Source organism: Nomascus leucogenys, chromosome 14 (genome assembly GCF_006542625.1).
Source record: "Nomascus leucogenys isolate Asia chromosome 14, Asia_NLE_v1, whole genome shotgun sequence".
Taxonomy (NCBI): domain Eukaryota; kingdom Metazoa; phylum Chordata; class Mammalia; order Primates; family Hylobatidae; genus Nomascus; species Nomascus leucogenys.
In genome coordinates, this window is record NC_044394.1 from 34,675,680 (window position 1) to 34,921,850 (window position 246,171).

General features: G+C 45.8%; 3 protein-coding genes, 3 long non-coding RNA genes and 2 other non-coding genes across 9 annotated transcripts; 4 read left to right on the top strand and 4 right to left on the bottom strand.

Annotated features, from left to right (window-relative positions):
• Positions 1-2,932: 2,932 nt before the first annotated feature.
• On the top strand, positions 2,933-3,037 carry LOC115838486. The gene has a single exon (XR_004033511.1). It is a non-coding gene; the product is annotated as a small nucleolar RNA U13 (small nucleolar RNA).
• A 2,237-nt stretch (positions 3,038-5,274) lies between these two features.
• Positions 5,275-33,414, top strand: MXD1 (MAX dimerization protein 1). The gene is made up of 6 exons (XM_003262510.3): positions 5,275-5,613; positions 6,338-6,437; positions 11,925-11,954; positions 25,817-25,931; positions 27,701-27,860; positions 28,570-33,414. Exons 1-6 carry the CDS (start codon positions 5,541-5,543, stop codon positions 28,755-28,757), a joined length of 666 nt encoding a protein of 221 aa, XP_003262558.1. The 5' UTR covers positions 5,275-5,540; the 3' UTR covers positions 28,758-33,414.
• A 12,868-nt stretch (positions 33,415-46,282) lies between these two features.
• Positions 46,283-46,386, top strand: LOC115838482. The gene has a single exon (XR_004033507.1). It is a non-coding gene; the product is annotated as a small nucleolar RNA U13 (small nucleolar RNA).
• Positions 46,387-50,698: 4,312 nt separating this feature from the next.
• ASPRV1 (aspartic peptidase retroviral like 1) lies at positions 50,699-52,298 on the bottom strand. Its single transcript, XM_004090368.3, is given in 2 exon segments — positions 50,699-52,184; positions 52,187-52,298. Coding segments are annotated over 2 exon segments (1,029 nt in total). The 3' UTR covers positions 50,699-51,267.
• Positions 52,299-56,101: 3,803 nt separating this feature from the next.
• Positions 56,102-161,274, bottom strand: LOC100604873. 2 transcript variants are annotated; one of them, XR_004033230.1, is made up of 6 exons: positions 161,056-161,274; positions 160,498-160,535; positions 151,486-151,588; positions 89,461-89,664; positions 78,293-78,354; positions 56,102-57,398 (listed from the first exon to the last, which is right to left on the bottom strand). It is a non-coding gene; the product is annotated as an uncharacterized LOC100604873 (long non-coding RNA). The 2 variants fall into 2 exon arrangements; XR_004033229.1 differs by lacking the exon at positions 56,102-57,398 and having other exon boundaries at positions 78,005-78,354.
• A 16,965-nt stretch (positions 161,275-178,239) lies between these two features.
• On the bottom strand, positions 178,240-189,704 carry LOC115830476. Its single transcript, XR_004033231.1, has 3 exons — positions 189,602-189,704; positions 187,864-187,944; positions 178,240-178,722 (listed from the first exon to the last, which is right to left on the bottom strand). It is a non-coding gene; the product is annotated as an uncharacterized LOC115830476 (long non-coding RNA).
• A 74-nt stretch (positions 189,705-189,778) lies between these two features.
• On the top strand, positions 189,779-191,524 carry PCBP1 (poly(rC) binding protein 1). The gene has a single exon (XM_003262513.3). It carries the CDS (start codon positions 190,065-190,067, stop codon positions 191,133-191,135), a length of 1,071 nt encoding a protein of 356 aa, XP_003262561.1. The 5' UTR covers positions 189,779-190,064; the 3' UTR covers positions 191,136-191,524.
• Positions 191,525-227,602: 36,078 nt separating this feature from the next.
• Positions 227,603-228,867, bottom strand: LOC100605419. The gene is made up of 2 exons (XR_179347.3): positions 228,369-228,867; positions 227,603-228,036 (listed from the first exon to the last, which is right to left on the bottom strand). It is a non-coding gene; the product is annotated as an uncharacterized LOC100605419 (long non-coding RNA).
• Between the last annotated feature and the right edge of the window lie 17,304 nt (positions 228,868-246,171).

The following is a 246,171-nucleotide window of genomic DNA, read 5'->3' on the forward strand; positions in this document are numbered from 1 at the left end:
AACATGGTGAAACCTTGTCTCTACTAAAAATACAAAAATTAGCCAGACATGATGGCGTGTGCCTGTAATCCCAGCTACTTGGGAGGCTGAAGCAGGAGAATCACTTGAACCCAGGAGGCGGAGGTTGCAGTAAGCAGAGATTGCACCATTGCACTCCAGCCTGGGCAACAGAGTGAGACTCCATCTCAGAAAAAAGAAAGAAAGCAAGAATGGTGCCAGAACATTTGTATACAAGTTTTTGTATGAACATGTTTTCAGTTCTTTTGGGAGTATGCTTAGGAGTGGAATTACCAAGTCATATGGAAACTACGTTTAACTTAAACATAAAGCACTGTCAAACTGTCTTTCAAAGCTGCTGCACTATTTTACAGTCCCATCCACAATATACGAGGGTTCCAGTTTCTCCGTGTGGCTCTCCAAACCCTCCTTTACTTGTCTTCACCACATTTATCACTGCCTGACATACTCTATATTCTTTTATTATTGTCTGGTTCTTCCATTAGACAGCGAGCTCGGAGAAGTGGGGGATCTCTTTGGTTAGCTCTGCAGCCCCAGCACCACACAGTGGCTGGTACAGAGTGCAACGCTCAATGCATGTCTTGAATTTGTGAATATAGTTCTGTAACCTTTTTTCACTAACCTAGTCCCTTGATCTTCATTTTACATCTGATTACCTTTAGTTAACCAAGTACTTTATTTTGTATTTAACTTGCATTCAAAAAACAGGATCTCAGTTCTTCTTGTAAAGTAAGAAAATCTTATTTACGATATATGCAGTTGACTTATCTTGCCTCAACAGAGGAAAAGTTAAATATTATATTTTTTTCTTTTAGGAAATATCATTTGTGGCAAGCGTCTTTCTTGTAACAGTCTTAAAACATTGTGACAAAGCTAAACTCCTTTCGAACAGTACTCAGAATGATATTGCCCATTCTTACTGCTGATCCTTTGCTTTGTGTCTTTTGTCCATGCCTGTATGTATATAACAGAGTAGGAAATTGGGAAAATACATAGTTTGGGCCTTTAAAAAGAAAATGCTATAAGGGTTATTTTACAATGTATTTACTCAGTGCTGTGCCTTAGGGATCTTTTCTTGCCAGTATATGTAAATCTACCTTTTAAAAAGCTGCTGCATAGTGTTTTGTGTGATGTGCATATGACAGTTTAGCCATTGCCTTTTTTTGTTTGTTTGTTTACCCACTCTGGCTGGAGTGCTATGTGGTGCGATCACGGCTCACTGGAGCATCAACACCCTGGGCTCAAACAGTCCTCCTGCCTCAGCCTCCCAAGTAGCTGGGACTATAGGCCGCACCACCACACCCAGCTAATTTATTTTTTGAGTAGAGGTGAGGTCTCACTATGTTGCCCAGTCTGGTCTCAAACTCCTGAGCTCAAGTGATCCTCCCATTTCAGCCTCCCAAAGTGTTGGGATTACAGGCATGAGCCACGGCCCCTGGCCATTGCCTCATTTTCTAAATCACGGATTTGTAGAGTGACTAATTTTTGCAAAGCAGTGTTTTTAAAGGTTTTTACAATTTAATATTATGATGTTAGGTATCATATTAGTGTGTCCAAAATAGCCACAAAGAAAGAGATGATACTGTTGAACCAGAAACTTGAAATCCTGGTTTATATACTTCGAGGAACAAAATCAATTCCTCAAAACCTTATAAGACAAAATTTATTTTAATATCATAGTAGTTAGGAGGTATCAAACTCAGTTATAAATAGGGGGCTTTAATTCCTATAGTGATAGAACTTTTTAGGCACTTCAGGATTATAATACGGTAACAGTTGTCTTCCCTGCCACTCTGGGGTGCTCTCTGAAGCGGCATCTCCGGCAGAGAACTCCATAGTGTGTGATGAGCCTGTTGCTTGCTCAGTATTGGCATTTACCTCTTAATATACTGTCCTATGCCCATCTGGAGTATAAGCCCCCCAGAGGAGACTGGGCAGAGATTTACTTGGCAGTAAAGATTATCTGACAAGTCTAATATTTTATGTCTTTGTAATTCCCCATTTTCAAGTATATATCTCAATTAGTTTATCTTGATATATGCTCAAAGATATAAACTATTGTCATCCCATGTTTATGCTATTACACATAGCTTTTTATTTAAAGTTTTGGTCATAAAATTCAGGTTCAAACATTCTAGAATTCCCAACTTCTATTTTTGGAGCTGTGACTCTCAGTCAGTCAATGCTTAGGTCATGCCTTTGAGGCACTAGGTATTGAAAGTCACCACTTCTTCATTATCTTAGGATTCTCAGTTCTTTCTTCAAAACTTATACTTTCAGGTTTTCTTAACCAGTCATTCCATACATTTGTGTAAAATAATTTCTAGGAAAACTCCGAATCTCAAAACCTTTGTTTTATACTTACTACTTCATTTCCAGTAGATGGCACCAAATACCCTTTGAAGTTCTTCATTATACTAATTCCTAGTTGGTGTTGCTGGCTAATTGATAATTTCATCCACCACCAAGGAATGAACATGGTCTATTCTTTAGTCTGATTCTCTAATTTTTATATAATGTAGTATTTTTGTTTGGAGTCTAAGCTAGACTTGTTGGCGTTTAAATTATTTGCTGTTTCTGGCTCAGATTTCAACCTTTTTTCCCCCTTTTTAAGACAAAAATGAGTGTGACTTTCCAGTCAGGGTGATTGTAGAGGAAGGGTCATGATACTGAAATAGGACTTGGTTAAAATAAAGAGTTGAGAGTAAGAGAATAAGGACATATGCCAAATGTTTGTAATAAAATCAAAGAGAAAATATAAATATATACAAAATCCAAAATGTTAGGATAATGAAATCAAAGCATTTTTAGTATTATCACTTTGGGTACTTTAGTAGAATTGCACTCATTTATGATTTTCAAGTTTGTTTTACAAATAATATCCAATTTAAAAATACTCCTTAAAAACTGTTAGATCCTTTTGTAGTTCATAAACATAGTAATTAGGTGTTCCCATTGCATGTGTGAGATGTGCCTCCCAAAGAGCTTGTTACAGCGTTGGTACATTACCTATCTGATGTGGAGAAAAAAACACTGTTATATTTCTACCTTCATTTCCAGCTTTGTATTGTGCTTTGAAAACCGTTACCTTCAGTATGTGTGTTTCGTTAGTATTTTCATAAAGAATCAGTTTTTAGATCCAGTTAACCACTGAAACCAGAATATGCCTATATGTCACGCATGATTTACTACATGTTTATTCTATTTATTGAGTTGATTTAATTTTAGTGGGTTTGTGGACATTAAAAAATACATGTTTAATATTTCCCACCATAATTACATTTACACCTTTGTCTTTCTTTTTCTTCAGTACTTGAGTTGTCAGTGTTTTGTGACTCAGTCTGGAAATCTGTTTAAACTACCTTGTCTTTATACAACTACCAACAGGAGGATTAGTAATTTGGGCTCTGGGTGAGACATACATAGGTTCAGTTTCCATGTCTGCAGCTGAATGCGTGACAGGGAAAATCATTTAGCCTCCCTGGGCCTCAGTTTCTTCACGTGCAAAATGTAATTAACACAACCTACCTCATGGGGTTATATTGAAGATTGGAGATAATGTAGGTACGATACCTACACATAGTAAGCTATTATATATTGGCAACAATAATAAACTTTTAAAAAAAGAAATATGTTCATGCTTTACTCATTTGTATTTTGGGGACTCAACCTACCAAGAACTTTATTTCTACTTTTAAAATTGGAGATGTCTGTCAGTACATTGGCAGTGTAGCTTGGTTTGCCAGATAGCTTTCATTTCAAAAATTTTGATAGGTTTAGGGACCGATCTTTAAACTTTTTAGTTCTGTATACATAACATTCTATTAAGCATTTATATTGGTATCACCCCATGCGGAAACACACCATTTGCAGACGTCTTAAAGAGTATTCTTGGCCGGGTGCAGTGGCTCACGCCTGTGATCCCAGCACTTTGGGAGGCCGAGGTGGGTGGATCACCTGAGGTCAGGAGTTCGAGACCAGCCTGGCCAACATGGGGAAACCCTGTCTCTACTAAAAATACAAAAATTAGCCGGGCGTGGTGGTGGGCACCTGTAATCCCAGCTACTCAGAAGGTTGAGGCAGGAGAATCGCTTGAACCCGGGAGAAGGAGGCTGCAGTGAGCCGAGATCGCGCCATTGCACTCCAGCCTGGGCGACAAGAGCAAAACTCCCTTTCAAAACAAAAAACAATAATCTTGTGAGTGTTTTCATCTAGAATTAAAAGGGAGGAGAAAACCCCAAAAGAGATTTAAGTCAAAGAATCTTAGGGTTTAATGCCATTCTGTAGGTTCAGGAAGTTTCTGAGCTTTAAAAAGCCGCTCGCGTGGAAGTAATTAATTATTCCATCACTTCCCGGGGGTGGAGGGGGGTGCGGAAAAGGCGCATGAGCTCAATGCTGTATACTGCAGCCCGATTCCAGCTCTTTCTTGAGGGCTGAAAAAACGCCGGGCGGCGAGCATTTAACAACGGCCAGGCTTTTCTTCTCAAGCCTCGCAGCAGCCACGTGGCGCCTGCCCGAGCTCCCGGCTCACCGGCCACTAGCCTGCACAGCTCTTCGGGAGGATTCGCGGCTGGGCCCTCGCCAGCCCGAGTTCCGCGAAGCCCGGAACCTCCAGGGCCGCGGCCACCAGACCCAGGGCTCCGGCCCCGAACCCAAGCGGGGCAGAGCGCCCAGGCGACGCGAGGTGCCAGCCTTCCATTCGAGGGACGCCTGGCAGGTCCCCGGAAGTTTTCCCCAGGGACAGGTCTTGGCAACAGGTCCGAGGCGAGGCCGAGTGGAGCAGAGCTCCGTAGCGGCTGGTGAATCAGCGCCGCCCAGCGCCAGACCGGCCCTCCCAGCCAATGCCAGACCTGGTGAGGAGTAGCCAAGCCGCTGACCATCAGCCACTTAGGGCTCGCCTGGCCTGGAGAAAGGTGACATCATCGTAGCTGGGAGGTTTCCGAAGGCTTCACCAATGGGAGACCGGCGAGGTGCTTGCCTTCTACAGCTCTTGGCCAATACTAACAAAGCAAAAGGGGGCCCGGGTTGTTGGTATAGAACCAATGGGAAACAAGGAAGGAGCACGAGGCGGAGTTGCGAATCCTGTCACCAATTGGAAAGAGGGGGTGGAGCCCGGGCCTTGTCAAGTGTGACCAACCAGCGAGAGGAGCGGACTTTGCGGGGTGGAGCCGTGAAGCCCTCTCCCAATCGCACAAGTGTAGGGGCGGGGCATTCTTTGGGGGGCCCAATGAGGAACGCGGCCGAAGCTGGCCTGTCAAGAGAAGGGGCTGGGGGCGGGGAGATGGTGAGTCGGGGATAAACACTCCGCGGCGGTGGCGGCTGCTGCTCTGCTCCGGGTTCTGTCACTGTGTCGGCGGTGCCCAGCTCACTGGCCCCCTCCCTCTCTTGTCGAGCGTGGTTGCCAGAGAGGCTCCCTCAGCCCTGCTCCGCGGGGTCCACAGCGGGCTCCACAGCGGTCCGGCGGCGGCAGCGAGCCCGTGGGCAGTGGGGGTTGGTCCCGTGGCTCCGGCCCCCGGTGCAGAATGGCGGCGGCGGTTCGGATGAACATCCAGATGCTGCTGGAGGCGGCCGACTATCTGGAGCGGCGGGAGAGAGGTGCACGGGGACGGGGAGGGGTCCACTCGAACCTAGGCCGGGGGTCATGTGGGGCCGGCCTCAGGTCCGGGCGCCCAGCCGCTCCGGGGGTGGTTGGAGGCGGGGAGACCGCGAGCGCTCCCAACGCCTCCGGCTCTCCCCACGCGCGGTCCGAAGGGAGGCCGCCGCTGCCCCAAAGCAATGAATGGGGTGGAGAAGGGGCTGCCGCCCCCCGGGGTCCCGAACGCCGCCCCTTACCCAGCCCTTCACGAGTGGGTGGCCGGGGCCCCCTCTGATAGCCTCCCTGGTTTATCTCACCCGGGCTGGTCCCGGCCGGCCCCCAGGTGGGCCTGGCGCCCCCGTCTCCTGGGCAGAGGAGCAGCGCCTCCCCGTCCCCGGCTCACGGTGCTTGCCCCGCACCTTCGCCTGAGCTGGTCCCACTTAACCCGCACCAACCTGCTGGATGTAGCCAGTGGGGAACCCAGACTGCGTGAGCTTAGCCACTACTGTGTCTTTCTCAACAATGAGCAGCTGGAATCCTCCTTACACCTGCTCCGAACTGACGATATTCACACAATGTTGTTTTTTTTTTAAAATCATTGTTCTCAGAATTCCACCTTACTCCATTTAATTATTTCCACAATATTCTTTTAAAGATAAATAAAGGAAAAAGGAAATACTGTAGAGAGGAGAGAGTATTAAATATTCTGGGTCCATTCATTAACTGGATCCTCCTGTTTTCTAGAAGCTGAACATGGTTATGCCTCCATGTTACCATACAATAACAAGGACAGAGATGCCTTAAAACGGAGGAACAAATCCAAAAAGAATAACAGCAGTAGCAGGTAATTTGGTAAATACTTCTTTCTGTCTTTTAGATTATATTGTAGGTGGCACAAACTGCTGAATGTAAGTTGCCTGTTGTGATTATAACCCTATAAATTTACATTGTGGCCGTCATGATTCAGTAATGTACACATGGACTTAAGCCATTGCAGGAAGCTGTTTCTGTTTGGGTTGAGGGAACTGAAAAGAAAAATAGAAATGTTTTACATTTCTTTGTGAACTTTATTCAAAATTTAATTTTGCTTTTCTTCCCTTTTGGAACAAAAAAATCTGTGGAAGCTTCAAGTGAGATTAGCAACAGTGACAATATTTTCCCTTCAGAAGTTGCAGATTCAGGGCAAGTTTTCTATGAGTCAAAATGCTGGACATTATCCATTTCTTTTACTTTTCATAGTAATGATTTTATAAACACATTAAAGTACCTGACTTGGCGTAAGTGATAGGATCTCATACTAGACATGTAAATTAAATACAGTAGTTTGTTTGATACTCTAATTTGTCACCTCTATTTGTAATGGCAAAGAGGAATGATTGAGGTTAAAACCTACCTCTTTAGTGATAGAGGAATATATAATACCGAAATATTAATATGCTACAACCTTTCCATGTTAGCCTTATAGATTATCTTATACTGTAGTTCTTAAAAGCTGTGAATCTCACCGGAGATTTGGTTCATGGTCAGTTAAATCACATATTAAAGTCCTATGCATAGTTTCTGGTACATATAAATAGTCCATCAATGTTACTGCCCATTTCCCCCCTTCTTTGCCCTTAAAATATAGTTGGCTAGGAAATTTGTTCTATTAGATCCCTTCAACTATACCTTTCCTGCCAGTAAATTAAAAGCATTGACATTTTCGTCACTGGTTTAGAATCCTTATCCCTCACCCTCATGAATAACTCCTTGCAAGTATCTACTTGGATATCCTCTGTGGCTTAATACAGACCAGGGATTTCCCACTTAAACCTAAAAATCACTTGTTCTTGCTGCGTCTTCTGTACTTGGTTCACCTCTTTAGTATCGTTAGTGGAACCACAGGATGTGAGCAGCATTACTTGTGCCATGCCCTTGAATAAAAATGGCACTTGAAGGATCAACCTGGTAATTACCTGGTGGGTTTTGCTTGTCCTCCCACCTTAGCATTACCTGAAGGTGGTAGCCAGTAGTTTTGTGCATGGGTCTGAAGGCACTTTAAGAAAGATGTTAATACTCACTTGTAATATGCAATGGTATAAAAACAAGCTGTGTTGCATTTTGTTACGGTATTTTTTAAAATTTTGTTTAGAAGAATTTTGAGGCCTTTCAGTTAATTTTTCTGGAAAAGCATCATCCATTTTTGCTTTTATTATTGTCCACTAATGATTTGAGAGGAATTGTCCAAGTTACTTATTGAGGCTTAATACCTTAACACTTTATTTTTTTCCTTAGTTTCACAGGAAGGTTGTAGGGGATGTTTACTAGTGGGGATAAGAAAATGAGATGTTGAAGTGGCTTGGTCCCAAAAGATGATTAGGAAAGAAAAATAATAGTAGTTAAGAATCTTAAGCCAAGAAATGGATTCTTTCTAGTATCTTCTCTTTAATAATCAGTACTATGCCAAAAAAAAAAAAAGGCTACAAATCCTTCTGTTAATGGGTTGGTTTGTTTTCCATGGTTAGAGACAGGGGATTATCACAGTTGTCCATATACCTGACTGATAGTGAGTTAGTGTAATATATTCAATGGTGTAAGGATTTCTGAGAGACCATGATTAAACCTAGAGGTAGCACCAGCCAAACGTGTGAGGCAAGAGCAGGTAGTTTTCTTTCAGTGTGATCATTTCCTTCATGACTCATTTGGAATAGCTCCTTTTCTGAGGAACAAGCAATCATAACCGAGAAAGCAGCTTGACCCCATGATTTGAATCGGCTTTATATCCTCAGCCATGTATGGTCAGAATTTTGAACTGAGGTAAAGGATAGGGAGAGATTACTGCTGGTTTACATAACCCTTGGATAACAGTTTATTCTTGTTCATACAGGTTGAAATGCTATGCTTTTTGCTTGTAGAGTCTGGGGAAGTACTTTTCCTTGGACAATAAAAGATAAGATTTTGCCACATAGGAAACTTCTTGGGAACTGAAACTGCAGATCTTATTCACGTTTCTCTAGTTGCTTATTAAAACAACAAAAATGAAAATGAAATTGTGAATATCAATTGTTTTTTGAAATTATCCATAGAACTGCTGGAATATGGGAAGATGGAAGTTTCTTTCCTACTGATTTTTGAAGTCAATTACTAACTATTTAGAATTGAAATCTAGAACTTTTTAAAAGTGTGTTTTGTTCAATGAGTAAAGCAAGCTTTGGCATTCATGTGAAAGAGGAAGTTCAGGACTTGCCACCCAGTTGTTTTATAAGACAGTGGCTAGAGTGACCTGACATGAGGAGTGTTTTTGAAGCCAAGGATTTTTCCTGGTTATCTCAGATATGCCATAATTTGGCTTAGTTTTTTTTATTAGAGTGTATTTTTAAATGGTGAAATTTGACCTTTATCAGTGATTCCAGAGTTATCCATTGTTTTCCGTAATCACATGGAAAATAGTTTTGACACAAGGTATCAGTGTGTTCTTACAATGCTTTAATTAAAAACGTAAATGTTTACCCATCAATGGAGGTGGCTGGCAGTCTCAGAACTGATCATTTTTGAAAGGGCTGCTTTTTATTAATAACTCAGTAAACTAGATACACTTCAGTAATGCTCTAGCCGTTAGGTATAAGTTCCCCTTTAAAAAGCACCATGTGTTTAACACTCAAGTAATCAAATAAAATCTGTAGTTTTAAAAATTTTGTTCAAATTTTGGAAGAAGTTGTGCCTCCTATGGAGTTTTTTAAAAGTTTATTTTGGGGATTCAGAATTTTGTGTAAGTATATAACTCTATTTATTAGTTTATCTATATATTTTCAAAGAATCCAGAAATATTTGGTAAGAATTTCCTGTGTGCTGTTATTTTCTACTCTCTTCTCAACCTATTCACTTTCCTCTCCTCCACCTACAAGGGATGGTCCTTGTCTACAGTTAAAGAGGGTAATCTCAACCAACTCTTGGCATATACTTTCATCCATTTTATTTAATTTATTTATTTATTTTTAGACAGTCTCACTCTGTTGCCTAAGCTAGAATGCAGTGGTACCATCTCGGCCTACTACAACCTCTACCTCCTGTGTTCAAGTGATTCTCCGGCCTCAGCCTCCCGAGTAGCTGAGATTACAGGCGTGCGTGACCATGCCTGGCTAATTTTTGTATTTTTAGTAAAGACAGGTTTTCGCCAGGTTAGCCAGGCTGGTCTTGAACTCCTGACCTCAAATGATCCACCCACCTCAGCCTCCCAAAGTGCTGGGATCCCACTGTGCCCATCTACTTTCATCCATTTAAAAAAATCTGTCAGGGTTTGAACTTACTAGTCCCGGTTAAAGTTAAAATGCCACGTGCTTTAGAGCCAAAGGTTTGCAGTGTATGCCAGATTCTTGTTAACTATAGTATCCTGTTGGCCACTGAAGGCAATAAACCTTCAGAACAATGTGACTGGAGAATGCTCAGGGATAACCAAGTGAATCGATGTAAAGCTTTTATTTCTTTTTAACTGAGATGGGCTCTTGCTGTGTTGCCCACACTGGTCTCCAACTCCTGAGCTCAAGCAATTCTCCTGCCTTAGCCTCCCAAAGTGCTGAGATTGCAGGTCTGAGCCACCATACCTGACAATTTTAAAGTTTTGTTTTGTCTTTTTTGTTTTGTTTTGTTTTTGAGATGGAGTCTCCCTCTGTTGCTAGGCTGGAGTGCAGTGGCACGATCTCAGCTCACTACAACCTCCGACTCCCTCATTCAAGCGAGTAGCTGGGATTACAGGCACGCGCCACCACGCCCAGCTAATTTTTGTATTTTGGTAGAGACAGGGTTTCACCATGTTGGCCAGGATGGTCTCAATTTTCTGACCCATGATCTGCCTGCCTTGGCCTCCCAAAGTGTTGGGATTACAGGTGTGAGCCACTGCACCTGGCCTAAAACTTTTAAATTAACCAATTTTGGCTTGGTTTGAATACATGAGGTCCATGTATTGTTTACCTAGAAAACAAATATTCTAAACTTAAAATACTGTCATTTTCTCATTTATTTTTTCTTCGTGAATAAAAATTGCTTCCCAAGATCCCTGTGAAAGAGAAGTTTAATGCTAGGTTGGAAATTTCTCATTTCAAGACAACGTCCTCACTTCCACTGCCATCCCCCCACATTCACTGTCCTTACCGCCATTCTCTGATGAGTGAACTTGGTGGTGGTGCCCCTGATGTAAATGAGTGGCTGAGCACTCTTGAGGTGGTATTCCTCCATGATTGCTGTGAGAATTTATCTCCTAAGCCCAGTAAGGTGCTGATTATGGCCCCACAGAATTCATGAGCTGAACCAGGGAGTAAACTCCTGAGCTGCTTAAATTCTAGAGAATTTTCATAAGAAAGGTCACGATTCAGCTCCTTTATAATGCTGGTAACTTCTTCCAAATTTATAACTGGTTAGGAAGGGGTTGTGTGAGGAGGACACTAAAGGGGCCGCATTGACTTCTTATGACTTTATGGTAACTTGTCCATAAAGTCTTAGGCCAGAGCTTGTCTTTAAGGTCAGCCATAAATACACTAATCATATGGTTTCATATCCATCACACCTTTCATCCAAGGCTGTCTAATCAGTTTTACAGCTGTTACCTCATTGGTCCATACTTGTTCAGTAAATAATTGGTAATTATTTTTATTCTCATTTTATAGACAGGTTAACCAGTAACAGGATAGTAAAGAATTTTATTCATTCCACAGTATATCAGTGGCAAAGCTGGACTTCACATTTCTCTAACTTCTGCTTTAACCAACTTATCATCTTTATATTGAGCTGAACTTTGGAAACCCCTTCCTAAAATCATTTGGTTGCTATTTAACAGTAGCATCTTGTACATGATAGTTACTTCAAGGAGTCAGAAGATTGGGGAAGGGGGTTATTTTACTATTTAAAACAATATAGTCAAGCAACTTTACACAAAATTTTGGTGTATGCTACCCCTAGGGAAAACTGCAGGGGTGGGGTAGGGGTGGTACCTCCGCTTTTCTACCCTTAGCCTACAGAAAGCTTTGTCATATTATATAACGCAAATTCACATTGCATCGTGCAGCTGTTTTTGTATAAATAGACCCCTTTTATTTCTTGTCTTAAAATGGATTATTTTTCCACTAGAGAAGGCATGCGTCTTGGTTTGTCGCTTTACCTTGAACTCTATTTTAGGATTTACATTTATCTAACTCTTCAAATGGACTAATTTTTTTAGTAGAGCCCAGTTAATTTTTCTCCCTTTCTACATCTCTCCTATCAACTTCAGAGAGAAAGAAGTTAAAAGAATTGAGTTGGTGTTGAAGTAGTTCTTTAGGACAAAAATATCTTATTCTTCTCTTATTGTTCCCTCTTTCAGATCAACTCACAATGAAATGGAGAAGAATAGGTGAGTTGGGGATTTGGGAGGTGGAATGCGGGGAGCTTTGTTGCATTCTCTGTTCATTAAGTTCAAACTTGGTTGCTCTTTTTGACTATTCCCACTAGTAGCACCTGATTTCAGAATTCACCCAGCGCCCTCTAAGCAGCATTGCTCATAAATTACTTAGGTAGATGTAGAGCTTGCCAGTTAAAAGACCACACCCCTAACCCTCACCCCCACCAGCCCATTCCTGAAGGCCTTTGAATGACTATTCCACAGACCAAAGCATTTTAGTCAGAGGCAACATTTCCACAAATAGTGTTTTTAAAAAATTACATGCTACTGAATATAATTGGCAGTGTTATCTAAAATACGTATAGACAGATATATATACACAAACATAATATACATGTATGTATATATTAACACGTGTATTAACATGTGTATGTATGTGTATTTGCAGTTTACTTGTGAGTGAAGGGTCTCAAAATTCAGGCAAATGTGTGCATGACAGAAATTGGAGATGGTGCCTAACTAGAGGAGGCCTGCCACCCTCACTGGGCTCCATCTTGCCGCAGCCTGAGTGGAATCTCTCTCACCTGGATTGCCTCTTGCTGCTTACTTAAATCTTTATTTTCCAAATCAAGTTACCCCTCCTTCAGTGAGGCAGCCAAGTGGTTCTCAACTCTGGTTGCACATTAGAATCACTTGCAAAGCTTTCTGTGTATTTTTGAACATATTTTTATATTAAGCACATTATACACATACACTTGTATATTTTTCTGGTGAGGGTAAAGAACAAAGGTTTATTTCTGCTGATTCTATAAAATAACTTTTTATTATAGAAAATTTCAAATCTGGCCAGGTACAGTGGCTCACACCTGTGATCCCAGCACTTTGGGAGGCCAGCCTAGCCAACATGGCAAAACCCTGTTTCAATGAATAATACAAAAATTAGCCACGTGTGGTGGCACATGCCTGTAATCCCAGCTACTTGGGAGGCTGAGGCAGGAGAATCGCTTGAACCCTAGAGGCAGAGGTTGCAGTGAACCGAGATCCCGCCACTGCACTCCGGCCTGGGCAACAGAGTGAGACTCCGTCTCAAAAAAATAAATAAATAAAAAGTAGAGTGACTAATGTAATCAACTCCTATGTATCCATTACCTGGCTTCAGTAATTATCAACATTTTGTCAGTCTTCTGTAAGCAAAACCACCTCTTCCCATGAAGTATTTTAAAGCAAATTTTCTTGTATCTCTAGTAAACACCAAAAAAAAAAAAAAAACCACATAACTCCCGAAACAACAACAACAAAAAAAACTGCTTGCTTTTACCATACTGAAAAAAAATTAATGATAACTTTTTGTGGAGCTTTTAAAAGCCAACAGACAAACAAAATTAATGCCCAAACGTTACCCTTAGCAATTCTGATTTAATTGGTTTGGGTTGAGGCTGTGCACTCATGTGTTTCAAAGGCTCCCCAGGTGATTCTCATGTGCAGCCATGATGGAGAACCATTGAACTAGCCTCATTCTGGTCTCTGAGCTCCCATCAATTTGAAATGCGGGCTACCCATCCAAATTGAGTGCTTTCTCAGTGCCCTGCATGAACAAGAAAAGGATGTGCAATGATGGCTCTGTAAAGACATGTGGTTATTTCCTGCCGACCCTCTTTGAAAAAGGAGCCTGACTCTGAAAGTCAGGATCTGAATGATATTTATGTTTAATCAGTGAAAGGGCAGAGCAAATTCCCAAGCAGGTAGAATCCGGGAAGAGGGCGGTTAGCTTTACTCCACTATGGAATTTCGTGTGTGTGTGTGTGTGTGTGATGGTGAGTGTGCCTCACTGCACATATGCTTCTGCTCATCCCTTCATCTTCCCTTTTAATTGTTCTATGATTGTGACTGACCATGTTTTAAGCTGGAGCTTCCTTTATGCTTTAGCTATTTACATATCATGAACTAGAAACTCAAAAGTATCTCTTCTTAAAGGGGAAAGGTAGTCAGTTATGGCTTCTCTTTCTCATCTTTAGATTTTCTCTTCAGATTCTCTCCCTTCTTCCTGCCTTTGCAGTGATTTGGGTAAACCAGGACTATTTCTTCTGAAAAGTCTTCTAGTTCTTCACCCCTCTAATACTTTAGTTTGGTATTTATTTGTATTATTAAAATTTGATCCCTTCACATAAAGACTTACTAAAACTTTGTGACTTTTGCCTCTGCAGGAATGCCACAGAATGTCAATTGTATTATTAATTTTAGCATCTCAGGGATGTTTATTTTCTGTCTATGGTGGCCCCAGAACTTGTGCGTGTTACTGGGTATTAAATGCATTCATAGTAGGGTATTAGATCAGCAAGGTCCCCATCCCAGATAAATGTGCAGTTGTCCAATGGGAAAGATGCAGAGACAGTTTCAGTTAATATACTAAGTGCGAAGATTGAGATGTGCAGAAGAAGCTAGAGGTAAAAATTCTGGAAAACTGGACATGAAGTCACCACTAGGCAAGCTGCCTATAATTGAGCTTGCTTCCATATGACCAGTCAACTTTTGCTTGTTGAAGGGTTAGTTACCTAGTTTCCTTCTTTTCTTTTTTGGAATTTGGTCTTTTAAGGTCTTGATAAACTTTCTAGTCTAGAACATGTGAACAGAAGAGAAGGAAAATCAGGACTTAGTTTACTTAATTTAAGCAAGCATTGGTTGCTGCAGTTCAGGGGAGGTTAAAGTTGCTGGGCTCCTCTCTCTTATTAGTGTGGATGCTTAAGAACTTCAGGGTTTGGAGGTCAGTTGAACAGCTGTTTTTGTACTCTCCCTGGTTTTAGTAGCTGAGTTCTATAAAAGAATACCACTCTGGTAAATGCTAATACACTTTAGCCATTTTTTACCTGATAACATTGCATAAAAAGATTATCATGGCTTTCATTGCTTCTCGGCCTTTTGGCTAAAATCAAGTGTGAAAAGATTGCCATGGCTCTCAAAAAAAAAAAAAAAAAAAAGAAAAAAGAAGACGAAGAAGAAAAGGCAACTTAGCAAAAGAACTTCTAACAATGGGATTTTCCCTTTTCTTGATATTGCAGAGTTGATTATACTTGGGTTAGTTTTCTTGAACGGAAACCTTTTCTATGGCACTTTAGAGATTCTAAATAGTTAGTGTTACTCTATGTTATCAGGACTCCACTGTAAGGATATTATACCCAACACCAACACTTTGAAATATCTTTGCATTGGTGGGACAATAAAAGAAAAGACTTCTAGAATGGTGGTGGTAGTATTTTCTACTCAACAGAATAGGTGTTGAGCATCTAAGATGCCGTGTAGTAGGTGCTGGGACTACAGAGTCCAGTAAAGGCTACACACTGCTGTGGAGGAGCTCAGATTAATATCACTCTGCAGGGGGTTTGTCAGTCAGCACATGGCCTGTGTTTCTCTGCATTTTAACTAATTTTCTGGGTCTGATCTCCTAAGAAAACACCCTTGGGAGGGTGCGGGGTGTGTGTATGTGGTTTTTCTTTTCTTTTTTTAAACTAATCTTGCAGAAAATTTTGAGAAATATAGAAAATAATACTAAAAATTTAAATTGTCCATAGTTCTAGCACTCAGAGAAAACCAATGGAACTTGGAAATATATCTTTCCAATTGTTTTGGAAAAGAACTGAAAATATAGTTTTGTGTAGAAAGTTAGAAAATTCAGAAAAGCACAAAGAATATAAAAACCACCTGTAATAGGCCTCTCAGAGGTGACACCTGCTAACATTTGTTCTATATCCATCTAGACTTTTGTGTGTACTTTTTTTTAACCAACATGGGATCGTATAGTAATAATTTGTAGCATCTTTTCCAGTCATAAACATTTTCCAGTCATTAAATCTCCTTTTCCAACATTAATGTTCAATATTATATTATATGAATACGTTAAACCTCATATAATCAGTCCCCTAGTTTAGATTCTTCCCAGAACCTAAACAATGCTTTCTTAAACCACCTGTAGAAAAATCTCTGTCCAACGTCATAATTATTTCCTTAGGATAAATGTATAGCTATGGAATTGGTGGTGAACACATTTTTAGGATTGCTGGATTGTCCACCAGGCAGGTTACAGGTAGTATTTTCCCTACACTTCACAAGTTGATGTTATAACTTAAAACCTTTATGAGTTTGATAAGTAAAAAATAAAAAAAAATACAGGCAACTTGTTTTAATTTGCATTTCTCATACTACTAGCATAGTTGAACAATTTTTATGTCTTTGACTCTGTGTGTCTCTTCGTGTGAATTGTCTATTAAATAGCCTTTGCCCAATTTTCTACTAAAGAATTTATCTTTTTATTTTAAAAAGTTTCCATAATATAAAGGACATATATGAAAGATATTGACACTTTTTCTATCACATAACTGTCCAGTTTATCATTTAGCTTTACAGAATCAGTCCTCCCTCACTGATTCGAGTTGCTGCCTTTGGTGTACACTTAATTTTGGTTTATGGCTAAGTCTCTTTCTAGACTTATTCTTCCAGTCCATTGATCCATCTCTTCTTCCTATGCCAATATATACCCTTTCATTCTCCTTTTTTTTTTCCATGCTCTTATCTATTTTCACCAGTTATTTTTCCTGAAAAAAATTTTAATCTGTGAATTTCCCAACCCCTGAATTCTTTTGGGAGTTTAAAAATTGACATTGCATAATTCCAATATAAATTAACCTTTAAAAGTTCATGCTTGGCCGGGCGCGGTGGCTCACGCTTGTAATCCCAGCACTTTGGGAGGCCGAGGCTGGTGGATCACGAGGTCAGGAGATCGAGACCACGGTGAAACCCCATCTCTACTAAAAATACAAAAAATTGGCCGGGCGTGGTGGTGGGCGCCTGTAGTCCCAGCTACTTGGAGAGGCTGAGGCAGGAGAATGGCGTGAACCCGGGAGGTGGAGCTTGCAGTGAGCCAAGATCGTGCCACCGCACTCCAGCCTGGGTGAGAGAGCGAGACTCCGTCTCAAAAAAAAAAAAAAAAAAAAAAGTTCATGCTTATATATTAGATCTTTTCATCCAGGATTTGGTGTGTGCCTTAATTTATTCAGATCTCTCTTCTGTCTCTAGCAAAGTTTTGTAGTGAAGTTTTCCACACAGGTCTTATACATGTCCTGTAAAAGGTATTCCTGGATTTATATATTTTTAGATTGCTATTGGTTTCCCATTTTAGTTAACTAATTGATTATTGTTGGAATATAAACATATTTGAATCTTTTGTTGTTACATACCCTTTATTGATGATAATTCTGCTATTTCTCTTAACTGAGAATTCCTCCAATTTAAAATAAAGCCTTTCAATGAACCCCTCAGCAAATGGAGACTGAGCAAACACATGTAAGCTACAGCCAATAGGTCAGGAGCCAGGTGGTAGAATAGACTCTTTTTTCAAAAGATGGCTCTGGCATCTCCTTTAATAGTAGACATCCATTTTTCTGGAATGGTACATATGCAGCTCTTGCTAGAATTAGGTGCCTGGTCTAGAGCTACTACCTCTGCCAGAGTCTTCTGACCCTGTGACAAAAGATTTCCATGTGTGCTCCATGGGGAAGACTCCGCAGCCCAATCTAAGCTGTTATTTCCATTTGGTCAAACAGTATTTCAGTGGCATCTGGCCTGGCATGAGAAATCAATTCAGTCAGGTCTCTTCTGAAAGAATATTCTAATTGATTACAGGTCCCTATAGTTGTTCCTTTTGGGTTTTGATTTTTCAAATGACCAAGTCCCTTATATGGAAAGGGCTGGGGCCTGACTTCTGCGCTGGTCCTGAGTTGTGGTATGCATTGCATCACTCTTATTGTTTCTGAACTTTCTTGACCACATTCAGATTTCACTCTGGGATGTTGTAACAAGTCCATGTTTGTTGCAACACTGGGTAAGGTTATTACGAAGGAGAGACACAGCGATCAGTGTATAAATCCAATCTATATTGATGGTCTGGAGAAGAACTCACATTTGTACCACAAGAATCATCTTCCTTGTACTATAACCCTTGAGTAGATGACACCTGCCTTTGGCAAGACTTGGAGGAGAGACACATGCTGGTCATTTGACCAATTTCCAGTCTCCTACCTGAAACCCTGGGGCTATTCCCTTACTTTTTGTCATAGGCATTAATAGTCAAATAGTGGGATAGAGCCAACAGGTATGATTATAATATATATGTTGTATTTGAAAATTAGGCTCTGAAAAGGAAATATTAATGCAGTGTACTTATATATTTCATACTTTAATAATGAAGTGATCTTATCTCTCCAAAATGTAGCCACTGTGAACTGCTATTTATGTATTATTCACTGAGTATATTACTATCTTTGTATTTTCTACAAAGATTTATCAGCACAATTGTGAGAAATATTCAAAACCTTTTAGGATTCCAATTAAGTTGGTAATAATGATGCGCTTGGCAATTGTTTAGAAAGGGATCATTTTAGAAAAAGGAGGAAAGTATTTTTTCCCTCTTCAAAGCATGACTTGTAGTCTTCACCTGGATTTTTTTTTCTGTTTAACCCAGTAGGGCTTTGTTCTCAATGCAGAATCTCTTGTGACCCTTGACATTTTAAGGGATTAATTTTACAAGTCCCATTATTTAAACTTGTTCCTTCTTACTCTATACTAAATACCTGCTTTTCCTTATTACACAGCTCATACATACCCATATCTAAAATTATTTTTGTTCAACCTCCAATTATCTTATAGGATTTAAGATGCTATTTAATTGGGCAAGTCTGTGCCCACACCAAGATAGGTGATAAAATGGTGAAACCTCAGAGTTAAACAGGCTACCCTGTTGAGGGTGATCTATTTGGAAAGGAAAAGAAGGTTATGATAGGCTGTGAAAACTTGGAAAGAAGTTAAGTCAGATGGGATGTTTGAGGGTGAGGGAAAAGAAAGAACGTGTTTGGTAAGAGCAAAGGGGAGCCCATTCTATAACTTTAGGTGAGAGCTGGTATCTATCAGTGTTTGAATATAGCTCCTACAAATCATTCTGCAATAATTCATCTACATGTTTGAGCACTCCAACTAAATTTTAATTACCTCAAAGGTAGGGACTTGATCTTACTCAATATTGTATCTCAAGACTTGCTGGGGGCGCTGGCTCACACCTGTAATCGCAGCACTTTAGGAGGCCGAGGTGGGAGGATCAGTTGAGCCCAGGAATTCAAGACCAGCCTGGGCAACATAGTGAGACCCATCTGTACCAAAAAAAAAAAAAAAAAAAAAAAAAACCTGTAGTCCCAGCTACTCAGGAGACTGAGGTGAGAGGATTGATTGAGTCTGTGAAGTTGATGCTACAGTAAACTGTGATGGCACCACTACACTCCAGCCTGGTTGACAATGCAGAAAAAAAAGAAAGAAAATATAGCCTGGGACCTAAGAAAGCAGCAGAACATAACACAATAGTTCTCTCTTTTTTTTTTTTTTGAGATGGAGTCCTGCTCTGTCACCCAGGCTGGAGTACAGTGGCACAATCTCAGCTCACTGCAGCCTCTGCCTCCCAGGTTCAAGCGATTCTTGTGCCTCAACCTCCTGAGTAGCTGGGATTACAGATGTGCGCCACCACACCTGGCTAATTTTTGTATTGTTAGTAGAGATGGGTTTCGCAATGTTGCCTAGGCTGGTCTCGAACTCCTGGCCTCAAGTGATCCACCCTCCTCGGCCTCCCAAAGTGCTGGGATTACAGGCGTGAGCCACTGAGCCCGGCCCAGCCTGTTACACTTTCAATAAAGAGAAGTAATCACAGATAACAGTGCTTCCTTCACACACACACATACCCACACACCCCTCATTTGGTACCACTTCTGGTCTTGATTACATCCAAGTCAGGAAGAACTTTAAGGATAGTATATTAAATGCAGGAGGCACTATCTACAGATAGCACCATCTACCTAATAATCCTACTCTGTTGAATCTATTCCCCAATTTGCAGATCTACTAGCCTGAGAGAGATCCATAGATAGAATCAAGGAAGCATTGTCTGGAGGCAGAAATAAGAAGAGCTACAGTCAGAATTGTCTGAGACACGCAGGTTAGCCCAGGTGCCTTCTATCAGTGCCAAAGCTCTGGTAGGAGCTGGTGCCTCAAACAGCTCAGCACCTTCTTCATTAATAACTTCCTTCACTTGGATATTTACTTTCCATAATTCATGGCTGGCAAGAGTTAAGGAAAACTAACAGCAGAAATACGTGGTATCTGAATATATTTTATATTTAAATCTTTAATCTGTTTGGAATTTATTTTGATGTTAACCTCCTCACTCTCTTGCCATTTTCTGAATAATCCATTCTTTCTCCAAGGATTTACGGTGTTATCTCCTTTATGTGCTAAAGTCCTATCTATTCTTAGGTCTGTTTCTGGGGATTTCTGTCCTATTCACTTGATTTGTCTGCCTATTCCTGTATTAGTACTACACTGTTTTTAATTATTGAAGCTTTATAATACAATTTAATATCTGGTACAGCACATTCCTCCTCATTATTCTTCTTTTTCAAAAATTTTGGCAGTGTCACACACATCTATTCTTCTAGATGAAGTGTAGTCCCAGCGTTAAAAAGAACACTGTTGGGAGTTTTTTTCTTGGAATTGTGTTAAATTTGTAAACAAACTGAGGAACATTGACATTTTTTGTTTGGAGGATTCATATCCAGGAATCTGCTATTTTTTTCATTTACTCAAATTTTCTTGTGTCTTTCAACAAAGTTTTATAGTTTTCTTCCCATAGATCCTTCCCAACCTGTTTTAAATTTGCTCCTCAATATGTTATACTTTCTTCTTGCTATTGCACATGAGATATGTGAAGATCTCTGTGCTTGGACTTCCCAAGTCAATACATATTTGCCTCTATTTTTATTCTCCTTTGGCCATTGCAGTCGAGATCAAGGAGGGAGGCCCAGACTCTTCAGGACACTTGCACCTGCAGCAAGCAGAAGTGAGGCAGCTGCTTCCCTCCCAACCTTGGAATCCTTTCTACCCCTACCTCTCCATGATTTGAATAGGAAATAAAGGAATCTTTTATTTTGCATTCATTGGCTTTATAAAACCCTTGCTAATTTTGTAAATGTAAAGAAATAGTACTTTTAGCATAAGCACTTTCTGTGTTTCCATAGAAAATGGATTAGATTTTCCATTAATTATTTTAATGACAAAAGATGTCCATTTTCTTCAAGAAAGTGTTCAGAAAAATGGATTTTGCCAGATAGCCTCTGTCTGCCTAGTGAGACATTTTTGAGTACCCTATTGATTGTAAAAGGAATATGATAGTGCTATTATTATCTGTGTTTGCTTACAGCAATTCTCCTTCTACAGAGGAAGCTAGGATTGAAAGAATAACTGCTACCATATACAGAGTACTCCCTGTCAGACCCTGACCCAAGGGCTTCCATACCTTGTCTCAGTCAATACCCATGACGGCCCTCCCAGGGAAGCACTTGTCACACTCATTCTACTGATGAGGAAACTGAGGCTACACAGAGTTAAGTAATTTGCTCAAGGTCACACAGGGAGTAAGTGACAGAGCGAGGATCTCAAACATTTACTCTTTTTTTAATATTAACTTCGTTTTTAATTTTCATGGGTATGTAGTAGGTGTGTATATTTATGGGGTACATGAGGTGTTTGATACAGGCATGCAGTGCATAATAATCACATCAAGTAAAATGTGGTGTTCATCCCCTCAAGCATTTATCCTTTGTGTTACAAACCATCCAGTTCTACTCTTCCAGTTATTTAAAAATATACAATTATTTTGACTATAGTTACCCTGTTGTGCTATCAAACACTAGGTGTTATCCATTCTTTCAAGCTCTTTTTTTTTTTTTTTTTTTTTTTTTTTTTTTTTTTTTTTTACCCATTAACCATCCCCACCTCCTGCCCACCCCCACTACCTTTCCCAGCCTCTGGTAACCCTCCTACTCTCTATGTCTGTGAGTTCAATTGTTTTGATTTTTACATCCAACAAATAAGTGAGAATATGCAATGTTTGTCTTTCTGTGCCTGGCTTATTTCACTTAACCCTAATGACTTCCAGTTCCATCCATGTTGTTGCAAATGACAGGATCCCATTCTTTTTCTGGCTGAATAGTACTCCATTATGTATATGTACCACATTTCTCCAGACATTTACTCTTAATGGCTACATTAGTATTTGGTTGCATAGTGACTGAAAGGGAATTTTTTTAAAAAATTAAAAATAAAAATCAACAAAATTTGGGATACTTAAAACTTACTGAAGAGAATCTATAGTCGTATCTAAATTTGTTATTACTAGTTATGGGCCATACTTGATTCAGAGCATGACTTATTATAGTTCAAAGATTGGTTTCTTTATGCCACTGTAGACCAAAGGTATATCAGCCTATTCAGAATAATTAAAGTTATATTTCTGAAGAGTCAGAAGGTGAAGTTTGTTAAAGTCCATGGCCTAGGTACAAAGCAGTGTGGATCAGTGCTAAAGGAAGAGGCAGCTGGGTGCCAGGAAGCTGGGAGGTAGCTCTTGGCAACAGAGGGAAGACCGAAGAAGATGTGATGGGAGGAGAATCAACTTCCCGGGTCAGATTGAGGTGTCGGGTGGCTTCCTGTTAAGGATACATGGCAAAACCCCTGCTAGTTCCCCAAATGGGAGTTTGACCTGGTTTAAAATGGGACAGCAGGGCAGAGGAGCAGTCAGAACTGAGAAAAGAGAACTGAGACGGGTGTTTGTTCTGCTTGTTTTGGATCTGGGAGCTCCGTGGGTACTCAGAGCTGGCAGAGGGATTCTGGATCCCAGGAGTTTGTGTGTCTGTATGTGTGTCTGTGTGTGTGTCAGGGTTGGAGAGCCTTGGTAGGAGCTGTACGTAACAGAGGGGTCTGTTTGCTTTTTTATCTGGTTCGGGGATTGGATTTCACTACTATATGATGGAACTGAGTCTACTTAATATATTTCATTGCTCTCCTGTGGTTGGCCCGGGCACCAGTGTGGGGATTTCTGCAGGCAGTGGCATGTGGGCAGGGGGCAGCCATCAGGCTGCAGCAGTGAGGCGCCGGAGAAGGCCAAGGCAGACACTGCCAAAGACAGAGTTGGCTTTGGGTCTCTGCAAAAATTCAGAAAGAATTCTGGCCCTATTTTTGTAGAACTAGGCCAGAAAACACTGAATGAACAAGTATTAGCCTCAGCTGGAATTAGTCAAATGGCTTATTTCTAGTTTCACAACTAAGAGTGTTCTTTGGAAACCCACATTTGGTTAGTGAAAATTGCACTTTCTGGGCAAGACTCCTATAAGGCTAGAAATGACAATGCATCAAAAGATGACTTTATTATATTTTTATCAGTGGACAAACTTCCTAAAAAAATTCACACACTCATATCTGCGTATAAACCAACATCATAAAAGTACTAATATGACACTGTTCTGAATCATGCAGTCTTTGCAAGTAACAAGCTGGCTGAAAAATATCTAAATATAATTTTAATTTTTGAACTTTTTCTTCTAATTTGAAAATTAGCTCACACCTGTAATCCCAGCACTTTAGGAGGCTGAGGCAGGCAGATCGCTTGAAGTCAGGAGTTCGAGACCAGCCTGGCCAACATGGTGAAACCCCATCTCTACTAAAAATACAAAAATTAGCCAGACGTGGTGGCGGGCACCTGTAATCCCAGATACTCGGGAGGCTGAGGAAGGAGTATCTGTTGAGCCTGGAGGTGGAGGTTGCCGTGAGCTGAGATCACAGCACTGTACTGCAGCCAGGGCAACAAGAGCAAGAGCTCCGTCTCAAAAAAAAAAAGAAAAGAAAATTAGTCTATAAGTTTTATGGCGAGAAATAAATTAGACAAATTTATAAATGTATAAATTATACTTTCTCATGGTGTTTCTAATAACATGATCTATTTTCGTGGCTCTTTTTGAAGAATATTATCCAAGATGAACAAGTATATTTTACACACAAGTTTTCTTCCCTTCCCTTGTCCCACCACATGAAGTAGTGGGAGGAGCAAACCTGTAATGTGAGTCTTTGCTGTGACTCTGCCACATGGACAGGTTTTCAGAACAAGTGAAAGACTTACAAAATAGTAAAGCCCTTGTCCCATTACCTCTTCCTAGCTCAGAAATGAATGCTGTGCTCCCCAAGCTTGCCAAGCCTTAGAGCACCCTTGGAGAGTTTAGGACAACTTCTTCATGACCTAGAAGAAGCAGGAGGCTCAGAAGGAAGGAAGTCTAATGCCTCGCTTACTAGCCCTGCCTTGGGGGAACATCCTGAAGTCTCCCTGGAGAGTGTGAATTGACTTCTTACATTAATATCATGCATATTCACCTGTCCTATAGCTTTCTGAAGCCATTTCCTTTTTTTGGTCTACATTTTCAACTTTTGCTATTACAGTACAATTCTTAAGAGGAAAAAGGGCAAACCTATAAGCCATTGCATTGTTTCCCAATTCTGCTGGAGGGAAGCCTCCTAGATTCCAGGGAGCTCTGCTCCAAGTAGGTTGTGTGTGGGCAATGAATGTTATCTAAAACCTGAAGACTCTGAGCACTGCTGAAGAGATGGACTCTGTCCTCTAGAAGCTTAAAGTCTAGTTGAATAGATGACATAATCCATTCAGCAAACACTTATTAAGCATGTGTGTGTTTGAGGCACAGTGGCAGCACAGCAATGATTAAGCTGCAATCCTGACTTTCTAAGGAGACTGCAATGAATGGTTAAGTAACAAATACAAAACAATTCAGGCAGTACATTGAACTTCCCAGTGAATAGTATAAACAATTAAGTGGTGCTCAGAAAATAGAGGAATCACTGTGAGCTAGGATGGCTTGGGAAGGCTTTAAGGACATGGTAAGCTTAAGCAAAAACCCCAAATCTCGGCTGCTTCTTACATTCACAGAAGATTCTGTGAATAAAGAATCCAGGTTCTAGAATAAAGCACAAACCATTTCAAGGAAATGTAAATTTCTAAATTGGAGCAACTCTCGTGCTCTCTCTTCAGTCAGTTGCCGTGACTGCTGCTTCATCCAGCCCTTCTCCTTCTCCCACTCTGTGCCATTGCATCAGTCTGACATACTCCAAGAACAAAAAGTATAAAAAATGACTCAGTAAAACCCCCCTCGCTTCCTTCCTTATCTCTGTCTGACTGTTCCTTGCCTTCTCCCTGCCCAGCCAGTTTCTTATGTGTCATTCCAGAGTTTGTCTACATACAAGAAAACGTGAATATAGATTGTTGTTTTCCTCCATCTTTAAGATAGCATGGTATACTCACAGTTTGGAATCTTGCTTTTCTCCACTTAACAATATATCTGGAAAATCTTTCCTAATAGGACATAAAGCACATTCTCATTCTTTTTGATAGCTACATAGTACTCCACGGTGTGGATGTAGCATAATTTATTTAACCACTTCCCTCCTGGCTGGTCATTTGAGTTGTTTCAATCTTTGCTATTACAAATAAATCTTCAACAAATAACTCCACAGATATATATGCTCCTTGACTTATGATGGGGTTATGTCTCAGGAAGCCCATAAAAAAACATCCCAAGTCTAATATGCATTTAATACTTCAATAAATTCATTATAAATTTAAAAAATTGTAAGTTAAACCATCATGAGTCAGGGACCATTACTGTATATAGTATTTACACATGTGAATGACCATATAATAGCAGATATCATTCCCTACCCCGGCACTTGTATTATCAATAGACTTAGCTTCGAAAACCTTGGATTTTGCTTCTCATTGGTTTTCACCAGAGTTGTCTGGTTCAAAATATGTTTATTCAGCCAGAGGTCATTGGTAGCATTTGCCATCGCAAAGCCTGGGCAACTTCACACTCTTTTAGAACTCATTCTGCCTAGGGTGCTTCTGGCCCACTGTGAAACTCTCAAATGCTACTGTGGTCTTGTTTTCATAGACGGGCTCATCTTCGCTTGTGCCTGGAGAAGTTGAAGGGGCTGGTGCCACTTGGACCCGAATCAAGTCGACACACTACGTTGAGTTTATTAACAAAAGCCAAATTGCACATAAAGGTAAGTGTATTGTTGGGATGCTGCTTTATCTTTACCTGTTCAGTGAGGGTTTGTCTGTTGTTACATCTCCAGGACAGTCCTCTCCCCTGAACTCCTCCAGTCTGGCTATTGGATGAATCACAGGTACCTCAAATGCAACATATTCAAAACCCAACTGAGTGTTTCTCACACCCATGCACCACAGGTTAAATGGTCCATCCAACTCTCCATCCAGTTGTACAAGCCAGAAACTCAGGAGTCCTTGATAGCTCCTGCTCCTTAACCATATATGTAGGCCATCTCCAAGGCGTAAATATTTTACAACCCAGTCTACTTCCACCTTCACCCCCACTGTCTACTGCAATAAAATCCTCAGAGGTCTCCTTATATCCCTCTGGGTCCCTCCCATCTGCTTTCCATGCTTCCTGAGAACAGTCCTTCCAAGGCACAAATCAACATGTGACCTTGTTTAAAATTCTTCTGTGGCTCAGGACAAGCTCTGTCACCTGGCCTGCCCCAGGCTGTGCCTTGCCTGGTCCTCACTTGCCTCTGCAGCACCATCTTGTTCCCCAATTCCCCTTTCTCCAGCCCTTCGTCCAGTCCCTGGCACTGTCATATTGTCTTACTTTAGGGCCTTTGTCCATGCTGTTCCCTCTGCTTGGTACACTTTCCCCTCTCTTCTTCACCTAGAGGACTTCTACTTATTCTTCAGATCACAGTGCAAGTCTCTGTAGCTCTGAGAATCCTTCGCTGACTTTGCAAATCAGTGACCTCCTTCCTGTGACAGGTGGTCCCGTCACTGGCTATCTCTTACCCCTGTCATAACTGACATTTGACAGTGGTTTGTGTGACCATTGGGTTGTCTCAATCCTTAGACTGTACACTCCACGACAGAGGGGACTGGGTCTTTGTGCTCACCTCGCAGCCCCAGCACCTCCTAGGGTGTCAGGCACAGAGATGACACTCTCTATGCTACCTGAATAGCAAAGGGTAAGGGGAGTTAGATTCAAAGTCTTGAGAGCCGCAGCCAAAATCCCTGTTTGGCATGTTTGTATAATCATATTATAGTTGGACAAATGTTACTTTAATTATGGTTAGAAGCCTGCATTCATGACAATTCTGGGAGAAAACCTCTATTTAAAGCAAAACAGCTACAATTAAACAATCTTCTTAATTATCTGAAGAATATGAGAAGCTAGGGGGCAGATTTGTAAAAATGAGTATTCTATGGAAATGTGTTTTCTAAACTCTTCTGTTGGACAAATTAGAATCAGGACATCAAAAGGGACTATTATTTCCTGCTAACAAACAGAAGTTAATTGAGATTTGGCATGACACAAAAAGTGCTTGCGTAATTGGGACATGTACTTGAATAAACATAGTTTTAAATGGAAGCGTGTTTCTTAAGCTCCCATCACGTGCAGTTTTCTAGTTCGGAGATCAGGTGTTCAGGAGATCGCTGCAAACAAGGGAGATCAGGTTGGGGGCTGCTGCCTGCAGTCTTTTTGATACTAAAACTGAGGGCTACCAGGGTGCCAGCGTGTGAGAGCTCACCCCCAGAATCCCTGTGACAGGACAAGTACCCCCAGCACTGGCGATGCTGAAGAGTCAGACGAAGCCAGGAGTCACTGGCCAGTTGACTTCCTGTCTCAGGCAGAAGCTTGACGAGTGGCACCGAAAGGCATCTGAGGAAGTGTGGCGCATTCCACTGCTAGAAGGGAAGATGCAGGGGCCATTGCCCATTTAGAAATCTCCTTGTGGGGCCCAACTACTACCCCTTTAACTTGCAGAAACTTGAAGATTGTGACAGAAAAGCCGTTCACCAAATAGACCAGCTTCAGCGAGAGCAGCGACACCTGAAGAGGCAGCTGGAGAAGCTGGGCATTGAGAGGATCCGGATGGACAGCATCGGCTCCACCGTCTCCTCGGAGCGCTCCGACTCCGACAGGGGTGAGCCCTTCTCGCTCTCCTCCCTGTCTCCCTTGTCCTCTCCCATCTTCAGAGCAGGGGTTCAGTGCTGCGGACAGGAGGCAGAGTGTAAGAAGAACTAAGACACTGGGTATGATGTAGAGAAGTCGAACAGTGTGACCTCCAGTGACAGATTCCTCCTCCCTGCTAACACTTAGGTGACAACCCACAGAAGAGTTTGATTGGGGTTGGTTTTCAGCCTAATTTGTTTTGTTTTGTTTTGTTTTGAGACGGAATCTTGCTCTGTCACCCAGGCTGGAGTGCAGTGGTGTGATTTTGGCTCACTGCAACCTCCGCCTCCCGGGTTCAAGCGATTCCCCTGCCTCAGCCTCCCAAGCAGCTGGGATTATAGGCACGCACCACAATGCCTGGCTAATTTTTGTATTTTTGTAGAGATGAGGTTTCGCCATATTGGCCAGGCTGGTCTCGAAATCCTGACCTCAAGTAATCCACCCACCTTGGCCTCCCAAAGTGCTGGGATTACAGGCGTGAGCCACCACGCCTGGCCAAATTTTTGTATTAGTATAAACAGGGTTTCACTGTGTTGGCCCAGCTGGTCTCAAACTCCTAACCTCAAGTGATCCACTCGCCTCTGCCTCCCAAAGTGCTGGGATTACAAGCATGAGCCACCGCGCCTGAGTTTTCTGCAGAGCACTTTCATCAATGTTCTTCTCTCTTGTCCTCCCTGCAGAAGAAATTGACGTTGACGTGGAGAGCACGGACTATCTCACGGGTGATCTGGACTGGAGCAGCAGCAGTGTGAGCGATTCTGACGAGCGGGGCAGCATGCAGAGCCTCGGCAGTGATGAGGGCTATTCCAGCGCCAGCATCAAGAGAATAAAGCTGCAGGACAGTCACAAGGCGTGTCTTGGTCTCTAAGAGAGTGGGCACTGCGGCTGTCTCCTTGAAGGTTCTCCCTGTTGGTTCTGATTAGGTAACGTATTGGACCTGCCCACAACTCCCTTGCACGTACACTTCAGTGTCCCACCTTGACCAAAATCAGCTTTGTAACTGTTTTCAAGGAAGTGCTTAGGACTGTGGGTTTCTGATTGCATCCACTAGCTTCTCTTTTTCTCGCCATAAAAATTTGTCTCTGAGAGACTATACATTCCAATCAATTTGAAGCATCCAAGAATTCTTAGACCGAATAAGCAATGTCCGCATCTCAGCAGTCCCCCTCTTTGCTCTCCTCGTGTCCTCTCCCAGACCTTTCTTCCAGTTTTCTGGCTTACTATGTTACTTGCCTAGGAGGAATGTCCAAGTGTGTCTTGTACTTAGGAAACTGAAGGAAACAAACTTTTGAAATTGAGATCCTGATCTCAGAACTCCAAAGTAAGCTTTGAAAGCGGCATTTAAGAGCACTTAACCATGGACCTCACCACCAGTGAGGAAGTCAGGAATACCTCTAGAAAACACGCCCTTCACAGCGCGCATGCTCATTCCCCCGACGCACCGCGTGTGGATGGGAGCAGTATTTCTCACTTTAAAATGGACACCTTGATAGTGTGTCTTTGGGGTTGCACAGCTCATCAAAGTTCCAAATTGTTTGTTCTCACAAACAAAACGGTACAATCTATTTTTGTGCGATGTTCTTGGGACCTCGCTGTGTTCTGCTATCTCGAGGCACATTCTCCCCTCCAACTTTGTTAATGCTACTTGTCTCTGGAACATTTTTTTTTCCTACCTCAGAGATAAATGAGATCTCCATTTCCCACTTTACACAGTGATTATCCTTTTTCCCCCCAAAATAGTGACATTTGGTCCAATTATAATCTATTTTCCTATTGAACTTTCAGCAATAACTGAGCTGTGGCACTAGCAGAGCTAGTAGCCATTATCAGTGAAAGGAAAAGTCCACATTTCTACTCTCTGTTGCGGGTGAACTGGAGAGGATGGTACACCGTTACTAGAACTCCTCTCCTTATTGATTATTTTTGGACACACCCAGAAACTTCTTTATGGAGGCTTTTGGGTTGATAATTTAAAAGGCTGATTTTTCTTTTTGGTTATGATTTCTCCCTAAAGTGGTCTCCGACTTTGTAGCATTTTTATTTAAGCTAAAACAGAGCACATGTATATGTACATAAGACACATTAAATCTATAAATACTATTTATTCATTTTATATAAACTAATGTAATGGAAAATAAATTCTTATGACTTTGTGCTTTTATAGATGTTCTAGAAACTTTGTATGTAGGTATCTACAAAATTAGTTCATTCCCCTGAATATTTTTGCATTCATATTTTTGAGGTCTTGATGTTTTCAGCCTCTGGCGAATCTTTTTCATTGAATTTGAACCATTTGTAAAATCTGTGATGCTGAAGCAGAGTGTGTCACAAAGTGATGAGAACATTCCTAAAATCCATGGACGCACTGCGACCTAAGGGCTCAACGGCTGACTCGGCAGCGGGCAGCCACCCCACGCTCCCCTGTGGTCACTTGCACACCACAGCCTGAAGCTCCCCCAGCGCCTGCACCTCGCACACAGCTAAGGTCAAAGTTCAAACGCACTCCACACGGAAGCTCATTCTATACCCGAAGAGCAATCTCAAAAAGCAAGATTACTTTTGTGTTTTTTTAAAAATGATTCTTTAATGTATTTTTCTAAATGTTCTAATTGGAAGTAGCGGACTCCTAAATGATTCCAAAGTCATCTGTAATTCTTCTGTTTTTGTTTTGTTCTGTTTTTTCTTCATTTCAGCTTTGGGTGGGGGGAGGGGCAGGTGACACAAAGGATTTTTTTTTTAATTTTTGGAATCTTTTCCAATAACCAGCTAAAGATTTGCACTGAAATACAACTTGTATGCCTTTTGCATTTTTAAAGCCTGCTTCCTGGATTTAAGCAGAGTGATAGTGTTCAAAGAGCCAGTTCAGCCTGTAACATATTTGAAAAAGATATGTCTGCACTTTGAGGTCCCTTTTGAATGCCATTCACTAGACCTCTCAAGCATTTTGTTTCATTGCTACATCCAAGCGCCTCACAAGTCCACGATGCGGGACAGCATCAAAAGCTCAAGACTTTGGAAAAAGCTTGTGGGCTTGCACTGGGGGAGGGAAGGGAACAAAATTTGTGTACTTCTTTGTTTAATTTAGAAATAAGGCATCCAAGAGATGCCATTATTTTCTGTTTCAATTGTTGTGCCTTTGAGTTAAACTGCATTTTTGTCTTTTGGTTGAAATCTGAAATGTACTGTCCCAATATAAAACAGTAATTATTTGACCTTTGCACTGTTTGTCTGGTCCTTTTCAATTTGATTGCATATAAATGTGGAACTTGATAGATCTCTATATTTTTAATGCACTTGTGATAAACTGGCAGCAGGGTTAGACATTACTTTCAAAGCTCGAGGTAGACCGAGTCAGCATGCTAGACAGGCTTCTCTCTCTAACCAAAACTGTAATCTTCAGGACCAGCAAACTCAGCCCAAGGCAGCTAATTCCCCCAACCCCATCCTCCGCGCCCCCCGTGGCTGATCGGCAGCCCTGATTCGCCAATTTGTCCTCTCTCATTCACTGATCCACCAGCCTGACTGCTAAGAGCTATAGTCTTTTTAGTTGTTTTGTCTTTTTAAGCAAGATGAAAACCTTTCTATTAGGGATTTGGGGTTGGGAGGGGATGGGCAGAGATATAAACCCCAGCCTTTAAGACTTTGACAATTGTACGTAAATATAGATGTGTATAAATATAGGCACATGCATATTTTTATGTGAAAGTTGATTTTAAAAAGCTAAAAAAAATCTAAACTGCACTCTTATTGATACCATCATAACGCCAAGTGGGAAAAATAAGAGTACGCAGTCTAATTTAATTTCATGAAGTGAGAAAATATATATGTGTGCTTCTGTAACATCCTGAAAACATAGCTTTCCATCCCCTGTTGGCTTTGAATGGTGGGCCGAGCACCCAGGTCGTCTTTATTTTGGTTTTCTTTTGCTAAGCAGAGATCTTGAATTCTTCAAGGTGCTGATAGCAACTGCTGGCTCCTTTCTGTAGTCACACACCTAATGCTAGTTTAGTGATTGAAAATGCATCACATTTTTAGGCAGGACCTAGATTCTCCCTGTCAACCCAAGATGAAAATAATGTCAGTGTTGATTCTGAACTGAACATTAAGTAGGCCCTCATCCTGCAATTGGCCACTTGAGTGTTTTTTGTTTTGTTTTTATTTTTTAAGGTGGGCATTTTCCTTTAACCTCTACTTTCTCAAAAGCAACAAAGGGGCCTCAACCTGAGTTTCCTATGGGCCTCTCTTCTGCATCCCCAAAGTGGCCAAGAGCAAATCCTGGGGGGTAAGAAAAAAGAAAAAAGTGTAAACTAGGTAGGATTGTGATGCTCAAAATAACCGTCTAGCAATATCTGGGAGCTTGAGAATAGATTTTGTGGGCCTATTTCTTCTTGACTCTTCCCCATCCTTTCAAGAGAGAACTTATTTTTGAAAAGTATCTATACATACACACACACACATACACACACATTATTATTTAGGTTTTTATACCATACTGTATTGGCAGGAATACCACTATCATTGTCCTTTACAGTCTATTTCTTCCCCCAAGTCTTGGTCTTTTTTTATTTTTTATTTTTTCATGAACCACACAGGAGACTTTAAAATCCTGGTCTTTTCTGTTTCTTCTTTGTTTCCCCAAGTTTGTCTGTCCGCCTTTGCTTTCCCTGAGTGTTGAACATCAGGTAGTAAAAGGCTAAACGCAATTTCCTGCATGTCAATCTATTCTTTTTCTATGTTTGACTCCGATGCAGCGTGTTTAGAGTGTCCAGTAGCTGGCTACTCCTATTTAAAAACTCTTCCTGGTAGAAGACAACCCAAAGACCCTTTTCAATGAGGTGGTTTTCTCATTCTGCATCCTCTGATCTCTATAGACTGTAGGATGCTTTGCTTTCAGAGATAACTGGGTTAGAGAGTGGGGTGTGCAATAGGTGATTTATCATGATTTTTTTCATTATCAATATCATATGGATGATTTTCTCAGATTCTTCTGAAAGAAGAAATTGACAGGCACTGCTAGATTCAGCTATTGAATGGCTGAAGAGATTGAGTATTTGACCTTCTCTCAAAATCATAAAGTAAGAATTCATAAGGCAGCCAATGTTAAGATTTATCCAGATTTTTACATTTTGATTTCTTCTCTCTGGGGGGTGGCAAGTTGAGGGAGCATTCTTCATTTTAGCTTTTACCTGACAACCAAACTTGCCTTTACCCCATCCTTAGAATTGGTGCTCTTGGAATATTGCTGTTACCATCATTTTTTGGGGGCCATCTTCCTAATGCTACACACAGCCTGACAGGGGAGCAGCAGATGAAAGGGTATGCTATTCTGTTTCCAGATGTTTCTTTATGTAAATATGATGCCAATGTAAATCCTGTGTCAAGACCATAGAGAATGGTGCTTTTTACCACAGTTAGCACATGCATTTTTAGAAACTACTACATGTTTTAGAGAATCTTTGCTGTGTATATGTAAACTGTATTGTTCAACTGTTAACAAATAATAAATTATTTCATTATTAAAGAAATTTTGGTCTTTCTGATGTTTTGTATCCCAATTTACCCTTTCATGGTTGTCCTTGCAGAACTGCATTCATCAGATTTCTTTTTTTCTTTTAATTTAAGGGAAACTTGACTAGCTAAAAGTTTTCAGCCCTTGGAGCCTGTGACAAGGATTGAGATTGTGTGGCTCCAGTTGAGCCCATTTGTTGATCAGAATTAGCCACAGTCCCAACCCTCTCCACTGCCCCATCATCCCACCTACCGGTTTCACCTGCTGGTTCACTCATTCTTGGCTGACTTGCCCTTTGTTTTGGGTGCCTCTAATGATGCAGGCTATAAGCACTGCCAAGACTTCTGCGTCTTTCGAGCAGCCTGTAGCCTGCTGGGAAAGATACGCACACAATTTAATGCAGTGTAATTAGTTGTGGAATAAAGTTGTACGGGAAAGCTCCATGAGAATTTAGAGGTGGTGCATTCGAGCTGGGCCCTGGAGGAAGAGTGTTTGCTGGGAAAGGAGCATTACTGGGAAGGAGAACATCCAGGGCAGTGAGGCAGGTGCTCAGGCAGGGTCCAGCTTCGTGGGGCTGTGGTGTGGCCTGGAGGCTGGGGCATGTCAAAGGAAAGACCTCATGTATTGTACAACTCACTGAGAGGAGAGAGGCATTGGCTGAGGATGTCCATTCCTTTACATACTAACCCATCTGGTTAGTATACATTTATTCATTCACTGAACAAATACGGCTTGAGCACCTGCTCCATATCAGGCTCTGTCCTAGAGGTGAGGACACATCTAAGAACAGCACACAAACCCCTGCCTCATGCTGCCACCTTTCCAGCATGAGTCTCACTGGTGCTCAAGTCCTCATCTTGGCAAGTTCGCCAAGTGCAGTCTGCCTTCCTGTTTTTGTTACACCAGAAGAGCACTTTTTCAGAGTCAAGAGGAGGAAAAAGTTGTCTTTCTCCTTGTTGACCAATGACTTCTTATTCTAAAAACCACCTACAATTTTTGAAAGGTTTTTATGGTGCCCTATAAGTTAACTGCATTGGCATTCTGCCTGCAGGTCTGATGAAAAAGGAACTTTCTGGTACTTCTACTTTGGAAAGTGGCCTGCCTTGTCTGCTTTCTCCAAAGAGTAGGGGTGGCAGCTGGGCCCTTTTAGGATGTGTGATTCTAGGATCCATCACTGTGGACAAGCTCCACATGGAACCCACCTAATAGTGCATTGGTCACAACCTCAACAAAAGCTATGTTCTCTAAAGCATCAGGATCCCTTGTTTACTGTGGTTGCAGAGAGGAAGCTTTGGACTGTAGATAATTAGAAAGACAGCTTTCACATAAAATAGCCTCCCCCACAAGATGACAAATCTTATTTCCAAAGTTTCCTGACTTGTTCACAGTAGCTGGATGAAAAAATATCACTTGTTATGCTGTATGGGCCCATGTCATAACGAGGGTCAGCCCACATTTACTGAGTGCTGACTAAGGGCTGGGTGCGCCACTGCAGGGCCTCCGTGAACCTTCACATTGGCCCTAGGAGAGGAGCGCTAGCATTATCCAAACTTTACAGGTGAGGAAGCTGAGGGAGAGAGAAGTGAGGCATTTTGCCCCAAACCCACAGAGCTAGTGAGGGTGGGACTGGAAGCGTCAGCAGCCGGGCTGCTGAGCCCCACACTCCCTTGCCCCAATTTTTGCAAGAGCTGTGCCGAATTGCCATCAGTCTTCCACATATGGCATCTTTTCCTTTTTAAGCCTTTGAACGAGGCTACCTATTTTCTTTGGAGAGGACCTTAGATTCCAGACAGTGGAGCAGAAAAATGGGAATTCACAATACAATTACTAGGTCATGGCTCTCCTCTCAATCTCAACTTCCCTCTGTGCCTATTGTGAAGAAGGACCCCCCACTGCTGATCCTCCTGGGGATCTGGTGGGAATAAGCCAGCATGCTCTCAGACGAAGACACTCTCTCTGTCCCATGTCTTCTTGGTGGCAAACCCTGTGACATCACTTATTTATTCAACCAGTATTTACCATACACGACTTCTACTTAGGCCTTGGAGTCCCCATTACCCAGTGCAGCTTTGACCCGCCTCTTCGATGTCACTATGACCTAGATGAGGAGGGCCACACCAAGGCTCTCTGCCAAGAGACTATGGAAGGCCCATTGCCCACTTAGGCCTTCCCATCAATAAAGGACACATAGGCCTGTCGTCCCAGCTGCTCTGGAGGCTGAGATGGGAGGATGGGAGCCCAGGAGGTCAAGGCTCCTTTGAGCTATGATTGTACCACTGCACTCCAGCCTGGGCGACAGAGAGAGACCCTGTCTCAAAAAACTAAAACTAAAAAAACAAACCCTTGTAATCTGCACATGCACCCCCTGAATCTAAAATAAAAATTGGAATTATTTTAAAATATATATAAAAGTAAAGGACGTTCAGCTTCCAGTGGCCAAGGGTCCCACAGGCAGGGTCTCTGCAGGAAATATTGTTCAGGGCTCAGCCCAAAATGGGTGGCAAGGTAGCTCCCTGCCCACTCTGTTCCATGCACAATTCTGGAGTCATTGCCTCTGTGAGTGTCCTTGTGGAGACTAGATGAGGTAGATGTGGCTGTTAGCTGCTGGCTGGGTTGAACATGTTGCCCAGAGGAAAGGGAAGCTTTATGTTGGGACAGAGTGACTTACCCCCTTTCAGGCAGAAGGCAGGGTAGGCTCTAACTGGCTGAACCTTCCGGGAGCCTCCCTGGCTGTGGGTGAAGGCAGCGTGTCTGGTGATGACAGGCTAGGGATGTAATGGGACAGGCGAACCATCTCATCCAAAGGGATGACCACAGGAAGAGCCAGGACGGAGGCCAAGGGCATGCACCTAAGGCCAGGTCCGAGCAGGTGGACTGGGGGTATTGGAGCTAGAGAGGCCCATTCAGGCCCTGGAGAAAAGGGCGGGGGCTTTTCTAGGATGCTCTTGGCCTTGCCTGGGGGCAGAGGTGAGGAAGACAGTCAACGCAGGGAGCTCTGTGTCAGAAATACGTCTGCCTTCAAAGAAAGCAGCCATCCTGGAGGAGAAGGCACCTGAGAGGGCCTTAGGGATAGGGGAAAGAGAGAAAGGCACTGGCCAACCAACACCATTGGCCAGCCAGATGGCCGGGCTGGGTGACACCTGGAGATAGCCCCCAGCCATGCACAGGGGCCAGTGGGCATGGGAGAACCAGCATCCGTTTAGTTACAAGCAGAACATCCAACACACTCGCCTTGCCACACTGATACTGTCATCCCCCAGAAGGTGGAAAACACCATTGCTGTGACGCATTCGAGCCAATAATGACCAACAGAGACGAATAGGCTGGCCAAGTGGAAAAGAAACTCGGGGGAGTGCCCATGTCCCCTAGGTACCCCAGACGACGGTCCTGGGTGATGGTCACGTGCACAGACTCTGGTCAAATGGAGCTAAGGGTCGATGCCAACTCCACCCTTACACCCTCGGTGACCCCAGGCAAGTATCTGGGACTCTACTGACCCAGTCTGTAGAGTGAGGATAATAACAGCATGTACTTCCCAGGGCTGCTGGGGGGATTAAGTAAGGTAAAGTATGCAAACAGCTTTTCCCCTTGCCTGACATGCAGAAAGCATTCAGTACATATGAGCAATTATGATCATTTTCCCAGCCAAGGAGAGAACGTTCGAACACTGTCTGGCATGTGACTTGGATTTTCAGAATACAAAATTCCAACACTCAGAGAAGAAATAAGCTTGGAAGGGAAAATTACATTAGAGGGTGGGGAAGTGTTAAATATGTCATTCTGACTGTGCTGTTTAGACAACAAACAGTGGGCAGGAAGTGGTCAAACCGAAAGGGGGAGCAGAGGGTGACTCAGGGACAGAATGTGGGCATTGACAGTGGAGGGGTGGGTATTTTCCAGGTAGTACCTCACCTATGTGCTGTTCGGAAGGTCAAAACGACCTTAAGTCCCCTCCAGCCCTACAGGGCAGCTCCTCTCATAGGGAGACCCGGTTGTAGAGAGGTAGCTCAGAGAGACAGACAGAGGGAAGCCCTTGCTAAAATGCCCGTATGTTGCAAGTATCTCATCAGAAGAGGGCAAGATGACTTCAGTTCCAGCATTCACATGTACCTTTGCACTGCAAATTCAGAACAACCGTAGCTAGAGTTCTACCCAGACAGGGACAACTCCACACTTCAAGTATGACCTCTGAGCAACTGCAGAGGTTGTGACAATTCTTGGCTACTTTGCAGTTAATAACTTTGGTCGAAGGAGCTACCAGTCAATGCAGACTAGCACAGGGCATGGAATAGCATGTGGCCCAGAAGAGGTATCAGTGGAAGTGTAAAGAGATAATCAGGACAGAACCTGGCCCTGCTTTCTCGTCACCACACTTTATAATGTCAGGGAAAAGTATTCTTCTGGAACTCATTGCAGCAATCCCATTGCTTTCCCCTGAAAAACAGGTGTGTTTACCTCAGGGAAACAGTGAATCATGCAACAGATCATCTTTCTCTTCTTCCTTTGGCTGCCAGGAAACTCAGAGCCAAATTCACACTTCATCTTTAGTAATTTTGTGAGAACCTGTAATTTGCATGTTTGTGACCCATTTTCCCCTTAGGTCTCTTCTCTGGCCTTGGCTTTTACTCAACATTTTTCCTATTTTAGTATTTGTAATTTTGGAAGTTACTTCCGATCCACCTTTGTAGAGAACAGGAGGATACTGCCATGCGGAATCACTGTGTAAAACAAAAAATGCGTTGCAAGCAGAGGGAAGTGAGGTTGAGTAAGCAGGAGTGAGGTTATTGGGGTCAAGGGTGTGGAGAGGGAAGGTGAGTGTGACGGAGGGGTTTTGGGGTTTTTTGTTTGTTTGGTTATGGAAACAAACTTGCCAAGGACTAGGAGGGAGCTGCCCCAGGGCTGGAAATAATCCCTCCTGTCTAGAAGAACTGGGGCTCCTCTGGGGATTTCTGCAGAGGCCAGAGGCAGTGGCAGTGCTGACCTGGGTCTGAGTCCCCTGCCAGAAACAGGAAGGAATGCCACCCTTTCTCCTCAACTGGAAAACGTTCATTGGATTGCAAGTAAATGAGAATAGTGGTTCTATGGAACTAGCTTTGAATCCGCTGTTACAGATTTTTTAGGAGTAAGCCTGGGAGACAGAGGGAGGCCACATCTCTCAAAAAAAAAAAAAAAAATTAGCCGAGGTGGTGGCCTGTGCCTGTGGTCCCAGCTACCTGGGAGGCTGAGGCGGGAGAATTGCTTGAGCCCAGGGAGGTGGAGGTTGCAGTGAGCCACGATTGCACCACCGCACTCCAGCCTGGGCCACAGAGTGAGACCCTGTCTCAAACAAACAATCAAAATTAATTGCTTGCAAATTTCAGTATTTTATTACACCATCCTCGGCCCCACCAAGGTTTGATTAGCAGAGACAGGTCACGGCAGGAAGCTGTGCAGCAGCATGGAGGGGACCCTGTCCTCAGCCTGTTCCACTCAACGCCAAAACAGCCATTTGCAGTCGGGTATGGATGGCACATTCTCTACATCTAGGGATGACCCCGTGGTTGCCAGATGGCACTGAGGGCCTGACAGAACCAGGATCCAAAAGTGCTTGACAGGCCGCAGTGAGGGCAGCTTGGACCAGATGCCTTTAGGAGGGATCAGTGGAGGCTCCGGGCTGGGCGGGAAGGCTTGCAACCACGGAGGGCGGTGCTGAATATGGCAGCTCGCCCTGGAGGAAAGGCGGCTGGCTGCTCCTACAGAGTGGAGCCCTTTGGTCTCAGGAAGAGGCCCCGAGGGAGGGGGCTGCCCTGCCTCCGGGGCCACCGGACCCCACGGAAGCCTCCGAGCTCCTCTCCCTGTCTCCCGCTCTGCCCACGCCCCCCGCCTCCCCTGTAAACCCTGCCCTCCCGCGAATGCCGTCCAGCTGACAGCACTCAGGCCTCCTCCGCGGCGGGTGCCCACCTGATCAGGCCCTGGCCACCCCCCACCCCTCTCTCACTCACTCTTCCCTGGACATCTGGGGGCCCCCACTTGGGGCGCCTTCCTGGCCGCTCCCCCGGCACCCTCGCGGCAGACTGCGCTTCACTCGGGTCTCAGTGCAAACGTCCCCGTGTCCTTGAGGACCCCCGACTCCACCTGTATAAAATCGCAGCTCCCTGGTCACTTTCTATCCGCTGTCCCCGCAGTGATGCATTTCACTTTCTCTTACCACCACATTACACCTTGTATTTTACCTGCTTGATGTTCACACGGAGCTCTGCCAGAGCAGACCCTGCAGGCCCCCTGCGGCTCTGACCCAGTGCCCAGGACCACGCCTGTGGGTGCTCAGCGATGGCCACTTGCGGATGGATGCGCGAATGAATGAACGAATGAATGAATGAATGAACGAACAAATGAGCGCTTTTTAAGAGAGACAGAGGAGAACTTTAGGCTCAGAGATAAGGCAGGACAAGAGTCTCCAGTATCATATGGCCCCAAGCAGAGGTGATGAAACACAGCCAGTGAGGTTTTTACTAAAAACTAAGGACTTGATCACCATCGGAGTTGTACAGTACAGTGAGGGCCACAGAAAATGCCTGCGTTTTGGAAGAATCCAGGTGACTGGTTCAAAAACAAAAGCAATTGGACAGAAAACAATTTGGTTGAGAACAAGTTGCAGAGGAAACAATTCAGCCCAAAGGACAATTTGGTCTAAAAGTATACTCCACATTATTTTTCAAAAATTAGAATTTTAATGCAGCATGAAGGTGAATTGCATCGTTTTGTGCCTTTTCAAGTATTTTGCTTACATTTTGGCATATTTACTTTTACCCTGTGCTTTAAATTTCTAGTTAATTTTTTAGTTAACTATTTTCATTCTGTTCATTTTTAACGTTTTTTATCATGATTTGGCACATGCATATATATTTGTTTGTTTGTTTGTTTTTTGAGACAGAGTCTCACTCTTTCATCCAGGCTGGAGTGCAATGGTACAATCTCAGCTCACTGCAACCTCTGCCTCCTGGGTTCAAGCGATTCTCCTGCCTCAGCCTCCCGAGTAGCTGGGATTACAGGCGTCTGCCACCATACCCAGCTAATTTTTGTATTTTTAGTAGGGATGGGGTTTCGCCATGTTGGCCAGGCTGGTCTCGAACTCCTGACCTCAGGTGATCCACCTGCCTCAGCCTCCCAAAGTGCTGGTATTACAGGCATGAGCCACCACGCCCGGCTAGCACATATAGATGTAAAAGTGCATAAAACATAAAGGTGCTGTTTAATAGTTATTATAAAGTAAGCACCCACAAAAACACAACTGGTGAAGAGCCAGGACATCACTAGCCCCCAGGTACACCTGAGTGTCCTTCCGAACACAGCACCCTTGTTAGCCCTGAAGGACACAGCCACCCTGCTGCTGGGGTAACCGTGTCCTTTTTGCCTTTGTCCTTTTGCCTCCTAAGAATGCATCTCTAAGCCTGGGCTTTAGGTTTGCCTATCTGTTTGAGAATACTACACAAATGAAATCATATTGTGTATGTTTTGGGTCTGGCTTCTTTCATTCAACACCGTGACATTCGTTTTTCTTGTGTGGTTGCAGTATATTCCTTTTCATTACCATACTGTGAGTTTTATAACAGCAAAATATTGGAAACGATCTAAATGTTAAAAAAAAAAAAAGGGGGGGGGAGGCTGGGGGCAGTGGCTCACCCCTGTGATCTCAGCACTTTGGGAGGCCAAGGTGGGTGGATCATTTGAGGTCAGGGGTTCCAGACCAGCCTGGACAATATGGTGAAAACCTCACCTCTACTAAACACACAAAAATTAGCCAGGCATTGTGGCTAGCGCCTGTAGTCCCAGCTATTCTGGAGGCTGAGGCTAGAGAATCACTTGAACCCAGGAGGTGGAGTTTGCAATGAGCCGAGATCACATCACTGCACACCGGCATGGGCAACAGAGTGGGACTCTGTCTCAAAAATAAATAAATAAATAATAATAAATGAAATAGGGGATTGGTTTAGTAAAGTATGAAAGTTTACAAAACAGAAATTACCATGTAATCCTATTTTTGTTAAAAGGAAAGAAAGAACAGGCAAGAACAAGAGAGTGAAAGAGAAAGAACGAAAGAAAATACATTCATATGAGTGTATATAGAGAAAGGTCTGGAAAAATACACCGTGTTTGACCTAAGCAGGGTCAGTGGGTTCAAGTTTCTGATATATGTATACAAAATATGTGAATGTGTGGCCCAGGCCAGTGGCTCACGCCTATAATCTCAGCACTTTGGGAGGCTGAGGCAGGCAGATCACGAGGTCAAGAGATCGAGACCATCCTGGCCAACTTGGTGAAACCCCCGTCTCTACTAAAAATAAAAAATTAGCCGGGCATGGTGGCAGGTGCCTGTAGTCCCAGCTACTTGGGAGGCTGAGACAGGAGAATCACTTGAACCCGGGAGGCGGAGCTTGCAGTGAGCCAAGATCACGCCACTGCACTCCAGCCTGGGCGACAGAGCAAGACTCTGTCTCAAAAAAAAAAAAAAAAAGTGAGTGTGTGTGTATATATATATATATATATAATATGTAGATCTAGATATAGACTGACCAACGTTTCTACTTTTCCCGCAAGGCTCACTCATTGCTTTTGTAATTAAAAATATATATATACTGAAGGAATTTGAACCACGAAAGAATAAACAAAGCAATAAAAATGAACAATCAAAAAAGGATTTGGAGTTTTAGGGGGGTTTTAGGGGTTTTTTCTCTCCTAGTTTATTTTCAGCCAATTATGTCTCCTCTACTTATTTGATGATTTTTTTGGTGAGTTTTTTATTTTCATAATTGATTTTTAGAATGAATATTTCCAACCACAGTTAACTGTTTTTGAGTTTTGTTAATAATTTAGGCACTGCTTAGTTAACCAAGACCTAGTTGTTGGTTACTTTAGCTTTTCAAATTCATTTTCATCCACTTTGTCTTGCCTTGCTCTGTTTATAATAGATGAAAACAACCTAAATTCATTTTAATAAAATCTTTGTTTGACCAAACTGTTCCAGCTAACTAAATTGAGTGCTCCAAAGTCAAGCCAGCTTAAATTCCAATCTCAGTTCAGCCACTTACCATTTGCACAAACACTGGGCAAATTAACCTCTCCCAATCTCGATTCCCTCACCTACTAAATGGGGATAAAACCTACTTTGTAGATGTTTTGTGAGAATTAGAAAGAAATTGCCTGGCCGGGTGCAGTGGCTCACGCCTGTAATCCCAACACTTTGGGCGGGAGGATTGCTTGAGCCCAGGAGTTTGAGCAACATGGCAAAACCCTGTCTCTACAAAAAATACAAAAATTAGACATGGTGGCCCACGTCTATAGTCCCAGCTACCAGGAGGCTGAGGTGAGAGGATTGCTTGAGCCTGGGAGGTCTAGGCCACAATAAGCTGTGATCGTGCCACTGAACTCCAGCCTGGGACGACGCAGCAAGATCCTGTAAGAAAAGAAAAAGAAAAAGAAAAGGAAAGGAAAAGAAAAGAAAAGGGAAGGAAAGAAAAGAAAAGAAAAAAGAAAAGGGAAGGGAAGAAAAGAAAAAAAGAAAAGAAAGAAAAGAAAAAGAAAAGGAGAAAAGGAAATGAAAAGAGAAGAGAGATTGCTCATAAGCAAGCTGTGAGTTACTTCATCTGGGGCTGGATAATTCTTTGTTGTATGGGTTGTTTGGTGCATTGCAGGATGTTTTGCAGCCTCTGACCTTTACTCACTAGATGCCAATAGTCCTCCCCCCATCCCCCGGCCCCTGGAAGATGTGACAACCAAAAATGTCCCCAGACATTGCCAACACTGCCTTAGACCTGTCCCTCACCCACCTCCATAACAAATGCCCCCAAGTCCTGTTGGTTCCTCCTTCATGTTACTTTGGGAATCAGTTCCCCTTTCTTACTAGCTGGCTTAGCCCTTCAGCCCATACCAGAGCAGCACAGAACCCCTGGGGCAACCTCCCTCCATCAGGCCTTCTGCCCTGCCTCCCTCCAGGGGCTGCACAGCGGGGTGAGACATGAAAACATGAAGGTCTGCTTTTGCTCTTTGATTTTCTCCTGTTTCTCCCCGCTCAGGCAAGTAGCCAGGACTTTCATTTTACTGGGCCAAAAGCCAGTGTTGCGTGTAAGACCCAAGACACTTTTCTTCCCCATCTTCTGTACCTGCCTAAACCATGGATCAGTGTATGTCTCAGTGCTCTGGACAGGGAGTTGTGGGTGGTCTCAGGATGAGTAAGGGAATACGCAGAGGGCAGATCTGGCTTGACAGGCGATGGACAGTGGTCAGTCCTGGGGACAACTGGCACCCACACACCTCTCAGCAGCCTTGCTCCAAGCAAGTGGCAGGACATCACAAGGGGTGGGTGCCTGGCGTCCCTAGAGAGGGAGGACCTAAGACAGGGCCTCCTTGTGCCTGTGCATGGCACAGAAAGCAGCACAACCTTGTGGCCAGAAGGGCTCACATGTGCAGGGATGCTGGGCATTTCCATGGACACAGTGTGACTGCGACTGGGCAGTTACGACCTGCAGGGTCCCCTTTCTCCAATGCTTCATTGCTGCATAAGTTTCTGGGACCTTTCCCCCAATCCAGGGTAAAAAGAGCTCATCAAAGTGACTGAGAATGAATTTCTCAAATGCCTGGCTGAATGGGGACTCAGAGTTGGACTTAATTTTCTTTCTTTTTTCTTTTTTTTTTTGAGACGGAGTTTCACTGTCGCCCAGGTTGGAGTGCAGTGGTGTGATCTCGGCTCACTGCAGGCTCCGTGCCCCGGGGTTCACACCATTCTCCTGCCTCAGCCTCCTGAGTAGCTGGGACTACAGGCACCTGCCACCTTGCCTGGCTAATTTTTTGTATTTTTAGTAGAGACAGGGTTTCACCATGTTAGCCAGGATGGTCTCGATCTCCTGACTTTGTGATCCACCCGCCTCGGCCTCCCAAAGTGCTAGGATTACAGGCGTGAGCCACTGCGCCCGGCCTTCTTTTTTTTCTTTTTTTTTTTGAGAGCAAGTTTCACTCTGTTGCCCAGCCTGGACTGCAGTGGAGCCATCTTGGCTCACTGCAACCTCCACCTCCCAGGTTCAAGAAATTCTCCTGCCTCAGCTTCCCAAGTAGCTGGGATTACAGGCACACGCCACCATGCCTGGCTAATTTTTTTTTTGTATTTTTAGTAGAGACAGGTTTCACCATGTTGGCCAGGCTGATCTCGAACTCCTGACCTCAGGTTATCTGCCTGCCTCTGCCTCCCAAAGTGTTGGGATTACAGGCATGAGCCACCATGCCTGGCCAATTCACTTTAATTATGGAAAACTTTCTTAAATGACATCTCTCACATCAGCATCTATGAGTTTGTAAACTGAGGTTCAGATGCATCTCATGATGCAGATGCCATCAAGTCACTTCCCTGCCTCCAACCCTGCCCTGGCTCCCCATTACCTGAGAATGAAGGCTCCTCGTGGCCCACCACAGAGGAAGCAGGGGCTCAGCTTCCACTCCTGCTTCCAGGCCAGACATCACTAATCAATCACGGCATCTTGCTGGCTGTGTCTGAAAACAGTCCCAGAATCCTTTGCAGCACTGCCCACTAGGCAGCCACATGGGTCTGAGCTGGTCCTTGAGAAGTCAGGAAGTTTCTCTATTTTACCCCCATTTCCCCATTTTACTGCTTCTTAGATCCAGAAATACCACTGGCAGATATGTTTACATTGCAGAGGTGGTGGTTGTTTCCTCCAAAAATATTAATAAACCTAAAACACGTTTTTGAATTGAGTGCATTTTAGAGCTGAAATAAAAGCAGCATCTCCTTCCCTGGTCTCCTGGAGTTTCCTCAAAGGCCGTATGAGAGGATCCATGCTGGCCCCTGTCTTCTCCTCCTGTCTCCGTTAGCCGACGCCAGCAGGCTGGTCCTTGCCTCCCTGTTTTCTTCCCTTTCCTCCCTCTACCCCAAATATTCCTGGGAAACATCCATTCATTTGTCTTTCAAGACTCAAAGATCTCTAGGGAGCTGTCCCTGACCGCACAATGTCCCACCCAGCACAGGAGTGGGGAGGAGGTCACAGCACGGGGTCACTCTAAGCCCTGCCTGCCTCCCTCTCCCAGACTGTCCTAGAGGACAGGGCTCCTTTCACACCCTTCCTAGTGCAGGGAGAGGCTCTGCTAGGAGCTCCTAGAGACAGGAAGAGCGCCACGTGTGCCTTGGAGAAGTCACCACAGTCCATCTCAGAGTTACACAGTTCTCCAGGCTTGGGGGCTACTGACCCACAATATCAAGCAGTCAAAACTTGAGAGCCAATTGATTAGCCCACAGTGAAAAGCATAATAGCTTTTCTTGCTACCCAGCCAAGAGGCTTCCTTACCCGAGATTACTTGGCAACAGTGGACTCAATACAGGAGCAGTGACTGATGGGCCTGGAACGTGGAGTGGCATCAGCTCTGACAGCTGCCCCAGTATCCCCTCAGTGGTAGAGGACCAGGTGGGCAGACCAGGTCACCTCCCTGGACCGTGGAGGCTGGCCCTTCCCTCGCATGGCCACAAGGGCAGGACTCATGGCCTTGACTCTGTGACTCCAGCTGCCCTCTTGATGGACATGTCGTGTCCTCAGATAAGGACACACCTTCACACTGGTCCTCGAGGCACTCCCTGCACACCTGGGAGGCCTCCACTCTCCCGCCAGCAGCTGTGCTTGGCTTCCTCATTTGTCTTTCTCATTTGCTGCCAAGGGCCACCCACGCCTGGCACTGGGTGGGAGATCTGAATGACTGGGTGCTCCTGGGCTTCTCTTCCATAGGTGCCTGGGTTAGCAATTCAGAAACAACTTTCTGGGTATTTTAGAACTGGGCAAATAAGTAACCTGGAGCCAGGTTTCTCATTATTAGAGAAAGAAGTTGCAAATCTCAAGGGGAAGGTTACGATCCTTTTGCAGCTTGTGAGTGTGATGATTGGGTGTTTGGGAGAGCGCGTGTGATGTGCCACCCTCGCACCTTGTTACAACATCGGCACATTAGCCGTGTGACTTGAAAAATAATAAATAAAGGGGAAGTTTAGACTAAGCCCTAGAGTGTGGGGTTGGAATTGGAAGTATCAGCATGAACTCATATTTTAATATATAGAGAGAGGGAGAGAGAGAAATATAGAGAAGTGTACTCTATGGCTTTCTTCTTAGCTCTGACCACTGAGAGGTCCTAGGAGTGATGGCATGCCAGTAGCAAGAAGCACACACACCTGACACCCAGATCCTTGTTTCTGAATATCAGACCCCACTCAAAGGAACCAGGACTCCTGGAGAAATGGCTGATCCCAGGGCTGGTACAGGGAAGGGACAAGATGAGCCTGGAACATCTTCTGCCAGAAAATAAGGAAGGGCTCTTATGATGATGGGGACATGTCCCAAGGAGACAGGAGCCAGTTTGAAGCTGCTCCCATGGCCAAACCTAAAACAATCTCAGCATCAAAATAATGATTGTAAATGAGTATAACTCATAGAAAAATAAGAATCTCTAAGTCCACATGGTATAAATCAACCAATAAATGAGTAGGGAAAGCTCTTCTGTAGAGTTAAGGGCCAGGTAATAGGTGTAGAAGGATAGAATTAGTCCTGTAAGCCCAGCTACTTTGGAGGCTGAGTCAGGAGGATCACTTGAGCCCAGGAGTTTGAGAACAGCTAGGGCAAAAAAGCAAGACCCTGTGAAGAAGAAAGAAAAAAGAAAGAAGAAGGAGAAGGAGAAGAAGAAGAAAAAAAAAGAGGAAGAAGAAGAAGAAGGTAGAGGAGGAGGAGGAGGAGGAGGAGAAGAAGAAAGAGATTAGAAAATCACCATCATTTGCTAATTTGGTAATATCACAGTGATAATTCAGGCAAAGATCATCAATGGATGCTGAGGCTAGTGGTGACAGTCTTATGAGAAACAGGATATTTATATGGCTTCAGAGTGTCTCCCCACAAGACACTTACTCATGACGGGAGTAAAATAGTTATTTATGGAGTAAAAACCTGGCAAACAGCACTTTGACCAAGTGATGAAACAAGTCAGCAACATGTGCCTCCTGATACGATGTACTGAGGACACACCATCACTTCTGGGTATTCCTGCCCAAAACACACAGCCCGAATCTCACCACAACTGAACATCAGATTCAGCCAAACGGAGGAACATTCTACAGAATAACTGGCCAGGTGTCCTCAAAACTGTCAGGGTCATGAAAACAAAGAGAGGAATTATTCAGATTAAAGGAGATGAAAGAGACATGGCAACTAAATGCAATATGTAGCTGAATTCGGTCCTGGACTAGAAAATAATTTGGGGGCCAACGATGTTCTTGTTGGGATAATTGGAAACATTGGAGTAAGGTCTGAAGATCAGATGATAGTGGTATTACATCCATGAACTTCCTGATTTTGATAACTGCATCATGGTTATATAAGAGAACGCCCTTGTTGTTGTTATTGTTTTCCCCTAGGAAATATACACTGAAGTATTTAGAGATAAAAGTGCATCATATTTTCAGTTTTCCAAGGTTCCTATACATATAGATAGAGAGAAAAAGAATGAGAATGAGAGAGATGATGAAGTTAATTGGTAAAATGTGAATATTTGGGGAAACTGGGTGAAACGTGGAAATTCTTTGTACTGCTCTTGCAACTTTCCTGTTAGTCTGAAATTAAGAGTTAAAGGTTTGCTGGATAAAAGCATGAAGAATTATCTAGTATGGTCTGGGGAACTGGCATGCATTCAGTTTGTGGTGGTCATTATTAGAGAAGAAGGCAGCTTGTAGGGGACCCTTAACTAGACGTATTACAATGTTCTAGGCCAGGGCTGTTCAAACTCATGTCCCCTAGAATCACCTGGGGATCTTGCTCACTGCAGATTCTGGCACTGGTCTGGGTGAGGATGGAGAATCTGTATTCCCAACAGGCTCCCAGGTGATGCTGATGCCACCTTCCTGCTGGTTCATGGATCACCCTTTGGGCAATACAGGGGTAGATGCCACTGGAATTTAGACCACGGGTTCCCAAGCCTGCTGCACTTTGGGACCACTGGAGGAACTGATATTCATGGGTCTTCTCTGGTGATTATCATGTGCTCCAAAGGCTAAACCTTCACATTGATCCTGCATCCTCCTTTCCATCATCGCAAAAGCAGACCTTAAGTCTAAGGACTGCCATGGTGTCCAAGCACAGCCTTTGCTGCTGCTTTACTCCCTCCTATACCCAGAAGCCAGATGAATCTTCCTGCTTTCCCATGGTTCCAACACCCACTGTAGGAGGCAGGTGTGAACTCCTCACCCAGGCAGCAAGCCCTCTGTGGTGTGGCCACAACCCACTTTTTCTGGCTTCTTTCCTGGGCTTCTCTGTTTTTGATACCTGACTTCCCAGAGAGCAGCTGCTCACAGTCCTGCATCCGGGTTCCACGCTGATGCATCTGCAGCTGCGATCACTCTCACCCTCATGCAGCAGCGGTCTCAGCCTCACTCGGGTCTCCTGGTAAGAAGCACCACATGGTCCCTTCCTCCATCGGGGCCATGCTTCGGATATCACAGACCCCACTCCTCACTGTGCCCTCTCGGGGGGCCCACATTTCTCTAGGAGAGAAAACTGGCTGAGAGCTGGAGACCTGGGGGCTCAGACAGGCTCTCCTCACTCAGAGCGGGGGAAGAAGGTGTCTGCTGCTGGGACACAGCATACCATTCGCAATCACCCAGGACAGGGTTCCGCTCCATGTGGTGTGTGGGAAAGGGCAGGGAGGCTGGGGTATTGCTCTGGAATTCTGGCCTGGCCACCGATTCCTTAGTCCCCTCCCCAGGTCCCCACCCACCCACTTACAGACTCTTTGTCCTCCCTCCTTCCACCCAGCACGTGGCTGGGATCCAAAGGACCTGGAGGAAAATAGGTCACAGGGAGGTGCCACCTGCATTGTTCCCTCGGGAGAAGACTCGGCCCATGAGAGAGCAGCATGTGTTAGGCCACAGAGAGTGGGGCTGAAAATCAAATTTGAGAAGGGGGATGCAGGACCTGGGAGGCATCCAGAGACCACCCCTTCTCCAGTTCGCCCATCACCTTCTCCAGTTCTCTCATCCCCTTCTCCAGTTCTCCCACCCACTTCTCTAGGCATCACTTTTCTGGAAACAGATTTCCTCCTGATCCCACACCTGTCCTTCCCTCCACGTGCCCTGGGGCTGATGGAGCTAATTTCAGTTAAGATGCTTGGCTGCCCAGGGAAGGGGCCTCAGTAAACCCCTGGGATTAGGGGCTGAGCCATGCCTCAGTTCCCAGGAGAATCACAGCTGGAATCGGAGGGAAGAAGGGGCCAGGGAGGGGCAGTTGATCCTGGCTCAGATCAGCTTCAAAAAGTCCAGGGGCTTCACTCCTGCCTTCTGTCTCTCCCTCAGGAGCTGTCCAGGTGGGAACTTCAAGAGGCTCATTCCACCCTGGAGGATGGAAAACGGTCCTTTACGCCTCCATCAAGAGGTCCGGGATCCCCGCATGTTCGAGTCTCTGACCTTGCGCCAATCTTCGTGGGCCCAAAGTTTGGAGGGTGCAGGCCACCCTCCCCTGAGAACAGGCTCGCCTGATGTGCTTGGTGGGGAGGCCTGAGATTTGGAACAAATTGGCTCCTCTGTGGAGACTTTTGTCCACTCAGCTTCTCCCTTTGAGTTTCAAATTCCCAGCCCTGCTGCATTCCAGAAAAAGAAACAGAAATTTGGAAGCAAATATGAGGTGGACCACTAAAAGAGATGCACACCCCACTCCCAGATCTGGGAATGTCCTCCCCTCCAGCAGGTCGCTCTAGTTTCAGGCTCTGTTCCAAGTCCCTCCAGGAAGAAGCTGACCTCCCACTGCTGGGACCCTCCCTTGCTGCAGCCTCCGCTGTCCTCCAGCACGCCCTTGAGCTGCCCCACACAGGTCAACACTTGTCTCCTGGCCCTGCTTTCTGCCTCCAAGTTCTCGCTCCCGGAGAGCTGTAAGAACCTATTTGCCCAGCAGATGCTTTCCTGTTTGTTTATCCTAACCATAATTTCCCAATCCCCAATCAAGACATCTCACATTAAACTTTAGGGTCACTTTTGGGTATAGGGGCAATTTGTATGCTAAAATACTACAGATTGAAATAAGTAGAGGAATTATGACGATTCAAAATTATAAGAGTAATTCTGGAGGGAATAAGTCAAAATATTTTATGCTGAGACTGTCTTAGAAAATCCAAGACCTGTCATCCCTGTGTATATGTTCTTATACCTCCAGCTAGGCACTCATCAGACACCTGAATCTCCCTTGTCTTTGACGTTGACTCCCTCTCACATTACTCTCATCCTCAATCAACACATTACACGGTTTTTCCATGAATCAATCTTTATTGGTGTTTGCAGCAATAGAATTATTGGCACAAGGCACAACGGGCTTCAAAGCAAATGACAGAAAGAAAATACCATTGTACAGGTGGAAAGGCTCTTCAGGGAGGTGTCCCAGAGCAACTGTGACCCTCACAAAGACCTTGCAGCTAGGACCCAGCCCAGCTGAGACAGGCTTTGAGAACCTGAGAGGGACCAAGCCATACCTCAGGGGATCTGAAGGGGTCCCACAATTCTTTCAAAGACAAGCATTTCTAGCTTCCTTGGGAACTCTTCCAGCCTTCAAGTCTTTGTCATCAATAGCAGCTTGATGACCATGGGGACCCTGTCCCTCTAAGCCAGCCTGCTCTCCCTCACCTGTGCCTATTCAGTGGAAGCCTCCCCAACCAGGGGCAGATTAAGGCCCCTGCAGAGGGAGGCAGAGTGGAGGGAAGAGCAAGAGTGGATAAGCAGACTGGCCAAGCCCAGTGACCCCCATAGGATATGCCCCCCCCCCCAAACAGCAGTGGGTCTTCCCACCAATATTTAGTAGGTTAAAGAAAAGGTGGCTTCTCAATGGGATAGCTCCTGCCGCCCTTCTTCTGAGGAGGGGTCCTCCTCTATGAGCTCCAGGTCAAACTCATCTTCCAGGGACCCTCCCACAGGCAGAAGGCGGAACTTCTTCCCTTTCAGGGTACATGTGCGGTGCTCAAAGTCCAGGACAGCATTGTGGTCCTGGAGCACATCAGTGCCAATGATGGCTTCCTCGGCACTCGCGTTGGCCACTAGGAACTGTGCTTTCAGCTTCAGCTTGCCTAGGGACACTGCTGTATCCCAGACACCCAGGATCTTCATTTCAGCACCATTGGCCACCTTTACCACGTTCTCAAAGGGCCGCAGGGTGTCCAGATCGCCATCGGTGACCTCCTCCCACAAGTTTGGGTGGACCACAGAGACCTGGGCCCCAGAGTCCACCAGGAACCTCACGGGCACTTTGCCAATCTTCCCCTTGAGATAGTAGCCCTTACCCATGCTGTTGGCAAAGACGATCTCTTTGGGCAGGTGGCTGGGGGCAGCCCCAGGGACCCCAAAGGCCTTCAGGAGGGTCTCTTTCACAGTCCCATAGTCTCCCTGGTCCTGGGGACTGAGCCCATGGTAGACATCCAGGGCCTCTCCTCTGAGGGACTCTTTCAGGAACCTTAGCTTGGTGATATGGTCCCAATGGTTGAGGTCGTTGATGACTTCAAAGCGGTGCAGCCAGAGGTTTGGGACAACATTGGCCCCATCAAAAGGTTCCGGGACAAAGGCATGCTGCCGGCGGCCTTCCTCACTCCTGGCTCTGCTCCCGGCCATCCTGCTGCTCTCCTCTGGAACCTCAGCAGCAACCCACACCAAGAAGAGAAACCCACAGAGCAGTGTCGGCGCAATCACGCTGGAAAACGGGTCCTCTGGAAGCAGAGCGGGGATGACTTGCCCGGCCTTGGGCAAGAGGAGGGAGCAGGCACCGTCGGCTGGCTGAGTGCTGGGGCAGAGGCAGGCAGTGCTGTGGCCTGTTCACTCTGCAGAGCCTTTTTGATGCCTAGGCTGGCCCCTGGGCTCCCCATTCTCCTTTGTTCTGGAAGCTCCGCCCCTCCCCACCCCGCCCTCCTGCCAGCATCTGGCCCGACTAGCAGGATGGGTGCCTCACCCTCTGCATCCATCCTTGGACCAACACCAGCCAGCCCACATCCCAAGAAAGGCCAGCCTCTGTTGAAGGGGGACTACCCTGTACCCTCCCCAGCCTGTGTTCCAGAATAACAGATGAGGACACGGAGGATGTGACGACATTCAGGTATTTGTCATCAGCCAGAGAAGGAAGGGGGAGGCAGGGACCAGATGCCCATCAGCTCTGAGACTGGGGAAGCCGCTGTTGGCCTCTCCAACAAGTGACTACTTTGAGTGGTCAAAGGAAAAGAGTTTACATGTACTGAGCTCCTACCACGTGCCAGGCACTGGGAAGTGTCTCACACACATTCTAAAGCAGGTATGGGATCCTATGGGATTTCCTGGAGAGGGAGGCAGAGGAGGGTCCCAGAATAAAGAATGCACAAAAATGGTCTTTTTTAAGTGAGTGAGGACACACACACACACGTGCACAATCATCTTACATGGACTCAGTTGCTGCAATAATTTTCCTTCATTGATCACCCCTGATTCAGAGGCAGAGGGGTGGCCGAGCAACTCTGGGTAGGCCCCATCCTGGACTCCATGAGCATTGTCTCCACCCTCTCCACCCCTCTCCGTTTCCAGGATCTGTTCCAAGGGTCCCTTCCCCAGGCACTGCAGCCCTTCTTCTCCCACTCCCCAAGCTGGTCATTTGTGGAAAGATCATGGAGAAATTTCACTCCCTTTTCATTCTGAGAGAGAAAATGTCCACTATGTTGGTGATGCCAGTGGTGAGGACCTGGGGGGCTCTGGCTGTGTGCCCCTCCACTGCAGGGGTAAAGGGTAGCACGGGAGGACCTCCAGTCGTCTACGGAGGAGATCTGTGAGTCCAAGGGCTGGAGGACTGACTTGGGGCTGTGCAGGGGCTGTTGAAGGAATCCACTTTTATGTCCCCATTCAAAGGTCACTCCATGAAGCCTTCTGCCTGTCCCTAGAAAGGGCACCCACTCCTGGTTGAGCGTGTTTTACAGTGTGATCTGGTGGTTTGTTCACAAGTCTGCCTCTTGCTATGAACCAGAGTCTGGGGCTCACAAACCTGGCATTTGTGATTGTCTCCAGCCCCCAGAACAACTTCCTCTGGGACCCAGGGGCTCTTTGCTGGGCTCCAGGCCTAGCTGTGTGCTGTCACCAAACAGGAGTGATTAAGGATGGGAGAGGAGGAAGACTCGATGGCACACCTGTGGCTCTGGGGCTGTTTTCCCTGGCCAAGAGCCTGTCCCTCTCCAGCTCCCCATGCCATGCATCACCCAGTGCCTGGCGGAATCCCAGCAGTACCCTGCCTTTGGACAGTCCTGCCTCTGGATGGCCCAGGTCCCCAACCACAATGCAAGACTGTGCTGTCTCCAGCCCCTTCCTCCTGATTCAGTGAGCCAGTGGAGAGGCAGTTGGGTCAACACCTCTCATCACAGCTGCCTGGCTAAGGTGGGGCCATTGTGGTATTCCAGGAGCCCAGAGGAGGGGGAAATGGAGTCACTGAGAAGGTGTTGAGAGCAGGTGGTTCTTTGAGAAGATTGTATAATGAAAAACCTGCATCCAGAGAAATGGCCCAGCCACACACAAGACCAGGAAGCCCTTTCTGCAGATGGACTTTTGCAGATAGCTTCCCAGCTGCTGGGATGAGTGTTGTTCTGTGGCTCGAAGAACTGATCCAGTGGTTTCCTGATTTCCCTGGTATTCATTACCTCTGCACATCTGGTCCTCCGGAAGTGGAAATGAGTGAGGAGGTTAGCATGCGACCAAGGGAGGAGCGAGGCAGGTGGCTTGTCAGCTGACAAGCTGAGACTGCCAAATGCCCTGAACCGGCTTTTCAAACCATAGTGGTGGACGTTGAATTCCGATCTCCCCACTGCCCTTAGACTAGAAATCGGTGGTCCCTTGGGACCTCATTTGAGTGGGTTTGGTGTTCACTTTGGCAAAGCATTTCACACACATCACCTCCGTGAGCAGTAGAACAACCTGGGAAGCAGACCAGCTCTGCTCCAGGACCCTGGAGCACAGGAGCTTCAATGGCCTCAGGTCCCAGGCTTTCCAGCGGCCAGAGAAGGGCATTCTGCAAGGACAGGGAGGTGAAGGGCTGGGCTGGGAGAGGTATAGCATAGGCGCTGGTGGCAGGGGTCTGGTGGGCAGTGGAGAAAGAGCTGCTTGTTAAATATTCAGGAATTTGGTCAGTCAATTGTTAAACCAATTGGTACTTGAAATCAGACTTGGTGGAAGTATTTACATCACCAAAATTGGCAAATGCTAAATCGAGACTTTTTCCCCCTCTGGAATGCCAGTTCCATCACACCCCTGCATGGAAGCCTTGGTCACACTGACTCTCTAGGGCAGGCAAAGCACTGTGGCTGGTGATGAACAAGTTTATAGTAACCTCCACCCCTGCTTAGCTGCTTGGGCCCAAATCACCTCTCTCACCAAGGAGCCCAAGCCCACCTTGGCCCCATCCTTCCCCAGAATATTTAGACTGCTGTGCTGCTGTGGCTTGAGGCAGATGGCCCTTCAGACTGTGTCTGTCCACACAGTTCCCTCTGGGACCTCCACAACAGAAGCAGGCAGGGGCCTAATGGTTACCATGAGAGCTGGAAGGGGTCGGCAATCAGCCTCTGGCCGAGTCTGGGAGTCTGTCTCTGGCTAGGATCAGGGACATGGGTAAAGGTCAGTTCTCAAGTTCCCCTATGCCTTGGGAGGTATCCATCCCTAGAACAGCCTGGAAGCACACAGAGACCTTGAAATGGCTATGCCGGAGGTGCCCCATGAGTTAAACCAGCCAGGGCAGGCCAGGTGCCACTACCTCCTCCCGGAACCTAGGAAATTGTGGTTAATTATTGACAAGTATAGGTATTGGGGCGGGACACCCTCATTATCACCCATTAGCGTCTCCTGGGTGTACCCTGAAGCAGGCACACCGCACTTAACCCTGGAGGAGCAAAGCAGGACAATAAACAGGAAGGAGTGGGGCTCCCTACCCTCCACACCTCCTCACTGAGATTTCTGGGCTGTGAGCTCAACCAGCCCAATTCTTTCTCAGCTCCTTGGTTCCCTTTTGCCGTTTCTTTTCTGTTGTTTATTTGAAATTGTTTCACTTCGGATATTCACCTGGATCCTTTGCCTGCTTTAGTCTCCCTCGGGCCAGTTGGGCAAATCAGGACAAGCCCAAGACTGGGCCCATCGGGTCTCCTGAGACCTGAAGCCCTTGGTGGGCAGTGAGTTCACTCCAAACACTTTGTTATTTATTTATTTATTGAGATGGAGTCTCACTCTGTCGCCCAGGCTGGAGTGCAATGGCGTGATCTCGGCTCACTGCAACCTCTGCCTCCTGGGCTCAAGCGATTCTCTTGCTTCAGCCTCCTGAGTAGCTGGGATTACACCACCACACCTGGCTAATTTTTCATATTTTTAGTAAAGACAGGTTTCACCGTGTTAGCCAGGATAGATCTCCTGACCTTGTGATCCGCCCACCTCGGCCTCCCAAAGTGCTGGGATTACAGGCATGAGCCACCACGCCTGGCCCACCCGAAACACTTTAGACCGGGGTCCAATCTTTCGGCTTCCCTGGGCCACACCAGAAAAATTGTCTTGGGCCACGCATAAAACACACTAACACTAATGATAGCTGGTGAGCTAAAAACAAAACAAAACAAAACAAAACACAAAAAAAACTCATAAACTCATAATGTTTTTAAGAAAGTTTACAAATTTGTGTTGGGCCGCATTCAAAGCGGGCTGGACACGTTTGCTTTAGATTGTTCCTGCGGCCTCACGACTTCCCAGAACACTGTGGCAGCTTGCAGAGGAGCCTTTTTGAACCAACAGCCCAGGGCAAGAGACACCTTACAGACTGGGGTTCCCCTAGTGAGGCCCAGGCTGGAAGAGGAGGGTCGGGAAAGGGTAAGACCAGCACAGCCCTCAGCCACTCTGCCAGCCCACCTTGGCCACTTCCCCACACTGCCAAGGTCAAGGCCACCCTGGGAAGCTGGTGGGGAGAGAGCAAAGGGGGACCCGGGGGCCTTCCAAAGTGGCATGGGAAGGTTGGAGGGAGACAAGGAGGTGCACTCCTCCGTGGGCGTGAGACCCACCCTGTGCTCAGAAAGGCCCCAGTTTGGGGTGATGCTCTGTTGTTTCTGTGTTGAAATTCCTGGTAATTTTGAATGAGGGCCCCATGTTTTTCTTTTACACTGGGACCCTGCAAATTAAGTAGCTGGCTCTGTCCCCACCCAATCTGGTGGTGGAGTCTTCTCTTCATACACATGCACGTACACGCAGACACACATGCTCTCTACTACACACCACATACATGTCCATCCACAAAAACACACTCTCCCACACTGTACACACATCCTGCACCTGTAAAACACACATGGTACCCACAGTCACACTACAGTTCTCAGTGCAAAACGTCTGAGCAATTGTGTAACTTGCACATATAATTCAGATCCCACCTTTCTTTTCATGTATTTGCATCCATATTTACATCGAGTATTAAAATCCTGTTTATTGGAGGCACCTGCTGTTTATTAGCCTCTGGACACACTTGCTGCTTCAGAAGACCAGGCAGGTCCCCATGGCCATGGCTTACAAGCTAATGAAAACAGGATCTAGATGTTTAACAGCCAAGTTTTGAAGAGTTTAAGACCAGTGTGTATATGCAGGCTGACCCACTTAAAGCAGCCCTCGTCACAACCACGCTGCTTTGAAAGGAGCCAGTCTCTAAGTGGGTCAGCCTGCCTCCTGCTCCGGCCACCTAGTGAGGGCAGGGACTGAGGCCTCCATCCCCCGACCCCCCCACCCCCCCCACCTCTGGCCATGGCAGCCAAGACCAAGGCCCCCGCCATTTGCCCGCCCCCTCCTGCACAACTGGGCCCCCCAGCCCATCCGAGGCCCCCGGCCCAGAGCTGGTGTGAGTGTGTGTGGGGTTGGTGGCACAGCTCCTCCGAGCACCGTCCATAGCTGCATTCTGCTTCCAGAGTTCCACATCAGTAGGCTTATGGCACCAGGTCTTCAAACTGAAAAGAGACATAAAGAGGTGAATTTGGCATAAAAATCTGGTCAGGAATTCAGATCAAAGCTGGGTGGGCTTTGACCAAAGCAAGATACATTCGGAAATCCAAGGCACCTGCAGTTTCCTTATCCCCAAACCTAAACCCCCAGACCACCCACGCCTGCTCCTACCACGTGGGTACCACCCAGCATTCACAGTCAGTCATGGCCAAGGGCACACGGGCAGGACAGCTTGACCTTGACTGGACCCCCATCTTGGTCCCTGCCAAACCTCCCCAACATGAGCGTTCCTGCCACACGCCTCACCCAGTAGGCCAGTGTCGCTGCTGAAGGACAGAGCTCTCCTGCCTGCAGGGCCCTTCCCCAGCTTGCCACTGTTCCAGAACCTCTTCTTCCCATTTGGGTCTCCCTCCTACCCTTCTTTGCCCCTAGCTCAGAACCCTTCTAATCGAAGTGGCCCAGTGCAGCCCACCAGCCAAATCCACTATGTCAGGAGGCAGCAAAATGCTTAATGCGAGTCCCAACCCTGGGGGGTCCTGGAGGTGTTTGGGGAGCAGTGGTCCTGGCCCCAGTGCCATTGCAAGCCTCCAGGCCTGGGGTCAAGGCCAGGACCAACCAAGAGTTGGTCAGACCAAGTTTCTGACTAACTCCTAGAAGTCCAATCTGCCAAAACCGGTTCTCTCCTGTTTTTATCTTTCAATCAAATATGAAGATTACTAAGATGTCCGGAAGACCTTCTCAGTCGCCTCCTCAGGACCCAGCCCTCCAAATTGGGTTTCTGCCTTTTTCCCAATTGCTGGTGCCCCCACCCTAGACCAAGGCTTCATCCCTTCCTGCCCCATCCTTGCCACGGAGGGCCAGGGCCCTGCCTGGCAAGAGGGGCTGGCTCTAAGGAAAGACCCTATGCAGATTCCCTTCCTCCCATCCCCTCTTCAGGGTCCCCTCCACTTAACTGAGGTTGGGAGTGGGACTTGCAACACAGGTGCAGACAGCTTTGGGGACATTAAATCACTTTTGACAAACACCCCTGCAATTAGTGAAATATTCAGGCAATCAAAACATACAGATTGGGTAATCTCCAACTACAAGTGGGCTTCTAATGACACCAGGAAATTTGGCTTAGAGCTGAACACATGGAGGGCTTCTGTCCAACTTACATACCTCAAAGGCAGCTTTGAACTAATCTGGAAATAGTTTGAACTGTCTCTAATGAAAACTAGTATTGTGAGCAATTAAAACCTATCAAATATCCTCAGGGCAGGAAGTTGCATCTTTTCAATCAACTGCCAACCTGGCTTTGCTCTTAACATACAGAAGGTGGGGGGCAGCGGCAGAGAGGGGGTACCTTCCCTCTAGCATGTCAAAGTGATCCAGAACACGTGGGAGAGACAGGAGAGAAGGGGAAAAACAGCAGAGCCCTTACATGTATAGAAATCTCCAGGTGGCTGGGCACACCATCCACACACATTTATTGAGCACCTGCTGTGTGTCAGACACCATGCTCGTGGCTGTAAATTAGTGTCAGGCACTCGGACAGTCTGTGGCATAGACAGGAATGGACAATGCCAAATAGGTGGGTTGATTCAATTCCCTACATACTTACTGAGGCCAACACCGCCTCACTTTGAGAGATGAATCAGACCTGCGCCCTACCCTCACAGAGTTCACAGACAAGTAAGAGAGACAGACTCGAACCTAGCTACTCAGGGATGAGCATAGGAGGTGTGGGGCACACCGGAGGCTTCCGGGCAAGATGGCAGCCCAAGGAGCCTCAGGCAACTCCCGCAACCAGATATCAGCCAGTATCACCAGAGAAAAACAAACATGAAAGGAATATTACAGGGGAAACCTGCAGTAGCCCTGAAACCAGGGAACGAGGGCATCCACAGACCAAAATCTTGGGTTAATTTTTGTTGCTAAAGGCAAACCATCTGAGGGGGGGATGTTGATAGTGAAGGCCCTGAGAATGAGTCAGTGCACGTGGACACACAGGATAGGATGCCTCAGGGGGATTGGGATAGTCTCTGGGTAAAATGGCAACTGTGTCTATGAACACAGAAAAAAGACTAGGAAGAAAGACACCAAAACAATGACAGTGGTTATTTTGGGGTAGTAGAATCATGAATGATCTTAACTTTCTTCTACAGATATTCTGTAAATATATCCTCTAATAAGAAAAAGTTATTTCAAATTAAGAAAACTTGTTCTTGCCATTTTCTGTAAGCTTAAAATTATTTCCAAATAGTCCAGGCATGGTGGCTCATGCCTGCAATCCCAGCACTTTGAGAGGCTGAGGCGGGTGGATCACCTGAGGTTGGGAGTTCGAGACTAGCCTGGCCAACACGGTGAAACCCTGTCTCTACTAAAAATTACAAAAATTAGTTGGGCATTGTGGCACATGCCTGTAGTCCCGAATACTTGATAGGTTGAGGCAGGAGAATTGCTTGAACCTGGATGGCGAAGGTTGCAGTGAGCCAAGATAGAGCCACTGCACTCCAGCCTGGGCGACAGAGCAAGACTCTGTCTCAAAAAAATAAAAAATAAAAATAATTTCCAAATAAAGTTTTTTAATGGGAATAAATAGGAAACTGTACCTTTCACTCAGTTTTGCTGTGAAATCTAAAACTGCTCTAAAAATAAAGTCTACTAAAATTTTAAGTTTTTTAAAAGGTGCTTTAAAAACTGGTACATTGACCAGGCATGGTGGCTCACACTTGTAATCCCATCACTTTGGAGGTCAAGGTGGGTAGATCGCTTGAGGCCAGGAGTTCAAGGCCAACATGACAAAACCCCGTCTCTACTAAAAATACAAAAATTTGCAGAGGATGGTGGCGCATGCCTGTAGTCCCAGCTACTTGAGAGGATGAAGTAGGAGAATCACTTGAACCCAGGAGGTGGAGGTTGTGGTGAGCCAAGATAGCACCACTGCACTCCAGCCTGGGTGACACAGTGAGACCCTGTCTTAGAAAACAAACACACAAAAAAACTGGTCCATAAATAAGATTGGCAATATTAATCATTGTTAAAGCTAGAAAATAGATCTAAGAGGGTTTAATTGAGTTTCTCACCACTTTGGGGTGTGTTTGAAAATCTCCCATAGTAGAAAGTAAATAATAAGTAAGCAAAGGCTCTGCGCCAAGACCCTCCCCAGCCTGGTCTGCTCAGCTCTTGGCCCACCCCTGGGCAGTCTGCATGGGCCTGAGTCTCGGGCACTGGAACCCCTGGTCGCTGGGGACAGGCAGTCCCGGCTGTGGCTCAGTGTCCCTGGTCTGTGTGGCAGCTGCTGAGCGGACTCTCCCCTGCAGCACAGGCCTCTCCCAGGGCAGCCGCTCCAGCCTTGCACCCTCCCGCCTTGTGTCCTGTACTCTCTTTTCCTGAATCTCCAAATTCTCACTCTCCATGGATTCCCTGCCTTTATCCAAATTAGCACACACGAGACTTTCACATCTTAAAAAAGAAAACCCTCACATGATCCTGTATCTCCTTGGTCAATGACCACTTGTCGCCTTCCTTCCCAGGCAGTTTCTAGAAGTGTCGGTCCACACTCACAGGGCCAAGGTGCACGGATGCCCCACTGTGGGGCAGGTGGAGGCTGAGGCCTAGCCTGCACTCCTCTTGCCAAGCCTATGTGCCAGAATGAGGGGCTGAATCTGCCTGGAGGAAGGGGTACCCCTTTCTAATTTGCACATGGTGCGACATGGTCCGGGGCAGCCCGCTTACACTCTGCCTCACGGTGATACCTCCGTTCACTCACAAAGCCCCACTGCCCTCTGCCATCAGCCTTGCCAGGGACATCGGCGGTTCCCTGAGGCTGCAGTCTGGCCCTCTCAGCCTCAAGGACTCTGGCCTTCTGAAGCCCTCGCACTGCTGCTTTCCTCCTAGGACTTCTCTGCGCCTTTGGTTTCTGTGGCCCAAGTTTCTGGGTCTTCCGCCACTACAACCACTCCCCTCTGTCCTTTGTGGGTTCCTCTCTGCCTGGATACTCACAGATGTGGCTCCCTGAGGCTCTGTCTACAGTCCATTCCCCCTCATTCCACACACTCTCCAGGCGAGGGACACCCCGCTCTGCAGCGCTTACCCATCCTCTCCCTGCTGCCCCAGCTGCCCACCTGACATGTCTGCCTACAAGTCCACTTCCAACAGTGAACGTGCTCTCTTCTCACCAGACACCCTCTGCCTCCTGTTTTTTTTTGTTTGTTTTGTCACCTAGGCTGAAATGCCATGGCTCCCTGAAGCCTTGACCTCCCGGGCTGAAGCAATCCTCCCACCTCAGCTCCAGTTCCACCTTAGAGGGGATCACAGGTGCGCACCACCACATCTGCCAAATTCTCTTAAATTTCTCTTAATTTTTTTTTTTTTTTTTGGTAAAGACAGGGTCTCCCCACATTGCCCAGGCTGGTCTCGAACTCCTGGGCTCAAGCAATCCTCCCGCCTTGGCCTCCCAAAGTGCTGGGATTACAGGCATGAGCCACCACACCTCGCCCACTGTGTTCTTTATCTGGCAATGGCACTGTTATCTAGCCAGCCCTCAGAGTCATAGACACAGGGGACTTCCTCACGTCCACCCCTTTCTCATGGCCCCACCTGGACTGGTGGGTCACCAGTGCCCTCAGCTCTTCCTCCTGAGTCTTTCTCCCGCCTCCATGCCTCTTCACACCTGGCCTCAGGGCACCCTGCTGAGGTCGGTAGTCATCCTACAGGTCTCCTTGCCTCCTGCCTCCTCTCCATTAATCCACCCTCCTCAGGCCACCAGTCATCTTCCAAAGATGTAAGTCTGCTCATGCCATTCTTCTGCTCAAAATTCCTCCATGGCTCTTCATCCCAAAATAAAATTTTGACACCCAACAAGACTCACAAAGTCCCCCTCCCTAGTTCATGCTCTACCCACACAAAATGGCGTGTAGCTCCCCAAACAGGAAGGGCTTTCTCGTACCTTTTCACAAACCACTCAGCCAGATGAGCCCTCTCCACACCCCTGTTCTCCTGGCAAACGCTGAGAAGTCAACTAAGACACTACCACCTCCAGGAAGTCTCCTTTGATTTCCCTAGCAAACTCAGGGTCTCCCTCCTCTAAGGTGCTATCACAAGGGACTGCCAGGCCCAGCTCCTCTCTGAGTTGCAGCACTGGTACAGTCTAAGCATGAAAGTCCTGGTGTTTCTTGGCCTTTGGTCTCATCCACAACCTGCACATCCTCCAGCCCAGCCTGTCCTCACCCCTTTCCCATGAAGTATTGCCTGATCTTCCTCAGCAATTGCTTCTGCCTGGATGGCTTTGAATGTCAGGCCTGGCAGTGCTGTCTTTATCTGCAGATAAGCAGCATTCAAAGTTGCCTTTTTTTGGCCGGGCGCAGTGGCTCACGCCTGTAATCCCAACACTTTGGAAGGCCGATGCAGGCAAATCACCTGAGGTCAGGAGTTTGAGACCAGCCTGGCCAACATGGTGAAACCCTGTCTCTACTAAAAATACAAAAATTAGCCAAGTGTGGTGGCAGGCACCTGCAGTCCCAGCTACTTGGGAGGCTGAGGCAGGAGAATTGCTTGAACCTGGGAGGTGGAGATTGCAGTGAGGTGAGATCATGTCACTGGACTCCAGCTTGGGTGACAGAGTAAGACTCTGCCTAAAAAAAAAAAAAGTTGCTTTTTTTACTGTACTCATAGTAAGAAAGACATTTTTCATCATAATCCAGTACACATATGCATGAAAATATATGTAGCTAAAACAAAATGTATTTACTATGTGTAATATATTCTGATATTTTCTATTTGGGGCCACTTCTTTTTAAACTCTTTTAATGACGCTGAAAACTAATCTCCCAACCCACTAATTGATCCCCACCCACCATTTGGAAAACTGCTGTAGCCAGTAGGGATCACTAAAGACTCCCAGCAGGCCGGGCGCGGTGGCTCACGCTTATAATCCCAGCACTTTGGGAGGCCGAGGCGGGCGGATCGAGACCACGGTGAAACCCCGTCTCTACTAAAAAAATACAAAAAATTAGCCGGGCGTGGTGGCTGGCGCCTGTAGTCCCAGCTCCTCGGAGAGGCTGAGGCAGGAGAATGGCGTGAACCCGGGAGGCGGAGCTTGCAGTGAGCCGAGATTGTGCCACTGCACCCCAGCCTGGGCGACAAAGCGAGACTCCGTCTCAAAAAAAAAAAAAAAGACTCCCAGCAATGGATCAGCGTGATTAGAATAGCACATTAGGACCCTGCCTCTCAAATGTTCTAAGGCGCGCCGGGCGCGGTGGCTCACGCCTATAATCCCAGCACTTTGGGAGGCTGAGGCGGGCGGATCACGAGGTCAGGAGATCGAGACCATCCTGGCTAACACGGTGAAACCCCATCTCTACTAAAAAAAAAAAAAAAATACAAAAAATTAGCCGGGCGAGGTGGCGGGCGCCTGTAGTCCCAGCTACTCGAGAGGCTGAGGCAGGAGAATGGCGTGAACCCTGGGGGGCGGAGCCTGCAGTGAGCCGAACTTGTGCCACTGCACTCCAGCCTGGGCGACAGCGACAGTGAGACTCCGTCTCAAAAAAAAAAAAAAATGTTCTAAGGTGTAGGATCGTTTTGTAAATTTCCAATCTGTCACGTACTTTACTATTTAAAAACACAATAAGAATGAATTATCTAAAGGTAAAATAACAAAGATATTTAAAAATGCAAGTCTAGATTCATTATAATTAGATTCAACAGACAGTGCAGCGTGCTAAGAGCATCAAGTGCAAGAACGTTTGGGGAGACCAGAGATGTGAGGCGGCTTTGCCAGCCTTAGGATGCCCACAAGCCCTTGACATGTAGCCACGCCTGCCCTGCCAATCTCCATCCTGGAGCATTTGAACGTGCATCATCTGGGGGAGCTTTGCTGAGGAGAAAGGTGCCTCTGTGCAGTCTTTTGCCTTGTCAAGAGGGCCAGGCTGCCTAAATTCAACTCCTGACTCAGCCACTAACTGGCTGCAAGCTGTGGATAAAAGACTTAATTATTCCAAGCCTTGGTTTCCTCCTAGGATTGTCCTGGGAGATTAATCAAGCAATCCGTACCATGGGGCTTAGCCAGTGCTGCACCTGGTTACACTCGACCCTCTTGCTCTCATGGCTGTGATTCGGTTGCTGTCTTCTGGGTTTTCTTTCTTTACCTTTTTTTTTTTTTTTTGAGACGGAGTCTCACACTGTCACCCAGGCTGGAGCGCAGTGGTGCGATCTCAGCTCACTGCAACCTCCGCCTCCCGGGTTCAAGAGATTCTCCTGCCTCAGCCTCCCCAGTCGCTGAGATTATAGGCGCCCACCACCACACCCGGCTGATTTTTTGTATTTTTAGTAGAGATGGAGTTTCACTATGTTGGTCAGGCTGGTCTCCAACTCCTGACCTCGTGATCCTCCTGCCTCAGCCCCCCAAAGTTATGGTATTACAGGTGTGAGCCACCATGCCCGGCCCTTTTTTTTTTTTTCAAGATGGAGTCTTGCTCCGTCGCCCAGGCTGGAGTGCAGTGGCACAATCTCAGCTCACTGCAACCTCTGTCTCCCAGGTTCAAGTGATTCTCCTGCCTCAGCCTCCCAAGTAGCTGGGATTACAGGCTCCCGCCACCATGCCCAGCTATTTTTTGTAATTTTAGTAGAGACTGGGTTTCACCATGTTGGCCAGGCTGATCTGGAACTCCTGATCTCAGGTGATCTGACTGCCTCAGCCTCCTAAAGTGCTGGGATTACAGGCATGAGCCATCCACCGGGCCTGCCGTCCTCTCGGTTTTCACGAGTGTTCTGCAGTCCTCCTTAGTCTTCCTCGCTCTCCCTGATCCCTTTTCTTGGCCCCACACTGACTACTCAGGCCAAACCTTCACCCTTCCTCACTTCTCCACCTCCTGCTTGCAGAAGATGGCTTGTGTCCTGCTTGGCAGAGAAATGGCGAGCTCTCACTCCACCCTACCCCAGGTTTTCTTCACTCCTACATCCCTTTTCAGGGACTCTGTGCCTGGTCAGGCTAATCCTTCCACCTGAGATCCCTCCAACCTCCTCAGTAGCCTCTTTCCATCAGCCATTCCCACCCTCTTCTGTGAATCTTTCCAAAGAGTCAAATCTCTGGCCACTCTTCAGATAAAGGCAACCTGCCCAGTAGTATGCTGGTAGATGTTTAATTAACAGTGAGCTCTCTGGGGAAAATGCATGCATATATACACATACATACATTTATGATAAATTTTATTGACATAAAGGATGGCTAATAATTTACAAATAATAAAAAATATATACTACTCTTTATTGTAAATTGCACATAGCCAGTTGGGTCTTACAGAATGCTTTCATTGATTTTTGCCAACCTGCTGAATCTATAGCCAGCCTACAGCTGTAACTGATAAATGAACGTAGTTCCAACATGAATGTTAACTGATATTTTTGTTTGTACCAACTAGCAAGAAAAAAGTGAAACCAGAAAGACAGATGTTGGAACTTCACTTGTTTTTTTTTTTTTTTTTTTTTTTTTTTTTTTTTTTTTTTTTTTTTACAGAATGAGTTGCCCAGACCTTGGAGTGCAGTGGAATGATCATAGCTCACTGTAACCACAAACTCCTGGGCTCAGGAGATCCTCCTGCCTCAGCTAGTGCACACCACGCCCAGCTAACTTTTTTATTTTTTGTAGAGAACTGGTTTAGTTATGTTGCCCAGGCTGGTCTTGGACTCCTGGCCTCGAGCAATCCTCCTGCCTGGACCTCTCAAAGTGCTGGGATTACAGGCAAGAGCCACTGCACCTGGCCAGAACTTCACTTGTTTGTCAATGGTGTTAGCAATTTCTTTACTGAAGCAGAGAATAGTTTTTGAATACTAGAAAAATATTTGCTTCATTTTTCTGTGCCATTCACAATGCAATGGCCATTGGCAAAACATACATTTAAGTTTAATGTGCATTATTAGCATTTTCTCCATAACTTTCTTAAGTCTAGATAGTCAACCAAATAATGAATAAAGCCCTGATTTGTGGTGGTTGCTGCCCATTTCTGTGGTGTAAGTATTCCCACTATGGCTGATTTCAATCCACCAATATGATGTCACTGAATGCGGACTTGGGGAAAAAGCACAGTAACACAACATTATATAGTATTTCCACAGACGTAATAGATGTACATAATCTTAAATGAATAAATAATAAATGAATAATCTTAATGAATAAATAATAAAAAAATATAAAATTATTGCCAGGCACGGTGGCTCACGTCTGTAATCCCAGCACTTTGGGAGACTGAGGCGGGCAGATCACCTGAGGTCAGGAGTTCGAGACCAGCCTGACCAACAAGGAGAAACCCTGTCTCTAATAACAATACAAAATTAGCCAGGCATGGTGGTGCATGCCTGTTTTCCCAGCTACTCAGGAGGCTGAGGCAGGAGAATCCCTTGGATCCGGGAGGCGGAGGTTGCAATGAGCTGAGATCGTGCCATTGCACTCCAGCCTGGGCAGCAAGAGTGAAACTCCATCTCAAAAAAAAAAAAAAATTATTAGGAAGTGATGGTTTTTGAAAATTTATGATTTTTGCCTTAATATAATTCATTTAATTGTAAGTTTATATAATTTATAATTTAATTTTTCATAATAGCTGGGTTTAACCATTGGTTCACGAAATTCCTGAAGATTTAACAATCAGCTCATAGGAACTGGTATAATCTGAGCACACCTGGATCTGAACCCCAAGCCCAGCTCTTCCTTGAGCAGGGCCCTCAAAAGGCTCTCCAAACACCTGATGGCCCTGCCCAGTGTATACTTTTCAGATCTGTCAGCGAAACTGAACTCATTTTCTTTCTCTCCAGTCTGCTCCTCTGTGGGCTGCCATGTTGGTGGAGGGCTTTGCCATTCACCCTGGGATGGCAGGAATTGTGGATGAGAACTCTGGACAGGAAGAAGGCTGGGATCAGAAGATGGGATTTTGGAATTGTTTGGAGCAGAGGTGAAATAGTTTCGGGTAATGACAATGTTAGGTGGGTGAAGAGTCCCTGGGCTGAGGAGGGCACGGAACCGTAAGCCTAGGCTGTTCCTGAAGGTCGGGGCATGGGCTGATGGCATGTTCACACTCCTGTTACATCTTCTGTCAACTAGCTTCCCTGCAACAAGCTGTGTCTGACAGTCCTCCAGAGCTCCTGGGGCAGGGGTCCCAGAGCGGATTGTGGGTCACACTCCTGACAACCTCCCACACCCATATTCCTCTGGGATCGCTCCACGCTAAGGTTGGATTCTCAGGCAGGAGGAAGGAGGATCAGCCTTGGCCAGAGGCACAGAAAGCTGCAAAGCCCCCAGCCCCTCCCTTGAAGAGCAGAGCTCCTTCTGAAGACAGAGAAGGATCTGGAGGGGATGTGGAGGCAGGTGTTTAACGGAGGACTTGACCGTATCTGGGCTTTCCATGGCAGTGATGCCTGGACGGAGGCCAGAGTGTCCTAGGTGAAGTGGGGGATTCTGAATGGAGCCCACAGACAGCAAGAGCCCAGCCTGCAACCCACCTTTCTTTTCACATCACCTGACTCCCTGTCCACACTGCTGCCCCTCGGCCTCCCTGCCTGTGCCGCTCCTCCCCCGAGAAGCCTCCCTGCCTCCTCCCATGTACTTCAGGGAATTGGTAAGTTTGGAAAGCACCCAGAATTACTTGAGGAAAAGACTGTAGCAAGTATAATTTGAATTTGCCAAGAGACTTTGCCACCAACTTCACTCGCCTAGAGAGAGAGGCCAAGTCCATGGGTTTCTCCCTGTGGTTCTGTGGCTTCACTGGGAAAATGTGGGCCTTGCTGAGCTATGGAGGGGAAAGGAGTGGAGCGTGAAGGAGACAGGAGGCAGAAGCCCCTCACAGTGCCCAGCGCACAGTACAGGCCGAGATGATGTGCTGAATGACGGGCCTCATGGCCATGTGAGTGGAAGGCCAGGCAGAGCTGCTTGTTTAATGTCCCCTACTCTTTCCCCCATGGTCAGTGAATTTGCTTTTGGTTTTGAATTTGCTTTGGCTGAACCAGGGACGATTTCTACATGGTCTTGAGGCCACAGGCATATGTAGTCAACTGCACACCTCAGGGTGCAAAGGGTTACACCTGTTCCTTGCTCAAAAGTCATGGGAAGTTGCTAAACAGACCAAAAGAAGAACCAGCACGCTTACGGCTCTCCGTCCTCCCCTTCCCCACCCCACCCCCAGCTGTTAGCTCACAGAAGGTCAAAACAGGCAAGATAAAATCTATCCAACTCACAGCTTCAAAGGAACTCAAGTTAGACACGTGACCCAACTGCACCCAGCCTTGTCCCTCCCAGGTGCATGGCCCTGGAAGACCCAACCCTCCGGCCACGTGGCCCATGTAGAGGCCAGGTGAGCAAAGGCTTCCATTCCAGACCCAGTGCTGCCCTCCCATGAGATCCCAATCTGATTTTGGTCTTCCTGTAGTTCTCCTTGGAAGCCAGGCCCAGCCCCACAGTGCCTCCTCCTCACGCTCACCTGGCTCCCTCCAATCCGATCTGGGGCAGGAGGCGATGCGGACCACAGTCTTCACCGCAACCTCGACCCTGAGGGCCCAGAGTCAGTGCTAGAGCCACCTACCAGGAGTCAATTCCATAGCCCTTGAGGCTGAATGAGAGCCCTCGGGTTCCTGGACAGCAGAGAACACAACCCAGACATGGCCCTGGATATGAAACAAATCCTTTCTGAACCTGACACCAGACTTTTCCCCAGAGGTGATTTTTAAAAATTATATTTTGAATGCTTTCCAGATTTGAGTGAATGAATGAATGGGTGACAATGATCCTAAGTCATGAGCCTTCAAGGCCTGTGCACTTGTGCGTTAAGAAAGCCCTTTCTCAGCCTGGCATGGCTGGCCCCCTCCCTTTCCCCCTCCAGGCACAGAGTGTCCTGGTAAGGTATGATGGCACAATACGGCCTCTCCACGCCTTATTTCCACCATCTCCTGTTGCTGTGCCCCCATCAAAGCACACACAGAGACAGTCCCATATCAGACCAACCTATAGGAACAGAGTGCCCCCCACAAAACACACACACTCATACACTGAGGAGACACAAATTGGGCAAAAATGGGACAGGCAAGGTGACTCATGCCTGTAATTCCAGCACTTTGGGAGGCCGCAGCAGGTGGATCACCTGAGGTCAGGAGTTTGAGACCAGCCTGGCCAACATGGTGAAACCCCGTCTCTACTAAAAATACAAAACTTGGTCAGGCATGGTGGCGCACACCTGTAGTCCCAGCTACTCGGGAGGCTGAGGCAGGAGAATCACTTGAACACGGGAGGAGGAGGTTGCACCACTGCACTCCAGCCTGGGCTACAGAGCGAGACTCTGTAAAAAAAATTAAAAATTAAAAAAAGGAAAAAAAATTGGGCAAAAATGTAGAAATTCAATTTTACTGAACTTTTAAAAAAAATTATGGGAATTCCCAGTGTCTCAAAAGAAAATGACAACCTCCAGACAAGCACATTTAAGTAAACAACATAAAGGCACTGGCAGCCACTGTGGGTGGGAAGTCACCAGCAATGGGAGCCCTGCCCCCTCAGGGTTCCGTCATTGTTTTGCAGGTGCGATTCCTGCTTCCCCCACCATTCTGTAAGTTGTGTAAGATGCTGTTGAAAGAGCACGGGGCTGAAAGGCAGGAACCTCACGTTCCAAACCCAAGACCAGCCCGGTATCTGCGTGTCCTTGGGCGAGGTCCTCTTCATCTCTGGACTATCGTGTCTCCATCTGTAAAATGAAGATTGACCTTCCTGTATAATTTCATGTCTTGGGTTTCTACTGTACTCTCACTCTACCTGGCCCATTAGCACCTAGGAGGGGCCTAATAAATACAAATTAAAAGAAGTGGCCCCAAATGATTTTTTAGTCAATATAACCCCAAATCTGGTTTCAGCTAAGATTTGGATACAGAAAGTACCATTTCCCCACTAGTTCAATGGGAAAGTTGGGTGGAATGCATCTTTGGAGGGTCACAAAGTGGAAATTAGAAGTAAGAGTAACTCCAGAGGGGGGGAGTGAAGAAAAGGAGGTGACAAGGTAGCCAGTGGGACCTGTTGGTGTCACCCTGAGTTGTATCATTCCAGGCTGTCTGGCCTGTCCTCTAGGTCATGAGCCCCAGAAGTGGGTCCCTGCCCTTGGGTGGTGAATGACAAGTGTGGGTATGGATCCCCTAGACACTAAATTCAAACTCAGACATCCCCTACCCTGCCCCAGCCCATAAAGGAAGCAGGCTGGGGCCCTATGGGCTTCCTTTGCACAAATGCAACTGGCCAGGTGCCTGTTTCTAGTTACAACCCTCTGCAGGGCGGGCGTGCTGGCAGTCTTGGGCCTTAAGGCCAGGCAGTGATCCCAGCATTCTGAGAAATGCTTGCTCCAACCCCCAGAGAAGCCTCTTCCCCAGGGGGCTCTGTACTCTCCCAACACTCTCTCCATCCCTCCAAGCCTCCAGGGGAGTCTCCTTGGGGAAAGTTTTCCCAGGCTGGTTCTGAATGTGGTCACACACTCATCCCTGGATAGTTGCCCCACAGAGGGGACACAACCCGGAGGGCTAGGGAGCTCAGTCTGAGAATGAGACCAGCACCACCAGGCCACCTTAGGAAAACAACTTTGGGCCCCATTTTCCCCTTCATAAAATGAAAACACAGGCCCAGCCCATCAAGCAGTTATGCGGATTAAAGGAGATAACGCATAATAGCCTTAGGCCAAACCCAGAGCTAGCTCCCATTCACCCTGATGATTACGCGGAGCTACAAAAGCCTTCACAGATTACACCAACGACAGGCCACAGCAAGGCATGACAAGGTTAAGAAAGCCCTTTCCCAGCCTGACACAGGTGAGGGTGTCCTGGTGAGGCAGTGACTGGGAAAGGCCCCGAACACCGGAAGCAAACCTTGCGCCCTCCGAGGTGGTAGCAGCCCGTGGACAGGAGAGCTGGGCTGCTTCAGAGGTCATGGAACCCTCCCCTTCATTGCACAACTGAGGAAACTCCCAGACGATGGGTAACTTGTCAGAGGCCACATGGCAGGTCTGTGCCATTTGGACAAGAGGCCGTATCTTCTACATATTTCTTCTCTGTGTGGCCAGATTATTTCCTTGGATACTCGTGTGTTTCAATGGTTGCATTTTTCCTCCTCCCATTCCAAGAAGGTCTTGGACCTGTCCTCTTTTGGGTGTCCCTGTTGCAGGGGACATGTTTTTTGTTTGTTTTTGTTTTTTTGAGACAGAGTCTCATTCTGTCGCTAGGCTGGAGTGCAGTGGTGCGATCTCGGCTCACCGCAACCTCCACCTCCTGGATTCAAGCGATTCTCCTGCCTCAGCCGCCTGAGTAGCTGGGACTACAGGTGCATGCCACCGCACCCAGCTAATTTTTGTATTTTTAGTAGAGATGGGGTTTCACCATGTTGGCCAGGATGGTCTCAATCTCCTGACCTCGTGACCCACCCACCTCGGCCTCCCGAAGTGCTGGGATTATAGGTGTGAGCCACCACGCCCGGCCAGGGACGTTTGAGTTTCAGGACCAGGCAGAAGCCACCCCAGGCCCTTCTCTCCTTTGTCTCTTTGTTCCAGTGTCTGGGCTCCTTGTAGTCTCTGAGGGAAGAGTCTTGGGAGAAAATGAGAACAGAGAAGGGAGGAGGAACTGGGGAGTGGGAAGAGGGCAAGGCCTGTACTATGTCCCTCTGGAAGGGGCAGGACACAGAGGTGGGGAGGCCAGCCCTGGACATGGGACCTCCCTAAAACTGGGCACGAAGGCCCCCAAAATGGCCTGGGGGCAGAGTCTCAGCCTCATGAGGCCCTTGAGAGTGACAGGCCCCTTGCCTGTCCACATTTCTGGGCAACCTCCTGGATTCTGGGGTGACCCTCACTGGATGGGGCCTAAAAATGACCAAGATGAAGTTTCCTCCTCCTCAGGCACCATGGGAGCTCAGAATTGGAGCTGAGTTGATTTCAGGAGCATTTCCTGCCACCTGGGTTGGTGGACTGAGCTCCACGCTCTCCACATGAGGCACTGCTCAGTCCCCTTAACCACACTGCTCTCCACAACACCATCACCCACTTGTACGATGCTTTACACGGTGACTTCACGATCATCTTCTAGTATGTGAACAGGCCTAAATTGTGCCCATTTAATGGGTGAAAAAACTAGGGCTCAGAAAACAGAATGAGATTTCCCCCTGCCGTTGGCCTGCCCCAGAGAGCAGGGAGCCTCATTGTTGCCGGGTTCCACTGCCCTGGGCAGGCCTCCCAGAGAGAAACCAAGTCTGTGTACAGGGAGCACGTGGGCAGCCTGCCCTCCCCCATGGCCCCTTCAGTGACTTAGTAGGATGCAGCACCAGTCACAGCTTCTAGATGCTCACCTGACTCTGGCTGTGTGTCACCTTGAGTGGAAGCTAAAGATCTAAACACTGACAAAAATTCCTGCAGGTGACTGAGAAATCAAAAACAAAGAAAAGCAACTGGCCACCAAACAGATGAAAAAATCCGTAAACTCATTAGCAATGAATTAATGCCCACTAAAGCCACACTGTTATTATTGCTGTTTCTCTTTTAAGTTGGCAAAGTCTTTTTCTCATCCCCTGCAATGCTATTTGTGGGAATATAAATTTATATGATTTTCATGTATACATGCACACACATACATACAAATGTGTGTGTATGTGTATATTTATCTAAGAAGTCTCACAAATATTCACACCCTAAATACAACATGCTATCCTGGAATGTATCCCAGAACAGTAAAGGACATTCATGGAAAAAATGATGAAATCCCAAAATATCTGGAGTTTACTTAACAGTATCATACCAATGTTAGTTTATTAGTTTTGGCAAATGTACCCTGATTAGGTAATATAGGAACGTTAGAGGAAGCTGGATAAAAGATATATGGGAACTCTCTCTACTATCTTTGCAACTTTCTATAAGTCTAAAATTATTTTATTTATTTATTTACTTATTCATTTTGAGATAGAGTTTCACTCTTGTCGCCCAGGCTGGAGTGCAATGGAGAGATCTCAGCTCACTGCAATCTCCCCCTCCTGGATTCAAGTGATTTTCCAGCCTCAGCCTCCCAAGTAGCTGGGATTACAGGCGCCCGCCACCATGCCCGGCTAATTTTTGTATTTTGGGTAGAGATGGGGTTTCTCCATTTTGGCCAGGCTGGTCTCAAACTCCTAGCTTCAGATGATCTGCCCACCTTGACCTCCCAGAGTGCTGGGATTACAGGCGTGAGCCACTGCGTCTGGCCTAAAATTATTTTAAAATAAAAGGTCTTTTTTAAAGTTCACATTCTTTTACCCAGAATTTCACTTCTCAGATTTTATCTAAAACTTATCAGAGAAATAGATGGACATCCTTTACTTGCAAGGATATTGTACCACTTGTGATAATCACAAAAAAGTATGAAAATTATCTATATGTCCAAGAACAGTAAGTAGATTAAACAAATTATGCTGCATCCAATGATGATAGAAAGTGGCCAGAAAGTATTACATTATAATATTTATTGATGTGGAAAATGCTTACAATAGAAGGTTAAGTGAAATAATTAGGACACAAAACTAGATACACTTTAAGCTCAATAAAATTTTTTAAACTATGTACCATATATTAAGAGTAGTTACAAATGGATCATATAATTAGAGTGAATCATAGTTTCTTCTAAATGCATTTATAAATTTTTACACAAAGAAATATGTTTATAATCAGGAGAAAATGTTTTCTTTGTTGTTGTTGTTTGTTTGTTTTGGGATGGAGTCTTGCTCTGTTACCCAGGCTGGAGTGCAGTGGCGCGATCTCGGCTCACTGCAGCCTCCGCCTCCCAGGTTCAAGCAATTATCCTGCCTCAGCCTCCTGGGTAGCTGGGTTTACAGGCACATGCCACAATGCTCAGCTAATTTTTTTGTATTTTTGGTAGAGATGAGGTTTCACCGTGTTGGCCAGGCTAGTCCATGACCTCAAGTGATCCGCCTGCCTAGTCCATGACCTCAAGTGATCCGCCTGCCTTGGCCTCCCAAAGTGCTGGGATTACAGGCATGAGCCACCGCGCCCGGCTATTTTCTCTACTTTTAAATGATGCACAGGTTGGTAGAGCCCAGTTGCCTGTACCCCCAGAGCCAGGTCTATGTAGGCAGAGCAGGTGGCCATCTGCATGATGGAAGGGGCCTTGAGGAAGTGATCATAACTGCAAATCTCTCCCTACGAGCTCCTTCCTCTCTCCCTCCCTCTCATCTATCCATCCATCCATCCATCCATCCATCCATCCATCCATCCATCCATCCATCAGGCACAAGAGCTGCAATGCTCAGGAGGCCTTACAAGGATCTACTCTTCAGAGCTACCCTTTGAAGTGGACACTCTGTGATTAAATCTCTTTTATTAAGGCTAGGTATGGTGGCTCACGCCTGTAAAGGAGGATCATTTGAGCCCAGGAGTTCAAGACCAGCCTGAGCAAGAGAGAGAGACCTCATCCCTACTACAAATAAAAAATAAAAAAAAAAACAGCCGGGCCTCTTGGCACATGCCTGTAGACCCATCTACTTGGGAGGCTGAGGTGGGAGGATCACTCAAGCCCAGAAGTTCAAGGCTGGAATGAGCTGTGATCCTGCCACTGCACTCCAGTCTGAGTGACAGAGTGAAACACTGTCTCAAAAAATAAGTTTTCTAAGATTTTTAAATTGACCACCTATGTGGGAATTAATTGATCAGAGCTTTCTGGCCATATGGGAAGCTGAAAGGGAAGGAGGCACAGGAGGTACCAGCTGTACTAAAGAAAAAAGAAAGGGAGAGGCTGGCAGCAAGTGGCACCTCACGGTACAGACGCATCTGGGTGAGGACAGGAGGACACTGGGCACTAGGAGTCATCAAGCAGAGCAGGGAAGACAGAGTCATGCAGGCTGGGCAGTCCTGGGGGCTGCTTCCCCCCTTCTCAGGCCTGCAGCTGGTCACCACGAAACCTTAGGCCTCTGAAGTGTGGCCCCTCAGACCTGGAAGCCCTTTAAGATGCCCTGAGCAGATGGCATCGCTGCGTCAGAACCCTGGAGCAGAAAGGGCTAGCAAGGCTGGCAGATGGGCCCCTCCCCTCACCCTGTGGAGGCCTCTGGAACCCTGAGTATTTATTTATTTTTTTGAGATGGAGTCTTGCCCTGTCACCCAGGCTGGAGTGCAGTGGTGTGAACTTGGCTCACTGCAACCTCCATCTCCAGGGTTCAAGTGATTCTCCTGCTCCAGCCTCCCGAGTAGCTGGGATTACAGGTGTGCGCCACCACGCCGGGCTAATTTTTGTATCTTTAGTAGAGACAGGGTTTCACCATGTTGGCCAGGTCGGTCTCGAACTCCCGAGCTCAGGCAATCTGCCCACCGCGGCCTCCCAAAGTGCTGGGATTCCAGGCGTGAGCCACCGTGCCTGGCTGGAACCCTGAGTATTTCTGTCTTCTTCTCATTGGAGCCTCTTGTACTGGATGCTCAAGTTCTAGTGGCCTCCCCATGAACACAGTTTTGCAGGATTTGGCCAAGGGCGAAGTAAAAAGAAGAGCTGGTTTTGAAAAGGCAGAAGTAGGAAGAAGCAAATGGGGATTTCAGCACTGGCCTGAGTTCTGTTCCCTAGGGCATAGGGAATTCTGTGAAGAGCAGGTAAGGATTTGGCCTGGGACTCTGAGGGAGGGACCAGAAGGCAGGAGGCCTCAGAGCAGGGCAGCCCTTTGGGCAAAGCTGCCACCTCCTGCTCGGGCCCGGCGAGGCTGGGCTGGGCTGGGCTGGGTGCGGCAGGCAGGGAGATGGTGTGTTGAAATTAAAATTGGTGGAGGAATCTGAGGAATGGGGGACGGTAGGGGAGCAGTAATTACACAGTTCTGTGCATGAGGGCTGACCTGGAGGGCCTAAGCGGGCACTGGTGTGGAGGTGGGAAGGTGAGGGATTCTCATGTGCAGTGGTCAACGGTTCTGCTTGTCCAGCAACTTCTGCTTCCCTTCTTCTGGACAGCACCTCACTTTTCTGAGGGGGAACTACTTCTCCCCCAGTTCTATCATGGTCCTGGTGGGGCTGTCGGCACAGGATCCAAGCCAGCCAGTAAGACTGTCTGAGAGATTTGAACCTGGAGGTCACACAAGGAGACTAGCACTGCCTCTGCCCAGAAGCAGTCTTCCTATTCCTGAAACCCCAGTCCCTCCTTTCCCAGCCTTCCTGAGGTCTTGGGATTCAACCCTTTCTTCAACTCTATGAACTAGGAGGTTTTATTTTTATTTTTATTTGAGACAGAGTCTCACTCTGTTGCCCAGGCTGGAGTGCAGTGGTGCGATCTCAGCTCACTGAAACTTCCACCTCCCAGGTTTAAGCAATTCTCCTGCCTTAGCCTCCTGAGTAGCTGGCATTACAGGCGTGCACCACCACACCCAGCTAATTTTTGTATTTTTAGTAGAGACGAGGTTTCACCATGTGGGTCAGGCTGGTCTCAAATTCCTGACCTTAGGTGATCCACCTGCCTCAGCCTCCCAAAGTGCTGGGATTACAGGTGTGAGCCACCGCACCCGGCCAGAAGTTTTTAAATAAATGCTCTTTTTGGCTTAAGTTCATTAAATCCAAACTGATACCTCATGCAAAACCTGAGCTATGGTAATAATAATCCCCATTATTTACAGCATGAATACACTGAGTTCTACCATGTGCCGAGAACAGTGTGGAACACATCACGTACATTAATCTAATTCTCGTTTTACAGATGCGGAAACTAGGACATAGAGACAGAGACCGTGTCTAGAGATCCACACTTAAAAGAGATAGGGGATTCAGGTCCAGGTTTTTTTTGAGACAGAGTCTTGCTGTGTCACCCAGGCTGGAGTGCAATAGTGCGATCTCGGCTCACTGCAACCTCTACCTCCCAGGTTCAAGCGATTCTCCTGACTCAGCCTACCGAGTAGCTGGGATTGCAGGCACCTGCCACCACGCCCAGCTAATTTTTTGTATCTTTGGTAGAGACAGGTTTTCACCATGTTGGCCAGGCTGGTCTCAAACTCCTGTCAGGTCCAGCTTTTTTTTTTTTTTTTTTTTTTGAGGCAGAGTCTCGCTCTGTCGCCCAGGCTGGAGGGCAGTGGCACAATCTTGGCTCACTGCAAGCTCCGCCTCCCGGGTTCACGCCATTTTCTTGCCTCAGCCTCCCGAGTAGCTGGAACTACAGGCACCCACCACCACGCCCAGCTAATTTTTTTGTATTTTTAGTAGAGATGGGGTTTCACTGTGTTAGCCAGGATGGTCTCGATCTCCTGACCTTGTGATCTGCTCACCTCGGCCTCCCAAAGTGCTGGGATTTCAGGCATGAGCCACCGCACCTGGCCTAGGTCCAGCTTTATCTGGCTTCCAAACCTACGCTCTCTCTTTTCTTTGCTCTTCCCTCTCTTCCTTCCTTCCTTCCTTCTCTCCTTCCTTCCCTTTTTTCTCTTTCTTTTGGAATCAGACCTCAGGGACAGACTGCTGAGTTAGCCACACTCCTCATTTCCTGGCACCTGATCGCCACTGGTTCATGTGAAGTCCTTCCCTTGTTTCATGACGCACATTCTTCCCATCTCACCAAACTGCCCTTCCCATGGCCCCATGATCATGGCTCACATGTGATGGGGCCTGGCCTTTCACCAACAGGCACTCCGGACACTTGGTTGAGTCAAGCCTTTGGGTTTCTTTGTGTTCTTGGGGATCAAAATCCACTTTGACTTAGGAAACTTTTCAGCAGTCCCATCCATTGGCCAACCCATCAGCCCTGTTATGGGCTCAGCTCCAAGCTGGGCTGAGATATAGAACTGGTAAGAAAGGGAAACTTCAAGAAGTTTAAAATTCCTTCCATTCAACAAATGCATATGGGGCACTGACTTCCTCTGCAGGTCCAGATAGAAAGATGAATATAACTTTCTGGCACCTGAGAGCCATGAGCAATTTAGCAATACTACCTTGGGTCACAGACTGCTGTAGACGAGGTGGTGGAGAGCTCAGACACACATGGAACCCAGCCCTGGACATGAAATAGATGGCAGTGTTAGCCGCAGAAATCACGAAGAACCACGCACCTACGTAAGCACAACCGTTTCTGCTCACCCGTCTTGGTGCTGTGCAATCACAGTCGGCAAACTGCTCATCGAATTTGGAGGGGAAGTTTGGAATGGCCAGACTTAAAACGCAGACTATGTGGCAAGCAGTAATAAAAACTCACTGTCGGGACGGGGGAAATACCTCAGAGAAGGAAGCAGTCATCCTTGACTTATGGAGACTCAGAGCAGGGGGCCTGTCAGACCGTCGAGTGGGACACAGATGTCCCCATCCATATATGCCTGCCCATGAGCAAGCAAGCAAGGCGTCTAATATGAATCCCAATCAAAAGACACAAGTGCAGAAAGCTCTGCCCTCAGGTAGATTCATAGCTGAGCCTGCTTCCTGCACGGGCAACTCTATCTACATGAGGCCCAGGACACATGGCAGTGGGTAGTTTAGCTAACAGGGGGAACGGTCCTCCCCAGCAACCCCTCTGCTCAGCAGCTGAGAAGGCAGCAGTGAGCACTCCCCTCGCCCAGAGAGACACAAGTGTGCCCAGAATGGAATCTGCTCATGAGGGGCTGCCCTCTGGGGTAGGTCAAGGCCTCCCAAACCAGCACATCCACGTGGGCACACCTACAAAGCCTCTATAACTCAGGTCTGTGTCCCCAGCCCAGCAGTGCTGAGCAGGAGGGAGCCCACACTGGAAGTGGGATGACAACTTCCCAGACCCTCGTCCATGCAGCAGACCACAGGCGCTGCCCTGGGTTCTGATAGCAGTACCAGCTTCTCTTCAGGACCTGGGGACCCTTTAATCCAGATGGTGGGGGACAAGAGAACCATGAGACCCCTTTCTAGGGGGCCCTCACTGCTGCCCTGCTGGGCCAGGTGTCACCTTGCTCTGTCTGCTTTGATCACACCCATTGGGACACCATTTGGGGTTCCAGCTGTGTACACCTCCCACTGTGAGCCAGGAGAGTGGGAAAAGATTGGGAGGTCACTTAGTGGCAGACTCTCAGCCTGCTCTGGCTGGAGCTGAAAAGGTGTCCTGTCGCACAGTACACAACACATACTGTGCAATGCTGTCCACCCCAGCCTTGCCTTGTGGGGTCTGAGGCCTGGCAGAGAGGGGGCTTAGAACTGTGGAGAAAGCCCTGCAGAGGATGTGCACCTTCCTCTGGGCTTTGAGAGATGAGCCACTTTGGGTTAGGAAGGAGGAGTAGGAATGCTGCTCCCAGAAAAGGGATCAGGCAACAGCCAGAACGAAGATGCAGGGGTGGGAATGGGTGAGAAGTCTGGCCTGAGTGAGGGGAAGGCATTGGGAAGAGGAGTTCTGAAACACAGCAAACCCCTAGGCCAATCGCCAGCCCCTCCTGGTTCTTTCACTACAGCACCAGACACAGAAGCCGCGATGTTCCCCAAGGCTACATCCTTCTGGGCATCTCCTGTCTCCCTTCTCCTATCCCTCATCCCCGGTCCAAATAGCCAAGCCCCAGGATCACAGGAAACCCACGGTGGGCTGTCCTTGGCCCCTGACACTTCAGTCCCATTCCTCTGGGCCTCTTGACTCTTACCTTTGCCCTGGATGGACTTTTACATTCATGTTAAAAAAAATTGGTTCGGGGTGGTGGCTCACATCTGTAATCCCAGGGCTTTGGGAGGCCAAGGCAGGAGGATCAGTTGCGGCCAGGAGCTCTAGACCAGTGCAGGCAACAAAGTGAGACCTCATCTCTACAAAAAAAAAAAAAAAAATTTAGCTGGGCAGCACATGCCTGTAGTCCCAGCTACTTGGGAGGCTGAGGTGGGATGATCACTTGAGCCCAGGAGTTCGAGGCTGTAGTGAGCTATGATCTTGCCACTGCACTCCAGCTTGCACCACAGCGAAACCCTGTTTCAATAAATAAATAAATAACAAATAAAGGATGGTTGTCTCAGAGCTGAGCAGGGACTGGAACGGGAAGGTCTTGGGACCCTGTGTGGGTAGGACACTTACTGACTGGGTGCCACCTTCAGGTAGGAGAGTTCCCAGGTACAGCTGCTCTGAGGCCAAGGCCTCCCATTCATTCATCCAACAAATACTTATCAAGCACCTACAATGTGCCAGGCACTGCCCTAGTCTCTGGGGGTGCACCCGTGATGAAGAGGTTTAAAACCCCTGCCACACTGGGGAGAATGTGGAGAAACTGGAATCTGTGTGCATTGCCAGTGGGTATGTAAAGTAGTATACAGCCACTGTGGAAAATGATATGGTGGTTCCCCAAGAAGTTAAACAGAGAATTACCATATGATGCAGCAATTCCACTTCTTTAGGTATAGACCCAAAAGAACTGAAAGCAGGGATTCAAACAGATATTTGCACACCCATGTTCACAGCAGCATTATTGGTTTGCAATAGCTGAAAGGAAGAAACAACCCAGGCACCCACCCATGGCTGAACAGATGAACATGTGGTACAGTTACACAATGGAATATTATTCAGCCGTAAAAAGGAATGAAGTTCTGACACATGCTACATGGATGAATCTTGAAAACATTATGCTAAGTGAAAGAACCAGACATAAAAGGACAAATACTCTATGATTCTACTTACATGAGGTGTCTAGAGCAGTCAAGTTCATAGAGACAGAAAGTAGAGCGGTGGTTGCAGGAGCTGCAGGGAGGGAAATGTTTGCTGGGTAATGGGAGTTAGTGTTTAGTGGGTAGAGAGTTTCAGTGTGGGAAGATGAAGAAGTTCTGAAGATGAATGGTGTTGACGGCTACATGATATTGTAAATACACTTAATGTCACTGAATTGTACACTCAAAAATCATTAAAATGGTCAATTTTATGTTATATATATTTTACCACAATTAGAAACAAACAAAAACCTTCCCCATGGAACTTATGTTCTTCTGAGTTGCCCCAGACGAGAGCTTATAACGAAGAGTAGTGTTAACTCTGCCACCTCAAAGCAGGGGTCAACACGGGGTTCTGCAGAAGAGTCTGGAGTAGGATGGGAGGGGTCAGGAAGCAAGAGGTCACACCAGGTTCCCCTCACTCTCTGTACCCAGAACAGCTCTCCTGTTACCAATTTAGAGTATATTCTGATAAAATTTTATTTGACAAAAAGGCTGCCACCACTAAATAACATTTTTTTTTTCCTAAACCACTGCCTTCCTTCTCTGAAACAACCACTGACCAGGAGATGCTTCCATGAAGAGTGAGCAGGCAGGGGCCACTTTGCAAGAATCTGCATGGGCAGGGGATAGGGCCCAGAGGGCGGGGCTCTCACAGCCCCGCCACCATTCCCCCGGACTGGAGGGTCAGTTATCAGATTTCTGGCTCCATCTCCTCCTAGAGGGCAGGGTTCTCGGCTGAGTCACCTCTGGTCTTGCCCAGGGTGGGGTATGGAAACGGCACCTGATTTTGGCATTGGAAACCTTGGCTCCAAGTCCTGGCTGGGCCTTTTATAAGACATTTAATGTCCCAGCCTATTTTCTTAGCTGTAAAATGAGAATAACCCTGACACCACCCATCTCCCAGGATCAGACACAACACTACAGCACAGCACAGGACGGTGCTTGGCACAGAGGGGGTGCACGTACATGGGGGGCCTCAGAGTTCAGGCCTTAAGGCCCAGGAATGGGGGGCTGTGGGCCCCAGGTGTGCCCAGGAGGCCCTGGGGTGGGTCCCTGAGCCCTTGGACTTGCCCAGCCAGCCCTGCCAGTCCTGGCCAGTCCCGGCGCTCACTTGGGGCGTGGAGGGGGCACTAAGTGCACAGCCGCCCCCAGAGTAAACAGCCTGATGAGCACGGGAAAACAAGATGCTGAAATGCTTCTGAGCCACGTCATGGTTGCAGAGGCCCTGGCCCGCCAACCCCAGGAACCTTCCTGGGCCCCACCCAGGTGATGTGACCACACCCTGTGCTGCCCCTAACCCATCTCTGCGTGTGACAATTCTGTGCCTTCTATGCTGGGCTGTGACTTCTTGAAGGCGGGGACCCACCCTACTGGTCTCTATCCCCCGGCACATAGACAGGGTTCAGTAACTGCATGTTAAATCAGCGGTGACGATGATGATGGTGACAATGACAGTTGCAGCAGCTATCCAGCACATGGCCCTTGCCATGGGTGTGGCCACAGTGCTAAGAATCTTCATTTAACTCTTTTAACCTTCACGGAAATCCTCGCAGGTGTGTCCTGTTGCCATGATCCTCATTTTTAACGAAGGCGCTGAGGCGCAGAGAGCTTAAGTACCTTGCCAAAGGTCACACAAAGTGACAGAGGCAGGGCTTGAACCCCAGTGCCTTGGTTTGACCTTTTTATTTTTGTTTATGTATTTTTATTTTATTGTATTGTATTTTTTTGAAATGGAGTCTCCCTCTATTGTCCAGACTGGAGTGCAATGGCGAGATCTTGGCTCACTGCAACCTCCAACTCCTGGGTTCATGAGATTCTCATTCCTCAGCCTCTCGAGTAGCTGGGATTACAGGCCCCCACCACCATGCCCGGCTAATATTTGTATTTATATTAGAGATAGGGTTTCAGCATGTTGGCCAGGCTGGTGTCGAACTCCTGACCTCAAATGATCCTCCCACGTCAGCCTCCCAAAGTGCTTGGATTACAGGCATGAGCCACTGTGCCCAGCCTGTTTATTTATGTAGAGACAGGGTCTCACTCTGCAGCCCAGGCTGGAGTGCAGTTGTGCGATCAGGGCTTACTGTAGCCTCGACATCCAGGGCTCATGTGATCCCCCCACCTGAGCCTCCTGCCACACTTGGCTAACTTTTTAAAAAGTGTTTTGTAGAGGCCGGGCGCGGTGGCTCACGCCTGTAATCCCAGCACTTTGGGAGGCTGAGGCGGGTGGATCACGAGGTCAGGAGATCGAGACCATCCTGGCTAGCACGGTGAAACCCCATCTCTACTAAATATACAAAAAATTAGCCGGGCGCAGTGGCAGGCGCCTGTAGTCCCAGATACTCGGGAGGCTGAGGCAGGAGAATGGCGTGAACCCGGGAGGCGGAGCTTGCAGTGAGCGGAGATTGCGCCACTGCACTCCAGCCTGGGCGACAGAGCGAGACACTGCCTCAAAAAAAAAAAAAATGTTTTGTAGAGATGAGATCTTACTATGTTGCCCAGGCTGGTCTATAATTCCTGGACTCAAGCCATCTCCCTGCCTTGGCCTCCCAAAGTGCAGGGATTACAGGTGTGAGCCACCACACCTGGCCTCCCTTTTAACCACTCCTCCCAGCCACCTGGACAAGGGCACCTTCTCTCCTACTGACTCTTCATCCATGGTAATCATCAACGTCTGGGGAAGGGACATTAGGTGCCCTCGGGCCACCTTCATACGCAGCCTCTATGATCCCTTCTGAGGTGTACCCTGGCAGAGAGGCCATCTTGAGACTGTGTAGACCCTCCTTTGGCAGGGAACTCCGCACCACACCGGCACTCATCTCAGATGGGACCCCAGCCAGCCTCCTCAAACATGGCCTGCTGGACGTAAAGAACGGTCCCTCTCTCACCCTTGGTGGCTCTTCAGCTATATAAATTCACCTCTCCTCTGGCTAACAGCCTCTTCACCACTGCTCTGCCCCTAGACCCCCTCCCTCTTGGTGACCTGCCTGGCGAATTCCTACTTGGTTGGGATCTGAGAGCTGCACCCCACACACGGGTACTTGGCCCAAGGAGTGGGGATGGAGAAGGGCTGCGGTCCTCCCTGTGCTAGGTCCTTGCCTCCCATGTGTGGGGGGCTCTCCCGATCTTCACACTCTTGGTCCATAAGGAGCCCATGGAAAACTAGTCCCCTTGGGCCCCCAGGCTCCTCCACTATGTATTTGAATGAATCATTTTAGTGAACCCAAATGTAAAACGTACATTTTCCCTTGTAAAATGTCTTCTTTTTTCCACCCTGACAAGACTATTTTGAGTCATGACTTTGTTACCCCAAAGTCATTTATTGTTCCTCCGGGGGCTGGGTCACCTGCAGCCCAGAGAAGCCTCCCTTCAGGGGCTTTGTTATTTTTTTGAGATGGAGTCTCGCTCTTGTTGCCCAGGCTGGAGTGCAATGGCGCGATCTCGGCTCACCGCAATCTCCGCCTCCTGGGTTCAAGCGATTCTCCTGCCTCAGTCTCCCAAGTAGCTGGGATTACAGGTATGCGCCACCAGGCCTGGCTAACTTTGTATTTTTAGTAGAGAGGGGTTTCACCGCGTTGGCCAAGCTGGTCTTGAACTCCTGACGTCAGGCAATCCGCCCACCTCGGCCTACCAAAGTGCTGGGATTACAGGCGTGAGCCACTGCGGGGCTTTATTAAAAAAAAAAAAGAAAAAAGAAAAAAAAAATCACATTGCTGAACAAGTTTCTCTTCTCTGTCTTGAAATCTAGGACTAATAAATGGATTTGTCTCTGGTCATGCCACCTCTCTCCAGAAGTGCTGCTTTGGGGGCTCTGGCCAACCTGGATGACCACCCGTGGGGAACGTGACCACCTGTGGGGAACGTGACCACCTGTGGGGAATGTGACAAGTGGGTCGTTTTCTAGGACAGAGTTGAGAGAGCTCTATTTTACATTTTCTCTACTGTTAGGGGCTTCATTTCACTCTTAATGATCTTTGTTCCACTTTTTTTTTTCTGCCAGTGTGAGGACTATTCTTAAGGGAGGTAGAGTTGGAAACAAAATGGGAATTGGGCACTTTTTTGTTCTCTCTACTCTGTGTCTTCCCCTAGCCGAGGGGAGTCGCTGCCTTGTCCATCCTCTTGCTCCAAACAGACCAATAAGGAAGCAAACAAACAACTTTGGTGCCGACCAGGATTCCTTTACAATCGTTGCTAATTCTAGACTTTGGTCCTTCTGGGCATTCTGACATACCACAGCCAAGGCATCAGGCAGTGTGAAAACCCAGCAGGTTCATTGAAAACCTACACTCATCTGTCCTCCTTGGCTGCTGCCTACCCCCTTCCTCCCTGTTAAAAGCATTTGCAATTTCATCATCAGAATCTAATTTCCACTAGGTGGAATGCTTATGCCTGGCAGGTTTTCCTCCACCCCTCACATTATTCTAATCCCACTGAAATAAGAATTCCTTTAGGCAGCTTGTTGAGACCACCATTTTGATCAAGCCCTACTCCATTCTCGCCTTGGGGACATGTCACAGAGTGGCTTGTCTAAAATCTTTTCCTAGAACTTTGATATTGTTATTTTAGGTTATTATTGTGATTTCATGTTATCCTCCCCCTTTGGGAGAAATGGTTTCATCATTTTGTAATTAAATTATATTTGCAAAATGTCAACAATAGGATGTGCAATGCATTACACGTGCATTATGTAGTACTCTATTGTCAAGATAGAGACCTCCTGGTGAGGTGACAGAGCCCCAGGCTCCACTGCCTTCTACTAGACCGTTGCTTTCTCAGGTGGTGAGGAATAAGTCATCCTTATCTAAGAATTCTTGTCTAAGAAATACCTGGCTTTTCTTTGAGATCCCCTCACTGATTGAAGCACCCCTGCAGTCACTCAGGGTGACTCACAGAAGCAGATCTGGGGACCATGTGGCCAGGGAGCGGGGAGGAATCAGGCTACCAAAGAAACAGAGACCTGGCCCTGCCTGGCTCAGGCCACGTAGCAAAGAGGGCAGAATTTGTCCTCAAGCCCACACCTGCCTACCCCTCCACCACTGCTCCCCAAACTGCACCCCTAGCCCAAATCTGAGTTGCTGTGTCCTGTCCCATGGCTATTTAGGCCATCCCACCAGGCCTGCCATCCCCAGGGAGTGTCCAGCTCAGAGTCCTCTCTCCATACCTGTCTCCAAGTGTCAGCAAGCTTTCAGACTGGAAAGGATTTATTCACAAACTCATGTGGGTGAACAAAGGAGTCCAACAGTAAGGGAGATATTGTCAGCTGTGAGGCCAACTAGGGCTGTGTGGAGAGGACTTGCCCCCTGAACCTGAGATCACAGTGGCCTTGGTCTCCAAGGTGTGAGAAGCACGTGTGAGAAGCACGGCCGGCCCGAGTCAGAGCCACTCAACAGCATCTTATTCATCCAGAGTCACTGAGGTTCCCATCAATTACATTTTCTGAAAATGAAACTTGAATTGCCCAAACACTATTTTAACCACTTTGAAAATAAATCATCCTAAAAGGTGGCCCATAGTCCCTAATGCCTTAAAACTTCTCCTTTTCCCACTGAAGTGGTCATCATTATCCCTGTGGAATGGGACAATAATGTGATTGTGTTTCCATGTGCTATTTAATTACAACTTTCCTTACAGCCTTCACTTTCCTGTTATCTACAAGTCTCTCTCTAAAAACCACCTTCCACCAGCCACCCTTCCAGGCTGTTTCTTTTGCAGAGCGTTGGGAAATCAGACAGCACTCCTGTTAGGACAGACAGTGTGCTCCACAGATGTCAGCGAAGCTTGAGGTCCACAGAGAAATAAGGCACTTGGTTCAGACGCAGGGATTTTGATTAAGCTATTTCTGAGGGTCTTCTTTCCAATACCTTCCAGTTCACCGCTAAAATCCAAAGGCAGATGGGGCCAAGACTCACTTGCACGTGGAATGCTCCTTGAATCTATTTCTCATGGTCCTCTGACTGGTAAGATGTTTCTGTCGTCATGACACTGTCAGGCAGGCATTCCAGGGCTTGCTCTGCTTCTATTTGTTATGTGTGGCCCTGCTAGATGAGCAGCATTGGTGAGACCCCTAGACCTGAGAGGTCCCATTAGAGGGATCAAGAGGTGAGATGTGCAGCCTGTGTCCCTGACCCTGACCTGGCATCCTTCTCTTAGGTGTCTAGTGTGTTCTATAGACTTCAACCTCCTGACACAGCATCTGTGGCCATGGCCATTTTACGGCATGACCAACAGAGCAGTGAGAGTCTGTGGAAAGAGCAGAGCCCCTCAGGGAGACCACCTGGATGAGATCACCATGTGCTAGCTCTTCAAGGAACCCAGGGTGCAGCATGTGGGTGGTACAGTAACAGGCAGCCTGGGCTGTGTTTGGAGCTGCTCTGAGTTGGGAAGGGCTGGCTGTCACAGCTGGGGCAAAGATGCAGCCAGGATCTCACTCTGTGTTGCTCACCTGGTGGGTTGTGACTCGCTACTGGGCCATGAAATCAATTTAGTGGGTCACAACCAGCCTTTCTCTTTAAAAAATAAACAGAATAGGACGGGTGCAGTGGCTTATGCCTGTAATCCCAGCACTTTGGGAGGCTGAGGCAGGCAGCTCATGAGGTCAGGAAATCAAGACCATCCTGGCTAACACGGTGAAACCCTGTCTCTATTAAAAATACAAAAAAAAAAAAATTAGCCAGATGTGGTGGCAGGCACCTGTAGTCCCAGCTACTCGGGAGGCTGAAGCAGGAAAATGGTGTGAACCTGGGAGGCGGAGCTTGCAGTGAGCCGAGATCGTGCCGCTGCACTACAGCCTGGGCAACAGAGCGAGACTCCGTCTCAAAAAATAAATAAATAAATAAATACAGAATAATATCCAAGTGCATCACGTGTAGTCAGGGTGAATATTATTTTGACAAAACTTTTGCGGCTGGGTGCAGTGGCTCACGCCTGTAATCCCAGCACTTTGAGAGGCCGAGGCGGGCGGATCACGAGGTCAGGAGATAGAGACCATCCTGGCTAACACAGTGAAACCCCATCTCTACTAAAAATACAAAAATAAATTAGCCGGTCGTGGTGACGGGCACCTGTAGGTCCCAGCTCCTCGGGAGGCTGAGGCAGGATAATGGTGTGAACCCAGGAAGTGGAGCTTGCAGTGAGCCAAGATCGCGCCACTGCACTCCAGCATGGGTGACAGAGCAAGGCTCCGCCTCGAAAAAAAAAAAAAGAAACTTTTGCTTCAGTGCTATGTATCCATACATCGAGGTGTGTCCTGGTTGGGACAGGAGATATCTTTCTCACCATGAGCGGTGGTCGAAGAAGTTGGAAATACAGTGGTTACACGCACATCCATCCTGCAGTTGATCTTCCTGAGACCCATCCCTGCTACCTTACCCTCAGTTGGGAAGCCAAATGGAATTTGTTCAGGGCCCTAGAACTAGCCTCACCTGGAAGGGACAGAGGAGTCTAGGAAACCTTCTAGGAGGAGGTGGGGCTTGCTGTGGTGGGAGCAGGGAGAGGGACGCAGGGCAGAAGGGAGGGCAGGGGCAATGGTCCCAAGGTGGGAAGAGCAGGAAGAAGGAAGCCTGGAGAGGCCTGGGAGGGGCTGTACTGGACACTGCCTTCTCATGCAGGCAGAATGAAGGCTGAGGCCAGGATTGGGGGGAGAAAGAAAGCCCATTTGGTTTCGATGTGGAAACAGCCAAGTAATCTTCCACTTGATGCCTGCTTTTGCAGATGGTTGGAATCATCCTTAGTTAAGAACCAAGGCTTCCTCCTCCTTTATTCCAAATCCCTTTGGGGAGCACTTGGTAGTGGAGCAGTCAGGTGGGGTATCAGCCTAACATCCCTAGCTCTCACCAACCCAGAGAATACAACTTCATAGTGCCTGCTTTCCTTTTTTCAGTTTAAATTACAATTTTAAGGTGGGGTGTCGAGGTTCACCCCTGTAATCTCAGCACTTTGGGATGCCAAGGGAGGATCACTTGAGCCCAGGAGTTTGAGACCAGCCTGGGCAATATAGGGAGACTCCCGTCTCTCAAAAAAAAAAAAAGAAAAATTAGCTGGGTGTGGTGGCACACACCTGTGCCCCCAGCTACTTGGGAGGCTGAAGTGGGAGGATTACGTGAGCCCAGGAGGTCAAAGCTGCAATGAGCCATGATCACAGCACTGCACTCCAGTGTGGGTGACAGAGTAAGACCTTGTCTCAAAAAAAAAATTCAATTTTAATTCATTAAAATGAAAAAATCCAGTTCCTCAGTTATGCTGGACACATCTCAAATGTTCAATAGCCACATGTGGCCAGTAGCTACTTCATGGAACAGCACAGAGAACATTACTATCATCATGGAAAATTCTAGTGGGCAGTGATGTTCCAGAACAACGAAATGAATAATTTATTCATTCCTTCAGGAATGCAACGTCTTTCATTACTTCTATGACCTGAAATTCTAAATGCAAATGCTTCTGAGAGACGCACTGGAATGACTTAAGTCCTTACCAAATAATAACTGGTTGATATCAAGGGTCCAAAGAAAGCCACCATCTACAGAAACCATCTACCTGAGGCTGAGTCTGTGTGACAGCATGGGGGCTGCAGGGATGTCGGACGGTCAGATACTGTCCCTAACCGGAGGTGCTGTCTGAGAATGCTGATGGATAACGGTTAAGCACCTCCATCAAGGAGTGTGGAAAATTCTGTGACCTGTGAAGAAAGAAAATGACCCAAAGTTATTATTCATCTTCAGATGAGGGGACAGTTTATTTTCCAACAGTCCTCAGCAGGGGTTATTACATGAGAAACAAGCTCTTCTCTATTTCTAGGTAAGGCAGAATAAGAAGTGGACACATAAGGAGGCTGGGTGTCGGGCTCACGCCTATAGTTCCAACACTTTGGGAACTTAATGCAGGAGGATGGCTTAAGCCCAGAAGTTGAAAGCTACAGTGAGCTACGATCGCACCCTGCACTTTAGCCTGGGTGACAGAGCAAGACCCAGTCTATTTAAAAACAAAAAATGGATGCAGGCCTTTGCAGAGTAGGATGCTTGTGAACTTGGCCCTCCTCTGCCCTCTACATTTTACTCAATGACCAAGTCCATGGCTTTATCCGTCTCCTGCACACCAACACCTCCCAGAACCATAGTACCAACCTAGGCCTAGAGATCTAAATACTAACTTATCCTCACCAGGAGCCCAAAAGGAATTGTCACAATCTCTGTGCCCTGCCCCCACCACTTCTCTTCCTGTAGTCCCTACCCTGGCTCATCCTCCACCACCCTCGTCCAAGTCAGCACCTGTGAGTCACCCTGGGCTTCTCCTCCTTCCTCCCTCCCCTGTGCAAAGTCACCATGTCTTGGCCACCTCTCCTGTCTGCCTCAAGTCAGCCCTGCTCTCCTCCTCACCAGCCCTGCCCCAGCTGCATCCTCCTCCTGCCACACCTGCTCTCTGGCAGGGGCCGCCCGCTGGCTTCCCTGCTTTCCAGTCATGGCCACCTCCAGCCCGGTGGCGCTGAACCACAGATGAGCAATAGAATGACCTGGGGAGGTGTTTAAAATCTAGATCCTGACTCAGTTGATCTGGCTGGGTCAAGCATGTGTATTTTTGCAAAAGTGCCCCAGGTGATTCTGACACATACTCCTAGTTAAGAACCACGGTTACGGCCGCCTCTTCCTCATCGTTATTAATAACAAGAGAAACAACAATTGACATTTTTTGTGCAGTTACGTGCACTGCCTCATGTAATCTTCATGACAACCCTATGAGACAGGAGCTGTCTTCTACTCCCATTTTACAGTTGTTGAAACTGAGGCATAGAAAGTCTCATGGCTAGTGAGGGACAGGACCAGCTCATGACCAACCTGACTTCTAACCGCTGTGCTCTCCATACCCCTTTATAAAGCCAAAATTCGTATGTGGCTCCCCTCCTCACACCATTTCCTGATAGTTCCAGGAAAAAAAAAAAAAAGCAGTGTGGGGACACATTTATGATTTCCCTCTCCACCCAACCTCCCACCAATAGCTTCTTAACGCTAAAAGACGTCTCTTGATCAGGGTAGTGGGGACATAGTGAAAACCTACGTAAAAATCCACTGAGATGTATGCTTAGGATTTGTGACTTTATGTTTGTTATTCCCCAATAAGAAAAGATCCTTTAAAAAGTCACTTAAAAAAAAAAAAGAACCTAGCAAATCTGAAACAGATAAAAATATGCATCTGCTAAAGAAACTGGGGAAAGGCCATAAAAATGCCAGCAACTGTGAAGAATTCTTTCTGGCAATAACACAGGTAAGAACAGGCTAGGAAAAGACCCCCAGAGCTAACCCACAGGAAATGCTCAAAAGAGACCAGGCTGGGAGAGGGCACTAGCTAGAGGCAGGGCCCCGGGCGTGACTGACAGGAAACCCCAACACAGTGGGCTTGACAGCAGTCGGCAGTCAGGCACAGGCCAAGAGCCATAGCAGTAACAGCAGCAGCAACACAGGGACTCTGAGGGCCCACAGGGCTGTCTTTGGGCCAGGGACTGGGAGCTGCCCCAGGTGGGGGTCAATGACAGTGAGTTAACTCCCTAACTTTCACAATTCACAAAAATACTACAGATTCCATCTAGATTAATATTTTATTTTTTGGAAACAGGGTTTCACTATATAGCCCAGGCTGGAGTGCAGTGGCTAGTCACAGGTGTAATCGCAACGCACTACAGCCTTCGGCTCCTAGGCTCAAGCATTCCTCCTGCCTCAGCCTCCCAGGCAGCTGGGACTCCAGGTGCACACCACTGTGCCCAGCTAGATTAAGATTTAAATTAAAAAAAAAAAAAAAAAAACTTACTAAAGTATTGAGATAGTTTGTGTGAATATATTAATATAAATTCTGTAGCAGAAGTATTCCTGAAACTGACATAAAGACAGAAACAATGCCTATAATCCCAGCACTTTGGGAGGCCAAGGAGGGCAGATCACTTGAGCTCAGGAGTTCAACACAAGCCTGGCCAACATGGTGAAACCTCGTCTGTACTACAAAAATACAAAAACTAGCCAGTGTGGTGTGGCATGCCTGTAATCCTGGCTACTTGGCAGGCTAAGGCAGGATAATCACTTGAACTCAGGAGGCAGAGGTTTCAGTGAGCTGAAATCATGCCACTGCACTCTAGCCTGGGTGACAGAGCAAGACTCAGTCTCAAAAAAAAAAAAAAAAAAAAAGAAACCAGCCCAGTCCTAGCGATCCAAATACCAGTGACTTATCCGGCCAGGAGCCTCCACGCAACAATCCCAAAGGGAATTGTCACGATGTCTGCACCCCACCCCCACCACTCCCTTTCCTGTAGTCCCAATCCTGGCTCATCCTCCACCTGCTCACACCCTGCCCGCCTCCAGGTCAGCAACTGTGAGTCACCCCGGGCTCCTCCTCCTTCCTCCCTCCCCCGCCCAAGGTCACCACATCTTGGTCCCCTCTCTCATCTGCCTGGAGTTGGCCCCGCTCGCCTCCTCTCTAGCCCTGCCCTACCTTCGGCCTCATCCTGCCACATCTGCACTCTGGCAGGGGCCGCCTCCCTGCTGGCCTCCCTGCTTCGAGTCATGGCCACCTCTAGCCTCATGGTTTGGAAAGCCTATACAGACTACCTTGATTACATGGATATTTTAGATTCATGAATGCTTTAAAAATGAACAAGACTAAATGAAAAGTGACAATCTAGGATAAAATATTTGTAATATATGAGAATTGGGCAAGGTGGCTCACACCTGTAATCCCAGCGACTGGGCAGGCTAAGGCAGGAGCATAACTTGAGGCCAGATGTTTTGAGGCCAGCCTCGGCAACAGAGTGAAACCCTCATCTCCAAAAAAAAAAAACCACACATACACACACATACACACACACACACACACACACACACACACGTAATATATGACAGACAAGGAGTTAATAGCCTGAATACATCTTTAAAATAAATAAGAAAAAAATAATATACCACACTAAATAATAATAATAAACTACACAAATGAAGTGGGAAAAATGGAGAAATATATCAATAGAAAACAGAAAACTGACTGGGCTCGGTGGCTCACACCTGTAATCCCAACACTTTGGGAGGCCGAGGTGGGCAGATTGCTTGGGCTCAGGAACTTGAGACCAACCTAGCCAACACGGCGAAACCCTGTCTCTACTTAAAATACAAAAACTAGCTGGGTGTGGTGGCATGCACCTGTAGTCCCAGTTACTCGGGAAGCTGAGGTGGGGGATCACCTGAGCCCAGGAGGTTGAGGCTGCAGTGAGCTGTGATCATGCCACTGCACTCCAGCCTGGGCAACAGAGCAAGACCCTGCCTCAAAAAAAAAAAAGAAAAAGAAAAGAAAAGAAAACTAGATAAAGCACATAAGCAGATAATTCATCAGAAAGAATTACCAATGGCTGGCCTGTAAAAGAGTCCAAGTAATAAAAAGAGAAAAGGAAAAGGAAAGCAAACTAAAGCAACAATGATATACTATTTGTTTTTGCTTATCAAATTTGCAAAATTATCAAAAATGCTAATCCCCAGTGTTGGGAAGGACATAGTGAAGGAGGCACTCTCATAGGATTGGTGACAACAGCCTAAGTTGATACATCCTTCCTGGAAGGCAATTTGACAATACGTACCAAATCCTTGAAGTGCGCATACTCCTTGATCTACTCTATTTAACTTTTTAAATTAAAAAAAAAACTAAAGTATTGAGATAGTTTGTTTGAATATATTAATATAAATTCTGTAGCAGAAGTCTTTCTGAAACTGACATAAAGACAGAAACCATGCCTATAATCCCAGCACTTTGGGAGGCCGAGGAGGATGAATTACTTGAGCTCAGGAATTCAAGACAAGCCTGGCCAACATGGTGAAACCCTGTCTCTACTAAAAAATACAAAAGTTAGCCGATGTGGTGGTGCATGCCTGTAATCCCAGCTACTTGGGAGGCTAAAGCAGTAGATCCCCTTCTACTTAAGGGGATCAAAATAAGGATGTGGCTGGGGTTGGTGGTTCACACCTATAATCCCAGCACTTTGTGAGGCTGAGGCAGGTGGATCACCTGAGGTCAGGAGTTCAAGACCAGCCTGACCAACATGGTGACACCCTGTCTCTATTAAAAATACAAAAACATTAGCCAGGCATGGTGGCACATACCTGTAACTCTGGCTACTCAGGAGGCTGAGGCAGGAGAATCACTTGAGCCTGGGAGGTGGAGGTTGCAGTAAGCCAAGATCTCGCCATTGCACCCCAGCCTGAGCAGCAAGAGTGAAACTCCATCTCATAAAAAGAATAATGATAATAATAATAAGGATGTGCACAGAGTCAGAATTATATATAATGGCCACAACTGTTAATAACCTAAAGTGGCAATAAGAAGAGATTCGTTAAATCATGGTAAATTCATAGTGAAATATAAGCGATCAATAAAAATTTCATTGACAAGAAAAAATGTTCACAATGTACTGCTAAGTATAAAACGCAAGTCATAGAACAGACGTACAGTATGAACCCATTTATGTAATAAAATATATATGCACAGAAAAAATATCTTAAAGGAGATAACCAAAACCATAGCAATGTGTATCTCTGACAAATATTAGCATGATTTTTAATTTTTTCTGTTTCCTATAAGAAACACGGCAGTGGGCCGGGCGCGGTGGCTCACGCTTGTAATCCCAGCACTTTGGGAGGCTGAGGCGGGCGGATCACAAGGTCAGGAGATCGAGACCACGGTGAAAACCCGTCTCTACTAAAAATACAAAAAAACTTGGCCGAGTGTGGTGGCGGGTGCCTGTAGTCCCAGCTACTCGGAGAGGCTGAGGCAGGAGAATGGCGTGAACCCGGGAGGCGGAGCTTGCAGTAAGCCGAGATTGTGCCACTGCACTCCAGCCTGGGCGACAGAGCGAGACTCCGTCTCAAAAAAAAAAAAAGGAGAGAGAAACATGGCAGTGTGCGCTGGCAGAAACCCCGCAGGTAATGCAGACCCCACCATACCCCCACCTTTCCATCTACCTGGTGGGGTTCCCTGTCCAGAGCTGCCCTGTGGCTCTGAGCATTGATACCCTTTGTATGAGACATAAATGCTATTTCTTGTGCTGCTGTTTAACTTTTCAAGCTTAATCTTGCCTCCTCAATTTGCTGTGGTAAGACTGGGTAAGGTTTGTGTCTCACATTTCTTGTGTGTTCTTCTCACTGCCTACTACATAGCAAGTTCACAGCAAACAGCCTAAAAAAGAATGTGTCATTTCTGTGCCCAAGATCCTGTGGGCGGGCTGGCCCCACAGGTGTGGCATCTGAAAGAGCCCAGTTCTAGGCCAGCTTTAGGTTGCATGTTGTGGGCTACCTGTCAATCTAGTTCTATGAAGATGCCTATTGTGCTGCTAATTACTGTAGAGTGATTGGGCTGCTTGTTTAAAGCATAGGTTATTGCCCTCACACCAAGAGGCAAAGCCAATCCTGTGGCATCCTGTAATTAATGAGCCCACAGCATTTCTTCCTGCCTCTAGTGCAAAGTTGGCTTTGATCCAAGGGAGTGCTTCCCCTCCATCTACAACTTCACATCTTTGCTGTTGGAGGCCTCTTCTGAGAAAGTACCTCCTTTCTTAAACTGGGGGGCTGATCAGAATAGCCCTATGTCCCCAGTGTTCAAAGTCAGCTTCACCAGCTCCCCCTCGTCCTTCTGAGTGATAGAGTATGCTCTTAAGTCCAAGCAAATTTACTGCCCTACCAGCTCAGTTTATAGGCCCAGAGGCCAAAAGAACCCTAGAGACCACTGCAGGGGTGACAGACGGTTTGTTCATTCAAATTCAAAAAGTAAATGTTTATAGTTGTCGATAATCTCTGCAATCAGCACTCACTTCAGTTAAATCCTCTGTAGAAAAATGAGTTAAATCCTCTGGAGAGGCAGTCAGAATCAGGGAGAGGCCAGACAACTGCCTCTTTTTCTCCTTGTGTATGTGTGAATGTGTCTGGTGCTCACAAGGTTCTTGAAGGAGTGGATGGAGGAGAGAAGTCCTGAAGCCTTTGCCATGAGCACATGTGAGAGGCTTTATGGAGGCCAAGCCCAGACTTCCATCATGGGGACCTTGGCCAAGGTACTTCACAGCTCTGTGCCTTGGCTTCCTCATCTGTAAAACGGGATGACCACAGAGGACCTGGCTCACAGAGTGGTTGTTAATGGATGTTAAGCACTTAGAACAGTGCCCAGCCCAAGGTGAACAGGACACAAGTGTTTGCCACTGTTAACAAAAGCAGAGGGAGCCTTTTGAAAATGTCATCTTTTGAGTCTCCTGAGCACTCTCTTGCTCTCTCTGTGAAGAAAGATTCCACATAGCCTGGCATGAGAGCAAGCTCCCTTCCCAGTTGCTTTAGAAGCCAAAGAAGTGGCTGTAGCTGAGTTGGAAGACAGCTACTGGCCACAGAACATTCCTTTGGAAACTCTTCTCCAAGCAGCCCACCAAGGGCCTTGGGTGTTGAGAGAGCCCAGCCAGCCATGACGACTGCCACAGGCCTAAAACAAGGGTTGTGCTGTGGTTTCAATGTTTCTCCCAGAAAGCATGTGTTGGAAACTTAATTCCCAATGCAAGTGCTGGGATGTGGGGCCTGAAAGGTAATCAGGCCATGGGGCAGAGTGAATGAATGGCATTATCATGGGAGTGGGTTCCTCACAAAAGGACAAATTTGGCTCCCTTTTCTCTCTTCCACTCTTTTCGCCTTTCCACTTTCCACCATGGGATGATGCAGCAAAGCCCCTCGATCTTGGACTTCCTAGCCTCTAGTACTGTAGGAAGTAAAGCTCTGCTCATTATAAATTGCCCAGTCTGTGGTATTCTGTAATAGCAGCACAAAATGGACTAACACAGGGTGTTTGAGAGGAATCCCACACTGGCTTACGGGAGGGCCATCTGCCACAAACGGAGTCTTCTAAGGGTGAGGGCTGGCCAAGGCTCCAATTCTTGGAGGAAAGGTTTCTTTTCTGTAGTCTGAGACAGAAAAGCAGAAGAGGAATAGGGACCAACTCCAGATGGAGTTCTTGTTTTTAAGAGGTGGGTTAGGCCAAGCATGGTGGCTCATGCCTGTAATCCTAGCAATTTGGGAGACTGAGGTGGGCAGATCACGAGGTCAGGAGATCCAGACCATCCTGGCCAACATGGTAAAACCCTGTCTCTACTAAAATACAAAAAATTAGCCAGGTGCGGTGGCCCGCACCGGTAGTCCCAGCTACTCAGCAAGCTGAGACAGGGGAATTGCTTGAACCTAGGAGGCAGAGGTTGCAGTGAGCCGAGATCATGCCACTGCACTCCAGCCTGGCAACACAGCACGACTCCATCTCAAAAAAAAAAAAAAAAAAAAAAAGAAGTGGGGTAATTGAGTGCTAGTCAGTTGGTCTCATGGCAGGACACTACTTCAGAAACATCAGTATTTGGTAAGAAGATAAGACTACCTGAGTCATTAAGAAACATTCATTTTCTTATATGGTAGAATGTGTTCTTCCCTCTGAACCTAGACTTTCTGAAAGGAAGTTAAACCTCTTCTCGTCTCCTGCTCTATCTCCTCACCTAAGCCTCAGCATTTTCTTGTTCAGTCAACAAACATTTTGGTTCCAGGCACTTGAGCCAGCCTTGGGCCTTAGGTGAATTGATGTCACTGGTCCCCGTCTGTTGTTACCTGCTCACTGGGGCTCAGTATGCCACTGCCTTTTGTCTATTTTGTTAAATGCTGTACCCCCAGTGTTTAGAATAGTGCCTGGCTCACAGTATGTGCTCAGCAAATAGCTGTTAAATGAATGCATGAAGATGCTGCAGCGTCCATTGCCCTCCCTCAAGCCCATGTCACCCTCATACAGAGAGGTTCCACTATGGTTTCTTCTTATTATTATTTTGAGTCAGGGTCTCAGTCTGTTTCCCAAGCTGGAGCGCAGTGGCAATCGCAGCTCATTGCAGCCTGGACCTCCGGGGCTCAAGCAATCTTCCACCTCAGCCTCCTGAGTAGCTGGGACTACAGGCACAAGCTACTATACTCTGCTAATTTTTAAACTTTTTGTAGAGATGGGGTTTCCCTATGTTTCCCAAGCTGGTCTTGAACTCCTGGGCTCAGGCAATCTTCCCATCTTGGCCTCCCAAAGTGCTGGGATTATAGGAGTGAGCCACCATGTGCACCCAGCCTGTGGTTTCTTTTATCAATGTTTTTGTTCCACTTCTACATCCACTTTTATCTAATTCTGTTGTCTTCTTGACAAGCATGCCAAATTGTCAATTTTATTTGTCTTAAATGTATGTATTAAAGTTACATATTTTCTTGTTTTCTAATTCATCAACTTCTTCTTTTAATTTGTTCCAGTTCCTTCTTGTCAGTTTTTTTGTTGTCTTGCTTCTTGAATGTCCAACTTGCTCAGTTAAATTCTATCTGGTTTAATAATAAAGCATTTAATTCCAAGCATTTTTCTTTGAGAATAGCTGAGCCATATTTAGTAAACTTTGTAGTGTCTTCAACGTCCTTAATTTCTCCATAGCTTGTGACTGCAAGTAGAGAATGACAATCTATCCCACTACCCACCCCCAAACTTCACCAGCCATTCTCCTGTTCTTTGAGAGGGAAATTGGTATCTACTCATTGTTTATAAAAAGCTTTTTGTAAATACACCTTCAAGCCACTTCCCTTCATCCCAGATACCACCCACCCCTCAGCCCCTGTTACACAGAGACTCAGGAGCCATGGGGGAGAGCCATGTGCTGGGCACTGTCTGCCCTTCAATAGCCCAGGGTTTCTCAATGTCAGCACTATTGACACTTTGAGCTGGATAATCCTTTGTGGCCAGGCCGTCCTGTGCATTGTAGGATGTTTGGCAGCATCCTGGCCTCTTTCTACCCACTAGATGCCAGTAGAATATGCACACGTGCACATGCCCATGTGCACACACACACATACACCCCAAGTTGTGACGACTAAAAATATATCCAGACATTGCCAGATGTCCTGTGCTGGGGCTGGGGGGTAAAACTGTCCCTGTTTGAGAACCACTGATACAGTCCTATAAAAGCCACAGCCATAGAGAAGCCAGTACACACAATCTTACCTCCCACCTCCGCAAAGGTCTGGGAGGACCAAGGCCTGGAGGTCCCACAGTGGGGCCCCCTGTGGTTAGGTGTAGGAGCTGCAAATGAGGAGGCGAAGGGGGCCAATTCTGTTTCCTTATGTGGGTGTAAATTTTCCCTCTTGCAGATGGAAAGAAAATGGGATCTAGGTGGCTTCTAGCTGGGAGGTACCTTCAAACTTAGGAGACCAAGAGGGTACAGGGGCAGGCTTCTCCAGCACCCAGTGGCCTTCGCCTCAGTTAGAGGGCATAAGAGGACACCAAGACTCGTGGGAGCCCAGTCCAGCCCAGAGGGGAGAGGGCCAGATAGGATTCAGAGCTGAAGCCCTGGCCAAAGCAGAGAGAACACCCTTACTTCGTAGAGCCTCAGGGTACAAGAGCATCAGCAGCCCCTCTGTTCTCAGGAAGCAAGTGGGATCTGCACTTGGTCATAAAAAGAAGCCCATTACTCTTTACATAAAATAACATCCTGATCATTTAAGGCTATTAACATGTAAAATGCACATACCTTGACCTAGCAGGTACATTGCTATGAGTGTATTTTATGGCTATACCAGCACAAGTGCTCGGGGTCTACAGAGGGGCTGTGGCATACTAATCCAGAGTGCAGCCTTGGGGCCTGGCTGCCTGGGTTCAAGTCTCAGATCTACCACCTACCAGGTATGTGATCTTGGGAAAGTTATTGACTTCTTTGCAACAGAGTTCCTTCATCGTTAACATACAGGCAGTAAAAGGACCTATCTCTTGGGCTGCTACAAAGATTATGTAATTTACCATATTCCAACAACATAGTCTGTAGTCAATAAATGCTAGCTAAAATCTGGGAATTTAAATGCCAATCATTGGTTAAATATATGTGACATATCCATTCTGTGAAATACTGGGTAGCCATTAAAAGAAATGAAGTAGAACTGTATCTACTTAAGCCGGGCACGGGTGGCTCACGCCTGTAATCCCAGCACCTTGGGAGGCTGAGGCGGGTGGATCACCTGAGGTCAGGAGTCCTAGACCAGCCTAACCAACATGAAGAAGCACCGTTTCTACTTAAAAAAATACAAAATGAGCCGGGCGTGGTGGCACATGCCTGTAATTCCAGCTACTTGGGAGGCTGAGGCAGAATTGCTTGAACCCTGGAGGCGCAGGTTGCGGTGAGCCGAGATCGCACCATTACACTCCAGCCTGGGCAACAAGAACTAAACTCTGTCTCAAAAAAAAAAAAAAAAAAAAAGAACTATATCTACTTAAATAAGTAGAGCTTATTTAATAATAATAAATAAGAATATATATATATAATAGAAAAATTGTGCTAAATTTTATAATATAGATACACATGCAGAAAAGTATATATCATTTGAGCTTATTTGCATATAAAAAGAGCTATGCAGAAATAGCTACATGACTTTAACTGCATAGAAAGTTTCTAGAACCCTCAAGAAGCTCATTGTATCTAGGGAGTGGGACTGGAGGACCAGGGAACTTTTGCTTTCTCCTTTGGTATTGTTTGAGTCTCCTACTATGAGTATGTATTTTTATTTATTTATTTAGCGACAAAGAGTCTCACTTTGTCACCCAGGATGGAGTGCAGTGGTATGATCTCAGCTCACTGCAACCTCTGCCTCCTGGGTTCATGCAATTCTCGTGCCTCAGTCTCCCGAGTTTATGGGACTACAGGTACACTCCATCACGCCTGGCTAATTTTTGTATTTTTAGTAGCGATGGGGTTTCACTATGTTGGCCAGGCTGGTCTTGAACTCCTGACCTCAAGTGATCTGCCCACCTCAGCCTCCCAAAGTACTGGGATTATAGGCATGAGCCACCATGCTTGGCCTATTTTTTTAAAAATAATAATATTCATCTTTTTGAAAAGAATGAGATAGATTTATCTCATTCTTATTCATTCATTTCCACTGCTGTGGAAAATTTTTCAAGATTTCTTATTAATTTTTTTAACTGGCAGAATACAAGTAATGTAATACAAGCCATAGGAACGAATCTCCATTCACAAATCCAGGTGTGCAAGAAATCAAATTTTAGTCTATGACTCAACTCATTGATTATGGTAAGCTTCAATCCTGACAAAAGAAAACTTAATTTCAGGCATGTCTGAATTATCCAGAATATTGAGAAGTGCCAGGCATGGGGCTGCCGATGAAGTCAGCAGAGGCCAGGTCTGGCAGCCTCTGCTGCTCTGTGCCTCTTGGGGCAGACAGAAACCTTGGATCAGGTTGCCTGTGTCTTCACGGCCTAGTCCAACCTGGCCACATGCAACCCAGGACAGCTTTGAATGGGGCCCAGTGCAAATCTGTAAACTTTCTTAAAACATTATGAGATTTTTTGTGTGATTTTTTTTATTTTTTTTTATTTTTTAGCTCATCAACTATTGTGTTAGTGTACTTTAGGTGTGGCCCAAGACAATGCTTCTTCTTCCAATGTGGCCCAGGGAAGCCAAAAGACTGGACACCCCTGGCTAGCCCTACCATATGACTGCCTCTTTCTGGGATTGTAGTCCTGCCCCCAGCCAGCCTGGGGAGGACAGGGCTAAAAGGGTTGGGGTTCTTTCGACTCCCAAGGAAATCCTTCTTCCATCATTTCCGGTCAAGGCATTCAGTCTACGCAAGAGAATCCTCGTCCTTTGATGAGCTACTCAGCAAATCCTGGAGTTGCCCTAAATGCTTAAGCTTTCAGCACACAAAAGCCAGAGATGCCTGAAGATTAATTCAGTTTTCTAACCTGAAAAGCTGCTCTGGAGGTAATGAGCTCCATAAATGTGAGGGCAAAAAAAGGGAAAATTCAGGGGAGAAAAAAAATTAATTTCTCAGATACTGTCCCTGCCACTCATGTGTAAATGCAAAGCAAAAAGTGTGAACATTTCCACCAAATAATTAACAATGCCTACCGGTATGGTAGGCTTTAGGATGGAGGAAGGGGTGCAAGAAGAGCATTTATATACTAGTCTATATATTTCCAAACTGTTTGGATTTTTAAATGATGAAGCTGTATTCGGCACTGCTTATATAACTTATTGTCTTATTTATATATTTATTTATTTATTTATTTATTTAGAGATGGAGTCTTGCTCTGTTGCCCAGGCTGGAGTGCAGTGGCACGATCTTGGCTCACTGCAACCTCCGCCTCCCGGGTTCAAGCGATTCTCCTGCCTCAGCCTCCCGAGTAGCTGGGATTACAGGCATGCACCACCACGCCCGGCTAATTTTTGTATTTCTTAGTGGAGGCGGGGTTTACCACGTTGGCCAGGCTGGTCTCAAACTCCTGGCCTCAGGTGATCCACCCGCCTCGGCCTCCCAAAGTGCTGGGATTACAGGCATGAGCCACCATACCCGGCCATAACTTATTATTTTAAATAAATACCCACCCATCCTTTGCCTCTAGGGGACAATGCAGGCCACATCTGTCTAGTAGGCTGGTGGGCAGACCTTTGGGAAGCCTATTTGCATGAGGGGTAGAAAGGTTCTGAAGGAAATAACTCTTTCTAAGGGAAGAAGGAAAACAGACACAACAAGCTGACCCAGAGACAGTTTTGTTCAACAGCAAGAACTGATTCTGGGCTGGACTGGTATTTATAATTTAGATGTATCTGTGGGGCGAAGCCCCACGGCTCTATAAGGCAATGCAGGGACCAGCAGCCCCACAGCACTGCTGCTATAGGAGTGTCCATGACTCCCAGCAGGTATGGGGTGCCTGATGGGTGTGGCTGTGTCCAGCAAAACTGATAGCTACGTGAGGTGTGGTAGGGGCAAAGGGAAGTCACAGAGCTGGAGGAAGGGAAAAGACGGAAAGGTAATGGTAATTGTCTAACCTTGTCCACTAGCACAGTGGAGTCACACACCCTGGGGATGCCCAAAATGTTCATGGGATGAGGGTATGTGAACTAGACAGGGGTCTAGTTCCCACACTGGCAAGTAGGGGCAAGGGAGACGCACTAGTGGACAAGCTCTAAGGACTTGACAAGGGCACAAGAGTCCAGTTGTGTGTACAGGTGGGAAGCACAAGAGAGGGAGCCACAAAGTCTACAGGGGAGGGGCCAGGAAGGTCTCCTGAACAGCTGACACGGGGTGATTCACAGTTGGATAGATAGGCAGTAGGGATTTGCGTGGCAAGGGTGGAGGGCACAAGGAACTGCATGTGCAAAGGCCTGGAGCTGAGAGAGTGAGCAAGCAGCGTTTGGGGGAACTGAAAGCAGTTCGAGCTGATGACAATGAATACAGGGGAGTAGTAGACAACGAGGCCACAAAGGTTGTGTTTCATGATAAGGAATTTGGACTTGATCCTGCCGGCAGTGGTGAAGCTCACGAGAGAAGTATTTAACAAGGAAATTAAATGATCAAACTTTCCAGTAAAGTTTTTCACCACAACACTCCCATCTCTTTCAGTTAACTCCCACCCAGGCTGCAGTCTGAACATGAGAGCTGCTTCCTCCAGGAAGTGTTCCCTGAACACCCTCAGACTCAGCCCTCAGTCAAAACTTCTAGGGGTTCACAAGCACCTCTGCCATCTTTCCCCACTGCACTGGGTCCTAATGACCTGTGCCCTGTCCTTTTCTCTCTTCCTTCATATGCTGTGAGTGCTGGAGGTCAGGACAGTATCTGTTATGTCCTATGTTGTATTCCCACAGCTTGCACAGAGCCTGGTATGGTAAGTACTCGATATGTATTTATTTAATGAAAAACACATTATCCTTAGCAAACTAACACAGGAACAGAAAACCAACTACCACACGTTCTCACTTACAAGTGGGAGCTAAATGATGAGAACTTATGAACACACAGAGGGGAGCAACACACATTGGGACCTCCTTGAGGGTGGAGAGTTGGGGGGTGGGAAAAGGGAAAAGAGCAGAAAAAATAACTCTTGGCTACTAGGCTTTGTACCTGAGTGACGAAATAATCTGTACAACAAACCCCTGTGGCACGAGTTTAACTATATAACAAACTTGCACATGTACCCCTGAACCTAAATTAAAAGTTAAAAAAAAAAAAAAGTGTGAGAAGATAACTCTTGTGGTTTCCAACCAGAACTGTAGAGTATAGGTTGAAAACAGGGGGCAGGAGGCCAGGGAGAAGACCCTTGCAATCGTTTAGGTGAGAAGGGATGAGCGCCTGAGCTGAGGCAGTGGTGGTGGGGCTGGAGAGCAGGGAGAGATTGGGAAAATGTTTAGGCGGCAGAACTGATAGGCCAGGTGAGCAGATGACAGAAGGGAGGGAGCCAGATAAGGGGAGGAGGACTCCTGGGATTCTGGTTTAAGCATTTGAGCAGATGATGGATAAACCAAGACTGTCTATTCTGGAAGAGGAAGCAATATGTAGGGGAAGATGAAGAAACCAGTTTAGACATGCTGACTTTGCCTTGCCTGTAGAGCATATAGGTGGAAAGGTCTCAGGTGGAATCACAAAACTGGAGCCCGGGACAGACATCTGGATTGAAGATAGAGATTTGGGAGCTGTCAGCCTGCAGGTGATGGTTAAAGACCAGGGAGGAAATAAGATCACCCAGGGAAAGGAGGAGGAGATGAAACAAGAAGAATGCCAACCTGTAAAGAGTGAGCTGAAGAGGAGCCAGGGAGAGAAAGGGAGGCATGAGAGAGGGAGGAAAAGCAGGAGCTGAGAGCAGCATCACCGCTAAGGGAGGAGCAGCTTCAGGGGCTAGCAAACAGGGTCCGACAGTGTGGAGAAACAGCCTGCCCAGGCCTCCCTTTACAACTGAGGAAAATGAGGCCGAGGGAGGCTGATCGAGGGTGTTGGAGGCATGTGCTATTAGTACCCATGGTCATATCGGCCATGGCTCTCAAATTATGATCCCTGGACTCCTGGGTCCCCAAGACCCTTCCCAGGGGATCCAAGAGGTCAACATCATTTTTTTTTTTTTTTTGAGACGAGTCTCGCTCTGTGGCCCAGGCTGGAGTGCAGTGGTGCAATCTTGACTCACTGCAAGCTCTGCCTCCCGGGTTCATGCCATGCTCCTGCCTCAGCCTCCCGAGTAGCTGGGACTACAGGCACCCACCACCACGCCCGGCTAATTTTTTGTATTTTTAGTAGAGATGGGGTTTTACCGTGTTAGCCAGGATGGTCTCGATCTCCCGACCTCGTGATCTGCCCACCTTGGCCTCCCAAAGTGCTGGGATTACAAGCGTAAGCCACCACGCCCAGCCAAGGTCAACATCATTTTTATAATAATACCAAGAGTTTTTCTGCAGCATTCACTTTGCGGACATTTGCACTGATGATGCAAAAGCAACAGTATTTGGTGCCTTCTAGAGCCTTAAGTCAATGAAGAGGCACCAAACTGCACCAGGAGTCAGTCTTCACCCCCATGTACTTGCAGTTCAACAGAAAGGCAAACTTCATGTAAGAATGTCCATGATAGAGTAATAATTATTAATTTTATTAAAACTTATCCATTGAATACGTCTTATTAATACTCTGCACACAAAGCACTTCTGCCGAATACCAAAGTACTAGAAGCATTACCTGACTGTTTGAATTACAAGCTGACCTACCTGCTTTTTCATAGAACATCATTTTTATTAGGAAAAAAATGACTAACAAACTATGATTATTCAGACTTGGGTATTTGGCAAACATTTTCTCAAAAATGAATGAAGCGAACCTGTCACCTCATAGAAAACAACTGACAGTATTTGTTGCCAACTGTAAAATTTGAGCTGTCAAGTGAAGATTTAAAATTTTGGAAAATGTGTATCCATGCTGGTAGATACCTAAAGACTTCTTAACACCTCAAGACTTTTCTGATAAAATCAGTGGTAACACTGACAAATATGTTTTTGATATTATAGACTGAAATGTGCCTACATTTAGAAGATGTGTGTAATTCACTGAACCATCATTTTCAAAATGACCAATGCATGATGTTACAAAATCAGGCATGAATAAAAGACCCATTCAAAGTGCAAGATAAAGCAATGAAGTTTAATACAGAAAAGTATGAGTTCATTGATATGGATTCAACTAATGTTTTACACACATTACAACCAATTTTTCAGAAACTGCCATTTGTCTAATTTTGATGACATACCAAAGAAGAGTATCCACCATGATCTAAAAAGGTTATTAAAATACTATTTTTTCCAACTCCAAATCTGTATGTAGCTGGATTTCCTTCATCTACTTCAATCAAAACAACATACACAACAGACTGAATACAAAAACAGATACGAGAATCCAACTATCTTCTATTAAGCCAAACATTAAAGAGAGTTGCAAAACTATAAAATGATACTGCTATTATCTACATTTTTTTTTTTTTGTTTTAGAGAAGACAGTTGTTTTTATAAAAAGTATGTTGGCCCAGTGCAGTGGTTCATGCCCGTAATCCTAGCACTTTGGGAGGCCAAGGTGGGTGGATCACTTGAAGTCTGGAGTTCAAGACCAGCCTGGCCAATATGGTGAAACCCCGTCTCTACTAAAAAATACAAAAACTAGCCAGGTGTGGTGGTGGGCACCTGTAATCCCAGCTACTCAGGAGGCTGAGGCATGAGAATCACTTGAGCCTGGGAGGCGAAGGCTACGGTGAGCTGCAATCGCGCCACTGCACTCTAGCCTGGGCAACAGAGTGAAACTCTGTCTCAAAAAAAAAAAAAAAAAAAAAAAAAAAAAACAGTATGGTCACATGTAATGGATTCATTGTTGTTACTTTTAAATCATCAGTTTCTAATATGGCATTTTTCCAAAATGCTAATTTTAATGTTTATCATATTTTGGACATGGTAAATACTGTTTTGTTTTGTTTTGTTTTTTTAGAGACGGAGTCTCACTCTGTTGCCCAGGCTGGAGTGCAGCGGCGCAATCTCGGCTCACTGCAAGCTCTGCCTCCCAGGTTCACGCCATTCTCCTGCCTCAGCCTCTCCGAGTAGCTGGGACTACAGGCGCCCGCCACCACGCCCGGCTAATTTTTTGTATTTTTAGTAGAGACGGGGTTTCACCGTGGTCTCGATCTCCTGACCTTGTGATCCGCCCGCCTCAGCCTCCCAAAGTGCTGGGATTACAAGCGTGAGCCACCGCGCCCAGCCTACATGGTAAATATTGTTAAAACCACTAAATAAAAGTTATTTGGGGTTGTCTATAATTTTTAAGAGTGTAAAAGAGCATATCATTGGATTTGTCAATGATTTCTTGAATATAACACCCAAGGCACAGGCAACAAAAGAAAAAATAGATATATTGGACCTCATGAAAATTAAACACTTTTTTGCATCAAACGGCACTTTCAGCAGAGTAAAAAAGGTGATGCACAGAATGGGGAAAAATATTTGAAAAGCATATGTCTAGTATGGTTTAACATTGAGAATACATAGAGAAATTTAAATATTCCATAACAGAAAAACCAAACAACCCCATTCAAAAAAGGGCTAAGGACTTGAACAGACATTTCGCCAAAGAAGACATACAAGCACAATAAGCCCACAAAAAGATGCTAGAAATCATAAAAAGCATGGGGGAAAAAAAAGGAGACATATGGGACTACATCAAACTTAAAAATTTCTGTGCAACAGAGGATACAATTAGGAGTGAAAAGGCAGCCAGGTGCAGTGGCTCACGCCTGTAATCCTAACACTTTGGGAGGTTGAGGCAGATCACTTGAGCCTAGGAGTTCAAGAACGGCCTGGGTAATATGGTGAAATCTCATCTCTACAAAAAATAAAAAATTAGCCAGATGTGGTGGCATGTGTCTATAGTCCCAGCTATTTGGGAAGCTGAGGTGGGAGCATCCCTTGAGCCAGGAAGGTCGAGACTGCAGTGAGCCACATTCATGCCATTGTACTCCAGGGATAATAGAGCAAGACCCTGTCTCAAAAAAAAAAAAAAAGAGTGAAAAGGCAACCCACAGAATGGGGAAAAATATTTGCAAATCTTATATCTGAAAAGGACTTACTATCCAGAATATATTTTTTAAATTCCTACAACTCAACAACAAAGAGCAAATGCCTTCATTTTTAAAATGGGTAAAGGACTTTGAATAGTCTCCAAAGAAGGGACACAAATGGCCAACAATCATATGTAAAGATGCTCAACATCACTAATCATTAGAGAAATGCAAATCAAAACCACAAAGAATTATCATCTCACATCCATTAGGGTGGATACTATCAAAAATTTAAAAACAGACCCAACTATATGTGGCCTATGAAGATTAACTTCACATTTAAGAACACACATAGAATGAAAGTGAAAGGCTAGAAAAAGATATTTCAGGCAAATGGAAACCAAAGAGAGCAGGGGTAGCTATACTTAGATAAAATAAACTAAGTAAAAAACTGTAAAACAAGACAAAGAACATCATTACATAATGATAAAGGATCAATTTATCAAGACAATATAACAACTGTAAATATACAGTTGACCCTTGAACAACACGGGTTTGAACTGCACAGGTCCACTTATACGCAGATTTTTTCCAACCAAATGAGGATCAAAAATACAGTATTCACAGGATGGGAAACCCATGTACATGGAGGGCCAACTTTTCATATACAGAGGTTTCGCAGGGCAACTATGGGACTTGAATGGTGCAGCTGTTGTTATACACAGAGGTACTGGAAGCAATCCCACACCAAGGGACAACTGTAAATACACCCAACATCAAAGCTTCTAGATACATAAGGCAAATATCAATACATCTCGAGAGAGAGAGATTATAATACAATAATAGTAGGGGACTTTAGGCCAGGTGTGGTGGCTCACACCTGTAATCCCAGCACTTTGGGAGGCCTACGTGGGCAGATCACTGGAGGTCGGGGGTTCAAGACCAGCCTGGCCAACATGGCAAAACCACGTCTCTACTAAAAATACAAAAATTAGCTGGACATGGTGACTCCTACCTGTAATCTCAGCTACTCGGGAGGCTGAGGGAGGAGAATCACTCGAACCCGGGAGGTGGAGGTTGCAGTGAGCCGAGATTTTGCCACTGCACTCCAGCCTGGGTGACAGAGCAGGACTCCATTTCAATAATAATAATAATAGTAGGAGACTTCAATAGTCCACTTTCAATAAAGCCAGAAAATCAAAAAGGAAACATCAAACTTGAACTACACTTTAGACCAAAGGAAACTAACAGACATATAAAGAACATTCCATCCAACAGCAGCAGAAAATACATTCTTCCCAAGTGCACATGGAACATTCTTGAGGACAACTCACATGTTAGGCCACAAAACGAGTCTAAATAAATTTTAGAAGACTGAAATCATACCAAGTGTCTTTTCTGACCATAATAGTATGAAACTAGAAATAATAAAAGGAATTTTGGAAAATTTCACAAATACAAAGAAATTGAACAACATGCTCGTGAACAATAGCCAGACAAAGACACTACAAGAAAAGAAAATTACAGACCAATGAGACTACATCAGCATAGATGCAAAAATCCTCAACAAGGCCAGGCGCAATGTGGCTCACACCTGTAAAAGACTGAGACAGGAGGATTATCTGAGCCTAGGAGTGTAAGGTTGCAGTAAGCCAAGATTATGCCACTGCACTCCAGCCTCGGTGACAAAGCAAAACCAGAAAACCAAATTCAACAATACATTAAAAAGATCATCCAGGCCAGGCTCACATCTGTAATCCCAGCACTTTGAGAGGCCAAGGCAGGCAGACCACTTGAGGTCAGGAGTTTGAGACCAGCTTGGCCAACATGGTGAAGACCCATCTCTACTGAAAATACAAAAACTAGCCAGGCATGGTGGCAAATGCCTGTAATCCCAGCTACTCAGGAGGCTGAGGCATGAGAATTGCTTGAACCTACGAGGCAGAGGTTGCAGTGAGCTGAGATCACACCACTGTCCTCCAGCCTGGACAACAAGGCAACAGAGTGAAACTCTGTCTCCACCAAGGGAGAAAAAAAAAAGATCATCCATTATGATCAATTGGGATTTATTCCTGGGATGCAAGGATGGTTCAACATATACAAATCAATAAATATGATACACCACATTAACAGGAGGAAGGACAAAAGCCCTATGATCATCTCAATTTTTTTTTTTTTTTTTTTTACATGGAGTCTGGCTCTGTCACCCAGGCTGGAGTGCAGTGGCGTTATCTCAGATCACTGCAAGCTCCGCCTCCCAGGTTCATGCCATTCTCCTGCCTCAGCAACCCAAGTAGCTGGGACTACAGGCACCCACCACCACGCCCAGCTAATTTTTTTGTATTTTTAGTAGAGACAGGGTTTCACCATATTAGCCATGATGGTCTCCATCTCCTGACCTTGTGATCCACCCGCCTCAGCCTCCCAAAGTGCTGGGATTACAGGCGTGAGCCACCACACCCAGCCTGATCATCTCAATTGATGGAGAAAGGTATTCAACAAAATTAAACATCCTTTCATGATTAAAAACTCTCAATAAATTAGGCATAGAAGGAATGGACCTCAACACAATAAGGGTCATATATGATAAGCCCACAGCTAACATCATACTGAATAGTGAAAATTGAAAGTTTTTTTCTTAAGATTAGTAATAAGACAAGAATGCTTATTTCAGACACTTCTATTCAACACAGTATTGGAAATCCTAGCCAGAACAATTAGGCAAGAGAAAGAAATAAAATTTGTCCAAATCGCAAAGGACAAAGTTAAATTGTCTGTTTGTTGATGACATGATCTTTAGATAGACAATAGTAAAGACTCACCAAAAAACTGTTAGAACTAATAAACATATTCAGTAAAGTTGCAGGATACAAAATCAACATGCATTTGCTTGTCTGTTAGTATTTTTTTAAAAAAGAAACAAAATCAACATGCAAAATTCAGTAGTGTTTGTATATAATAACAACAAACTATCAAAAAAAAGAAGAAAACAATCTCATTTACAATAGCTATTTAAAAATACTTCGGAATAGGCTGGGTGCAGTGGCTCACACCTGTAATCCCAGCACTTTGGGAGGCCAAGGCGGGAGGATCACCTGAGCTCAGGAATTTGAGACCACACTGGGCAACATGGTGAAACCCCATCTCTACTAAAATACAAAAAATTAGCCAGGTGTCGTAGTGCGATAGTCCCAGCTACTCAGGAGGCTGAGGCACGAGAATCACTTAAGCCCGGGAGGCGGAGGTTGCAGTGAGTCAAGATCACGCCACTCTAGCTTGGGCTACAGAGTGAGACTCCATCCCAAAAATAAATAAATAAATAAAACAAAAAATACTTAGGAATAAATTTAATCAAAGAAATGAAAGATCTGTACCCGGAAAACACTGTTGAAACACTGATGAAAGAAACTGAAGAGGACACACACAAAACATGGAAAGATATGCTGTGTCCATGGATTGGAAGAATTAATATTAAAATGCTCATATTACCCAAAATGATCTACAGATTCAATGCAATCTCTATCAAAATACTAATAAAATTCTTCACAAAAATTGAAAAAACAACTCTGAAATTCCTATGGAACCACAAAAGACCCCAAATAGCCAAAGCAATCTGCAGCAAAAAGAACAAGGCTAGAGGTATCATACTATGTGTCTCCAAAATATACTACTAAGCTGTAGTAACCAAAACAGCATGGTACCACCGTAAAACAGACACATAGACTAATGGAACAAAATAAAGAACCCAGAAATAAATTTATGTATTTACAGTCAACTGATTTTTCAACAAAGGTCCCAAGAACATACACTGGGGAAAGGACAGCCTACTCAATAAATGGTGCTGGAAAAACTGGATATTCAAATACAGAAGAATGAAATTAAACGTTCATTTCACACCATATACAAAAATCATATAAAAGTGGATTAAAGACAAACATAAGACCTGAAACTGTAAAACTACTAGAAGAAAGCATAGGGAAAAAGCTTCATGACATTGGTCTGGGCAAAAATTTTGGATATGACTCCAAAAGCTCAGGCAACAAAAGCAAAATAGGATTACATCAAACTGAAACCCTTCTACACAGTAAAGGAAACAATACAGTGAAGAGAGAACTTACAGAGTGAGAAAATACATTTGCAAACCATGTATCTGAGAAGGGGTTGTTATGATCTAAAGATAAGAAACTCAAACAACTCAGTAGGAAGAAAACAAATAACCAGAGTTTTAAAATGATCAAAGGACTTGAACAGACATTTCCAAAAGACAACATACAAATGGCCAACAGAAATCTGAAAAGGTGCTGAACTGCACTAATCACCAGGGAAATGCAATTCAAAACAATGACATATCACCTCACTCTTGTTAGAATGGCTATTACAAAAAAGAAGATAGATGAGTATTGGCAGAAATTGGAAGAAAGAAGAAAGACAAGTATTGGCAAGGATGTTGAGAAAAGGAAACCCTTGCACATTACTGATGGAAATGTGAATTAGTACAGCCATTACGGAAAACACTATGGTGATTCCTCAAAAATTTAAAAGTAGAACTACCATATGATCCAGCAATACCACTGCTGGGTATATATCTAAGGGAAATGAAATCAGTTTGTTGAAGAGATATTTACACTCCCATATTCATTACAGCATTATTCACAATATCCAAGATATAAAATCAACGTTAAGTGTCCATCAGCAGATGAATGGATAAAGAAAACGTGGTACATATATACAACAGAGTACCATTCATCCTTTAAAAAGAAGGAAATCCTGTCATTTGTGACAACATGAGCGAACCTGGAGGATATTATGTCAAGTGAAATAAACCAGGTATAGAAAGACAAGTACCACATGACCTCACTTATATATGGAGTATAAAATAGTTGAACTCATAGAAATAGAGAGTAAAATGGTGGTTACCAGAGGGTGGGGGGTGGGGAGATTGGAAGGATTGCTGGTCAAAGGACACAAAATTTGTTAGGAGGAACAAGTTCAAGAGATCCACTGTACATCATGCTGACTACAGTTAGTAACAATATATTGTATATTTGAAAATTGCTAAGAGAATTAAGTGGTCTTATCACAAAAAATGGGAACTATATGAGGCAATACATATGTTCAATAGGTTAATTTAGCCATTCCACAATGTGTGTGTATATGTATCTCAAAACATCATGTTGTATACCATAAATCCATACAATTTTTACTTGTCAAAACATACATTTTTTAAAAATCAAAAATAACAAGTGTCACAACGATATGGGGAAATTGAACCCCTCATGTAGTGTTACTGGGAATGCAAAATGGTACAGCTGCTGGAGAAAACATGGCAGTTCCTCAAATAATTAAAAATAGAATTAGCATATGATCTAGCAATTCCACTGTGGTTAGATATCCAATTGAATTGAAAGTAGTCCTGAAGAGGTTATTTATTCACTCATGTTTGTTGCAGTATTATCACAATAGCAAGCAAGGTACAAGCTACCCAAATGTCTATCAGTGATGAATGGATGGACAAAATGTGGTGTATACATACAATGAAATGTTGTTCGGCCATAAAGAGGAAGTTCTGAAACATGCTACAATATAAACATTTAAGACGTTGTGGGCCGGGCACAGTGGCTCATGCCTGTGATCCTACCACTTCGGGACGCAGAGGTGGGCAGATCATTTGAGGTCAGGAGTTTGAGACTAGCCTGGCTAACATGGTGAAACTCCATTTCTACAAAAATACAAAAAATTAGCCAGCATGGTGGCACGCACCTGTAATCCCAGCTACTTGGGAGGCTGAGGCAGGAGAATCGCTTGAACCTGGGAGGTGGAGGTTGCAGTGAGCTGAGATCATGCCATTGCACTCCAGCCTGGGCAAAAAAAACAAAAAAGACATTGTGCAGGGTGATGTAAGCCACACAGGGAGATGTGCTATATGATTCCACTTACTTGGGGTGCCTAATCAGATTCATGGAGAACAGAGGGTACTGGTGGTGATCAGGGGCTGAGGGAGGGGAGAATAGGGAGTTTTCATTTAATATGGAGTTTCAATTTTCAAGATGAAAACAGTTCTAGAGATAAAGAGCGGTGATGGTTGCACAATATAAATGTACTCAATACAACTGAACTGTATACTTAAAAATTTTATGTGTATTTTACCACAGCTTTTTAAATTTTTAAATTATATAATGGAAGCTGTATGTCCATTGAAAAATGCTCACCATTGCTCCCTCCCCCAGTCCCTGGTGGCCACCATTCCATTCTTATGTATGTGGAATATGCATCACATAGGTAGAATCACATGGTGTTTTTCCTTCTGTAACTGGCTTGTTTCACTTGACACAATATTCTCTAGGTTTATCCATGTCGTCACAGATTAGCAGGACTTTCTTCTTTTTTAAAGTTGTCTAGTATTCCATCGTGTGTACATACCATTTTCTTCATCATCCATTCTTCTGTATGCAAGATGAATAAATTCTTTTTTTTTTTTTTTTTGAGACTGAGTCTCGCTCTGTCGCCCAGGCTGGAGTGCAGTGGCACGATCTCTGCTCACTGCAAGCTCCGCCTTCCAGGTTCACAACATTCTCCTGCCTCAGCCTTCCCAGTAGCTGGGACTACAGGTGCACACCGCCACGCCCGGCGTGGCGTGTATTTTTAGTAGAGATGGGGCTTCACCGTGTTAGCCAGGATGGGCTCCATCTCCTGACCTCGTGATCCGCCTGCCTCGGCCTCCCAAAGTGCTGGGATTACAGGCGTGAGCCACCGCGCCCAGCCAAGATGAATAAATTCTAGATATCTGCTGTACAATATAGTACCTATAGTTAACAATAAGGTATTGTGCACTTTAAAATACGTTGAGAATACATTTTTTTTTTTTTTTTGAGACAGAGTCTCACTCTGTCGCCAGGCTGGAGTGAGGTGGTGCGATCTCGGCTCACTGCAACCTCCGCCTCCTGGGTTCAAGCAATTCTCCTGCCTCAGCTTCCTGAGTGGCTGGGACTACAGGAGTGTGCCACCATGCCCACCTAATTTTTTTGTATTTTTAGTAGAGATGGGGTTTCACCATGTTAGCCAGGATGGTCTCTATCTCTTGACCTCGTGATCTGCCCACCTCAACCTCTCAAAGTGCTGGGATTACAGGCATGAGCCACCACACCCAGCCAGTACACTTTGTTTGTTTTGTTTTGTTTTATTTTGTTTGAGATGGAGTCTGGCTCTGTCACCCAGGCTGGAGTGCAGTGGCACGATCTCGGCTCACTGCAAGCTCCACCTCCCAGGTTCATGCCATTCTCCTGCCTCAGCCTCCTGAGTAGCCGGGACTACAGGTGCCCGCCACCATGCCCGGCTAATTTTTTTGTATTTTTAGTAGAGACGGGGTTTCACCGTGTTAGCCAGGGTGGTCTCAATCTCCTGACCTCATATCCGCCTGCCTTGGCCTCCCAAAGTGCTGGGATTACAGGCATGAGCCACCACGCCAGGCCCAATACATGTTGTCATGTTGTCTTAAGTGTTCTTACCAAAACACACACACACACACACACACACACACACACACACACACACACACACACAAGCAGGCCAGGCACAGTGGCTCATGTCTGTAATCCCAGCACTTTGGGAGGCCAAGGCAGGAGGATCACTTGAGCCTGGGATATTGAGACCAGCCTGGGCAACATAGTGAGACCTCAGCTCTACAAAACACACAAAAAAAATTAGTGGGGGCATGGTGGCACAGGCCTGTAGTCCCAGCTACTTAGGAAGCTGAAGTGGGAGCATCATTTGAGCCTGGGAGGTCAAGGCTGCAGTGAGCTGAGATCGCACCACTGCACTCCAGCCTGGGTGACAGAGCGAGACCCTGTTTAACAAAAAAAAAGTACACAAGCAAAGTTTTGGAGGTAATGGATAAGTTTAGCATTTTGGTTGTGGAGATGGTCTCATGGGTGTATGCACATGTTCAAACTCGCCAAGATGTATACTCATCAAGACATATAAACCAAATGCGTACTATTTTTTGTGTATCAATTATAACTCAATAAAGCTAAAAAAAAATGAAGAAGGAAAAAGGGTATAAAAGGGTCCTGAGACCAAAACTTCTGATACAGGACATCCATTTCTGCCTCCTGGTTTTTAGGCCCAATTTCCAACACACCTTCCCCTCCCATGCTTCTCCACAGAATACAGAATCATAAAATCCTAAAAACAAAATAAAAATCAAAACTTAACTAAAGAAGAGATAAGACAGAAAGCACAACGAGCTAGAATGAGAATAAAATCCCCTCTTTCTTTTCAAAATAATTTTCCTTTAAGGGCAGGGCGTGATAAGTAGTCCCGCCAGAACAGGCTGGTTTCACCGACAAACCCTCCCTGCTGCCACATGTGGGAGAAGAAAGATGGGGGCGAGGGCCTGAGCAGGAGTTCAGGTGTCTTGTCTTCTTCACCTTCTGAATCTGATGTGATACAACAGCCAATTAGGCAAGGCAGGTAGGGACATTTTTTATTAGTCACGATTTGCAGGGGAGGGAAGAGAGGTCTATGCCTTGCTTATTACTAGTAAATAAAAGACAGGGCTGAGAGCAGGGTGACCTCCTGGCTGTAGCCCAGGGTTCCCTCCATTGGGCACTCTCTCTCTGCAGTAGATGCCTCTCTGAAGCTGCCTCTCTTCTCCACTCAGGCCTAGATGTCCACCATGAAAAGATGCATTGTCGGCCAGGCATGGTGGCGCACACCTGTAATCCCAGCTACTTGGGAGGCTGAGGCACAAGAATCACTTGAACCCCAGGAGGCAGAGGTTGCAGTGAGCCAAGAATGCAGCACTGTACTCCAGCCTGGGCAATGGAGCAAGACTCTGTCTCAAAAAAAAAAAAAAAAAAAAAAAAAAAAAAAAAAAAAAAAAAAAAAGATGCATGGTTGTACTTGCTAATAAAGTATTTTCTTGCATTTATAAACCATGTAGATTTCTTTTTTAAAAGTCCTTTTTTCTATTATTTTGGGTTGTTGGTCTTTTTATAATAGTTTGTAAGAGAAAGTGACCCATTGTATTACTTTTGAATTGCAAAATTAGTTTTTAAATATTAGAAAGAAAAAGTTAATGAAATAGAAGACAAACAATAGAGATGACAAAACAGGTCCTCAAAGAAAAGACAGACCACTAGTAAAACAGATCATAAAAAAGGCTGAGGCCAGGCACAGTAGCTCACACCTGTAATCCTAGCACTTTGGGAGGTGAGGACAGGAGGACTGCTTGAGGCTAAGAGTTCAAGACCAACCTGGCCAACACAGCAAAATCCTATCACTATTAAAAAAAAAAAAGGCTGAAGTATGAAATAATATTGGGATGAAAAATGGAAGATAAAATCGAGCTTTAAAATATAGTAAGACTATGAAAAATTTATTCCAATAATTTTAAAACTTTTTTTGAGAAAAAAATAAAAATTACCAAAATTGACTGGAAGAGAAGGAGAAGTAATAGTTTGGGTAAGACTTAATAGTGGCAGCAGAAGTGATATACTAGGATCTCCTCATAAAGTGCAAACCCGTCAAGGCAGTCAGTACTAGTAAGTCGTTCATCAGTTGCAGTCTTCTGTGACAAAAGAGATGGGTCTTTCAAGCCTGGGCCTGTCAGTCTGGTTTGGAAGGAAAGGAGATGCTGAGAGAACAGAGAGGGGCTGGTACTGCCTTGTTGAGTCAGATTACTACAGGGCTGGGCCAGGACGCCAAGAAATCTCCTACTTGCCTCCCCAAGGGGCAGCACCCCTGTCAATCTGGCTCAGCCCCAAGGTTGCCCTGCCCACAATCTCATCCTCACTAATCCTCTTCCTCCTTCCCTCCTCTCCTCACTTCTTCTCCCTCTTTCTCAATCCTCTTCTTTCCTTTCCCTGTCTCCCCTATTTTCTGTTGAGAGACAGTTGTAGCTCCAGGTGTGACTGGTGTCATCGGGTGCCACACCACTTCTCCCCACATCTCGCCCCCTCCCTACCCCAACCTCCTGAAACTTCCAGACAGAGGAGTTGCAGCAAATAGGTGGAGTTCTAAGGCCTAACCCTCAGCCTGTCTTGGCCCATTCCCCAAACTCATTCCTAAGTCTGATCTCATGGACACAGAAGAGGTCTAGGAAGGAAAGGGTATGCAGTAAAGGGTGACAGATGTCATAGCTCTGAGCCCTGGTACCAGAGTTAATGCAAAAGATCCACCTTTTGAACCTTGCACTGTCTATAGCTCAAATAAATGTTCCACATATATAAACACTATTGTGTCTCAAATTTGTCACTGTGATTGGATGTATAAAAATTAAATACATTTAAATTTGTTATTATTTTCATACCAGCTTATAACCACTTGTATTATCTCAACAGACACTAGACAGACACTAGAAGCACCATCATTATGACATGCATACATACATGCATGTGAATGTGTATGTGTTGGGGATTAGAAACGCATTAAATATTTTAATGATAGAAAGAGTGATCTCCTTCAGGAAATGTATGGAGCAGGAGATGGAGGCTCATGCTTGTAGTTCCAGCTACTCAGGAGGCTGAGGCAGGAGAACCACTTGATCTCAGGAGTTCAAGGCCAGCCTGGGCAACACAGCAAGACTCCATCTCCAAAGCAAAAAAAGAGAGAGAAAAAGAGAGAAGAGAAGGAGGAGGAGGAGGAGGGAAAGAGAAGGATGGAGATGACCAGTGTACCCAACATTGCTGTGGTCAAGTTCTGATGTCTCCTTATGGTCCTATCCATGGGGTGGGAGGAAAGGAGGCCACAACAGAGAGTTGGGTTTATGTAGAAAGGATTCTTTTGTGGATTGTGCCAATGATTTACTCCTGGACTGATGCTAGCCCTTAGCAGCCCCTCAGGCAGGTGCTTTGGTAAACCATCCACCTTGGTCAAAGCCTGGAAGGTGGGGTGAGATTTGGAGAGCAGATACTCTCTGTGAACTCCAGCTTCTGCTGACACAAATGGTCTGGAGTAGCCTGACTATCCAGATACACAGAAACTGATGCTGCAATGGCTATGACCATACCAAAGGCCAGGACACTTGACCAGGCATGTCCAAGTGCATTAATGGACACAATGGGTTGAAAGAATTAAAATATGGACCATACCAGAAGTTTGTGCTCCTTACCAAAGTCAGCCTGTGGTGAGAATATGGATTGGAATCTAGCATCAGAGAACTAAAAACCGGTAAGGATGATAAAGAGATGCCACATCATGGGCCCTTCCCAGTCTTCCTCTAAGACATGGAACAACAGCCAGGCACGGTGGCTCATGCCTATAATCCCAGCACTTTGGAAGGCCAAGGTGGGTGGATTACCTGAGGTCAGGAGTTGAAGACCAGCCTGACTAACATGGTGAAACCCTGTCTCTACTAAAAATACAAAAATCAGTCAGTCATGATGGCGCATGCCTGTAATCCCAGCTACTTGGGAGGCTGAGGCAGGAGAATCACTTGGGCACTGCAGCCTAGGCAACAAGAGTGAAACTCCGTCTCAAAATAATAATATATATATATGGAAGAAGAAAAGGATGCTCACTTTCACTACCTTTATTTAACATAGACCTGGAAGTCCTAACCAGAGCAATCAGAAAAGAAAAAGAAATAAAGGGCATCCAGACTGGAAAGGAAGAAGTCAAATTATTCTTGTTTGCAACAACCTAAAAACCTAGACTCCACCAAAAAACTGTTAGAAGTCAATAAAGAAATTCAGTAAAGTTGCAGGATACAAAACCAACATACAAAAATCAGTAGCTTTTCTATACAACAGCAAAGAATCACAAAACGAAATCGAGAAAAGAATTCCACTAACAATAGCAAAAAAATAAAATACTTAGGTACAAATTCAACCAAAGTAAAAAATCTCTACAATAAAAACTAGAAAACAATGATGAAAGAAATTTAAGAGGATACAAAAAATGAAAAGATATCTCACGCTCATAGATTGGAAAAATTTATACTGTTCAAATGCCCATATTACCCAAAGCAATCTACAGATTCAATGCAATCTCTATCAAAATACCAATGACATTCTCCACAGAAATAGAAGAAACAACTCTAATATTCCTAGGGAACCACAAAAGACCCCAAATAGCCAAAGCAATCCTGAGCAGAAAGAACAAAACTAGAGGCATCGCACTACCTGACTTCAAAACATACTACAAAGCTTTAGCAGGCTGGGCGTGGACGCTCACGCCTGTAATCCCAGCACTTTGGGAGGCTGAGGCAGGAGGACTGCTTGCATCCAGGATTTTGAGACCAGCTGGGCAACATAGTGAGATCCCATCTCTACAAAAAATTTAAAAATTAAAAAATTAGCTGGGAGTGATGATGTGCACCTGTAGTCCCAGCTACGCAGGAGGCTGATGTGGGAGGACCACTTGAGCCTGGGAAGTCCAGGATGCAGTAAGCCAAGATCCTGGCCACTGCACTCAGCCTGGGCGACAGAGCAAGACCCTGTCTCTCAAAAAAAAAAAAAAGCGGGGGGTGGAACAGGATGTAAATTAGTATAGACACTGTGGAAAGTAGTATGAAAGTTTCTCAAGAAACTAAAAATATATCAAATATATCTACCATATGATCCAGCAAGCCTACTGCTAGGTATAATACATACAAAAGAAAGGAAATCAGTATATTGAAGAGATATCTGCACTCCCATGTTTACTGCAGCAGCAGTCATGATAGCCAAGATGTGGAATCAACCTAAGAGTCTATCAACAGAAGAATGGATTAAAATGTGGTATATATACAAATACAGCCATAAAAAAGAATGAAATTCTGTCATTTGTAGTAACATGGATAAAACCAAGGCCATTATGTTAATTGAAATAAATCAAGCACAAAAAAGGTGATCTCATGGAAGTAGAGAGTAAAATGGTGGTTACTACACGCCGGGAAGGGTGGGAGAGAGACTGATGAGAGGTTGGTTAATGGTTACAAAAATATAGTTAGATAAAAGGAATAAGTTCTAGTATCCAATAGCACACAAGGGTGACTATAGTTAATAATTTGTTATGTTTCAAAATAACTAGATTTAGAATGTTACCAACACAAAGGAATGACAAGTGTTTGAGGTGATGGATATGCTAATTAACCCGATTTGGTCATTATACATTGCATGTACCCCCATAAGTATGTTCAATTATTATGTAGTCAAAAAAACCCTACAGGGTAAGAAAGAGGTGCCACATCATGGGCACTTCCCAGTCCAGGGTACTGTAATTAAAGGTCCCTAAGGAAGGTCCTCAGATCCTCCAACATATCTAGTGAAATGATACCTAAAACCCATAATTAGAACTCTCGCTTCCTTTCACTGCAATTCCACTAGGTTGGGCCACACTGGGTGAGGCTGGGTGGAGCTAGAACCAGTATTATTCTGAGCTGTTGGCACTCTTTTCCACCCCAGTACAGATGAAGATACTGAGAACAGAGTGTGATGGGGTAAGTGTGGAAATAATGGAAATAATGGAAGTAATGGCAAAAAATTTTTAAATTTTTTGTAGAGACGGGATCTATGTTGTCCAGTTTAATGGAAGTAAAGACAACTTTCTAATATTACCCACAACTGATTCATTTCAGGTCTCTCTCCCATGAACCCCACTGAACTTATTTGCGTTGAGTCTTTGGAAATTAGTGAGCACCTTCAAAGTACTCACCCCTCCATGCCACCTGAGACCTAGGAAATAGGGTGCTTTCTGCATGGGCTCTCTGCTGGCTCAAGGACTATAAATTATGAAGTGATTAACTCAAAACCTTCCTCTTTGGGTGCCTCTGGGGTGACATAGTAGGAACCCTGGTGCTGTGGTTTGAATGCATCCACCAAAGTTCATGTGTTGAAAACTTAATCCCCAATGCATCAGTGTTGAGAGGTAGGATCTTTAAGAGGTGATTAGGTCATGAGGGCTGTGCGCTCATAAATAGATTCATGTCATAGTCACAAGACTGGGTTCCTGATAAAAGGATAAGTCTGGCCCCCTCCTCCCTTACACATGTATACTTTCTTGCCCTTCTACATTCCACCACGGGATGATGCAACAAAAAATAGCCAGGCGTGGTGGCACGAGCCTGTAGTCCCAGCTACTCGGGAGGCTGAGGCAGGAGAATCACTTGAACCCAGGAGGTGGAGGTTGCCGTGAGCCGAGATTGCGCCACTGCACTCCAGCCTGGGCGACAGAGAGACTCCACCTCCAAAAAAATAAATAAATAAAATAAATTCTCCTTCCCAAAATATCAACCCTGGCACCTAAACTTCCACCACCAGAGAGGCCCTAAAGTTATTCAATGGGTCTCTGTTAAAATACAAATATCCCACAACTCAGAGTAGGCGGTAGGGGACTGGTGTGATGTCATTCGAGAGCAAACCCATTGTAACCCTGGAGTTTCTATATCTGGGGCTTAGGACTGGCAATCCAGCAGGAAAAGGATTGGGGCAGGGAAGTGGGAGGTAATTATATTGAATATTTATTTGGAATAACTTTGGCCAAGGGACTGACAGAAATCTGGGATGCTAAAGACATATAAGCGACGCCCTGACTACCGTTCCAGCAAGAGAAACAAGCTGAGTGCAAAGACATTGGCAATTAAAAAAAAAAAAAAAAACAAGAGTTCGGCCGGGCACGGTGGCTCACACCTGTAATTCTAGCACTTTGGGAGGCTGAGGTGGGCAGATCACAAGGTCAGGAGATTGAGACCATTCTGGCCAACATGGTGAAACCCCGTCTCTGCTAAAATACAAAAAATGAGCTGGGCATGGTGGCGCGCACTTACAGTCCCAGCTACTCAGGAGGCTAAGGCAGGGGAATCACTTGAACCCAGGAGGCAGAAGTTGCAGTGAGCCGAGATTGTGCCACTGCACTCCAGCCTGGTGACAGAGCAAGACTCCGTCTCAAAAACAAAACAAAACAAAACAAAACAAAATAGGAGTCCTGGACTTAGTGGAGGACATCAAATTCAACTCCCTCCCCTACTTGGCCACTTTGCTTGTCAGAAGCAGGTAAGCACACCAAGGCTAAGCTAAGAAATATCCACAAGGGGTCTTGTGTCCTCAGAATTCTCATCAAGGACCCCTCCCTAGAGGAGGCTCAGGAGGGAGTACAGGTCCTTGGGCCACAAATGGTGGGAGAAGGGCACAGTGAATTGTGAGCTGTCTTATCCAGTCACAAGAAGCGATCTCACTGCCTCTTGTCACATGATCTCTTTTTCTCCCTCTTCCTCTGGTCTCTCCCTCTCCGCCCTTCCCCTCCCTTTGCTCTGTTTTAAAGATTTGGTTAAAATAGATGCAAACTCCAGTCGTTTCTATTTTTAATACCTAGCCATTACATAATCCACACAGTAATTGCTGACTTGAAAAACTATTGGCAACATTAGAAAATCCCCAGAGTTTTAAACAGGAAAAGGATTATTACAGCACAAAAGCCTTTGGTAGTTTTACTGACTAGTAAACCATTGGTAATCGTCACCTGCCAGTGGAAGTCACATGGGCCCTGGGAAACACTCCCCTATCTCAGGGAAAGCAGGCTGGTGGAAGGGATGAAATGCAGCCTCAGCTGGGAGGAGGAGGCTGCTGGTGGGGTGGTGTGCTGAGCTCTGAGTGGGGCTCCAACAAGGGAGCTCCAGCCAAAAGTGAAGTCTCCAGCAGCCCAGTCCTTTCCCTCTCAGTTTCCCACCTTCCTACAACCTCCAACACATTCCTGTAAGAGCCTGAGGGAGGGTGGACTACTCCAATTAAATAGGAGATTTTATAAAGACACAGGAACAGGGAAGGCTGCCTGTTTATCACAAAGACCTAACCCACTCCTCTGTAAGGCTTTCCAGACATTAGGCCAGAACCACACTATTTAATTCTTCAATAGAATGATCCAATGAAAGTTTAAGAACCAGTAGTTTGGTTTACAACCAAGCAGAAGTTAATTATCTAATTGAGACAAAATTCTCTGTAGGTGTGTTGGGAGTGTGGGCAGTGTATAAGATGCAGAGGGGACAGGGACTACTCTCCCTGATTTTGCCACTTCTGCCACAATCCTAACCCCAATAATCAAGGAGGATCCGAGTAACCACATGGCCATTCATTCAATAAATGTATGCTGAATGCAACATACCAGACTAGGTGCTGGGGATGCAACACTGAGCAAAATCACTGCCCTGCTAGAACTGCTAGGTCAGTGAAGGAGAGAGACATTAATCAAAATATTACATAAACATATTATCACAATCATAATGAAGGGTTATGAGGGGAAGGTACAGGGCACTAGGAGCATTTAGAATAGGGGTAACGGATTGGGTCTGGGGGTTCCTAGATTATCCTAAGGACTCCAGGGTTCTTTTAAATCAGTACCCCTTCTTCTTCCTCTCACCCCCCTCCTTCCTTGCTTCCTGTAGTTAATATTTACTGGGTTTTTTTCTACGAGGAGGATAATGCCAGGTTCTTCACATGCATGATCTCATATGATTCTCATGACAAACTTACAATTCAGCACTTTAAGACAAAGGATTTGTTGAGAAAGGCTGATCCACATTTTGCAAGCAGAACTATATAAAATTTATGGCACTGATTAGTTAAAACTCTTCTGGCTGCAAGTGGCAAAATTCCAAATCAAATTTTCAAAAGGAGGGGTAAAAAAAGGGAAAACCTGAGGCTGGGCGCAGTGGCTCACGCCTGTAATCCCAGCACTTTGGGAGGCTGAGGCGGGCGGATTATGAGGTGAGGAGATCAAGACCATTCTGGCTAGACACAGTGAAACCCCATCTCTACTAAAAATACTAAAAATTAGCCAGGCGCGGTGGCGGGCGCCTGTAGTCCCAGCTACTTGGGAGGCTGAGGCAGGAGAATGGCGTGAGCCCGGGAGGCAGAGCTTGCAGTGAACGGAGATTGCATCACTGCACTCCAGCCTGGGCGACAGAGCGAGACTCCATCTCAAAAAAAAATTTAAAAAAGGGAAAACCTGGGCCTACATAAATGAAATGTTCAGGGTTAGACTAGCTTAAGGCACAGTTAGTTCCAGGTGCTCCAAAGATCTCACGTGGCCTTCATCTCACAGCTCAGCTTTTACCTATGCTGGTTTCATTCTCAGGCAGCATTCCCCTTGGAGTGGCAAGATGGCCCCCAGCAGCATAAGGCTTACATTTTACAGGCTTGGGCACCCACCAGGAAAAGAAATGAGTTCACTTTCTTAATAGTTCCAACAGCAATCCAGAGTCGTGATTGGCCTGGATTTGGAACCATGCCCATGTCAACTGCTATTCTCTGACTGCAGTCATGTGTCCTCCAAGTGACTTATTCCACCAGAATCTGGTCTGAGAGTGGGGAAGGATGTGGTCTCCAAAAGGAAAATCGAAGTGTTCTTACCTAAGAATGGAGACTGCATGCTGGGCAGTCAAAGCCCACTGATCTCTATCGTCCTCAAAGTTTGCAATTACAGTGGATGTTAAGACTATGAGATAGATTCTTCTATCAACCAGGTCCTCCTCCCTAAGGAATGAGCAAGAGTGTTTTGTTCAGTGTGGCACTAGCTGCATTCACTCTGGTCCTCCCTCAGCTGCTCAGACACCTTGGCTTAGGATAGTGTGATTGGAGTTAATATTTGCTAAAGACCAAGTGTAGTGGCTCACAATTATAATCTCAGCACTTTGGGAGGCTAACACGGGAGGGTTGCTTGAGCACCAGAAGTTTGAGATCAGCCTAAGCAACCTGGCGAGACTTTGTCTCTCCAAAAAAAAAAAAAAAAATGATCTGGGCATGGTGGTATGAACCTGTAGTCTCAGCTACTCAAGAGGCTGAGGCAGGAGGATTGCTTGAGCCCAGGAGGTCAAGGCTACAGTAAGCCATGATTGCACCACTGCACTTCAGCCTGGGTGAGAGTGAAATCCTATCTCAAAAAAATTTATTTTGCTTAGGTCCTTGCTCAGAGCAGTCTTCAAGTCCCAAGACTTTCAGTAAGACTTTGCCCAACGTCTTTACCCCAATGATATATCCTACTCAGCAATGGTGTGGCTGAGGAGGCTGCAGCTCTCTGACTTTTTTAACTAGCATCCTCAGGTTCTGTGTAACTCATAAGGAGGGAGGAGTGTAACAAAGTCCTTTGTTGGGAAGTTTGCTGTCCCCCTTTGGAGTCTGAATAGAGAGAGGAATAACATGATGGTTCCTGAAGCACACACAGAGCAGGATCTTGGGGACCACTGTTAAACGCTGTATGAGTTACACAGCACTACAGCAATCAGGTATCAGCTACAACCACCCTGTCCTTGGGCACGTTTTAAAAACTCCCTGAACCTCCCTATCCCAAGTTCTATGAGAAGTCCTATGGCCTTCCCAGAATTTCTGCAAATCCCAGGAGCTAATGCTCTTCATAGTCCCTTTGACTCTGACTCCATTTCTTGCTGGACTTCTTATCTCACTCACTTCTCACCTCCTGAGGCAGATCTCTTCCTCTGCTCTAAGCTGTCCCAGATACAGGACTCAGTCCCCCTTTTCCATGCTTTATCAAACAGAAAATACACATACATATATGCACTCACTCAAAACACTGTGTGCCCATCAGACTTTCCTGAAGGTATGAAAAAACTGAGGGGTTATTACCACACTGCTTGGCCCCTTTATCCTCTTCAAATGCTTCTCACACTGTGTTTGTGCATTGGGGCGGGAGAGAAATCCCCCTTATATTATTCAGAACAACTTAGCTCTCCACTCCCTTTTCTCTGACTTCCAATGACCCACAGCTGGAGTCACCCATAGTATGAACCATCCACTCCAGGTTCTACCCTTGATCAGCACCGAGGAACAAAAAGAAGTTTTGAACTTTCACTCACCAGTACCATTCTGTAGTGGTAAAGGGAATGAAATAATTTTTTCCCCTATGAATATGAATTAAGCCACCCCTCTTTAGAAGAACTGGCCACAGCCATTTTTTCTTTTAAATAAATTTGTTTTATCTCTCTATATAAACTCTCCAGCTCTAAGTAAAGCCTATGTAACAAGTCTGAAACAATTCCCATACACTCATTGGCAGTCTTCTGACACTGAGAATGTGATTAAGGAAAGCAATGCTTCTGTCCCTAAGACACTGGCTATCTTTTATTTATTTATATATTTTTTGAGACAGGATTTCGCTCTTGTTGCCCAGGCTGGAGTGCAATGGCGTGATCTCAGCTCACTGCAAACCCTGCCTCCCGGATTCAAGAGATTCTCCAGCCTCAGCTTCCCGAGTAGCTGGGACTACAGGTATGCACCGCCACACCCAGCTAATTTTTATGTTTTTAGTAGAGATGGGAGTTCATCATGTTGGCCAGGCTGGTCTTGAACTCCTGACCTCAAGAGATCCACCCACCTCGGCCTCCCAAAGTGCTGGGATTATAAACACGAGCCACCGCGCCCGGCCAACACTGTCTATCTTTAAAAGAGAAAGGGGCTGGGCGCGGTGGCTCACGCTTGTAATCCCAGCACTTTGGGAGGCCGAAGCGGGTGGATCACGAGGTCAGGAGATCGAGACCACGGTGAAACCCCGTCTCTACTAAAAATACAAAAAAAATTAGCCGGGCATGGTGGCGGGTGCCTGTAGTCCCAGCTACTCAAGAGAGGCTGAGGCAGGAGAATGGCGTGAACCCAGGAGGCGGAGCTTGCAGTGAGCCGAGATTGCGCCACTGCACTCCAGCCTGAGTGACAGAGCAAGACTCCGTCTCAAAAAAAAAAAAAAAGAGAAAGGACTTGCTGTCTCTGTGCCACCTTATGATAGAATCCCTGTTGTTTCTAGGCTGTAGCTTTGAAGCCTCAAATCCCAGTGAAATAGGCAGAATTAGAGTGAGCTTAAAGTACTTCACTCACCTAGGTTGATGGGGGTCTGAGACCAAGATTAAAACCAGCTGAGGGGCCTCTCCAAAAGAGAGGCAAGGACAAATGCGAGGGACAGGTTTCCTCCAATGACCGAGGCCAGCTCTAAACCTTGCCTTCCTGGGCCACTCAGGTTTATCTTCCCTTTTGAAGGAGATGAAGCAAGCAAGGCCTCTTATGCAGAGGCCCAGCCCCTCCAACTGCAACAGAGGCAGGGGCAGAGAAGCTCTTGCATGGCTGTACGTACCAAAAAGTGAGCAAATCCTAGGAAAGAAGAATCCTTAACTTTGAATTCCATTATTCATCATACCATAAAGGGCAACTGCAGACATCATAGCCCAGCAGCCTCCCTCAGGAATCCTTTTAGGCTAGGCACAGTGGCCTGTAAACCCAGCTCTTCGGGAGGCCGAAGCAGGAGGATTGCTTGAGCCCAGGAGTTGGGAGACCAATCAGAGCAACAGGGTGAGACCTCATCTCTATAGAAGATTTTAAAATTAGCTTAGTTGGGCATAGTGTTGTGCACCTGGAGTCCTGGCTACTCTGAAGGCTGAGGCAAGAGGATCACAAGAGCCTGGGAGGTTGAGGCGCAGTGAGCCGTGAGCATACCACTGCAATCCAGCCTGGACGAGAGAACAAGAAAGACCATGTCTCAAAAAAATAAAAATTAAAGTTAAGATTTTTAAAAAAGGAATCCTTTTAGTCCCTGGGAACAGAAGGGTAGTGAGAGTTCTCTAAATCTTTTCCAAGGGCTAGAATTTACAATATCAGATTAAACTAAAAAAAAAAAGAGGAAGGTGAGGATGCGAGGATGGGGAATAGGTCTTTTATCTTACATAAAAGAAAAGCAAAGGTTAACATTTCATTCATTAAGATCATAATTAGAAAAACACAGCCTTGTCCAGGTGCGGTGGCTCACGCCTGTAATCCCAGCACTTTGGGAGGCAGAGGCGGGTGGATCACTTGAGGTCAAGAGTTTGAGAACAGCCTGGCCAACAATGGTGAAACCCCATCTCTACTATAAATACAAAATTAGCCAGGCGTAGTGGCAGACACCTGTAATCCCAGATACTCGGGAGGCTGAGGCAGGAGAATCACTTGAACCCGGGAGGCGGAGGTTGCAGTGAGCTGAGATTGCACGCCATTGCACTCCACCTGGGCAACAAGAGCAAAACTCCATCTCAAAAAAAGAAAAAAAAGAAGTTAAAATTTATAACAGGTTACATGCTTTTGCTTTTTTTTTTTTTTTTTTTTGACGGAGTCTGGCTCTGTTTCTCATTTTTATGTAGCAAAACCCATTACAAACTATTTAAAAGTACAGAGACGGCCAGGTGGGGTGGCTCGTACCTGTAATGCCAGCACTTTGGGAGCCTGAGGCAGGTGGATCACCTGAGGTCAGGAGTTCAAGACCAGCCTGGTCAATATAGTGAAACCCCATCTCTACTAAAAATACAAAAATTAGCTGGGTGTGGCGGTGAACACCTGTAGTCCCAGCTACTTGGGAGGCTAAGGCAGGAGAATCGCTTGAACCTGGGAGGTGGAGGTTGCGGTGAGCCAAGATCTGTGCCACAGCACTCCAGCCTTCATGACAGAGTGAGACTCCTTCTCAAAGAAAAAAAAAAAAAAAAAGAAGTACAGAGACAGGAGCAGTGCACCCCAAGCTCTGATCCAAACAGCCTCTTTTGCTTAGGTTCCTGTGGTGAAATGGCTGGTTAGGCATCATTTTCTGAGCTGTTCACATCTGGTTTTATAGCCAGAGCGGTGGTAAAAGTGGGTCAAGGTAAAAAGGGGCAAAAAGAATTGTGAAGATTTTAATGTATTTGTTTGAGTTACTTGGAAGTTGCTTTTTAAATGTTTGGGGTCATGAACTAACAATGTTGAAAGAATCCTGAACCACTGAAAATTCAAAAACATCTTTGTGAACAATTATCTGAGTATTTCCAGACTCTTTCAAACTATATGGACTTTTTAGGGCATTTTCTGCTGTCACTGTGAAGCAGATGAGTGAACACAGCTCAAGAAAAATAAATTTCAGAACCCAAAGGAACAGAAAGGCTCAAGAGTCCATTGACTCCTGGAGTTCTAAGCAAGAAACCTTTTTAAAAGCTTCCGTTCAGCCTCTCATAGATGATTAACATTGGCTCAGGCTCAATCTGATCCTAAACAGTTAAAAAATCCTAGCAGCCAAATGGGATTTTGCCCGCAAGAGAGCCACAGGCTTTTCCCCCGAGAGTTCATGGCACCTGTTACCTGTAAAGGAAGGTCCAGGACTTTGTGGAGCTTGTCCTACTTGGCCAGAACACCCCAGGTCCCATTAAGACTCTACATTATTTAGACAGGCAGTACAGAAAGCAAGCCTGAAAGGTGGTCCTAGCCACCTTCCCTCTAGCTGAAACTTGATACTCATTTAACTTGATTTCTGGAAAATTAAAGTCATGCCATGAAATCATTCTTCAGGACCTAGTAATACTAGAAGCAGCCCTGGAGTTCAGGGCTCCAGTGAACTAAGATTGTGCCAAGCCTGGGAGACACAGCAACACCTTGGTCCAAAAAAAAAAAACACCCCACAAGGAGGAGAAACAGACATTCACCTCAATGCTTTTTTGTGAGATGGAGTCTTGTTCTGTCATTCAGGTTGGAGTGCAGTGGCTCAATCTCGGCTCACTGCAACTTCCATCTCCTGGGTTCAAGTGATTCGCCTGCCTCAGCTGGGATTATAGGCGCCAGCCATCAGGCCTGGCTAATTTATGTATTTTTAGTAGAGACAGGGTTTCACCATGTTGGCCAGGCTGGTCTCGAATTCCTGACCTCAAGTGATCTGCCCACGTCAGCCTCCCAAAGTGTTGGGATGACAAGCGTAGACCACCATGCCCAGCCTCGGTGCTACTCTGAAGCCACTATTCCTACAAAAAATCCTTCCTTTGCTGAGGCTCATGCCAAACAACTACACTCTTCCTCACTGCTATCATCTGCAGACCTTCTGGTCATCAAGGACTTTGGCCTCCGAGGCACAGTATGCCTTTCCACCTCAAGTCAGACCCTTTGCCTGGTCATGGCCTTCTATATTTCTGCCTCTCCTTGTTTTTACTTCTACAGCGTCTGTTCTTCAACTTCATTGGGATTTCTAGCCCCTTGACAGCCCCACTCCCTATCATATGCCACCTATCACTCCTCTCCTGGGTTCATTTCTTTCTCTAGCCAGCTAGAGGCCAACCACTCTCCTACCAATACCCTAGACCCCCTTATTCCATGTCTTCCATTTGCCCCACAAAACACAGCTACTATCCGAACACAAATGTCCTCCTTTGTTTTAATCCCAAGTTGCTTTGTGCTGCTAAAGCAACCATGTAGTCACGAGGGCTACTTCCTCTAAAATTCATCATCTCCAATGTTAGCTGGGTCTTCAGCACAGCTCAGGTGTCCTCCTACAGCAGCTTTTAAAAACCATATCACTCTGCCCACTCCCAGCAGATGACCTCAACTTCTGCCCACAGAAAACAAAGCCCAAAAGAAGAAAACTCCAACTTTCTGTTTCCCAAAATCTTACCAAATCCCTCTGCCCAATTACATCCCTTGCCCCATCAAATGAAATTTAAAAGTGCCTAAAAGAGCCTGGCATGATGGCACATGTCTGTAGTCCCAGTTACTTGGGAGGCCGAGGCAGCAGGATTCTTTGAGCCCAGGACTCTGAAGACAGTCTGGGCAACATAGTAAGACCCTGTCTCTAAAAAGTATGAATAAATTTAAATCTTTAAAAAAAATGCTTGGCCAGGTGCAGTGGCTCTCACCTATAATCCCAGCAATTTAGGCCCAAGATGGGAGGATTGTTTGAGCTCAGAAGTTCAAGGCCAGGCTGGGCGCAGTGGCTCACGCCTGTAATCCCAACATTTTGGGAGGCCGAGGCAGGTGGATCACCTGAGGTCAGGAGTTCGAGACCAGACTGGCCAACATGGTGAAACTCTATCTCTATTAAAAAACAAAAATTGGCCAGGCATGGTGGCATGTGCCTGTAGTCCCAGCTACTCGGGAGGCTGAGATGGGAGAATCGCTTGAACCCAGGAGGCAGAGGTTGCAGTGAGCCAAGATTGTGCCACTGCACTCCAGCCTGGGCGACAGAGTGAGACTCTCTCTCAAAGAAAAAAAAAGTTCAAGACCAGCCTGGGCTACATAGTGAGACTTCATCTCTACTAAAAATTTTTTAAATGGCCAGGTGCAGTGGCTCATGCCTGTAATCCTAGCACTTTGGGAGGCTGAGGCAGGCAGACTGCTTGAGCTCAGGAGTTCGTAACTAGCCTGGGCAACATGGAAAAACCCTATCTCTACAAAAAATACAAAAACTTGGTTGGGTATGGTGGTGCATACCTGTAGCTCCAGCTACTCAGGAGACTGAAGCAGGAGGATCCCTTGACCAGGAGATGGAGGCTGCAGTGAGCTATAATTGCACTACTGCACTCCAGCTTGAGCAACAGAGACCTTGTTTTTAAAAAAAAAATGTCGAGCAAAATGTTGGCAAAAGGCAGGAAAGCAATAAAGGGTGCTTTATTGCACCCGGCCAATAATTTTTAATACTATGAATGATAATAGATTTTCCTTTGTATTAATGCTACCTCTGACCATAGTATAAGCCTAACTGTTTACTCTTTAAAACAATCCTGTTTTCACAAAACTCACCCAGTTCTCTAGATCCAAAAGCTGGAAACAATCTCTCCTCCCTCTGAATTCCCACAGATTAGGTGGTAGTAATGATGTTAATCTCAGTGGTGGCCCTGTCTTTTGTTCAGCTCAAGTTTAATCTCTCTGCCAGTACTCAGCAACCCCTTCTCCCCAGGGGCCTTGTTCAACAATTTTTATTTCTATTTTCAATTAATTATTATTTATTTTAGAGATGAGGTCTCACTCTGTGGCCCAGGCTGGAGTACAGTGACATGATCACAGCTCACTGCAGTCTCGACCTCCCAGGCTCAAGCGAGCCTCCCACCTCAGTCTCCCAAGTAACTGGGACTACAGGTGCATGCCACCATTCCTGGCTAATTTTTTAAATTTTTTTGTGGAGACAGGGTCTTATCATGTTGCCCAGGCTGTTCTCAAATTCCTGGGCTCAAGTGATCCTCCACTTCAACCCCTCAAAGTGTTTATTTTTCCTATCTTCAACTTCTCCCTCTCATCTAGCTCTTTCCCCACAGCAAAAGGACATGCTTGGGTCTCAAAACGTAAATCAATAGCCCTCTCTACATCCCATGTCTTCCTTTCACTAACTCGTCTCACTTTACAGACAAGCTTCTTGAAAGTGCGGCTTCCCTGACTGGGTCCACATCCTTGCTTCCCATTCACTAGCTACAGAGCTACCATCCAGTAAAAGAGTGAATTCCTCTTACTTGCCAAAGGTTCTGCTCTTTGGAAAATGGCTTTAGTGATTATTACAGAAGCACAATGAAAAGAAATACACTGTACTGCTATTAACTCAGAGTTTTAATAATATTAATGAGATTCTCTTTTTTTTTTTTTTTTGAGACAGTCTCGCTCTGTCACCCAAGTTGGTGTGCACTGGCGCAATCCCAGTTCACTGCAACCTCCGCCTCCTGGATTCAAATTATTCTCCTGCCTCAGCCTTCCAAGTAGCTGGGATTACAGGCACACACCACCATGCCTGGCTAATTTTTGTATTTTTAGTAGAGATGGGGTTTCGCCATGTTGGCCAGGCTGGTCTCGATCTCCTGACCTCAGGTGATTCACCCGCCTCGGCCTCCCAAAGTGCTAGATTACAGGCGTGAGCCACCACACCCAGCCAATAATTTTTAATACTATGAATGATAATAGATTCTCCTTTGAATTAATGCTACCTCTGACCATAGTATAAGCAAAACTGTTTAAAGCGTTCTTCAAAACAATCTTGTTTGTTTTTTTTTTTGAGACGGAGTCTCGCTCTGTTGCCCAGGCTGGAGTGCAGTGGCGCAGTCTCGGCTCACTGCAAGCTCCGCCTCCCGGGTTCACGCCATTCTCCTGCCTCAGCCTCTCCGAGTAGCTGGGACTACAGGTGCCTGCCACCACGCCGGGCTAATTTTTTGTATTTTTAGTAGAGACGGGGTTTCACTGTGATCTCGATCTCCTGACCTCGTGATCCGCCCGCCTCGGCCTCCCAAAGTGCTGGGATTACAAGCGTGAGCCACCGCGCCCGGCCAACAATCTTGTTTTTACAAAACTCACCTAGCTCTCTAGATCCAAAAGCTGGAAACAATCTCTCCTGCCTCTGAATTCCCACAGATTAGTCTCTGTCACATCCTAACACTCTATCTACAATTAAGATTATTTTTATACTGAACGAAAGTTCCTCGAAAGCAGGCTCGATTCAAGTTATCACAGAACTCTCTGCAGTTAATAAATATTTGAAAATGAATAAATGGACTTTTATAAGCACCTGTTATAGAACGGCTAATTTTAATTATAAATCAGTCTAATCAACTCATTAAATCAGGCCACCTGAAAAACCTCCAGTCATTTTGCTAACTTAATGTTAGTTTTCCTTATGTATTGAAGCTAATAAAGTTGCATTCACTCATTCGTATCCTATAATTTAGGCTTTCACTCATTGAAACATGCCTTGAAAAGTCTCAAATACTGACACTCATGATACTGTGTCATTTTGGTTTCAGTCTGGAAGAACTAAGGTAAGTCAGTGAGGTCGGCATTACCCAGTCTGAAGGGAATGAGCAGGGCATTCCTATGAGAGGAATGCATTTGCCTCCTCTCTCAACCAAAAAATACCCTGGGAAATGCTTCTCCAGGAAAGACTGAGACTTACTCTCAGGCATGCCTGCTCCCCTCTGCTTCAATTCCTTTCATATAAACTGAGTGTCAGCTCCTCATCATGGGCATGGCTTTGCCACTAGCTGGACCTTCCTAGGTTTGCTCATTTCTGAAACAAGAAATTTTGCCTTGGGAACCCCAAGCGTTTTTGTTTTGTTTTGTTTTTTTAATAGAGATGGGGTCTCACTATGTTGCTGGGGTCTCACTATGTTGCTGGAGCTGGTCTCCAAGTTCTGGGCTCAAGTGATCCTCCTGCCTCAGCCTCCCAAAGTACTGGGATAATAGGTGTGGGCCACTGCACCCAACCCCTCAAACTTTTTTTCATGCTGATATTCTGTGAATAATCATACATTATTTACCTATCTGAAAATCAGATTTCAGGCTGGGCGCGGTGGCTCATGCCTATAATCCCAGCACTTTGGGAGGCCGAGGCGGGCAGAACACCTGAGGTCAGGAGTTCAAGACTAGCCTGGCCAACATGATGAAACCCCCGTCTCTACTAAAAATACAAAAAATTAGCCAGGCGTGGTGGCGCATGCCTGTAGTCCCAGCTACTCGGGAGGCTGAGGCAGGAGAATCACTTGAACCCGGGAGGCGGACGTTGCAGTGAGCAGAGATCGCGCCACTGCACTTAAGCCTGGGCGACAGAGCAAGACTTTGTCTCAAAAAAAAAAAAAAGAAAATCAGATTTTATTTTGAAAAGCGGGTCCAATACTTAAAGAACCTGGTGGGAAATCCTTTTGTGGCATGATACCACTGCCCACAGACACCTCCAATATAACTGTTAGATCATCTATATGAGACCAACAATTCTCCCGAGGCAGGATGTGGCAGTTGCTGTCAGGAGCTTCTTCCAAAGCACTAACATTCCCGCCTCCACAGACCCTCTGAAGAAGGAAGTCTCTTCTAATCCCTACCCAGGCAGAATTATGGGCTTGGAGTTGGTGTGCCAAGGGTAAAAAGGTGGCCAAGAATACTCACCAGGAAACACAGGTGACAGGCCCCAGTCCCCAGTCCCTCTGGAGCCAGAACCAGCACCTCCCAGTTTGCTTTACCCTTGTAGAGAGTGTAATTTCCAGCAGGGCTAAAAATCACAAATGGCATACAGCCAGAGGGCAGGGCCAGGCTGTGTAAGCAAAAACCAGAGATGTGCCAGAGAATTTCCGGATTTAGAATCCAAGCAATGAGAAGGAAGGGAGGTGAAGAGCCTCCTACAGCGGACCTGTAAAGTAGGGGCCCTCTTTGGGCGAGATCCAGGTTGCCAGTAGGAAATCTCCCACCTCCATGAGGCTCCTCAATTGTTCCAGGGACTCTTAGCAGCCTGATTTTAGGAGGAGAGATCCAGTGACTGGGACTCAAGTGATACCAGCTTACCAGTTTTGAAAACACTCCCCTGTGGAATTACCAGCTCATAGAGCAGAAAAGTCCTATGGTGCCTCCATTTCCTCCCTCTCACTATAAAATCCGAGCAATATGACTTGTCCCTAAACAATCCAGCAAAACTACAGTGTGAGGCTGTGGGAAGACTGTTTCACACAGCTCAACATGCCTCAAGGAAAAAGATTCCACTAGTTCTTCACTCACTCACTCATTTACTCGACCATCATTTTCTGATTGCCCACAATGCACCAAGCACTGAGGTGTAAGATGCCTTGCAGGATTCTTAGCAGACACCAGTCTAGCAATTGCAGGAGAATTTCTGTTAACACTGACCCTGTTGATTCTGAACTCCTCATATGAGATAATTACATTTTGTGTTTATGCTACCTGAATGAGTCAGTTAAATAATTTAATCCCATAAGTATGACTGCCAGTTGGAAAACTGAAGTGACTTAAGGGACTCTTGATTTTCTACTCATTAAAGCAGCTCTTCTCAGGATCTCTATCAGCTAGCGAATACACAAGTGGAGGTACCATGGAGTTCCAAAAATAAACAAACCTAATGAGTTCACAAAAATTTTTTTTTTCATTTAACTAACTCAAGCCCTTCTATCACTGGTCTAAGTCAATATGCTTTTACTATATTACTTTCAAAGAAATGAAGCCAGAATTCAATAAAGAAATGAGAAACGAACTTTGAGGCTGAATATCTGAGTTTGAATCCTAATTCTGCATTCTCAGATATTCAGCCTCAAAGTTCATTTCTCATTTCTCCACTCCCTGTCTCTTAGAGATGAATTTTCCAAGGAGGGGCAGACAGAGCAAAAGCTGCAGCCTGGAGCTAGGAGCAGTGAAGAGGTGGGCAGAAGAGACACCCTATTACTTGAACATGGTGGGTGGGCTGAAACCGGACAAAATTATTTTACCTTGGTGGGCTTGGTAATGAAGAGCCATTGTAGGCTCTTGAGCAGACAGTGGTGATAAAAGCAGTGATCAGGGCAGGTTTCACGGTGTAGCATGCAAAATGAATGAAGCAGAAAATGAGATTAGAGAAACCAGTTAGTAAGCGTAATGGCAATACAAGTCTGAAATAATAAGGTAGCAACTAGGGTGGGCAGTGGGATTATAAAGAAATGGATCAATCTAAAGACACTTTATAGAATAAGTGCTGATTTGACAGTCTCTCAGGCAGGAAGAGAAGAACAGAGTAACAAGTCACTGATAATGCCAAGGTGTTTGTCTACACCAAAATTGGAAGTGTACATATAAACAAAAAAAAGTAATAATCTCAAATACACAGGATTCTGTCACCTAAGTCACTATAATGTCACTTTCTAAAGTAATTTTAATTTTTTTCCGAGACAGGGACTCACTTTGTCACCCAGGCTGGAGTACAGTGGCACAATCATGGCTCACTGCAGCCTCAAACTCCTAGGCTCAAGGGATCCTCCCACCTCAGCCTCCCAAAGTGCTGAGATTATAGGCGTGAGCCACTGCACCCGGCCTAAGTAATTTTTAAATGCTGTTGTGGCTGTTGTTTATGATTACTGCCCACTCCTACCTCTCCCCAGTCTCTACTCTTCAGGTTCTAATTCAGACCTCTCCAGTCTCTCTCAAGGAGATTTCTGGCAGGAAGGGAAGAACCAAAATACCACCTCCCCTCCAAGCCTGTCAAAGGTGCCAAATCTAGGGAGTCTCCACTCCTACCTATTGCTTCTACTTTAGAAGTAATTTTTTTCTTTAAATGGAAATCTCCAGCCTATAGAGCATTTCCTCTTGGATGTACCTCTAGCTCTTCAAATTCAACTCCAGGAAACAAATCCATCTTCCCCTTCTAGAGGAGTGGCTCCCCTTTCCAGTTAGCCACATTTCCATCACGATAGGTAACCTTCCAATTTTGGTGTAGACAAACACCTTGGCGTTATCAGTGACTTGTTACTCTGTTCTCCTCAAACTCCTGAGCTCAAGCAATCTGCCTGCCTCAACTTCCTAAATTGCTGGGATTACAGGCATGAGTCTTGCTCTGTCACTCAGGCTGGAGCACAGTGGCGTGATCTCAGCTCACTGCAACCTCCGCCTCCTGCATTCAGGCCATTCTCGTGCCTCGGCCTCCTGAGCTGCTGCTGGGACTACAGGTGTGCACTACCACTCCTGGCTAATTTATTTTTGTAGAAACCTCCCAAAATGTTGGGATTACAGGCATGAGGCACTGTGCCTGGCTGAAATAGCCTTTTTCTATATGCTTTGTTAGTCACATTTGAATTTATTCTTCTATGACTTTGGCCAATTTTTTTGTGGTATTTGTTTTTTTTTTCTATTAGTGTGTAAAAGCTCTGTGTACATTAGAGATATGTTGAAAATTGTTTTTAACCAGTTTGTCATCTACTTTTGATTATGCTGTTACTTTTTTTTTTAGCTAATTCATCACACATTTTCCTTTATAGTTTCTGCCTTTAGTGCCATACTTCAAAAAAAAATTATCTTCTAGTATATTTATTACTTTAGTTTTTATGTAAAAACTTGTAATCCGTTTAGAATTAATTTTGCTATATGGTGACAATTTTTTTTCTTGACAGCCAGCTGTCCTGTTATCATTTGTCCTAACACTATCCTTTCCTGCTGAAACCTAGGTCTGCTTCTGGACTTTCTAATCTATTCTGAGCTCTCCTCCTTGACAAGAATCCTTCTGCCCAGTTGGACTAGTTTTTCATTTGTCCACAACAGGTTTTATGAAGATTGCTGCTTTTATTGTTGCCTTTACCTAGAATATCCTCCTATTTTTCCTCCATAGATCCTTCAATGTAAAACCATTATGCGGATAAGCAGTAAGTGCTATTCAAAACAAGAAATACCTTCAAAAGAGGGAAGATAATGGAAAAGTAAACATCGGAGGGTCTACATATTATTCTTTGTGTAGCTAAAGAAATGCATGAAGGCTGGGCAGAGTGACTCATGCTTATATTCCCAACACTTTGGGAGGCCAAGAAAGTTGAATCGCTTGAGGCCAGTGGCCAGTTCGAGACCAGCCTGGGCAACATATCAAGACCCTGTCACTAAAAAACAAAAAAAAATAGCCAGGTGTGGTGATGATCACCTGTAAATGCTAGCTACTCAGGAGGCTAAAGTGGGAGGATTGCCTGAGGCCAAGAGTTTGAGGTTACAATGAGCTATGATCACATCATAGCACTTCACTCCAGCCTTGGCAACAGAACAAAACCATGTCTCAAGGAAAAAAAAAAAAAAAGTATGAAGCTCTTTATTCCCCCTTGGTGGGCTCTGGACACACAGAAGTGAACGCAGAAGTGATTTTAGGAGGAAGAGTTTGAGAGTTAAATTGCTTGCAAAATAGAATGAGAGAAGTATTTGGAGTTCTAGTGGTAACATGCTAAGGAGAGTTTGCAGAGAAGAGAAAGATAAGATTATAAAAGACCAAGGCCAGCTGGGTGAGGTGGCTCACGCCTGTAATCCCAGCACTTTGGGAAGCCGAGGTGGGCGGATCACCTGAGGTTGGGAGTTCAAGACCAGCCTGACCAACATGGAGAAACCCCGTCTCTACTAAAAATACAAAAATTAGCCAGGCATAGTGGCACATGCCTGTAATCCCAGCTACTTGGGAGGCTGAGGTAGGAGGATCACTTGAACCTGGGAGGCAAAGGTTGCAGTGAGCCGAGATCGTGCCATTGCATTCCAGCCGGGGCAACAAGAGCAAAACTCCATCTCAATAAAAAAAAAAAAAAAAAAGGCCAACATATGTGGGTGATATGAATAATGACAAATGGGCAAAAGTACTCTGAGGAACAGGAATAACCAGTATTAGAATTCAAGTTGCTTACTTTGTTGCAATGTTCAATTCTCTCCATTATCCCAAACCTTTGATAAAGTCTGCAACGCATATAAAGGCTTTAGCTAGGAGTTCTACATCTGTATCAGTGTGGATGGAAAGAGGGTCAGTGTACTTGATCTAGTAAACCATCCATAATCTAAACAAATTCAATGGAAGCAAGAGCTCAAAATCAGAGCTCCTGGGAATTTGAAGAAATCTGAATAAGGAATCAGAACAACTTGCTATAAGTTGAAGAATGACATTTTGAGCCAAAACTTTAAGGAGAAGGATGACTCCAGCTAGCTTATGGGTTATACTAGGATGCTCAATCCTTAGACTCTTAAACCAGATTACATGAGGTTCCACAGTGATTTACAGAAACAGCCAGCAGGGAAGGTGCCAATTACTCTGCTTGCACAAGAAACAAACTGAGGATCATATGCCCCACCTCTTCTCCATTCTGCATGCTCCTAAAGAGGTCTTCTGGCCCCTACTGCACCTACGAGTGGCCTTAGTCAACTCTCAAGTTTTCTCCCAAGGTTCTAGCCCTCAGATGCTTCCTCTCCAGGACTTCCATTTTACTTAGAGTCTGAATCTCAGCTTAACCTTTAATTGTTCTTGAATAAGAAAAGAAAGAACCACATCCTAAACATCTTACATTACAACCGGAGCCTATTAAATTCCCAGTGGGGGAATAGAAAACACTAATGCAAAAGCATGTTAACAGTGACCCTAGACAGTGATGCTCCTAAATCAAGGAAATGAGGAGGAGGAGGAGGTTTGGAATGGGGAAAGAGAATGGTTTGATGAAGAATATAATTTGGCTTGAGGCATGTTGAGTTTAAGATGCTTAAGAGCTATCCAGGTTACAACGCCAATAGTGTTTGGCTATTATGAGTAAGAAACTCAGGAGAGAGAAATCTAGGTGGAGGATGATGGTATTCAAGTACTTGATGTATCAGTGGTAGCTGAACCAATAAATATAGATGGCATCATCTAGAGATAGTATATAGAGGGAGTAGAGACAGTTGGGCATAGTAGCACCCACCTATGTAATCTCAGCTACTCAGGGAGGCTGAGACAGGAAGATTGCTTGAGCTCAGGAGTTTGAGGCTGCAGTGAACTGTGATCACACCACCACACTCTAGCCTGGGTAACAGAGCAAGACTTTGTCTCTTCATTTATTTTTTAAATTTGTATTTATTTTGAGATGGAGTCTTGCTCTGTCACCCAGGCCGGAGTGCAATGGCATGATCTCAGCTCACTGCAACCTAAGACTTTCCCTAACAGCCTTCCTAAAGCTGTTAACAAGTTTTCCACAGTTATAGGCCAATTAATACTTAGCAAATACCGGCTGGGCACGGTGGCTCACGCCTGTAATCCCAGCACTTTCGGAGGCCGAGGGGGGTGGATCATGAGGTCAAAAGTTCAAGACCAGCCTGGTCAAGATGGTGAAACTTCGTCTTTACTAAAAGTATAAAAATTAGCCAGGCGCGGTGGCAGGCACCTGTAATCCGAGCTACTCGAGAGGCTGAGGCAGAATCACTTGAACCCGGGAGGCACAGGTTTCAGTGAGCCGAGATCACGCCACTGTATTCCAGCCTGGGTGACAGAGTGAGACTCCAACTCAAAACTAAACTAAACTAAACTAAAATAACGTGGCAAATATCTATAGACTGACCAAAGAAACTACAAGCTCTATTTAAGATCTTTGAATGCCCATTTCAAGCCCTCTTCCCACTTTCCTATAAGCGATCTGACTCCCTGGTCTTCAGTTAAAACCACAGTCTTTCAGAAGAAGTGGCAAAAATGGACAAATGCCATAGGCTAAGGCCCCAAGGGTGGGGCTTGTGTATGGAGCATGCTGCTTACTGGATGTTCAAAGAACATATCTAAGGACATGGTCCATCCATATCTAAGGTCATGGTCAAAGCTGAGCCTTTCCATCTAGTTTGTTTTATGATTAGCTAAGCCAACTATCTGAGATTAGCCAATTAATGATCTCACTCACGACAATAAAGACACATACATGAGGGTCTCAAGAGGACCTAGTAATTTCTTCATCAGAAGTCTTAGAGATTTCTTTCAGATGGTCTTTCCCTAGCTGTGCTGGTTGGGAACGGCATGCAGGGGAGGTAACTGGCTTGCTCTTTGGTTACTAGCTATGCCAGCTTCAATTCCCGGTACTTGGTCACCCACCCAGCCAGATTTAAATGGCGACCCACCTGTAACACCGCCCTGCCCACAGAGCATGAGCTTATCTCCATTCAAGGATTGAAAAAATATTATAGTCTGGACTGCCCAAAAGATACAGAAGAGAAACTTAATAGGGAAAGGAGAAAATTTATGTCATACCCATTCCATAAAAATGAGCTACATCCCATTTGGCACCGATCCCCATGTGTAACATCAAAATCCTGAACCAGTAGTTAAACTTGAGACTGATGCTGAGATGAATACAGTCCCAGAGTAGAAGGAAGGGTGCTCAGGAGCACTCTAGAGAAATTCTGCCAGAGGTCCAACCTAGGGAAGAGAGCCTCAAGAAGCCCTCCTATCTTGTACCCAGAAGCCAGTGACGGCCATGGCCATGATGGCACCATTGCATTTACCACTTCCTGTTTCTATTGGGAAGGAGAAGAGGATTCAAAGTGGAAGAAAGAATGTAGAATTCTTCCTTCCTCCCTATTTTAGAGTTCCACTGCAGATTACAGCTATCCTTATGCAGACACACAGGAAATAGTGATTATTACCTTCATCTGGAATTTCAGATGAAGGTAACAGTAACATTATCTTCATCTGGAATTACTCTATTTGATGTCCATTCCTTTGGGATAAAGATTCACTCTTTCCAAAACTGTATTCCACCAAACACATATTCTGTAAGATTTTAATAAACATTCCTTCAGAAAAAAAAATGGATCTCTAAATACATTTGAAAAATGTTATATATTCTATTTCCCTTTTGGAGTTTTACAATGCATATTAAAAGCTCTTTCTGAGGTGGAGGCAGCTGGACAGCTAACATGAAATCCAGGGCAAGAGCTCAACGAAGCTAAGAGCCTTGTTCCAGAAGCCAGCGGGATAGATTAGCATGACATCTAATTAGCCCAAAGAGCAGTAAGCGAAGTTCAAGGTGGTCAACACAGGGAGATCTGTGCATGGACAGAACTCTACCTACTAAAGCCTGGATGCAGGAAAAGGCTCTAGTATCAGATAAGTGACCTGGCCAGGGAAAGTGTGGAAAGGCCCTGGTGAGGGACAGCAGGGCTTTAGTCCTGGACAGGGTTAGGAAGTCCAGGCAGAGGAACAAGCAAAGCTTGTACTTCTAGGTAAAAGCCAAAATAAAAGTGAGATGGAGGGAAAGCAGAAACTGATAGGCAGAGAGCTGTCATTCAGGACATAGAACACATGCCCAGGAGTTCCTCCCTACTGGAGACACTGGCTCTAATATCCTAGTGATCAGCAGATCCTGCTTTCCACTAGACCTCGTGTATGAGGCTGCAGGGGTTGAGGGGAGAGGAAACGGCGTAGGATGTTCAGAAATCTCAAGTAGTGCTGATTCCACTAAGGTAGGAGGTACAGACCTTACCAAACTTTGGCGGATAGGGAGGACAGGCCATTCCTAGGCTGCCCATTAGGAAAATGTGTCCAAAAAAATTAGCTAGAACCCAAGAGGCCTCAGTGAAGAAAAGTCTGGATCAAAAATAAAGTGCTCTAGACTTAGAATAGGAATATGGACAGTGAAATTGAACCTCAGGGTGGAGGCATCTATAAACCCAATTGTAAGGAGCTCACAAAGGCACTGAGATTTGAGTTGCCTCTGTAAAATACGCCCTTGGGGGAGAAAATGCTGTGAGAATTCTAATCATAAAGGCAGTTAGAGAACACTGGTGAATGAAAGATGATGCCAAGTCAACTAGGAAGGGTCTCTCTTTGGAAGAACTCAAGCCAAAAAAGTTGTATGCCTTCTTTGGGAGGCCGAGGCGGGTGTTATCACCTGAGGTCAGGAGTTCAAGACCAGCCTGGCCAACATGGTGAAACCCCATCTCTACTAAAAATACAAAAATTACCTGGGCGTGGTGGTACGCGCCTGTAATCCCAACTACTTGGGACACTAAGGCAGGAGAATCACTTGAACCCAGGAGGCAGAAGTTGCAATGAGCCAAGATTGCTCTACTGCACTCCAGCCTGGGTGGCAGAGTGAGACTCTGTCTCAAAAAAAAAACAACAAAACAAAGTTGTATGTCTTAATCACAGGGACTATCTTTGCAGCTTCTAGATCAGTTATTTTGGCTCCACAAAATTAGTGGACAAGGGGGAACTGCACCTTTGCGTGGATACCCCAAATGCTTTGTCATCGCTTTTGGCATGGCTTATTTTGCTTTCTGGTAAAGCTCTTAGCATAGCTCATTGGGAAATTGAGACCAGAAGTTGTCCGTGACCACCAGCCACGAAGGAAATGCCCTGCCCTTGTTGCCACTGGTGGCCTCTTTTGCGCCACCATTTTGCATCATTTCTCGGAAGCTGTGCCTCCCCGCTTCTGAGATCTGTGACAGTCTTGTCTGAGTACATCACAGTAAACCACAGACCCAAAGGTCCAGCACTCCTGGTTACATTATAGCTGTCAGCTGCTCTCCAGACAACACTGTGCCTCCATCCGAACATGCTGGTGGGCTATCTACTCAGCACACCCTCTTTTGGGGTCATGGGCCTCCATAACCAGCACCCTCAGCTGCTTTTCTCAGACAAAACTGTGAAGGAAACCAAGTATTTCTTTAGGGACCCAGCATCTCTCTTCAAGGCCTTTATCTCAAACTCATTGGTGTCTCTTTCCTGTCCCTACAACTAGGGGCACAGTGCCTTCTCCTCTCTATCCCCTCCTCAGTCTAGTTCTCAGAAATCAATCTTATAAACTCATTCACACTTCCAGTTAACATGACCAAGATGTTTCACAATCAAAACCCTTCCTGTAGTCTCTTCATTTTTAACAGGGTCTCAAAGATTTAAATCAAGAAAAAGAAATTTCAATTGTGGGATTCCAAGCAATAGCAAACACCTAGGGCAAGTTTTTGAGGGGCAGGACACATTCTTGGTCCCCTGAAATTATACCACTTGACAGACCAGCTCTTTTTATTCCATCACCTGACACCTTCAAGCCATCTCTTCTGCTACCCCAGGGGCCAGGATCCCTGGATGTGTGCCAGCACCCACTGCTATCTGGTCTCCCTTGGAAAAGAAAAAAAGAGAGACACCTAATTTTTTTTTTTTGAGATGGAGTTTCACTCTTGTTGCCCAGGCTAGAGTGCAATGACACAATCTCGGCTCACGGCAACCACCGCCTCCCGGATTCAGGCGATTCTGCCACAGCCTCCCAAGTGGCTGGGATCACAGGCATTAGCCACCACGCCCAGCTAATTTTGTATTTTTAGTAGAGACGGGGTTTCTCCATGTTGGTCAGGCTGGTCTCAAACTCCCAACCTCAGGTGATCCGCTCACCTCAGCCTCCCAAAGTGCTGGGATTACAGGCGTGAGCCACCACGACTGGCCGAGACACCTTATTTACTCAGTAATCATTCACTGTAGTAGTCACACAACAGCTCCAGTACATGCAGTGAGGATACACCACACCCTCACCTTTGGCCCCATCACACCTGACTTTGTGAGCCACATCAACAGATTTTATGTAGATGACAGGACAGAGCCACTTCAGCAGTAAACCAATTACCAGTGGTGTTTTGACACGTGTGGCCTACGCAGTGATGAAGAACAAAGGCTTTTTGAAATCCTCACCTACAGACAATTGGTATCTTTCCCACGTATGTTGTTGCAGCATCTCTATATATAGAATCTAGTATTCCATAAACAAAATGTTCTGGCTAAACACATCCCAACAAGCAAGATCGCGAAGTGTGTAAAGATGGCATCTCATCACCCTTCTTTCTCCTACCCTCCTTTCCTGAATCTCACCAGGGACAGAAAAGCTCTGTGAAAACAGCATGGGCTTTGGTGTTGTACAGACTTGAGGAGAAATAAATCCTAGCTCAGCCTTTTTATTAGCTGTGTGACCTTGGGCAAGTTACCTAACTTCTTTGACTTTCAGCTTGCCCATGTGCAAAAAATGGGAATACTTTATTGGTTTGTATTATAATTAAATAATGTATGAAAGCATCTAATACATGCCTGGCTCTCAAGGGACACAAGTTTCTGTTATCCATCTAAATTATCATGTACCTGGTATCCTCAAGCTATCAAAGCCAAGGTGTGTGCCCCATACAAATATTCCTTTCCTTTCCTAAACCCTATTGAAGCTGCCATCCCCTATAAGAACTGATCTAATCACACTGTTAAAAAGGAATGCAATTCTGATGAATTCAAATAAAACATAAACAACATTGCTGGGTTTCTATATTAACTCTGGAGCAGGTGGGGGTGTGTTTCTGCATTTTAGAAAGAAGCCTGGTTGGGAGGCCGAGACAGGTGGATCACTTGAGGTCAGGAGTTCGAGACCAGCCTGGCGAACATGGTGAAACACTGTCTCTACTAAAAATACAAAAATTAGCCAGGCATGGTGGCACGCACCTATAATTCCAGCTACTTGGGAGGCTGATGTGAGAGAATCGCTTAAACTCAGAGGCAGAGGTTGCAGTGAGCTGAGATCATACCACTGCACTACAATCTGGGCAATAGAGCGAGACTAAAAAAGAAGCCTGGAAATTCAAATGAGAGGCAGGATGTGTAATGGTGAGGCTCTCCTAAAGGACAGGAGACCAGTGTTCACCTTTTCCCCTGCAAGCACAGCCTTTTTCACTCTCTCTGCGGAAGATGAGAAACCAATCAGAGCTACAGAACATCAGCTCAGATTGCTGAATGTCACACCTCAAATCAACAACAGGTCCAGAATAGAACTTGGAGCCTTGGCTACCCCTCCTGCTCTAGTCAGCACGTCACTTCCTTACACAGGAAGATGTGGTGGGTTTTTTTTTTGTTTTTTGTTTTTTCCCTAGGAGGTTTCCAACACTATTTTAAACTCTTAGGACTCAAACAACAGGATTTGACTATGGTCACAGCCTCGAAACAGTGTGTAGGAGGCCTGGACCTTACTTCTAGCATCACACCTTTCTTTAAATGGTCTCAACAAGGCCCAGATTAATACAGGTGGCAGAATGGACCTATGTCTTGACTTGTCTCTTAGTGATCCAGGAAGGAGGATCACAGAGAAATTTCTAGGCTTTCCACATACAGGATCACAGAAGCAAATTATTAAGGCTAAAATCAGCCTAAGTATAATCACCTGACACATGTGCTATGCTTACTATAAATCGTAATTCAGCATGGGAGTTCTTATTATTAGGTACTCTTTGGCAGTATGTATGTTCTCCTTTGACTTTCCTGGCAAGACCCTAGGGAGCCAAGGGCACTAGGCTGGGGTCTGAGAAGCCAAACACCCCTGGGGGAGGGAGGGTGGTGGAAAAGGCTGGCTGGCAGCTTCAGCAGGTGATATAAAGGGGAACTGAAGGTGAAGTCTAGGGTGAGGGAAGGACTGGTCCAGGCAGGATTACTCAACAGCATGTGCTTAGGGAAGTGGCAAAACAAGAACAACAACAACAAATATTTTAAGTTACTTTATATTTATGAAAGTGGTAACCATGGTAAAAATCAGAATTTTGCTGCATTTTCTTTATATTTTGCTAGGTTTCTTTATACTTGTTTTGCATTTACACTGTTTTTAAAATACATACGGAGGGATGAAAGTATGAGGGACATCATAATTTTTCTATTGCTTAAGACTGTTAAACAAATTCTTAATCTGGCCCCTGACTTCAGGAAGAAGAAAGGAAAACCAAGAGTTTGAACTTTCCAGGTCAATATTCATTTCTTCATTCAATAAATATTTCTTGAGGGGTTAGTAAGCATCAGGGCCTTTGCTCAGTCCTGGGATACAGCAGCAAACAAAAGAGATGTGGTTCCTGGAGCTCAGTTTAGTGAGAGTGGGTAAGAACAAGAACAGGATCTAAAGCCAAAGGTCTATATTGGAAAACAGGCAAGATTCCACAGCCAGCAATGAAATACCAACAGAAAAGCCCAGGGGCATGCAAGAAGCTATTCAGGAAGATGAGCTGGTTCAGAAAATGCTCTCATCCCCTCACTCACTTTGACAGGGGAGACAGCCACTGTGGTGGGTTGAATTCATCAATGTAAGTGCCCTCACAGCCAGTGCCACCATGAAACTGCCCCTTCTCTGTTCACAGCCATGTAACTATAAGCTATGCGCAAGATCTTGAAAGCTCCAAAGAAAAACACAAGATTTGAATTGTCTACTGACAGAAATTCTAGAAGGTACAGCACGCCAGAAGTGGGAAGTATAAAACCAATTGCCAGAGGCAGCTGGGGGATCCTCCCCCGACATTGTCACTACACTTCTCTGACACTGCACGAAAAGTAAAAATAAAGACAGAATAGGAAAGGGAAAATAAAGAGGACAGGGGATGAGGGATTGGAGAAGAGATCAGGTGAGATGGTCAGGCTACAGTCAGAAGCCTCCTGAGAGGAGTTTCTGATTTACAGTATGAAGCAGGCAAGACATGAAGAAAGGCTATGGCCTGGTGTGTTAGAAAAACAAGTCACAGGCCAGGCGTGGTGGCTCACGCCTGTAATCCCAGCACTTTGGGAGGCTAAGGCAGGTGGATCACAAGGTCAAGAGATCGAGACCATCCTGGCCAACATGGTGAAATGCCGTCTCTACTAAAAGCGCAAAAATTAGCTGGGCGTGGTGGCGTGTGCCTGTAATCCCAGCTACTCAGGAGGCTGAGGCAAGAGAATTGCTTAAACCCAGGAGACGGAGGTTGCAGTGAGCCAAGATCGTGCCACTGCACTCCAGCCTGGTGACAGAGCGAGACTCCATCTCAAAAAAAAAAAAAAAAAAGAGGCCAGGCATGGTGGCTCACCCCTGTAATCCCAGCACTTTGGGAGGCCGAGGCGGGTGGATCACGAGGTCAGGAGATCGAGACCATCCTGGCTAACACAGTGAAACCCCATCTCTACTAAAAATACAAAAAATTAGCCGGGCGTGGTGGCAGGCGCCTGTAGTCCCAGCTACTTGGGAGGCTGAGGCAGGAGAATGGCATGAACCCAGGAGGCAAAGGTTGCAGTGAGCCGAGATCGCGCCACTGCACTCCAACCTGGGCGACAGTGCGAAACTCTGTTTCAAAGGAAAAAAAAAAAAGAAAAAAGAAAAACAAGTCATTCCAGCAGCTCAGCTCCAGCACTGTCAGGAGGTGATGGCCATGGTAAAGGTGGAGAGCCAACAATAGCAACAGCAGGAGGTACGGAATCTATGCACAGCCAGCACAGTAGGGGCCTACAGAGATCTCAAAGTATTTGACTTCTCTGGGCTTCAGTTTCCTTTATCTGAAAATGAAGATGGTAAGAGTGTACGTTAATTACCTAGGACTGCCATAACAAATTACCACAAACTATATGGCTTAAAACAACAAAAATTTATTCTCTTGCAGTTTAGGAAGCTACAAGTCTGAAATCCACGTGTCAGTAGGGCCATGCTCCCTCTGAAGGCTCTAGGGAAGAATCCTTCCTTGTCTCTTCTAGTTTCTGGTGGTTATTAGCAATTCTTGGAGGGCTAGAGCCATTCCTTAGTTTGCAGCAGCATAACTGCAATCTCTGCCTCCATCTTCATCTGGCCATCTTCCCTCTGTGTCCCTCTCTTCTTATGACAACATCAGTCACTAGACTAGGACTTTCCAGTAAAACTTCATCTCAACTTGATGATATGTGCAAGGACCATATTCCCAAGTAAGATCACTTTCATAGGTTCTGGGGCAACATGAATTTTGGGGGATACTATTCAATTCGGTACAGAGCACCAACCCCATAAGAAGTTTATACATGTAAGGTATAATACTTAGGACCATGACTGGCACACAATATGTGCTGTGTAAAGGTTGGCTACTCTTCTTCAACATCTCTGGCAGGTAGCTGCTGCCAAAAGGATATGTGGGTGTTTCCTGTTATGTAAAAACCACTCTCCCTCCATTTTAAGTCAGAGGCAAGAAACTGAATCAAACTAGAGTTCTGAAATAAGCTGACTAGGGCAGAGCTAGAGCACATGTTTATTACCATTCAGTACCCCTTATCAATATCCCACCAATATTCTCAGTCTGGAGTGAAAAAATACCTGCTACAAGCACTTGTTTTTTGAACAACATAGACTTTATCATTCCAAATGAACAATGGCCCTTCAAAGCAGTCCCCTTGTTAGGATCTGCCTTGAAAGAGCCTTCAGAGCCAGCCAAGAAGCTGCAGCAGAGAGACAGCAGTCTCATCACTTACAATTCAGACTGTGAGTTCTGATCCCAAACTGCTTTACATGGTATATTCACCCCATGGTTTCGTAATGAAACGACTTTTGGCTGTATCCAAACATTAAATCCATTCTCTGAGATGGAGATTTGCTATTTCTGAGGAAGTGATATTCAAAATAACAAGCCACTTTCAAATTAGGGAAGACGAGAACAGATTAAAGGCTCTTGCTCTTGCTTCTCTTTCTTCAACAGATGAATTTGGGACAGCTACCCAAACTGAAAAAAAATACAAGGCTGGGAGCGGTGGCTCACGCCTGTAATCCCAGCACTTTTGGAGGCCGAGGTGGGTGGATCACAAGGACAGGAGTTCAAGACCAGCCTGGCCAACACAGTGAAACCATCTCTATTAAAAATACAAAAATTAGCCAGGCATGGTGGCGAGTGCCTGTAGTCCCAGGTACTCGGGAGGCTGAGGCAGGAGAATCGCTTGAACCCAGGAAGCAGAGGTTGTGGTGAGCCGAGATCACGCCATTGCACTCCAGCCTGGGCAACAGTGAGACTTTGTCAAAAAAAAAAAAGAAAAAAGAAATATAGCCAGATCCCAACCACTCTCTTCGTATCAAAATAAATACCAGATGGATCAAAGATTTAAATTTAAAGATTAAAGATTTAAACACACACAGTACTCAAAAAGAACAAGTAACTATTTTTATAATTTTGAGGTGGGGAAGCACGCTTTTTCTAAACATTGGTCTAGTAGCAGAAAAAATTATAAGGGAAGAGATTTTCTGACTACCTAAAAATGTAAAATTTGCACACAGAAAAAAAGCTGCATAAACAAAGTTGAAAGGAAATGACAAAATGGGAACAATTCTGTATTATATATGATAGTCGACATGTTAACTCTTACAAATTAATAAAAAAATTATTGGAAAAAATGTGCAGGCAAGGTGCAGTGCTTCATACCTGTAACCCCAATGCTTTGAGAGCCAAGGCGGGAGGAGCACTTCAGGCCAAAGTTCAAGACCAGTCTGGGCTGCAAGAACCAATCTCTACAAAAAATAAAAAATTAGCCAGGTGTGGTAGCAGGCGCCTGTAGGCCCAGCTACTCACAAGGCTGAGGCAGGAGGATCTCTTGAGCCCAAGAGTTCAAGGCTACAGTGAGCTATGATTGCACCACTGCACTCCAGCCTAGACAACAAACCAAGACCCTGTCTCTAAAAGAAAATAAAAAGTTCAAAAGTCATGACTAAGTGATTTAAAGAAAAAATACAAAGGTCCAAAATACATCTGAAAATCCAACCTTTAATATTTAAATAAATGAAAATTAAAGCATACTTAATGACTGCTATGTTTCAGTTACTATTCAAAGCATTTTACTTGGATTTATTCCTCACAATAACCCTATAAAATAGGTGCTATCATTATCCCTACTTTACCAAGATGAAACTGAGGGACAGAGAAGGTAAATAACTTACCTAAGGTCACACAGTTAGTAAATGGTTGAGTCAGAATTCAGCCCCTAGCAGGCTGGCTCCAAAATCACATTCTTAACCACCGTGTTACAAGACCATGTCTCACCTGTCAGATGAGGAAGACAAAAAATACAACACCCAAGGTTATTAAAAGCATGGGGAAACAGGCAATCTCATGTGCTGCTAATAGAAGTTTATATTCTTAAGGGTAGTTTGGCTACGTGAATTGACATTTTAAATATGTATACCCTTTAACTCAGCTAGCGAATTTCTTGGAATTTATCCAGAAGAGATAGTGCACAAGCATGCAAAGATGTATATACCAAGTGTTTATCATAGAATGCTCACAATAATCAAAATATTGCAAATAAAAAGCCCAATAAGTATACCAAATGTCCAACAAATTCATTCACTCAACAAATATTTATTAAGCATCAGTGATGTACCAGGAACTGTTCTCAATACCAAGTATACAGCATGGATAAAATAAAAAAGGGCCAGGCATGGTAGTTGACACCTGTAATCCCAGCACTCTGGGAGGCTGAGGAGGGAGGATTGCTTGAACCTAGGAGTTCGAGACCAGCCTGGGCAACACATTGAGACCCCATCTTTAGAAAAAAAAAATTTTTTTTTTTTTTTTTGAGATGGAGTCTCACTCTTGTTGCCCAGGCTGGAGTGCAGTGGTGCCATCTCGGCTCACTGCAACCTCCGACTTCCGGGTTCACGCCATTCTCCTGCCTCAGCCTCCCGAGTAGCTGGGACTACAGGCGCCCACCATGTCCGGCTAATTTTTTTTTTATATTTTTAGTAGAGACGGGGTTTCACCATGTTAGCCAGGACGGTCTTGATCTCCTGACCTCGTAATCCGCCCGCCTCGGCCTTCCAAAGTGCTGGGATTACAGGCGTAAGCCACCGCACCCGGCCTAGAAAAAATTTTTAAAAATAGCTGGGTGAAGCAGCACATGCCTGTAGTCCCAATTACTTGGGAGGCTGAGGTAAGAGGATCACTTAAGCCCAGGAGGTGGAAGTTGCAGTGAGTCGAGATCATGCCACTGCACTCCAGCGTGGGTGACAGAGCGAGACCCTGTCTCCAAAACAAAGGGGGAGAAATACTCATTCTATGATATAGAATGAGATGCTGCCTGATTCTAGCATAATAAAACAATCTTTAAAAGAAAAATCCCTGTCTTCATGGAGCTTATATTCTAATGGAGGAAAGTTAGGCAATAAGCAAATAAATAAGAAAAGTACATATCAGATGATGTTAAATGCTATAGAGAAAAAATATAGAAGGGAAGAGAGGGAAGAAAGGAGGATTGTTATCTTGTTAAGGGAGTCAAAGAAGACCCCACTGATAACAGATGAAATAAATGGATTAAATATTAGAGAATAATAGCAGTATGATATATCCACTCACTGAACTACAATTCAGCCCTTTATTCTGTATTTATTGACATGAAAATGTCCTCAATCAAGTGAAATCAAGTGAAAAAAGATGGTAAAACAGTAATAAGATGGCCGGGCGTGGTGGCTCACGCCTGTAATCCCAGCACTTTGGGAGGGTGAGGCGGGCGGATCACGAGGTCAGGAGATCGAGACCATCCTGGTTAACACGGTGAAACCCCGTCTCTACTAAAAATACAAAAAATTGGCCGGGCGAGGTGGCGGGTGCCTGTAGTCCCAGCTACTCGGGAGGCTGAGGCAGGAGAATGGCGTGAACCCCGGGGGGCAGAGCCTGCAGTGAGCCAAGATCGCGCCACTGCACTCCAGCCTGGGTAACAGCGAGACTTTGTCTCAAAAAAAAAAAAAAAACAGGAACAAGATATGACTCCATTGATATAAAATTACACATATATATATGCTCATATTCCAAGAATAGACCAACATCTAACAAGATTAATAATACTGAGTAAGGGTCCAGGCCGAGTGCCAGGCAACAGTATAAGCAGTGTATCTGTTCATGCACCCATTCACTGATCCTCCTCCCAATACCTATAATACTTTGCTCCAGAAAGAATTTAAAGACAGCAAATCTACACACCTCCTCAAGTTCTTAATTTCTCTCATCCTTTCTCTCTTCTCAGAAACCAGGCCAGTGACAGTGTGAAAAAGGGACATAAGGAGGATGGAAGGAAACCACAGAATCTGGATGGGATTCCTCTTATTTCAATACATAGGAAACAGGTCCTGGGAGGCACAACTCCTCCCTGCACACCTGCAGGATTTGAAGCAAGGCTACCTGACTCACACTCCCTGTTTCATCCCCTACAAAACCCAAGATGCCCTGCAGGGACAGCTGGGAGCAAGCCTGGCTCATCATATGGAGGTGAAAGGCCACAGGAGGCCAGAGCTCTACCCTTGGCACACAAGGTCTACATCTTTCTATGAGCAGAAATGACAGAGTCAAGCCCTTTTTGGCCCCTACCCTGTCCTCTCCTCCATGCCTGTACTCATAAGCTATCCTGGCTAAGTTAATTCATGCTCAACCCCCCATATCCACTGCCTTGCCCAGTTACCCCAGAGATTCACAGATTTCCCCATTGAGGTTCTCGAGTCTAAGTCCCTATGAAGAAAGCTGCCGAGGGTGACCAGACATGTTAGTTTGATTCAAACATTTTCAGTCTGTGGTGAGGGTAGCCAGGGTTCAGATCTATCTGCTCTTAGATACGTAAGAGCAGACAACACTTCTTGTTTGAGCATAATGCCACAAACAAGGAACTGGAAACTTCCCGAAGGTGAAATCCACATTGTTGTTGCCTGTATCTTTAGCCTGGGGTGGGGGGTATAGGCACGAGTGGAGGCAGGGCACTCAGGGAAAGACTCGACTACTTCAAAACATTTCTCACATACTCTCTGTCACCTCTTGGACACCAACTATAAGCCAGGCTCTGTGTTAAGTGCTTTCATACACTATTGACAAAAAAAGTAAAATCACTTTTATCAAACATTCCTATTATGTACTACTGAATTTAAGATGCCTAAAGCACATTCAGGTCCAGCTGCCCTGCTGATAGTTAAATATTCAGGCTTGATGTTAAGCAGAGGATAGAAACCTGAGATTCTCTCCTCAGGGTTATCACAGAAGTCTACAAACTATCAAGTCAGATTCTTCAGGCCCCAATCTGGCTTCAGCTCTCTTACCTGTGCTTTCAGTAGGACACATCACAAACACTCATGTACACATCTCAAGTCCCCAACACACTTGGTCTACAAGTGGAAGAAACTCCCTGCTAGAAACGGGTACCACATGAGGTAGACAAAACCCAAAAGTAATCACACTTCTTCAGCAGAGGAACCTCTTTCTCTCTCCACCTCTCTCATCTTTGCCAAATACGTATTTACTGAACAACTCGTATTATGCTCATCACTACAGGGTATAAGAGATGCCTCCTGCCTTTAAAAATTTACCCCATTAGGGAAAACAAAATCAACACATAGGAAGCATGTTATAAAAATAAGAGGGCTCGCCGGGCACGGTGGCTCATGCTTGTAATCCCAGCACTTAGGGAGGCTGAGGCGGGTGGATCACAAGGTCAGGAGTTCAAGACCAGCCTGGCCAAAATGGTGAAAACCCGTCTCTACTGTAATCCCAGCTACTCAGGAGGCTGAGGCAGGAGAATCGCTTGAACCCGGGAGACGGAGGTTGCAGTGAGCCGTTATCGTGCCACTGCACTCCAGCCTGGGTGACAGAGTGAGACTCCGTCTCAAAAAATAAAAAATAAAAAACAAAATAAGAGGGCTCCAGGATTTCTAGTGCATGGAACAGGAAAACTGAGATGCTGGTAAAACAAATGGAGAAGTGGGTAAAGTAAGACAAACGATGGGATGTCCTGGTATATACAGCTATCTTCAATTTCAAATAACCACATCTCCCCCTTTCTGGTTCCATTCCTAGTAGAGGTATGTTTTACTTCAAGAAAAATCTCCAATACAAACATCTGAGACATAAAGTTGGGGATCATTCACAAGACAAAAAAGAATCTCCTCTTTGCTGTAAAGTTAACTAAGATATGATTTAACCACCCCTCAAACTATCCGTCTATCATACATACATACATACATATATATACATACAATGTTTATACCCAGCTTTTCAGGATCACATTTACAAGGTGAAGCAAAGTACTTTTAAAAAACATTCAGGACAGGCGAGGTGGCTCACGCCTATAATTGCAGCACTTTGGGAGGCCGAGACGGGTGGATTACCTGAGGTCAGGAGTTTGAGACCAGCCTGGCCAACGTGGTGAAACCCTGTCTCTATTAAAAATACAAAAATTAGCCAGGCGTGGTGGCACACGCCTGTAATCCCAGCTATTCAGGAGGCTGAGGCAGGAGAATCACTGGAACCTGGGAGGTGGAGGTTGCAGTGAGCAGAGATCGTGCCACTGCACTCTGATGCCACTGGGCAACAGAGCAAGACTCCGTCTCAAAAAAAAGAAAAAGACACATGCACACGTATGTTTATTACAGCACTATTTACAATAGCAAAGACATGGAACCAACCCAAATGCCCATCAATGATAAGACTGGATAAAGAAAACATGATACATATAAACCATGGAATACTATGCAGCCATAAAAAATGAATGAGATCATGTCCTTTGCAGGGGCATGGATGGAGCTGGAAGTCATCATCCTCAGCAAACTAACACAGGAACATAATACCAAACACCACACATTCTCACTCATAAGTGGGAGTTGAACATTGAGAACACGTGGACACAGAGAAGGGAATAACACAAACCAGGGCTGCTGGGGGGTGGGGGTGAGGGGAGAGAACTTACAGGATAGGTCAATAGGTGCAGCAAACCACCATGGCACACGTACACCTATGTAACAAACCTGCATGTTCTGCACATGCATCCAGTTTTGTTTTTTCTGTTTTTTAGAATAAAGAAAAAAAATATCTAAGGCAATGTATCAGGTTGGGTGTGATAGCACATGCCTGTAATCCTGATACTTGGGAGGCCAAGACGGAAAGATCGCTTGAGGTGAGGAGTTCAAGACCAGACTGGGCAACATAGCAAGAAGACTCTGTCTCTACAAAAAAATTAAAAATTAAAAATTAAAATTTTTAAAAAGGCAATGTATTGATGAATGAATGGCTAAACTATGATGCATACATAAAATGGAATATTATTCAACTTTAAACCAGAAAGAAATCCTGTCACATGCTACAGCATGGATGAACCCTAACACATTATGCTAAGTAAAATAAGCCCATCACACACACAAAAATACTGTATGACTCTATTTATATGAGATAGTAAAGTATCCAAATTCATAGAAACAGAAAGTAGAATGGTGGTACCAGAGAGAAAGGAGGGGTAGGGCAAGAAGAGTTGTTGTTTAATGGGTACAGAGTTTCAGTTTTACAAGATGAAAAAGTTCTGGAGATCTGTTGCACAAAATGTGAATATACCTAAGACTACTAAAACGTAAAGACTTAAAAGTGGTTAAAATGGCAAATTTTATGTTTTTTTTTTTACAATTTCTCATACACTTAAAAATGGTTTATGTGTGTTTTTTACCACAACTGCTTTTTTTTGTTTTGTTTTGTTTTTTTGAGATAAAGTCTTGCTCTGTCACACAGGCTGGAGTGCAGTGGCACAACCTCAGCTCCCTGCCACTGCAACCTTCACCTCCTGGGTTCAAGTGATTCTCCCGTCTCAGCCTCCCGAGTAGCTGGGATTATAGGCGTGCGCCACCTCACCCAGCTAATTCTTTTGTATTTTTAGTAGAGACTGGGTTTTGCCATGTTAGGCAAGCTGGTCTCAAACTCCTGACCTCAGGTGATCCGCCCGCCTCAGCCTCCCAAAGTGCTAGGGTTATAGGCGTGAGCCACCGTGCCCAACTCACAACTACTCTTTTTAAAAAGCTAATGTTCATATGGGAAAAAAAAAAATTCAGCAACAGAGAAGGATATTAAAAAACAAAAAGGCCAGGCATGGTGGCTCATGCCTGTAATCCCAGCACTTTGAGAGGCCAAGGCAGGTGGATTGCTTGAGTCCATGTGTTCTAGACCAGCCTGGGCAACACAGGGAAACCCCATCTCTATTAAAAAAAAAAAAAAAAGAAAGAAAGAAAAAGAAAATTTTCAGAAACAGTATGGGTATGTAACAAGTATACAGAGTTTCTCCTCTTCTTACATACAAATGCTAACACTAGCACACTAGCCATAAATACCATTTTGCACTTTTCTTTAGTTTTCTCTTAATGACAGATCTTGGAGATTGTTCCATTATCAGCTTGTCTGTCTATATCTGTGTCATTTTTCTTTTTCCTGCAACCAATCATCCATTATGTTTGAGACAGGATCTTGCTCTGTTGCCCGGGCTGGAGTGCAATGGTGTGATCTTGGCTCACTGCAACCTCCACCTCCCAGATTCCAGCAGTTCTCGTGCTTCAGCCTCCCAAGCAGCTGGGATTACAGGCATGCACCACCACGTCCAGCTAATTATTGTATTTTTAGTAAAGATGGGGTTTCACCATGTTGGCCAGGCTGGTCTCGAACTCCTGACCTCAAGTGATTCACCCGCCTTGGCCTCCCAAAGTGCTGGGATTATAGACATGAGCCACTGCGCCCAGCCAGTAAAACAATTTTTTTGTTTGTTTTTTTTTTAGACGGAGTCTCGCTCTGTGGCCAGGCTGAAGTGCAGTGTGGCACAATCTCAGCTCACTGCAACCTCCGCCTCAAGTTCAAGCGATTCTCCTGCCTCAGCCTCCCGAGTAGCTGGGACTATAGGCACATGCCACCATGCCCAGCTAATTTTTTGTATTTTTAGTAGAGACAGGGTTTCACCATGTTGGCCAGGATGGTCTTGATCGTGATCTGCCCACCTCAACCTCCCCGAGTGCTGGGATTACAGGGGTGAGCCATCACGGCCGGCCAGTAAAATGTATTTTTAAAGCAAAACATATTAAGGGCTTTGCAGATCAATTTTGCATAGCTTTTCCCTCAGCAAGTATGTTCAGGCCAGGCATGGTGGCTCAGGCTGAGAGGCCGAGGCAAGAGGACTGCTTGAGCCCAGTTCGAGACCAATCTAGGCAACATAGATCCCATCTCTGCAAAAAAATAAAAGAAATTAGCCAGGCATGGTGGCGCAAGCCTGCAGTCCTAGCTACATGGGAAGGTGAGGTGGGAGGCTCACTGGAGCTTGGGAGGTTGAAGCTGCGGTGAGTGGAGACTGCACCACTGCACTCCAGCCTGGATGACAGGGCTAGGTAGACCCTGATTCAAAAAAAAAAAAAAAAAAACTTCATATTTCACTCTTTATACATCCTCCAGGAAAATTGAGTTAATGATTGATATTTTCTTTGGTTTGACTTGAATAACATTTTCACCTCAGCTCATTTTTTTGAGATGGGGGTCTCGCTCTGTCGCCCAGCCTGGAGTGCAGTGGCGCCATCTCTGCTGTCTTGGCATCCCAAAGTGCTGGGATTACAGGCGTGAGCCAACGCACCTGGCCGGGCTCATTTCTACCAGGCTGTATGTGTTGGCTTTATCAGTATCACAAGGAATCACAGATATGATCAAGGAAATACATGAAATACACATCATCTTCTCAATGCTATGGTCACCCTTTACACTCTGCTGTCTTTATAAATGTCTTGTCAAAAGTATTCATTTTACTGTGTTTAACTCTGAGGAAATTGAGTCTCCTCTGTCACCCAGGCTGGAGTTAACCTCCACCTCTTGGGTTCAAGCAACCTTCACCTCCTGGGTTCATGGGATTCTCCTGCCTCAGCCTCCCAAGTAGCTGGGACTACAGGCATGCAACACTGCACCGTTAATTTTTCTATTTTTTATAGAGACAGTGTTTTGCCATGTGGGCCAGGCTGGCCTGGAACTCCTGGCCTCAAGTGATAGCCTGCGTCAGCCTTTAACTGCTACGATTACAGGTGCAAGCCACCATGCCTGGACTCTGAAGAAATCTTTTTTTTTTTTTTTTTGAGACAAAGTCTTGTTCTTGTTCCCCAGGCTGGAGTGCAATGGTATGATCTCGGCTCACTGCAACCTCTGCCTCCGAGGTTCAAACGATTCTCCTGCCTCAGCCTCCTGAGTAGCTGGGATTACAGATGCCTGCCAGCACACCCGGCCAATTTTTGTATTTTTAGTAGAGACAGGGTTTCACCATGTTGGCCAGGCTGGTCTTGAACTCCTGACCTCAGGTGATCCTCCCGCCTCAGCCTCCCAAAATGCTGGGATTTCAGGCATGAGCCACCGCGCCTGGCCAGAAATTTTTTAAGTTTTATTACCCAACTTTTTTTTTTTTTTTTTTTTTTTTTTTTTTTTGAGACAGAGTCTCACTCTGTCGCCCAGGCTGGAGTGCAGTGGCGCCATCTCAGCTCACTGCAAGCTCCACCTCCCGGGTTCACGCCACTCTCCTGCCTCAGCCTCCCAAGTAGCTGGGACTACAGGCGCCCGCCACTACACCCAGCTAATTTTTTGTATTTTTTTTAGTAGAGACGGGGTTTCACCATGTTAGCCAGGATGGTCTCGATCTCCTGACCTCGTGATCTGCCCACCTCAGCCTCCCAAACTGCTGGGATTACAGGCGTGAGCCACCATGCCCAGCCCCCCAACTAATTTTTTTAAAAGCACCTCTTCCACTTCAGTGTCTCTCAGTCTGCTGATTTTTTTTTTTTAATGGTAAATTGAATTTTTTTTTTAATTATACTTTAAGTTCTGGGATACATGTGCAGAACATGCAGGTTTGTTACATAGGTATGCACACTGATCGGTTTTCTTAGAGGGAGCATAGTGAGGTAGAAATGAGGGCTCCTTAGATACACCAGAGTTCAAATATCAGTTCTGCCATTTCCAAGTTAATTAATCTCTTAGAGCAGCTGTCCCCAACCTTTTTGGCATCAGGGACCTGTTTTATGAAAGACAATTTTTCCATGGACAAAGGGGAGGGAATGGTCTCAGGATGATTCAAGTACATGCATTTATTGTGCACTTTATTTCTATTATTATGTTGTAATATATAATGAAATAATTATACAACTCACCATAATGTACAATCAGTGGGAGCCCTGAGCTTGTATTCCTGCAATTAGATGAGATGGGAGACAGTGACAGATCATCAGGCATTAGATTCTCATAAGAAGCATGCAACCTAGATCCCTCACTTGCTCAGTTCACAATAGAGTTCCCGCTCCTATAAGAATCTAACGCCGGCCAGGCGCGGTGGCTCACGCTTGTAATCCCAGCACTTTGGGAGCCCGAGGCGGGCGGATCCCGAAGGCCAGGAGATCGAGACCACGGTGAAACCCCGTCTCTACTAAAAATACAAAATAAAATTAGCCGGGCGTGGTGGCGGGCGCCTGTAGTCCCAGCTACTCGGAGAGGCTGAGGCAGGAGAATGGCGTGAACTCGGGAGGCGGAGCTTGCAGTGAGCCGAGATCGTGCCACTGCACTCCAGCCTGGGTGACAGAGCAAGACTCCATCTGAAAAAAAAAAAAAAATCTAACGCCGAGCTGATCTTACAGGAGGCAGAGCTCAGGCAGTAATGCGAGTGATGGTTGTAAAAACACAGATGAAGCTTTGCTCAGTCGCCCACCACTCACCTCCTGCTGTGCAACCTGTTCCTAATGAGCCACAGACTAGGGTTGGGGACCCCTGTCTTAGAGCCTCTGGGTTGTCACCTGTAAAAGAGAGACGCTACCGGTAATCTATCTCCTACACAGGTGAAATCACAACATATGGCTGAAAAGCCTATTAGAAAGCTAGGCATGGTGGCTAATGCCTGTAATCCCAGCACTTTGAGAGGCCGAAGCAGGTGGATCACCTGAGCTCAGGAAATTGAGACCAGCCTGGCCAACATGGTAAAACCAATGTTCACTAAAAATACAAAAATTAGCTGGGTGTGGTGACGCACATCTGTAATTCCAGCTACTCGGGAGGCTGAGGCATGAGAATAGCTTGAACTCCGGAGGCGGAGGTTGCAGTAAGCTGAGATCACACTACCGTGCTCCAGCCTGGGCAAGAGAGTGAGACTCCATCTCAAAAAAAAAAAAAAAAAAAAAGCCTATTAAAGAGGACAAAGTGCTGTCTCTGTTGAACCAGCACTGTCTCAGAAGTCAAAGACATGCTTAAAGTAGTAGTAAAGGCAAGAAGGAATCTGCCAAATTGACATGAGAAAGGGTGTTTCTGGCAGAGGCAACAATACACACAAAGGGCAAGAGTTGGGCAGAGCCACCGGGCACAGTGGCTCACACCTGTAATCCCAGCACTTTGGGAGGCCGAGGCAGGTGGATCACCTGAGGTCAGGAGTTTGAGACCAGCCTGACCACCACGGTGAAACCCCATCTCTACTAAAAGAAAAATACAAAATTAACCAGGTGTGGTGGCACATGCCTGTAATCCCAGCTACTTGGAAGCTGAGGCAGGAAAATTGCTTGAACCTGCAAGGCAGAGGCTGCAGTAAGCCGAGATCGCTCCACTGCACTCCAACCTGGGCAACAAAAGCGAAACTCTGTCTCAATTAAAAAAAGTTGTGCAGAGACACAATCCAACAACACAAATACTAACATGAAGACAAAAATGTGGATTAGTCAACAAGTAGTTATTGAGTGCCTCTACATACTAGGCACTGAAGATACACAACCAGGAACAAGCTCCCTGCCCTCACAGAGCTTATAACCCACCAGGAAAGACAGTTAAGTGGTCTTATGTAAACAAATGGGGTGCTAACAGTTTCTTTATATAGAGCAGCCAGAAAAGCCCTTCAAGAGGAAATAATACTTACTTGACAATTAAAGGCAAGGGACAGGCCGAGCGCGGTGGCTCATGCCTGTAATCCCAGCACTTTGGGAGGCCGAGGCAGGTGAATCACTTGAGGTCAGGAGTTCAAGACCAGCCTGGCCAACATGGAGAAACCCCGTCTCTACTAAAAATACAAAATTAGCCGGGCATGGTGGCACACGCCTGTAGTCCCAGCTACTCGAGAAGCTGAGACAGGAGAATCGCTTGAACCTAGGAGGCGGAGGTTGTAGTGAGCTGAGATCATGCCACTGCACTCCAGCCTGGGTGACAGAGTGAGACTCTGTCTCAAAAAACAAACAAACAAACCCAAGGGATACTTACTTGAGGCAAAATGCACAGTAAACAGTGTTCCAGGCAGAGGCTATACAGCACTGCAAAGGCCTTCAGGCCAGAAACTGCTGGAGAAGGGGTCAACAAACTGTGAGCAGATGAGGGTGCCAGCAGTAGGGAAGGGGCCTGGGATGAGACTTGAGAAACATGCAGGGACCAGATATGGCAGGATCCAAGTAAAGAACTCAAATCTTTTCCCTGCCCCTTTAAGGGTAGAGAAGTGGCAGAGTCCTCTAAGTCAAAATTTCTCTAAATATGGTCTGGAGGACCAGGTGCAGTGGCTCACAGCTGTAATCCCAGCACTTTGGGAGGCAAGTGGATCACCTGAGGTCAGGAGTTCAAGACCAGCCTGCCCAACATGGCAAAACCCCATCTCTACTAAAAATACAAAAAAAAAAAAAAAAAAAAAAAAAAAAAAATTTAGCTGGGTGTGGTGGTGGACACCTGCATTCCCAGCTACTCTGGAGGCTGAGGCAGGAGAATCTCTTGAACCTGGGAGGTGGAGGCCGCAGTAAGCTGAGATCACTCCATTGCACTGCAGTCTGGGCGACAAGAGCAAAACTCTGTCTCAAAAGAAAAAAAAAAAAAATATTTGGCTGGGCGTGGTGGCTCACACCTGTAATCCCAGCACTTTGGGAGGCTGAGGTGGGTGGATTGCCTAAGGTCACGAGTTCGAGACCAGCCTGGCCAACATAGTGAAACCCCGTCTCTACTAAAAATACAAAAAATTAAAAAAAAAAAAAATTAGCTGGGCATGGTGGCTGGTGCCTGTAATCCCAGCTACTCAGGAGGTTGAGGCATGAGAATTGCTTGAACCCGGGAGGCAGAGGTTGCAGTGAGCCAAGATCGTGCCATTGCACTCCAGCCTGGGCAACAAGAGTGAAACTCCATCTCAAAAAAATACATATATATATGATCTGGAGACCAGATGATGGTGTCAGAATCACCTGGGAGGCTGATCAAGCTGCAGATTCCGGGTCACCACCCCAAACCTACTCAATTAGAGTATCTAGCAGTTGATACCAGTAAATCTGCATTTTAAACAAGTATCCAGCGCCCCCCTCCCTCACCTTCATGGGTAATTCTGATGCACTAAAGCTTCAAAACCACAGCTCTAGGAACAAGGCTAATGAAGAAAGGCCCTTACTTGAATCTGGCTGTCAATGTCATAATTAGAGTACTATGTAAAGTCAGAGTCAAGCTGGGCATTAAGTAATCTAGACAGAGCAGTCTGAGCTAGGTGTGATGGTGCACACCTATATCCTGGCTACTTGGGTGGCTGAGGCAGAAGGGTCATTTGAGCTCAAGTTCAGTGCTGTAGTGTGCAATGATCATGCCTGTGAACAGCCACTACACTCCAGCTTGGGCAACATAGCGAGACCTTGTCTCTAGAAAGAGAAGTCTGAATGAATTATGGAATTTGAAGGTCCCAAAGCAGAAAATAGAAAGCAGGACATTACAGCCATGGGACTTAAGAGAACAGAAGGAGCAAGCAAAGACAGTGAGCAGTCTCAGGGAAATCACTAACAATAGTCATGATCTCCAGCTCTCTTAGGTTGGTCTTCCCAGCACAGCCCTAGGAAGGAAATGCAGGTGCCTCACCTCACAGAGACTAGATGACCAGGCCATAGACTGCCCAGTCTGTGCACATAACCACTCCATCCAATCTTCAAAAGAGAACACACCCTTCCTCAGTAAGTACTCTATCTTCATGGATCCCCATCAGCCTACAAAAGAGCTCTGAGCTACATACAAAAACATTCAGAACACCTCTAAGGGCCAGGGACTAGCGCTACCCCTCAAGACTCTCTACGCGGCACATGAGTGACCCCTAACCCTGTCAAAATTTAAGAGCCAGGTCAGAAACCTTGATGCCCACTCCTACATACCTTCAGATCCCATCATTCATGCACATCCAGCCAGTTTTCCACTACTTTTGGCTATGCCTCACTGACAAGAGCCCCGTACTATATTCTACAGAATACTCTCTCCCCAAAATTCAGAGAGAAATTCCACAGATTCATGTTGAACAGAGTCCTGAACTCCTAAGGCTGCTGAGGCCAGCTCCTATGCCTGGTTCAGTGGGAGGAGGCAGCCTAAAGAGAGTTCACTGCCTTCACCCTATCTGAAGGAAGCTCCAGGACTACTACAGGCCTGTTGTACATGCAACTTGTTTCAAAGATAAGGGAGTTGAAACCGACATATTTAAAAGAATGGATAGGCCTTGGCAGCAGAAATTGAGATGGGGGAAAAGTTAAGGTAGGATTTCTGGGGACTTCATTTTAAAGTAAAGAGCCCATAAAATACAGAAAGTAATATACACTCTCACACAAATCCTTGTATGTCAACTATCTGATCCTTTCTATAATCCAAAAGCTGGTTCCAAACTAAAGAGGTAAGAATGCTAAAAGATGATTTAAGTAATCCCCAAGATTATTTATGACCCTAATCCTGAATGGCTTGCCCTGTTCCTTCTTACACTCTACTCACTATCCAGGTGCTCCAGGTTTATGACTTAATGATTCAGCTTCCTGCTTCATCCTTGTCTCATCTTATCCTTCACGCCTTTTGCTTCTTCCTTGCTTAGAATTCTACTCCACTGTCAGTTATTCTGCCCTCAGCTACCTCAAGTTAATAATATGCCTACCCAGATTCTCAACCTTTATCCTCAGGACACATGGCTCCCTTCATGAGCAAGTCTTTTGTGTCAGGCTTACCCTGGTTTCATGGGTATGACTCAATCATTTTAGATGGTTCATCCAGGCAAACAAGGGAATTACCAAAGATGGACGAAATAGGAAGAATGACAATGAACCAAGGGCCAGTGTTTAAAACTCACCCTGACATCCTAAAGTACACCTTCCTAGACCTCAGGTGCTGCCCCCAATACTCTATCCCCCTCCCTAGTGCCCCACCTCAAAGATCCTTCTAGCCACTGCTGATAAGTTTTGACTAGGAATTCATGGTGAGCACAACATAAAAGTCTAGTGAAGGACACAGACAACAAAATAATTACAATACATATGATAATTAATGGCAATGCATGCAGAGTTGTAGGATCAAGGCTAATCAGGCGAAGTTATACGTATACTAAACTATAACTTGGATGATGAATAGGAGATATTCAGGCAGTGGCAGAGCATGTGAGGATCAGTGTTCTAGGCACAGTGAAGAGCACATGCAAAGGCCCTGCAGCAAGAAAGCACATCTAAAGAGATGTCATGAGCTGGAGGATGGGAAGGTCAAGATAGGGGACTGATGCAGATGATGCTGGAGAGGCCAAAAGGGCCTAATAAGACAAAGGAAGTTGTTTTACTATTCGCTTCACAAGTATTTATTGTCAATAATGTGTCAGACACTGTCCTAGGTGCTAGGAATACAACAATGAATAAAACAAACAATATCAGCCAGGCACAGTGGCTCACACCTGTAATCGCAGCACTTTGGGAGGCCAAGGCAGGCGGATCAATTGAGGTCAGGAGCTCAAGACCAGCCTGGCTAACATGGTGAAACCTTGCTCCTACTAAAAATACAAAACTTAAGCCAGGCATGGTGGCACACGCCTCTAATCCCAGCTACTGTGGAGGCTGAGGCACAAGAACCCAAGAGACAGACATTGCAGTAAGCCGAGATCGAACCACTGCACTCCAGCCTGGGCAACAGAGCCAGACTCCATCTTGAAAAGAAAAAAAAAAAAGGCCAGGTGTGGTGACTCATGCCTGTAATCCCAGCACTTTGGGAGGTTGAGGCAGGCAGATCATGAGGTCAGGAGATCGAGACCATCCTGGCTAACCCGGTGAAACCCCGTCGCTACTAAAAGTACAAAAAATTAGCAACTGTAGTCCCAGCTACTCGGGAGGCTGAGGCAGGAGAATGGCGTGAACCCAGGAGGCGGAGCTTGCAGTGAGCCGAGATAGCACTACTGCACTCCAGCCTGGGCAACAGTGCAAGACACCATCTCAAAAAAAAAAAAAAAAGACAATATTCCTCTTCTCTTCTAATTGGAGAAGACTATAAACAAATATGTAAATAAATCAGAAAATTATCATATATTGATAAGTGCGATCACAGAATTAAAATCAGGTGATGTAATAAAAGCATATGGGTAGATACTTTAGAATCATTAGACAGTTAAGAGAAGACCTATCTGAAGAGATGGCATTTAAAAGCAGGGGCAAGAGTGCAGTGGCACAGATACCAGCTGTGAGACCTCGTTTCTACAATAAATTTTTTTAAAAATTAGCTAAGTGTGGGGGCACATGCCTTTAGTCCCAGCTACTGGGGAGGCTGAGGCACAAAGATCCCTTGAGCCCAGAGGGGTACAGTGAGTTATGATCACACCACTGCACTACAGCCTAGGTGACAGAACGAGGCTTTTGACTCAAAAAAAAAAAAGAAAAAAAAAGAAAGGAAGGAAGGAAAGAAAAGAAAAATCAGCTATCTCAATAAAAGGAAGTCATTAAAAGCTCAATGGAGGCTGGGTGCAGTGGCTCACGCCTGTACTCTCAGAATTTCAGGAGGCTGAGGTGGGCGGATCACTTGAGGCCAGGAGTTCGAGACCAGCCTAACCAACATGGTGAAACCCCATCTTTACTAAAAATACAAAAATTAGCTGGGCATGGTGGCGCGCACCCGTAATCCCAGCACTTTGGGAGGCCGAGGCAGGACAATTGCTTGAAACCGGGAGGCAGAGGTTGCATGAGCCAAAAGCACACTACTGCACTCAAGCCCAGAGACTCTGTCTCCAAAACACAAAGCAGTTCAATGGAAATATCACTAACATCTAACATCAATTTTTTTTGAGACGGAGTTTCGCTCTTGTTGCCCAGGCTAGAGTACAATGGCACAATCTCAGCTCACTGCAACCTCCACCTCCCAGGTTCAAGTGATTCTCCTATCTCAGCCTCCTGAGTAGCTGGGATTACAGGTGCCTGCCACCACGCCCAGCTAATTTTTGTATTTTTAGTAGAGATGGAGTTTCAACATGTTGGCCAGGCTGGTCTCGAACTCCTGACCTCAGATGATCCACCTGCCTTGGCCTCCCTCCTAAAGTGCTAGGATTACAGGCGTGAGCCACTGTGCCCGGCCTCACTGACATCTTTTTAAGCAGGAGAATTATCATTTAAGCAATCTTTCTTACATTTTACTTTATTTTTTTTGAGACAAGGTCTCGCTTTGTCACCAAGGCTGGAGTGCAGTGACATCATTACAGCTCACTGCAGCTTCAAATGATCCTCCCACCTCAGCCTCCCAAGTATCTGGGACCACAGATGTTCACCAGCACCACACTTGGCTAATTTGTTATTTTTTGGAGAGACATGGTCTCACTATGTTGCCTTGAACTCCTGGGCTCAAGTGATCCTCCCACCTTGGCCTCCCAAATTGCTGGGATTACAGGCATGAGCCACCACGCCTGGCCCATTCTTCCATTTTATAAAGATCACTCTGGCTGTAGTGTGGAGAATGGAATGGAGATAGGGGTAAATAAAATTAAGACTGGAGGCAGTGATGATAATGGATTATGTAAACTAAGATGATGACAACAACTAAGATTCATATAGCAATTAGTAGGTGCCAATCTATTATTCTAAGCATTTTACATATATTAATTCACTTAATCCTCACAAGTACTCTTTTATAAATTTAAAAACTAAGGTACAGAATAGTAGCAATGGAGAGGGAAAATGATTAGATTCAAGAAATATTGAGGAGGTAGGGAGGACAAGTCCTAGTGACTGGTTGTCAGATGTGGGAAGGGAAGGAAAGAATGATTCATCATTACTGGGTTTGGGGCTTTAGCCACTGCATACTGTCTATAATGTATATGATTGTGCACTGGGGAAGGAGCAAGTGAGAAAAAGCAGGGGGCTGCAAGACATCCCAGTGGGGTTGTAAGCAGTTGGATAATCTGGTCTAGAGATCTGGGCTGGAGATTTGGGAATCATCCACGTGTAGATGGTAACTGAAGCTGCCAAAGAGGTTGAGATCACCCAAAAACTGGAAATACCTTAATGTCTCGATAGAAAAATAGCCAAATAAAATACAGCATATCCATTCTATGAAATACTATCCAGGACCAAAAAGAATGAGATATGCCTGTTTGTACTAACACAGAATACTGTCAAAGCATGTTATTAAATCATAGAAGAAAATACCAGAACGATACATAAGATGTTATATCACTTGTATAGAGAATTAAATAAAACACAAAATAATACTTTAAATTTTTCTGGGTTCATACATATGTAAGTAAACACACAGGAAAAAGTATGGCAGGTACATTCCAAACCACCAATACATTACCTCTAGTGAATACAGAAATAACTGAAATGGGGAGACAGGAATAGTCACAATATGATCTACAATGTTTTGATATTTTTGAAATATCACTTATTATATTCTCTGTAAATTAAATAATTTTTCAAAAATAATGGGCAGAAGGAAGAGCTTAAAAAGGACATCTTTTTTTTTTTTTTTTTTTTTTGAGACGGAGTCTCGCTCTGTCGCCCAGGCTGGAGTGCAGTGGCACAATCTCGGCTCACTGCAAGCTCCGCCTCCCGGGTTCACGCCATTCTCCTGCCTCAGCCTCTCCGAGTAGCTGGGACTACAGGCGCCCGACACCACGCCCGGCTAATTTTTTGTATTTTTAGTAGAGACGGGGTTTCACCTTGGTCTCGATCTCCTGACCTCGTGATCCGCCCGCCTCGGCCTCCCAAAGTGCTGGGATTACAAGCGTGAGCCACCGCGCCCGGCCTAAAAAGGACATCTTTTGCTTCAGATACTAAATTCTCTCTGTCCTTCCCATCCTCCACTGGCCTTGAGGTTCACATATTCTGGCTTCTCATCTGCCTGTATCTGAAATGTTAACACCAAGCCCCCTAATTCCACACTCCATCCCAAATCCTTGGCTCCAGGCAAGCCCTGGTCACCAATCCCTAAGCCTGGGCTATAGCCCCAGGAGGAGAGATCAGACACCAAAATCTCAACAAACACAGGGAAAATGGGTATAGATGCCAGCTTCAAGGACAGTGATCAAGTGGCCTTGCTGGCCTCCTGGCCAGCAGAAATTTCAAAGAGCAAAAGGTATATTAAAGTATCTGGCCATTTCGAGGCAGCTCTGGAGTGCTGAGGAATGGGGCTGAGGGACAGTCAGGCAAAGTCAGGGGTGAAGTGGTAAGGGGTGGGTTGAAGAAAGAGCTAGCTTCACTTGTAAAGATTCCAAGTTGCAGTGCTGCAATCTTATGAAAACCAGGTTTACAGAAAAAGGAGGAGGCAAGCTGCATTCTGTGAGTCTGGTTGGAGAACAGGGGTTTCCGGGGGTATCTAGAGGAGTCACTTCCAAAGCAGCAATTCCAAAAGGCACATTATGTAAAGGTTTAGTAGCTAGAGCAGCAGCAGGAAGCTGGAGATGTGAATAGAAAGGAGGTAAGGAAGATCTACAAATGAGGAAAGATGAAAGCAAGTTAAAGCCTTTCCTTCAGCCAGGCACAGTGGCTCACGCCTGTAATCCCAACACTTTGGGAGGCCGAGGTGGGCGGATCACCTGACTCAGGTCGGGAGTTCGAGACCGCCTGACCAACATGGAGAAAACCTGTCTCTACAAAAAAAAAATACAAAATTAGCCAGTCGTGGTGGCGCATGCCTGTAATCCCAGCTACTCGGGAAGCTGAGGCAGGAGAATCGCCTGAACCCAGGAGGCGTAGGTTGCAGTGAGCAGAGACTGTGCCATTGCACTCCAGCCTGGGCAACAAGAGCAAAACTCTGTCTCAAAAAAAAAAAAAAAAAAAAAAAAAGTCTTTCCTTCGTCAGTAAACCAAAGGCAGAGATCATGGGCAGCTTTCTGGTGATTGTACCCTTAAGTTTCAACTTTCTGTAGATGAAAGACAATGTATTTGGTCATGTTTTCCTGGTTACCCAAAAAATGACACAGCCCAGACCTTACCCAACAGCTGATTCACCATCAATTAATCTATATCACAGCCTGCTGAGCCTCACACCTCACACAGTCACATACTAGACAGCTCTGGGGGAAAAAAAACAACCCAAGGTGAGCTGTCAAAGTCCTCTTGGTACCTGACCTCGCCCTCTGGCCGTAGGTTTCATTTCAAAACTGAAAGGGACTGAAGGGCTGGGGAAATCCAAAGATCAACAGAGCCAGGAACAGGTGGTTCCCAGCAGAAGTGTCCCAGGTTGGAACTCAAAACAGAAACTAGACCACTGATAAGACATGGTTTATGATGTCTGTCTCCAAGCCTTCAGATGCCATTTATATGTTTCTGATATTTACAATAGGGCATGACCACATTTATCCAACTCCTGACTACTAAAAATCTAATTCTCCAAGTGCTCAAGCAACTTCCTGGTTTTATTACATTTTAGAGCTTTGGGGTAGCTCCAATAACTGGGAGACCAGGGAACTTGCAAATTCTTTAGCCCTTCAAATGGGACACAAATAATGAATTTTATCTCTTCTTCCTTCTTCATCTCCCCACAAAGGCTGGCAAAATTCCTGTCTCACTAAAAAGTTTCTAAGTTGTTCATAATGGCCCTCTCAATGGAGCAATATTCAATACACAAAAGTCTAGTTCATCAAAGGAGTCAGGTTATTTGCTTGAGGTTCATCTGTAACTAGCTATAGGAGCGTGGACAAGTCACTTCACCTTTCTGAGTTCTATAAAGTAAGGAGGTTGGAAAAAAAAATAAAAGGAAGCAATAAAACAACCCTAAACTGAAAAAAGACTTTAAGTTTTTAAGTCTAAAAGGCTCATCAAGTGCCAACAAGGGTTATTTTTAAAAGGCATACACCTCAGCCTGGCCAACACGGTGAAACCTCATCTCTACTAAAAATACAAAAATTAGCCAGGCGTGGTGGCACACATCTGTAATCCCAGCTACTCGGGAGGCTGAGGCAGAAGAATTGCTTGAACCCAGGAGGCGGAAGTTGCAGTGAGCCAGGATGGTGCCATTGCACTCCAGACTGGGTGACATGAGCGAGACTCCATCTCAAAAAAAAAAAAAAAAAAAAAAAGACATACCAGAAGCATACCACAGGAAACTCTAAGCATAAATAAAAATTCACAAACTTCCAGAACAAGAGAACAGATTATTACTTACAAGGAAAAAAAATCCCATTGGACTTCTCATCTCTATCACCAGAAACTCAAAACACTGGAAAGCTACTTAGACTCTGTCGAGACTAGGACTAGTATTCCAAGAATTCCAAACCTAACCACAATATCATTCATACACGAAGGTTAAAAAGAAATTGGACATAAAAAGACTTTGAAAGTACCACTCATGCCCCCCTTCTAAGAAAATCACTCAAAGAAATGTCCTACTTGGCTGGGAGTGGTGGCTCATGCCTGTAATCTCACCACTTTGGGAGGTCAAGGCGGGCGATCACGAGGTCAGAAGGTCGAGACCAGCCTAACAGTGCAAAACGCTGTCTCTACTAAAAAACTAAAATACAAAAATTAGCTGGGCACAGTGGCACACGCCTGTAGGAGGCTGAGGCAGGAGAATCGCTTGAACCCGGGAGGCGGAGGTTGCAGTGAGCCGAGATTGTGCCATTGCACTCCAGCCTGGGTGACAGAGTGAGACTCCGTATCAAAAAAAAAAAAAAAAAAGAAATGTTCCAGGCAATTAACATTTAACTGTAACAAAGCCAGGAAAGACAAACTATATAAAAAACATGTTTCCCCTCCCCAACAAAAACTTTTTAATGCGTTTGGACCAGATGACTTCGAATGGCCTTTCCAAGTATAAACAGAAACTGCCCTGTACACCACAGTCCCTGGCAGTCTGGGTTTGTGAGTTGTTCATCACCTAGTGGCCTGATGAAGTAAGTGCAGTTTGTCAAGTGCCCGGATAAACTTCCAGCCATTTTGTGAGCTCTGCTGGTGTATGCAGCAGGGCAGCAGCCTGACCTCCTAATGATTACAAGAGTAGGAGACTGCAAACCCTCCAAACTCATAGACAATTGTAAAGACTTAGCTCACCATCCATTCATTCTTCAAGAAGGAAGGGAAAGCGTACTCACCTTGTAACTAAATCCTAAGTGAAGCAGATTTGTCAGGCTGCATTTACAAAATAGAGAGAGGTAGAAATTGTTTCTGTGCAGAATGATCTGAATTGAAAGCAAGTTTAGATATTAGGATAAACTGCAAATATGTCTTATACATAGGAAGACTGCCTTCAAAGGTTCATGAGTTGGCATGTGGAAGATGTATTATATTTATTCTGTATAGTTCCGGGGTACTGGTCTAAAATTAGGCCAGGCACAGTGGCTCACGCCTGTAATCCCAGCACTTTGGGAGGCTGAGGTGGGAGGATCACCTGAGGTCAGGAGTTCCAGACCAGCCTGGCCGATATGGTGAAACCCCGTCTCTACTAAAAATACAAAAATTAGCCAGGCGTGGTGACACACCTGTAATCCCAGCTACTCAGGAGGCCAAGGCAGGAGAATCACTTGAACCCAGGAGGTGGAGGTTGCAGTGAGCCGATATCGTGCCACTGCACTCCAACCTGGGCGACAGAGTGGGACTCCGTCTCAAACATAAATAAATAAAAATTAAAATAAAATTAAATTAATGAGAAGTCTCAATTAGATTTCAATTCAAAACAAATAATTTTCAGCACGGCGCAGTGGCTCATGCCTGCAATCCCAGCACTTTGGGAGGCCAAGGCGGGAGGACTGATTGAGGTCAGGAGTCCAAGACCAACCCAGGAAACACAGCGAGACCCAGTCTCTACAAAAATTTTTCTTTTTTTTTTATGAGAAAGAGTCTCGCTCTATTGCCCAGGCTGGAGTGCAGTGGTGCGATCTCGGCTCACTGTTACCTCTGCCTCCTGGGTTCAAGCAATTCTCGTGCCTCAGCCTCCCGAGTAGGTAGGATCACAGATGTGAACCACCATGCCCAGCTAACTTTTGTATTTTTAGTAGAGACTGGGTTTCGCCACATTGGCCAGTCTGGTCTCAAACTCCTGGCCTCAAGTGATCCACCCACCTCAGCCTCCCAAAGTGCTGGGATTACAGGTGTGAGCCACTGCACCCAGCCTCTACAGAAAATTTTTAGAATTAGCCTGGTGTGGTGGCACACAGTAGTCCCAGCTACTCAGAAGACTGAGGCAGGAGGATCATTTGAGCCCAGGAGTTCAAGGCTACAGTAAGCTATGATCACACCACTGCACTCTAGCCTGGGTGACAGAGCCAGACCCTGTCTCTTAAAAATAAAAAAAGGCCAGGTGGCCAGGCGCGGTGGCTCACACCTGTAATCCCAGCACTTTGGGAGGCCGATGTGGGAGGATCACTTGAGGTCAGGAGTTTGAGACCAGCCTAGCCAACATGGTGAAACCTGTCTCTACTAAAAACAAAAAAATTAGCCAGGCGTGATGGCAGGCGCCTGTACTCCCAGCTACTGGGGAGGCTGAGGCAGGAGAATCACTTGAACTCAGGAGGCAGAGGTTGCAGTGAGCCAAGATTGTGCCACTGCACTTCGTCCCGGGCGACAGAGTGAGATTTTGTCTCAAAAATAAAATAAAATAAAAACAAATAAAAAATAATAATTTTTTGCTGGGCATGGTGGCTCATGCCTGTAATCCCAGCACTTCAGGAGGTCAAGGCAGAAGGATCACTTGACCCCAGGAATTTGAGACCAGTCTGAACAATATAGTGAAACCTTGTCTCTATAAAAAACTAAAAAAAAAAAAAAAAAACAGCCGGGCATGGTGGCATATGCCTGTAGTCCCAGCTACTCGCGAGAGGGGAGAAGCTGAAGGGGAGGATCGCTTGTGCCAGGGAGGTTGAGGCTGCAGTGAGCTGTAATCCAACACTGCACTCCAACCTGTATGACAGAGCAAGACCTTGTCTCAAAAAATTATATTTCTACCGATGACAGCTTTTCAACAATGTCCTCAAGAAGTGATGAGCTCCCCTATTAATGGAGGTATTCAAAGAGAACTTGAAAAATCATTTGTCAGGAGAATGATAGAAAGCATTCCTGTAATTGGATGGCAGGCTGGACACAGGGAGACTGCATTAAATTACTTCGAAGGCTCTTTTCAGCTCTAAGAGCTTTTATTCTAAATAAAAACAAACGAAAACCACTAATAAACAACTAAGAAGTCCTTCTTCTATTTTTTTAAAGATCCAACCAGGGAGTACAACTTAGCAGCTGAAAGTACAGGTTTGATACTACTTTCTCTTGAGTAAATCTGCACAAATTACTTTATTCTACTTGCCTCTGTTTAGAATAAGAGTACCTATTTTGTAAGATTACTGTGAAGATTAAATGATACGATACTTTGTTAAGTATTTAAAACAGTGTCTGACACATGAATGTGTTTAGCAGCTTAAAAAAGAAAGAAAAAGCAAAGGTGGAGATGGGAGAAAGGCAAGGAATGAAACCTAAATGTGCACCTTGTTTTCATTATGTGTACCCAAGCCTCAACCAAAGCATTCCTGGCTGTTGCTGGCCAGAGGCTGGGTTCCCTTGGCAACCAGCCTCAAAAAAGAACCTGGATCTACCTTCTTCAGGGAGATGGCTCATCCCTTGCCCTAGAATCTGGCATCTTCCCTGCACAAGGCAGACTCTCTAAGAACTCACAGCCGGGTGCAGTGACTCACACCTGTAATCCCAGCACTTTGGGAGGCTGAGATGGGCGGATCACGAGGTCAGGAGATCGAGACCATCCTGGTTAACACGGTGAAACCCCATCTCTACTAAAAATACAAAAAAATTAGCTGGGCATGGTGGCGGGCACCTGTAGTCCCAGCTACTCCGGAGGCTGAGGCAGAAGAATGGCGTGAACTCGGGAGGTGGAGCTTGCAGTGAGCCGAGATCACGCCACTGCACTCCAGCCTGAGTGACAGAGCAATACTCTGTCTCAAAAAAAAAAAAAAAAAAAAAAAAATCACAAATACCACTGCCCCCAAAAAACTCAAGCAGCTAAGCAGGTGTTACTCTTACTTTCTATGATCAATTACAGAACATCAGAGTTCAGACACTTCAGAGGCCATCTAGAGCAACCGCTTTTTTTTGTTTTTTTTGGTTTTTTTTGGAGACACAGTCTTGCTATGTCGCCCAGGCTGGAGTGCAGTGGCACAATCTCGGCTCACTGCAACCTCTGCCTCCTGGGTTCACGCGATTCTCCTGCCTCAGCCTCCCAAGCAGCTGGGACTACAGGCACACGCCACCACACCCGGCCTTTTTTTGTATTTTTAGTAGAGACAGAGTTTCACCATATTGGCCAGGCTGGTCTCGAACTCCTGACCTCATAATCTGCCCACCTCAGCCTCCCAAAGTACTGGGATTACAGGCATGAGCCACCGCACCCGGCCCCAACCCCTTTGTTTAATGAATGAGGACCATAAAACTAAAAAAAGTGAAGTCCTAAATATGGCAAGTTGGTGGCAGGGTCAAGTCAAGATCACAGTCCTCTTTATTCCTAAGCCAGTGGTCAAAATCTTCCCATTTTTCATATGAGAAAAACAGAGCTGGCCCTACTACTCTTAAACCACACAGTCCATACTACCAACTTAACAGAGATAAAAAAGGACTACAAGCAGTAGAGTGCAGAGGTTAAGAGGATGAACTTGGGGCCAGGTGCAGTGGTTCACGCCTGTAATCCCAGCACTTTGGGAGGCCGAGGCAGGTGGATCACGAGGTCAAGAGATTGAGCATCCTGGCCAACATGGTGAAACCCTGTCTCTACTAAAAAAGAGAAAAATTAGCTGGGCATGCTGGCATGCGCCTGTAGTCCCAGCTACATGGGAGGCTGAGGCAGGAGAATCGCTTGAACCCAGGAGACGGAGGTGGTTGCAGTGAGCCAAGATTGTGTCCCTGCACTCCAGCCTGGCCACAGAGCAAGATAACATCTCTTTTTTTTTTTTGAAACGGAGTCTCGCTCTGTCGCCCAGGCTGGAGTGCAGTGGTGCGATCTCGGCTCACTGCAATCTCCGCCTCCCGGGTCCACGCCATTCTCCTGCCTCAGCCTCCTCAGTAGCTGGTACTACAGGTGCCCAACACCATGCCCAGCTGATTTTTTTTTGTATTTTTAGTAGAGACAGAGTTTCACTGTGTTAGCCAGGATGATCAGAGCAAGACAACATCTCAAAAAAAAAAAAAAAAGCAAGGATGAACTTGGGCCGGACTGCCTTATTTAAATCCCTGCTCTACTACTTATTAACTGTGCAACTTGAAGCAAGTTTTCTAACATCTTCAACTCTTATAAAACGGGGATAAGAGTCACCATGAGGTTATTTTTAAGAATTAAATGAGATAATCCATGTAGAGTACATAGCACGTAGAAAATTTTCAACGTGTGGCCGGGCACAGTGGCTCACGCCTGTAATCCCAGCACTTAGGGAGGCTGAGGCAGGCGGATCACCTGAGGCCGGGAGTTCAAGACCAGCCTAAGGAACATCGAGAAACCCCATCTCTACTAAAAATACAAAATTAGCTGGGCTTGGTGTCACATGCCTGTAATCCCAACTACTCGGGAGGCTGAGGCAGGAGAATTGCCTGAACCCGGAAGGCGGAGGTTGCGGTGAGGCGAGATCACACCATTGCACTCCAGCCTGGGCAACAAGAGCGAAACTCCGTCTCGAAGAAAAAAAAAAAAAAATTCTCAATGTGTATGCTGTTCTACTTCTCATCATTACCAGTCATGTGAGAAAATAAACAAGCATAATAACAAGAGAGGCTGGACAAGCTCTTACTTACGGTCCAAAAAGCACTGAGACATAGGTGTTTGTTTAGCTCCATTTCCTGGTCCAGGAAACACCCAATCCCTCAGCAGGAGAATATAACTAACCTATCATTCATGTCTTTGGATCTAGGGAAGAATCAATTCAGAGAATAATCAAGGCACATGCTACACTGATAAGATGCTTAGGATCACAATGAAGGTAAGTCAGAACTCAAGCCTGACCTTTGCCCCTAAACTCAAGTTTGACAAGATGCAGTTTTTGCCTAGTCTTCCTCTCAACCTACTAAGGTCATGCAGCGTAATGGTTAATAGCAAAAGCTCTGGAGTTTGACTGTCTGGGTGCAAAGTAGTTCCGTCATTTATATGCTGTGTGACTTAGGCAAATTACTTTATTTACCTTATTTCTCTAAGCCTTTGTTTATCCATCTTTTAAATGGGAAAAACAACTATTTTAATTTTTATGATAACAGCTGACATTTGGTAAGCACTTTCTATATGCCAAGCACGATGCTAAGCACTTTACATAGCTGATGTCATTTAACTGTTACCACCATCTCAGGAGGCAGGTATTATCATTATCCTCATTGTACAAATACAGATGTTCCTTGACTTATGATGAAGTTACATCCCGAATACCGTAAGTCAAAAACATATTTAATACACTTAGCCTACCAAACATCATAGCTTAGCCTAGACTATCTTAAATATACTCAGAACACTTACATTAGCCTCTAGCTCGGCAAAATCATCTAATACAATGCCTTTTATAAACTTGAATATCTCATGTAATTTATTAAACACAGTATACGGTGTGTAGTATTGGTTGTTTGCCTTCATGACTGCATGGCTGACTGGGAGCTGCAGCTTGCTGCTGCAGCCCAGCATCATGAGAACATATACCATGTGTCAGTAGGCCAGGAAAAGATCAAAATTAAGAATTCCAAGTGCAGTTTCTAATTAACGTATATGGCTTTTGCATCATCGTAAAGTTGAAAATTTTAAGTCGAACCACTGTAAGTCAGGGAATATCTGTACAAATTAGGCACAGTTTTCTTGTTCAAGGCCACAGAGTCAGTTACCAGCAAAACTTAGGTGTCAAAGCAGGAGGTCCGAACCCAGAGTCTATGCTCCTCACTCCTACTACACTGGCTCTACTTCTCATAGTACCAGAATCATATGGTTGTTAGAAGATAGCAGCCAACATAAAGTGCTTAGCACAGTGCCTGGCTCATCAAAGCTGGCCATTACTATTATTTTTGTTACTATTATCAATCCCTTTAAGCCTCTCCCAAAGATTACTACCTCCTAAGTTCCAATTTCATCTAAAAGGAAAGGGTTGTTTTCTTACCTAGCTACTACCTCACTGAGTAGCTGGGAGTGGGGCTGTAGTCTTTTTATTTCATTTCCCTCATGTAATATAGGATAAGTACCTGGGTGGAGAAAAAGGGAAATATTTCTTAGAAACATGTTACTCTATAAAAAGCAATATTCTAAAGTCTTTGTTTTTAAAAATAAAACCTTTATTACCCTCATTAGGAAAAAAAAAAACATACACTTTTTATAAAACATTTTTTTTCAAAATAAAGCCGAGATAAATAGTATTTACTTTAAAAAGAAACTGTCGGGCCGGGCGCGGTGGCTCACGCTTGTAATCCCAGCACTTTGGGAGGCCGAGGCAGGTGAATCACGAGGTCAGGAGATCGAGACCACGGTGAAACCCCGTCTCTACTAAAAATACAAAAAATTAGCCGGGCGTGGTGGCGGCCGCCTGTAGTCCCAGCTACTCGGAGAGGCTGAGGCAGGAGAATGGCGTGAACCCGGGAGGCAGAGCTTGCAGTGAGCCGAGATTGCGCCACTGCACTCCAGCCTGGGCGACAGAGCGAGACTCTGTCTCAAAAAAAAAAAAAAAAAAGAAACTGTCGGCGGGCACAGTAGCTCACACCTGTAATCCCAGCACTTTGGGAGGCCGAGGTGGGCAGATCACCACATGTCAGGAGTTCAAGACCAGCCTGGCCAACATGGTGAAACCCTGTCTTTACCAAAAATACAAAATATTAGCTGGGCGTGGTGGCGTCCACCTGTTGTCCCAGCTACAACAGGTGGAGGCTGAGGCAGGAGAATCACTTGAACACGGGAGGCAGAGGTTGCAACGAGCTGAGACAACGCCATTGCACTCCAGCCTGGGCAACAAGAGCGAAACTCTGTCTCGAAAAATATAAAATAAAAATTAGGCTGGGCGCGATGGCTCAAGCCTATAATCCCAGCACTTTGAGAGGCCGAGGTGGGAGGATCACGAGGTCAGGGGATCGAGACCATCCTGGCTAACAGGGTGAAACCCCGTCTCTACTAAAAATACAAAAAATTAGCCGGGCGTGTTGGCGGGCGCCTGTAGTCCCAGCTACTCAGGAGGCTGAGGCAGGAGAATGGCGTGAACCCGGGAGGCGGAGCTTGCAGTGAGCCAAGATCGCGCCACCACACTCCAGCCTGGGGGACAGAGCAAGGCTCTGTCTCAAAAAAAAAATAATAAAAAATAAAATTAAATTAAATTAAAATTAAAAATTAAATAAATTAGCCGGACGCGGTGGCTCACGCCTATAATCCCAGCACTTTGGGAGGCCGAGGTGGGGCGGATCATGAGGTGAGGTGTTTGAGACCAGCCTGACCAACATGATGAAACCCCGTCTCTACTAAAAATACAAAAATTAGCCGGGCGTGGTGGCACACGCCTGTAATCCCAGCTACTCAGGAGGCTGAGGCAGGAGACCTGGGAGGCAGAAGTTGCAGTGAGCCGAGATTGCGCCACTGCACTCCAGCCTGGGCGACAGAGCAAGACTCTGTCTCAAAAAAAAAAAAATTAAATAAATTTATCCATTCAGCTCCTATGTTATAGGCACTGTTCTAGGAGTCGGGCTATAGCAATGAGCAAAACAAAGTCCTAACCATCATGAAATTTACATTCTACTGGGTGGTGACATGTAATAAACTATGGTAGAGAGTCCCTAGAACACAATGCCTGGCACCAGCAGACACCACGCAATAAATACTTGCTACATAATGAACAATGAATGAATAAACAATATGTCAAATAGCAAGTGCTATGCTGAAAAAATAAAACAGGGAAGGGGAGCAGAGAAAGCAGAAGGCAGAGAGATAGCTTTTATTTTAAACAAGGCAGTTAAGGTATATTTCACTGATTAAGTGACAGTTGAGCAGAAACCTGAAGGAAGTAAGGGAGAAGGCCATACTGACATCTGGAAAAATGATGTTCCTGGCAGAAAAAACAACTACAAAGGCCCCAAGGCCTGGCATGCTCGAGCAACTGCAAATGAGACCAGTGTGGCTACAGCACAAGGGGAAGTGGTAGGAAATGAAGTCAGAGCAGCTGGAAGGCAGTGGTGTGGATCCTATATGGTCTTACAGACCACGGTAGGGACACTACCTTTTAATCCAGGTGGGATTTTAATCTGGGCACCCAGGTGACAGTTTTCAGCAAAGCAGTGACTTGATCTGATATATACTTAAAAGGATTATTTCTGGTCACTGTTAAAATTAGATTGAGGGGGTAAAGAGCAAAAGGAGGAAGACCATTTAGAAAGCTATTCCAGTAGCAGCAGGGCAGGCAGTGGGAAGTGTTTAAATACTGGATATATTTTAAGGTGAAGTTAACAGGACTTGCTGGTGGATTGGATGAGGAGAATGAAAAAAGAGAGTTAAGGGAGACTCTCTATATTTCAATACAGAGATGAATAGCAACTCTGAGATGGGGAGGACCTTCCAGAGATGCAGATTTGAGAGGAGATGTTCTGAAGTTTTTTAGTAAGTTAAACAGACTATTAGACACCCAAGTGGAGCTATCCAGTGAATAGTTGGATATAAGTCTTGAGTTCAGCGAAAGACATTCAAGCTAATAATGTAAACTCATGAATTGTCAGGGAATAATGGCATTTAAAGTCTTGATCGAATCCAGCCTCAGCAACATAGTGAGACCTGTCTCTACAGAAAAAATAATAAATTAGCCAGGCATGGTGGTGGGTACCTGTAGTACTAGCTACTGAGGAGGGGCGGGAGGATTTCTTGAGATCAGGAATTCAAGGCTACAGTCAACTATGATCATGCCACTGCACTCCAGCCTGGGCAACAAAGTGAGAATCTGTCTCTAAAAAATAAAGTCTTAAAAAATAAAAAAATAAAATAAAATAAAAAAATAAAAAATAAAGTCTTGAAAGAGAGCACCTAGGAAAAGAGTGTAGACAGAGAAGGGATCCAAGGACTGCTCTGAATACTCCACCAATGGGGTGAGGAGATAAAGAATACGAAAAAAAAAGTTGAGAAGGAGGAACCAGTAAGGCAGGAACAGCATCAAGGGAAGCTTGTCTTGCACTGGAAGACAAGTGAAGCTAGGGTGCAACAGAGTATCAAATGCCACTGAGATGTCAAGAATAAAAATGGGTGAGAAATGACCACTGACTCTACATACATTTTCTAAACTTGTTCTTTCCTATTCCACGCATAACACTTTTCTTCTCTTTTAATCCACATAAAAATCCCAGTACTACCCAATGAACACACAAAAGGTTTCTATTTAATTCAGCTATATCCGTGTCTCAGAAATACAAAAAGCAAAAATCAATGCTCTTAATCGGGACACAACAGATTTTACACAGTGAATAATGTTGAACAAATGCTTTGTCTGGTTGAAGTAACTGTCTCTCTGAAACAAAATCCGTAAGTCTTGCTTGTGCTTAATAAGTGAGATCAGAGAAACAAGTTATTTAAATATATTTTTTTTGTTCTGCATAAAGTAGCAATCATTCTTGAACTCCTTTCTCTCCCCTCTAACTCAAACCTCCTAACCAGCTTAACAAAGACCCTAAATTTCCATACATACCCCTCCTCAAAAATGAAGCAAAACACGGTAAGATTCAAAAGTTAGAGAGGAAGGAGTAGGCTGTGCCCTGCCCCTTCTTTTTTTCTGAGACAGTTTCATTCTTGTTGCCTGGGCTGGAGTGCAATGGCATGACCTTGGGTCATTGCAACCTCCACCTCGTTCAAGCGATTCTCCTACCTCAGCCCCCCAAGTAGCTAGGATTACAGGCATGTGACACCATGCCCAGCTAATTTTTGTATTTTTAGTAGAGACGGGGTTTCACCATGTCGGCCAGGCTGGTCTCGAACTCCCGACCTCAGGTGATCCGCTCACCTCAGCCGCCCAAAGTGCTGGGATTACAGGCGTGAGCCACTGTGCCCAGCCACCCCTTCTTTCTTTTATGGGACAGAGAGTTATCAGTCATTTGCTAACTCAAAGTTAGGTTTAATTTACATTTTCTCCTTAGAATCTCTAGACAGGAAGTATAATTTCTGATGTCTTCACCTTAAAAGAGAATTATTGCTATAAAATAAAGCCTTTAACTTTCTGTGCTCTAGCAAGTATAGTCAAATCTCAATAATCTACACTAGTGAAGCAGCAAAACAATAATCACCAAAAACTGGATAATGTAAACATCATTCATCTTTCTGAAATGCCTACAACTTCTGAATGGACTGTGCTCTCTTTGACTTCAGGCCTTTGCTTCCTCTGCCTGGAATACCCTTCCCTGTCCTCCACTTTACAGTCTGCTAGTTTGAAACTCCTTACCTCAACCTACCCAGTAGCTGGGATAACTGTTTTGGTAGAGACAGGGTCTCCCTATGTTGCCCGGGCTGGTCTTGAATTTGTAGGCTCAAATAATCCTCCTGCCTCGGCTGCCCAAAGTGCAGGGATTACAGGTGTGAGCCACCATACCTAGCTATACCAACCCCAACACATTTCTTACATTTCTCAGAGAACCAAGAAGTGATCTCCTAACAGCAGTGCAGGGTCACCAGCATATGAGGTCAAATTGTTACTATCTACAAAATGGGTAAGATATATTGCTTGGAAGTGCCTGTTTCTGGCTTCTGGCTGGAGGCTCACTTCCCAGCCTGGCATTTATTTATGAGAAATAAAGCTCTCCTTTCCAAATAAAAAAATTTTCCATCCTGGCTAACACAGTGAAACCCCATCTGTACTAAAAATACAAAAATTAGCCAGGCGTGGTGGCACACGCCTGTAGTGCCAGCTACTCCGGAGGCTGAGGCAGGAGAATCGCTTGAACCCGGGAAGCAGAGGTTGCAGAGAGCCGAGATGGCGCCACTGCACTCCATCCTGGTGACAGAGCGAGACTCCATCTTAAAAAAAAAAAAAAAATTTTTTTTAAAGATATATTTCCAGCTGTAGTAACCTAGAAAGTAACAGGAGAAAGGCTCTCTCAATTTACTCTTATTTTATTTTTTATTTTCTTTTTTTAGATAGGGTCTCACTCTGTTGTCCGGACTGGAGTGCAGTGACACGATCATGGCTCAATGCAGCCTCTGACTCCTGGGCTCAAGTGATTCTTCCACCTCAGCCTTGCAAGTAGCTGGGACTACAGATGCACGCCACCACACCCAGTTAATTTTTTTATTTTTTTGTAGAGACAGGGTCTCACCATGTTGCCCAGGCTGGTCTCCAACACCTGGACTCAAGTGATCCTCCTGCCTCAGCCTCCCAAAATGCTGGGATTACAGGTGTGAACCACCGTGCCCAGACTACTACTACTTTAAATAAAAGAGAAATAGAAAGATAAATCTTGGGCCGGGCGCGGTGGCTCACGCTTGTAATCCCAGCACTTTGGGAGGCCGAGGCGGGCGGATCACGAGGTCAGGAGATCGAGACCACGGTGAAAACCCGTCTCTACTAAAAATACAAAAAATTAGCCGGGCGTGGTGGCGGGCGCCTGTAGTCCCAGCTACTCGGAGAGGCTGAGGCAGGAGAATGGTGTGAACCCGGGAGGCAGAGCTCGCAGTGAGCCGAGATCGCGCCACTGCACTCCAGCCTGGGTGACAGAGCGAGACTCCATCTCAAAAAAAAAAAAAAAAAAAAAGATAAATCTTAAGAGAAAGAGAAAAAGAAACCACTTAAAACAAAAAAAAAAGCTACATGTTAGTAGGGCAATTTTTTATTTTTTTTTTTGAGACAGAGTCTCACTCTGTCACCCAGGCTGGCGTACAGTGGCACCATCTCAGCTCACTGCAACCTCTGCCTCCCAGGTTCACATTCACATGCCTCAGCCTCCAGAGTAGCTCGGATTACAGGCACGCACCATCACGCCCAGCTAATTTTTTTGTGTGTGTGTATTTTTAGTAGAGACACAGTTTTGCCATGTTGGTCAGGCTGGTCTCGAACTCCTGACCTCAGATGGTCTACACACCTCACCACCTCATCCAGTGGCCAGTACAGCAACTTTAAATAGCTATAGGCCAGGCATGGTGACTCACACCAGAAATCCCAGGACTTTGCGAGGCTGAGGCAGAAGAATCACTTGAGCTCAGGAATTCAAAACCAACCTGAGCAACATAGCAAGACCTCATCTCTACCAAAAATAAAAACAAAAAAATCAGGCCAGGCGCGGTGGCTCACGCCTATAATCCCAGAACTTCGGGAGGCTGGGGCAGGCAGATCACCTGAGGTCAGGAGTTCGAGGTCAACCTGACCAACATGGAGAACCCTCTCTACTAAAAATACACAGTCAGCAGGGCGTGGTGGCACATGCCTGTAATCCCAGCTACTCAAGAGGCTGAGGCAGGAGAATCGCTTGAACCTGGGAGGCAGTGGTTGCGGTGAGCCAGGATCGCGCCACTGCACTCCATCCTGGGCAACAAGAGCGAAACTCTGTCTCAAAAATAAATAAATACATAAATTAATTTAATTTAAAAATCAGCCGGCATGGTGGGCACACACCTGTAGTCCCAGTTACTGAGGAGGCTGAGGTGGGAGGATTGCTTGAGCCTGGGGGATAGAGGTGGCAGTGAGCTATGATGGAGCCACTACACTCTAGCCTGGGTGACAGAGCGAGACCTTGTCTCAAAAAATAAATAAAAATTAAAAATAAAAAAATTAAATAACCATAGTATGCTTGCTGAACCAGGTAGGTTAGAGAAAATAAATGTGGTCCCTGCCCCCAGAGAACGTAAGAGTCTTATTGAGGAATCCTGCCCACCCCTTCCAAACCCATAAATGTAAACATCAGGGAAAAGAGGGAAGAGATTTTCTAAAACAAGAGTTAGGAACTTAAGGTAAATGCATTGGCTGTCTGGGGACAGAAAAATAATGACTGGCTAGAAAGCCTTTTGAGTCTAAGGTAAAGCTATCCCACACATCAAAGTCCATATCACAAGCATCAGAAGCCATGGAAAGGTGTAATCCATAACTAGGAGTCAAGAGTCTCAGCTCAGGTTCTAACAGGCTGTGCAACCTTGGGCAAGTCACTTCACTCCTCTAATCCAAAAATGGCTCTTCTGTAAAATGGGCATAAGACCCCACTGGCAAAGTTGTCTGTGATGATTAAACAAGTAACGTGAAAGCACTTTGAAAGGTTTTACGTAACATACCAACTTAACATAAGAGGAAGCAACAACCATTCCTCTGTATGTAGCATAAATCCTGTGGTTCAACTTCCAAAGTCTAAACCTGACTCACCTTCTTAGCCTTGTTAAATCCCTCAATCAACCTGTGGTCACTGAGAGGAGATGAGTCATATGTGAGGCTCCAGGCAGGGGTGGGGCAGTGACTACTCAGTCAGTTGCTCCATGTCTCAGTGGCTTCATCTATAAAATGGGTGGTGTGGAATTCACTCAGGTATCCACAAGATAATGCAGGTCTGCGGAAGGGAGTGGAGATTTTACCAAAAGTGCAGAAAATATTTACATAAACCTCCCGCCCCCCCACCAAGGAAAAATAACCAAAGTCATCAAATATCATCACTCCCTGGACATAAGTAGAAGGACCCTTAGAGATCATTTAATCTCTTGCTTTATAGAAGGGAGAACTGAAACCCTGACAGATGAGTTGTAGAAGTCTCAGAGCCAGACAGGGGTAGAGCTAGGACTAGGGCCCAGAGCCTCAGATTCCAAGATCTAGTGACCTCTTTGCCAGATCACAGCATCACCCAAGGTGTCTGTATGACATGTTACCAACCCCAAGACACATTACAATTTAACCAACGGCCAAACGTGGGCTACCGAAGGGAGAAACTGTAAGACTCTGGGGGAAGGAGGGAGGCTAAGAGCTGGGGAAGCTGGGAAACGGAAGGCTTCACTGAGGAGGTGCACTAAGTCCCAGGAGTACATAACAGGAAATTATGGAAATATTTCGGTAGGTAGTCTTGGGAAGAAAGACTTGATGGATAAAATTTTCTCTAGGGAAGAGGAATAAGTTAGATTTACAAGACCAGAAGAAGGCTTTGTTTGAACATTCCTTGATTATATGCAATTTAGTCCTTTTGTTGTCACCTGAGTTTCTAACACTTGGTAATATTTTTAATTCCCTCATCTATTGTGTCTCCCTATGAGACAGGACTCTGCAGAGACCACATCCAGTTTAGTGGTTAAGAATGGAGTCTCTGGACTCAGATTGCCTAAATTCAAATCCTTGCTTTACCACTTAATAGCTATGTGACCTTGGATAAATTCCTTCACTAATCTGTACCTCTGTAAAACTGACCTAATATCACCACCCATTTCAGGAGGTTTTGTGAGGATTAAATGTGTATAAGCAGTCACAACTTATTAATGGGTTTTTAATCACTTTATAATGTGTCCTTTTTATATATAAAGAATAGAAATTACCCAAGTATATATACTGCATGTAGTAACAAGTATTGTTTTGCAAAAATTTTGTTATGTGTGTATGCATAAATGTCTTAAGTCCTAATGTAAAATTTGTTTCTTACAGTGGTTTTTAAAAATGTGAGACACTGAATACATAAAACAAAGCTTAGAACAATGCCCAGCACACAGTAAGCACCTAGTGCTATAACTGTCATCGTTGCTGTTATGTACCTATTAAATGTGTTTGTAGAGTTATATAAACTAACATGAAACCACTTTGGAAAATATATCTGAACGTAAGTTAAGGGCAAAAAGCCTTTCTCCTTGTCTCTCATATCCACACAATCAGAGCCCTGCTCAGGCACCAGTTTGTTGCTTGGCCCACTAGCTATGTGTTGCGTTGAACTGAAGAGTCCACAGACTGACCTAACACTCTGTCATGCTCTGTCAATCGCTGCAGAGAAATGGAGGCTTGGTGCCAGAGCGAATTTATTTTTACCTGGTTGGGATGCTGGGGTGGGGGAGGCAAGACTCAAGCCCATGGGGAGCTGAGGGAAGCAAGCGAGTCATACAAAAAACCGTTTGCTCCCCCAGAGGCAGGTAGACTTAAATGTGCCACAGACAAGGCCAGACCGACAGATACCTGAGCCTCTGGGCGGGCTGAATCACTTCCCCCTCCCTATCCTCACCAGACACTGCGTAAGACAGCATTTCAGCCCGCCCGCCCGTTACAGGTGTAGCTCTTATCAGGAAAAGCTGGGAGCCGCCAGATACAAAAAGGGGCTGACTACACAACAAAAGATTACCTGAAGGGTTCATTTAAATGACAAGCTCACCTAAACATTTTAAATAGTATTTAAATTCCAAAACCCTGATTTACGGAAAACTCTGGAAAATGTGCTCACCAGTAAGGAAATCTGGAGTCCATTCCCGACATTGTGTGACCTTGAATTAAGCACTTCATCTTTATGTTTAAGTGTCTTCCTCTGTTTAAGAGAGAGAGAAAGAGAGAGAGATAAGAACACCTACCTCACAGGACCATGGTAAAAATTACAGATAGAATACGGTGAAATGCCTTGCCATCGGATGTGCTGGCACTGGCCAATGCACAATAAACGCCTGTCCCTTCTAGACCAAAAGTGAACACTTAATTGTGGTAAACTATTAATAAGATTCACCGGCCAACTCTCCTATGAAAAAGTCAGAAGCATTCTAGTCTCTTCCTAGGTCTCGTTCTCTCCAGCACAACAGCCCATGCTAGGAAGTCTAGAAAAGCAGTAATTTATCTCATTCCTTAAATTAAGCAGAGGTTTCTAAATGCTTTGGTACTGTGGGGACCCAAACTATCCCTTGATACTACCCCCTATTATCCATTATTAAGCTTTAAAAAGGCGAGAGGTTAAATATTGTGCCCACATTTTACAGTTATTCGCGTTCCCGTTTCAAATTAAAGGGAGGAAAACGCGTTAAAATTAGGCCTCCGACCTTCAGACCAGGCTGTGGGGTTTTTTTAGGTCATAAAACTCGCAGAGCGGGAAAGGCCCCGGGGAGGAAAGGGGGTGCATTCTAGAGCTTTCGGGCCGACCCCAATTTCTCGTTGGCGACGAATGCTTGCCACGTGTCGCCATTTTGTGTTCAGAAAACATGGCGGCCGCCCCACGGATAAGGAACAGGGGAGGCGGAGTAGCGCCACGTTAGCCGCTTTCCCTGAGGGATTCCGAAGCACGTTGCACACGAGGCCCTTTCTGGTCTGCCTTAGCCCGAGGAAGAAAGGGAAAGGGCAGAAATCACAACTCGTAGGCCAGCGTCTTGAGCGACACTTCCTCAGCGGGAGGAACCGGCAAAAAAGGCCTTCCAAGATGGCGGGCCCTGACGCGGCCGCCCCCAGACAGGCTGGCGCGGTGGCTGCGCCCATGGGCCCGAAAGGCAGCCGCGGAAGCCCAGGCCACGCGGGGAAAGCCGCGGAAACGTCCTAAAGCCTTGGCCGGCAGCCCCTGAACAAACGAAGCCTCCACAGGCGCACACTATTGTTTCTAATGTCGGAAAAGGGTGCCGTGGTGGAAACGACACAAGGGCAGGAGGTGGGGTTTCCGTGGCTTTAAGCGAAAGAAACTTGCGAAACGCAAACAAAGCATTATGTAAATGGACGCCATTCTTTTTAGGACCACGTTTCTAGCACGCCCCACAAACAGCAGAGCCGCGATTCCGGAGGCGGCCCTGAGTGGGTTTCGGTCTTTCTGCCCACCGGCCGCTGCCAGGGAGCAGGAGCTGGGGTGGGGTCGATGCAAGGCGCCCGGACGCCCGGGACGAAAGGGCCCCACGTGCCCGCCCGCGCGCACCCGCTCCGCAGGCCTCGCCTTGCCGCCCCTCCCCCCCGGAAGACGGCGGCTGCCCCCCTCATCCCCCCCACACCCTCGCGCACGCGCTCTAGTCACCTCACGCGCACGTTTTAAACCCGCGGCGTCCCGGCTTGTGCCTGCAGTTTCCGCCTTGGCTGCCCGTGTCGTTCCGCGCACGAGCCCCTCATGTAGGGCAGGAAAATAATGTCTATCCCCCATACACAACACTAGTATTTTCAGTCACCCGCCAGTGCCGTTAGAGTTAATAAAATACGTAATAATTTTAAAACTTTGCCGGACTCACAGCTTCCGCCCATCGTGCGCTTCATTTTCACTACTGCAGTGTCAGAAGGTTTTTTTTTTAAGGACCATGTGAGGGTTGGCGCAATCTTGTGACCTAAAAAAGACGGGTCCTCATTTTTTTTCAAGGGGTCCTGCGCAGCAAGCACTTCCGGGGTCAGAGGGTACGCGGGGTTGAAAGCGGGCTTCCCGCCCCGCCCAGACCGCCGAGGCTGCCGCCGGAGTCGCCACCGCCGCGCCCTCGCCCACCCGCCCGCCCGCCGCTCCCGGCCCCGCTCGCCCCCTCCGCCGCCGCCGCCCGCCCCTGCGACTACGCTGCGGCCTCCCGCCCGCTCCCGCTCTCTCCCGCGGCCCTCGCTCGCCTTGCGCCGGCAGTTTTGGGCCTACACCTCCCCTCCCCCCGCCAGCCGCCAAAGACTTGACCACGTAACGAGCCCAACTGCCCCGAACGCCGCCCGCCGCTCGCCATGGATGCCGGTGTGACTGAAAGTGGACTAAATGTGACTCTCACCATTCGGCTTCTTATGCACGGAAAGGAAGTAGGAAGCATCATTGGGAAGAAAGGGGAGTCGGTTAAGAGGATCCGCGAGGAGAGTGGCGCGCGGATCAACATCTCGGAGGGGAATTGTCCGGAGAGAATCATCACTCTGACCGGCCCCACCAATGCCATCTTTAAGGCTTTCGCTATGATCATCGACAAGCTGGAGGAAGATATCAACAGCTCCATGACCAACAGCACCGCGGCCAGCAGGCCCCCGGTCACCCTGAGGCTGGTGGTGCCGGCCACCCAGTGCGGCTCCCTGATTGGGAAAGGCGGGTGTAAGATCAAAGAGATCCGCGAGAGTACGGGGGCGCAGGTCCAGGTGGCGGGGGATATGCTGCCCAACTCCACCGAGCGGGCCATCACCATCGCTGGCGTGCCGCAGTCTGTCACCGAGTGTGTCAAGCAGATCTGCCTGGTCATGCTGGAGACGCTCTCCCAGTCTCCGCAAGGGAGAGTCATGACCATTCCGTACCAGCCCATGCCGGCCAGCTCCCCAGTCATCTGCGCGGGCGGCCAAGATCGGTGCAGCGACGCTGCGGGCTACCCCCATGCCACCCATGACCTGGAGGGACCACCTCTAGATGCCTACTCGATTCAAGGACAACACACCATTTCTCCGCTCGATCTGGCCAAGCTGAACCAGGTGGCAAGACAACAGTCTCACTTTGCCATGATGCACGGCGGGACCGGATTCGCCGGAATTGACTCCAGCTCTCCAGAGGTGAAAGGCTATTGGGCAAGTTTGGATGCATCTACTCAAACCACCCATGAACTCACCATTCCAAATAACTTAATTGGCTGCATAATCGGGCGCCAAGGCGCCAACATTAATGAGATCCGCCAGATGTCCGGGGCCCAGATCAAAATTGCCAACCCAGTGGAAGGCTCCTCTGGTAGGCAGGTTACTATCACTGGCTCTGCTGCCAGTATTAGTCTGGCCCAGTATCTAATCAATGCCAGGCTTTCCTCTGAGAAGGGCATGGGGTGCAGCTAGAACAGTGTAGGTTCCCTCAGTAACCCCTTTCTGCTGTTTTCCCATGATCCAACTGTGTAATTTCTGGTCAGTGATTCCAGGTTTTAAATAATTTGTAAGTGTTCAGTTTCTACACAACTTTATCATCCGCTAAGAATTTAAAAATCACATTCTCTGTTCAGCTGTTAATGCTGGGATCCATATTTAGTTTTATAAGCTTTTCCCTGTTTTTAGTTTTGTTTTGGGTTTTTTGGCTCATGAATTTTATTTCTGTTTGTCGATAAGAAATGTAAGAGTGGAATGTTAATAAATTTCAGTTTAGTTCTGTAATGTCAAGAATTTAAGAATTAAAAAAAGGATTGGTTAAAAAATGCTTCATATTTGAAAAAGCTGGGAATTGCTGTCTTAAACTCTTTGTTGGTGCTCTTTTTTTTCCCTCCCCTTTTAGCCTGAGGTGTTTGGAGGGAGGAGGGAGAAGGGTGGGCCCGTCCTTGGTATTCTCTCAAGCTCTTCTCACCTTATCGGTAAGATTCCATTCCCTCTGTGCCCCAACAAAGGAACATGGCAGGCGGGGCCTGCTTTGGGTTGTTTCCAGGGTCAGAGGGGTTCAAGTTCCAGAGAGAGGCCTCTGCCCATTTCTCTGGTAGAAACAAGGTTTTCTCGAGGGGAAAAGGCGTGCCCACTCAGTAGGACCTCTAAATGGCAGAGCGTCCTCTCCATCTAACCAGTTGCCCCCACCCCCACCTTACAGGATAAACTTAGCTAGGAACAAAAAAATATTCCGGGGTGAGAGAAGCCTGGGGAAGGGGTGTGGGGAGAGGGAAAGGAAGGGAGGGCAGTGGGCCGGGGGGATTGGGGGCTTGGGGGGGGCAACAGCTGCCGGGTGGTGGTGGGACTAGAGGGGTCTTGGTTGGGCAGCAGGGGTGGGAAGGGGGGAGGGGACGGTACCAACGAGACGCACGTGTCAAGCATGCACCTGTGGCAAGCAGCCTGTCAGAGGATGTTATTACACCTGCCAAGTGGTGTATCCAGAAACAAAAGAGTCCCAGTTTCCAATTCTTCAGCTGTGTGCAATGTTTAGAGAATCGCTATACCAGGAAATAATCCTGCCTAAATGGGTCAGTCTTCACAAGGCGGGAATGTAGACTGATGCACTGACTATAACCTAATAATGATCTGAGTGTTAAAAGATGCAGATTCCTCTGTCCCACCCCAAAACTAATCAGCTGTATTTTTCACAAACACCCCAAAGGCGTCTTAGATTTGAATGCCACTGATTGTCTTCAGTGGAGGAGGAAGATCCCGCTGTGAAGGCCATAGCAGCCTCACGCCCACATCAGCCAATAGGACTATCCCGGACCTGATGAGAGAAGAAAAACTGCTAGGCAAAGGCAACATTAGAAACAATAGTATGAGAAAATAGAGCCTGAGATGAGGGAAAGAAGAAACAATAGTATCAAACAATAGACCAGTAAGTGCCAAAGTGGGTAGTTCAAACCCCAGGCACTATGGGAGATCACTCATGGCAAAGAGAAGTTCCTGTGGGAGGGGAGTATTATCCGCAGTGAATATTCGTTGAGGCTTATTATGTGGTCACGCAGGGTTAGGCAAGCAGTCACTGAAAGGAGCCCAAATTCTGGAGTTAGACTTGCTTTCAAATTTGAGTTCTGTCTCCTATTTGTGGCTTTGGACAAATTAATCTCTATAAATGAAAATGTTAAAATTAACACTTTCTGGGCTTGTGAAAATAAAATGAAAGCATGTATATAAAACAGAACAGTGCTTAGAACACAGTAAATTTCAGTGTACTCTGGATTATAAAAAGCTAAAAGGCCCATTTCTGGGGGCTGAGGGTTGGCCACAAAATCTGGGCAGAGAAGACAGATGATTAAAAGGTAGGAAACAAAGCAGTGTGTATTAAATGAATTGGACTGAGAGGCCAAGACAGGTGGGGAGGGAGGGGGACCTAGTGAAGACTCAGAAGTGGGTACCGTGCCTTCTGGGAACAATGAGCACAAATCCAAATCAAGGCAAGAGTGGATATAAGCTTGAATCCTAAAACACCAAGCCAAATAGTCTTCGAAGAATCCCTGAAACGCTGGGTGAAGCAGTTCGAATGCCCTATGAAAAGGAGGTCTTCATACCAAAAATTAGGCCAGGTGTGGTGGCTCATGCCTATAATACCAACACTGGGAGGCCGAGGTGGGCAGATCACTTGAGCTCACGAGATTGAGACCAACCTGGGCAACGTGGTGAAACCTCGTCTCTACAAAAAAAAAATAGAAAAATTAGATAAGTGTGGTGGTGTGTGCCTGTAGTTCCAGCTACTTGGGAGGCTGAAGTGGGAGGATCGCCCTGCACCTGGAAGGTCGAGGCTGCAGTGAGCTGTGATCATATCAATGCACTCAGCCTGAGCGACAGAGCAAGACCCTGTCTCAAAAAAGAAAAGTAGGCCTCAAACTTTCCTGAACCTCCTCCCCACTGCATCTTATACTGGGCAAAGCTGGCAATAATTTGTAAAATAATGATTTAGGCAGCAAAGCATAGGACGAATTGCTACTTGGAGAGATGAAAATCAAGAATAGCAGTTGGCAAACTACCTCAAGGAAGAAGCAGGTTCTAATATAGGCTGGCAAGTGGTATCAATAGGAATGCAAGGAAAGGAACTAGACAATGGCAGAGAAATTGAAACTGGGTGTGGAGGCCAGAGGAAGATGTAAAGAGGGGGAGCAATGAATTCAGGCATGGTGATAGAAGTATATGCAGACAAATATTCAACACATAGCTAGAAATAAACAAGACTGAGGTGAAGTCAAAGCTGCATAGGAACAGAGGTAAATGAGGGGAAGGGAATAGAGATGGAGTTTTGGGGTATTTCATTGGGTTGAAGGACCTAGTTTTCTTGTTCACTGCCTGCCCTAGTACCTGTCACCATACTTGACACATAACAGGGACTCAGTAAATATTTGTAAAGTGTACATGGAAGAGGCAGCCAGTGAGGACAGAAGGAATAGTTGAAGCAGCAGGAGAGAAATCAGGAGAGTGCCCTTGAGAGAAGTCAAGGAGAAACAGTCCAGGGCTGACTGAGTGACAATAATGCTGTAAGGAGGTTATTTAACAGATTTGATTGAGCAGCTACTGTGGGCAAAGTACTCTGAACTACATCGTGCTGTTGTGGTGCGCTTGGAAGATGTCTAGTAGCTGATTATAGTTAAAGAGTATGATCTGTGGTAAAGGGAGGAAGAGGAGGTGGAGGAAGCCATAAAATTACTTAGGGCTAAATTATCACCAGCATTGAATGCCGTAACAAAGGCTTTGAGCGTCATACTGAAAATCAGTGGTCTCCAGACATTTTCTTAAAGTGTAGGCCTTCAATAGCAAGCCTTTAGTATATGTCTTTATAACTTGTTTATTTATAAATTATATGTTTGCTAATCCTCATGCTAGTTTATAAGCTATATATAAGCAGAATCCTAAATATTATATACATTATAAACACAAAAGTTAAGTATTACCAGTTTAAAAACAAATGAAATCTCTTCTGAATCAAAGACAATTTTTTAATTGAAATCTAAACTATTTATTTACTTATTTATTTTTTATTTTTTTATTTTTTTATTTTTTTTTGAGACGGAGTCTTACTCTGTCGCCCAGGCTGGAGTGCAGTGGCGCAATCTCGGCTCACTGCAAGCTCCGCCTCCCGGGTTCACGCCATTCTCCTGCCTCCGCCTCTCCAAGTAGCTGGGACTACAGGCGCCCGCCACCACGCCCGGCTAATTTTTTGTATTTTTAGTAGAGACGGGGTTTCACCGTGGTCTCGATCTCCTGACTTCGTGATCCGCCCGCCTCGGCCTCCCAAAGTGCTGGGATTACAAGCGTGAGCCACTGCGCCCGGCTACTTATTTATTTTTAAGACAAAGTCTCTGTTGCCCAGACTGGAGTGCAATGGCACAGTCTTGGCTCACTGCAACCTCTGCCTCCTGACTTCAAGCAATTCTCCTGCCTCAACCTCCCAAGTAGCTGAGATTACAGGTGCCCACCACTACACCCAGCTAATTTTTGTATTTTTAGTAGAGACATGGTTTCACCATGTTGGCCAGGCTGGTCTCGAACTCCCGACCTCAGGTGATCTACCTGCCTTGGCCTCCCAAAGTGCTGGGATTACAGGTGTGAGCCACCACGCCCGGCCTAAATTATTTAATTTATTTTGAGACAAGGTCTCACTCTGTAATCCACGTTGGAGTGCAGTGGCACAGTCATGGCTCACTGCAACCTCAACCTCCCCGACTCAGCTGATCCTCCCACCTCAGCCTCCTGGGTAGCTGGAACTACAGGCATGTGCCAACACGCCCGGCTAATTTTTGTATTTTTTTGTAGAAACAGGGCCTCACTATTTGCCCAGGCTGGTCTCGAACTCCTGGGCTCAAGCAATCCACCCTCCTTAGCCTCCCAAAGTGCTGGAATTACAAGTGTGAGCCACCGCACCTGGCCAAAATCTAAATCTTAATAGTTTTTGTTTTTGTTGTTGAGACTGAGTCTCGCTCTGTCTCCCAGGCTGGAGTGCAGTGGCATGATCTTGGCTCACTGCAACCTCTGCCTCCTGGGTTCAAGCGATTCTCCTGCCTCAGCCTCCTGAGTAGCTGTAATTACAGGCATGCACCACCATGCCTGGCTAATTTTTTGTATTTTTAGTAGAGATGGGGTTTCACCATGTTGGCCAGGCTGGTCTCGAACTTCTGACCTCAGGTGATCCACCTGTCTCGGCCTCCCAAAGTGCTGGGATTATAGGCATGAACCACCGCGCCCAGCCAATCTTAGTTTTTTTACCCTTTCTCCCCAGTCCTTTCAGACACCAAAGGAATTCTGGGGAAGACAATTTCACTGGAATGAGTATGTTTGGGGAGCAGAATTTCAGAAGAGTGATGCGGGGAAACCAGTTTGCAGGAGGAGAGGAGGGCATAGTGGGTGAGGAAATGGAGGCAAGGGTGTCCACTGCTCAAATACTTGATGGTGCAAAGGAGGAAAAGAAATGTCAAAAAGTTGGCCAGGTGCGGTGGCTCACACCTGTAAACCCAGCACTTTGGGAGGCCGAGGCGGGCGGATCACGAGGTCAGGAGATCGTAGACCATCCTGGCTAACACGGTGAAACCCCGTCTCTACTAAAAATACAAAAAATTAGCCGGGTGCTGTGTCGGGCGCCTGTAGTCCCAGCTACTTGGGAGGCTGAGGCAGGAGAAGGGCGTGAACCCGGGAGGCGGAGCTTGCAGCGAGCTGAGATCGCGCCACTGCAGTCCGGCCTGGGCGAAAGAGCGAGACTCTGTCTCCAAAAAAAAAAAAAGAAATAAGTCATAAAGTTGAGCAGTTGAGCGGGAAAAGATTGTTTTGTTTGATTGTTTTGTTTTATTGTTTTTGAAAGGAATCTCACTAACAGGAGATAATAGGGAACCAATAGTAAGCTGAACGTTAAAGGTACAGGTAAGAGAAGACTATGGCTCTAGCCATTGTCTGTTGGACTGTTGGAATTTAACTCTGTCCCCTCTTCCATAGGGACTTGCATCTCAGAATTCCTCTCCTTTGTCCTTTCTCTTTGGGGCAGCTTGAGCATGTCCTGTCCTCTTCTGGATGGAGGACTGGAAATTGATGAGGCCCCTATGCAGTTGCTGATTCTTGTCACAGCCCTGTTCCTGCCTCCAGCTGTTAGGCCATAGCCACTGCCATAGTTGGGAAGAGCTGGAACAGGTTGACAAACACCTGTTGTGTCATAGCCATAGTAGTTGTATCTTGTGTTTAGAAGGCTGGTCTCTCCCAGTCCCCAATCCCCTCCCTTGCCCCACTCAAATATAGACACACACACATGCACACACGTACATGACCACCACGCACTCCCCTCCAGCCAGTAGTTTGTACAGTGAATCACCACCCTTGGGTTCACCCCTAGAGCAGCTACTTACTCCCTGTGACCTGAAAAGTAAGCAGTATTTACCAAGAGCTTCAGGTTTGTGAGTTGAACCCACCTCACCCCTTGCTACTCTTGGCTACCCCAAGTGGTGAGCCACATACTGTCCAGCATCCCTGGGCCTGCCACCTCCTGCCATTGAGACAGCGCCCAGCCAGACATACAAATAGGCAGTCACAGCAAGAGAAGCCTTCCACTACCAAGTCCTCTGCTCACCTCACCTAGCCTGGCCACCTGAGGGGCCTTCCTAAAATTCAGATCTAAACACATGTGTCCCCCGATCAAAGGCCTTCAAGTCCCACCTCACCCCCATGGTCTACGAAAGAAAACCCAAACTGTTCAGCACAGTTTTCCAGGCCCTTGAACATCTGTTCCCCACCAGCCTCACCAGCGCAAGGCCTAACAAGTCTCCTGCCACTACCTTCAGCCTTCCATACAAAATAACTGGCACTCGCCTCAAAGTCATTCTGTGTGGGCATCCTTGCCTGTGGGACATCATTGTTTCTTCACTCTTCTGATCCTGGCTGTGCTCTTCTTCCTTACCTCCCTGGGGTTCAGGGGTTCCTGTTCTTTGGGCGTCAACATTCTGCAAGGAAAATCACACTGTGCTGAGAATTGGGAGACCTGAGTTCTAGTCCTGGCTCTGGCATCAGCTTACTGGGAGAGCTTGGACAAATTCCTCCCTCTTTCTGGGTCTTAGTCCTCCGTCTGAGAAGACGGGATAAGTTCAGACCCATGATTCTCTGGCTGCCTTGGAAAATAAGGCTTCCTTTGTGGGCACCCATCCCAGCTTCTGCCTCCTGCCACAGGGCTGACTTCTGACACACAGTCCTTCTGTAAATACTCTAACAGAGAAAAGCGGAAGTTGACAAAAAACTGGCAGCAACAAGCCCCAGCTTGGCATTTTGGGTAACTATTCATGGGCACTTGATTGAGGAGGAAGTAGAAAGGAAGAACTGCAGTGAGATTTGCTCGGAACATCCCTGATCTATTGTGCCTGTCACTTTAGACTTTTTCTTATTTATTTATTTATTTATTTATTTATTTATTTATTTATTTATTTATTTTTAAGACGGGGTCTCTCACTCTGTGGCCTGGGCTGGAGGACAATGGTATGATCACAGCTCACTGCAGCCTCAAACTCCTGGGCTCAACCAATCCTCTTGCTTCAGCCTCCCAAGTAGCTGGGATTATAGGCTGTCACTTTAGACTTTGAGGGGAAGACGTAAGGACAGTAGAGGGGAAGAAGACAGACACTCCAGAGAAAGTTACACACGAGGAGAAGTTAATCCCTAAAAGCAGGCCCAAGCCCTCGCCCCTCCTTTCCCCTGCCCTCCTGCCCTCACAGCAAGGGCTTTAGGAGAGGGCTTGGCTGCCCTGATTGTCCCCTGTACCTTGTGTCCACTGAAGTAGGGAGATAGTAACTGTGCTGCCCTCCTTCTCCTCCCAGGGGTGGATTGTGCCTCCAAACATCTGCCACTGGGCTGAGTGAGCCTTGGTAGGGACCTGAGACCACCATCCTTCAGTGTCAGCAAACTCATATCATGTCAGCTAGTCACTCGAATGGTGCAAGATGCCAAATTGTTATTCCCTGAGCAGTTCAGTCACAGTAAGCTGACTCTAAATGGATGGTCTGCACATTTTTCATCTTGTCTGTAATGACTTTTATTGCCCAATTGTTCTTTTATTTTTTTAATTTTTATTTTATTTATTTATTTTAAATTTTATTTATTTATTTATTTATATTTTGAGGCAGGGTGTCACTCTATCGCCCAGGCTGGAGTGCAGTGGTGTGATCTAGGCTCACTGTAACCTCCGCCTCCTGGGTTTAAGCGATCCTCCCACCTCAGCCTCCCAAGTAGTTGGGACTACAGTCGTAAGGCAGAAAGAGCTGGAACACGTTGACAAACACCTGTTGTGTCATAGCCATAGTAGTTGTATCATGTGTTTAGAAGGCTGGTCTCCCCCAGTCCCCAATCCCCTCCCTTGCCCCACTCAAATATACACACACATGTGCACACATGTACATGACCACCACGCACTCCCCTCCAGCCAGGAGTTTGGACAGTGAATCACCACCCTTGGATTCACCCCTAGAGCAGCTATTTTTTTGTATTTTTAGTAGAGACAGGGTTTTACCGTGTTGCCCAGGGTGGTCTTGAACTCCTCCAAGCAATCCACCTGCCTCAGCCTCCCAAAGTGCTAGGATTACAGGTGTAAGCCAGTGTGCCCAGCCTGCCCGGTTTTTCAGTCAAGAAAACATACATAAAGCCTGGCACAGTGGCTCACACCTATACTCCCAACACTTTGGAAGGCCAAGGCAGGAGGATCATTTGAGGCCAGGAGTTTCAGACCAGTCTGGGCAACATAGTGAAACCTTGTCTCTATTATGTTTAAAAAAAATAAAAATGTAAAGGCCAGGAACGGTGGTTTATGCCTGTAATCCCAGCACTTTGGGAGGCCAAGGCGAGATGATCAGTTGAGGCCAGGAGTTCAAGACCAGTCTGGGCAACATAGTGAGACCTCATCTCTATTATATTAAAAAAATAGGGACCGAGCATGGTGGCTCACGCCTGTAATCTCAGCACTTTGGGAGGCCGAGGCTGGTGGATCACGAGGTCAGGAAATTGAGACCATCCTGGCTAACACGGTGAAACCCCGTCTCTACTAAAAATACAAAAAATTAGCTGGGCGTGGGGGCGGGTGCCTGTAGTCCCAGCTACTCCAGAGGCTGAGGCAGGAGAATGGCCTGAACCCAGGAGGCGGGGCTTGCACCACACCACGGCACTCCAGCCTGGGCGATGAAGTGAGACTGCGCCTCAATAAATAAATAAATAAATAAATAAATAAATAAATAAGTAAATAAAAATTTAAAGGCCAGAAATGGTGGCTCATGCCTGTAATTCCAGCACTTTGGGAAGCCAAGGCTCAGGAAGATTGCTTGAGCCCATGAGTTTGAGACTAGCCTAGGCAACATGCCAAAACCCTGTCTACAAAAAATACAAAAAAAAAAAAAAAAATACCTGGGCTTGGTAGTGCATACCTATGGTCCCAGCTACTTGGAAGGCTGAGATGGGAGGATCACCTGAGTCCAGGAGGTCTAGGCTGTAGTGAGCCGTGACCACGCCACTGCACTCCAGCCTGGGTGACAGAGACCCTGTCTCAAAAAAAAAAAAATAAATAAAAAGAAAGCAATATATGTCTAAATAGAGCATACATTAATATCTAACACATATAAAAATCCTTATTGCTATTAACATCCTCTATTCTTTGTTGTATGCATATATAAATATAATACTTTTCAATATATAGAGACAGTATATATATATACATGCATATATATATAGAGAGAGAGAGAGTGTGTGTGTGTGTATATAAATATACTTTTTTTTTTTTTTTTTTTTTGAGACAGAGTCTCACTCCATCACCCAGGCTGGAGTGTAGTGGTGCCATCTCGGCTCACTCCAATCTCCATTTCCTGGGTTCGGGTTATTCTCTTGCCTCAGCCTCCTGAGTAGCTGGGATTACAGGTGCCCACCATGCCGTCTGGCTAATTTTTGTATTTTTAGAAGAGATAGGGGCCGGGCGCGGTGGCTCACACCTGTAATCCCAGCACTTTGGGAGGCCGAGGCGGGCGGATCACGAGGTCAGGAGATCGAGACCATCCTGGCTAACACGGTGAAACCCCGTCTCTATTAAAAAAAATACAAAAAATTAGCCGGGCGAGGTGGCGGGCGCCTGTAGTCCCACCTACGTGGGAGGCTGAGGCAGGAGAATGGCGTCAACCCCGGGGGGCGGAGCCTGCAGTGAGCCGAGATCGCGCCACTGCACTCCAGCCTGGGTGAAAGAGCGAGACTCCCGTCTCAAAAAAAAAAAAGAAGAGATAAGGTTTCATCGTGTTGGCCAGGCTGGTCTCAAACTCCTGACCTCAAGTGATCTGCCCGCCTCGACCTCCCAAAGTGCTGGGGTTACAGGCGTGAGCCACTGCGCCCAGCCAAATTCACCATTTTAAAGTGTACAATTTAGTGGTTTTTAGTACATTCACAAGATTGTGTAATCATCATCACTCTCTCATGCCAGTCATTTTCATCACCCCAAAAAGTAACCTTTGCACCTATTACCAGTCATTTCCATCCTCCCTCACCTCCAGTCCCCACCCCCGAGTCCCTGGCAAGCACTAATCTACTTTCTGGCTCTATGGATTTGTTTATTCTGCACATTTCATATAAATAGAATTATACAATATGTGGCCTTTTGCGTCTGACTGCTTTCATTTAATATAAGTTTTCAAGGTTCGCCCATGTTGTAGCATGTATCAGTACTTATTTTCTTCTTTTTTTTTGAGACGGAGTCTCGCTCTGTCACCCAGGCTGGAGTGCAGTGGCACGATCTCAGCTCACTGCAACCTCCACCTCCCAGGTTCACACCATTCTCCTGCCTCAGCCTCCCGAGTAGCTGGGACTACAGGCGCCCGCCACCATGCCCAGCTAATTTTTTGTATTTTTTTTTTTTTTAGTAGAGATGGGGTTTCACCGTGTTAACCAGGATCGTCTCCATCTCCTGACCTCGTGATCCGCCCCCCTCGGCCTCCCAAAGTGCTGGGATTACAGGCGTGAGCCACCGCACCCAGCCTTCTTTTCTTTTAATGGTTGAATATATTCATATTCAGGGGTGGTATGGTCATACAATATATGGTATCACATGACCATACGACATTTTATTTATCCATTCATTAGTTGCTGGACATTTGTATTGTTTCCACTTCCTGACTATTATGAATAATGCTATGGTGAACATTGAACATTTGTGTACAAGTTTTGTATGGACATATGTTTTCATTTCTTTGGAGTATATACCTATCAGTGGAATTACTGGGTTATATGGTAACTCTATGTTTAACTTTTTGAGGACTGCCAAATTTTTTTCACAGTGGCTCTATCATTTTACATTCCCACCAGCAGTATATGAGGGTTCTAATATTTCTACATTCTTGCCAACACTTTTTTTCTTTTTTTTCTTTTTTTGGGTTAGGGTCTCACTCCTGTCGCTCAGGCTGGAGTGCAGTGGTGCGACCTCTGCTCACTGCAGCCTCAACTTCCCGAGCTCAGGTGATCGTCCCACCTCAGCCTCCCAAGTAGCTGAGACTACAGGCACATGGCACCACACCCGGCTAATTTTTTGTATTTTTAGTAAAGATAAGGTTTTGTCATGTTGCCCAGGCTAGTCTCAAACGATCTGCTTGCCTGCCTGCCTTAGTCTCCCAGAGTGCTGGGATTACAAGCTTGAGCCACCGCACCTGGCCACTTTTTTTTTTTCTTTTTTTTTTTACTGTAGCCATCCTAGTGGGTGTAAAGTGACACCTCATTGTGGTTTTGACCTGCATTTCCCTAATTGAGTATCTTTCCATTTGCTTATTGGCCGTTTATATATCTTCTTTGGAGAAACATTTATTAAAATCCTCCCCAACTTGGGCAACATAGTGAAAACCCATCTCTACTAAAAATTAAAAAATTAAAAATTAAACAAAATTAGCCAGGTGCCATGGTGTGCACCTGTGGTCCCAGCTACTCGGGAGGCTGAGGCAGGAGAATTGTTGAACTCGGGAAGTGGAGGTTTCAGTGAGCCGAGATCACACTACCACAATTCCAGCCTGGGTGACAGAGCAAGAATCCATCTCAAAACAACAAAATAAAATAAAATAAAATCCTTTGCCCATTTAAAAAATTAAGTTGTCTTTTTATTATTGCATTTTAAGAGTTCTTTATATATTCTATATACTAGAACCTTATTAGACATATAATTTGTAAATATTTTCTCCCGTTCTGTGAGTTGTCATAACTTTCTTAATAATGTCCTTTGAAGTACAAAAGTTTTTAATTTTGATGAAGACCAATTTTTTCTTTTTTTCTTTCTGTTTTTTGGTTGTGGTTGCTTGTACTTTTATTGTCATATGTAAGAAACCATTGCCTAATCTAAGGTCATGAAAATTTATACTCATGTTTTCTTCTATAAGTTTTATAGTGTAAGAACTAGAACTATAAAACTCTTAGAAGAAAATAAAAATATAAATCTTCATGACCTCGGATTTAGGTCTTTGATTCATTTTATGTTAATTTTTGTATATGGTATAAGATTCCAAATTTGTTCTGTTGCATATGGATATCCAGTTGTTCCAACATCATTTGTCGAAAAGACTATTCTTTCATTATTTTATATTTTTTTTCCTATTTTTTACCTTAATAAATTGTGAACATTTTCACTACAATAAATACAATTTTGTGGGTTTTTTTTTTTAGGCATATGTTATTTTTTTAACCTCTCTCCTATTTAATGCACATTTGTTTGTACATTTTGCTGTCTTTTTTTCTTTCTTTCTTTCTTTCTTTTTGTTGTTTTTTTTTTTTTTTTTTTTTTGAGACAGAGTTTCGCTCCGTCGCCCAGGCTGGAGTGCAGTGGCACGATATCAGCTCACCTGAGTTCAAGTGATTCTTATGCCTCAGCCTCCCCAGTAGCTGGGGCTACAGGCACCCACCACAGCGCCCGGGTAAGTTTTGTATTTTTAGGAGAAACGAGGTTTCTCCATGTTGGCCAGGCTGGTCTGGAACTCCAGAACAGACAACGGAGGCCGGGCGCGGTGGCTCACACCTGTAAGTAATCCCAGCACTTTGGGAGGCTGAGGCGGGCGGATCACTTGAGGTCAGGAGTTCCAGACCAGCCTGGCCAAAAGGTGAAACCCCATCTCTCTTAAAAATACAAAAAATTAGCTGGGCGCGGTGCCAGGTGCCTGTAGTCCCAGCTATCGGGGAGGCTGAGGTGGGAGAATCGCTTGAACCCGGAAGGCAGAGGTTGCAGTGAGCCCAGATCGCACCATCGCACATCAGCCTGGGGGACAGAGCGAGACTCCGTCTCAAAAACAAAAGAACAAAATCAAATTATTCAAAAGAGGAAAGCCTGGATTTAAGGGCAGCTCCATTTCCAAGGCTTTTCATGCACATTATCACTTTGCTATAGAACAGCAGTTCTCAAACTTTTTGATCTTATCCCTTTACACTCTTAAAAATTACTCAGTTTGATCGATGTGGTGGCTCACGCCTATAATCCCAGCACTTTGGGAGGTCATGGAGGAAGGACCACTTGAGCCCAGAAGTTCATAGACAATCCTGGCCTGGGCAACATGGCAAAGCCTCGTCTCTACAAAAAATACGAAAGTTAGCCAGGTATAGTGCCGAGTGCCTGTGGTCACAGCCACTCGGGAGGCTGACGTGGGAGGATAACTTGAGCCCATGAGGCCGCAGTGAGCCATGACTGCACCACTGCACTCCAGCCTGGGCAACAGAGTGAGACCCTGTTGCAAAAAAAAAAAAAAAATTGAGATTCCTTAAAAGCATTTTTGTTATGTGGTTAACCATCTCACAAATTAAAGCATATAAACATTTTAAATGTTTACGTATTAATTCTTTTACAAATAACTATAATAAACCCATTAAATGCTAACATAAGTTGGTATTTTTTATTAAAAATAACTATTTTCCAGCCGGGTGCGGTGGCTCACACCTGTAATCCCAGCACTTTGGGCGGCTGAGGCAGGCAGATCACCTGAGGTTGGGAGTTCAAGACCAGCCTGACCAACATGAAGAAACCTCGTCTCTACTAAAATTACACAATTAGACGGGCGTGGTGATGCATGCCTGTAATCCCAGCTGCTCGGGAGGCTGAGGCAGGAGAATTGCTTGAACTTGGTAGGCAGAGGTTGCAGTGAGCCAAGATGGTGCCATTGCACTCCAACCAGGGCAACAAGAGTAAACTCCATCTAAAAACAAAAACAAACAAACAAAAAAATTTCCAAAACAAAAAATACTTAGTGTGCGGCCGGGCGCGGTGGCTCACGCCTGTAATCCCAGCACTTTGGGAGGCCAAGGCGGGCAGATCACGAGCTCAGGAGAGCGAGACCATCCTGGCTAACACGGTGAAACCCCGTCTCCACTAAAAATACAAAAAATTAGCCGGGCGAGGTGGCGGGCGCCTGTAGTCCCAGCTATGCGGGAAGCTGAGGCAGGAGAATGGCGTGAACCCCGGGGGGCGGAGCCTGCAGTGAGCCGAGATCGCGCCACTGCACGCCAGCCTGGGTGAAAGAGCGAGACTCCGTCTCAAAAAAAAAAAAAAAAAAAAAAAAAAACTTAGTGTGAGGAAATATTTTGCACATTAAGATTTACATTTTTGCAAATCTCCTTAATGTCTGACAATAGAATACACTGTCTCCTGTTTGTTTCTGCCTTAATCATGTGATATCACAAATCATCTAACCTCTGGAAAATTACATTCTGTGCCAGTGAGCAAAAGAGAGTGAAAAAGGCAAACAAGTTTTTTGGGGGGTTTTTTGTTTGTTTGTTTTTTTGAGATGGAGTCTTGCTCTGCCTCCTAGGCTGGAGTGCTGTGGTGCGATCTCGGCTCACTGCAACCTCTGCCTCCCAGGTTCAAGCGATTCTCCTACCTCAGCCTCCTGAATAGCTGGGACTACAGGTGCGCACCACCGCACCCAGTTAATTTTTTTTTTTTTTTGTATTTTTAGTAAAGACAGGGTTTCACCATGTTGGCCAGGCTGGTCTCAAACTCCTGACCTCAGGTGATCCACCCACCTCAACCTCCCAAAGTGCTGGGATTACAGGCATGAGCCACCACACCCAGCCACATCTTAGTATTATTATGAAAATAGTTTTGACCTCTCAGACCCCTGAAAGGATCTCAGGGAGCCCTAGAGCCCCCCACCACTCTTTGAGAAATGCTACTCTACAGGAAGATTTTACCAAAGTGTACTCTCATCGCTGTGCCCCTTTTTCTGTACCTTCACCAACATTGGGCATCATCTTGCTTTTTTTTTAGCCTTTGCTGATTTGTTAAGCAAAAAGCAGGATCTCTTTGTGATTTTAATTTGCATTCTGAAAGGTTCATGATTTTTGAATTTATAGTTTTTCTTTTATAAACCACCTCTTTATATCCTTTGCATGTTTTCTTCCTGGGATGGGCATTTTGTCTTATTTATTATAAGAGCACTCTTTTTTTTTTTTCTGGCTCTATCCCAGGCTGGAGTGCAGTGGCGTGATCTCAGCTCACTTCAACCTCCACCTCCCGGGTTCAAACGATTCTCCTGCGTCAGCCTCCCCAGTAGCTGGGTCAAGCGCCGGCCACCACGTCCGGCTAATTTTTGTAGCTCACCACCGAGAACAAGGTGACAAACATGGAGTTTATTGTACCTGTGTCAGATCAGGATTAGAAGACTGGAGACCTGTGAGTCCCCTGTTCCTCACAGGGGAGGAAGTGGCCCATCTGGGTGGGCTTCTTGGCCTCAAGCCAATGCTGTGATGCCCAGTAGGGGGCTGTCTCACTGTACCCTAAGGTGGGGCTAGTTTATACCCAAAATTTTAACAAGGGATTTGGGTATCCAAGATGTTAAAGCTTTGTTAGGGGAAAATAGGCTAAGCCCTCATGACCCATTTCTTCAGAAAAGATGTTTTAGAGTAAGAAAAGGAAACTAGAATTTAACAGTCTGACAGGATATTCTTGCTAACCACAAATTTACAGAATTATAGTTTAGCCATAGAGGTCTTCTCCTTTCTCAACTTTTGCAGATCTCTCCAGTAAATGCCTCTACTGCTTGACTGCTTTCTGAAATAGGAAACCATTATAAAGTAGAATTTGTGTCCAACGTGACTAGGCCCAGTTAGCTGGGATTTTCTCCATCCTTAAGCACACTGGAGATTTTTCTTTGCCAGTCTGGCAGGTGAAAAAAATGGTATAGCATTGTTTTAATTTTCATTTCTTGGATTACTGGTGAGTAAAAAGAAATGTATCTCTCAGCTGTTTGCATTTCTCCTTTAGTGAATTGCCTATTCGTATCTTTTTCACCTTTTTCTATTGGAGTGTTCGTATTTTTCTTAATGATTGAGGATCTCGTTATATAGTAAAATATTAACCCTTCGACATATAATGCATTTTTTTAATGTGTCAGTTTTCTTTTAACTTCTGCTCTGCAGAAGTGTCTAATGATTAAGTAGCTAAATCTATCAATCTTTAACTTTATGGTTTCTGTCTTTAAAGTCAGGTTTGGAAAGTCCTTCCCTAACTTCAATAATTGTTTTTCAAAATTTCCTCTTTTTTCCTCCTAGTATTTTATGTTTCCTTTTTTTATACTATTTAAATCTAAACCATCTGACATTTACTTGGGTATATATTATATATGATGGGAAGAACTAGTAATTTTTTTTTTCCCCAAATTGCGGGCTCATTGTCCCAATGATATTTATTGAATAATCCAGGAAGGGAAAATATGTGGTCCGAGTGAATCTGTCTCCCCTTCCCGGGCCCCCGGAAGACATTTCTAATCAAATGCAGAACTCCTGGTTAAACTCAGACTAGGCCTCACAGCCCGATTAGGACTGCAAGCAGCTGCCTCCAACCTATGAGATTTGTCATCAAGATGAAACATTTTGTCATTCCCTAAGTAATCTATCTTTTTTCCTATTGATGTGTTACTGACATACCTGTCTTTTCTTTCTGTGTTACTGACATACCTGTCTTTTCCTGTGCCAGCTCCACACTGTTTGGTTATCACTTCCAAGTACTAAATGGTAATAACTGGTAGCACCAGCCTTATACTATTTTTCAACATTTTAAAATTATTTCCTCAAACAAATGTCAGACTCAGAATATGTCAGAAAATATTTAAAAATAAAAAATAAAATTATTTTTTCTCATTTAAACTTTTGATTTTTATTACATCAAAGTATTTCCAAAATAAATTAAAATTTAAAATTCATATTAGATTTTCCAATCTAGGTATACATAGTGTTTCTTTCCATTTTTAAAGATTCCCTTTATTTCTCTCAATTTTTTTTTCATAATGTCTTCCACATTACTGGTCGAGTTTATTCCTGCTATTTTATATGTGTGGTTTCTATCAGAAGTGGAAGTTTTGGCAGGGCGCAGTGACTCACACCTGTAATCCCAGCACTTTGGGAGGCCGAGGTGGAGGGGATCCCTTGAGGTCAGGAGTTCGAGACCAGCCTGGCCAACATGGTGAAACCCCGTCTCTACTAAAAATACAAAAATTAGCCCAGCATGGAGCTGGGCATCTCTAATCCCAGCTGCTAGGGAAGCTGAGGTAGGAGAACCTCTGTTTTTTTTTTTTTGAGATGGAGTCTCGCTCTGTTGCCCAGGCTGGAGTTCAGTGGCGCGATCTCGGCTCACTGCAAGCTCCGCCTCTCAGGTTCACGCCATTCTCCTGCCTCAGCCTCCCAAGTAGCTGGGACTACAGGCGCCCACCCACACGCCTGGCTAATTTTTTTGTATTTTTAGTAGAGACGGGGTTTCACCACGTTAGGGAGGATGGTCTCGAACTCCTGACCTTGTGATCTGCCTGCCTCGGCCTCCTAAAGTGCTGGGATTACAGCCGTGAGCCACCACGCCCAGCCCAGGAGAACCTCTTAAACCCAGGAGGGGGAGGTTGCAGTGAGCCAAGATCACACCACTCCATTCCAGCCTGGGTGACGGAGTGAGACTGTCTCAAAACAATAAATAAATAAATTTAAAAAAATAAAAGAGTAAAAGAAGTGGAAGTTTTTTGAATATAATATCTCATTTCTCACTCTGTCACCCAGGCTGGAGTGAAGTGGCATGATCTCAGCTCACTGCAACCTTTGCCTCCCAGGTTCAAACGATTCTCCTGCCTCAGCCTCCTGAGTAGCTGGGATTACAGGTGCGTGCCACCATGCCAGGCTAATTTTTGTTGTTGTTGTTTTTGGTTTTTGGTTTTTGAGATGGAGTTTTGTTCTTGTTGCCCAGGCTGGAGTGCAATGGCGCGATCTCAGCTCACTGCAACCTCTGCCTCCCAGGTTCAAGCAATTCTCTTGCCTCAGCCTCCCGAGTAGCTGGGATTATAGGCATGCACTACCACGCCCTTCTAATTTTGTATTTTTAGTAGAGACACGATTTCTCCATGTTGGTCAGGCTGGTCTCGAACTCCCGACCTCAGGTGATCCGCCCACCTCAGCCTCCCATAGTGCTGGGACTACAGGCGTAAGCCACCGTGCCTGGCCTTAATTTTTGTATTTTTAGTAGAGGTGGGGTTTCACCATGTTGGCCAGACTGATCTTGAACTCCTGACCTCAAGTGATCCTCCCACCTTGGCCTCCCAAAGTGTTGAGATTACAGGCGTGAGCCACTGTGCCTGGCTTTGTTTCTTATTACTGGAATGTAAGCTTCATGACAGCAGAGACCACATATCTTTTGTTCATAATAGCCATAGAACTGGCCGGGCGTGGAGGCTCACCCCTGTAATCCCAGCACTTTGAGAGGCCGAGGTGGGTGGATCACAAGGTCAGGAGATCGAGACCATCCTGGCCAACGTGGTGAAACTCCATCTCTACTAAAAATACAAAAATTAGACAGGTGTGGCAGCACATGCCTGTAATCCCAGTTACTTGGGAGGCTGAGGCAGGAGAATCACTTGAACCCAGGAGGCAGAGGTTGCAGTGAGTTGAGATCGAGCCACTGTACTCCAGCCTGGCAACAGACCTAGACTCTGTCTCAGAAAAAAAAAAAAAAAAAAAGCCATAGAGCTTAAGAAACAGTGCCTCCACATTGTAGGTTCTCAATAAAAGTTTTTAAATGAATGAAGGAATAATGGCACAAAGCAATGCTATTATCTTAGTGTTATTAATTTGTAACAGGCGCCAGGCGCGGTGGCTCACGCCTGTAATCCTAGCACTTTGGGAGGCCAAGGTGGGTGGATCACCTGCAGTCAGGAGTTGGAGACCAATCTGGCCAACATGGTGAAACCTCGTCTGTACTAAAAATACAAAAATTACCCAGGCGTGGTGGCATGTGCCTGTAATCCCAGCTACTCGGGAGACTGAGGCAGGAGAATTGCTTGAACCCAGGAGGCAGAGGTTGCAGTGAGCCGAGATTGCATCATTGTACTCCAGCATGGGCGACAGAGCAAGACTCTGTCCCCCCGCCCTGAAAGAAAAAAAGAAAGAAAGAGAGAGAGAGAGAGAAGAAAGGAAGGAAGGAAGGAAGGAAGGAAGGAAGGAAGGAAGGAAGGAAGGAAGGCAGGCAGGCAGGCAGGCAGGCAGGCAGGCAGGCAGGCAGGCAGGCAGGCAGGCAGGCGGGCAGGCAAGAAAGCAGAAAGAAACAAAGAGACAGAGAGACAGAGAGAAAGAAAGAAAGAATAAATGAGCAAGGAAGGATTTGGTGGCAAGGAGGTCATTGGTGATCTTAGTGAGTGTGGGGAGTATCTTTGTTGGGCTGGGGCAAAAGCCACCTGTGATGGTTGAGGAGAGGTGACAATATGCAGACTGCCTCTGGGCTGCTCCTTCAAGAAGCTTAGCAGGGCCAGGCAGTGGTTCACACCCACAATCCCGGCCCTTCGGGAGGCCAAGGCGTGAGGACCACTGGAGTCCAAGAGTTCAAGACCAGCCTGGGCAACATGCTGAAATCGTCTCTTACAAAAAATACAAAAATTAGCTGAGTGAGGCTGGGTGCGGTGGCTCATGCCTGTAATCTCAGCAGTTTGGGAGGCCGAGACAGGCGGATCATTTGAGGTCAGGAGTTCAAAACCAGCCTAACCAACACAGTAAAAATCCATCTCTACTAAAAATACAAAAATACAAAAATTATTGCACCACTGCACTCCAGCCTGGGTGAAAGAGTGAGACTCCATCTCAAAAAAAGAGAAAAGAAAATAAATTAGCTCAGTGTGATGGCTGGCGCCTGTAGTCCCAGCTACTCCAGGGGCTGAGGTGGGAGGATTGCTTTAGCCTGGGAGTTCGAGGCTGCAGTGAACTGTGATCGCGCCACTGCCCTCCAGCCTGGGCAACAGAGCAAGACCTTGTCTCAAAAAAAAAAAAAGAAGAAGAAGCCACTAAGCTAAGAGGTAGGTACTAAGTTGAAGGGGAGACAGAGTGGAGATAAGGATTTGGGTTTTTTAGGTGGTAGTGACACAAGGATGTTCATAAGCTGAAGGGGAAAAGACCAACAAACAGACCAAACATTTGAGAAAGAGATAGAGCCGGGCGCGGTGGCTCACGCCTGTAATCCCAGCACTTTGGGAGGCCGAGGCGGGTGGATCACGAGGTCAGGAGATCGAGACCACGGTGAAACCCCGTCTCTACCAAAAATACAAAAAATTGGCCGGGCGCGTGGCTCACGCTTGTAATCCCAGCACTTTGGGAGGCCGAGGCGGGCGGATCACGAGGTCAGGAGATCGAGACCACGGTGAAACCCCGTCTCTACTAAAAATACAAAAAATTAGCCGGGCGTGGTGGCGGGCGCCTGTAGTCCCAGCTACTCGGAGAGGCTGAGGCAGGAGAATGGCGTGAACCCGGGAGGCGGAGCTTGCAGTGAGCCGAGATTGCGCCACTGCACTCCAGCCTGGGTGACAGAGCGAGACTCCGTCTCAAAAAAAAAAAAATACAAAAAATTAGCCGGGCGCGGTGGCAGGCGCCTGTAGTCCCAGCTACTCCGGAGGCTGAGGCAAGAGAATGGCGTGAACCCGGGAGGCGGAGCTTGCAGTGAGCTGAGATCGCGCCACTGCACTCCAGCCTGGGCGACAGAGCGAGACTCTGTCTCAAAAAAAAAAAAAAAAGAGAAAGAGACAGAGGAAGAAGCATATGGAGCAAAGCACAGAGGTCACAGGGTGTGTGGCCAGCAGTGGTGGGGAGGCTGCTAGCTTTCTCTGAAGCGGGAGAAAAGGAGAAAAGGAGGGTTCCTTTCCCTGCACTTTCTCAACCACGCTGGCTGAGGAAGGACAGAGGGGGCCCAGAGAGCAGTGGGGGTGTCCAATCACTGTTCTTGGGCCTGGAAACTGTTGGGGCTGTGGACTCCAGAGTACTGAAGGACTGCTGGACGGAGCGTATGGCTCCATCTGAGCCTGTAAATCATAAATCCACCCGGTCAAAGAGTAAAGGCCTCAAAGGTTCTGAGTTAATTGGTCTGGTTTTTGACCTGAGCATCAGAAATTTTTTAAGCTCTCTGAGTGAGTCTAACATGCAGCCATGGTTGAGAAACACTGGGGTTAAGAAGTGAATTGAGATGTATGGAGACTTAAATCTCCAACCCTGGGTGGGAGGACAAGGAGAGGCTCTGCTGCCCTGGCTGGAGTAGTGGGGCCCTGTTTGGGTTGTGGACGTCCCCTCAGTCATAGGAGGATGAATTCCTGCCTTGTTCCTTTGGTCGGATCTGAATTCTTCCTCAACCTCCTGCCCTAACTGAAAGCATACAGAGCTTCCCAGACAGAGACCATCGGCCCCTAGGGTGGCAGAGAAGGGCCAGGTTCAGGAATGTGACATTAATTATGACAAGCAATATATTCTCCCGCTTAAGAACTAAGCCTGGTTGGCTGCGCGCTTGCGCGCGCACGTGTGTGTGTGTGTGTCTGTGTGTGTGTGTGTGTGTGTGTATGTGTCCAGGGCTGCCGATTCAACTGAAAAACAAAAGCGGCTCTGAGTCTGAAGCTAAGGTTTAACAAGTGACCAAGATGACTCATGCTGCTTGGCTGCAAAGGCCACAGGGCTGCCACCCCCAGCAGGGCAGGGCCTGGGTGGGAAGAGTCACAGGTACAGAGGATCCTGTGACATTCCCACTCTGCCCCTGCATCGGCTGCCTTTGGGGCCAACCAAATACTTTTGTGAAAATTAAGACAGAAGGCCGGGCGTTGTGGTTCGCACGTGTAATCCCAGCACTTTGGGAGGCCGAGGCAGGTGGATCACGAGGTCAAGAGATCGAGACCATCCTGGCCCACATGGTGAAACCCTGTTTCTACTAAAAATACAAAAATAGGCAGGGCGCGGTGGCTCACTCCTGTAATGCCAGCACTTTGGGAGGCCGAGACAGGCCTCACAAGCTCAGGAGATTGAAACCATCCTGGCTAATACGGTGAAACCCCATCTCTACTAAAAATAAAAAAATTAGCCGGGTGTGGTGGCATGTGCCTGTAGTCTCAGCTACTCAGGAGGCTGAGGCAGGAGAATTGATCGAACCCAGGAGGTGGAGGTTGCAGGGAGCCGAGATTGCGCCACTGCACTCCCACCTGGCGACGGAGTGAGACTCCATCTCAAAAAAAAAAAAAAAAGGAAAAACAAAAAGTAACTGGGTGTGGTGGCCCGCGCCTATAGTCCCAGCTACTCAGGAGGCTGAGGCAGGAGAATCACTTGAACCCAGGAGGCGGAGGTTGCAGTGAGCCGAGATCGTGCCACTGTACTCCAGCCTGGCGACAGAGCCAGACTCCCTCTCAAAAAAAAAAAAAAAAAAAAAAAAACAACAACAAAAAAAAAACAGAAAATGTAACTTTCTTCCTATGGTCATAAATCTGGTGTAAGCAGGCAAGTCAAAGCGAAGTTGAGGCCAATGGATCTTGCAAAGCCATGGCAATGTTTGCACAAGGATGACATATAGTAAGTTAAAAAACGTTGGCTTTTTCCAAATGGGCTCAGGCTGGAAGAGAAGGTCTAAGCAGAGCATGTGCTGCTGTCCAGAGGGTTCCTCAGCAGGAGACAGAGCACCCCAGGGGCGCACATTTAATAAAAACTTACAGTATGCAGGTTTTGGGACATGAAGGAAACATTTAACCTGTCCTGTCCAACACAGCGGCCACTTGTCACATGCGGCAGTTGAATACTTGGAATATGGCTAGTCTGAATAAAGATGTGAAACATATGCTGGATTTTAGACTTAGTACAGCACTTTGGGAGGCCGAGGCAGGTGGATCATGAGGTCAAGATATCGAGACCATCCTGGCCAAAATGGTGAAACCCCGTCTCTACTAAAAATGCAAAAATTAGCCGGGCATGGTGGCGCGTGCCTGTAGTCCCAAATACTCGGGAGGCTGAGGCAGAAGAATTGCTTGAACCCGGGAGGCAGAGGTTGTGGTGAGCCAAGATCATGCCACTGCACTCCAGCCTGGTGACAGAGTGAGACTCCATCTCAAAAAAAAAAAAAAAGCTGACTACATGCTGAAGTGCATTTGGATATGGAGTTAAAGGAACTGTATATCTGTACTTTAAAATTAATTTCCCCTTGTTTATATATAATAGGGGGGGGGGGTGTGTTGGGGGGGGGGGGGGGGGGGGGTGAGGAGATACCATGACTCACTAGAAATGCTCAAAAAAAAAAAAAAAAAAAAAAAAAAAAAAAAAAAAAAAAAAAAAAAAAAAAAAAAAATTTCCTTGTTCATTTATTTTTATAATATGGCCACTAGAAAATTTGAAATTATATATATGGCTTTTATATTTCTATTGGATAGTGCTTCACTAAGCCCATCAACCAATGAACTTTTATTGGACAACACTTTGCCTAAGGAAACATGAAATACAAAGCCATATATAAAAATAACAGCAGCTCCAGTTTTTATAAGGTTGACTACTTGCCAGGTACTTTGCACTGATTTAGTAACTTGCCCTAGGTCAGAACCCCCGTCTGTTAGCTTCAGAACTCTGTTAGCCATTAGGCCAAACTTCCTCCCTGATGGCAAAGACCTTGGGGTCTAATTGGGGGGCACCACAGACATATGTCCTGATACAATACAGGCTGCCAATATAAGGTGCTGAGCTGAAAACATTCAAGTTAAAAATCCATCCTCAGAAACACTTACGTTTTACTTTTATTTTATTTTATTTTTTAAGACACAGGGTCGGCTGGGCGCAGTGGCTCATGCCTGTAATCCCAGCACACTTTGAGAGGCTGAGGAAGGCAGATCACTTGAGGTCAGGAGTTCAAGACCAGCCTGGACAACATGGCAAAACCCCGTCTCTACTAAAAATACAAAAATTAGCTGGGCATAGTGGCACACGCCTTTAAGCCCAGCTACTCAGGAGGCTGAGGCAGGAGAATCACTTGAACCTGGGAGGCAATGGTTGCAGTGAGCCAAGATCCCGCCACTGCACTCCCGCCTGGGCAACAGAGCGAGACTATTTCTCAAACAAAACAAAACAAAAGAAAAAAACAACTCTGTCACCCAGGCTGGAATGCACTGACAAGATCCTAGCTCACTGCAGCCTCTAATTCCTGGGCCCAAGTGATCTTCCCGCTTTAGCCTCCTGCGTAGCCACCCCACCAGCCTTAAATGTTTTTTTCACCTGATAGAAAGATACAGCAATCTGTCTGCTCTCTTTCCTAGTCTTCCTTTTTTTGTTGTTGTTGTTTTTTTTACAAAGATTGCCAAACATTTATGACATGCTGGTAGAGTAAGAGATACAGGAAATGGGCAGGGCACGGTGGCTCACGCCTGTAATCCCAGCACTTTGGGAGGCCAAGGCAGGCGGATCACCCGAGGTTGGGAGTTCGAGACCAGCCTGACCAACATGGAAAAACCCTGTCTCTACTAAAAATACAAAATTAGACAGGCATGGTGGCACATGCCAGTAATCCCAGCTACTCGGGAGGCTGAGGCAGGAGAATTGCTTGAACTGTGGAGGCGGAGGTTGCCGAGATCACGCCATTGCACTGCAGCCTGGGCAACAAGAGCAAAACTCCATCCCCCCCCAAAAAATAATAATAATTCTTTCTAAAGAAGGGGTCTCGCTATGTTGCTCAGGCTGGGGCACAGTAACTGTTCACAGACATGATCATAACATACTACAACCTCAAACTCCTGGCCTCAAGGGATCCTCTCACCTCAGCCTCCGGAGTAGCAGGGACCACAGGCATGCGCCACGGCACCCAGTGTGGCACCTTTTAAAAAATGCAGCCACTTAGGGGCACTTTCTGTTGTTTTATTTATCTCTCAAGTTTTACTTATTTATAAATCTATGCACACATATACATGTACTATTGGATGAGAGAGCAGGAGGCTGTGGAAAGGATACTTGGCATAAAGCCAAGAGCACTTGTCTGCAAGTCTGATCTCCCACTTCCTGGGGCTTAATTTCCCCATTCATAAAATGGGTGGGTTGGCCTAGATAGGCCTAAGGACCCTTCCAGCTTAGACATTGCAGGATTCTAGATTGAAGTCGAACTGTTCCTTAGATTTTGTGTCTGATCCCACAGCCAGAGAGCAGGGCTGGTTTCCTTGTTAATGCAGATCCAGTGCTGTCACCCATGAGAGACTTCACCTTTGGAACAGAAATTTCCATCTGCATCCTCTCTGCAGATCATGCCTATCCCTCCTCCCCACTCACACCCCTCCTCATGTAAATCAGCCTGGGGAATCAGATCTTGGAGAAACTTCGATCTCTTTATCTGGAAGGCACAAAGATAGCATTGCAAAGCCTGCTGCTGGTGTGGAGGTGGTGTTCAGGAATGCTTCACATTTTTCTAGCAAGTTTCATTCCTAGTAGTATAATCTTGAGGAGAGGCCTTCCCCCAGGGAGGCTTTGGGGAAACTAGCAATGGAATGAGGGAAAGAGCATAGACTGGGTGGGAGAGAGCCTCCTTTAGAAGGAAATACTGGCAAAATCCGGTATTGCAAAGTTTTGAAAAAATCCATCCTATTGCATTTGCTTAGAAAGAACCTGGGGCTGGGCTGTCGGCCTGGCTCTGTCACTGTGTGATTTTAAAAGACATTTAATGTTTCCAAGCTACTGAGTACAACAGGTTTCTCACTGAGCTTGATTTTGCATCCCTCCAGCCCACCCTCTATCTACAATGCTGCCAGCACTGACTCTAAAATGCACATGACTCCACCTCCACTCCCACCCCACTGCCTCCATTACCTGTAGCAAAAAATAAAAGAAAATCTAAACTCTTCTCCATGACATTGGAAGCCTTTAAAATCTGGTCCTAGGCTACATTTTTAATCTCATCTCATACTCTCCAGCTCACTGAGCCCCTTCCCCTATTGTCCTGAGTCTATATCTGCCTCTGGACAGCCATGAGCTCCACTGGGAAGGACAGTGGCTTGGCCACCCCTGGCTGTTTTCTTCCCCCCGTACCCTTTCCAGTTCCTGGCACAGAGGCTCAGTAAAGGTTTGATGCCTGAATAACCAACTAAATGGGCAATCATGTAAATCAAGGAAGGCCCATGGACTGGACAACTCCTAAATTCCCTTCCAGCACTAACTTCTGAGTACTGTTCCCCAGGGCAGAGCTCAAAACTGCTTAGGACTTGACCTAGTTCATACTGTTACTGCAGTTTGAAAAACACAGACAGGTGGTCTGACAAAGGGTTTAAAAGTTTTTTATTCATATAACAATTTTGCATACAGCAGAAAAATTAAAATACAATGCAATTTAAATATTTAAAATCGCTTTAAAACAAGATCATCCTATGGTTACACAACAATGTGAATGTACTTAACACCATGTACACTTCATGGCTGAGATGGTAAACTTTATGTCATGTGTATTTCACTACAATTGAAAAAAAAACAAGACTGCCAGACACGATGGCTCACGCCTATAATCTCAGCATTTTGGGAAGCCAAGACAGGAAGATCACTTGAGGCCAAGAATTCAAGACCAGCCTGGGCAACACAGCAAGATTCTATCTTTACAAAAAAATCTTACAATTAGTTAGCCATGGTGGTGCATGCCTGTGGTCCCAGCTACTCGGGAGGCTGAGGCAGGAAGATCGCTTGAACCCAGGAGGTTGAGGCTGCAGTGAGAAGCGTTGATGCCACTGCACCCCAGCCAGGGCGACAGAGTGAGACCCTGTCTCAAAAAAACAAACACACAAAAAACTCAAGACTTTCCTGGATGTGTCGTTGCTACCACCATGCCCCTGGCCCTTCTGTAGAGGGGGCTTTTGAAGAGATAAAACAAAAATCTCAAGTAGGAGAAGTATTGAAACTTTTGATTCTTAGAGAAGATGGGGAAAGAAAGGATTCCTGGTTTAACAAAATGTTAAATGTAGTGAAATTTAAAGTATCCTAATATCACCAATGCCCAGAAGCCTCAGCCATCTGTCACACTGAGGGCTAGGAAATGAGTAAAAATGCCTCTGTGGGACCACAAGAAATATCACTAGACTAATCGAAGAACCAGTTTTATGAAGTAGATGATCCCAATTTTTAAAACTGTAAAGAAAGCATTTACGTTTTTGTTTTTGTTTTATAAAGACAGAGTCTCGCTGGGTGCAGTGGCTCACTCCTGTAATCCCAGCACTTTGGGAGGCTGAGGTGGGCAGATCACAAGCTCAGGAGATCGAGACCGTCTTGTCCAACGTAGTGAAACCCTGTCTCTACCAAAAATACAAAAATTAGTTGGGTGTGGTAGCACGTGCCTGTAATCCCAGCCACTCGGGAGGCTGAGGCAGGAGAATTGCTTGAACCTGGGAGGCAGAGGCTGCAGTGAGCCGAGATTGCACCACTGCACTCCAGCCTGGGTGACAGAGTGAGACTCCATCTCAAAAAAAAAAAAAAAAAAAAGAAAAGACAGGGTATCCCTCTGTTGCCCAGGCTGGAGTGTAGTGGCACAATTATAGCTCACCATAGCCTCAACCTTCTGGCATCAAGCGATCCTCCCACCTCAGGCTCCCAAGTAGCTAGGACCCTAGGTGTGTACCACAATGCCCAGCTAATTTTTTGGGCGGAGGTGTGGGGGAGGGGTCACACTATGTTGCCTAGGCTGATCTCGAATTCCTGGCCGCAAGCAATCCTCCTGCCTTAGCCTCCCAAAGTGCTGGGATTACAAGAGTGAGCCACTGCACCCAGTGGTTACCATTTTATAGTCAAGGAAATTAAAGCTTAGAAAAGTAACTTGTGGCTGGGTGCCATGGCTCACACCTGTAATCCCAGCATTTTGGGAGGCCAAAGGGGGCGGATCACCTGAGGTAGGGAGTTCAAGACCACCCTGACCAACATAGAGAAACCCTGTCTCTACTAAAAATACAAAATTAGCCAGACGTGGTGGCGCATGCCTGTAATCCCAGATACTCGGGAGGCTGAGGCAGGAGAATCACTTGAACCTGGGAGGCGGAGGTTGCAGTGAGCCAAGATCGCACCATTGTACCCCAGCCTGGGCAACAACAGTGAAACTCCATCTCAAAAAAAAAAAAAAAGAAAAAGAAAGAAAGAAAAAGTAACTTGTGTAAATTTATATATACAGCTGGCCAGTTGAAAACTAAGATTCAAAACTACCTTGGGTGTGGGAAGAGTTAAAAAAAAAAAAAAAAAAACCAAAGTCCATGCTGTTTCCAGTGCCCCATTCCTTATAATGGCTTTCTTGTTTGGCTTGGTTTTGTTTTGAGTCCTCCTAAAGCAACTCTGACTACCTAATCGAAACAGGACATTATTGGAAGGCGCCTAGGGTGGCTCTGGGGACTAAAGGAAGTGCTAACAAACAGCCCTAGACAGGCAAGGACCGCGGCAGCTGAGGGACCTTCATTCTAAAACACGAGCGTTCATGTGACACTGCTCCAAGCTTGCCAGGCTCAGAGATTCTGTTCAGGTTTCAAATTCCCAGGAGAGAGAATCTGGTTTGCCTGCCTGGGTTAGGTGCTCACAGCCCTATGTCAGCTCTGCCCAGGGAGACAGAGTCCCAAACCCTAGACATGGCCACTGGGGTGCATCTTAGGTGTTGGCTCTTCTCAGAGGAGGGAAATCCCTGTGGGTCAGACAGTCCTCTCAGGTAAGTCCCCAGCAGAAAATTTTCTGCGGGGAGGAAAAAGGGAACAGAAGTAGCCTGTCATCTGAGAAGCCTCCATGGCAACATTTGAAGCTATCAATTCAGCCTCAGCTTCACAGTTTGCTCCCTTCAAGGATTCATCATTATCAGGGGCTGCAAACCTGGGCAGCATATCTGCAATTTTGGCCTCGCTGTATCCCTCAGTGTTAAAACTCATCTTAACTACACCAAGGTTGCTGGGGCTCGTCTTCCAAAGGCACCCTTGGGGGCTTAGTGGGTGCAAGGGCCGCTCAGGGCAAATGAAAATGAAAGGCACACAACCAAGAAAGCTCAGAGGTGCCTGGAAGGCAGGCTGTGCTCACTCTCCAGAAACCCTGAAGGCTGTTTCGGAAGAAAGAAAAGAAAAATGTGTGCCATGCATTTGACTTGGTTTAGCTGTGCTTTGGGGCTCATGGCATGGAAACCTGCCCATGCATAGTCAGCCCTAACAAGCAATAACCAGGGGTGCCTGACCTAAACTCTAAAATGCTCTTAAGGATATTAGAACCATTAACTCTAACTGGAGTTAATCTATAGGCATAAATCACTCGCCAAATTAACTGGCCAGTGGTTTAACAGCCTTTCAAACTCAGGAAGGCCTGTATATAAATCAAAAGCAGCAACTACCACTGCTTAGCACCTTACTGCGATTTCAATTGCATTTCTCTACAATCCTGAGAAAGCTGCTATTATTATAACCATTTATGGATGAGAAAGATGAGGCACAGAGTTTTGACGTGACCCGGAACATACAATGTTGGGAAATTCCAGACAGAATGGGGATTTGAATTTAGGTCTTCTGACCCCAAATCCTAGACGGATGTTTCTTACGAGGACTTTCTCATGGATTCATCACTTCTTTATTCCCTTTATGTCATCAGCCCTTTTTTCAGAGTAAGTTACCTAATGATTCTCCACCCTTGCACAGTGGGGCTGGCTTCTCCATGCCAGTGTAAATGTACGTACAAAGAATGCATCGGATTAGTTTCTATGCCCGAGAAAGTAATGTCACCCTTGTCTTGGGCTCTAATTGCGAGAACAGCTGAGCTGGAGCAGATCCTGGTGACCATTTGTTGCCAAGTCCAGGATTACACAGTGGACAAGAGGAGTTTTCTAGGACTACACTAAAGTGAGTATAGTCAGGGTGAGGATTTCAGGACCATGGAACTAGAAGGAACTTTATTCTAAACCTCAGGCTTGAAATTCAAAACCAGAGTTTTTGCCCTCGCCTGTTAGATGTCAATCAAAGCTTAGTTCAGCCTGAGTGCTCCTGCACAAGTCTTCAGTGTTCTTCTATGGATTTATGATTGTCTGGCCTCTCCATCACCCCTCTGGAGTGAGAAATAAGTGAAAGTGGTGTGGAAGGAGGTACGATTTGGGCAGAGAGAAAAATCAGCCTCTTCATGGTCCTGACCTGTTTTTCAAACCCTGAGTCAAGAATCCATTGATGGGTTGTTAAAGCAATTTACTAGGTCAAGACCGACACTTAAAAAAAAAATAAGATCAAATTAGTCAAGCAGGAAATATCAGACTATATCACATGTAGTTATGGTAATAATGTTTCATAAAACATTTTAAAATAATTTTCAAAAATAAATATATTTATGTATAATGGTTAGCTATGTAAAAATGTATCTTTTACCACAAGTCTTAGTTTAAAAAAAAAAAAAGTTTGAAAGGCACTGGCTAAGTGGATTGAGAACTGGAATGTCTGAGATTTATAACCCTCTCCACTTAATATGGGATCTCAGATGTCAGGGAATATTATGGGGCCTATTTAAAACTTGCCACCCAGAAACATAAAACCAAAACCAAAAGCTGCAAGGAAAAAGATTTTGAAACTAGATTTTGTAAAATATTTCTAAATTGTCTATATTAAAACATATAACAGAATTGAAAGGTGTAAAACTGAAAAAACATCTGCATCCACATGTCAAGTGTCAAATTCTTACTATTAAAATAATGATTATAAATTAAGAGGTGAAAAAGTCTGATATCCCAACAGAAGAAAAGGGACAGAGGCAAATAATGAGAAAACGGGAAATAGATAAAAAGATGTTCGCCAGGTGCGGTGGCTCAAGCCTGTAATCCCAGCACTTTGGGAGGCCGAGGTGGGTGGATCACCTGAGGTCAGGAGTTCTAGACCAGCCTGGCCAAATGTGAAACCCTGTCTCTACTAAAAATACAAAAATTAGCTGAGCGTGGTGGTGCATGCCTATAGGCTCAGCTACTTGGGAGGCAGAGGCACAAGAATCACTTGAACCCGGGAGGCAGAGGTTGCAGTGAGCCGAGAATGCACCACTGCACTCTAGCCTGTGCAACAGAGTGCGACTCAGTCTCAAAAAAATAAAATAAAAATAAAAAGATGTTCAACTTCACCAATAATGTCAATTAAGACAGGATCTAATTTTTTTTCAACTCCCAGTGTTTTTTAAATACCCAGTTTTGTCAAGGATGTAACACTATAAAAGGCGCCGCATATTGCTAGCGGGAGTATAATTAGATAAACTGGGAGAAAAATTGGCAATACACACCAGAAGCCTTGAAAATTGTACCCTTTGTCTTAATAGTCCCTCTTCAAATAATTTATCTCAAGGAAACAATCATGGGTGTGTTCAAGGTTGTTAACAATAGCAAAAAACTTGAGAAAAAAAAAACCCTGGCTGTCCAACAATAGGAATGTTATGATCTTGTGTACAAAATATAATTAATTAATTAATAAGTTAACTAGCAAAGCCCCAACGTGGGGCTTGAGTTTGGGCCATTTTGGGGGCTGAAAGCCTGACCACTCCTCTGGGAGTTCATTTTCCTGAGCTGACTGATAAGGCAGAAGGAGGGAGGAGTTTGGAGAACACAGGCTTGGGGGCAGTGCGATGCAGACAATGGGACTGTTGAACCTCAGCAGAGACGGTTTGAGATGGAAGCCGAGGAGCTATTTTCAAGAGATACTTTGCAAGACTCCAAGTCTGAGTCCTGGGATTAACAAAAAAGACATCATAGGTGTGTTGGTAAAAAGTGCCCTGGAGAAGAGTACAGCAGACAAGAGGGTCTAGGGACTGTGAGGGACTTTGCAGGTTTATTTAGGGTAGGCAGGGAAGGCCCCTCTGATGAGTTGAGATTTAGCAGAGACCTGAAGAAATGGTGAGAACTACCAAGGGAGGCTAGGCAGAGGGAATAGCCAGTGCAAAGGCCTTGAGGCAGCACATGCTTACTGTGTTTGAAGAACGGCAAGGAGGCCAGTGTGGCTGGAGTGTGGTGAGCACAGGTGACACTGGTAGGAGACGAGGGCAGCAAAGCAGCCCAGGTTGGGTCATGTAGGACCTTGTGGCCATTCTAAGGATTTGTCGTTTACTCTGAATAAGATGGGGAGCTGTGGGGAGGATTTTGAGTAGGGAAGGGACATGTCCTGACTTAGGTTTTTATTTTATTTTTATTTATTTATTTATTTTTGAGATGGAGTCTTGCTTTGTCGCCGAGGCTGGAATGCAGTGGCGCAATCTCAGCTCCCTGAAACCTCCACCTCCTGAGCACAAGCGGTTTTCCTGCCTTAGCCTCCCTAGTAGCTGGGATTACACACCTGTGCCACCACGCCCAGCTAATTTTATATTTTTAGTAGAGACGGGGATTCACCATGTTGGCCAGGCTGGTTTTGAACTCCTGACCTCAAGTGATCCATCTGCCTTGGCCTCCCAAAGTGCTAGGGTTACAGGCATAAGCCACTGAGCCCAGCCTTGACTTAGGTTTTTAAAGGATCACTCTAGAGAGTGCAATGTGGAGGACAGGCTTAGGGGCAGGTATGGGGGCTGAAGACAGAAGCTGGACACCAATTAGGAGGTTACTGCAATAATCCAGGTAGGAGGTGGTGACTTGGACCAGGGTGACGGCAGAGGAAACAGTGAGAAGTGTTCAGATCTTGGATCTATTTTGAAGGTAGACTGATAGAATTTGCTAATAGATGGGGTGAGATTTTGTGTGTGTGTGTGTGTGTGTGCGTGTGTGTGTGTATGAGCAAGAGAACAGGCCGGGCATGGTGGCTCACACCTGTAATCCCAGCACTTTGGGAGGCCAAGGTGGGTGGATGACTTGGGGTCAGGATTTTGACATGGTGAAACCCCATCTCTACTAAAAATACAAAAATTAGCTGGGCGTGGTGGTGCGCATCTGTAATCCCAGCTACTTGGGAGACTGAGGCAGGAGAATCACTTGAACCTGTTAGGCAGAGGTTGCAGCAAGCCAAGATTGCACCATTGCACTCCAGCCTAGTCAACAGAGCAAGACTCCATCTCAAAAAAAAAAAAAAAAAAAAAAAAAAGAGAGGGAGAGAGAGAGAACAATGGGGCCCACCTCGCCCCACGTGAACCAGATTCTCTGCAGATGGTTTATGGTATTTCTTTTCTTTTTTTCCCTTCAAGTTATTGGTGGAGAAAGTTCATGGTATTTCCTAAACACTCCCCAGGAGACACTAATGTGCAGCCAGGGTTAAGAACCACTGCTCTAGATGGTGAGGTTATAGGAAACTTTTATTCCTTTTTTTTTGAGACAGAGTCTTGCTCTGTCGCCCAGGCTGGAGTACAATGGCACGATCTCAGCTCACCGCAACCTCCGCCTCCCAGGTTCAAGCGATTCTCCTGCCTCAGCCTCCTGAGTAGCTGGGATTACAGGTGTGCGCCAGCATGCCTGGCTAATTTTGTATTTTTAGTAGAAACAAGGTTTCTCCATTTTGGTCAGGGTGGTCTCGAACTCCCGACCTCAGGTGATCAGCCTGCCTCGGCCTCCCAAAGTGCTAGGATTAAAGGCATGAGCCCCTGCGCCTGGCCTGGCAACTTTTATTCTTATCTTTATTTATTTATTTTTTAATATTCTTATCTTTATTTTCCACATTTTCTACAATAAAATTTTAATAAGAGGAGAAAGGGGGCCGGGTGCAGTGGCTCATGCCTGTAATCCCAGCACTTTGGGAAGCCAAGGTGGGTGGATCACGAGGTCAGGAGATGGAAACCATCTTGGCTAACATGGTGAAACCCCATCTCTACTAAAAATACAAAAAAAATTAGCCAGGCATGGTGGCAGGCACCTGTAGTCCCAGCTACTTGGAAGGCTGAGGCAGGAGAATGGTGTGAACCCGGGAGGCAGAGCTTGCAGTGAGCCGAGATCGGGCCACTGCACTCCAGCCTGGGCGACAGTGCGAGACTCCATATCAAAAAAAAAAAAAAAAAAGAGGAGAAAGGGTATTTTAAACAAAACATCTCCCCTCCCCCCTCCTGAACTATGAAATGTAAGATAATAACAATACAACTTTCTTATAATCATCATATCTCCACTTGCCAAATACCATCCCATGACCAGCATAAATGTCACCTTCTCTCTGGAGCTCCTTGCACTTCCCCAACCACCAGTGACAGCTCATTTTTGCCCTCTCCTGTGGCCCACATGGCCCCTCTTTTTGGAACTTAGTTCTCTCTCTGTCTCTCTTTTCTTTTTTTTTTTTGAGACGGAGTCTCGCTCTGTTGCCTTGCCTGGGCTGGAGTGTAGTGGCACGATCTCAGCTCACTACAACCTCTGCCTCCTGGGTTCAAGCAATTCTCATGCCTCAGCCTCCCGAATAGCTGGGATTACAGGCACACACCAGCACGCTCAACTAATTTTTGTTATTTTTAAAAGTAGAGACAGGGATTTGCCATGTTGGCCAGCCTGCTCTGGAACTCCTGACCTCAAGTGATCTGCCCTCCTCGGCCTCCCAAAGTGCTGGGATTAGGTGTGAACCACTGCACCTGGCTAGAGCTTAGTTCTCTAGTGTTGGTACTTGGAGCCTGCTTTTTTGGAGGAGGTCTTTCCTATAAACCCACTCTGGAAACAGTGTCAAAGCAGGAAGTGAGAGGTTATGTTTGAGGTCCACAGTCCAGCTGGAAGAAGTGGTAGAGAGAAGACCTTAGATTGTCAGGCCATTAGGCCACAGAATCAGGACCTGGATCTGGGACAGTCCTTGGTGTCCCCTGAGGCTCTAGGCTCCTGGTTCACTTGTTCTGAATCCCTGTCTTTTGGGAGGCAGGGAGTGAGCTACTTGTGTAAGACTAAGGCCTTAGAATATGTCCCAAGTTCTCTGGCATCAGACACCCCACTCAGGGGCCAAACAGAAAGCTGTGAAGGGTGGTGAGAAAAGTCTCTTCTTACACCTCCTCTCCACCAACACTATTTAGTACCTTGCTTTTTTAGCTTTCGTGTTATATTATGACTGGTTTCCCATGTCATTAAATATTCAGAAACTTAACTTTGATGATAACATATTATTCCCATTACCCATAACTTCATCATCCTCCAACTGTTCAAAAGTTAGATTATTTCTAGCTTTTACTATTACAGTATATTTAACGTCACCTGGTAATTGATCTAAAAGGAATAATTAGGAATCAGTCCCCAAATTTTGAGATGGCAACCAAGAAGTCTTTTTCATTTTCCACAGTTTTCCCACAGTTTTTTTTTTTTTTTCAGAGACGCTCTGCAACTCAGGCTGCAGTGCAGTGGGATGATCATAATTCACTGTAACCTCAAATTCCTGGGCTCAGGCTCCCAAATAGCTAGGATTCATGGCGCATGCCACCATGCCAGGCTAATTTTCTTATTTTTGTAGAGATGGGAGTCTTGCTATGCTGCCCAGGCTGGTTTTGAACTCCTGGGCTCAAGCGATCCTCTCGCCTCAACTTCCCTAAGTGCTAAGTGTTGGGATTATAGAGGTGAGCCACCATGCCTTCTTTTTTTTTTTTAATTCTGTTTTGGAAAGGATATCCCTCTTGCCAGCATCTGAATAATATCTATCTTTACTATTATTATTTATGTCTGTAAATAGCTTTACAGTTCACAAAGCATTCTCTTATATAATGTCTCATCTAATCAACACAGCAACACTATGAACTAAGTTATTATTTCCATTTTACATTTGGGGAAATTAAGGCTCAGAAAGGCTGTGTAACACGTTCAAGGTAACACATTTAGTGTCAGAGCTGGGACGTGGACCCAGGTCTTGGGACTCCCAAAACCATATCCTTCACCGTGGGCAAAGTGCTATGCTGAGGTCTTGCCAGGCACATAGATGGCATTGGAAGAAGGGCAAGTATGGAATAGCACCCCAGGCAGAGTGGGCGATGCCACTGGTAAGATACAGAGAAAGTACTACAGACAGTGGCTTTGCAAGGACAGTGCAGTTCCTCCCACAGAGGGCATGCAGTAGGCTTTGGGAAGAAACGTGGCCAAGTCGGATCTTCAAAGGTGAATAGGATCTAGATATTCAGAATAAGAGAGAGGGCTTTCCACAGGCTCAGAGAATGGGAAAGGAAAGTGTGGCTGATTGGGGAAAGCGCCAGCACAGGGAGCAAGAGATGGGGCGTGGCTGGGGAGGAATGGAATTGTAATTCTAGCCTCACAGAGGCTAGAGCCAGCGGGGCCTTGGGATCATGTGGCGAGGAAACCAGAGATGTGTGGAACAATTTGCTGAAGGCAGAACCAGGCAGGGAAAGGGCAGGGTCAGGTTCGTACCCTTGCCTCTGGCCACCAGGGCCAATGCTCCTTCCCTGCAGTAAACCTGATTAATCTCCTCAAACTCAGGTGCCATTTCCTTGGAATAATATTTACCGCGGGGCCGGGTGGCTCACGCCTGTAATCTCAGCGCTTTGGGAGGCTGAGGTGGGAGGATCCTTTGAGCCAAGGGGTTCGAGACCAGCCTGAGCAACATAGCGAGACCCTGTGGTTAAAAAAAATAATAAAATAAAATTAGCCGATAGTGGTGGCACGCGCCCGTAGTACCGGCTTCTTGGGAAGCTGAGGCAGGAGGATCACTTGTGCCCAGAGAGGGCGAGGCTGCAGTAAGCCATCATCGTGCCACTGTACTCCAGCCTGGGCGACAGTGCGAGACCTTTTCTCAAAAAAAGAAAAAAAAAAAAGTTGTTCAAGTTGTGTAGTGCACGGGAGGAAAGAAGTATGACAATAACATAGGACAGCAGCCGGCTCCTTTTTTCCTCAGGATGTGGAGAGTAGGCGCCTTGGGAAGATGAAATTGAGTATGTGCGGGGGAGGGGTCACATGAAACAAGGTCGGGAAGGGGGCGGGGAGAGCTGGGGCGCTGGAAGAGCTTGGGGCTCGCGCTGCGGGGGAGGAAGCGCCTTCCGCGGTCGCTGGGGGGAAGTGGTTAGGAGGAAGCAAGGGCAGTGGAGGGGACTGCTGGAGGGTCCCATCTGGGAAAGCAGGCACGGATGCGGGGACATTTCCGCCCGTCACCCTGGCAAAGCGCTCGCAGGGCTGGAGGGACAGAGTTCTCAGATCCAAGTAGAGAAAACCGGGAACGGTTCCGGCTCTGGGGACTGACATTCATCGCGGCAGTTTCTGGTGGCAAAACAGAGGAAACAAAGGAATGATGAAATGAACTGAGCTGCCTTCATGCCCCGGATGAATGTTCAGCCATTAGAGAAGAGTGAATCCCAGCTGGGATTTGGGGTTCCACGGTGTACTAGAAAAGCAAGACAAAGAGAAGCGCCTACTAGAAGATGCCATTTTGGAAAACAAAAGCAAACGTGTGTGTGTGTGTGTGTGTGTGTGTGTGGTGTGTGTGATGTTACATGGGCATGGGGAAATTGCGGAAGTAAATACTAATGCTTGTGTAAATTGGGATAGTGGAAAATGAGGAAGAGGGCGGCAGGGGAATCCTTAGTACTTACAGAGAAAACGGAGCAAGTGCACAAGCACGCCAACTCCCCCGGTGCCCGAGCTCGGCGCTCACGCGGCTAGGATGACGCCCGTGGGACGCCCCCGGGGCCCTGCTCGCAGCCACGCTGCTCAGGGTCATTTATAGTCTCTCGCTCTTTGTTAAATAAAGAGGGTGAGACACGGACGGGCTGGAGCCGGCAGGGGTCGTGGAGGGCAGAGGGGACGGGTCGGGGCGCCCCTCGCTCCTGCCACGCTGCCGCCACCCCAAAGACAGCTGTGTCCGGCGGGAGCGCAGGACCTGAATCGCCTGTCCCGTCTCCCCCTGATGCCCACACACCCAAGCGGCAGCCCACTCCCTTTCTATCCCGCAGCCATTTGCTTCCCATCCCTTGATTTTTTTTTTCCCCTCCCCTCAGCATCCCCCCAACCTCCTCTGATACACTTTCTAATTGTCTAATGAATTTACCTATTCTAGGTATTTTGTATAAGTGGAATCATATAATATTCGTCCTGTGTCAGGGTTATTTTGCTTAGCATAATGTTTTTTATTTTTTATTTATTTTTTCTTTAATTGAGACAGGGTCTCGCTCTGTCGCCTAGGCTGGGGCACAGTGGCACTCGGCTCACTGCAACCTCCACCTCCAGGTTTCAAGTGATCCTCCCACCTCAGCCTCCCAAATAGCTGGGACTACAGGTGCGCCGCCACCACTGCCTAGCTAATTTTTGTATTTTTGGTAGAGACGAGGTTTTGCCATGTTGCTCACACTAGTCTCCAGCTCCTTAGCTCAAACGATCCTTCTGCCACAGCCTCCCAAAGTGCTGTAATTACAGGTGTGTGAGCCACCATGCCCGGCCACTTAGCATAATCTTTTCAAGGTTCATCCCTGCTGCAGCATGTATGAGAACTTCATTTCTTTTATTGTATTTGTGGTAATATGTACACAACATGAAGCTTCTTATTTTAATCAATTTTTTAAGTGTACAGTTTAGTGGCACTAAATATAGTCACATGGTTGTACACTCACCACCATCATCCATCTCTAGAACTCTTCCATCATCCTAAACTGAAACTCTGTATCCATGAAACAACTCCTCCCTCATTCCCCTCTACCCAGCTCCTGGCAACCACCATTCTACTTTCTGTCCCTGTGCACTTGGGAGCATCACCTTTCTGGGACATCTGCAATGGTTCTCTGGAGGATTGTCTCCCTTTTTTAAAAAATTTCTTTTCTTTTTTCTTTTTTTTGGTAGAGAAGGGGTCTCACTTCATTGCCCAGGCTGGTCTCCAACTTCTGGACTCAAGCAATCTGCCTGCCTTGGCTTCCCAAACTGTTGGGATTACAAGCATGAGCCACTGTGCCCCGCCTATGGTCTCAGTTTGGAGGGCAAGAGGGATAGAGATAGCCATAATGTGGAGAATATTGAGATGTGGACAACAAGGATGACAAAATTTGGTCCTATGAGAAATCATCTGTGAGGAAGAGTGGAGAGAACTGAGCATGTTCAAGACAGTGAAGTCCTGGGATGATCTCAATTCATGTAAGAAAACCAGGAAGCAAGGAGATTTCAGTTTTTCAACAGATTTAAAAGGCGCAAGCCTTTTGATGTAACTGCAGAAGAGAAGACTCAGGTGATCACAGACTGTCTTCACCCAAGTGAAGGATGATTATGTAGGAAAGCAGATAGAAGATGCTGTCAATAGAAATAGAAACGGAATCGGCCAGGCGCGGTGGCTCACACCTGTAATCCTAGCACTTTGGGAGGCCGAGGCGGGCGGATCACGAGGTCAGGAGATCGAGACCATCCTGGTTAACACTGTGAAACCCCCATCTCTACTAAAAATACAAAAAATTAGCCGGGCGCAGTGGCAGGCGCCTGTAGTCCCAGCTACTCGGGGGGCTGAGGCAGGAGAATGGTGTGAACCTGGGAGGCGGAGCTTGCAGTGAGCCGAGATTGCACCACTGCACTCCCGGCTGGGCGAAAGAGTGAGACCCCGTCTCAAAAAAAAAAAAAGAAATATAAACGGAATCATGTTAGCAATTTTTCAATAGCCACTTTTTTTTTTTTTTTTTTTTTTTTTTTGAGATGGAGTCTTGCTCTGTTGCCCAGGCTGGTGTGCAGTGGTGCGATCTTGGCTCACTGCAACCTCCTGGGTTCAAGCGATTCTCCTGCCTCAGCCTTCCAGGTAGCTGGGATTACAGGCACACCACCATGCCCGGCTAATTTTTGTATTTTTAGTAGAGACAGGGTTTCACCATGTTGGTCAGGATGGTCTCAAACTCCTGACCTCAGGTGATCTGCCTGCCTCAGCCTCCCAAAGTGCTGGGATTATAGGCGTAAGCCATCACACCTGGCCAATTTTTAAATTAATAATGAGAGGCTGGGCATGGTGGCACACACCTGTGGTTCCCACTACTCAGAAGGCTGAGGTGATAGGATCATTTGAGCCCAGGAAGTTGAGGCTGCAGTGAGCTGTGTTCACACTACTGCATTCCAGCCTGGGCGACAAAGCAAGACCCTGTTGTAAAAAAAATTTTTTTATAATGAGATATCTGACATTCTTTTTTTTACACTTGGTCTCTGAAATCAGGCTGGCTACATTTGAAGTGCTCTATAGCTACCTGTGGCCACTGTATTGGACACTGCAGGGTTGGAAACTGGACTTAGGAGTCAGGGCTGGGTTCAAGCCCCACATTCCATCCCTTACTAGCCTGTGTAACTAGGCACATTACTTAGCCTCTCCTATTTCTGTTTCTTCATCTATAAAATAAAACTAAAAATAGTACCTACTTTATAGGGTAATTTTGTGGATTAATGGCACATGAAGCTTATGGTGCATGTTCAGTAAATGTTGGTGATTATTAGCAGTAAATTCAGTGGTTATTGAATTAGTGACATTGCAGTATCACTGTTAGGGTGACCTCCATTCCCATCAGATGATGTGGCCTGGAGCTATTCCAAACGGGCAAGGTTAAAAAACAATAGGCAAACCGGGAAAACCTATTTGCAACACATATGAAAACAAAATGTTGTTATTCTTGCTATGTAGGAAGTGCTTGCAAATAAATAAGAAAATGAATACCAATGGAAAATTCAAAAGAAACAAACATCTGAAGTGATTTTTTTTTAAAGCAAGACCCACTTTAAATAGGTTCAGCTCTCCTTGGAATCAGACATAAACAAGACTTTTTTTGTTGTTGTTGAGTAACAGATCAACAGCCAGAATTTGGTGGCACTTAATATTGAAGAAGGTGTGGGGAAATCCCTTCTCTTTTTAAATAAAGATTTCCTGAAGTTTCCATTGTTAGATCTGACCACAGACTATCTGGAAAAAAGAGCTGAGTTCTTGCTTCAAGGAGGAACTAGCCAGAGCCTTTTCTACTCACTTTTTCCCTTGTCCAGATAAAGCTAAACAGCCAACAAACCCCTCCTAGCAAGTTGACTTTTTTCTTGTCATGTGTGCAGACTCTGCACATTAGCTTTGCTAATAGTCCTTCACCACAGGTGTTGACATTTCACGTGGCTTGAAATAGCCCCCAGCATTGTTCTACATTTGGACAGGGCTGACATACTTAAGCCACAATACCCTCAGAATATTCTTAGACTTCTGGCTACCTCCTTCAGGAATGGTTTATCTGCCAGCAGGATTGGCTACGTAATTTTTGGGGCCCAGGGGAAAATGAAAACATGGGCCTTTTTCTCATAAAAGGAGGAAAAAAGCGCTTTCATTTTTTCTACTGTCTCTCTCTCAACCTGTCATGATGTTTTTGCTATTTATTGTTGCACTCCCTTGGACATGGAGATACTTCCTAGGTTAGTGCAGGCCCTCACAGATGCCCGGAACCCTGCTGCAAGACAGCATGCATTTTCCAGTCTGGGACTGGGAAAGCTTTTTTTTTTTTTTTTTCACACGTTGTCTCGCACTGTCACTCAGGCTAGAGTGCAGTTGCGCGATCTCGGCTCACTGCAAGCTCTGCCTCCCAGGTTCATGCCATTCTCCTGCCTCAGCCTCCCAAGTAGCTGGGACTACAGGCGCCCGCCACCACGCCCGGCTAATTTTTTGTATTTTTAGTAGAGACGGGGTTTCACCGTGTTAGCCAGGATGGTCTCAATCTCCTGACCTCATGATCCATCCACCTCGGCCTCCCAAGGTGTTGGGATTACATGCGTGAGCCATGGCGCCCGGCACAGTCTGGGAAAACTTGATGGGGAGTGGGGTGAAGAGACTAATGCTTTTTTTTTTTTTTTTTTTCCAAGACAGAGTTTTTGCTCTTGTTGCCCAGTGCAATGGTGCGATCTCGGCTCACTGCAACCTCCACCTCCCAGGTTAAGGTGATTATCCTGCCTCAGCCTCCCAAGCAGCTGGGATGACAGCTGCCCACCACCATGCCCAGCTAACTTTGTATTTTTTTTTTTAGTAGAGACAGGGTTTCACAATGTTGGCCAGGCTGGTCTCGAACTCCTGACCTCAGGTGATCCACCCGCCTCGGCCTCCCAAAATGCTGGGATTACGGGCTAGAGCCACCACACCCCCCTATTTTAACCAATTTTTTTTGGGGGGGATGGAGTCTCGCTCTGTGGCCCAGGCTGGAGTGCAATGGCGCAATCTTGGCTCACTGCAAGCTCCACCTCCCAGGTTCACGCCATTCTCCTGCCTCTGCCTCCCGAGTAGCTGGGACTACAGGCTCCCGCCACCAGGCCCAGCTAATTTTTTTTGTATTTTTAGTAGAGATGGGGTTTCACTGTGTCAGCCAGGATGGTCTCGATCTCTTGACCTCGTGATCCACCCGCCTTGGCCTCCCAAAGTGCTGGGATTAAAGGCGTGAGCCACCGCGCCCGGCCCTATTTTAACCAATTTTTTAAGTGTACAGTTTAGTGTACACATAGTGTACATATAGTCACATGGTTGTACACTCACCACCATCATCCATCTCTAGAACTCTTCCATCATCCTAAACTGAAACTCTGTACCCATGAAACAACTCCTCCCTCATTCCCCTCTACCCAGCTCCTGGCAACCACCATTCTACTTTCTGTCCCTGTGCACTTGGGAGCATCACCTTTCTGGGACATCTGCAATGGTTCTCTGGAGGATTGTGTCTCCCCTTTTTTAAAAATTTATTTTCTTTCCTTTCTTTTTCTTTTTTTTTTTTTGGTAGAGAAGGGGTCTCACTTCATTGCCAAGGCTGTTGTCCAACTTCTGGGCTCAAGCAATCTGCCTGCCTTGGCTTCCCAAAGTGTTGGGATTACAAGCATGTGGTCTCATTTTGGAGGGCAAGAGGGATAGAGATAGCCATAATGTGGAGAATATTGAGATGTGGACAACAAGGATGACAAAATTTGGTCCTATGAGAAATCATCTGTGAGGAAGAGTGGAGGGAACTGAGCATGTTAAAGACAGTGAGGTCCGGGGCTGATCTCAATTCAGGAGGTTTGAGTTTATCAACAGATTTGAAAGGAGCAAGCAGGCTGGGCGTGGTGGCTCACACCTGTAATCCCAGCACTCTGGGAGGCCGAGGTGGGCGGATCACAAGGTCAAGAGATTGAGACCATCCTGGCTAATATGGTGAAACCCCATCTCTACTAAAAATACAAAAATTAGCTGGGCATGGTGGTGTGTGCCTGTAGTCCCAGCTACTTGGGAGACTGAGGCAGGAGAATTGCTTGAACCCGGGAGACGGAGGTTGCAGTGAGCCGAGATTGCACCACTGCACTCCAGCCTGGCAACAGAGCGAGATTCCATCTGAAAAAATATAAAAAACAAAAGGCGCAAGCAGTATGATATAACTGGAGAAGACAAGACTTAGGCAATCACACAGACTGTCTTCACCCAAGTGAAGGATGATTATGTAGGAAAGTGCATAGAAGATGCTGTCAATAGAAATATAAAGTGAGTCATGTTAACAATTTTTCAGTAGCCACATTTTTTTTTTTTTTTTTGAGAAGGAGTCTTGCTCTGTTGCCCAGGCTGGAGTACAGTGGCGTGATCTCGGCTCACTGCAACCTCCACCTCCTGGCAAAACCTCGTCTCTACTAAAAATACAAAAATTAGCCAGGCGTGGTGGCTACTCAGGAGGCTGAGGCAGGAGAATCACTTGAACCCGGAGGGCAGAGGTTGCAGAGAGCCGAGATTGCATCACTACACTCCAGCCTGGGTGACAGCAACACTGTCTCAAAAAATAATCAAACACATTTTTTTTAGAGTCAGGGTCTTGCTCTTTCACCCAGGCTGGAGTGCAGTAGTGGGCTCAAGAGATCCTCCTGCCTCAGCCTCCCAAGTAGCTGGGATTATAGGCATGTGCCACCATGCCTGGTTAATTTTTTAATTTTTACTTTTGAAGAGGTAGTGTCTTGTTCTGTTGCTCAGTCTGGTCTTGAATTCCTGGTCTCAAGCAGTCCTTCTTGAGACCTTGGCCTCCCAAAGCGTGGGGATTACAGGCATGAGCCAGGGGTCCTGATCAGTATTCTCTTTTTCAAGAATAAATTTGAATATGCTTCATTGCAAGGTATATTGTTTTCACTGAGCACCTAGGATTTCTCAAGTTCTTTGTATATTATATGAGTCCTTCACAGCAACGTTTAGGGACAGGTGAAATAAACATAAAATAATTCCTGGCCAGGTGCAGTGGCTCATGCCTGTAATCCTAACACTTTAGGAGGCCGAGGCAGGTGGATCATCTGAGATCAGCAGTTCGACACCAGCCTGACCAACATGGCGAAACCGCGTTTCTACTAAAAATACAAAATTAGCCAGGCATGGTGGCACATGCCTGTAATCCCAGCCACTCGGGAGACTGAGGCTGGAGAATCGCTTGAACCCAGGAGGCAGGGGTTGCAGTGAGCTGAGATCGCGCCATTGCACTCCATCCTGGGCAACAAGAGCAAAACTCTGTCTCAAATAAACAAACAAAAAATTCCTCTTTACAGAGGAGGCAATTAAGACCCATTGTCAATCATCTAGTAGGCATTGGGACTGGGGTTTGAAAGCACATGTCTCTAAAGTCCATGCTTTTATTTGTAATGCCAAAAGACTGGAAACAATCTAAACACCCCTTGATGGGAACCAGTTAAATTACCGTAGTCCATACAGTGTAATACTCTGCAGCCACAAAGACAGATAAAAATGAGAATACTCTCATATACCGATAAGGAAATGTCACCAAGATAGGGTGTTAAAGCGGGGGAAAAACCCAACAAACGTGTAGAACATGTACAGACTGGCACTATTTATGTTAAAATGGAGTAAGGAAGAGTATAGATTTGCTTTAGCTTGTATGTGTAGAAAAACAACGTTAGAAGGATAAACAAAAACCTTATAACAGGGTTATCTATTTAGGGTGAGGGAACTGGGCATTTGGGGGACAGGGACAGGAGAGATGTACATCTTTTCATTTTTTTTAGTTTTGAACCATATAAATAAATTACCTGTTCAAAAAAGCAAATGCATATAAACATTTTTTAAGCAACATGAAATTAAACAAAACTGCTGTCCCTTCCTTCCACTGTACCATATGCCTTAGACATCTTTGGAGGGCAGTCTGTCCCCTTTTCCAGTGAGTTGCACAGGGCAGCGGGCCTCAGGACACCCTGGCAGCTCTAAGGATGGCTTCAGCACAGCCTGGGGAAGGGAGCCCTGCTAGCAGGCAGCGCCAGGCCAAGTGTACCCTCTTTCCTTATCCCTGACTTAGAAAAACAAAACCAATAGGCAAATCCACTCGTCGGCATTTTTGAATCCAGTTGTTAAACAATCCTCTTCCTGCCCTTTATGCTCCTTTTCTTCCTTTTTCCAGAAAATCCTGGAAAGCTCTGCAGCTACTTTGCAAAATGCTTTACTAGCTCTGGCTGCCTTGTTGTTTTCCTTCTCTCGTTTGGCCTGTGTCATCCTCTCAGGCAAGTACTGCAGTCAGACTTCCTGCCAGCTTGCCCGCTGGGTTCAGCTGTCTTTAAAAAACAAAACAAAATTAAAAACCTGTATTTTCATAGAACCTACAAACCTCAAATTCGAAGTTATTTTGTCCAACTCTCCACCCAGAGCAGGAGATCCCAGTTGTAAAATTTAGCAGAGTAAATGTATTTGGTTTTGAAGCCCAATTCTGTGGTTTCACTTTGTCCATCCAATCAACTCGGAGTACCAGCTCTCATAAAATATTTGCTCTTGTGAAGAATCCCACGGGGCAGGTCTATTTGTGTGTGGAGTCTAGTGGTGCAGTGAGCACCAGTAAATTTCCATTCAGTAATTCAGTGACTGTTAATCGACACCTAATATGTATCCATCACTGTCTGAGGCCCTGTGCTAGGGACAGAAACAAACACGGAGACTCAGCCCCTGCCCTCAAATCTCTAACAGCCACGTTAGGATACCTTCGGGTCATCAAGCCGGTCATTGGTGCCTGGCCTAATTTGTTTTGCTTTTAAAAAGCCATTTGCAAGGTATCAGTTGTATCACTGTGTTGTGGGCATTTTCATGGTGAGCTATGTGTCGGAAATATGATTTATGGGAATGGGTTTCTTTTCTGTCTATTTGGGGAAATAGCTTTTATACTGCAAAGATAATGGCCAAAGTTCAAACTCTAGGTAATGTAATCCATATAAGATTAATTAGCCTTTCAGGGTGTTAATTTTGTCATAACAGTGTCATAGCTTTCAGCTTTCATTAGCTAGAATTCCTTGGCTAATGTGCAGGAAATTTGAGATGTCTGCCAGGTGTGTTCAGTGAAAGATTTTGCAAAATCAAATGTGAGTCTAAAAGCAAGTCATTTTGAGAGACACTGAGCTTGGCAGAGATTCAGGTATCTAGAACCATACCATATACTCCCCAGAGAACGCTGGGTCAGAACACGTCTTCCCTTGAGCGTTGTTCAATTCACTGGGCACACGGAGCAGAGGACTCTGTGGAGGAAGCATGCTCACTCCCCATTACACACGCACAGCGTCACCAGGAACCATACCTCGACATTCATTCTTTGCTGGCTTATTCTCAAAGGAAAACCCCAACCAGAAGATAATGAACACCACAGACGGTTGGAAGCAGCAAGAAGCTACCGCACATTTGTGGCTCCCACACATCCACCCAAAACACACCAGCAGGAAGAAAGAGCAATATATTACTCAGGTTTCCTGTCAGGACATCCTGGCTTGAAACACAGGTCTCTCACTTAAAAACATAAGATAACCTGCAGATGGGAAACTGCTACATTATTTCCTTGGGAATCTCAGAAAACTGTCAGTTTATGAAATAGAGCTCAAAAGCAAGTAGAAAATCACCCATTCCCATTGACGACAGGTAGTTTTTCTTCCAGGCAAAGAGGATCGCAGGAACATGGGAGCATGAAATGACTCAAGGAATCTGGGCTGGGGAAGGCCCCATGCAGTTTCTGGGCAGACTGGGTCTTGTCTCAGACCAACAACCTTGGTCCAAATTTGTCATAAGGACGTGACAAACTCAGTGTACAAGCATTACATAAGTAGTAGGCCCTATTTTGTTGGTGACTGAAGATTGCCTTTGAATTCCCCAGTGCGCATAGGCCCTGCACGCCTCACCATCTACCATTGAACAGTGTAAGGTGTAAGCAGATCAGCTCAGCAGAACAGTGTAAGGCTATACTTTGAACAGTAGCTGTCTCCTTGGGGGAACCCTACAATGAAGGGGAATCCATTAAAAGGAGGGTATAGGCTAGATGTCTGTTCTCCAGGCTTGTCATGGCAAGCTCAGGATCAGAGAGACCACCCATCCATTCATTAATGCATTCATTCACTCATTCAATAGACATCTATAGAACACTTTTTTTTTTTTTTTAGACGGAGTCTCTCGGTTGCCCAGGCTGGAATGCAGTAGCGCGATCTAGGCTCACTGCAACTTCCGCCTCCTGGGTTCAAGCAATTCATCTGCCTCAGCCTCCCGAGCAGCTGGGACTACAGGCATGAGCCACCATGCCTGGCTAATTTTAAAAATATTTTTAGTAGACATGCGGTTTTACCATGTTGGTCAGCCTCGTCTCGAACTCCTGACCTCAAATGATCCGCCTGCCTCGCCTCCCAAAGTGCTGGGATTACAGAAATGAGCCACCACATCCGGACTTTTTTTTTTTGAGAAAGGGTTTTGCTCTGTCACTCAGGCTGGAGTGCAGTGGTGCAATCACAGCTCACTGCAGTCTCAACCTCCTGGGCTCAAGCAATCCTCCCTCCTCAGCCTCCCAAGTAACTGGTACTACTGGCATGTGCCACCATGCCCAGCTCATTTTTGTATGTTTTGTACAGACAGGGTCTTATGTTACTCAGGCTAGTCTTGAACTCCTAGGCTCAACCAATCCTCCAGCTTCGGCCTTCCAAAGCGCTGGAATAACAGGTGTGGGCCACTGCGCCTGGCCAGTGCAAATTCTTGGGAGCCTGCTGTCTCTCTTAGCCAGGTTACAATGGATACTATCTGTTAACATTAGTATTCCTACTATCCCATATTCGATCTTTACTCCTCAACCACAAACTTTTTTTTTTTTTGAGACAGAGTCTCGCGCTGTCCCCCAGGCTGGAGTGCAGTGGCGTGGTCTCAGCTCACTGCAAGCTCCGCCTCCCGGGTTCACACCTTTCTCCTGCCTCAGCCTCCTGAGCAGCTGGGACTATAGGCGCCCACCACCACGCCCGGCTAATTTTTTTGTATTTTTAGTAGAGATGGGGTTTCACTGTGTTAGCTAGGATGATCTCCGTCTCCTGACCTCGTGATCCACCCGCCTCGGCCTCCCAAAGTGCTGGGATTACAGGCATGAGCCACCGCACCTTGCCCTCAACCACAAACTTTTATTTCCTTCTGCTATTCTATCCCATGATTCTCATAAACCATCAAAATGTCTTCAGAATGCCAATTTTTTGTGTGTTCCGATTTCATCTCTGGCATGATAAACTTTATAGCTCTGAAACTCTTGGTTCAAAAAATAATGCCATGGAGAGCTAGGTGGTCAGCCTGAGACCACAACTTCCAGTCCCTCCAGGCTCATGCCTGTATCTGTGAACAGGGAATCTCCTGAGGAAACACACGTGGTCTCCACAGATTCCACAGCCACACCCATCTCATGACCTGGCTTCCTCCCCTCCCCTCTGCCCGGCCTCCACCCCCTGGGCAGGAAAAGGAGCCGAGAAAGTGAGTCTTCAGCTCCTTCCTCTTCTGTACTTAGATCTATCACATCTCACCACATCAACACTGTTATTTTCTTAGAACTATATAGGGTTTATATTTGGGGTCTAGGGTAAAATTCCATTTTCATCTATCATCGCAACTGGCTTTTCTGGCTTTCTCCTTTGAAGATCTTGGCTTATTTTTCCCCAGGGAGTGAGTCATATTCACAAACACGCCTTACCTCCTGGGACACAACCTGGTCAGTTAGCTACCCCAACTCACAGAAAATGATCACAAAGATTTTGTGTCCCTTTTACCACTTTTTTTTTTTTTTTTTGAGATGGAGTTTCGCTCTTGTTGCCCAGGCTGGAGTGCAATGGCATGATCTCGGCTAACCACAACCACCGCCTCCCGGGTTCAAACGATTCTCCTGCCTCAGCCTACTGAGTAGCTGGGATTACAGGCACCTGCCACCATGCCTGGCTAAGTTTTGTATTTTTAGTAGAGACGGGGTTTCACCACGTTGGCCAGACTGGTCTCAAACTCCTGACCTAAGGTGATCCGCCCGCCTCGGCCTCCCAAAGTGCTGGAATTACAGGCGTGAGCCATCGCGTCCAGCCCCCTTTTACCTTTATATCACTCACTTCCACAAAATTTATTTAAAATTTAGGGGAAAACTTCTGTACTTCCTCCTGCCTCCCACCCCTTGTTTTAATTTCTTTCTTTTTTTTTTTTTTTTTTTTGAGACAGACTCTTGCTCTGTCACCAGGCTGGAGTGCGGTGGCACGATATCAACTCACTACAACCCTACAACCTCCGCCGCCCGGGTTCAAGCGATTCCCCTGCCTCAGCCTCCCAAGTCGCTGGGATTACAGGCACGCATCACTACCCCCAGCTAGTGGTTTCACCATGTTAGCAAAGATGGTCTCGATCTCCTGACCTCGTGATCTGCCAGCCTCGGCCTCCCAAAGTGCTGGGATTACAGGCGTGAGCCACCGCGCCCAGCCCCCTTGTTTTAATTTTCTCCGTAGCACTTGTCACTATCGACATACTAGATAGCTTATTCATTTGTTCATCATTCATTCATTGTTTGTCTCTCTCTCTTTCCTCATTGGAATGTAAACTTTTGGCCAGACATGGTGGCTCACACCTGGAATCCCAGCACTTTTGGAGGCCGAGGCTGGCAGATCACTTGAGGTCAGGAGTTCGAGAACAGCCTCTGGCCAACATGGTGAAACCCAATCTCTACTAAAAAAATTAGCCAGGCGTGGTGGTGCATGCCTGCAGGTTGCAGTGAGCCGAGATTGCGCCACTGCACTCCAGCCTGGGCGACAGAACCAGACTCTGTCTCAAAAAAAAAAAAAAAGAATGTAAACTTTTTGAGAGCAGGGCTTTTGTTTGTTTTGTATATTGCTGTATTCCCAGGCCCAGCTCAGTGCCTGGCACATAGAAGACACTCAATAAAGGTTGAACAAATAAATTGGTGAATAAATAGTTGATTTTTCCTTCCTTGTCTCTGAGGCCTACCACTTCCCTCTCCTGCCACAACGTGTCTTTCCATTGGCTCAGTCCCTAAGAGATCAGATGACTGTATGTTCTGTGTAAGCTCCGGAGGCGAACCACCAAAACAGTGGGTAGTTCCTCTCGATCTCCTGCATCTCCATCTACTGATAGCACAAACATTTTGCAAGTCCTACTCGCCTCCTCTGCGGCACCATCCCTTAATCTCCCACAGTGATCTCACCTTCTTCTGAACTCACAGCATCTAGTGCATGTATCATTCATCTACAATTTAGCACTTTCTGCCTTGTGTGGATAATATAACTCTCCTGAATGTGAGCAAAGCTGGCTTCCTGCACCAACCCTTTCCCCTCTTTCCAGCAGCTCCTCACTTCTTACCTCGTGGAATTTAAACAAGGACCCAGATATGGGACTTACACTTTCAGGCTGGCCCAGTACGAGGGGACTCATCTCTCAAACACCTAGAGAGTTCACACAATGATGAGGGACATATAAATCAAATGCCAATTTACTCACACTGAGGAATGACAGACATTCAAAATGGACTGCAATGCCTGAATTGGCCTGACTGGCCGATGTCCCCATGGGCTAAGGATTGCTTAGTAAAATGCAGACTTAGAACAAAAGTAACCAACCTAAAGTCAGTTCTCACTTTTAAGGCAGAAGATCCTCTTTCCTGCAACAGGAGCAGCAGCCTAAGGAACTCACGGAGCTCACCTGTTCTCCCACTAGCCCTGGGTCCTCCCAGGGCTGTACTTGGAAGTATAGGTACTTTCAAAGATGGCCAAACCCCTCCTGTTAAGTTTGCCAAACTGGTTTATAACCCAATTAATAAAACTTCACCTAAATTACAACCACTTTCCAGCCCTTCTCCTATTAGACTATAAGCTCCCGAGGGCCCATGCCTTGCAGGTTTTTCTTTTTTTTTTTTTTTGAGATGGAGTTTCGCTCTTGTTGCCCAGGCGGAGTGCAATGGCACAATCTCGGCTCACCGCAACCTCTGCCTCCCAGGTTCAAGCAATTCTCCTGCCTCAGCCTCCCGAGTAGCTAGGATTACAGGCATGCACCACCACACCTGGCTAATTTTGTATTTTTTTTTTTTTTTTTGAGACGGAGTCTTGCTCTGTCGCCCAGGCTGTAATGCAGTGGCGCGATTTCGGCTCACTGCAACCTCCGCCTCCCGGGTTCAAGCGATTCTCCTGCCCCAGCCTCCCAAGTAGCTGGGATTACAGGCGGGTGCCTCCATGCCCAGCTAATTTTTGCATTTTTAGTAGAGACGGGGTTTCACCATATTGGTCAGGCTGGTCTAGAACTCCTGACCTCGTGATCTGCCCGCCTCGGCCTTCCAAAGTGCTGGGATTACAGGCGTGAGCCACTGCGCCCAGCCTTAATTTTGTATTTTTAGTAGAGATGGGGTTTCTCCATGTTGAGGCTGGTCTCGTACTCCTGACCTCAGGTGGTCCACACGCCTCCGCCTCCCAAAGAGCTGGGATTACAGGCGTGAGCCACCGTGCCCAGCCAGCAGGTTTCAGTAAGTATGTTGTGACAGAAAGAGCCGCTCTATCAGCAAAGAAAGGAATAGAAAACTCACTCCGCCCACAGTTTTGTTTTTTTTTTTTTTTTTTTAAGAGACAGGGTCTCCGTCGTCCAGGCTGGAATGCGATCACAGCTGACTGCAGCCTTAATCTCCAGGGCTCAAGCTTTCCTCCTACCCTCAGCCTCCCAGGTAGCTAGGACTACAAGCGTGTATCACAACGCTGGCTAGTGTTTGTTTTTTTTGTTTGTTTTTTTAATAGAGATGGGGTTTCACCATGTTGCCCAGGCTGGTCTGGAACTCCTGGGTTCAAGGGATCTCCCACCTCAGCCTCCCAAATTGCTGGGATTACAGGCATGAGCCCCCTCCCCTGGCCTCACTCCCCATTTATAGTGTCCCTGGGCCAGGTGCTGTGGCTCATGCCTGTAATCCTAGTGCTTTGGGAGGCTGAGACGAGAGGATCACTCAAGGCCAAGAATTCCAGACTAGGCTGGGTAGCGTATCGAGACCCCATCTCTACAAATTTTTTTTTTTTTTTTTTTTTTTTTGAGACGGAGTCTTGCTCTGTCGCCCAGGCTGGAGTGCAGTGGCGCAATCTCGGCTCACTGCAAGCTCTGCCTCCCGGGTTCACGCCATTCTCCTGCCTCAGCCCCCCGAGTAGCTGGGACTACAGGCGCCCGCCACTGCGCCTGGCTAATTTTTTGGATTTTTAGTAGAGACGGGGTTTCACCCTGTTAACCAGGATGGTCTCGATCTCCTGACCTCGTGATCCGCCTGCCTCGGCCTCCCAAAGTGCTGGGATTACAGGCGTGAGCCACCGCACCCGACTTACAAAATTTTTAAAAATTAGCCGGGTGTCGTGGCATGTGCTTGTTGTGGTCCTAGCTACTCAGGAAGCTGAGGTGGGAGGGTGGCTTGACCCCAGGGGTTTGAGGTTAACTGAGCTATAATTGTGCCACTGCACTCAGCCTGGGCAACAGAGAGGGTCCTTGATCTAAAACAAAACAAAAAACAAACAAAACGTGTCCCTGGGTCAATCAGGCTCATCCACTTTTTTTTTTTTTTTTTTTTTTCTGAGACGGAGTCCCGCTCTGTTGCTCAGGCTGGAGTGCAGTGGTGCGATCTTGGCTCACTGCAACCCCCACCTTCCGGTTCAAGCGATCCTCCATCCTCCCACCTCAGCCTCCGGAGTAGTTGGGATTACAAGTGTGTGCCATCACACCCAGCTAATGTTTTTTAGTAAAGACAGGGTTTCGCCATGTTGGCCACGCTGGTCTCAAACTTCTGACCTCAAGTGATTTGCCCACTTCAACCTACATCCATCCACTCTCTTGATCTGAAACACTGAAGCTACATGCCTTGTTCAAAGACAAAAAGCGTCTACCTACAAAGCCCTGGGGATTTTTTGTTTGTTTTATTTGAGACGGAGTCTCACTCTGTCGCCCAGGATGGAGGGCAATGGCGTGGTCTTGGCTCCTGACCTCGTGATCTGCCCACCTCGGTTCTGAAGGACAAATGTCTGCGCCCTTATTTGTTTGCCTTCTTCTGGGAATTTCTCTATCCAATGCTGTAGGCAAGTTTTTTTTTTTTTTTTTTTTTTTTTTGGAGACAGAGTCTCGCTCTGTTGCCAGGCTGCAGTGCAGTGGCGCAATCTCGGCTCACTGCAGCCTCCGCCTCCTGGGTTCAAGCGATTCTCCTGCCTCAGCCTCCTGAGTAGCTGGGACTACAGGCACGCACCACCACGTCCAGCTGATTTTTGTATTTTCAGTAGAGACCGGGTTTCACCACGTTGGCCAGGATGGTCTCGATCTTGACCTCGTGATCCGTCCGCCTTGGCCTCCCAAAGTGCTGGGATTACGGGCGTGAGACACCGTGCCGGTGACAAGATAATTTTAAAAGGAGAGGTGACTTCTGCTTTTGTTGCCTTTCTCTTGTCTTTTGTGGTTCCACATACAACACAGCAGTGTATATAGGCTGTCAATCGCAACATAATGCAGACAACACAATTGTCTCTGGGGTCCACTGAATCCAAATTACACATGCACCACACTTCCGCCCTTCGCACTGCTGACTGGCAAGTGAATAATGTTTTGTAGAAGCAGCAAGTGTGAGGAGAGGTGACTTCTGCCAGATGGTGCTAAAAAAAGGCCCAAGTCTGATACACAGGCGTCCTTCCATTAACCCATCCATGACCAAGGCAAAGTGTGTGTGGGGTGAGAGGTGGAAGGAATTGCCCTGTTTTTGCCTTTTGGGGCTTCTTCTGCCTCAAACACTATCCATCTGTCACCTAACCTGGTTTTACCTTGATATAAATGGCAGGGGTGGCCAAGACAATGGGGTGACAGAGGGGGGAACCTACGGTGTTATATGCTTTCACCCATACCCTCCAGATGGCCCTGAGCGTCTCACACTCTAGAGGTCTGACCAGGTACTGACGCTTTCTTGCCAAAGCCCTACAACCATCACCTCCCTGCTGTGAAATGTGAGGTGAGTTATTTAAACCGGCGGAACCAGTTTCCTCAAATACATAGAGGGATGATGATTCCCCCCAGCCCACAGGACAGCTGTGGGAATCAAATGAGATCACTCATGTGAAAAGCCTAGGACAACCCCTGACACATGACACAAGCACTTCAGGACACATTCATGTTCCTCCTTCCAGGAGACGGCCTTACACTGTCTACTCTGGTAGACCAGCCTCATATAAGCTCCTGGAGGCTAGCGTCTCCCCAGGGGTCAGGCCATCCCAGAAACGATGACTTGACCGTAGCCATGTCATGAGGTGACAGATTCCGGGAAGGGGCAAGAGGAGAAAGAAGCGAAGGGCGCCCCAAGATAATGTGTGCCCTAAACAGGGCTCTTAGCCATAAGCAACTTATGCAAGTGCGGGGCACAGAGAAAATTCTGGTAACACTCCTCCCCTCAATTCTGATCAGGTCCCAGGCTCAACTAATCAGTTCAGGGATGGGCCCTTTGCCACCTTTTCCTAACCAAAGCCACTCCCAAGTGCGGAGCTCACACTTAGAAAAGGGAAACTTCTATTAACAGCCAGTACGCAAGACACACAAAGCCTTTTGTTTGAAGGACTACCCAGGCGTTAGTGCCCTTCCAGACCGGCTCTAGGGACTGGCGGGGAAGAAGGGGAAAAGGAATTAGTGTATTTGGACACAACACCCAGCATGTGTTAGGCAGAGACTGTGCGAAGCGGATCCCGCTGTACAAAGGGGAAAACAGCGCCAGGGAGAGCCTGAGCCGCGGGCTCCAGGCAGCCAGTCGCGGGCAGGGGCGGCCCTCCCGGCGCGCCCCCTCCTCCTCCCCGACTAGGCCGGAGCTGCCCGGGGCGGGAGGGCGACGGGATCCTAAGTGGGGCGGGTGTAGGCCCGGGGACGGGAGGGCGACGGGATCCCAGGTAGGGCGGGGCCTGGCTCCGGGCGCGACGGCTCTTAGACCGCAGCGCCGCGCCGTCGCGAGGTCGGGGTGCGGCCCGACCCCACGTGTCCCAAGTGCCCCCCCGCTGCCCTGGAAAACCTGCGGGCCCCGGTCCAGGCGTGATCCCGCTCGCACGAGGGAGCGGTCGCCCAGGGTGCCAGGAAGTCGGGGACCAGCCAGCCGCCGACCGGCTGCACCCCTCCCCGCCGAGCTCCCGGCGCTC

What these genes read in the sequence shown, in the direction of transcription:
- PCBP1 (XM_003262513.3), top strand. Translation starts at nt 190,065, where the DNA reads ATGGATGCCGGTGTGACTGAAAGTGGACTAAATGTGACTCTCACCATT.
- MXD1 (XM_003262510.3), top strand. Translation starts at nt 5,541, where the DNA reads ATGGCGGCGGCGGTTCGGATGAACATCCAGATGCTGCTGGAGGCGGCC. An exon ending in AAGAATAACAGCAGTAGCAG is followed by an intron (nt 6,438 to 11,924) that starts GTAATTTGGTAA and finishes TCCCTCTTTCAG; the next exon opens with ATCAACTCACAATGAAATGG. An exon ending in GCGCTCCGACTCCGACAGGG is followed by an intron (nt 27,861 to 28,569) that starts GTGAGCCCTTCT and finishes TCCTCCCTGCAG; the next exon opens with AAGAAATTGACGTTGACGTG.